Source organism: Cephus cinctus, unplaced genomic scaffold (genome assembly GCF_000341935.2).
Source record: "Cephus cinctus unplaced genomic scaffold, Ccin1 Ccin1_scaffold0330, whole genome shotgun sequence".
Lineage (NCBI taxonomy): Eukaryota > Metazoa > Arthropoda > Insecta > Hymenoptera > Cephidae > Cephus > Cephus cinctus.
Window position 1 is genome coordinate 1,025,400 of NW_014333027.1, and position 281,141 is coordinate 1,306,540.

Sequence of the window (281,141 nt, forward strand, 5' to 3'; positions counted from 1 at the left end):
TGACAAATTTTACCGCTGCTTAGAATTGCGCGTACGTAACCCGTTAGTTACTGTCTTCCCGTAATAAAACATTTGGAAACCTACCGTGCTATTAATTTCCCAACCGTGCTCTTCAAGTTCGATAGCTATTCCATCCTGTGCGATCATCTTCATACTATATTCAATTGTCTTATTTATGGCTGTTGGTACAGAGGTACTAAGAATTACCTATTTATGTGTGTATATATATATGCATTTGGGATTTGACGCAATCGTGTGACGGAAAATAATTATCCAATGAAAAGAATCATAAAAGGATATGCTCGCTCGCGTCGGTACAATAAAAGTTACTCCATTCAATTGAGGTCAAAGTCGTCCTGGCTGTATTATATGCTCATATTGTGTATGATCAAATATACCCAAGGCTCGACGACTTTACGATCGTAGGACTTTTATACATTTTCGCGAATTTTATATCGGCTCATTCTATTTTTCGCTCGGCGCGAAGCGTTCCCACACTTCATAAGTACGGTTCTTTCGCGATATATTATTCAATATAATAACAAAATGACGGTTCAAAATGCATCTGTTATAGAAAATTGCTATTATCGCAGGAGTCTTCAGTCTGGTACACAGAGATACGTAGGTATACGAATTTTCATTAATATAAAATTTGTTAAATATGCAAGAAAATAATCTGCTTGAAATTAAGCAAATTTATTCTGTAAATTCATTTGTTAGATCAGGAATTAACTATCCTAGGCAGTGAAGGCGTGCGAGAGCATTTAAGCTGTGAGCTATTAGTTGGCTTTATTAATAATAAATGGCATGACGCGCTCTAATGGAATAATGGATGAGTTACGACGATAATAAACCGATTCGCGGTTTGATCAACAAAGAAAAGCTTCTTGACGTATATTCATACGTAGCAGCATTGCGGGGGCGCAATAATCATATAAAGTCCGGTCATTTTGTTTATTGAGATTTTCATGACCCTTTACTTTAATTGAACTCATTATCCGCTCAGCAAGAGAATCCGTTTAGTTGCGGCTGTTAAAATCAACTGGAGTCTTTAAAGAGCGTGTGTATTCCAATACAACCTCAGTAGGTATACTTATGACACGTCGCGACGCAAGGCGCCGATATTAATTTTTTTAACAGCCTACGTTTCCACGGCGTCACATACCCCTATAATAAAATTAAACCTGATAAATCCAGATACACTTTATCTAGTAATTCCTATATCTATTCATTGTGTCATTTCTATCAAAATATTTTACCCACTGGATATTTTAGGATTTTTCTTATTCCCTGTATCCTTCCTGATTTCTAGTTATTCGCTATTCTTATTCGCCACGATCAAGAAGGCTGCCAGGAAGAATCTACTCAGGCACACTCCATTTGTCGCATCTCATTTCTGTTCTTTTAGGTTAGAATACGAGCATTCCGTTTCATCTAAAATTCCATAAAATTACATTGTATGTCAGTTACTTATCTCCATTCCTTTTATTTCGTTTTTTCAATGAATTCCACATTTCATTAAGCACCCTGCAACAGTCATTCTCTGATATTTATCACAAACGAAGAACAGGTACCGATTTTCTTCCTGCTGGAAGAAAAAAAAAAGAATGAGAAATGTCAAATGATGAAACGCGGCTTGAACGCGACTGGCAAGTATACTAACATTGGAAGTCAATCAGTGGCAAACTAAAGGGTTTGAAGGTGGCTGCTTTCTCAGGATAATGGTCGCTACCACTCGGAAACAATATTGAAGTGAGTTTGAGATAAAGGCTTCTCTGGTAGCACTCAACCACCCGCTGGCGTTTGTACGCAGAAGTCGTGCTACTGCAGCGGTGCATAAACCTCAGAGTCATTAACCAGCACCCCGTTAAGCTTCTGGGTCATTAATCGAGAAATTAAGCGATGCTGCGTCTGTAAAAAGAATAAAAACTTTACCGGCATTGAAGGAACAAACAAGCCAGCTATGGGAACCAACTTGCTGGATAATCGCAATTTAATCTCAAAGAAATGCTTAAGGTTTACGGTCTGCTATAAGGTTCTTAGAACTTTTCTTACTTAATCATTGTTTTTCTTATAGCAAAAAACAAACCTCTGGATACTTGGGGTAGAACGTAAGTTGATTGTTACTAGTGGCCTATAGACGGTATTGTGTGTAAATGAAAATTTCAAAGTTCGGAATGAATTACATTAGTTTCCAATAATCCTTGTTGAATACCGGATGATGGTAACGATGGTTACGCTGCCGGAAAATTCTGTTTGAGGAAAACCTTGGCAGAGCCATCTGAGAGCAAACGACGGAAACCGTCACGAGTGATGGTATCAGTTAGGTTGGGGTAACTCCTGGTGGTTCAGACTAAAATCATTGACTGCTATGTTCTATTTTTACATGTTTTTTAAAGGAATATACGGTGTAGTATCTATGAGTGACTATCAGTAAGTAACGAAAGAGTTGGATATTCTGTCTATAAATTTACAAATTAACTTGACTCCCCTGGAAACGTACGTAAACTTCAATACCCTCCTGGCGAGCAGAATTACAGTTCGCTCGTGTTCCAAAAGAAAGTCAACTATTCAGAAAATAGCTAGTTGTACTCTTTATAGGGTATAGTTACAATGCTATCGTCTTTCCAGTATGTACCACATAAAATCCACATATATATATATATACACGTAGGTAGTTGCAAGGGATCCTCTCGTCACGAGCGGAGTTAGTATAATTTTTATGTGTGTCTGTATCTATAAGAATGAATAAAAATATGTAAATTCAAACAATCAGCGACATAAGCATACGTTATTTTTCAAAGTAGCTTTTCCTTAGTTTCAGACTGACGATTTCTACATAGCACCTGGAGTCGGCTAGTAGATTTCAGGCAGAAAATGTAATTACAGAGCAGGAATGTCAGTTTGGTTGAATTCTCTGGATGCCAGAAAATACTAACGGAATAACAGGGCGGCTGCACCGTATGAAAGCATGCGTATGGGGCCGGACGTTAACTCGTAAATGTAGTGGATGGAGCGTCCGTGGTAAATGCAAATTTGTATTGAATATTAAAAGGATAAAATACATGCCCAGTAGATACTACTATATAGAAAGGACCGGCCGGTGTCACGTAATGGTTATAGAGGCCGCTATGGTAGCAGGAGCCAACTGCATACTCAGTGCTCAACAAAAACTAATTAAATGCAAACGGTCGCAATTTTCGATAATTTTTATTCGAGTACTTGGCTAATGCAGCACTTACCTTCTACCTATGTACATATGTATATTAACAAGTCATGCTTGAGACTTGAGTGCATCCAACAATGTAGATGCAGCCATTAACACGGATCGGTGTCCCAGACTGCTACACGTGGATCATCCCTTGTATCTAATTCCTTACCAAGTTATAGTCCCTCGCCGTTAAAGTTCATGCAAGTCCAGCAAATCAACAGCAGGTAGTGAAACGTCAAATAGAGGATAGGGCAGCGAGAAAGGAGCTTATTAAAATTCTTAATTAGCGCATGCAATAAGGAAGCCGTTAATTGCTTATTAAGTTGCATAACGACGCGGGTAACGTTTCCAACGACAAGTCCTTCATGTAATTATTTCTACCTTCCAAACAGGTGGATGACAATATTGCTTTTGACATTGTTAAACTATTGACGTTTGAAAGATGTTTGAGCAATTGAAAGACGGAGAAATCGAAGAATGCGAAAATTGTAGTGATCAGCGGAGTCAATTATTTTGAAGCAGACTCGATACCAGGCAGTTTCCACGTCACCTTGAAGACAGGTACGAGTGAATAGATAGAACGAAAAGAATGGGGGTTGAATGAGAAGGGTCAAGGCGGATTTCGAGAAAGCGGAAAACGTTGTCGTTCGCTGGGAATATAACGCGAAACGACTCCATTGACGCGATTTAGTCGCTTGAAGAGCTTCGAAGTAAACATCGCCACAGGAGGAGGCATCTTACTCACAGCCATTTCTATCGCTGACATTTGTGCTAATGCGCGCGCTGCTTGACTGCTCGGATTGGAAGGAAGTGAATTTTTTGATGAGAAAAAAATATATAAAGATGAAAAAAGAGTGAATCGGAGTGAAATGGGAATTTCTGATTCTGAATGATTCTTCGATTGTATTTTTTTTACCCGATAGCACACTGATACACACTCTCCCTCTTCTTTCTCTAATATTTTCTGCTCTCCAAGAGATACCTTCCCACGTAACATTCATCGCGTTTTGCAATTCATATTTCAAACGTCACTTCTGCATAACTTTACCATACTTTAGGAAAAACAGGGCTAGTGTCCATGAGACGTATTACGCCTTGGATTGAAAAAATAAAAAATGTCACGTGACATTCATCAGAAAGAATTTTTTAAATTACGAAAATGTACCAATATCTTGTTTCACCGGTAAGTCCCTATTGGACAATTTTTATTACGAATATTCCATCAATTTGTACTTACACGCGACTTACCTTCTACAGCCTGCGGGCAATTTTTTGGTATTTCTTCAAATAACGTGGGATTTCTTCCTTTGTGTCAGAGCCATTACTTATCTGACGTCTATTGGGGAATATAGGAAGGGTGGGTGGTAGTGAGCTAACCAACCAAGAGAATTTACTCTACGATACTGCCTTTCATTGTCCAATAAAAAAACGACCCTACAAGGCACTCCGTTGCCGTTCACTAGAAGTACGACATGTCCTTATCTATTCCGAAAGCTTACAAACCGCTTAGAGAAGCTTTCTACTAATAGAGTCCAGTCCCTTTAGGGAGAAGGTATAATTATCCAGAAGGTTCTACAGGGAGACTACGTATAACACGTCTGTGGCTACTTTAATTGACCGGAACAAAGTAACATTGCCAGGTCCAGATTGACCCAGGAGACGTCATTATGACATTCTACAGTCTGTATGTGGATGCGTTTGATCTTTTCCAAGTATTTACAATCGATACGACGGACATTGAATTCGCCCATAGAAATCATACCATAAACAAGCCTTTCCCAAGGACTTTTATCTGAAACATACTTCTCGCAGAGTGCCTATGTAATTTACGTTTAATAGTTTTTCAGAAGTTTTACCATTTTCATGCCATTATTGAATTTAGAAAATATCACTGGCAGGTGAGCATTCATAATGCATATAACCTTGCTAAACGCTGTGTTTATTCATACAAGCCTATCTCGATTTAAATCACGACCTAATCAGACCTATCTATATATTATCTATCATGTTCAAAAAAACTTTTAACCAACTACAGTCATAGTTTTTTGGATTTGAATTAAACGATCTGAAGTCGACCGATAAGCGAATCCAGAAATCATGTATTCGTATATTATTATGAGCATCAGCTACAAGTCGGAAAGGCTTTAACTCGTATTTCATCCGTCAGGATAAAAAAGGGGTAAATTTACAGGTTCATAGAATATGGAACATGCGTTATAATATGACATATGTCACACGCGCTGGGAATTCAGGTTAATTACATAATTCTTTGTACAACGTGAACTGTACTGGTCGCCATGGATTCCACACAGGCGCACGTGTTTTTTTGCCAAAATCCTCAGGGAATAAACGAGGTATTTCAACCGTGACATGATCAATGCAATTCCTTTTGAAACGATTGCCATAAACGTTTGAAATCTCTGCCTTATCGCACCCGTAAGGAATGACAGGGTAAATGACAATGAGACATCGACGCAGCTGCATCTTCCTTCTCTCTCTACTCATAAACGCCAGCGGCGCCGTAAATGTAGCCAATGAACAGATTGGAAGACCCCAAATGAAATTGTGTATCGACGTTATACGTATATGTGTTTCTATATATATATATATATATATATATATATATATATATATATATATATATATATATATATATATATATATATATATATATATATATATATATATATATATATATATATATATATATATATATATATATATATATATATATATATATATATATATATATATATATATATATATATATATATATATATATATATATATATATATTGCGAAGCAACCGAATAGAAGGAAACAAATAGTAAAGGAAAATGTGAGGTCTCGTAGCGTTTAACCTAATTTCACGTCCAGCGGGGAAACAGGAAATTCTGATTGGTATTTGAGTATGAAAAAAGTATTCGTAACAGCAAGCTGGGTGATAAGTGCGTTAATTGGTTTTAGCTTTTTTTTTTTTTTTGTAAAATAGAGACAGTGTACACAAAAATATAATATTTAATATATCGTATTAGATGTCGCATACCTATTGATCAGCTAGGATCGATCGTATTAAGAGATGCTTACGTGTTACAGTAGTCGAATGAAACGTGAAAGTTTAAAATGGCCTCGTGAAAAATAAATCTGCCTCTGTTTACTCTGATTACATATTTCGTTATAACGATAAGCATAGTAGGGGAAGTTAAGCCTACGTGCAAAAGCCGCAGTCGGTTAATTATTTTTGGACCGGACAAAAAGTACAATGATATCCTTGAACAAATGATAGACTTTATATAATCACATTGTGTCATGGGTTCAACGTCTTTTCGGTGGTATTTAAAAAAGGTTTAAGAAAATTCCTTAAGCTGATCCTTCCCGGGGATCTCATTGAATGTTGAAAACGTTGCGCTTCTGGATGCACGCAATTTGCTCAGTAATTTTCAATCTCGTTCCATAACCTCCGGATCCTGTTGCTTGAATCGTAGCTCTGGCCAATTGACATGTGGCATCTGAGAGCGGTATAAAGAAGAGACAGATGAGGAATTGGGACGGAGGGCTGCAGGGCTGCCAGATTCGAGGCTGCCAATGGTTGTAGGTGGTTCCGAAGTTTGGAGGCTGGAGGTTCTCGTTCCGCCACTCTTCGCTCCACCACCCTTGAAGCACCCACCCGGCGCTTACGAGCGGGATATAAAGTGGTCGCGTGCTTGCAAGCTCAGTCACAACGGCGTCGAAGCACCAGCTGAGCAGCATCCCTCGACAACCTGTGAATTTAGTCATCTTGATCTGGATCAACTGACAACTTTGAAAGAAGATTACTTCTCTGTTATCAGTAGAGGTTTACTCTAAAGCACAAAAAGGTAGGGTCGTATTACCTTTATATTTATGACATTTTCTTGTGTAGTTGATAAAAAAAAGGACCAAACGAGAATGTTGTGCAAATTTGTTTCCCTTTTATAAGTTCGTGACTCGAATATTTTCGTGCTTCTTTAATATTTAGCATCCTGTTAGAGCTTGCGGTTTCTTTTTATTTTAGAAAATTTGCATAATCACGCGCCATTTGCGCAACTCCAACGTGCTTTAAATATCACAATTTGGATATATTTCATGTTAAACGAGCTTGCAGCTTGGAAATTCTGTGCAAGCAGATATGGTTGATATAGAGATAAACATAAAAATATAATTTTTTTGCATTTTATCAGTGGAATTGAATAAATTTTATTATTTACTCAATGCACTAGTCTAAAATTACACGCGTTTACTTATAATACAGCAATACAGCGATTGGTACGTAAAATCATTATACTTTCCAAGAATGTCATTGTCCCGATAAACAATTTAAACTGGAGCGAATACTAAATAGTCATTTTGGATTTTCATTATTATTGTTAGATATTATTAATGTTTCACGTAACAGCCTCATTAAATAAAATTCTTCTCAAGCCTTACGAATATACTCTAGTACAAACTGACTATTGCACTTTAATACAGTATCCAACTGTAGCGAATAACGCAATTAAACTTCCGGTTAGAATAGAAAGCGACTCAGAAGCAAATTACATTACGTTACAAAAGTCATTAAATTTCAAGAAAACTAATTAAACGACTGACTAAAAGTTCATAATTATAGCTATGTGGTATATGTAATCATTTCTTAATCAAATTTAGAATTTTTACCTAATAGCGCAATTTTTAAAAATAGTTATCGCCGTGTCGAAGCAGTAACTATCTGCCTCTTGAAATGGAGCTAAAGCTTTAAAAAAAAAAATTCCCAATACCTTCTCATGGTACCAACATTTGCTTTTATCCAAACGACATCTAGTCCGAACCTAGATATTCCATGGGTCGATTTAACGGGCATATAAAAACACGTTATCACTTTACCTTGCAACCCGGGTCCCTCGCCCTTCAACTCTTAACACATCGTTTCGCACAAGACACTCGTCGCATATACGCGTGAGACCTATCTGTATAATCATTATTAAAATACTATTGTCGTAAAAGGACATCTTCTACGACGTTTCGATGCCGTAAAATACATCAGTTGACTAGAACGACCGCGTAATTCAGAACAGGCAACTTACCTATTTCCAAAGTGATTGTATAATGTCAAACGACATATATCCTTGGCGTCGGTATTTCAATACGTGTCTGAGGATCTCAGTTCTTTTTCTCCTCAGCATGTCATCCGTCAAACGCACAGACTCTAACCTTATACAAAAACCATTTCACGGAAGCACTGTCAAAAAAGACATACGGAAGGAATTTTCTTTTTAATACTTTCCGGTACGCAGTCTGTTGTGTCGACACAACTTTGCCTATACTGTATTGTACGAACTGTTTCACTCTGAAAGGATGACTAATTCCCAACAGCCATACCATTGGCTGTTACTTTGTAACCGCTCTGGATATATCGCTGTCAAAAGGAATGCCAACTGGGGAACAGAAAATTTACTAGGGAGTATAACAAAGGCCCAGCTTTTCCTAAAGGGAACTAGTAAGGTTTCTCTATTGTCTCTATTACTCAAACGGCAGTAAGTAAATTCCATTGAAACAGTAATTTCACAAAATGACATTGAGACGTAAAATTTTAGAATTAGAACGCCCACTTCTGCCCTTATGCAGTGCGTTATCAGTTATGCAACTTTAATCAAATATTATATGGAGCGCAGTGCGCGATATACGTATATCAGTGCATAGAATTTGAATATAATGAGAATGCGTCTCGTCGAATACAGACTTGGAAAATCTTGAGAGCAGCGGGACGTAGTAAGAATCAGAGAGAGATGGAGAGTGCGCTTATTTCTTGTGCAGCGAAGTAACTCACTGAGAGAGACACAGCTTTAGTTCAAGCAACAATTTCGTAAAGCTACGCTACGGTAAACTTCAATAACGTGAAATAAGCCACGTCAACTCTCTTACTTGAGTAAACCATTTTAACATTGTAAGTTTTTAAGATGCTGTCAACTCAACTATTATTGACTTTAACTATGGATTCATCTCCTTTTCTCTTTTTTCTTTACTCGAAAAGCCCATTTAATTGTGTACGGGATATTTATATCCACCGTGAATTTTAATCAAACGATTAAATGACCGTTGAACAATTTAATCTCGTTCTGATGTAACATAGAATTAACATCGAATCTCGCTAACTAAACGATTAAATTCGATGTGGCGAGCTAAAAATAATAATTCGGAATGGAATTACATTTGTCAATCTTTATCTTGTTCTTTGCTAATCTTACGAAAAGCTTCATGTTAAAATTGAAAGTAATTTTTTTTTCTAGCAAAAAATGATTTATCTACGACCAACGATCTGTCTGGCTGTGATCCTCATTGGGATTGCCGGATTGGCGTCCGCTCTGCCGGCTCCTGACAAAGAAAGGTTTCTCAACGAGCTTGACGTAAGTTCTTATTTTTACAAGGAACAAAGTTTATCCGCAGAGAATAAACGGAGCTTGCTTAAAGCACATATTCATCATTTTCTCTGCTTCAAAGTGAATGTCAGTCACATACTGTACCACAGTGTCGCATTAGCATATGCAAAGTTTTCCCAGGTCTCAGTAAACCAGTGCCCGTCGCTATCGTGAAAAAGTTGAAGGAGTTGGCAAAGCTTTTTCAACATATTGGAAGAGCTTTTATGTTGCGGATGAAGCACCACATGTTTTCTTGTCTCTTTAAACTATTGCGTCATCATTTATCATCCGAGAATAAGACAGCAAGAAAATACAGTACCTAAAAAGGGCATAGCATTGTTTGTAGACAATTTGTAAACAAGAATAACAAATGATACTTGTACAAAATACAAAAGCAAGAATCATTAGACGAGCATTAATATCTGATTTTGGATTAACGTAGTAATGAGATTCTAAACTGGTTCAAATATGCACTTATAAGCATTTTCATATCCTGAGCGTATCGGAGACGTCGAGACGCTTTGGAATTCTGTATCCGGGCCGTTTTATCATGACGTCCATCGTCCGACACACCAGACTACGAGAGGCCAATGGTGTCAGGAATAACGAGGGGTAGAGTGATTCGTTACCAAGACGGGACCTTAACGAGGAAGGTTCACGTGGAGGTGTAACAGGATGGAGGATATCTCGTGAGAGCTTTTAAGTGAGGAAAGCTACGGGCCATTTGGATTACCCAGAGGATCTATAAGAAACACGTGGAATAGAGCTTGAAAAAGATTTAACATGCTTAAGAAATATTGGATGACGTGAAGTATCAGGATGGCGTCTCCCGTTCTACAATTAATTGGAAACGTCTTGAATGAGTCGTTATAAAGTTTCATGGAGAATTGAAAAGGTCGATACGCTAGGTTACGCTTGAATTTCGAGGTATTATGGGTAAATTGAGAAATCCATCTTTACTCGTGAACTTTTTCTGGGTAAGAAAAATCTAACGGATATTTATGTGCGAATTCGAGAACCCTGGTGTCGGAAAGATGTACTAGCCTAATGTCTTATTGGAAGTTGGTTAGACGATCCTATGTAAAGTAGCATGGGTTTGGTTTACGTAACATATGAGCCACCATCGAATTTCAGGATCACATCATACTTCGCATGGTCACTCGAGTAGTGAGATTACTAAATACGTGTATGTAAAATCACGCGTGGAATTATCGGATGCGTTTTTTTTTTGGAATCGTAAAAATTTGTCAGCTCCCCTCTTCCTTGTGTCTTTTATCAGTGCATATTAGGATTACGTCAGATTTTTTTGGCTTTAACCGTGAGACTTCTTGCACGTGTTCATGCTTGACGATTATTTTTTCTTGATTATTGATTTTTATTTATTGATTTTCCTATTGATGATTTTCTATCAGGATTCGCTTTTCTGACTGAGTTACGTAGCCGTACACAGTCATGAAAAACTAGCTTAGAAACTGTAATTGAGAATTCTTATGTCTTCGACAGTAGAAATTCTTGATTTATCCATTGATAAAAGCTTCGACTTCTGTTTTCAATTCGTAGCTTGTATTTTCTCTTGATTTTCCAGCTTTCCTTGCGTTTCTCTTTCTCTAGTTACTCGGTCCCTACTTACAGACGGATGGCCAAGCGTTCGATTCAGTAAAACAGCTGCGTTTACGTTCCAATAATAATGCCAGCTTGTGCGCCTTATGTTTCCACTCCTGGCAATATCGAATTCTGATACTTATGGGCTACAGGTGTGGATTTACTGGTTTCCTTGTTAGGTAGCTACGTAGTGTAAGCTGTGCTTCGTTCGAAGTTTTTTTCCACGGAAAAGCCAATGGACCAGGGTAAAAGATTTACCCAGTACTCTATCTATTGGATGATAGTATATCTACCTTTTTGATAAGGGAAAAAGTTTTGAGAGTTTAGTCAAAGATTTAACTTGCGCAATAATTTAAAATTCAAATCAGCACCGTGCTACTTCTCTTTTTTGAGATACCAAATAGAGACAAGCAGAAACCGCAGGAAGTTTTAGTTTTTAACTATCTGCTCATCCGTCTCTCACTTATACTTTTATAATTCCGAATATCTGTGAAGCAGGAGAAAAAGATAGAAACGGTACTTTAGTACTTTTTCTTTTTTTTTTACCAGCGACTTACTGTAATAACAAACCTACAGCGCTCTGACGAGGGGGGAGCAGAGAAGATTCTCAAAGTCAATCAAGACCGTTATCGAGTGCGTCGATAACGAGTTCGGGGTGATATCAAACTGACTCGGATATCTGGATTAAAAGGCGTATCCGACAAGAATGACGTATCTGAGGGATGAAATAACCTCAAATCCCAGAATACTTCGTTCGATTCCTCTTTTGAGTAAAATAAAAGTAACTTTGATTGATATTGGTCCTATACTCAATTTAGCATTACTCAATTTGATATTCAATAAATGATACGTATTGAAAAATATCAAAAGAAAGAAAATGTGAAAATATCGATTATCCGTTTAGTCAATTTCGAGGACTAGCGATGCTTTGTATAGAAAATATCAAAAAGTTCTCTCGCAATTTTAGAATTCAGATAAAATTTTATTAGCATGTAAAATGTAATTGTAAACGAATGTTCATATACATATATCAACATTTTTAAGGGTATGGGTATGTATACATATATAGATTTGGCGTTTGGCTATTTTTGAGACGATTTCATTTAGGTATTGGCTATTTTGAGGCTTGTCTTCAAACAATTTTCAGGGTAACGGCTGTTTTCAGTGCCATAAAGCCGAGATATCACATCAAGTTTGCTTACATTTTTCAATGCTAGGCACCCGAAGTTGTGATGGGCTTAGAAAATTTTTCGTTAGGTTAGGTGAGGTTAAAATTCCAATTTCGTGATGTTCCAAGGTAGTCAGTTTTTTTTAATTCATCAGCTCGCTATTGTGAACGCCCCTTTGTGTTTCCTGTCCTCAAACTATACGATCGTCAAGTTTCTATATACATGCATATAAGAGAGAGAATTTTATATTCAATTGACAAAAAAATGACGCTTACCATTTCAATTATTGAAGTGAAAAATACGCGTAGCTCAAGGGCCTCGATCAATTTTCCCATCCACTTCATTCGGTCGAGTTTCCAAGTGGCGTCTCTGATGGATCTCACGAAGTTTTAATAGGATTTCCCTCGGTTAACACCGATTTATAAATACAAGATTAATAGTATTCATGAAGTAGCGAAAAGAGATACAAATTTCGATGAAAATGTGAAAAGACAAAGTTAAAGCAACTTTAGGATTACCAATGAATTGTTTGTCGTGAATTATTTATCGTATCTTAGTTATTCATAAGAAATTCTCTTACGTATTTCAGCATTTTTCTATCGTTCCCTTACGTTTTGTTTCCGTGCGATGTTCAACGTGGAACAATGCAACTTCTATATATTATTCATGTCGAGAACAGTAAAACTCTTTCCCGATATGGAGTTGACAGGGGGTTAAATTGCAAACAGCAGAGTTGTCAGGATATAAATGTAGTCAATGGAAAACAGCAACGACGTCCCGACGTCCTCTGTCTAGAGGTTATAGTAAAAATCGAACGTTCCATGAATTCCAAGGCTGATCCCGATAATCCGTTAAATCGCGTTTCGAATGACGTCCGTTCCCGCCGCGGTCGTTGACGTTGTTAGAATTAATTTGTAAGCTTGAACCACCCTTACCTCACTAAAGGAAAAGCACCCAAGGGGAAGTACAAGTTATTAACTCTCCAGAGGAAATATAGTAGATACGCGATGGAAACCGGTGTAAAATTAAAGGAAATGAAGAGTATAGTCTCTAATGGCAGAGGGAAATCGAAATATCATCATAGCAATCGGTTCCACATTCCTGGAGTTAATACAGTGTAGCATTTCGAAGCTGGTCAGATCAAAGCCTATTATTCCACGTGAGGATCACGTTCGCATAAATTTGATTATGCTTGTATCTGTAGTCTATGCTTTCCATGCTAGTGGTAATCCAATATAACAAGCCACAGGCCAAAATTATCTACATAGATGTTTGATTCGATATCCACACATTATGCTGTACAATTCAATAGTTTTGGCTACTATGATAGTTCTATGGAAAGATTAGACAGAGTATATACTCGGTATGCACTTTTAATAATAATATATTTAGTATAACTAGAAAAAAATTGATAACGAAAATCTCCATCTCCGTTTTAGGTTTAATGTCAAATTTAAGTGTTATCCTTGGGCAGTCAAACGATTTACGTTATCGAAATTACAGAAATTCTAAAATGTAATTTAAGACTATAAATTTTAATTTAATACAGAACTGATCGATATATTAAATATTTTCGAAGGTGATTAAAAACTGAGAAGAATATTTAAACATGATGAAAATAGATGTTCAAGAAATGTTAATGAATAGTCAAGATTTTTTATACAGTGAAAAAATTGTATATACTTTCGGCTCTGTACATAGCGTTCATTCGCTTTATCTTACAGTTCTCCAGCTCTTGTGCCTAAAGGACCTACTTTATTAGCAGCCATCTATGAACTAATCCAAATACAAATAACCACGTTTGATAGTAAACTACCAATGAAGTTGCCCTCTAGTGGTAACTATACGATTTACGAACAATCCATCTCGCGACACTAATCCAATGCCTGAGTCAATATTGATTTCATTCCTGGTCACAGACCTGGGATAAAGGTCCTAAATTTTCTTTATCCTCCTTAATCCCATTTCTATCAGAGTTTGATAAGAATAGAGTTAAATAGCCATGGATCAAGATAAAGAGGTGATAAATAGGTCGAGAAAAATTTAAGTCTAATATTTTCAGAAATTTTCATGGCGTCTAATATTGTTCATAAAAATATTTATACTTTCAGTTGGTGGACGACGACGGCGGTATCGAGACTGCACTGATCAATTACCTGTTCACAAAACAGGTAGTTAAGCGTCTTCGCAATCAAATGGATCTTGGGGATCTTCAGCGCAAGCGCAGCTACTGGAAGCAGTGCGCTTTCAATGCGGTTTCGTGTTTTGGCAAATAAAACCTTCAGGCGTGAATATTTGTCTTAGATGTAAATTATTGTAGCCCAAAATAAGATGAAGGAATGAAAAAAAAGTCCCGTGGGACTCTCGATGTCTCCTAGCGTTTCTACTCTCTTTAGGCTTTATTGAAGAAGAGTGACAGGTAACGGAAGGGTGGTAAGGAGATGAAGAGGAAAAGAGAGAACAGAAACGTCTCATGTATCTTCAAATAATTTAATTGTTCCTCGTGCGTAAGATAAGCTTAAGTAATTCATTGATAAACAGTCATCCCATACTCTCAATACCCTGGACATAATTTAAGTTATAAAATTCTTAAAATTATCATTATTTCAATTTCACTACAATTTCTCGCTTTCTCTACTTTTTTTAATCTAACAGCTTCTCCCTTGCCACGCAGTAACTGTACTGTAGATTGGTTAATCCATAGGATTTCAAGAGCTTGTAACATTTGTCCCAAATAAGAAGATGTTCTGAGCGTATCTAGCAGATGTACAAGCATAGATGCAAAAGAAGAAATAGAAATGCTAACAGAAGCAACAATAGCTTATCCAATAAGATGCATTTTGTGTAAGGATCAGCTCTAATTCTACCACAGGATTGAATTAACAAAGATTATATGGTTTTAATGTATCCCCCTCTCTGTTTATCAGATGTAAGTGGTAATGTAATCCACCAGTATTTAATCAGTAAATGTAATCCACCCGCAATATCGTGTATTCATATCATAGAATAGAAATACATATCGGTGATGACTTTCAATTTATTTTAATTACCTAAATATCCTATACACTGTACCGTTTTAAATAATATAATTCTTAAATTAAATTTGACTATCAATACATTCTCCCAGGGAATATTACAGTTGTGGGTGACGACAACTGCAGTAAAATGGCAAAAGTATCACGGCATGTGGTTCCATTTTGACAGGTCGGGCTTGCTTCACCGATTCCTCCACCCAGGATTCGCAAACGTGTAAGGCCTCTTTACCATAGTCCCTGAAGATCTGAAAGAAGATGAATATCAGCCGCACAATACCTAACCAATTCTCCGCGTTCCAAATGTCTGCATTGAATTGCCAGAGCCTCGCGTTTCCAAACCACAAAGTCGCATTTAATAGAATCTCAGTGGCAAGTTGAATGAACGGCAATTGAAAGAGAGAACGTTAAATGATCTCGTGCGATAAATGACCTCAAAGGGAATTCAACCGAAGGTATAGAAACCCCAAACATATACCAGCTCGTTCAAGAGCCAAGAAATCAGTAAGTAGAGATGAGAAAGAGAAGAAAAAAAAAAGAGTAGTGGATTGAAAAGACAAAAGCCAATAAGAAACATGTCAATTCTTAGATTTCAAAAACGTCACCCATAGACTTCGTTAATATACTGAAAATACTCACGTATAAAAAATATAGGTATAGTTGGATCATGGAAGAATATTACATATACATTCAATCAAAACAAAGATTGTGGAAGTAACAGTATCAAATAATCGGATATCAAATGAAGAAACTTAATCTCTGGACTGTAAGAGGACATTCTTAATAATCAAAAAGAATCACCTCACTCTCATCCTGACGTATAGTCTTGGCTTGATGTATCACGTGGGTGGCCATAGACCTATTTTTCTTCTCAAGAACTGTTACACCGAGTCTACGACGTATATCTCGTTAAGGAATTCTCATATTACTTTTCAGAGATGAACGATTACGCAACATCTTCGCTACAAGGTAATAAAGACATTCGTTCATATTGAGCAGTCAGCCTCTCTGCCTTAAAATTCGTTCGCACCAAACTTCAAGAGTTATATTTTCATGCACGACTCGGGATTTCTTAGTGAGAATATGCACATCTGCACTTCAAGTAGCATTTATATGTCCAGGTAATCAACTTTTCACTGGGGCAAGTGTTATGCAATGATAGAAAGCTCTACCTGGTGTCAAAGTATACAAAAGTTTCAAGGTGCAATTGTCATTCACTATATGACACTTTTTCTCAATGAAGGAAATCCTCTTTGTAGCCATGAAGACATATTGCGTTTGCTATGTAAATAGCTGCGTTAATCGGAACGTCCCTCACCGCTTATGGAATCGATTATCTAGCTACAGATAAAGTTTATTCATCTCTATCTGTCACGTACACGCTGTGGAAGCAGTGCTAGCTCGAATCTGTTATAATAACGTGGACGTATGGGATATTCATTAATCAATCTATATGACGTAATCTATTGTGTTTGAGACAATTTGACGTCTATGCTGCATTTATGGTGATAGCTTGGAGTTTTATCAGTTGTTATTCTATAATACTACACGCACCTTTATCATTGTATATTTAGATTTTTTATATAACAATTCGAAGTGAGGGAAATTTTTCTTTTTAAAGTACAGACAACTGTATCTATGCGTCATACGAGTATGTGGGGTAGCTTTGCAATTTCCTCAATTTGCAAGAGTTTCCGTACTGCATTTACTAAGGAGAGTCAACGCGTAGCACGTACTCGCTGAATTTCCAGTGATATCCTTAAACTATTTGTGAAAGGCTACGTGACAGTGCATATTAATATTCTAGTTTTCTAGCTCACAGTCTTTCTCTACAGTTAAATTTAGACTCTCGCCGTTATTATATAATCTTCCTTGTTAATATGTAGTTGGGATTCTTCATTCAGTTTGAAACGTACTCATACGTTGCTGCAGTCTCTTTTCGAGGTGATAACAATGTTTCAAAGGATACGTCTTTAATTTTTTATGTAGTTCAGCTCGTTTGCTACCTTCGATGTCCGGTACTAGTATTGCTCGTACGTTCTTGAAGGATCCTAAGCATCTCTGCAAGCAATATACACTTTATTAAATCTTGAATACTCCTACTGAGTAAAGCTGTAATTTCCTTAATATTAAATCATCTGAATGAGAAACGCAGATATAGGCAGTTAATGATAAAATCAATAGATAGTACATCACTTTCTTATTTTCATATAATTAATTTAATATTCTCACATATTCTAGAGGGACGTAAGGCGTCGTAATCCTATTACGTCGCATTATACGTTCTTTTGCTAAAAGGGTATGTGTTACCTTTGATGACCTGAACAATTTTATCTTTTAACTACACGTATACGGTACGTTATTATGTATACCTATAGTACAAGTTATTAATATACTTTAAAAAATTGTTTCGTAAAGGTTTTGATACTGATATACTATCAAATTGTTTTATGTTATTTTGTAAATACTCTTTTTTTTTAATCAAAGTTCATTTACTTCATGGCAGTCATCTATCTGCCTGTAATATTGATTTGGTATCCGGTGGTAACCCTCCAGACCATTTAATATCCTCTATACAATTGACAGGAGTTCCATTATGGCTGAATATCACATACTATACATATCAACGTAGAACAAGCAAATTCCCAAATACCCATTAATCGATCGACGTGATACTAAGGGATATGTAACGTATTAAGCATTAAGACTTTACTCACTGATCTATTCATATACGTGTAGTATTCACTACGTTCATTGTCTTCACTCTCGGCTTCCGTTTCAGAATCAGTTGGTAGATCGTAGATCAAAAGAGATGAAGGGCTCTCCTGTTTTACTTTAATATCCTCATAAAAATTTTGTTCAATTTTCTGGATTGGCTTATCAGTATTTTCATTTTTCAAGGAACTTCCAGCTTGTAGTTTTGATGACGACGTAGTCATAAAATCTAGGTGACATTTCTTCTCACTCTTTATTTTCTTCCCGTTTATCTTCTTCAATTCAGTCATTGAAGTTTCCGCAGACTCCTCTTCGCTCTCGTACCTCTCTTTCCGCTTATTCACACCGTTAATTGATTTCATCGTCTGCCGCGTTGAGTCCCTTACAGACGTCGTTGAAGTCCCTGCGAATATATTTAACGTACCAGGTTTAATTTCTGATTTATCTTCGTTCGATGTGTTTCCAAGGAGAAGACTAAAATCCATTGATTCTGAACTCCTCTTAAAAAGAATCCGAAGATATGCTAATGATGTAGCCGTTTTCCAATCTTTGTCATGACGAATTCTTGTTACCCTGGGAAAACGGATGCTGATACCATCAGCAGTATGGACACCTTGATTCGTGAATTCCGCACCAGTGATTTCCCAAACAGGTTGCTTCTACAAAGAACAAAGTTATATACCATTATTAAATAAAAATATTTACAATTTTTTGTCCATATTAACAAACCTTTGGATCTTTAGCTACAAAATCAGGTATCATAGGTTTATTAGCCTTCAGCCATTTTGGTACAAGATTTGGATCCTTACTGATCTTCACCATATCCAATTCGCTCTGTAACTGTGCCAGGGTCGCGTCATCATGTCCCGTGTGAACCTGGAATTACATTTCACAGGGAAAAATTCTCTCTCTCATCCAGAGTAATTCGAACCGTTTACCTTGGTCACAGTCAACCAGCAGTCACGTTCCTCGTCGTAACAGCCCATAAGGAAAATGGACATCATACCTCCTGAAAAAGATCACCTCGTAAAAGGTAATGTGAACCGTCCATAAGGAACCGTTTTTACGATAGTATAATCTTCCCGAAGGAGGTGGAACCACTTTACATCCTGTGGGTTATAAGATATATACATTTTTGCTACGTCCTACGGGGTGACGATCGCCTCCTAAAAATTCTCTTAAAATAGGTACTTCTTATAGTATAAAGAACTTATAGAGTTCCTGCCAATGAATATCTAATGTGAGCCATATGCAAAAATTGTTACATATCGAATAACAACGAATAAACTATATTCTTAAGAATGTCAATGGCGGCTGGAGGTGATCGCACTATAGTTTAAACGTACAGAAGAAATAATAAAATTTCTTGTTTAAGGTGAGGGTACACTCATTTTTTCAGCTATACATATTATGGATACCCCGGATAGTGCTGGTGATTTTTTTCTTGTGTAACTTTTTCCACCAATTTCAGTGCCAAAAGTGGCATGAACATATATGAATTCTGGACGGTTTTTATGTCTTTATCGGTCAGGAATATAATTTGAGAAACATTTTAAAAAATTGGGAAATTTTTTAATTCATTTTTGAAAATATTTATAAATATATTTTAAAAAAACTCTACCTAAAATTGTAGACCTCTTCATAAGGGCCACCACACACGAAAAAAAACGTAAGCTCTAGACCAGCAAGCAAACGACCATAATATTTTACGGTCTTGTGGACGTTTGGCCACTCGCCTACCGCTTATGTTACGTCTTACTTTTTTTTTGTGCGATGGACTTAACATACTTTTCATCATGTAACTTTTTACATTTTCATCAATTATTTTTTCTGCTATATGGAAGATCTTAAATTGTATTCTTTCGCAAACTATAAGCTCTATACTTACTATAATTCGTTTGGTTGCTTCAATACACCCTACGACACTGTACTGAATTCTTTCTCACTTCTAATACACGGATTTTTCATTGGCAGGCTTTCTTTCTTCTTCGTTTACGTTAGTGATCACTTAGGCTGCTACTAAGATGGGTGTACCCTTCCCTTAATGTTACAGATCGTACAGTTCTATTTTAAGTTTTTTTTCCTATTTACTATTCATATTAATAACAGACAGGACTCGCACCTTTTTGTCCTGTGCCATACCAAGCGCCGAGAACAACTAGATCTGCACTATCTGCCATAGCACCTTCGAATAGGTAGTCCTTCTTTACCTTCAGCCAATGCCGTCTCCCTGGTTCGTATTTTCCCTATAACAGAGAGTAGCGGTGAAAAACCGACGGTCTCTGAATACTGACGACTGATAACATTTTTGTAGAGATAGTAGAAACGTACGGTAATGTCCTTCAGGACTAAACCCTCCAGACCCATCTTCAAGATTCTCACTATCATTTCTGCTAAAGCTTTTCGATCCTGAAAAAATCAATACAGAATGTAAAATAATAATGAATTAATATTAGTTTTTCAAGCCTTACATGGATTTCTTCAATCTGAGACAATTGTATCCTGTTAGGTATCGGTGTTATCTTTTCCTCTAAAATTTTCCGGCGAGTTATCATAGGCCTGAAACGAGTGAGAGATAAATACACAAATTTCTTATAAATTTCTATTGCAATGAAAAACTCACTGGTCGATTAGAACATCACCATTGTAATAAAGACAGTCAAAAACAAAGAGGCAAACGTTGGCATCTTTAAATTGAGCTTTCTGAAATTTACTATAAAATCATTAAAAACAAGAAAGATCATTTTATTTACCCAGGTATTGTAAAATTATGAAAAATAACATTTACCTTATGTACACCAAGTGTGCCAAACGGTAAAGGCTGTCCCGTTTTCGTATTGATCATCAATATCTCAGAATCAAGAATTAGATCATCAGCCGACGGAAAGGCTTTAGGAATGTAATCCTTAAAATGGTTAATCTAAAAATACCACGAATAATAACAATCTGTAGATAAAATAAATCAGCAAAACTGTCCACATAAAATTCAAACGCTCTACTGATCTTTCTACGAATGCGAGCAGTTGGATAATTTCTCCAAATTCCACAGGAAAGTATATAAAGCCCGTGCATTGAAACGTACAAAAGCAAACAAGAAAACTAAATGGCGGCTCGAGAAAGGAATCGCAAGTATATCTAAGAGCGTAACTCTATTTCTAGAAGCGTTCGTATCCAACGCTCGAAATTCAGGATGAAATCGTTCACTTGGAGGCAACGACACGTGAACGGGTTGTTTCCCAGGAGGATCAGGATGGACCTCTAAGGGTACGTAGTTTACTACAGAATACGTACTGACGGCGAAGTGGGGGGAAACCAAGTACCATTTGAAAAGTTTTATCTTACATAAATCCACGTGAGCTATTACCTTGTGTAACATTACTGGTTTTAGAGAACGACTATAGTAACGGAATTCACTTCCTCTTTTATGCACTTGCACTCTTTCACCGTCGTACTTGACCTCGGACAACATTCCAAGTGGACACTTCTTCATGGCCATTTCCACGGACGTGCAAGACTCGGCCTATATTCATATTGAAGTGTGAAATTTATTATGTATTCTTGTATCTTACATGCTAATGGATGTGATATCATGTTATTTTATTAATATTAATTAAATTTTTAATTTTTTATTACTCACCAGCATAGGTAGAACAGGTGTCATTAAAACAACAGTCACTTTAGACAAAGTGGACGGACTTGCCAAATTTGAACTTGATGAAGCGTTTGAAGTGTTACTGCTTGGCGGATTCACAAAACGAGATATAACTGTATTCAAGTCCATGGAAACTTGAAAAGCTCTGTAGGCCTCTTCATGAATTGCTTCGAGTCTAAAAGTATGACAAATATTTAGACTCTATGAATATTATATGTAATTGTGTATCAGCCATGTATCTTTACACTGAAGCTCACATGTGTTTTGGACCTGCGTTTATCCTCAGATCATGTTTTATAAGTCGGACTATCATTTTCAAATCGTTTGATGTGCATCTAAAACAGTAATACATATCATTAGAATTATTATTATTAAAGAACTAATGGTTGATCATTACCTGTCAACAATGCTGGCAAAATGTTGAACTTGATCGTCCTCTCGCGTTAGCTTTGATAGATTCTCAAGAAACTGATCGACCTGTGGAGATATGAAAAAGTTCAAGGAAATCCTTGACGACTCCATTCACAGTATAGGCAAGGTTATACCTTGCGAAGAAGGCTTTACAAATCTCCAGGATCTCCAAATGAACATTACCGAAAATTATATCCAGACTCAATTTCTATTCAGTAGCAATAGCAGGAAGATACTAGATTCTACCGATAGTGAGATAATTTGCCAAGGAATGAAACAAGATATCTGAAATGGCTAAGATAAAACTAAATACTGTCCCCATACCTCCTTCAACGTAAGCACACTCTGTCGATTAGGACGGACAACATCGCTATCCTCAAAGAAACAGCGCACTGTCTCAGCCACGTCCCCCTGCTCCAAGTGTTCCAGCATCTCGTTTTCATCTTGCGAAAACAATCGCGAGAACAACTTGATCAATTGTTTATTCTGAAGATTGTAAATTCTCTTGGTGACAGCCGGTAGAAGCATCCTGCACCAAAGCAGTACATCGCCCTGGAAAGTGCCTAAAAATAAAGAGACAATAAATGATAGCGAAGCCTCCAAGAAGACGATTCATCTTAAAAAAAGCTCCAGCATCCCACGTTTATCTCTCAGTCGTAGCTAGAGAGTTAAGTATATACAATAAAGTAGTGCAGCAAGAATGCATCGGGACGCAGTTAAGCCAAGATCAAAGAGAAGTAAATGAGAGGTCGAGCTACGCGAGCGGAAAGTTCCCAGAGTGATAAGGAGCTGATAACTCTTATCACGAATATTCAATAATGAGATTTACGTCGGGACCCAGTGTTCCTCGCGGAATAGTCAACAATGGCGGCGGTAGACTCTCAGCCGCCAGCATTAACGCGACGTCGAGCGTCCTCGCGTCCCTGCGGATGGCTCGGATCGCCCTCGAGAGCTCAAGAGCGCATAAGAATTTCCTGTCGCGTGCGCGCGACATTTTCTCAACATCGCATAATCGTGAATCATCATCGCTCGAGAAAAAACAATCACGACCTTGCATATACCCATTACCTCTTCATTTTCGCATAATCATTTTCTTCTTTTTCCGATTTCCCGCGATGTCCTTTAACCACAATAACCCGACGTTCAATCTGCGCGCAGCCCCGAAATTGTCACGCGACAAAAATTCTTAGGCTAAAAGAGTCAGTAGGTCCCGCGTACGTCTACCCAAACGTCAAAAAGAATTGTGGGGCGGTATATGGCTGAACGTCTGGGAGATTTAATTCTCGGTCAACCGGTTAGTTATCCTCTGTTCGTGTAGCTATAGACGAGAAAAATATTCCACTATCCAAGTCCACGTAATATCTCATCACTTTCTCTCCAGCTCTTGCAAGCTCACGATTTAGCTATCTTGGTCCCTGAGCCACGTGCCGATCGAGCGTCGTAAATTCTCGAAACGATTTCTCGCTTGCGAGAAGCAGACAGCGCGGAGCCGAAAACAGACGTGAATCGAATGAACTTACAAAGAGGCGATTGTTAGCTCCTCGATATACAAAGAATTCAATGACGTAGCGAGACAGATACACAGGACCGACCGAAGTATGAAGAAGGATAGAGGTGGGTTGTTATAAAAAAGGATTAACACGAGACGCTCTGTTGACTCCGGAGTTTGGCGACGTTATTGCGTCAGCGGGAGACACACCTCTCATCGAGACGCGTCACGGTCGGAGGCGTCGACTCTAGACGCGTCATCATTAAATCGCCATTATTAATCTCGATCGACGCTACGCAGACCACCTTGTCACGGGATCGAGATCGCGGCAGGGCGATTGCGCGATCGGAACGAGAATGTAACGTCCAAGATCAATTTCGTGTCTGGCATCTTCGACCATCGAGTGAAAATTAGCCTCGGGAGGTCAGAGTGCAATTGGAGCGTATCGTCGTAAAATCAAACTTTTTTTCTCCACAGAGTCACGAGTTCAAATGACATGCGTCGGCGTAATACTTATTCCTTCTCTAGTCTCTTCGATTCTTCGTCGTTTTAAGGGACACTGGCAAGATCGAAAATCCGAATGAGAGTGAGGGGACAAAAGCGCGTGAGATCTTCACGATGTGATTACAGTATATGACGCAATGGAAAGTCACCGTGGTTTGGCACAGTTTTGCGAGACGCCCGAGGCCAAGAACCGCCGGCGGAGGTCCGCTGGCACAGATCGCGGTGCGCGACGACGTCGTCGCAGGGTCGTTTGCCGGAAAATATGCGAAAAAATTTCGTGAGGAAAACATCGGATATTTCCTACGATTACGTAAACCGCTCGAATACAGGGAGAAATCGATATAGGAACCAAGTATATAGATATGCGAGTCAATAATCAGAACTATTGATTACAATGAGAGTCTCTGGAGTCTCTTGAGCTATTTTGGATTCCTGATGAAGAACCTTCGGAATAAAGAGAAGACTCTCTGTTACGTTTCCACGTTCCCAGTATCGCGTCAGAATGTCTAGCGCCACTTAAAAACAACAAATCGGCCAGAAACATCAGACAATGAACGTCGAGCGTGATTATTGGCTTCTCGTCTTCTGACGAATCGACGAGAACGCTATGTGACCTCCTATAAAGATATAAAGCGACGAGTTATAAAAGACAAATTTCATGATGAAAAGTCACATAGAGATATCGTCGATCGGCACATCGATGTCCTTTCGCTGCGTCTGATATTTTTCATCTTTTTTTTCTCGCACTTATAATCCTCACTATGTGACTTTATCCGCAGATATTTTAGCACGTGCGTTTAACTCTGTTCTAGTTCTGTTAAAAATTGATGGAAAAGCTAGCATCAACTGATTGCAATAAAAAAAAGTTGGAGGCACTAAATCTACAGTACCGGAAGTCACAAACGATACCACTGAATAGACCTAGTATCAGTCAACAATATGTAGTAACAATAATATAATCATAATGGGGAAGAGTCAATATTGCAACAAGCAGAATAGCAGTAGTAGTAGTAGTAGTAACAGCAACAGTAGCAACAGTAGATAAGAGGACAGACTGCGTGGTACCACAGAACCCGGCCAACATCGTGTGTACTGTTAGCTTTTCCGTTCACCACCGATAATCATGTATATTAAAGAGTAAGAAAGAGAGAGAGATATGAAATATCGTTCAGAAGAATGTTTATAAGAATACCGAATTGCCCCGTGCTAAACGCCCGACAAAGTCTCGCAGTTACCTTTGATGATCTCCGAGCATAATTTTTATGTCGAAAGGAGCTGGTTTCGTTCGATGTTTGCTCGTAACGTGTAGGCTTCTACGATTATATTATTGGCGTTAATGTACTAATGTAACACCTTCGACTCATTACTTTTTATAAAATCAATGATTTGTCAGCTGTTTTCGACAGGCTGCATTCTGGCATCGTGGCTGATACTTGGACGAAATAAAAAGTGACAGGCCTGCTGCAATTGGAGAATGTACAAGGAAATATAAACATCCAATTGATCCAGAGTGAATTGGGTGAAGCGCAAGTGGCCGTAGGGAGAAAAATTATGAGGTAAACAAAATGTTTGATAACGGAAAAACTATGTTTGTTGATAAATAAGAGATTCTATACGTTGAGTGTTAATGAAAATTTCAAAATTGCTGATATCTAACTGCTTATAAGAATTGCCATCTGCCTTGTTATTCGTCTCATGAATTGCACAATGATCGTTCAGCATGATTCATGCGAATTCCAGATTGCGACATTATGCAGTAGAAATTCTACCTGTTGAATTGTCGCTGTTCGCGGAATAGCTGTACAGCATCACTGATCATCCCGAGGAGCAGACTAGACGTTGCCCGGTGTTTTGATGATGATAATATAGGGACAAAATAATGGATGGCTGGATTTTGGGTATTCGATGTTACGGACGTGGCAAAGTATTAACATCGAAAAACGGGAGGTGACTTCATTTCTGGGTGATGGTTCATCAGGAGGCCATCTGATCGGATGAGTCTTGAAAGAGGCCGCCGATATGGGTCAAGTCTCTGGTAATTAAATTAGTATATAATAATAAGAGGATAACGTGAGTTCGTAGAGGTAGGGAGGATAGGGGGGAATTGTCATTAGAGAAGGAAAGAAGTCAAGTTTACAGAAGTTGACGAAGAGAGGGTTTACGAGCCACGGGTCATCGCCGAGGTGTCAGTCTCGTTCGTCCAGACTACGTGGCTCGTTCATTCAGGGACGTAGAAATTGATCGGAGACTGGTCTTTCAAGATTCTTTGAAATTTTCTGGGTTGAAATGAATTTTGGTTTTGGAAAATATTTAGGATCTTGGATGGATCCAATGGATGGTGCACTAGGTGGATCTAGTGCTTCCGTAATGCTAGATATTATTGGTTGGTATTAATGGCTGAACAAACTCGAAGACGCAAATTTTCTATTCGCGGAGGCATAAACGATAAACGAGCTGGCATCGGACATAAAAATTCCACGGTTTCTTCGTACAGTCCTGCTAAATACGTGTTTATCGAAATTCTTTCAATTTTACGAGCAAAATGTCGCAGCCCGGGCGCAAAGGCAACGACGCACATGATGACCACCCCGAAAGTTTTCGTTTCTCGTCCCGACGAAAAGTTAACTTCTTCGTCCGCTACGTTCTTGCTGCTTCTGTCATCATTTAAAATAGATCACGTACGCTCAAGATTTACAGCGACTGATTACGATTTATATGTAAACGACTGAAACGATATTCTACATATGCGTAGTGATTTATGTGGATTCGGTACGTATTGTAGGCATTATTTGATTCCCCTATACGACAAATACGTATTAAAAAAGTCACAATTTCAATTTGTCATAAAATCTTCACTGTCGTTAATTGATTACTAAGGAAGAAACTCCTTTATTAATTTTGCACATTTGTCTTATCACTCTCATGGGATAATCGATTCAGTCAGACACAAGTCATTAATAATGTCAGCACAAGTAATTATGACTTTCTGGATAATCATCAAATTGCGCATTTGGCGATAAAACTAAATTGCGACAGGTTTTTGTGATAACGTTACAAAACTTTTTTGGAACAAGGTCGCCGGCATGACTGTATCATAAGAATCGAGGAATTAAATCTTTCCTGAAACACAAGAATTTTTTTCCATTAAGTTTTTCCAAAATTAACAATTTTTCTGTAAATCTCACCCTGATAAAAATAATGCAAATTTTTATCGCTATCAAATTGTCCTGTCCTTGAAGGGATATTCCTGTACCTACTTGGACCGCCTGAGAGATATGAAAAAAATCTCTGTGCAGAGAGATGTAGATTGGAGAAAATGACGTGAGAGAAAGAAAAGAGAGAAGATTGGAGAGAAGGAGTCTGGAGCCAAGCTGGCTGCAGACGAAGGCAGACGAAGGGGCTCGTCATCGGCATAGCAGATTGGTAGGCGGTGGGGACTCCAAGCTTATAAGTCACTGCGGCCCCCTCCGTAGGCCAATAGTCGCAAAACGGTGAATGAAGTGTGCTTAAAAGGATCGCTAATAGTTCATTCTCCTCTTACGCAAGATCCAAAGAATTCTCTCATTCATTCGAGTACGACGATTAAGCCGGTTGTAGGAGAGAATAACGCGATATCATATATACTCCGCTTGTTCACAGTCGGACAAAGTAAAAGACACGGCGGAAGAATATAAAAGAAAAATATCTATAAAGTATAGGAAGAATCGTCAGGGTCGATTGGTACTGCCGGAAGTCAAAGCACAGCAGTGATGCCTTAAGAGAGAAGCGTGAAGATCTTTGATACGCCGAATAAGCAATCTTAATCAATTATTAATTTTCAATCCGCTTACATTAATAACCACCTGATCCACGAGGCTCAACTGAATTCAACAATTGTCTAACGTAAGTATTTACCATAGATCCACTTAATCGCCTGATTCAGAAATGAGGGAGATAAAATAATACCAATGTAAAATGAAAATTTTGACAAACCTTTTCTCATGAATTATCCTTGAGACTTTTTTTAATCATTGACTCAACTCAATTTGTCGCAACTCACTGAGATAACCACCCATAAAAATATTCCACTTTCTAGTCGCGGCAAAGCCCGCTGTGAATTATGGTTTCCTTGTATCTGATTCCGATATCATATTTACGTAGCTCACCGCGTTGAGGACGCCGACGGCGAGCGTCGACGACACCCAACGAAAAGTAGCGCGAAGACCGAGGGCGAGAGTCTGTTTATATGGAAACTAATGATACTCCATTGATACAATTAATTATTGCACTCGATGCATATACGTTCCCGCCATGTGCATCATTGCTCGCATGATTCATTCTGGTTTATTCCTCTCGTTACCGTCTCGGCGATCTACTTTCTTATGCACTACCCGTACAACATTTCGGATACCTGAATCGAATTACTAATTCAAAAGAGCGCAAAGTATTTTTACATTTTCCCTCATTTCACAAATGAATAACAATTCATCACTCGAGACGAGAACACCTATACCACAGATATCCAGGGTTGTCGCTGCTTAAACTAAGGTAAATAAACCCTGATCGTAAGTACAGAAGGAGGAATACCAGAACAAAAGAGGCAAAAAATGTTGCGTTAATTAATCGCAAGCGCCACTCGTCGCCAGCTAGTATCTCTACAACGTAACGATCCACCCTACGATATACAGTACAGAGACGGTGGGTCTTTCGGTATCTTTTCTTCTTACAGTATGAAGAATAATGTTGAGATCCTCAAGAAAGATAGACCTCTGACACTCGAGGTGTCTTCCTTCCCATTGTCTCCTCTTTTGGTCTCTTTTCTATCAGTCTCAACTGAATCTCCCTGAACACTTTATGCATAGACCGTAAGGCTAAGGGTCAGGGTATTTTTTCACGGACTCACCGTTCCGCGAACCGTGAGTGAACATATTTCGAATGAGTTCAGTCTTTTCCGTGTAGGCGCTCATGTTGGCGATGTCTGCGCACAAACGGCGAAATTCGCGAAACATGTCGTCCTTTGTCACTGAACATTTTTCTGACGCAATCTCGAGATTATCTGGCACCTTCTCGATGGATGAGTTCTGGGCGTTTGAGCTTCCTCTCTTGGTTAACTTTCTTCTCACGGGTTTCGAATCGGACGACAGGTCTTGTTTCTTTTCGGGAGCTCGCTCGTCTCTTGCCTCAGAACTTTCAGCAATTTCGTCCTTCGAGATTCCTTGCTGTTTTCCAGGTGGTGTCTTGTACCATGCTAAAATCAGACAATTTTCTGCATGAGATACTTAGCTCTTTGATTACATCTGCCGATAATTGATTCGATACATTTTCGCGTAAATATTAATTGGCATTGAAAGTAATTTGTCGCAATTTGAAAAAAAAATACATTTGCGAAAAAAAAAATCGAAAAAAAAAAGCATTGTTTGATCAGTCTCCGTGCCAGTGAATTCGAAGAGAAGAAAGCGAACGGGTCATCGTTGCCTTGCTCGCATCGAGCTCTCCGCCGTTTGGTAGCAGGGCCGGTGAGTGTTTGAAAAGGATTGAGTATATCCTTCAAGAGCTTTAATGTCTTCTTACCAGCATTCTTCAACTCGGCCCACACAAGCTCCTTGTCCTGATCTGATAAATCTTCCCAGCCTCCTACATCCGTAAGAGGATCATCGATCTTCTTCGTCTGTGGACGTTGCTTCGAGAAAACTTCAAAGAGACACGTAACGTGATGCCAAGCTTTCATCAATCCATCCCCAAAGGGATTGGACTGGATTTTCGCCAATCTCACCGTGTCCTTTTCGATGGAACACTTGCATTTCCTACATTTAGCACGACCAGATTTCGCACGTTCCACAAAAAACGGCTTTTCGTCCCCCGTGTAGTCGGCCATTTTACTCTGAAAGAAGAAGAAGAAGAAAAAGTTTGTCTCAAAAAATTACATAACCTCAATAATTACACTTCGGCATTGCAATTTTCCAAAGTGCATAACGCGTTAAGGTCAATTCGCAATAACTCCCAAGTAACGTAAATCCGACAGGATACGCGAGTAGAAACGCCAAGTCCTAGCAATCGGTGCGATCCGCCATTTTACCGCATACGGTCGACGACGAGAAAAAAAAAACGTCCACAGCTACGATAAGCCACCGAGCTTATCGTGAACTTGGGCTTTAACGATGTCACGAGCAACCAATCGGCACTTGCGACCTCCGACAAAAGTCCGCCGATTGGATGATCGCCCATTGAAAAACAATAATTCTCCATCTAATTTTAAGCGTGCGCTCATCGTACACACCGTACGCAAATTATCCTCAACTGCGCAACTTAATTCGCAATCGGAACAACAAACTCGCATTAATGTGACGCACTGAACGGACTTTTTCAAATATGCTGTCGTCCATCTCGCCATACCGATACAATTGCGCAATCTCTGGCTAATATCACGATACGTTTATCCTTTTCGGCAACAGCAAAACAGCAAAAAATCGTATCCCTTTTCGCATTTCAGAACCGAAAATATTAAGTCACGATGAGCCGCGACAAGATTGCTAGGATTCAAGACGTGTACGACACCAGGCCATTGTTAAACGGTAAGACATAACCTGACAACGATAACAACGTACAGACGAAAGAGTCGAAGGAATTCGTTACACTTTGGAATAAATTTGAAGAAACTTCCTTGAACACATGAAAAGCTCTCCGAGTCGCAGGAGAGTGAAAGCTCCTTGCTTTTGTTACTCAAGTAACATGAGAGGGTCTCTTGCTCACTTCCTTTACATAAGTAAAAAAAAAAACAATTCATTATTCCTTAAGAAGCTTGGATGAATTTCTCTCCTCCTCTCGAAGTGTCTCTATATATTTATCTAACTCTCTCCTTCTCTTTCTCTATCCATACGGTATAAGAAGCTGCGAAACGAAGAGAGAGAATCAAACGTGTCGACTCTGTTTAATCGCACAAACGAATTGGCTTTAATTAAGTGGCGATAGCAGGGAGTGAAAAACGGCGCATGCGCACTAGAGCAAATAAAACATTTCTCCGTTCGAAAAGGACTTTGGGAATCGTTAAGAGAGCCGCAACGTGTAACGGAGTTTCGAGACACAAAATAGTAATATATACTGTATTCGCATTTCCTAGAATTCGAAAAGAAAAAATCAAGAGCAACGTTCGTATATAAATATATTATGGATAATATAAAAAAAATGATTTTCCCTACGATATATGAAAATTTTTCAAATTTCTTTTTTTTTAAATAACATTCCTTGTCAAACAAGTTGAAGTTTCTCAAAACGACCCGATCGTTTATTCATCAGCTTCTGTATCCATCAGTGACAGTTCAATGGCTACGCGTTCACAAAAAGATACAAATTACGTAGGCGATCGTATAATAATACGAACAACTTGTCGTTTCCAAAATGTTATGTGGACGTCTTGGTAACGTCGTTAAAATGTCTCGTGCCCCTATTCAGGTGTACTTCTATGTACAGTCAGTACAAATTATTGTATACCAGCCCTCAAAGGTTCGCATTCATATCAGACGTGACGCTCATATACCAGTCATATATGTTGATCCAAAAAAATCATGTCAAATTGAATAATATTATATAATATTCTTCTTAGAAATTCTTTACCGGAATCCCAGTTCCACAATAGGGACTTAAGAGCAATGACAGTTTAGTAGCATACGGCAGATAATACGCCTTATCAAGGTATAATCTGGGCAAATAGGTCTCGACATACGGCAATAATTGTGCTTCCGTTAGCAAATATCATTATTATCTACGCGAACGTAATAATCATCGTTCCTGGAACTATAAAATTTCTTGCAACATTCACTCTCGTTTGCCGTCATCCTCGTAGCCTTAAGAGTTTCTGTATCTCAATTTCTCTGTACCATCGTAAAATTATATTAGATAACGAATACATCGTTCGTCATACATTCTACGTATAGATTACGTTACTTGTACCAGGCACGTGCCTTTTTAGATTTCGGGTGCATACGTCAAATTTTTTTTTTCTCACTCATATCTGCGTATTTAGTCGGTACACAAGTTTAATGCTTTTTTGCATAAATAAATATTTAAAAAAAAACGTGTTCAAGGGGGTTCAACGTGGCTAAAGGCAGTTAACATAAAGGTGGTGGGTTATATCGATGACGAAAAATCTGTTCCACAGGTGGTAGTAGGAGTGCGCCTCCCGGGGTATAATAGAGGGCGCAGCAGCCCCTACGGCTCACTCTTCGAGCACACGGCATTCCGCGAAAAAGCACCCCTCTGTACCTAAGCGCGTGACGTACCATTCGTAGAGTCAAAATCTTTCAAGATTAGAAAACCGTATTGGATCAGTAATACAACTGCTCCGCTTACCACTTTGCCTTGAAATTGGCCACGCGAGTGTTTGAGAATTTCGAGGGTTCCGTGACCATGCTGGAATCTCTTAAGGGTGGGAAAGGAAAGAGCATCGACAAGCAGAAAGGTAGGAATAATTCAACGATCATCCCTTGTTCGTTTACTTTATTTGTTATTTTTTTCATACCTTTTATCGTGCCAATCACGATTATCGGACGTTCGTGTTTCTATATAAAATTTGTTTGGGTCTTATTATTCCCAATCAATAGATTATCCCATGATCGATATCGCGTTTTAAGTTTATATTGTAACGTACGTATATACAGTTAACAATCGATAACGCATATACGAGCTATTGCTGTGTCTTGTACACCCCTTTCATTGTACAGTGGCATCCAGCCTTTATTTCGATATCTTACGAATTATAATGAGAGATTGAATTTTTTTAAGTTTACACTTTTTTTGAAATTTTTTTTAATGGATATGGTATACTCACTTTCCCTTGTGGTTTAACTACGATACTACGGAATTATACTCTTGGTTAATTTTTTAACTTTCTAATTAGTCTATTGCACACTCACTAATCTACCCTAAAGATAAACCAGTGCCGTATGGAGATGAATAAATGTTGAGATTTATAACCTTCGATCTTTTATTTTCCTATATCGTAACGTGGCTAAGGTATCCTTCAAGATGCATTTCTAGAGCATTTTTTCGTAAGCGTAGACGTATACCTAAGTGTAGGCGTCGATCAGGTTACATTTTTTTTTCCATGAAATATGTTTCTATTGATACCATTGATTGCTACAGCTTCTGCATCACCGGTTGTGCTGTATAATAGAAATGAGCGTTTGATTTCTTTGAATCTATAACATTATTATATAATATTATTATAGAAGGAAATAAATTCGAACCACAAGGCATATTGAAAGTTTAACCTTTAGAAACCCGGAAATTTTGTACAAAGGTAGTGGTCTTTTGATGTTGAAAATATATAGATATATGAACAACGTTGCGTAAAATTTTTGGATTTCTTGCGGAACCATAATGATCCAGGCCGAATTTCTGAAGATTAAAGAACCAAAAAAATTTCGATAATGAATACAGGATTCGGTGATCGTTATCACGGAAGGGATTAAAACTCTAATCTCTGTTGTAACGACGTTTTCGAATATAACTCGTGCAAATGGACATACCTATTATAGAACAGGCAGGTATACGTTAGTCGAGTTAACCGAGGGCCGTCAAACAGGCCATAATGGTAGGCAGCAATTTAAATGTTGAGTTACGAGAAAAGTTCGCTGCTAGGTAAACGACAGAAATACGGGAGAATAGGGATAGTTTCCGCAGATAATTTTTTTATTTTATGTAAAAAAAAATTATATTGGAATATAGTACTTTGACGTATACCTATAGGTAATTCGCAATGTTTAGCTATTAACGATAGGACAAAAGTGGGAAAACAACGTGGAAGTACAGAAAGCATATGCTATTCATATTTCCAAATATATATATATATATATATATACTCGTCAATCGTATAGTTTGAGGACAAGAAACATAAAAGGTCGTTCACAATAGCGAGCTGATTCATTTTTTTTACTACTACCTTGGAACATTACTGCATTGAAATTCTACCCTAACCTAACGAAACATTTTTTAAGCCCGCCACCTCGTCAATCGTATAGTTTGAGGACAACAAAAGTGGGAAAACAACGTGGAAGTACAGAAAGCATATGCTATTCATATTTCCAAATATATATATATATATATATATACTCGTCAATCGTATAGTTTGAGGACAAGAAACATAAAAGGTCGTTCACAATAGCGAGCTGATTCATTTTTTTTACTACTACCTTGGAACATTACTGCATTGAAATTCTACCCTAACCTAACGAAACATTTTTTAAGCCCGCCACAACTCCGGGTGCCTAGCATTGAAAAAAATTTAAACAAATTTGGTGTGGCATCTCGCTACATGGCCCTCGAAATAGCTGTTACGCTGAAAATTCTTCGAGGACAGACCTCAAAACAACCACATTTCCTCAAAATAGTCTAAACGTAAATGAAATCGTTACCGAAATAGCTCAATGCTAAATTTATCCAGATATTGCTAAAGCATATATCCAAACCATATTTTGCACAAAGTGTTCACAGTAAACCTGCTCAAGTACTTGAGGTTAGAAACGTCCATTCAGATTCCCATAGTCATAGCTGATCCCTGGATTCTGCATAAAAACTCCGATATAATATTTTCGAAGCAGCCCTTTAATACCAAGGATAAGTATTATTACCAACTTTCACCCATTTTCAAATCGTCCTCGTTAAGAATATTAATTATTAATAAAATTAAGTAACGAGAGGTTCTCAAACACAGCATACCTACAACACTGTAATCGTAGATAATATGACGTTTAATGACGTCGCAACCCCAACAGCGAATTATTGAAATTAATACAAGGGTGGATTTCGAAGAAGCCATAGGATATCGTGAATCGGTGTAGCTGCGAAAATTTACAAATTTTTGAAATATAAAAAAAATAATTACGTTCGTATTATTGTAACCACTGAAATGTGAACCGGCAGTATGTCGTTTCTCACGAGACAAGGAAGCAATGCCCTCTGGGAAATACGACTCCGAGAATTGACCGCAGTACATTATTCGAGGCACAGCCAGAGCTGGCGCAACAAGTGGAAAATCAAAGGGCCATTAAACGTCCAAACGTGGCAGATGTGCAAAGCTTTTGGAAATGACTCTACCAAGAGTGTTTGAGCGATTGTGAATACGCACGTGCGTGAAACAGGCTGTCGTGATAACAACCGATTGTTAACGTCTTGACGACCATTAGTATTCAAAGGCACGTCAGGAGTCCACAGCTGATAGATAGATAATATTCCAGTTATATACAATAAATCGAGATAAATCGCCCACTGATATTTTCCTAACAAAGTTGCCTATGCTGGTAGCGTGTATACAGAGAAAAAAGTTTGTGGCAATCTCTGTATCGAAAATATTATAATGGTCATCAAAAAATATAACGAGCTAGACTTTTTTGAGAAGTACGACATAAAGGAAATAAAAAAATAATTTTCCATTTCAATATTTACAAAGTAGTTTTCTCGTACGTGATTATGTAAATTAAAAAAAAATTACCATCAGACAGTCACTTGATACTTTGATGATTCAGTTTGCAATGCCATTCCGTGAAAAAGTACATAAATAAGAAATTTATCCTGCCCGACTATGTGTGTCTCTGTCTTACGCACGCGAGCGCCCATACGTTTATCTTTCTCGCGCTCATTTACGGTATAGAAAATTGGTCAAATCTAAGACCCTCCCGCAACCTTCACCAAACGGTTGGACGAATTGACAGGTCCAACGGTTTTATTTAAGCTTCTCTGTTATGCCTGTCTCTGTCTCGCATCTATGAATTCCTATCGGTCTGTCTTTCTCGCACTCGTGGCTGTTATAGTATATTATAGTATATTAGTATATTATTCGATATGCATTGACGTACGTTTTACTTATTTGTTACAGAAATGTCAAGTAACAACAACAGCACCAGCAGGACGGGCTTATGGCTTCTGTTAATCCTGGTTTCGTGCGTCCTGGGCAATCATGTAGTGCGTGCCGAACCGGAACCGGAATCATCCGGAATGTTCTACAGCGACGCGCTTAGTGACGACATGGAGAGTCAAGTGAGAATCTATTTTGATTATTTTTTAGAGTTATTCACTAATTTGCCAAATTTCATAATTATCGTATTTTCCACGCAGATCCTGTTAAAGAGGTTAAGGCAGGTGATCGATCGGAAACACGAGGTAATCGACCAGGAACGCGAACTAACGGCCGAGCAGATTACTCTCCAGGCTATACTCGAAGCTAAGGAAAGAGATCAGAGGATCAATCAAGGATTTCAAAGAGATTTCTTGAACGAGGATGCTGAGGCACTTCCGGTTCCTAGTGCCATCGTTCACTCCCCCATTCATTCTGGCAAACGAACTAGCTGTGAGTATTTTTTTTTTTTTCTTCAAATCAATTCATATCCCAAACGCGTTGTTCAGCGAAACTTTTTCAACCCGTATAACGAACGGTAGAGATCGATAATAATTATCACACGATTTGAACTTCCGATTAGCGATATACATATATACGACAGTATCACGGATACTGCTATTGAGTACGTGTCCAAAAAGTGATTACAGAATTGATACAGGGATCACTGATTGCCCAGACCGACACAGCGTGATAAATAAAATCAAAGCTGAGAGACGGTGAAGTAGAATTGAAGGTAAACCGTTGGTGGTAAGATCGGTCGCTATTGCTGTATGGACTTTTCGATCGAGCCAATTAAATCAATTGACATCGATGACAAGCGAGCTAGTGACGTCAGAATTGTCAATCGATTTAACTCGTGTTTGCCTAACAAATAAAAGTATAGCTGACACAGTCAGACTCGTTAAGACATCGGCGCCAGTATGCAGCCTCCGCCATCTTTGATTACTACTAGTTTTCTTCATCTAAAAATTCAAATTTAAAACTTTAGACATTTTTCGTTTGTTACAGACATGGCCCTCTGTCACTTCAAGATTTGTAACATGGGACGCAAGCGGCAGTTGTAAGTGCGAAAATCCAATCAAGCGTTGAGCTTCTCTTCCGTCATGCACCCCTCAATCCTCAGCCCAGTATACATATATATATATATATATATATTTATAAAAAAATCGTAGAAAATATTTTGATCGGAAATTAGAAGAAAAAAAAATGCAAATTTATGGAAAATGGAGTAATAACAAAAAAAGAGCACGCAGAACTGTCTATAGCTCGTACGCACATGTGATAGCCAAATAAAGAGAGAAAGAGAGTGAATGAGACAACAGCTAGACTCGAGAGCTAAATACGAATTTCCGTATGACTGTGGACCCGTCGAGACGCTCCATGCATGTTTTATTAACGATGCAACAATATGATTAAATTGCGAGAAAAGAATGGTGAACGTTTCCACGTCTAATTTGCACGATTGATGTTATTGCTAGAGCGAGTGAGCGAATGACGAGGAATCGAGTGTCCGACAAGGAGAGAAAGGTATAAGAAATTGATCGGTGTGTGTTATGTGTCGCACGCAGGCTTTCCGAGATTCGGGCGAAGAGTTTGCCGCTGAGCCCGTGGCTGTCACTCAGATCTCGAACCACGGCGATTCAGCTGCCACGTCCATAGACTAACAGTTAACAAGCCACCAACCATCACTAACAAGAACCAGAATCAGAAAAACCACCAGCAAGAACAATAACAACCACGAACGGCATCCTTTTAGCGAATTGGACGTCGAGAGTTGATTTTTTTTTTTTTTTTTTTTTTTTTTTTTTTTTTTTTTTTTTTTTTTTTTTTTTTTTTTTTTTCGTTACCACAATCGTGCTGGGTTGAGATCGATAATCAATCCTTATTGTAAATGATTTTACTCGATCGTGTTGTTATTATTTCATTTTTGACATTAATCAAAATTCTTGAATAACGATAATCACGCAGCTTCTGACTCGCATGGTAATTATGGTGCAGAAAAAGAGTTACTGAATAACCGACCAGTAGTATTGGACAGTATGTTACTTACGGTACGATAATGATGGTACGCACGTGCGCGCGCATCCAGACTTTATCTATTCGTAATTACCGATAACTTAATCGAGCTATGAATTTCTATTTATTCCCTAGTATAGCGTAGGAAGGGTGCAACGGCCGAAGAGGGTTTATTATTCTCAGGAAAAAAAAAGTTAAGCCAGGATATATCGCAATGCTTCGTCCGAACGTAATACGGCGCGCAGTAGTAAAGTGGTGGGGGAACGATTAAAATTGTAGAAAATCCAAATCAAGGGAAATATTTTATGAACGTTTGTCAGAGCGATAGAAAAAGATATGGATAAAGAAAAAATAGAAATAAAAGGAACTTTATGTGAAATTTAAAAAATCATTATTATGAGGGAAACACTTTTGAAAAGGATACTTTCAAATAAATATTGCATGCAATTTGAAATGTTTGAATTATTTACGAGTAAGAGAACGAAGAATTGCTTTTTTTTTTTTAGCTATTCTGGCTGTGTAATACAAATTTATAGCAGACAGGTATCGTCCTCCGAGCATACAAATTATATTGCGTATCGGCGCGACGAAGATCGAAATTCTTGTGACGGAATCGCTGTTGCATAATGGCTGATAATTTCGATTACGAAGATCCGTGTGGTAGCCTGGCGATGACGCTGGGCGATAACGCGTACGAGTGTTTATAATGAGATGGGGGGGCCCGCCTGCACCCTTCATTAAATTTATTTATATTATCTTTTAGAGAAGTTTTGTTGTTCTCTTCGTCCTACACGCATATACGAGGACACGTCTAGTTCTTTTATTACGTAGATTCGTACCAGCTTTGTATTCTTATATTTATTTAATTTCCTGTGTCTTGTCCCCATTAATTGATTCAGAGTGTAGACGATGCTGTACGACATTAAAAATTATCTTATCGCAACTACGTTTTAAGGAGCCACATATTTTTATTATTTTTCTATACGCGTGTACTTTCCTACTTTATAACTTATATTGTACCTGTGCAATTTTTATCTAAGTGTACATTAATATTAAATGTAACATATGAATCATATGCCGAGTTATGGCGTGAGCCAGCATGTACCTTTTAGCTTGTCGCTAAGTAATACCTCTATTCGATATGAGTTATTAGATTTGAATTTTGATTTGACAACTTTTAAGATAATTCGTATAACTTAATTAGAAAAAATGTATTTAATACGTCAAAACCACCCCGCTATATCGCATGTACATGTACTTCTCTGAAGATAAACAATAAACCCTGCAACAGGAGTAACTACCTACGTTTTCTTTATCCGGAGGAGTCTCAATTAGCTGGTTCAATTGAGAAAATAGAGTTCACAGTAAGGATATAAAAGCAGGCGGCGCTCTCTATCACAGCAATCCCATTTCGTTTCCTCAATGAGCTGCCTTTACGGATACTAAGATAATGGAGCGCCTTTTAGTAAGTTCTCTTAAAAATACAGTGAACCTTATGATCTTATAACATTCCATTTATATTTATATTAAACAATTTTACTTACGGATAGACAGGGATCAAAACTTTCCTAAAATTCGTTATACGGTTAATATAACGTACAGAAGTACAAATCACAGGGACGGTGCTGCCGTTCAACGTTCATAGAAGTACTAAAGCATCGATTTTACATTATGGTGTCAAAACAGATTCTTGGATATGTTATCAGAAGAGTAAATTAAAAGTATGAATTATCAAATGCACCATCATATCGTAAGTATGGAGAATTTTGAAATATTTTGAAATATGTACCACGAATATGTTAACATTTTCATATTCGTGAGTATGTGTGAACCTAACTCCTCTGCTAGTGCAGATAGGCATAAGGTGCTGGCTTTTGTCATAGTAAACCTTATCGAGCTTAAACTGTGCGCTCGAACTTAAGAATGCAAAGAAAAACAATTTTTTAGGCAATATCTGACGAGTGACCTCGTTCAAAGGGTTGCTCTAGGAACCAGCAGTAAGTAGCTGAGAACCTCTGCCCGCCAAGCTTTGCGTTCGTGATCACGTTCAGCTTGGCTACCATGGCTGATGCATTATCGACGGAGGCGATGATCACAAAATGTTACTCCCGGACTCGCCGCTACGATTTGGCGCCACGCTTTTGGTATTGCCTAAAATCGTAGCATTGAGCATTTTCCTACTTATATTTGGTTGTCGCCAAATGATATTTGTGACAATGTTGCTGAAATCTGGCACATGTCCTTCATTGGGGATACAATCATAAGGAACGGGAGGGAATACTGCAAACGTGTGTACGTAGTCATGAGACTCACTTTTTTAGGGCGTGATTTAAACTTATAGTGAAATATTTATGATTTAGAAATGAATAAACACCATATGCATAAAATATCGATTTGTTGAATTTTACAGTGGTGTCCATTCAACAGATAATCGATATTCAATGCATATAGCGTTAATTCGTTATATATTACAATTATTGCGTTTTCTGAAAGGCAAATCACAAAAACATTAGCAATGATTTTATTAAAACTATAAGTAAGCTATTAATACACCGTTATTGATAGTATTGTCAGGTACATATGTTACAATTATTATTACTTCTTACAGATATTTTTAATTTTTTTGTTGAATTACTGATACCGTTTCCTTACTAAAGCTCTAATATGAGAAAATTTCTTGTAAACAAATTGGATTAATGTTTCTAATACCCTAGCTTCTGACTTCATAGAAAAACATTTTTTTATCTATCTTGGTTAATATTACAGAGTAATAGAAAATTGAGGCCTGCCTTCCTTAATTTTCCCCACAAAACGTTCAATGCATCAAGGATGTGAATCCATCTTGAAAAAGGTGGCAGTACAAAGTGTGTCCCTGTGGATTTCACAAAAATAATACTTAACAGTACTTTGATAGCTTCATTTCAGAAATCACAGAAATACAGGTTGGTTTTCTTAATTACACATCGCAAGTATTTGCCATCGGTTGGCTGAATAACGCACTCCTTTATGCTATCTTATAGTTTATCCATAAATAGGACAGTCAGCACTCCCTCAGCCTGTGCAGGCAAAAATTTTGAACCTGAAACAAGCATGAAAAAAAGAGCAGTTTGACTTTAGAATAATGTTCTTAACAAAGAATAAAATAATTTTTTAGAATAATAGTTATCAAATGAAAATAAATACTTGCTTGTATTGTCCATATGAGAAATCCAAATAGCAAAAGTTTGTCAAAAGTTGAAAACTTAGATTATTCAAACTTCTTTTACTTAATTTTTTAAAAATTGCAGTGTTCTTAACAAATTTGTTTATGCAAATTAAACTATTATTATACATTCTATTTATTGTTCTTTCTTTCTAATAGGTAATAGTATCAATAATAAAATTTAAAAAACAAATAGTTTGAAGTAAAAGAAAATTTTATAAGGAATTATTAATAGGTACTTGCCAACTTGTCCAAATACGGAAACACGAAACATTATTGCTCGTTTATTGCACTTGTTACAAGTTACGAAACAAATGTAACCTTGTTCTAAGACGTCATGCGTTTTAAATCGCAATGACAAACGGCGTTAAAAGGGCCCATATCTAGCGAGTGCTAGCGATCAAGAATTGTAATCACGAACCTAAACCTAAGCAAGGATGAGAGACGATATGTCCAGCGATCTTCTACGTCAGTATATTGTTCTTTTCTATGGGTAACCCCGTGAGTCGCTACTATCTCACTAACACGTGGTACACCTCATTGAAGGAAAAAGCCACAACGAAAAGAAAGGTAGGATCTCACTCATACTCTGTAGTATGTTTTCCTATTCGAACCAAATTGCGCATGTATTATACAGGCCCAGCAAAAATGTCGCACCGGTGACATTTTAGCTCCGACAAAACGCTTTAACACATCACATGCACATTGTAGAATTTTGGATGAAGTAAAGTTTCATTTTTGCATAATTTTGTTCGACAAACAATTACCAAGCAGGCCTCCCCAGTTGTCTCTTTAAGCAATACTTTTTTTTTTAACACCATTAACTTTTTAAGAGACTATACAGTGTGCGATAGAGACAACATACTACATTGGCCTTTTTTCTTCACGCTATTTTTCTCTCCCCCTCTCTACGTTGCTCTCTCTCCCCTATCGTACGAGTCCAGTGTACTTCTATTTCAGTAATATGGCCCCAACACAAATCAATATGGCATGCGTATATGTACACATAAACGCTGAACTCACCGATTTTTAAATGGGCCACGATGAAACAAAGTTGCACAGCGTTCAAACGTCAAATTTATGATATTTACACTCCTTCAAATTGAACTAATTCTCTAGAAGAAACTTAATACGCATTACTTAAACATGACAATGATGCAAACTGGGCGAAACATGTGCATTGGTGCTGCCGCTGTCGTTAAATCTATGTCACTGCATATTCGATGGTCGATAACAACAGAAAATAGAAAGTTCTATTATACCGACTGACTGTAATTGATTATTTTATCAAAGGAAAGAAAAAAGATAAAGAGCTTATGGATTTATAAAAAAGTTGGTAGCAACTGAGATTTGATAAGCGCGGGTTTATATTAATTTAAATAAGGAAGATAAAAGCAGATAAATTATCAGATTAATTAAAAACGTATATTATATTACGTTATCGTGATTGCTTTCGTAATTCAATTCCTGCCTTTTGTTTAATTTCTCATCTCAAGCTCACAAAACACAATTCAAGCGCGGGTTCGTGAATTATTAAGAAAATTACTGATCAGAGCACATATAATTCCAGAATAAAAATCGAGTTCTATATATGTCAAGCATTATGAACGGTTGTGTTATATTCAGTCGGTCTGTAATAATAACATCAGATGATCGGCATGCTCATTTGTAAACTCATCCATAAGTAATGTACGATTAACATTTGACATTGCTCGTGAACTGCAACAGGTAAATCGCGTAGAACAACCTTGTCACACGGTTGCATACAATTTATTTATTGTGCAAGAGAACGAGAAAAAAGTAAATCAAACAAACCTAATTCCGGAAACGACGCCAAAGCACTGCAAGAGCGTTCCAGTTAAACTAGAAGCTCGAAAGCGGAACGTTACAAGGAAAAAAAATGGAAGATAGCTCGACTGAAAGTACAGAAAAGAATAAAAAAAATGAAAGAAGTCAACGTATAAGCATTGCACCCCAAAGGCCACTTCAAGGGAACGCCCGCATTTTTCCAAGGACAATTACGAGCCCTTTCCTTGGACGAGGACAGGACATTTAAAACGTCTGCAAATCCTTGTGATATCTTTAATCCCCCAGGATTAAGGATTTTCTCGAGGGTCGTTCGAAGGTTCAAAAATAGTTATATAATTAATAATAAATTTTCAAACATCAAGGAATCCATTAATTTACGTGTTGATTTAACATAGATGGAATAAGCGTAGAGTATCGAATAGTCCTTTCAATGAGTGGTTGGAAAGTCTACGCCCACTGGAAAGTAAATGAAAGATCAGCTACAAGGTAAACAGTGGCTTGAGTGGCTATATCCAGGGTGGACAGTGTGTATCGATGGCTAGAATACAGTGGAGGGCCACTGAGCAGAATGCCGGAGAGGCCAAGGGAAATCTTTAGGGCGTGGGACTCGAAGAGAAGTGCGATGCTATAGGTTTGGTATGGTGACCAGTCTAGTCCTTTCTCTATCTATTTTTTGTCTCTATCTCTCTATCTTACACGTACGTATAGCATAGTAGCAGGTGGACTGCGTAACCGACGGCAACTTGCTGAGAGGCAATATTGTTGAGGCTAAAATACAAACACGATAGGAGTGCTTACACGATGAAAGTATCGGACGCGCGGAACCCTGAAGCTTTTTAAGCGAGCTTAATCAATCGAGGGATCAGATAGGACGCTATCGAGGGATGACGCTTTCACTGAAATACTTGAGCAAACAATGCTCAGCCCATAGCGGAAGAATGTTGTACATACCATAGGTAGTAATTCGGAACTGCGTAAAACTTTTCAAGTACAGCTTTTTCATTCTAAATCGTTAACTTTCCTCGATTAGCTTTCTTTGAGGTGAATCAATGTTTACTCAGCTAAGGGAGGGATAGGGACCTCTTCAGTTTTTATTAGAAACGTCATCGAGAGTGCTGAACTGGCCCATAAAAAACCGAGTTGATACCCAGAAGGCAAAAGATAACTCTTCACTGTTAAAGTTAATGGCGATTGGTAGTACTCAGTCAGTCAAGTAAATCAAAATAAAATCTCTTGAAATTTTCTTCTTGATCCCATTCAAAACTCGGTGTTCCTTTCAAATTTTAATTAGTAAGAGGACAAATCTTTGTCTATATATTAATTCTCTGTTCTTCGAGATTAACTGTCGGTAAGACAGGCTGCTTGATTCACGTTCAAAGAAATCCTTTCTTTTCTTGAGCTTTTTCATCGTGCGCCGAACACGGCACGGCGTTGTACTTAGAAATAATTATAAGTGTTCTGGGTGGGTGCTTCACACGCAACGACGTACGTCGTGGACGGCTGCTATTGCCATCAAGGCGTCCAATTCAATCCGGCACGGCGTAACGGCGTCCACAGCTTTAAATTACACAGCGCTAAACGGACGTGTTCACACATGCCGATTCTTTGCCGTCCATCGAACAGAGTCGCTATCATACTTTTTAACAATTTAGTACAGTGAATGCAACCAACCGAGACGAAAGCAATCGAATTGAACAGGGGACGGCACGAAGCAGTGCCGTAGCATTTCGCGCCGTTAGCTCGACGACCCATCCTTCGGTATGCACCGCACAGTACCGGACACGGCGTAAAGTCATATCGTCTGAAAAAGGCCTTACGGAACGCAGATGTAAACAACGAATCTGCTTACATTTTTCCGTCTGCGAATAAAACCTTTATTCAATATCCAGCCCTTTCTCTTTTTCCTTTGGTACGTTTCAATTTCATCCCCGCGTAATCAAACAGACTTACTAAACGAATGTTTCACCGTCACAAGTGCTATTTCAGGTAGACGCCTTCCGCATTGGTTTAACCATAAATAACTGAATTCTCAGGGTGACAACATATGTGACGTAAATACGTATACTTACATATACTACATGACTCTTCATACCTCTTTCTCACTAGGACTAGACTGCAGTAACCTAGTGGATTTCCGTGTACACGGGGTTCACTCAACCTCATCTAACTCCCCCTGAGGTTAGTCGCTTGTCGTCTTTATGGATATAGCTTGTATATATTTTGCTCTAGCGGCTAGAATACTAGATCTGCACACTTAACACTGGAAGTATAAAGGTATTTCTTGATATACGTATCCCTATATGCACTGTAGATAGCATCGCAGATGAAAAATGTACACAGGCGAGGAACTTTGACAGGTGGGACAGGTTATGTTACACGATACGACTTTTTTAATCCAGTTTTCAATAAGCATAGGTTTGAATATAATTAGGTCTATTCTTTCTCTTGATGAAAAGTAATTTAAATGAGAATAGATTTACCTGAACAATTTTGTGACCCTCAGCATAGAATATATGTGTATCAAGTCTTGAGTGCCGTGCCAAGGAGCCGTAGGGTAACGACGGTGCATTAAAGAGCCATCGAAAATCATTCGATCAATTTTCTATAGAGTTATTTGGTGAAGTGATTGAAGATGGTCACGACAGCGACGGAATTATTGTGGACTGAATTATGGGAATACAGGAAAATGAATTTGAATTACTTTGACAGAGGGCAATATTTGTAGGTTATGTTTATAAATCAAATCTCAGAACCCATTATTCTGGTTATCTCCAAAAAGACTTGATAGCCACGTGCTGCGTCACCTTCAACTCCTTTTCCCAGTACAATCTAACCTCCCTCATTTTTTTTACACGACGACCCTAAAGCGATTCACTCACGCTCCTACCACTTTTCTGCTTAATTGGTTACTCCCCTTTTTTATACGTTCTTTATTTTCTTTTCTTCTATGTTCGGACCACGCAGAATCACTTTTTTGATTTCTCTTTTTCGTTCTTCCGTAGACACTTTGTGATCCTCTAATCTCTCTTATATCCAGTTGATGGACTTCTCATTTTTTTATATCTCACTCTTTAACTGCTCTGTAGTAACAATAGGACAAAATTCAATATTCTTAGAAGACACTCGTGTCTCTTTGCATTGTTTCTTTATTCGTCACAAATTACAGAATACACTATAGAAATGATACAAGAACATTTGCCAAATTTCAGGTTTGCTTATTCTTCACCTGCTTACAGGCGACGTTGATTACCATTGATGCGAGCCGCCAGTTTCCATAGAGGAGGTCAGGTACAGGATTAATTTTTTCGAATTTTATGTCGCTCACTTCAGTACTGTTATTAGAGCCCAGTCGCTTCAAAACGTACACCTGAAATCAAGCATCAATAAATAATTATGGGTTGAGTGACAGTAACTATCAGGTTGGTACTCAAGTAAAAAGTGACAATTTTAAAAATCTCACTGTATATTTCATATTTTCGCACTGTTTAAACGGAGTAGAAGAATGTTCTTCGCACTCCCCTTTTGCCAGAATTCTCGGAAAGTGTCCTTCGCCAAGATCCACCTCCCCGTCCTGCGTGCAGCAGGTGCATGATGACGATGACAACGACGAAGTATAATAATAGTTCTACAATGCACGAATGATATCAATGATCCGACCAAGGTATTCAAATTCCACAAAACACGATAATAAAGAAATAATTTTACCTCTGGCCTTGATTGTAATCCTCTTCTAGATTCTCCGGAAATGATGTTACGCTTTTCATTAAACGGCAGACACAATCCTTGAATGCATTCGTCTCGTGCCGAGGACACATCGTCATCAAAGATGTAACTGTTATCCCAGGGTTCTTCTATTAGAAAACTTTCACCGTCTACCACCAATTTCAATAATGCAACCTGAAAACGTAAATTAGTTATAAAATATCGTAATTTTATTTAACGTTAATTATTTTTCCTCCTTACAGTGATTATCAGGATCTTCATGTTGCTGGTGGTCAGCTTCAGGGATGAACTAAGTGAATGAGTCAAAGTTTCATGGGCTTTTATACAAAACAAGATGAAAGGAGATGCGCAGTCTTACGTCACTCTGAACAATATTCACCTCCTATACAAAGAATCCATTAAGAAAGACACCTGATAGCCATTAATAGGTAGGCAGAATAGAGTGGTCCATTCTTGGCTGAGGCATATCTGAAATGCTCATAAGATTTTCTTCTGAATCCCTGTAAAGATCACATCAATGGTATTTTTGACTTTTTCGTGAGAATTTTGCATAATTTCTTATCTATCGCTGTACATAAACTAACGAAATGCAAAGTCTCTATCCATTAGTGACAAAGCCTCGAAAGTGGTTATAATGGGAGCGACTCTTCCGTGCTATCGATAAACCCTACCCTTCTACTCGTATATATATAGTACATGTGGTATAGTGACGTCAAGATATGTATTTTCCGGAAAATATCTCAAGTCAAAAATTCAAATACAAATTGTACATGAAAATTCTCTGTAAATATTTTGCGATAAACACTCATAATGGACAATCATTGTTTTTGTAGTTGTACGTATTTCCAATTTCGCGCCGATTCGATTCTTATGTGGGATTCGCAGGAATTTTATTTGCGTTATCACAAAAATCGTTTCACGTATTCTCACTTTGTGTTATTTCTTGATATTTAAACAAATATGAAACTTAGACGCTTACCTTTAACTGTACTTACAGGGGCAAGAGAATTTTCCGCACCAGATATGAGCAACACGGATCGATTGGACGGTGCCATATTTTTTTCCCATCGTCCGTAAAGCTCCCACGTGCCTCGTGCGATTTTTCTTCAGTTTTACTTGTCCAGGTAATTTCGAATTCAACACGATCGTGTAAAATTCGCTCATTCCCGAATCTTACTGGATTATTTTTTTTATATAATATTAATGAGCAGTTAATTCAACTGGTAATTAATTCGAATGACGTCAATGCCGCTCTAATTAATATAATAATAAAACGATGATTTGTTTTCACGAGGAAGACTCCCTTTCGCTATCAGGTGTGACTAAAATCAAAGAACATCAAAAAGAGAGTCAAGTAATGCGCGCCAGCAAACTCATGGATGACGGGTAAACAAAAAGGAAGAATGCAGAGAAAGCGAGAAGAAAATTTCAATTAATTTACGATGCTGGCAGAAGTGAGATAATGATTGCGAGAGATCAATACCTTCAATGATCTTTCTACCAACGTGTAACATGGAATTTGTCTTTTTCATAGTTTAATACCTTTATACCCGCTACTGCGAATTTTCAAGATAATATATCTATATATCGTGCTAGATACTAATTAAACGTACGTGTAACGTATCGCGTATTAATGACCGCTAGATAGAACGACAGGAAACTAACGATATAAATCTACAGCTAATCCTATAGGGATTTGCTGAAAAGCTTGGTCAACCGCCTACCAATCTAGTAATATTAAAAACCACACAGCCCTTATTTGTAGGATTCTTTAGAATTTTCCTATTCTATATGAATATATATACATATACACTAGATAGATATATCTATATGTAAAAAAAGAAAACGTCATAGAATAGCGAGGGTGCTTCAAGGTCCTAGTCTCAAATTTCATCATCAGACTGCCTCATTTTCACCGACCCCTGGAAATTGGTCAGGGTCGTACGGTTTTGACGATTCCGAATAATTTCCATTAATCAACCAACGTAAAGATATATCCTTTCTTCTGTATTTTCTTAACTGCATCCTCCCTTCTCAATTCGAGTTGCTTCCCTGACTTCCTTTTATCTGTTAAAAGAAAATTGCTCCATCACCTATCGTCAATCATATCGTGTCTTTCGCCCACGCTGGACCAGTTGCCATTTCCATCTTCTTTCCCGGCTGTAGACTGGAAATTTGTAAATGTGACGTCACATCCTTCGGATAAGACTAAGAGCAACGATCGTGTCTAATCGACAGGTAAGAGATCAGGTATCCACAGGATGTAAGTATTTGAAAAATATTTATAAATTATGCACAGCCATGTGTAACTTTACTTTTGACTGTCATTATAAATAATATTTAATTAACATTATTATATTTTAAATTTCAGAAAAATCATATCAAGGCAATTAGACCATTCAAAAGTTATAAGAATCCATCGGAGTGCGTAGCAAGTCATATCTAATCGTGAAGAGGTCGTGCGTGCGCGCGCACTCTGGTACCCCTTCGTCGTTTCACCCTCATCGCTAGTGACTATATATTTCGGGGAAACACGCGACCCCGACACTGCACTCTCCACGCGTTTGCACGCTGTGACCAACCACCAACAACCCCATTGAGTAGTCAGTGTCAAATTCCACGACATCCCTGCGCCAGCCCGTTTTCTCTTGAAAGGGAAGAACAACCTTCCTCAGGATCAACTATCATGTGCACCATGTCACGTTTTGGAATCGTCACTCCAATCAGCGCAATCTTTCTGATTGCAGTAGCCGGCTGCATTTATGCTGCACCGACACAGGTAAGTTTTAAGCAATTTTTCAGTTTGTCATATTTCATTTTGAAATCTATTACACGCAATTAAAATGAAGTAAGGAAGGTATTCAGCTTTGGTTTTAAGGTATCATCTTAATACATTTTTTAGGCAATTTAAAGTACATGCGTTTCCTGGCTGAGTTTATAGTCAGTCCAATCAAATTTAGCTTCAAAGGGACAATACGCGTAGTTCATATAAATTATATATAAATTAATAGTAAGTATTAATTACGTCACGTACATATTAATTAATCAAAGCAAATACTTTAAGTAAACGTTTGAGTAAACGTTGTTTATTTGATTTATACTTAGCACAGGTTTGATTCGTAAACATTTTTTGAATTGATTTAATTTAAAAAGTCACTAAACAAAAAAAATTTAACTTCTCCTCGGTAAATTCAAACTGTTGGTTTTATCAGAATTTGGTATCACTACATCATTTCTGTTAGTCACGATATCTCAGAGTAATTTATTTTCAAACGAGGTTCCTGTATTTTACAACTTTATACGTTATAAAGTTTATGCTCTAATTGTCTAGTTTTTTTTTGTCTACGCTATATGATCGGTTAATATGACTCTGGCGAAGTTTCGAAAATTCCTTGTATAACAGAAGTTTTCAGAGCGGCAACATCATTCCATTCTCCCAACTTGTTGCACACGATGCACACAGGCTGCTTTCCACTTTGCACTTTAACTCTGGAAAATATGATTGTCAGCATATACAAATATTTATTCGCTCTTAGCAAACTCGAAGCATTATTTATTTATTGTACAATATCACAAACAGTATAATTATTATCAATCCTACTACGAAGATATCAAGAAATACGGAAACGTTTGAATTTGAAATTATAGAAATAATTGAAACGTGCGAATTAATTAAATATAATATTTTACGTATGTAATGCGAATACATGGGCAGAGTTACGCAATTTTCTCATTCAACTTTTCTCATGCATGACAACATGATGGATAAACAATTTTCTTATCAGGGTATACATGGCATGGCATACATGGATCAGTTTTATCAGAATTAAATAAGCTACGTGCCATCAGGATTTTTTGTTATTCAGGTACTTTCTAGTAGATTGGAAAAGGAAACGTGATAATGAAAAATGCTAAAAAGGTGGGGAAATGCCGTGGCGCCAGATAGCCGGGAGATTTTGCCAAAAAAAAAAAAAAAAGAAAGGGATCCGAGACACAATGAGATTCGTCAGAATTCTTTCTTGCTATATTTTATTTTGAAAATAAATGACTGGCGCGTGATTCACCAGGACTCTATTCTCCTACGCACATTTCTCCTTGTTGACTTTACTCAATATTAATAAAACGAACGAACGATGAAAATCATCTTACGTAAAAGCTCACGGGTATTTCCCGCTATTGAAATTGCCAATTCAAAGTATCGTTTACTCGTTCATTCGTCCATTAATTCGTATAGGTCGGTTTGCGATATTTTCACCGTTTCTACCGAATCGCAGGCGATTTAAATTTATCGGGTGATTTCGGGTAAATGGTAAATTTTACAAGGATCTTTGCGAATACGATCTCACCATACCTCAGTACGCGAGTCGATAATTGAAGAATCGAACATAGATCGATAATCGTAATATCTTTGCAAAATTATAATCACTTATCGGCACGAATATAATGTGGCGCGTGCTTATGGATCGTGGAAAGACCCTCGATAAGAGTGGCATGAAAACACTCGGAAAAAAAAATACGAAAGGCTCAAGTGTCTCTGGTATGTTTACAGTATGATTCCCGGACCAAATGGAAGTCGCTGATTGTGAATCTACCCTACTTATTTCTCAGTGAAACTGTCAAGCTTAACATTTCTTTTTTGCATAATACACAAACCACTGACGTCTTAACTTTTTCCCACCAACCAGTCCAATACCTCGTTCCCTCTGTTAACTTTGATTCCTCGACTCAGTTATTGACTACCCCGATACCGGATGGGTATATGGCTAGTGCACTTCCGGCAGTCCACAGGGAAAAGTCTATAAAGCACTTCCTCGTACGGAGGAAATTAATCTCATGTCAAATTAAAAGCCCGCTCTACACTGTGCAATAGCTGACGACCTTCGAAGAGTGTACTACTCCAGAGAACTGCGAGACTGCTTGACTCGACAATACATACATAATGAATAGCTATTTAGCAAGTAACTAATTAACGCAGTTAAACGTACTTGACTAGACAATTTAATTGATCCAAATGATAATCGTATCTTCTCAACTGCGTGAATTGAACCAGTAAACTCATTTGACTCACGAAAATCCACTTCACGAAAGTGGATAAATAATCAGCTACAGTCAACCACATTAATATGCTCAATGTGGCTAAACCATTTTTTTAACCAATTTTGAGATGCGTGACCCATTGCTCTCATTAGGAATAGACACGCTCCAGCCCTTATCGTTTATCTTCTAGTTACGTGCTAGGATAAATTGTCTCTCGCCACGTCGCTCTAGTATCCCAGTAGGACATGAAGGGTGCGCAGAAAATTCATATGCACATATATCAGCGGGGTGCGTGTTACTTTTCTTTTTTCTTCTTATCTTACCTATTCGCTGTTTTCTTTTCTTCGCATGGATAATCTGATCGGCCGATATACTTGACAGCTGATACAAACCGTCTCGGTAGGGGTTTGATCGTCCGAAACAAGGCTACGGATTTAACTGTCCATTGGTAAGGGCTCACGTGTATCGAGTCTGCATTGAAAATTTTTAATGTTTCAGTTCAATCGTATTAGGTTCTGGCACTTGGTACGCATCTATCTGCGGGAAATCGATTACCCTTTAGCAAACATCCGAGTAGTTGGTTAAATTGAGAATTGACAGGGTGTGAGTGGGAGAGAGAGATCTTATAGCGCACAAACAGAAAAAACACGAAAATAAAAAAATAGTAATATGAAATTAAAACATAGAAACACTTCATTATCTGTATTCAATTTTGTTCGTTATAAAATGGATGAAAAGAGATTCAATGAAACTCAATGAAAAACAAAGTGACTCTGCATAGCGTCCTCTTTATAAATATTGTTAGGCCAACGCTTTGGACGTGGGGTATTATAGGGAATTTAAATTTTTAATGAAGGTATTTCATCCATTTGTATACGGGAACGCGATAATGGAAGGAAGTCGTTGAGGCGTACGAGGAGAACGGCTTGAAATATTTTGCGATAATATAATCCAAGAAAGTCTTAACTGGTACAAGCTATTATACATATTCAACAACTGGGGATACTTGTGATTCGTTATTTTGAGTTTTCCGCGGAATTTTTTTTTAATGCGACTGCGACAGCTTTCAATCGATTCGCGTTGTGGATCGATATCAGACTTTCATTTTCTCATTTATCGACTACCTTCCTATGAATTCTGTATGAGAAATGATAAGAAAAAAATTTGGTTATTTTTATGTACATATATTTACTTTTCTGTTTAGCATCTATGTAGAAAAATTTTTTGACATTTTTTTTTTCTTTAGCCCTTTGTCTTTGGATTGACAAGTCTATATGTACGTAAAGGCACGTGACACATTTGAAATTGAAATATTGGATTTTTTTTTCGAATTCTATTATAATTTAGTGTAAAAACGCTTTTTTTGTTTTAGTATCAAAACGAAATCATGGAGGCCGACCCGAGGGTTTATTCTCAGCCTGAACTTGCTGAAGCACTGGCCAGGCATTATGAGGCTCTCGGTAAGTCCTGTATATAATAAAATTCTTGTTATACTTATTATAAGTATTTATTACGTGACGTCATGTTGTAAATTACAAGCGTTAAAAAATATGTAAACTCGTGCCAGTCACGCCTGTATATATATGCTTGAATCCTTGATTATAGTAACAAGGTTGAAACTGCTGAACTGTTACCATAAGGACTCTCGACAGCCAGGGTAGCGAAGATAACGTCGGATCGAGTTTCATTAAATTTTTAGGGATGACATCGAACAGCTAGTCAGAAACCGTTGGGTACTTGTTAAGACGAATAGAAACCGAACGACTAAAAGCCAGCCTTACCTATAAAATCTTTCTTGTAAAACTGATAATCCTTTTTATCATTTTTTCCTTTTTTCTCATACCTCATTTTTATCCGCGACCTTTCATTGGTCTGTTATGCGCACCTCACGTGTTCAGGTTCAGGGTTGTTCTTTGTATATTTATTATGATATCGAACAGCCTGAATGATGTGTAACGATTTGAAAACTTATATGCATAATCCTCATAAAAATGAAGATCCTATAAAGCACGAGTTTTCGTGAAAAATGTGCACCCTCAGTCACTTAGATATAATAAATAGAGAACCACCGGCCATGGTAACATGGCGTTATCGTTTCCGAAACAATAACGTTTTTACTGAAAAAATATGATGATGAAAATGTGGTCTTAATATCGGGGTAACAATTTCTTTCGATCGCGTCTTTATATCTGAATTATTTACTTGGGTAATATTCAAACCAGGCAGAAACTTTCGATCGTGTTTATTCAAGACAGTACTTTGTTGCTCAGCTGGTCTCCCTAACCTACAAGGATCGATAAATAATTATACATTCGGACAATGTCGTTATCGTGAAATATTATTTTACCACGGAAATTGATTTTTGTTTTGTGATATGGCCACGTGTCATAGTAGATTCCGTCGGATAAGATGGAATAAAAAATAAAAAATATTGCTTCACAATATTCCTATGTTATTTCTTGGGAATTACTTAAGGTACGTTCCGAAATTCACCGCTACTACTACGAATATCGTCTTGTCCCTGTTTACCTGCATGCAATAGAGTGGGACATAACCATGGTCATAGAGCTTGGAGCGAATATCGGAACACACCTTAAAGCCTATAGGAACCAGAATAGGATATTAAGAAATAATGGTATATCGGGAGGTAACAGAATTTTATTTTTCTAACCTAAAATTGAAGCCTTGTCATAACTGTTATCGATCCTCGGGCACAGCCGTGAATCGTTTTTTTAACAATTCATGCGATAAACTTTTCGAAGAGCTCGTCAAATAAATTTTAAACGGTATTATCGTTATGTAAGCTTTTTCAGGTAGAACATCGTTTGATTGTTAATATTATTTAAAGAGAAGAAGAATCTTTACGGATATTCATAAATCGTGAATTATTCAGTGCTATCGATTCCAACATAATTATATGGTGACTGCTTTCTCTTGTCTGTATAAATATTTTTCTACCTTGAAGCCAAACGTGATACGAATTTGTATTATACGCATTTGTGATATTGCTGTATCGAGAGTGCATTTTGTTGAAGCTTTCAAAACAAGTACAATGTCAATGGCAAGTGGCATTGTCGCGTGATTGACATAAAATAAATTTCAAAGTTAATAAAATTTTACAACTATTAATTCGCAAAAGCTTTTTGTTGAAAATGTATACATATATATGAGGGTAATATGACATCAGTCAATATTTAAAGGAGAATAATTGGACATGCCTTCCAATTTTATAGTTAACTTATAGCTATGTCTAATCTGGTTAATTATTATGAGACTTCCACACCGAAGGCAACAGGCATGGACCAATGGGAAAATAAAATTTGACTATTGTCATCATAATTTGAACCCAAAGCATTTTGCCTATTGATCGAAGCCTGCCTTTGGTGATTTGGTCTGAATTAATCCTTAGAGAACATTAAATACTATTGATAACAATGGCTGCTTATACCGTGTTATTTGTTAATGCGCCATTATGCCATATACGAATATATGATGAATGTCGTCCTTATTCTAAATGTACGTTACTGTCAAACTATAGAAACATGCTTTAGAATGACTAAATGCTTGTTACTCGATTTCAGAACGTTATCAGGCTCCATAATGAAATTAAAGACAAAGAAATTGTGAGAGAAAAAAATGTAAATATTGTACAGAATGCTCGTTTTCGTATGACCGTATTCATCACGTTCTTGTCTCTCAATTAGAGTGTGCAATCCTTTGAAGATACTTTTGTGCCAAGAGGTAAGACATTGACTGTTTATTGGAATCCATTAATTTTCTGTAAAATTTTTTATAAATTTATTGTACATATCATTTAAAAAATTGCTACCGTCGCTCAATGTAAAAATTTATTGGAGCTATATCGCTTCGATATTTTATCATTACTGCTTGTTGTTTTTGCTCATGTTTATTTAAGGGATTGATATTTTTGTTTCAACCTGTGTCATGGAATTTTGCAATTTCAGAATGGAAAAACAGAAACGGTCGTAATCTGGATAGCATTGGGGGTGGAAATTTGGTAAGAAATCTGGACAGCATCGGCGGTGGGAATCTGGTACGAAATTTGGATAGTCTAGGGGGTGGTAACCTTGTACGCAACCTGGATAGTATTGGAGGTGGAAACCTGGTGAGAAACTTGTATAGGATCGAGGGTAGTAATTCGGTTCGCAACCTGGACAGCCTCGGAGGTGGAAACTTGGTTCGTAACTTGGACAGCATCGGGGGTGGTAACTTGGTCCGTAATTTGGATAGCATTGGGGGTGGTAATCTTGTACGAGACCTGCAGACTTTTAGAGGACGATTCCACGTTCGTAACTTGGACAGCATCGGCGGCGGGAACCTTGTACGAAAATGATCGGCACGACTTAATAAATCATGAATGAATAAATGACATCGATGAAGAGACATACATTAAAAAAAAATCGCACTTAACTCTATTGTTCAAAAGTAATACTGTATACGAATAAACTATTGAAAACGTAACAGTTAGCAGATTTATTTTCCTTCCAGCTATTATTCTCCGAGCAAAGGATCATCAATCAAATAATTATTATTTAGCAGTGTCAGCAGGTGGAACCGGACCACGTAACCTGGATGGTATCGGCGGTGGTCATCTTCTTCGTCAGACACGACGCGGCTTGGATTCCCTATCAGGTGCAACCTTCGGCGAGAACAAGAGGTTCGACTCCCTGAGGTGAGTTCAATCTACAATCATAAAACAGATGTTGAGGTAAAGTGCAGTCAGCCATCCAGTTGGTTATGTAAAGCATCATGTAGTTTAACAGCATCAGAGAAGCAACAGGTTGCCTCCTAGGGAATCTGACAGCTCGTACCTAACACGTAAGTAACGGGAGACGCCAATGACTCAATGTATCTTAAGGCACATCAAGACCTTTCTCAATGCTAATACCTGACAGACGCACGTGGGTACAACAAGTTTTAGCAATTTTTCACAATTTTCTCAATATTAGCTCTGAATCCTCCTGTCAAATTCACCTATCGTACACTTCAGTCAAAGCAATGCTTGTTTCTTTGATATTAATGAAAAGTAACCTTAAGCAGTAAGAATATCATTACACTTGATAAAGAATGTTTGGAGGTCTATAGAAGAAAGGGGAGACAAAGCTCGTCATCGGAAACGTAATATTGCTAAACCTGTACAGGAAGCAGGGTTGAAAGGTAAAAGGTGGTCGAGAGGAAAAGCTTGTCGAAGAAGGGTTCCCAGAGTGCTAGTACCTACTCCTAGCCAGGACATTCCTATCTGGCATGGTCAGAGTGCATGGAACGCTTTACTATGGAGACATGCCCAATAGAACCTTACTCTCTGCCATTCCCATCTCTCTCTTTATCTCTCGCTTTCTTTATCTTTGAAAGTTCCTGCAATTCCTCCGGGAATTGCACGTCATGCTTGCTTCTTGTTGGATGCAGCTCGGGATTCAGGCGGAAGCATGTCAAACCGACCTGGTATAATGGAATCCACTTTTCTGTTTTCATCCTCGTTCACGTTTTCTTATCTATACCAAACTCTTTGGTTTTTGAATTGCCTTTAAAAATACTGATGCATCAGAGATTTTATAAGTGACAATTGAAACGGTCTCCGGATTATTCTTGACGGGATTGATTTCTATTGACGGCTCTTCACTCGTCAGTGTAATACCATTCAGCCGTTTCGAAACGTATCAAACGTTAATACTATTCGACTCTTTTCAATCCACCGTCAACGCACTCGTCACAGTAGATTTTATTTCAACATTTTATTCACCTCCCAGGTTCAATATAAAACGTACACTCGAGTTCAGTTCGTGAGTCGGTATATTCCACTTTTAAAATATCTATTAAAAATGATTCACGAAAATACATGAAAGCGTTTTCAGTCTTGCTCCACTGAAATGAAGGCGTGAGACGTATTTGGTTTTCATGGAACAGCATTCTAAGTAAAGCTTTAATGTTTATCATAGTATAACGTCAAAAGCTCCATACAATCCATACAGTACGGCTTATCTACACACTGGATGCACAACTAAAATAGAGCACAAATTTTACACTAAACGTTATGAAATGTGTAAAGTCCCTTTTCAAGGTAGAATCTATGTCTATTTTATTACCTCTACACATTCACGACTTACAAAATCTAATTATCTCCAAAATATCTGTAAAATTATTGCCTCCCACGCATTCAGCGTATTAAAGCGAACAGAATTCAGTGAATCACGAAGATCAAAGATTTACCCTTTTGACGAGCATTGGACTGGCTTCGGCTTTATTTGATATTCTTATTTTGTCTCTCACTAAAGGGACTTCGTAATGACGATGACTACCAAAGAGACAATATTCTGTAAAAAAAAAAGGAAAAAAAGACAATATTTTAAAACAAAGATTCAAATTAACGCCAATAATGCTTATGCTTTACCTTTATTTTTCTTCACAGTGGCGCCACCTTCGGCACGCAAAAACGCAACTTCGACGAGATCGACCGGAGCGCATTCAACGGCTTTGTCAAGAAGAACTTTGACGAAATCGATCGTAGCAGTTTTGACAGTTTTGTCAAACGAAACTTCGACGAGATCGACCGCGTTGGTTGGGGCGGTTTTGTCAAACGACGACTCCTCGACGCCTACCTGCGTAACAACAAAAACAACAACATCAACAGCGTTAATGAACAACACTAGAAATAGGATTAACATAGGCTATCGATCTCAGCACATCTTACAACCTGTCAGATTTCTTGCGTTCCTCGTCCTGGCGTTTGTTGCTGTTGAGAACAATTGGATACCAATGTATTAGCACAATCAGTACACTGCAGTAGATACTAAAATACTATACCATAGTCGTACACGCTAAGACGAGGTAGTTAATAATTTATTATTAATAACTATATAATTAATTTTCAAAATTATTTATGTATTTCTTTACCTTTTTTTGTTTTCTTTGTAAAATCCATCTTCTCCCTTGACTCCTTCGGAGACCGCTCCAGTATTCTAGGTGTTAATGTGTCTTATGAATTATTCGAAAGCACTAATTATGTCAGAGTCAATGATATGAATGTACCTTCGTCCCGTTAATGAGAATTAATCGGTTGACTCTTTGTTTCCTTGATGAAAATATGAAGCCATCCTCTGTGCGTATGGCTGGATAGATAGATGAAAGATGAATCATTTGCCTTGAGCGATGATCTCTTCCCGTTTATTGCGTTGACAACGATTGTAATGATTATGATAGAATAAAAGGCAGTATTAGTTAATTGCTCTGTTTTGAAAATCGATCGAGAACCTTATAATGTCATAGGATCAATCGTTCTATTCTCATAGATACGCTTTACGATAGAGTAACAATTGAGATAGAAAGATACTTAGACGTAGAGACCCCTCAACTAAGTATATCCACAATCATCTAAATTGCTACGAAATGTCTACAGTATTGAATAACTGAATAAGGAACAAAGTCTATTAAAGTAGAACCAGCTACCATTCTGTAATATCAGTTAAGTGAAATATCCTCGATTGATGTTTGTATAAACATCAGATATCCTTATAATAGGACTACAGAAATTCTCAATTTGGATCTCCTTAATTAACTTGTTCACAAATCTATATCACTGCTCTCTCGAAGGAGACTCGATAATAAATAACTGCGAAGACATTTTTATTTTATCGAGAGACAAATAAAAGCGTATAAATTAAATTCGATTACGTTGGCCCCTAAAACTCTTTTTATATCCTTGTGTTATTTCCTTTGACACTTTTTTCCTCGGAATACCCACGTTGACTTTACTCCCAATTAAATTCTCTTATCTCGCACCGTAACCGCAGTTATCGCCTTTATGCATTCTGGTCTCTTGAAAATGTCGAATTTCATACTGGACGCTTGTGTAATTCATTCGAACGTCATACGTAGTCGTGCACGGTATATGAAGTGCAGCAGATGTGTCTATATATCTGTTTTCAGAGAAATTTCATAAAAGACGCATGCGCGTCCGGCAGCTACCGTAATTGTCGATAATGGTGCTTTGATGTGTCTTCCGATAATTATTTACCACGCGATTCAGCCGTTCCTATGGTGGACGTTGAGAATACGTGCACACGAGTTAACGTTTCTCTCCGTAGAGGCTTTTTTTAATAGCGACTCTGAACTATACCGGGTAGACCAACCTACCGCAATATTTGCTGCACAGGATTGATTCTCGGAAATAAGAGATACCGGATACTGATTAGAACTATCTATGATACTTCTAACGCTATTCATTCACCCTTAACATTCCAATTAGTTTCTGACTTGTTTACCTGGTAATGCGATACCTGTATTATGCTGTAGCACCATCGTGACAGTACTGAATACGAGAATGCCTGACTTTGTCTTGTATTTCCCCATAGCCCAGACGTATATCTTGTCTCACTATAATTCCCATAGGATGACAGCCTAATTAAAGAGACATCCTTTATTCAGAATTTCATATAACGTCCCAAGGGTCTACTATGTCTTGAGGAGCTGATTAATTAGGTATGACATTTGATCCAGTTGAATTATCATTGGCTGCAATCAGTTGAACCGACGTCTGAGGTGCTGAGAATTTCGAGATAGGATTTTGCTGTAGTGCCTCTCTAGTGCCTAGAAAGGTGGTTGTAGAAATTCGTAGTTTCTTCGGTGTCGTAGGAGGTTCAAGAGTTTTTTTAGAGGCCAGGACTTTCTGCACCTCTTCGTTGATGTCGATAGGAGTCTCGATTTTCACGCTTTCCATATTACAATCCATGCGCACCAGCTATAAATAAGGAAGTGACGTGCTTAGTAAGTTTGTGTATGTCGAAACTATGTTGCACCAACCTCTATTACTTCTTCCTCCAGGGTATTGAATCTACCGAGCATCAGGGACATCTTGGAGTTCAATTTCGTAAGGTTGCGAGTGATCTCGAGTTCCTTGCCGATATCGTCCTCAATCTATATGCATTAGATATGTTAACAATTTATTAATGTGAAAGTAACGTGAATGATATACGATAAAAAATGTATTTAAAATGTTATATAACCTCCTTCATCGCTTCTGACACATTGGAGCTTATGTATTCAAGGCTCGAACGAGATTGGCGTACCTGTAAAATCTTATTAGTAATAAAAGTACGCACTGCTTGGAAGACATTTTCTTTTAAGTTTTACAATGTCATTGAACTCTGCCACTTCTGCCATCATCTTGTAATGCGCTCGCATCGTATGGAAAAACTATAAGTAATGTTTAATAGTTTATATAGACCTTTATGAGGATTTATCAAATTGGGTACTAACTCTGTTAATGGTGTATAGCGTGATAGTAAGATTAATCAGGGTTATAATAATACTATTGAAAAGCCGTAGTAGTAACGGGATCATCTTTATCCATTTAATCCATCTAGGGCGAATCACTGATAGGATTTTAGCCTATATTTACATTACCAATACGCGATGACGCGTTGTCAGCAAATAGGAAATATATCTTATTTGTTTTTTTACCGTCATTACTATATAGGGTGTTTCGATAGTTGCCGACTGTTACCGAATGTCACCGACTATTGCCGATTCAATAGTGAGCTTGCTGGAGCTTGCGCAATTGAGCCATTTATGATTCTCGACTGAATATCTAAAAGAAGCATCCAAACAGCCAGCTTGCGCAGCGTTAACCACTGTGCGTTCGTTCCGCCCGTAATTTCACTAAAAATATGCAAAAGTATGAGAAGCTCGAGAAAATAGGAGAAGGTATGTAATTAAGTATTTTATTTTTTTTTTAATCGATTTGATGACATTCCTTTCTCGTTTGTAAATTCTTTATGAACGATCGGGTAGCCGGGACTAGTGATTTCGAGGTTGACAAGTCGCTTTTTCTGTAAAACTGTCATTGTTAAGTTAACTTTTTCTTTATTTTCAGGCACCTATGGCACTGTTTTTAAAGCGAAAAATCGTGAAACACATGAGATTGTTGCGCTGAAGAGGGTTCGTTTGGATGAAGACGACGAGGTAGTTTATTTGTGTTTTCAGTAAGACTCAGTAGCATTGTTGAGCTACCTTATTCTGGTAAATGGATATTTGTTATGGGAATTGAATTTGGTTGTTTGGACTTATTATTTTCAGGGTGTTCCATCATCTGCACTTAGAGAAATTTGCTTGCTCAAGGAGTTAAAGCATAAAAATATTGTTAGACTATACGATGTGCTTCATAGCGATAAGAAACTCACTCTAGTATTTGAACACTGTGATCAGGACCTTAAAAAATATTTCGACAGTCTCAATGGAGAGATTGACTTGGATGTTGTTAAATCGTTCCTGTACGAGAGTATTTTTATATTTATTGATAACGTCACAATTTAATCAATATTAATTTTTTAAATTTTTCTAATGCATATTGGATTGTAGGTATCAATTATTGCGAGGACTGGCCTTTTGCCATAGTAGGAATGTTCTACACAGAGATCTCAAGCCCCAGAACTTACTCATCAACAAGGTATGTTAATGATAGCTGAGCAAAAAATCATGACAGATTTAGAATTACTGTTTATTTGTAGAACGGAGAGCTGAAACTTGCTGATTTTGGGTTAGCAAGAGCTTTTGGAATTCCAGTTAAATGTTATTCAGCCGAAGTAGTAACATTATGGTACCGTCCTCCAGATGTCCTTTTTGGTGCCAAGCTCTACACAACATCCATAGACATGTGGAGCGCAGGGTGCATATTTGCTGGTAAAATGCTAAGACCAAAGTATAAAATTATATTAAATTTACCCTTGTAACAATTGTAAACATATTTGTTCCAGAATTAGCTAACGCAGGTAGACCACTTTTTCCTGGATCTGATGTAGATGATCAGTTGAAAAGAATTTTTAAGATGCTAGGCACGCCGACGGAAGAGACATGGCCAGATTTGACTACCTTACCTGATTATAAACCCTTTCCTCAGTACCATCCTACTCAAGGATTAGCACAAGTCACACCAAAATTAACTTCCAGAGGAAAAGATTTACTTCAGGTATATTTACACTACTTTTAATTTCTTACATCTACTTGTTTATATCTTCATAAATTTTTACAGAGATTATTGGTCTGTAATCCAGCATTGAGATTATCGGCAGACGAAGCTATGGCACACTCGTATTTCAATGATTTGAACCCAGCCATAAAAAATGATCGTTGTCAATAACGTGTCCCCGTGGATTGAAATGCACGTAGCGGGCATACGCCGCAAAGCGACCAAACACACAAGTGAAGATTATTTACTGTACAATGCACATTGTGCTTCGATCGTATTGTGAAATATTATGAAGTCCTGTTTTATATACGATAAAGTCCAAGACGAGAATTAATAAAATTGTCAATTTTATCACTACTTCGTAATACATGTTAAAAAAAAAAACCAGTGATAGTCATATAAGTATACATATACATACATAAATTCTCACCACTAAAAAAAATAACTATGTACGTGGTTTATAGACGGATTTTATTAATGAAATATTATTAATCACAATAGTGTATCCTAAATTCCTAGATCTACATCGCATCGAAATGAAATCTGTGTGCCTCCTGCAATTTTTCAATTTTATCCTCTCGCCTCTCCTTCCAATAAAGACCCATGATAATGGCAGATATTAAACCACACGTTCCAGTCAGCGCGGCCACGCTTAATAAGATTAATTTACTGGGTGTCACAAAAAGCTGTGCTTTCCATTTTGATGGTTCTCCTATTGGATTAGGAATCACTACCATTTGGGAGTTAGGAATGATTTGGGGCCACTCTCGGGATTTTCCACTAACCTATAAAAAGGACACAGTCAATTTATCGTTTACATGAATTATAGACAAGTTGTGATAATTATACTTACTCCAATTGTAAGAGTGTCAACAAAATTTGGTGTTCTACCCAAGCCAAATGTTGTAAATGGTAGATTTAATGAAAAATGAGCGCTTTGCGGTAATTGCGCTGCGATTGCGCTACGTGGGTTACCATTCTGAGTAGTAGTTTTATAAGCGATGGAAGGTCCAGGTAAATTGGTACCATAAGTCCGTTTTTTACGGCCTAAAGTACCTGGTGATATGGGATACATACTGTTCGTGAGTCCCGTGAGAACCATCACCTTCACAAAATTAGCATCATAATCTAAACTGTTTTTAAATGCCATCATACGATATTTCTCGGTATTCTTGTCCAATCCTACAAGTATCACGTCAAGAATACCATCCTGGTAGAAATCGTAGAAGGTTGCCATTACCGTTGCGTTGTAAAATGGATTCAAAGCATTCCAGCGAACCTCGAATGTTCTGTTGAACGTTCCACAAATACTACATGGTACGTTTAATAATAGAAAAGACGTCTTCCGCTGATTGGAGCATAAGGTAGCCAGTAAATCTGGATATCCATCCATGTTAAAATCTCCACCTCGTAACGTTATTGTATCAGTATAAGGTTGGCCATTTCCGGGAATGAAACCCCATAAGGAGTTTTCATTATCCCGAAAGTTTATTGGCAAATTATGCCAACCATCGCTGGTGTATATCATGATAGTACTGTTTGTACAGAGTTTGTCGAAGCACAATGGCAAAATTAAATCCATTTTTCCTGTTAGTTCTACATCCAAATATAAGGACTGACCAATTTGCCCTGAGAATTCTACATACGATAGATTATATGGAAGATCTATTGTACTTTGATAAACAAAACCTTCGTTATTGCCATGCCAGATTTCAAAATTTTTATCAGTTGTAATGAAGAGATCAGGCATGAAGTCACCATTTAGATCCAGAAATGCATTAGAGTGTGGAGACCTTATATGTGGAAGCTCTCTATTAGATGTATGAGAGTCTGTGACATTCATCCGTATAGCCATTGGTATAGTTCTATTGGCATTAAACACCCAGAATGTGCGGACGTTATCCTTATCCATGCCAAAAAGGTCTATGATCATATCCTGATTATAATCTATGGCCAATGGTTGACCATGCATTTCAATCGATAGATTTAATGTATCACTGCAGTTCAGCTGGCCATTTCCACCCCATAAAATATATGAATTGTACATGTGATTGTATCGATCCACTAACAGTATGATCAGAACATCCATAAAAACATCTCCATCAAAATCTCCAGGAACCACACTGACTATTGGATAATCAAAGGTGCAGCTCAAGTTTTGTCCAGGACGTAACAAAGGTTCTTGGTCAGCACCAAGTAAGATTTCCACAGTTTTTTTATCATTATGAATCACAAAGACATCTGTGAGTTCATCAGAGTCAAAATCACCAAAAGCTGCAGGTAACCCATCCAATACACTACCAAAGACAGCTGGTGTAATATCACTGCAATGGACTACAGCTAAGGATATCGTAAGCAGACACAGACTTAGAACCCTCATTGTGCCAGATTCACATTATCTGTGAAAAGAAGAACATATTACAGAAATCACTTCAGAAGTGCATGACAAAAAATTTAATTTTAGATCCATATCCCACCATGTATTAGATTTATTTCAAATTAAATATGTCAATTGAATGCTGTGTGAGCCTCTAAAACGATACAATTTATAAAATAACTCATTAAGTTTATGATGTCATATTAACATTACGCTGTAAATAAAAATATGGGAAAAGTCCATCTTACATAAATTTTACGAACCCTTGAATAGAACCAGTTGCACAGTATTTCTACTATCGACGTCAATTAGTAATTACAATTCTGTCAAATTTATGCACGATCCGCTTGGTTGACAGTTAAAGGCAATGCTAAGGTTACTCCACATTTAGAGGATAGAATAAAATCAGCTGATCGATTCTGTTACGCATGTGTCAATAGCAGAAGAGGTACCTACTGCAATGTAAAGCTTACGTTCGGCAGAACTTGAAAGCTTCAGACATCTTCAGCTAAAACTGGTACAAAGTACACATGAGATGAACTCACAAATATCTTATGAGCGCCAAAACTTGTCCAATCAAGTGGTATATATGTACATACATTGAAACTTGTCCAAAAATCTATAGGTATGTAGTAAAATCCATTGACGAACCTTATCTATAAATGTACATTACCAGCGTTACTCCAAGCTAGTTTCATTAAACGGAACAACTAATTTTTAGTCGCCGGTTACCAAGTAATTATTCTTTAACAAATGAAACGGTGACTTAATCAGATTGTTCAACACTGTTGAAGACTTGAAGAAACGGATACAGAAAATGTTGTCATTAAGCAACGTAGCAGCACAAGCTGTGTCAGCCACAAATAAACTGTTGCATGAGGTTCGACTTGCTGGTAAGACATCTAAATATATGTAATATATAAATATTGTGCAGCATTTCGATTGTATCAATAAATCTTTTTTATGTAGGATTTAAAGCAGCTCCATTGGCTATGGTACAAATCGCAGGCCTCAAAAATTTTAAACCACCTCCAGTTTATAATGGTAAAGATAAATAATGTTTAATGAATTACACGTCTGAAGAAAATATTTTGTCTGACAGTTGAGTTCCCGGAGAAAAGAAAACTGCCAATTATGCAAAAGGTACCACAATATCCACCTTCAATGAGGCCATTCAAAATGCAGAAGAAATTGAAGTTCATGAGGGGTCCAGAGTTGATACATAACAGTCTCATACATAAGCAGTTTGGAATTGTTGTGAGTGTAATATTTATTGTGTTCATTTTCATCCAAAAACAGTTGGAAAAAAGAATTTGATGGATTCTTACAGGCCACGGGTGGTGGTAGACTACGATCAGGCCATTTTGAGATGATGCGTCTAACTATTGGCCGTAAGTTAGATGTAAATAGGATGTTTGCTATTTGGCGTGTTGATGCACCCTGGCAACCAGTTACAAAAAAGGTTGGTTACTTGTTCTGGTAACTGTCTTGTGACATAAATCAGGTTTTTTAAAATTCAGGGTCAAGGCCAACGTATGGGAGGTGGAAAAGGTGCAATCGATCACTATGTAACTCCAATTAAAGCTGGTCGAGTGATCTTAGAAGTGGGTGGTACGTGCGAATATGTCGAGGTAAGTAACCAACCAACCAATCCATTAAAAAATGTCTTCCATCTCAAAATGATAACTTCCTCATATAGATCAAAAAAGTATTGACCGACGTCGCAAATAAGCTGCCTTTCAAAGCCATAGCTGTTAACGAATATGAAATGCAAAAAATGAAACAGAAAGAATCTAGAATTGAGAACCAGAACTTGAATCCATGGACATTCAAGTATTTCATACAAAACAATATACAAGGCTGTCATACCTGGATATCACCGGTAGACAAAATATGGTTTGGAAAATATAACTAAATCGAGCCTAAAATATTTCGCACTTAGAACGTGAGTTGTAAATAATAAACGAAAAGAAAAAAAATACGAATAAACATTCATAAAGGAAACTCATGATTTCGTTAATGTCATCTCTTGTTTTTTCATTCATTATTTTTTCACGCGTATCTCCCATCCACAGACATCGGATATCGTGCCACTGGGATTTCTGACTAGCAAACGAAACAGTTTCAACTACTTATGATACAATTACAATATTTTATATCTTTGTCGACGGTTCGGTGGTAACAACAGGTAAATGCTACATATTGTACATTGAATAGGCAATAATCGTATCGTAATGTCTAGTATGCCGACAATAATGATCGTTAATGATGATGACGATGATATTAATAATTATAATCGATTTACTTTATCTGCGCGATAATAATAGGGTAGCGATATTAACGTCGTTATCATCGTCATAAATAATAATTTAACGCATCGGGTACTTAAGAACCCTTCTGACTCGGGGCATTATTATTAGTATTATCAGCGCAACATCTATCATAACAAAGGAATGATTAGTCTTTAGTCGTTGATGGCGCCCGTACATGGCAAGTGAGGTTCTTCTTCAGCAGGTGGTTTGCATTCCCGCTAATGTTTCCCTCACCAGCTATATCATCATTCATTCATTCTTTAACACACAATGAACACGCATTCCCCCTTTTATTTTTCTTCTGGAGTTTCACTGTCCCAGTATCTCATCCACGTTCTACGCCATTCATTCATTCATTCGCGCAAACGTTCTCTCACTCTCTCGCTGTTTATACCTGCATGCGCACGTGCCTTTATATTGCGAGCATACACACGACGAACGTCACGAAACGTTGTACTTTTGCAGCACATGTATCATCTATTGCATTAGGAAAGCATACACGTGCGTACAGTCGTCTACTACAGCCGATGCATCAAAAAGTCTGCACGACGTAGACAGCCGAACTAAATTTCTAGGAATACGCGAAGCGTCCAGTCGCGTGATATAATATAGGATAAGCATTTGTCAATCTTATTTTTGTTTCTCGTGTTATGTATGTTTCTTTTAAATAAACATTTTCTCCTTTAGTCGTTTCTCTTATTTCAATCGATAATGGTACCTCGTGGATGTTCTCAGCGATTTGCCGTGTGTGTAATTGCATGACTCCATTCGGTTAATTTCATTTGAAATTCAGTTGGGGAGGGGACGATATGGAAAATTCCCACTAAATTTGTATCTCTTATAACGAATATAGCAACGTCGCATATCTTAGATACGTGCTAAACACAGAGTTTACACTTATACCACATCGTATTCTCTGTTGAATGATCGGTTTTCGAATCGCTCGCGATATCGAAGTAATTCAAGATCGTCCCGTCCCAATTTTTATTTAATTCGACACATCACCGCGAGTCGTCGTGTCGTCATTTATTACTAGGAACGAATGATATCGCGAGGACGTCTGCGGTGGGACGGATTGGCGGTTACAAATTGATCGAATTTAACCGAAAAGCTCAACAGTCACTAATTTTCTTCTTTTTTGTCTTCTAGCATATATAATAGAAATGGATATCATTAGTAATCGTTTACCGTGTATAGTAATGGTCATCGTTAAAGATTTTCATCTCGGTGAACGATAATATTACGAGGACGTGTGGTCGTCCGACAGCGCGTTGTGGTTACACATTAAAGACCCTAAGTACTCTTGCAATATTCGCGTGTATACGTAGGTATATGTACAAAATCTTACAACGCAAAATTTACAAATATTAGAACGCACGGTCAATCGAATTAAATATCATACGACACAACGTGTGGAGTTTACCGTATCGCTCGAATTTCATAAACTAATAGGCAATATATAAATGAAATACCGATGGAGGAGTGTAACGTTATCATTTTTCATATCAGGAATTCATATACTTTTATATGGAAATCCGATTTTTCGGTAAACCCGGCATTATGTGTTTTTCGAAAAGACTGAATCTCAAGTTTCCAAGCAAGATGGCTGACGGCTTTCGACCGAACCAGAGGCTGCACTCTCATTATATTACGTTTCTTTCGCCATCTTATTCTAATACTCTGAGACAATACTCCAAACAAACTACTCTTATGCTATTTTCACCACGAACACCCTTATGTTACTCTAACGCTATACTTGATACAGTAGACATAGTCGATCTTGATTCACGTTGGAATTATCAAATTATTTCTGTGCGCTTCGCTTGTCCGGCCAGCCGATCGCCTCCGCATATATATTATTATTCATATTCTCGTATGAAAAAGAATAAGAAATTATCGAAATCAATATAATATCGGCCATATAATAATAATAATAATAATAATAATAATAATAATAATAATAATAATATCAATAATAATGAACTATGATGATGGGGTGACGGTGATAATAATAATAACAACAAACACAACAAAACAGAATGGGGATGACGATGGTTGATGATAATGATAATGAAAATTATGACGAGATGATCATTTACCGTGCTGGAAATGATGAGTCGAGTAATCGAGTAGCGCGAGCTGTACAGATTGTGATGAAACGATGATGACTTTTATAGTACATGTCATTAAATGATAACTAAGGTAAGCTAGACGAGTGGCGGACATTTGTGTACGGCGATAGTACGATATTTTGGAATATAGTATATTTATTGGTTGAAGGTTCGGGACTTGGTGATAATCGGTCCCGAGGGTAATTAGGAAATAAGGAAGAGCCTGAAATGCAGACAGAGATATGTGCAAAACTGACCGATGAATAGGAGGTAATGTAGGGAATCGATAACAGGAACGACACATCTGAGAGTCATAGGGATACTGGGAGGAAAGGAAAGAGTTCATAAGAAAGGAGATGGGAGGGAAGGAAAGAAGTCGTGAACTAGGGTGAAGCGAATGCGGTCGATATCCTTAGAATCTCTCCGAAGTCTTCAAGGGCCAGTTCTATCGGTCAAACCGCCATTGAATAACTAGGAAGTCGATGATTATGTGATTTGTAAATTCATGTGCTGCTAGGAAGCTGACTAGAATATAAGTTAGGACGAGCAGTCCGGGGCAACCTCGCCGGAGGCTCTAGGAACTTGGAAAATTCCCAAAGCTCCGAGAGCACCGAAAATTGTGATAAGGAGGAAGGAGGGCGCGCCGAATTCGGCCGCGAATCGACTCGATTTGGATCGACTCGTCCCGCGGCCGTCCCTGCCTAGGCGTTCGACTCCTTCAGGTTGTCAAAGTAATGCATGATCTGATCGTAATCCATGCCCAGGTTTAGATCATCCAGAGCCATTTCCTCTTGTTCCTGGGATGAATACATTGGGTTCCCGACGATCGTCGCCCTCTTGACTTCCTTTGATTTGTCTTTGGCGCGCTTCTCCTCGTGGTTTCTTAGCTCGACGAATTCCGCCTCGTTCTCTCTCGAGCTCTCCGTCTTGTTCTTGCTGTGATGATGGTGATGATGAGATCGGGAATGATGTTTGCCTGATGATGCATGTCGCTGATTGCCGTGACTTCCGCTTGACGATCTGTGCCGCGACTTCTTTTGATCCATCCCAGCCTTTGTCCAGACCTCACGGTTTCGATGAGGCGGTACTGGAGGTTTGTACTCCTCTATTGCGTTCCTGCTGCTATTACTTCCGCTTTTTGCTTTTATCTGCGGATGCTCGCTTGCGTTACCGTTTACATAGTTATTCGTGCTTGACTTGCCGAAAACTTTGCCAAAGACATCCCCACTGCCATTTCCATTTCCTCTAATGTTGCCGTTACTAAGATCCCCGGAGAGTGTTATCGTTGTCATCGTTGATGTTGTCGTTGTCGCAGTTGCGACTGCGGGTACTCCGTGAGGTGGTAATGGTGGTGGAATGTCATCATCGGTAGAACGATTGTCGTCATCGTCCTCATTCCTGCCGCTGACAACATTGGCGCAGTTTCGGGCATTACTGTAACGAGTATCGTTCACGAAAACCCGAAATAAATACCGCGAATAGAATAATAATGGAATGAAAATGAAGAAAGAAGTAGCAAATTGCAAACTAATAAAGAAGATAATAATTACTCGTTGCGTGTAATCGATGTTTTGGCTGCACTAACATGAAGATTCGCCTTGCCAGATAAGCTTCGTGGTGTCTTGTCCTTCTTGCAATAAGTCGTAGTGTCAATGGGAACTGTAGACGTGGTTGTACAAGCAGATGCACCAGTTATAGCAGCTGCGGATCCATCACCAGAAATCCTTAAAGAACTTGGGAGCTCGATATGATTTGGGTTGTCGAAACTGGTACCGAGTTCAGCAGCAGTTACAGTATCTTCATTCTCGTTGTCATTGTCAACAAGCGGTTCAGTAGCAAGTGGATTTGCGGTCAGTCGCACCTGTAAATTTTGCAATGATTATCAGTTATGTATTATACATTTTGCTAATTAAATTTCGTGAACACGGAAAGTACCTGTTGAGGAGCACATGCAGCTCTTTCAAGAGTAGCACGACCTAACCAGACCCAGTCGTGGGCATTGGTGGTAGATTCCCTAGGTCGTCCAGCTGGTGCTAGCTGCCTCGCGGCCGCTCTGGCAGCACCAAGTACCGGGATGCTGGGTAATGGCGAGTCTGGTGGCTGGGGCTTGAATTTGCTCGCGTAGACGACGCAGGACACCACGAAGACGATGATGGCGAAACAGAACGCCGCCAAGAGGACGTACATGCCGATCTTCAGTTGCGTCATACGTGGTCCACCCTCATGCATGATCCCGACACCGTCTAATCCTCCTGAAGACATGCCATTAGCTATAGCCGTGTGGTGCTGACGCGCCTGCACCGTCGGCTCGTAGTTGTTCTCATCTCTCAGCGGAATCCCTTCAGGCACAGAAAACAGACAGAGACGTGGGATCAGCGGCCGCGGTCCTCGCCACGGGCAAGCGCGACGCACACCACTCTTACATTGGACTCTACGCAGCACGTTTATAGCTGACTTTTTTATTTGCCATTTAGGCTTATCCTCTTAACAATCCTCATAATCGTCATCCTCTTCCGGTCTTCAGGAAATGGCCAAGGAGAGTAGAGACGAAACAAGGTGTGATGAAACTTACCGATGACAATATCGTGAAGGTCTCCATTCTCGCGACCAGTCTTATGCTCTTTGTGAGAGCCCACGGTGCCGCCGCCGTCATTTTGCACGAACTCAGGTCGATTCGTAAGGTTACTCGAAGCAAATTTAACCTCCACGTTGGCAGACGCAGTAGCCAGTGGAGCTGCAGCAGCTTTCGATGACGAGGACTTCGATCTTCTGTTAGACATTTGGCAGACGTCAACAAGTAGTAGAGTTACTCGTAACAAATCACCACGTCCCTCTCCTATGGCGATTACTCGAGGATGATGGGAAGCGACCGGAGGAGCAACTGCTACCACCTCAGTTTCCTCACTTTCCACCTGGATCTTATAGTCTGTTGCTGCAATTTCTCTTAAGGGAGTGTGCGAGCCGTCAGAATATTCAATGTCGATGTCTAACAGGCCTTCCTAAGAGAGTAACTTGAATAAATAATGCAGTCCAGTCGCTAAAGCGAAAATTTTGAAAAAGTTAAACCCACCTGATATTGAGCAGTCAACCACCTAGTGACCGACGTTTCTGCGACGTATCCATTCTCGATAGCAGTGTCAGGACTGATCGTTAACTGCAATCCAGAAACGACTCTGACCGAGAGATGCGCTACTGAGACTCGATCGCTACCAACACGCACTTCCTTGGCGCCGATGACTCTGCCAGTGATAGGAGATAGGACTTGAACTTCTGTACGACCAACGCCACGACCCTGGACTATCTTTCCCTCAAGAGTTGCAATTCGTGGATCCGAGACTCGCAGCAGACCAACCACAAGGTCCGTAACGCGTAACATGGTACGTCGATTCACGAAATAAGATACTCTACCGGAATCATGGTCAGCTGCCACAAATCGTGCATAAATATCCACAGTACTCTGTTGAAATCTCAATCGACAATTTGGAGTACGATCGATAGAATTGCCATCCGGTTCTATCCATCTTTCCGAATTTCCATTCCTGGACATTCTGCTTTCCTGGTCACCACCAGCAGCCGATCTTCTTCGTCTGCGACGTCGTTCTCGTCGCTCTTTGCTGTCGCTTATTTCTCTTCGCTGTATCCTCGAGTCTGCATTTTTCTCCACCGCATCGTTATTTCTCTGACTTTCCCTATTCTCGTCCACAGCGTTCTCATCAGCATGAAAAAGATGTTCACTGGGTGCAGCTGTCACTTCATCAGCGTATGTTTCATCAGATTTAGATGCGCTGCTGTTCAAACTACGTTTGTTCTTAGCAATAGAGTGCTCCTCTGGTACCTTCCAACCTTTGATCTGACTCAGTCGTGTATCCATGACGGTGACATCAAGCGGAAATTCAGGCATCCAAACTGTAAACCTTGCTAAGCCAGTATATGTGCCATATTTGACAAGAACCGAGGCATTGCTTGATCCTCGTATTTCTGAGCCATCCACATAAACGCTGCTGCACGATGAGGATACCTGAAATAATTTCCACCGTGCAAGTTGTATAATTACCACGAGCTCTTTAAATTAACAATAAGTCAGAAATCCGGTTCGTTCAGATAGAATATCGCCAACTGGTCTGACTATTGCATTTCCTTACATCACATTGAATACGTTATTGCACTGCATAGCTCTTACCTTAAGTACACTTTCGTCCTCCGAGTGACAAGAAGACTGAAGCGTAACATCAGCCACTTTTCCAGCTTGACTTACAATGAAGACTTTCATCGCCTGCGAGACTTGCCGATGTGTCAGCACAGCTGTGTTCATTACCTCCCAGTTCTAAAGCATAATTAAAGGAGCACAGTGAAGTAATCATCTCCTTTAGACACTTTCAAATTAATATTTCAATCAGTGTCCAAAATAAGCCCACCTTGGAAATTGGTAACACGGCCTGAATATCATCTTTTTGAATTTCAAGACGTGCCTGAAGCTTCCTTCTTTCAACGTGATGATGATGATGATGTTGCTGCTGCTGTCCTGACAACCAACCACCGGCCAAAGAAGCATTGTCTTCCTCGCCCTCAAATGCATAACGGACGCTCCAAACAATTCTTCCACCATCCCAACTGCCACTTGCACCCTCTTCACTGGCCTCCAGCAGCATTGTCAGCACTTCCTCAGCGGTTGTTAATCTGTCAAACATTTATCAAACGTATAAATCTTCACTGTTGTGTATAAATAGTGATGAATGAGGTAAGGCATTAATCTTCTACATTCAAGAATCTCTTAATTGAGCCTTTTTATATGTCGAGTTCAATTAACTATGGATGACGTACTCTCCATTGTGCACTTCAAAGAAAATCAAGTGGTCCAATTTTGTGCAAACTGAAGAACATTTTTTCTCGGTACATTAACACCACGGTAACTTAAAGTAGAGCGATCGATAATATGCCTGAATTCATCTGCAATTGGATTTCCCAACGAAGCAATGTATTTATCGCACATTTTTCCGGACTGAGCGAGTACGAGTGACCTCTCGACCTCAAAACGCCGAAGACGCGCATTTCACGTTGCCACGATAATATAAACGATCGATCTTACTTATGTCTGGTCTAAGCGACGCCAACGACGTCATCGACGCCGCTGATGAAATAAGAACTTTTTTTAATATGTTTAAACAACGAGACTAGTGCTGAAAATAACGATAAAAGCAAACTCATGAAACTGTAAAGGGTCCCCTTTGTTCTACATAAAATATTTTAATAAAACTGCTTGAGATGTAAAAGAAGACGTCAAGAGAGCTTTCAAGGTCCAAGAGAATTCTTCATATTTTTTTTTATTCCATTCTACCATTAATTTTATGTATGCTGCTTAGAAATAGTAATCTTGTTTATTCGGATTCCTTCTTATTCCCTTGCAACTCCCTCTTTCATTCTCTCTATCTTTTACGTCGTTTCTATGTCTTCCTGACACTCTATACTCTACTGACTGCTAATGATACGCTTGTGATAAGCAGTAACAAAGTGATATAAAGAGGAAGGAGAAGAGCCTAGTAACACAGTACTCGCGATGTATTCATCAAGCGTGTTCTTCCTTCTGGCTATTTTGATTAGCGTGTCGGTCCACGCTTTTCCGATTGAAGAGGTCGACAATGTAGACCCGGAAATAGGAATTTCAGTCATCCAAAGTAACAAGAGGGATCTAGAGCCTTTTGCGAACGACGAGTACACTGATCTTCTACTTAATACGCCTGATGACGTTCCGGAAGAGATTTTAAAATCAAAAGTGAGGAAGAATGGTCTGCCCGAAGTATCCAACGAAGACTCCAAAGAATTTCCTCCTGTCCTTGTGGCCGCGAGTGAACACCATTCAAATTCACCAAGCAGTGAATCTTCAGAATCCTCAGAATCCAACGAGGGATTAACGAGGCTACGACGTTCTGACAGCAAACACGACCATAACGACTGTAGCTGTAGCAGCAGCAGCAGCAGCAGCAGCAGTAGTGAATCATCCGAAAAGGTAGAGAAAAAAAAGTGCAAAGATGACGACGATAATGACAAAAATGATGACGATGACGAAAACAGCGATACCCAGAAAGAAAGCATAAAACATAAGAATAAAAAGGACGTTGATGAGGATAGCAGCAGCAGCAGCAGCAGCAGCAACAGTTCATCTTCATGAAGGTCATGAAGAAAGAAAGCATAAAACATAAGAATAAAAAGGACGTTGATGAGGATAGCAGCAGCAGCAGCAGCAGCAGCAACAGTTCATCTTCATGAAGGTCATGAAAATCATCTTCGAAAAATCACTGATGATTTTTTCAAAAAATAAATAAGTGAACATTCACGGCAAATCTTAGACTATTAGTTGATAAGAGATAATTTAACAAAATCTGTGTATGTCCAGAGTAAAAAAAAAATGCAGATTGAGGATTGTCCAATGGCTGACGGAAATGGATTATCGAGTAACGATACCTAGAATGAAGAACCTAATAAAGGTACTGCAGAGAAAAGAGCCATAGCGACAGATCAATGCTTTCCCTGTCACTTCCTCTTCCATTTCCTATTTCGTCTTCGCCAGAGAAAAAATACTCACGTATTTGGCGAACGTGAAACGTTCTCCTTTCGTCTGGCGGTAAAGGTGGCAGCCGTGTTCTTCGCATTGATCTCCGAATCCACGATCCAATCCGGACTGCTCGAAGAAGCCTCGAGAATGCGCACGCTCGACTTGACCCGTGCTCTGAAAGAGAACGAGTAATTTCTAGAATTAATCACGAGCAGATTCCTTAGAAGTAGCCTATTTTTCGTAAATAGATGAGTTAATAGATTATTTAAGTTTTCGTCAGCTTCGCAGTAGTATTAAAATGATATGCTATCTGCTAGAAATGTAAGTGTCGAGAGGTCAGCTAGCGCCACCTCATCATGATATACGTTGCAAAAAATTCCTTTTCCATATCAATTATTGGACTTTGTGTTGGCATACTCTTTTTATCGTTCTATGTACATATATATGACCTCTGTTTTTGTTACGCATCAGTTACAAGGAAGACTTCAAATTCTACGTAACAGAATTTTAATAATACAGCTATGTATATACGTTAAATATAGATGCAAAAGATACGAGAAAATATGAAAAAAACATCAAAAGGAAAGAACGGTTAAGAAAGTTTCCCAATATCTACATAGAGTAGCAAAGGAAGTTTGGCGGTTTTCTTCGAGGGAGGCGTGGCTTTAAAAGATTTTTGACTCTTGAAGGTCCGCCGCCTAGGAGAAGTTTACTAGTGGGAGGTATAGGAGAGACGCCGGATGTGCCATTAGACGATCAGGGCCAGGAGCTGCCGGAGAGTTATCGATTGGCCGCATGGAGCTCGCGCTCGATTCCGTTGAGAAAGGGCTAGAGAAAGAGAATGAGAAGGGAGGAGGGAGAGCGCGCGCAAGACTTTGCTTAAAAAGTTTGAATAAAATTAATAGAAACCGACAGAGACCCGATTCGATTACGATCGGAATCGTTCGGGGCGATCGGAGGTATTTGGGTTCGGATTGAAAATGATTCGGAATTAATAAGCTATCGTCTCCAATATGACTTACCCCCTAAAGAAAAATATTTAATTGGAACTATAAATAAGATTTGATACGAAGCTTCCAGTCCGCAAATCTGATCAATGTCCAATTGATGATTTGCCATCGATTTTAATAAGATTTTTAACATAGGAGAAATAAATGGAGAGAGTAACGAGAGACTGAAAAAAAACATATACCTTTTAGAGAGGTAGCAGGAATACATACCTGAGTACGAGAGCAACAATAGGTGGAGCCCCAGATCGTGGTTGTAAGAATGCCGGCACGTGTAGTCGTGATCTTGGATAAAGAGGTCCATGCGGTACCAAGAGGATTAGGGATTCATCCGAGCTGAGTTCCTTATAGGCAGCACGATTAGGAGACAAGGGTATTTGTCCCAGCGGCGTCACAGGCTGAATCTGGACGCGGGGCTGACAGGATATAGCGTCGCCTTCCGTGCGCGGTTCCAAAACGGAATAAGCCACCTGAACGAGTCTCGGTAAGCTCTTGGTGACCTTAACTCTGCCAGATGCATCAGGAGGTGGCAGGGGTGGCCACCAGGAGGCTGGAATTGTTATTTGCGCGAGGCACACGCCGTCTTCGCCATCCGGACTGCACGCAGCTGTCAGTGACGGCCGACCAGGCAAACTTGCATGAAGTACGACGCAGACCCGTTGATGTCGTGCCAGTAGGAGCTGTCGCCTGCCAACGGCTTCGCTTCCTGCATGGAATAGAACGCGAAGAACCGGAGAGTCTCGTGGTACGTTTCCACGCACGAGATGCGCTGACATGTCAAGATGTCGAGCGCTGAGCTCTTGTGCATCCAGAAGTGCAGCTGCAGAGGAGCTCGTTGATCCGCTTCCGTTAACGTTCTGTTTGCGTTTGGCATTACCGCTACCATTTGTGCCGCCACTTACACTGCCACTGCTACTTCCGTTTACACTCTTATCCGCGCCGGATGTCGCTACTGGTGAACCGAGACCAGGTAGCATATCCAGAGGATCTGGCACTATGTATCTTGCGGGTACCGTCTGCTTCGTGCTAAAGGGTCCGTAGCTCGCTCTCACCGAGACTGGTTCGCTTGTTTGAAAGACCGTAAACTTGTCTATCGAGAGGATGCATCCTGGCGGTGACAAAACCGAAGCTGTACCACTTGCGGTTCCTGGTACAGTTCCCGTCGACGATCCTGAAGATCCAGCCCCTCCCGACAGCGAGTCCGGTTGCGTTGGATAGTATTGCCGTGGAGTGTGTTTCAGGAAGAAGCCACCGTCCTTATTTTCAAAATGAACTTCCACGGAGGCGGCAACGCCTAAAAAAGAACAGTAATATTATTCTACGTCAAAATGGAATCTTAAAACTCATCATTATTACTTTTTCCAATGCATAGACGCCATAGCGTTATTTCAATTATTTATATTATTTCTTTATTTAAGATATTGCTAAATATCGGAAATTGTATTAGCATATACCGAAGTATTAGCAATTGTTAGGTAATGATTCAATACCACTGTGATACTGCCATCTAGTGCATGACGTAATCCCCAACGATTATGCGCCTACGACTGAGCAAACAGTCATACGTTATATGGAAGCTACGTGTTTCGGATTCCACTCGTGTGTTTTCGTAACATGGCATTCATATGCAATTTAAGAAAAAAAAAAAAAAATTACAAATCCAAAAATTTTCATATCGTCGTCCTAGCCTACAAACTTTTCGAATACTCGTACAGCAGGTATAAGCCACCGTGTGATAAAAGTAAAGAAACGGTTCCTTCTTCTCAAGATTAGATGTTTACATTGCATGGCTCCCTATGTACCTTCGCAGCATGATATCTCTATTTGTCAGTATTCATTGCTGATACATAAAGGGAAGTACTCATCGTGCATCCGTCGTACACAGTGTTTACGAGCTCGACTCGGGTCTATAGAGTTTCGTTCGATAGATGGGAAAATGAGTATGGGCATAGTTTTTTATTATTATTATTTATTGAAGAAAGAAAGGAGGAAATAGTCATAGGTAACGGATGTTGAACGCGAGGACGGGATACCGCCACAATCAGTAGAGGGGCACATCGAACCACTGGTACATTTTCGGTTGGCTTTCGTCCAACTCGTACTCGAGGCAACGTCTCGGAAATCTGCCAAAAAATTTTTCCATTTAACCGGCGCCGCATTTCTACGACTAGTCATCGTCCATTCGGCAAGGATGTCGATGCACGAGAATGAGGATCCAGGACTTACTTGGAGTAACGCTTACAGCCGACGATGGGATAGTCTTCGCGAAAGCATTTTGTCCCAAGTAAACTGAAGTATACGATGCCTATTTTACCAGAGACTTGATCTTCGGAACGATGTAGACAATCGTAGAAAGCTTCGTCGCAGGAACAGTGAACTCTGGTTAGAGATTATTAAAAAGTACTATTAAAAGAGACTGTTGAGAAATTCTTTGTAAAATATACAAGTGTGATTGGCAGCGCGGTACATAAATTGAGGGAAGAAAGATTAATGGAGACGGTAATATAAAAAAGTTATATAAATGAGTTGTCCACCTCGTGTAGAAAGAGGGATTTGTCAGGTTGTGTTTGGTTTCCATAGCTTCAATAATGTCCTGACAATTGTCATGAGCACGGCAGCATGCATCTGATTCGGCAAACTGTCCCAGATCCTCGTAATTTTCTGCCACGTTTCCGCTTCCGCACCACTTGGTTCCTGCTCGACATCGAAAGGATCGATCCTGTGTTCTAAGATTTCTCTGAGCTTTTCTTTTTATCGGCCTTAACTAATAAGCTACCTGGTAGTTGGTAGACATACTTACCTGGAAATATAACGTTCAGACGTTGTCGTCTGGATTCGCGAAGATCGTTGGTCATGTCAACGTCCTCTTGGTCAGGAAATTCTTGAGTCTCTATGACCCAACCGGTCGTCAGAGTGACGACCAGGCTTAGGCATAAGAGACCGTAGGAGAAGGACGTCGCCATTGCGAGGCAGAAATAATTACCAAGAATAAAGAAAAACACAGAGGCCCAACGGAAGTTATGAGCGACCAACCTGCAGTTAGTGAGAATCTTTTGGCTTTTATTCAGAATGATTAACCCCCTTTTTCTAATCGTAAACAGGCCTAACCTGCTAAGTCAAAACCACGATAGTCCACGATACCGCTACTTGGTAGGGTAGACCGCACGTAGGGTGACCTGGTGTCTGAAATCTCATCAGTGACTATACTTTGTATGTAAATTTACGGAAGTGCGGATATCGTCGTAGTGTATTATCGCATAAATAAGTAAGCTCCCCTGCCTACAGAGAAGACGTCATGCGCAGCTGACATTCTGCTGTCAGAAAAACTCTTGAACAGCCCACTGTACGGAGTCAGGCCACTGACGGCTCGCTAGCTAATATAATAGATTGACGGTTCTACGCTGACAGCGTCCCATTAATTATTTCTAATAATTTGTCAATCCAGATCTGACGTAGACTATAAAGTGTACAAGGTACCTGAACACAGAAATCCTTCACGTAGACTCAATGTAAATACGTGACTCCTGCCTGTGTACACACTGAATAGTATGAAAGGACATTGAAGTGCTGTGCTAAAATAAATTATAAAACTCGTGTGAAAGCTTCATGCAGCATAAGGAACTCGTGTAGGATCACGAGGCAAGACTAAATGGATTTTCGAGGAGAGTAAAAGAGTGCTTCTGGACTGTCTTTTAAAAGATTCAAGACAGCGGAGTATAAGAGAAGCACAAGACAGCAAAGAGCGATAGAGAAGCACACCCTAGTGGTTCCTCGAGCGTGTTGTCCCACGCATGGATTCCCTTAATTCGAGAGCTCATCTGAGCGCTCTATCTTTGGATCCGAGAACGATGAGGAAGCCGAGTAGCAAGCGTGGCCTAACGTTGCCTTGCAATTACGTTACAAAGCGTAGAATGAATCTGAGAGTAGCCTAGGTCGTGTTCCGTTGAGGATAGAGAAAAAAATGTTTGCCACGCATTAATCGGAAATAAACAGTTTACGGTACTGAAGCAGCTTCATGGTTGATCCAACAAGTTCCGAGGAAACGTTTTAGAGGAACTTTCAACAGTCAGTGTCCGCATCGTTTTTGTAGAGTGGATTCCCGTCCAGATTGGGACAGAGAAAGTGTCGCAGATTGCGAGGTCCTACCATCCCTTCTTGACGACGTGCACATTCCGTTAACCAGAGCGACACGGCGCATATACGTTCCTTGGAGATACATCCTCCGATTCCGTTTATCTCTTCGTTTAACAATTCCGCGCCTTCGACGTCTACGGTTTCCTCGCTAAATTTTAGCGCCATTCTCTCCAGGAACTCCTCAAGAGGATTTGGCTTTGACGTAGCATTTTCTTCCTCGGGATCAAGAGGAGCTGTATCCTCTGCACACTCGCAAAATCCCTTTTGAATATCTTCGAGATTGACGTACGAGTATATATCCTTTATGTCGTCTTCAAAATTCATGTTCTCTTCTTCGTTCTCGTCCAGGTGCTCGTCATCCTCGCTGCTATCTTCTCGTAAAGCATTAGGATCCTCCTTCTCGGGCTTATCAGCTGGCTGTACCTCGCCCTGCACTCAACATTTTATTAACTTCTAAGTAACACTGTTAAATAAATGAAACATAAAGAAGAAAGTCAGACCTCGTAAAGTTCGTAATTTGAGGAATGAGCTTGTTCGTTTGCTTCCTGTTCTCGAGGATTCTGCTCAATATTTTCTAGCAAATCGAGACACGTTATTGAATCCTGTATAACGTTACCATTTACGTTCTTATCGTGTTTCGTGTCTCCCGTATTCCCTTCTGAATTTCCGGTATCGCCCTTTCTATTTAATTCGTCAAATGGCAGGCTTCTTCTGGAACAAGGTGTCGATTTCGGTGTCGATGTAGTCTCCGAGCTGTCCGTTGACGTTGACGTCATTTCCTCCGACGTTTCCACGACAGAAGGTACGACAGCACTCTCCCGGAAATCTTGTTCCGCCTCGAGATCCATTTCAGTTATCTCAGCAGGGCAATCAAGTCTGGCAAGATATTCGTATAGCATCAAGAACGTCCTGAGAGGAATCATCGCAGATCCACCCTCGGGCTCTCTGGTGAGTAACTCGCAGACGTAGACCATCGTCTCATGGAGGTTCTAACCAAAAGAAATATATAGTTAAACCACAACAAACTGTACCCACTTAGATATGCCACAATGGGTAACTCTAGAAGTAGCTCCAGGTGGAGTAACAAAATAGACAAAAGAAGTATCTATGGCAGCAACCAGTAAAAAACCGTAGAAGTTACCAATCGCAGTACATTTTCAGATTCCTAAGTTGGCACTCACGTTACCAAGGATGCCGCATCCTATCGCCAGCAACTGGTAGAGGTTGCATCTGTCCCTGGAGTTCTTGTCAAGGATGGATGGGCTGATCTGTAAAATCCTATATAGGCTGCCTTCCAACAGGCCAATTTCCTGCCAACGAATCACCAAGGTGCATGGGTCGACAACTTCAGCGTGCTCGAAGCGTTCTAGAAGGGTCTTCAAGTATCCTGGTGTGATACCAAGACGCGCTCGTACTGGATACTCCAAACGTTTCTGGTTAGTTAATCAATCCGAGGAATGTAGTTGTGAACAGTATAATCGAGACTAATAGCCGGGACGATGTCCACCAGGAAGCGGAGCATGCATTTATCACCTTGACGGGAGGAACCTCATTTTCTGCGAGTGCACGAAAATAAGCGGATGTCCAGCGTAGAAGATCACGAGGCTGAGTACGAATAGCGGCTTTCGCGTAGCACTTCAATATCCATGGTAGCTTGATTGGTATCTTTATACCCTCCTCGGAGAAATTATTGTCTGATACAGATGAACCCGCCATTTTAGCAGCTTGGTCAATTTCATATCTCGAGTACGACGAGAATATAGCTGCTGGTGTTGCTGCCGAGCGTGGATTACGTAACGATTTCGAACGTAGGAAATAGCAGGCAATGTCAACAACCCGTACGATACAAGATGCAATTGGGAAGATTTGAAGCTCTGAGGTAGGAATTGGTTTGAATCTCTGTTTCATCAAGTTTCGAATTTGCCTTTAAGGATGCTGGCTTAATCTAATCGGCGAAAAGACAAACATCGCGTGATAAACGAGACACGTGAATCGCGTTCGTCGTTCTCTGCAAATCTCTCTGGGTCCTTCCTGATGCTTTACTGGACAAACCACAAACGTGCTTGAAATACTGTGAATGTGGGGAACAGGATGAACCCCCGGTGCTGACTTCTCGGCCAATTACGTCTAATTGACGAACAAACGTGCCATTTCGTGCTCGGCAATTCTCTCGTCCCCTTCGTGCCCCGAGATTAGAGATATGTGCTATATACGTATCTATATACACAGACATATACATAGTCATATACTATATACGTAAAGGCGTCAGCAGAACGAGCAGACAATCGCATCTCCGCCCAAACATGTTCCTGGAAGCATGAACAAGGACCGGGGATGATCAGCAGACAGAGGACGAATCCAGAACGAAGCTTCAGCTTGGATCGATCGTGTGTGTGTGTCGCACGGTAGACAATTCCCGGAGTCGGCATCTTCCCCAAAAAACATAAAGGAAGAAAACAAAGAGAAAAAAAGTAGCAAAGAAGATCGACAAGCACAAGAAACGTAAAAAGGGGCGAAGGGCTTCTGCATAAAGCTAATTCCATGAGGTTCCAATCGAAGTCTGCGATGCGGATTTGAATTCGATTTGAATTCGAATTCGTACTGGCATCTATCTCCAAATGCCGTGAGCTTTTGAGAGTATCTCCTCTGGACCAGGTTGAATAATTCATACCAGTAAAAGCTTCTACCTCGGTAAAGAGCTGGCGAGCCGTGCGAATTGCGTGCGTCTAACACTGGTTTTACTCGATGCACAAAAGTGACACACGACGTAGGACGCTTACAGCGACACTACCGCAGGAACACTGAAGCAGCGGCACGTGTACTCTTGCACCAGTACAAATTACATGCTCGAGAAATAGAGCCATTACCAGTGACGATTGTGCTTGGCTGAACCGGAAAAACTCGAGGAAAGTGGGTCTGAGTGTGCCACATACCGCGACACTCTTTTACACCCTTGCTCTCGGTGGTGCTTGCTTGTCTCGAGTGTTCACCCTAGAACCACCCTAACCTCACCCCACGTTGTACCAGGTTACAACGGAATATCTGCCTAGACGTCTCTGCCGACGTTATACACAGTGCCTGAGCAATCCTCAGGACCATCGTATCTAGCCAACAGTATTTGTAACTTCAGAAACTTGTCGAGACTCGCACGTCTACTCTAAAGTGTAATCGATATTCGATTTTAGACGTGCGCCAAGCAAAGAGAATACTTTTTCTGGCATCCTCAAGTAGTTACGTAAGTAGCCACGAGTGGCAATGTACAAGTGTGAACGAAGAAGAAGGTTCTTAAGGAGTATCAGAAGAGTTAAGTATATACCGTACAAAGTACAGACCAGAATAGCATTAGCGATTCCTTGCAGCTAGCGAAAAAGATGCAGATGCAATTGTGTCAATTTAACCGAAAGAATGCGATTGAACGAGTGAGTGCGACTGACTTGAAAAAAGTTAATGCAGAAGAGAATAAATATTTAAAGTAAAACATAGAATAACGGATCGAATGAAGGACGAATAGTAAGCTATTTTATTGACTGTGGTACGCATTATTGCTGGTCCCACAAATAGGATCAATAGCCTCATTCTGTCAGGGTCCTCGATTATGCTCGTTTCCGATAGGAAAAGCGGAATGGCAGATACCATTATGTATAGGGCTATGTGTATATATATATATATATATATATATATATATATATATATGTGTGTGTGTGTATGCATCTGTAACACATTCAAGTACTTTGGCCGGTTGCAATGATGGCACAACGCATAGCTGCCAACGTTATTGCGCAATGTATATGCAGCGTCATTCTGTGATATGGGCAGAGGCTAACCTAATGTATGATCTGGTCCTTGCCTATGGTATGTGTATAGCTTGCTCGATTGGCCCTCTTGTTTATGGCGTATATCGTCGGTGCCACATGCGTACTGATGTTTATTGCTGTAATTTGGTGACACATTGTTCGCACTGTATGCTCTCGTTCAGTTGGCTGACCCTTGACACAGACTGTGCTCTTGCGAGAATCCTATTCTCAGATTGGTAATTACACTGCAAAGGACTCGATCGTGTTGGAGTCTTGAGAATGCACTTAGGATACATTAGACCGCATTGTCGTTAGTAAAATATTCCTATGGAATTTTTGCCCGCATCCATTAGGCGACAACAAAATGTCTGTCCGTTATACGTAATGTTTCCTTTATGATCCCGCATAACTGCATCCTGTCTGTTGTTGTTCCTGAAGGAAGCATCGTTTGTTCATGAATTCCCAGCAATCTCCTAGTCCAGATACGTATGCACGTGTCCACTGGGACGTCGTAAAATTTGACGGTATCTCATTGTGTATAGCCCAGAGCCAGGGCATTGAGAGCGTAATTGATAAATAGGTCCCATATATATGTTTATTTCTTTGTACCAGGCGTAACGAAAATTGTGGTAATAACGTGAACTAGAAAAAAAAAAAAGAAAATTGATTTTCTTTATATGTATGGAGGAAGGATTCAATGAGCCGTGCTTCAATGTCCCTGGCGTTTTTCATACGATCGGATATAGAGAGGCTACTAAAGATGGTCATATATGTTTTGAAACGATTACTCGACCTCAATACGCCAGGATATTGGAGAACGCACTTGAATGATCAGGATCACTGTACTTCTGCGTACAGATTGCCAATGGTACACGATGAATTTTCATTCGTATTCGGATTTGCTTTCATAGATTCTCGCGTTCACGTAGATACTGAAACATGGAATTCAAGCTTATACGTGGATCGGATATATCGGCATAAAGCCAGTCGTACCGAAAATAAAGTGGAAAAAAGAATACACTCTCTATGCATTGAAATTGCGTTCAATTCATTTTTGTGCTTTCCGTACAACAACGAAATGTACCTATTCCTATTGTTAGATTTCTCTGCTGGGTTTGATGGGAGCATACACAATCGAAAAATCACCATGGTCGTAAAAATTCTTATATGAGAGGTGCGAACTGGTGTGGATGATTCCTATTGGGTCGTCGGATTGGTTTGGCTGGGGTTGTACGAAAGGAATGCCGGAAGAAATAATCGGAAGTATCGATCGATCCTGGTGCCCCCCACTGCGCCGGACGAGACTTAGCGCATCATCTTTGTTATTCGAACGAGCGCATTTGGCTTGATGAGATACGCCATCAAGAATTCTTATGTGTTCGTAAAAATAGTTACCAATCATTGGTGCCTTCATTTATTCTTATTCGAGTATCAAATATTATACTTTATAATGTTGTGGTGTACAGCAAGAACGAAAATTCAGTCTCTGGTCGTTTTGATTGTTTTGAATTTTCTGAAAAATTAATATGCATTTTTATATCGTTTTAGTATCGCTGTCATCTTGAATTTCAGTACTAGTAAAACGAAAGCGATTGCTGGTCAGAAACTGCACGTTAGGTTTCTCGTCTCTTGGGCGTCGAATTTCTACTTTGCATATCTTGGAAATAATACTTATCTCGAGACAGACGTAGTCGAGTTTCTTTTCACCAGAAAAAGGTAACAACATCCATTAACGTTAATGAGAATAGTTAGAGTGAAGAATCCCTAATGGTAATTTAACTTCGCATTCTTGTAGGATAATTTATGACTCCAGTGGTGTCAGTTACGATTTCCATATCCGTTGTGTTTATGGACAATCTTGTCAAGAAATGTGTGCTAGAAGGAATGAAGGAGTGATTGAATTGAGAGTAAAACGACGTGTAAATGAGTGAATGAGAGATCGAGTGAGAGCGTGAGCTACACGAGAGAATAGAAAGAGCGAAAAAGGCCAGACTGCCAAAGGAAAGGGCATCTGCTTGTCCGTGCAAGTGGCGCCCGCCCTACAAAGAAGTAGGGGAACTCACGCGTAGCGTGGCGCCTGTGTAGAAAATCAGAGCACTGAAAGCTGCAAACGAGCATAAAAAAAAAGAGAAAAAATTGGTTGACAAAAGTTTCCGAATTACGTGCTGGTAAATGGACGGTGGGCATTATAAGATTGTTCCATTGAGCCATTGATTGCCTTGCAGAAAAGGTCGTTCCGAAATGCATAATGAGACCCATGGGACACTGGGAAAACGTGTTGCAGGGCATAAGTGGAACCGCTGGCAACAGCATGTTCTTATGCGTAGTAGCCTAGAAGGTGAGAAAGAGACAGGACGAGGATGAGGATAAGGAACAGAGTATGTTTCACTCACCAGCAGTAGCGAAGAAGAGAAAGAATATCCATATATCCATGGGGCTGGCTGCGAGGCGTAGCTGGAGGCTGCCCATGCAGAACAAGACAAGAGTACCCATCACACGACGAAGCACATAATATTTTCTTTCACGAGCAGTAAATACTGCCCGCACTTCCGCTTTTCTTTAAAGAGAAAAGATTCCTTCGAACGAGTATCCTTTCGTGTATAGCAAATAAGACGGAGAGTCCCAAAGTCTGTGGCTGTAGCGACCACGTATAGTACGTAGACCCTCTACTCCCGCGTGTCTTGTTGCGTCACACAGGCACTCGCCCTTGTCCTCACACCAGGCGCCGTCGATTCCTTCCTCCTCGTGACCGTCAGCACTCCTGATACCGTATGACTTTCCGTCACAATTGTGGCGACCACCGTCACAGCCACCGGCACTGTCACTACAGCATACAACTATACACCAAAGCTACTCGTCACTGTCACTGTCACTTGTCACTCGAGTCACCGTCACCATCACCGTCAGCATATACTCTTTATTCAAATGCTCCTTTAGCTGGTTCCTTATTTCCTTCTCGCTCGCTCCCTCACGCTCCCTTTCTCTGTCACCCTACCCGCTCACATAGCGTGGAATTTCGAAAAATGTAATTGGGAAACCGGATATATTGTCCGTCAGCTTTCTCAACGATTTGGATCGCTTTCAGAATGTTTGTGATGAACTGAACGACGAACAACACACTCGCGTAAGCATTTGCTTCTAGGGTTATTGACGAGTTTCTTGTCTGCTTTCTCAGGTGACTTACAGTTTTTCACTCAGGATATGTACCGAAGTGTCTCAATGCTAATAGCAATACGAGAACCAAAACGTGCGTACGCGCGGTGTCGTCAAGCCGCTGAATCAACTAGCTCGACACGACGAGCAAGATCGAGATTCAAACTGGCTGGCGTGCTCTCCCCGCCGCGTTACTCGGAGTATTGACCGGCTCTGCGGTGCGACGAGGCAGGGGACGCGGAGACTAGCTGGCAGGCTGGCTGGATGGCTGGCCGACTGGATGACTGGCTGGCTGGCGGCCTGCTCGCCACCCTATCTCCCTTTCGAGAAGCCAACTCAACTCGCGCCTTCTCTATTCCTCTCGGGTTCTAGCCCTCTAGCGTGCTCTTATACTCTAATACGGCTAGAGCTGCTCAGTATAGCTGAGTACAGGAACAGGAGAGGACCGGTGAGCCTTAGCTAGCTTAAGTATTCGAACATTTGAGCATTCGAATCAGCTCGAGCGTCAGCCTGGATGCGCGAGCTGAGGCGCGCGCCTCCTTTTCCTACGGCCAGTTTGTGAAGACGACCAAGAAGCTACGAATGAGCAAACGCATGATGGCGATGTTGCCACATATGCATTGATGAAACACACGAACACTGAAGTACGGAACCCAGGAAGTATAAGGGTGTTAGTAAAAGAATGGTAGAATCTGTTCTGCATTCTTATATGTATTAACATTGTTTTTAAATTGTTAGATACACGGTCCTGGTATTAACATACGAATTTTTATGGTACAATGAGTCTCTAATGTTCCGTGTACCGAATGACCATCAAAGGGAACGGAAACTTGTAAATTAATTGGGAGTGCATGCCTGGCATTCACGTTCAGTTGCTATACGTCCGCTATACACTGTCCTCGAATGGTGTGAGAGGCTCAGGTGCCAGCCTGTAACAGAATCTGTGTCAGTAGTGGCCTGCTGCACAGCGCCATTGTTCTTTACGCTTTACGCGTCAGATCGCGTCGCATCGTACTATATTGCAATACATTACGTCCTATCTGGCGCTCGTAACGTACGCCTCTTGTGACTAGTCGTTACTCACTGGGAAACGCTTCTTGCCAATCGATTCAAGTCTGGATTACAAAGGAGGGCAGGTCGAATACGACGTTATCAAATCGATCAGTCTTGTATTCATTGAGAAAATCATATTTCTCAACTAGAAACTTTCCCTCGACTTCCTTAGTTTTATTTTAGCAACCCCATAAACGTCAATATTCTGTTACATTTTACATTTGCAATTCAGATTTGACTAAACCTTTGATGTCATCCCTTCTTCCCCCCCCCCTTTATCCAATTATTAATATAGTACTTGCATCTAGCTTTATCTCATACTTCTGTTGGAGCTTATCTAATATATATGTATATGAGCATTATTTTCAATTCGCTTGTGAATTTTATTACAGAATTCTATACTGTGCGAATCCGTAGAAAACTTCTATTTCGCCGTAAACGGTTAATACGCTTTATTCGAGCAGCCTCATCGTAAATAGGTTCCCATGATCATCAAAAAGCCACTCGTAATTATCATTTAGGAGCGCGTACACTTATAGGCTTTCTTCATTGTTCAGTTATATCTACATATAGGATTTATTGATTTGGACATCAAAAACGTTCAGTGCTTATCTCCTTACATAGAGTTCCATCTTATACGATTAATCGGTGGCTGATCCTAGGATTATTCAACATCAACTCTCTGTATCATATCCGATTGGCGCCCCATTTGTATATCCATCTCACCCGGGTTCCTTTATTGTTCAATTAGGCGACTTTCTTAGGCAAACAACCCTCATCTGCCCCCTTTTTGCAGCTACAGCTCATCGTTTGCTGGAATATCGCTTATGGATCCATTCAATACTTACCGATTTGATTCGAAATCTATTGGCGTTGTTGTTATGCTAAATATGAATTGAATTTCCCTTTAAATTATTTTACTGCTGACAATGGAAGCATACTGCGTAGGTCTCATGTGGAGAGTAGTTATTTAAAATACACTGGGTAGACTGTATTAATATTTATTTATTTATTGGAATTACCTCCAATTATATATTGTCTTTTTACTTCGAAAGCCACTATACCTAATGCCATTCCTGTATTTAAACTGTCGACTCCCGCAGTTAGTGGTATATTTACGCGGACGCCATTTTGCAATTTAGTGAATCGGTATGAATTGTAACTTATACCTTCTGTTTCTCCACCAATTATCAGGATGTTGTGTTTTTGTGTGTAATTCATTGCGTAATAAGGTAACAGTGGTAGACTATTAATAATATCCCTTAATATTCGAGAATTTGTATTTCGGGGTTGAATGAACTCTGATGACACCGACAATGATTGACCCTCTTGCGGATTTATAGTTTTCACGTTGTCATCATCTTCGTTGATGCTCGTTTCCTCCGATGGCATCTCGCTTTTTATTTTCGAATCCAATTCATCTGCATTACTTTTCATGTTTACAATGTTATCAGCGATAAAAACATTTGCATCCGTATCAATCAGCGACTCGATGTCTTCCCACCTTTCTGCTTTTTTGATTAACAAACGAAAATGAGCACCTGCTGCACTTCTTAGGACTTTAGGCTCCCATAGATCAACGCACCCTGTAAATGTATATGCATTTTTTGTTTTTGATTGTAGGAAATCGTATAATCTGCTGCTATTGTCGTGTAATAATTGCGTTTTCTACCTTTTGTTAAAATAACTTTATGACATCCAACACCGAGAGCAGCTCTTAGAATGGAACCTAAATTTCCTGGTTCTCGCACGTTGTCACAAATTATTGTTAGCGGTATTGCTCCTGGAATAGATTCCCTGTCATCTAAATTGGGTGTTTTGAAAATTCCTGTTACAAAAAACGATATATTGAAAAGAGACAAAAAATGAGATATTTGTTTTTCAGTGATATAATTTGTGGTCTTTTCTATTACCCATAAGACCAGGTGTTGTGGTTAAATTGGACCATAACTGAATAGATTTGTATGGAACTTTGTATATCTTTATCCCTTCGTGTGGCAACGGCAAATTCATAAGGTCTGTTTTTCTACTGAAAATAATTATTTCAGGTATCATGCCAGCATCAAGAGCATCCTTAATTTGACGATGGCCTTCAAGAAGGATTTGGTCAACTTTAGTCCGTGCTTTGCGAGATTTAATTTGTATCATTAATGATCTGAAAGTAAGACAATTGAAAGTTAAAATAAAATGAATGATTCCATTGTTAATATGTAAAATACACACATACGGTATTATGTTGTTATCCTGATCTAGTTTTTGAAAATGAGGTAATCCTTCATCCAAAGTTTTGTCACTAGTAGATTCTGTTTCGCTTCTTGCTTCAACATGATTTTGTTTCTGCCTTTTAACATTTAAACCTCTGTTTCGAATATTAATTTTTGGAGAGTGCTCTACATCTCCAAATACTTCATTTTCATTTACAATTGCACTTGGTCTCCTACTAGTCCAATTGTCACGTGTTTGTACATGAGGTAATGGTGTCACTGTAGTTGCACGCAGTGCATTGATGCGTAAGAAACACCTTGAAATTAACATTGTCAATTCACGGCAATATCAGATGTCTATAATTATTTAATATAATATGTAATGCGTTTACAGGAGCCTGGAAGAAAAAACCAACATGATTTGATTAACCATACTATGTTGATACACAAGAAATACATAGATTAATAATAAAATCATGTAAATAACAATTTCCTCCATACCTTGATACTGTCTTCTTAAATATTATTAATCTTTTAAAATATTTAAATATACTCTGGCAATATAACCTTATACAATTTATTATATTGTGGAAGGCAATAATAAATAAAGCATGGCAATCGCTATGAAGTTGCAGTGAAATCATTCATTTCTACCGTTATCGCGCAGGTCTGCCACCACAATTTTTAATAACATTAATGATCCTTCTCAGCTATTTAAATACATATTGAGACATTTTTATTTCAATAGTAATAAATTTGAACAAGGTTTAAGCATTAAATTAATTGAAATTCGTTTATTTACCTAATACCGATAAAAAATCTAGAAACTATTAAAACTGTTGAACTCAGTTGAATAAAGTCATCCATAATAATAAGTTACCTAGACTGAAACTAAAACGTCTAAATTCATTCAGTTACGTTTGACAGGAGAGTGGGGAACGTGTTGTCCTCCGTGAAAGCTTTTCCTTTTCTTAATTATTTCAATCAATCGTTACTGCGTTTGATGAAAAATGTCGTACAATAACCAATCTGTATATCTCGTGTAAAAGAAAACTTTCAATTTCTGTGAGAATCGAAAATCCTCAAAATGAAGGCGATCATAGAGTTTGAAGAATGTCTACGGGATACGCCAAAATTTCGGTAAGTCGTACTATGTACTTTCTAATTCATTTCACTCTGCTTTGTTATACTTTTGTTTCTTCTTATATCCGAATTCAATTGCCTAAAGTATTTAATCCGATTCCATTTGGTATAATGCAACCCGCGTATCCATGTCTTCCATTAAAACATATGTACACTAATAATAATGTCCTTTGTCCTCCTGTCGTGTACATTTCAATTACAGCTTCATGCCCCATTAAAAGATTGTAAAAAAATTCATCAGGCTTCGTGTTTGTATAACAATATAGATTTATCTTCTGTTTATCAATATTTTTTGTCTGAACAATATTGCACTGAATAATGACATATTGCATTGTTGTTATAAATATGTTTTATTTACAGGAATGAATATCGTTAACATGTTTGTTTAATTAATTTTAGGGCTTGCATTGAGGAGGTTGAAAATAACACTGATCAATTAGAACAAAAGCTGGAAAAGGTACTTCATATCTATGTTATTAACAAATATTAAATTTTTGATATTACTTTTAGATGTTTCAATATTTACTGAAGCAGAGATGTATTTTAATTTGTGTACACAACCTTCGAATATTTGTAAACGATGTCCAGAATGCTATCTATTGATGTTACGTGTAGTACTGTAGGTTCATAGTATTATATATATTTTTCCAGGTGTTGAAAAATTGCAGTTCAATGATTGATGCTGGAAAAGCATATGTGGGGCAGCAGAGGTATATTTTTTAATGACATTATAATAATCGTATATTTATTTATTAATTTTATTATTTAAATGTCTGACACAATGTTGTGTATAGTTATCTGTGTATACATACATATATATTTGATATATTACAAATTCCATATTTGTCAAATATAATATTATGTATCAAAAATAATCTCGCATGCACTAAGCAATACAAGTATACTTGCATTTTGTCTTTACCTCAGGTTGTCATCAGGCTAGTTAATTTGACAATTATGTTAGTTACAAGCTATGTCAGGAATGCTGCACATATATTGTAATACTGTAGTGTTTTACTATACTGTAGACAGAGGGCAGGAAACATGGACAAATTACTATTGTCAAACAGGATGACTCATATTCAGATTCCCATGTGGAACACAATGATATACTATCATAAGCCATTGTATTCGGTTCTGCATATATTACCCCTAGAGTTAAGAATACTCATAAAAATGTGTGATCCTAAACACAGCAAGATTATTTTTGGTAATGTTATTTCATTCTTCTCATTGTGTAATACGGGTATTTGAATCAATTAAATTTTAGCTATTCTATTGATATATTGATTATTTTTATATTTTCTGATGTCCATAACATGATATAATATCTAACATTTGAACTGAACTTTATTTTCAGTCAATTTGCTAATAGCCTGTGGGATTTGTCCATTTATTTTAATGATGATTCAGAAATAATGGCCTTTTTAAACAAACTCATTCATGCATTACAAGAAATGAACAAGTTTCACACGATCTTGTTAGATCAGGCATCCAGGACTGTCGTCAAGGATCTCAGTTCTTTCATAAAGGGGTAAGTAACACGTTAATAACATATTTCTTACCCAAAACCAAATCTTATATATTATATTAATATACACCAATTACCTTTGTCAGTTTCAATGTGGAATACCTTTAAAGAATTCTAACATTAAAATTTATTTGAATATTTGATCCACACAATCTAATTTCACCATTATGACTAAATAAAGATGAACACCTGCTACTCATGTGAGACTCGCTTATCCCACTTCCACATTCAGTAGAATTGATACATTATCCGTTATTGACGTGTATATATATGTATGACGAAGAATATACTTACGTCATGCAATACCATCGCAACCTATCCGTCATATTTTGAGCCTCAGTACACGATAAGCTTTTGCGCAGAGAAATTCTTATAGTGTAAAACAACCTGGCATTATACTAAAGTAACAACACTAAATAAGGACTAAATTTTAATCCGTATAACATAGAAGGAATCTTCACGTTTTTCTGTTCTAACAGTGACATAAAAAGAGTAAAGGAATCGCGACATTATTTTGAAAAAATATCAACCGATCTAGATCTTGCGCTGAATAAAAATTCCCAAGTGCCAAAATCACGGCCTGCAGAATATGAAGAGACTTCTAATATACTCTCAGCGACGAGGTCCTGCTTTCGTCACACCGCACTGGATTACGTCCACGTGCTGACGATGCTTCAGGCGAGAAAGCGTCACGAGATCTTGGGAACATTACTGAGCTACATGCACGCCTGCTTCACTTATTATCATCAAGGTAGTGATTTGGCACAAGATCTTGATCCTTTTCTGAAAGGACTCAGCGACGATTTGGTCAGGATGCGCGGGGACTCGGCGAAACTCGAAAAGGAAATGGAAAATCGACACATTTACGTGACAAATCGCGACTTGGTGCCGTCACCAACTCCAGGCAATCCAAAAATGGAGGGATATTTATTTAAGAGGACGAGTAACGCATTTAAAACATGGAACCGTAGATGGTTCTGTCTTAAGGACCATCAATTGGTCTACAGAAAACGGATTGGTGAGGATGACTATACCATAATGGAGGAAGATTTACGTTTGTGCACCGTTAAGCCAGTCGTGGATTGCGAGAGAAGAAATTGCTTTGAGGTTCTCAGCCCAACAAAGTGAGTTGTAGAAAAAAAAGTTATATATCGATAAGATAACTTGCCGTCTGTGTAAAAGCGATAAGATTAATGGTGTACTAAGAACGCACTAATCTTAATATGTCAACTTTACACAGCCTTAACAATCTTTGAGACTCCTCAGTATATCTGCAGAGTCAATTCTCAGGATTTTTTTATTTCACAGAAGTCACATGCTTCAAGCTGATAGTGAGGAAATGTACTTAGCTTGGGTTACAGCTATGCAACAGGCCATTGGAGCTGCCATTCAAAGGGGTATGAGTACTGGATCTAATGCTAATACTCTTCAGTCACATATTCGAGATAGTAAAGGTCCACTTCGACCTTTACCTAAACCCAAATCTAGGTATAAATTCATTTTGTTATTAAAGTACTAGTATGTTATAATATATTGAATAAACGTATAATTATTGAAGCATCGCGTGTATATTTTCAGAGTTTGGGAGCAATTATTAAAAATACCAGGGAATGATGTGTGTTGCGATTGTGGTGGCGCTAATCCGAAATGGGCTAGCATTAATTTAGGTATCACTCTTTGCATAGGTGAGTTATCTTATCATGTTTTTTAATACAAGACGATATGCCATTATCTTTACTGATGTTACGATACATTACGTATTATGATACATTGTTTTTTATCTCCCGCAGAATGCTCAGGGGTGCATAGAAGTCTTGGTGTCCACTATAGCAAAGTTAGGTCCTTAACGCTGGACGATTGGGAGCCAGAGATACTGAAAGTCATGGCAGAGCTTGGCAATACCGTTGTTAATAATGTCTATGAAGCTCTGCCAATACCTCCAGACATAACTAGAGCAACAGCGAAGTGTAACGCGTGCGTATAAAATCCATAACACATGCTGATGCGCACAAAACTCTAGTATTAGTAGGTAATTCTTCTCATTTATATACAGAAATATTCGCGAGGCCTGGATAAAGGCTAAGTATGTAGACCGGAAGTTCGTGAAGCCTTTATCATCCGTGAAAAATGCGGACCAGCACACAAGCCGGGAATCTATGCACTTCCGAAAGTGGAGTGTGCGGAAACTGCGCAGACGACCAAGGAGTCGCGATAAGATGGACACGTTAAGTCGTAACAAAACTCTGACATTGACTTCCGTCAAGGAAACGCGTCATTCTACAGGGTCAGATGACAGTAAAGATACATCAATCGAGAGTCTTAATTTTGTTGAAAAGTCGAAATTAGCTGAGCAGAATTCGCTGAGTTCCGAAGACAGTGCTAATCTGGATTTGAAGAATGAATCTACTTTGTATGGCAAAATATTAACCCGTGCGCACAGTGATATTAATGAAAACAAAAATCAGAAAACAAGTGACTCTCTGGAATCTTTTACTGATAAAAAGTCCCAGGATCACCACGTTATTGAAACACAAGATAAGAGCGATATCCATGACACTGAAAGTAACTGTGAGAGTGATATATCTGAAAAGAGTAGTGATTCGTTGAATGTTAGTATGAATATTGAAGCGTGTGATATTAATGAGAGCAAGGACACTGGAACAGAGAAGATTAAGAGGGAAAAAGTTCAGGAATCTGACGTTCTAATGTTTGGCTGTGATTTACCGAAACCGACCATTGAAGGTAGCTTGGAATTGAGCTCGGATCAGGACTCTACAGCTGGGGAAGATGAGGAGTTTGAGGAGGAGGAGGATATTGAGAATCTACATCCGGAAATGTTACTGTACAAAGCTGCTGCAGCTCATAATCTTCCGGTTATGTGCGCCGCGCTGGCGAACGGCGCTGATAAATTATGGGCGAATGTTAATGACAGAGGACGCAGTGCTTTGCATCAGGCTATCATAAGCGTAAATATTTTTTTTATCGTGTACAGAGATTACTCATATTTTTTTTTATTTTTAATTAATCTTTATTAAATATAGGGCTCTGTAATGTCGTGCGAGTATCTTCTATTAAACGGCGCACGAATCAATTGTCAGGATATTGAGGGCAAGACACCATTGTACTTAGCTACAGAATTAGGTGAATAATATTCTAAATACTGTTTTACTTACGAACTGTAGTAATTCGTAATTATACAAATTATTTTTATAATCTATAGGACACACAGCCCAAGTATGCTTATTACTGAAGCACCGTGCGGATCAACATATACAAGATGAAAGTGGTGTAAAACCGCTGTCAATTGCTGTGAAAGAAGCAAATGCGGATATCGTCACGCTGTATGTATTCTTTTAAAAATTTGTTATTAATATTCCAAATTCTAATACTTTCTTTCTCTTTAATTAGGCTACGACTGGGACTGCTAAACGAAGAGATGAAAGATTCGGACATTGGCGTTACCGGGGATGAAACTTTCAACGATGTGGTTCGTGATTTCAGTCAGTTGGCGTGTTCGCATCCGGAACGATTGCAGCGCCGCAACGACAATACTAGTAGTAATAATAGTAACAACAGTTCCAATGTTCTTGAATAATCGTTAGCGCAACAGGTGCCAAAGGAAATACGAATTTATCAAACCCGGCAATTTTTTAATTTTTTTTTTCCACGGGAAATTTCAAATGTGCTGAGAGTCTATTATTATTATCAGCTCCCTCTTATAGTAGGGATAGTGAACGCAAAGAGGGCAGTGCCAGGATAATATAAGCTTCTCCCACCTCATCTACCCCATATATTTTTTCTGTGCTCTGATTAAAAAAACACTGAATCCGTTCCGTGAAACTTCTCGACAGCATCAACGGTGGAATTGTTCACTGATTGTCAGTTACATAAAATGAACGTCCCGCCTATTAAACGCGTACCTGAGTAGGAGCACTGCTTTTTAGCGGTACAGGTGTTCTTAACGAGACCAGCAACTTTTTTCCTGTGAATTTAGAGGATCTCGAGGTGTCCACGGATGATTCAAGAAGGATCGTCACAAGCACCCGAGAGAAAAGTGTTTTTTTTGGGGGTTAATTTTTTTTTGCCAGCCTGGTGATGACATTTCTTATATTTTTGTTTTTGTATTTACACTAAGCACAGCTACACTTATAGCAGCAAATTCACTGACATAGCAGCGAGACTGCTTTCTAGATTTTCTTTTCTATTATTTAATTACTTTGATATTACGTTAGACACTTGTGTAGCTATTAATATTGTTTATTTCGTTAGATAAGGATTCTATTGATATCGTTTCCTCGTACCACAATATTTTTATGGCATCAAGCAATGCTGTTGTCTGCTTTTTGGTCGAACGATACGTGTAGGATTGTAGAGATGATTGTGTAGCGCGTGTCCTTGTATGCAGACAGCCGAATGAGCTTTACTTAATTATAAATTGGAACCCTGTTTGTAACGACGAAGGGTATTGTTAACAGCGTAGATTTTCCTTGTTATTCGTTGCCTGTATTTTTACATTTTCTAAAAAAAAAAAGAGAAACAAGGAGGACTATGTTTTCGAGTCTCTTGTACTTTTTACACATGATCGCGATAATACCATGCGATTACACACAAATATCTACGCTTAACTTTATGTTTCTATATTCGTTCACATTATTTCGTGTGTTATTTATCCATAAAACAGCACAGAATCTTACCAGTGCCGTTTGACAATATTGACTGCAGAAAGTTGAAAATTATTATCGTGAAAGTCTATAAATGTATGCAACACTATGCCGTGAGAACTGTCTCGTAAAATTAATCGTTGATTCGTCAAATGTATAATCAAATCTGCATGCAGAAGTCGTTGCCAAATTTTTAGATATTTGTATATAGTTTACTATAGGTAATGTATTCCCATAGATCTGATCGTTGAAATTTCGATATTTTTACGTATACATCTCAACAACGAGTGCGTGTGCGCGTAAACGTGTAAGACCATTATAATCAGGGACAGTAATGATGAGTTGAAGAAAAAAGAAAGAAAAAGAATAAAAAATAATAAAGATATATCCTCATCGCGCAAGCTAACTGGAGAATCGAATATTTTAATTAGTCTGTTCACGTTTAACGATTGCGGTTCGCTTAGTACAATATTTATACGTGGGTTTCTCTCGAAGTTCCATTGTACAAAAATCTTCGAGCTTCGAAATGCTTGGCAAGGAAATTTTGAGAATCCGCGTGGACTTAAATGTCATAAACGTTAGTTAAAATTTTGGTCTAATTATAATTGATACGAGGAGATGGCTTTTACACTAGAGGCGATCCCGTACAGTATTCTAGGGTGACATGTTACTTGTTTATTACAACTTGCGAAATTTAACGTTACGGCGAATCGAGGTGAAGCTAAGGGAAGTATGAGAAATCCCCCAAAAAAATGAGCAATTCAAAAACCAATAATTTCTCAAATACTATTTATCATTGTTTTCACTACTATCTGGTTTAACAGAGGTTTTCATTTTTACAATCAATATAATAGTCGAAATTTAAAATTTCTAATTTTCCCGCTTCTTCCAACTTGCGTCTGTTACAACTACTTTCGCGTAGTTCCGGAAATCCAATACGATCTTTTCCAAAATTTTTTTTATTATATCCAGCATCCCTTTATCTTTGTAACCATTCCCCCTTACAGTTAATGACATCGTTACGGAGTAGCATATAACATAAATAAAAAATTAATAGACGCATACAGTCGCCAGTCGCCACAAATTTCTCAACCAAGAAGAAACATCCATTTGGGTGTAGCGAAATTTGAGAAAGACGACTGTATATTGTTTAATGAAAGAAGAAGAAAAAGAAATTGAAACTTTCGTACCAGCGATCTTAATTACAACGTACTGCCTCTCTTTTCTTTTCTACATCAAGGCCTCCTGTCGACAATGATAAAACGGTGGGCGATAACTGCCTATGTTTCGCTTTCTTTCTTTTCTTCTTTATCTCGTAGCAAAAGTTTGGACCAATCCGAATCGTTATCCGAAAAAAAATATCGTGAATGGTTGGCTGTCGAGAAACAGCAAGTAATATACATCACTGTATTTATCTTAATTATAATAAACATAAAGCGATCATTCAGTGTGCACTATACCTGTATACAATGTTTACGCCATAGGAAAAAAAAGTGTATTATATCGAACAGCTGATCACCGTGTTATACGTAATCGAAAAAGTGTCAGCTGCAGGCCGTTTTGTCATTTCATTGTAATAATATTTACCGTGGCGTGTCTCCGAGTGTAAATTTGCGACAAGAAGAGGATCGATGCGTGCTGCTGACGGGAGCAAAGTGATACGCGCGACAGCAATTTAATGTCTTTAGAAAAAAAATATATATATCGATCACTTTAAAGTAATTTTACAGTACAACGTCCGAAGTTCATAACGGGCTTCGCGAGGAGCTAATTAACGTATTGTAAGTTATCGCGAATGCAGACGCAGAATCCACGCACAATTGACAATTCATTCTTATTAGGTCGTTAATGGGTCAATATCCTATAGCCGCTACACGTCCGTTCTTACGAGCAGAGAAGAACATCGCTATTTTTTTAATGCTTTTATTTTAATCCGCGTAACAGATTATTTTATTTTTCTCCTAGCCGACCATTTTCAGTGAAAGCGTCTAAACGCTTTCGCGCCATCTATTGACTAAGTTCACTTTTGTTTTTTCAACAAAAATTTCCTACACGAACACGAAAATTCTTTCCGATCTCAATACGAGGTTCGTTATAGCTTTACGATGAAGAATTCCTAACCTCACTGAAAAACACATGTTTACCGCGCGAATTGGTAACGTCTCGATGTAATACACGTGAGCGCGCGCTCCTACCTACGATTCCCAGGCTTACTTAACATTGTCGAGTATTGACGTCATTGCTCGCCAATCGAATGGTTATCCAGTTAGATCGAGATCAAAAAGATTGACCGATCAAAACTATCGTTCGTACCATGTGCAATTGAAATACTCATCTCGTTTCCTCTTTTAATCGTTATTCCCAGCTAGAATTTTTAAATACAATTTTAATAACGTTATCTCCATCTCTGCGTCTCTTATTCAGCGTCGATAAAATTATTAAGAAAAAACATCGGTCAGCACGCGCGATCCAAAGTGCACGCATGCTCGCACGTGCATCTGTATATGCATATATTATATATAATGATCTTAAGAAACAAGTTCCTGGTTCCATTGAAGCGAATAACCCAATCTGCCTATGACGTAGCATACAGTAACAATTAATCATCGTTTGTGATACCGTTCAAGTATAACGCGTCAAAGATGCAAAAATATTTCTACAATCAACAAGCGATCGCGATTGGCTATGAGAGTGTATAGATGCGTATTATACACATAGGTGGAAGCAAGTTCTGTCGGGCTTTCTGATACCAAACCATTCTATCTTGCAGAGACTGGCGGCATGGGCGGCACGCAGTCTACGCCTAGGCATTCCTATCCCTGACTGAAGTGGATCGTGAGCATAAGCTGGCGTAGCTGCTTATACACGAGAGGCAGAAAATAAGCAGGGTCGTGAGCACCCGTTCTAGCTAGAGATAGACATGAGTTACGCACGAGTAGAAAACTATAGTATATATATTATACAGATACATTAGAATGGCGTTCGAGCCCTTGTATTAAGCCGAAGCATAATTTGTTTCGTCACGTATTAGAAATTGAAAATAGGCGGATTTGGTGCGTTAAAAAATTTGATCGACTGGTAATGTGGCATTTGCGCGATCTTAGCTCGTGGCTACGGTGGAGCAGAAAGAGAAGGGAGAGGTAGGTATTACGATGTGAATAATTGAAATTCCATTTCAGCGGATTTGTCATGGCTTATACAGTATTCAGCGTGGAGACTATTAAGAATGCTGAGGGATGAATGATTTTTATATCGTCTGTACGAGGGAACGTGAATGTTAATTGTTAGCGTGAAATACAATGCGGCTACTATTGGAGTCGTAAACTTTCTTATTTTCATTCCTTCTGAGAATGTGGTGGTCGACGAGGGACGCGAGGGTTAACCGAGGATCGAGTGTGGGAAATGTGACATGGAAAATAAACAGGAAGTCTTGGCTGATGGAAGAGAAAAAAAAAGCAACGTGCCTAATCGATTCCCTGGAACTTATTGGTCTTTGAGCATTAATGTCAATGTTTAGAATAAAAAAATGGCTGTAAATTTATATCCCGTGGTGTACGCCAAGTGCGTAGATCTTATGGTCAATATTCGGTTTAACTGCGCAGTAGCTGCCAATCAGGCAGAATTTGGATCGATGAAATTAGTGTCAACGTCTTTAATATTTACTGACTCGATCATCTTTCATATTGACTCTTTAATGGTACGGGAAGTAGAGAGGAAACTTTATTGAGATTATACCAATCAAAGTAATGCTTGTTTCAATGTAGTACACATTCTGTAGGGTGTTTTTTTTTTGTTTCAGATAACCTGTCACTTCTGTATTACTTGACAGCAGTGTATGACGATGCGATAAGAATTCCTCATTCGATCTCTTCCTTCTTCCAGGAGCCGGTTGCACTGATTGCGAGCGAACCTAGCAATTTTGCGCTTCTGTACCGTTAACCCAATCAATGTCTATTGATCCTTATTAACATCGAACTCATGATCTCCACATAGCGAACATTCCAATAGTGAACATCTGTTACCATAATCTCTTTTATATCGATAGAGTTATGTCACGTGCAAATAGCAAAAGGGATTCCTTCGACGATTTCTAAGAAATCGTTTTGACATATGCTAAATCGTGCACGTACAGATTTACAAGATTCGATAGACGGAAGAAGAAATCTTCATGTTGTTTAGGTTATTGATTAAAAGTCAAACCACCTTATGTTAAATACCTGTGTTAGCAAAGCATTCAAGCTCACTAATGGCTACACGCAAATGTGGTAATTTCATGGGCTACTGACTTGATTTTATATCACTTATGTTAAATAATCGAATAACAATATGCGGAAGGAAGAGCTAAGTCAAGGAAATGTGATCATGACTGGAAGAAAAATCAGGTAAGATAATGGGGAAATTAATTATACATATACTTAGAATGCATTAGAATTATGGATCAATGATGCAGGCTGTATTTACATCAGCCAAAAATTTGCTTTCATATAAGACGTAATAAAGTGATGCAGGTGTCGGTTGACTATGCGTGTAATGGAAGTCCGATGCAACCGCAAAACAGGTGCACTCGTGTGTGCATTGCTGTCCACTGCAAGATCACTTTTCAAACGCCCGTGTATCAGGAAGAAAGGTGACGCAACAGCCGGCTGGTTAGATACGCAGTTATGAATTAAGCTCGTTGTATCGTAGTACGTAGTATCTATGTGGTAGCCTGTAATAAAATATGCATAAGAAAAATAAAAATGCATTATGATCAAAAGAGAAAAGAATATGAATGTTAACTAACCTGGGGTACTACGCATCTTACGAGATACGTCGTGACGCTTGTATATCTCAGGATAGCACGTTGGTCAGGTACAAAGAAAATCTTGAATGGGATTCAAATAAACGTATCGGTTACTTCTGATGACGTTGTGTGAGGCTCTAGAGAAGTGTTGTTATCGCGATTCAAAGATGTAGTAGAACGGGAGCACGCAAGATTGCGATGATAGTTTCATTTAATTTGCTGATCCCGATAAAGTGGCCTCGAAAAATAGCACGATAATTCGATGTTATTGGTTCCCTGTTAAAGACAAGCATGTACTTATACCGTTGGCAGTTGTCATATGGTCCGGCCATTTTCGGAACATGCGCAGCAACGTATTATCCTACACGTTATGCATTACAAATGCTGTAAACAAATTCCACTCTCGTTTAGATGATTGACGTTTGATTGGGACTCAAGCACGAGATAACTTGCTCTGCGTATCGAGCTATGACGATGCCCCACCGTTTTACACTCTCTACGACGTAGTAACCTTCTCGAAATTCTGTTCCACATATACAATGTAGGCGCGCATGCGCACTCGTGCCTCGTGGACCAATCAGAGAAATTGAGAACTCACTAAGAGGTTATAATTATGTTTACTAAGATCATTCTGGGTTTGTTATTGGTTTTTTACATAATGAAATACTGGATATATTATGTGTCATATAATACCACTTACAACCGATGTATTCTGGACTACATCAGTATCTACGGCTTTTACCTCCCTGTCAGCCTTCCAATCTTCGATGCCTATTTCGAAGATGCGCGGCAAATGGACACCGTGTGTTATAATACATATGTACGTCTCTTTCCATGAAAACGTATCATGTGTTATATATTAGTGGCTTCGAGTTCCCTGCCCGGTTTTCAGGCTTTCGGCCAAGAATATAAGTGCATTGTCCACGGCTCACCTAAATCAACGGTTGACGATGCTTGCAAACTCGTTGGCACTTCTTGGTCGCAGACGCAAAAATCCATTGCAATGGAATTTTCTAACTGGTTACCAAGAATCAACAGTGAACGTACGTACTTTTTTGTTATTATCATGATTCTTATGGAAACCTTTATTTTCCTCAGTTCCTCAATTTTGCGTAGAAGCAACTTCGGAAATTTTTTTTCGTAATTTGCTCCATTGGATATGGAGAAATTGACTCGAGTAGTCTCCGTTATAAATTTCAATTTATTTTGATTTTAACTACAGGATACCTGTCTCTGCTGGCATTTTGTGATATTTTCGTGAGTATTTTTTCTTATATTCGTACGTTCACTTTGCAGAGTGAACAGCGTGTAATATACGGCGACAAGGTGTTACTGACTACTTTAACGATCGGCCTGCCGGCTGGTCGTCTGAAGCTAAAGCGTCGCTCTAGTTCAGCACGTGTATGTTTATATATCATTTATAACACATGGGGCACAGCGCGGGAGTCTCATTTTATGAAAATAATAATAAACAGTGCTCTCTTTTCGAGAGCATAACTCACTTTTAACTTAGCACCGAGTTGAACTACGCTGGATCCTTATTGGTTCGCAGTATGAAAAATAAGCGGGAAAAAAAAATAAATAAAAATAAATACGAACGCTTCGTAGTACGAGCATGCAAGACTGAAGCGCCATGTGTGCCATGAAATAAATCTGCCTCATTGACTGTGAAAAATTTTCATAGAAAGTCTTATCCGGTTCCCGAGAGTCCTAGGTCTTTCGTGCTATTATAAAAGAAGAGAAGTTACCTTCAACTCCCGACAGCCAGCAGGAAAGAAACGATATGACTTGTGTTTTACAAGCAAGTTTCGACTTCTGTCTCTTCTTGTGGATTTGTGCGTCTAGACGCAACTTCGTGTACGCGTCGCGGCGCTTCTCTTCTTGTCTTCAAAAGTTGATTCACCGGAACCGATTTAGACTAACCCACACGATGGACACACTTATCCCATGTTCGCAGGCCAATACGCATAAATTTCTCCGTCAGACGAAACAACCCCAAAGATGTCTGTCTCGTTGTCTTCTGACTGGTTATCACGTGGATCTGACAGACGGTTGTACGTGGTGCAAAGGAAAATGAAGGCATAAGGAAAATCACCGAGCTTTCCTGGAAGTCCCACTGGCAGCCTGGCTCTCATGTGGCAGGACATACGAGACTGTTTTTAAATATTGTAATATACATAGATACATTTTTAATAATTTAAGAATCTAATATCTCTGACCATTCTGACAGATCTGAGTCACAAATCGGACTTCAACATTTTCGAACCTGCATAAACCGGTTGACCCTAGTGAATGATCATTGAAAAGACAGCTAATATCTGACTAATTAGTTCAGTTAGGTACCGACTACGTCCAGTTCAAAGCAAGCTCTACCTGAACCTGAAAGATGTCTCATATTTCTGACTACATACATCTCAGAGATTGGTTATCTATTGTATCGTTGATATGAATCTTCGTACATAGACAGAATGTCCATCTTTCATTTTTCAGATCTAATACGATTCTCATTTCAATTCCAAACCGATCGTTTAGTCGGTACATAAATCACAGGCTAATCGATGCCGTCGGCTATCTCCGATTAGAGCCAATTTCCATGATTCATGACGCTGGCTCCAGGAGATTTTCATCTCGTCGAGGTTACCTTTAAGTACTGCAGTACTGCAGTACTGCAATTATCGGATCGTAGTCTGGTTTCCGCTACCACTATGACTCTTTTTCTTTATTCTTTTTTATTTATAGTCATAATTCACCTTCTATCTACTCATAACTCCAATAGTAAAGTGAGATATGAATTAATGGTTTGCCATGCGAAATTATGTACTTATTTTTTTTTTTAATTCGATCAATCCATACAAACTAACAGAACCCATCATCAGGTACAAAGTCAGATAGAAATTAAAATGAACTTCTGCATTCAATGTGTATGCTGAGCTGAGAAACTGAAGATGAGCGACTAAAGCTCATTGCTCTCGTGATACGTAACTCGGACTAAACGACGACGTCGCGACGCTCTAACGCCTCCACGATTAAAGAGGCGTCTTGCCACTCGCGTATCTCGGAAATCGTGGATTAAAGCGTCGCGGAACCAATTATTTGTCGGTAGGCAGACTTCTTCTTGTATCGCTACGTGGGATTTTCTTATTTCTTGAAAAATCACAATATTTAGGATAGAATGGGATAGAGATAGGCTGAAGACAGGTTTAGGTTTAGCAATGGCTACCAAATGCGCACGTGGGTTAGCATCGTTGAACGTTCTGCACAAGAGGCTTAAAGAGCGTCGGCGTCGTGATTGTCGTCGTGGTCGTGGATCGACGTCGGGGCGCCGGCGTCTCCGACTGGCTTCGTAAATACACGTAAATTCCCCAAGTTACTTAGTGGATCCGGTCGCATCAAACGTTTCGCCGTTTATTTTATAAGTTCGCTAAGGCAGACGCCTCACCACGTCACTTTACATTTGATGTTTTTTGCTTCGAATAAAACCAGGCGCCGTCTCTATTGCTATACCTTTATTTACTTGCAGGATCTGCTGCTCGGAGTAGCCCTGTTTTGTAAGAACATTTTAAACCGATATTCGTAGGTGGGTTTAGTGATCTTTTGGCAGATTCAGAAGGTACACGTTATTTTTATCTCTTACTTGACTTTTAAATTTCGCAGAAACCTGACCCCGTCGGGGTTCATCGTGGCTGCGTCCAGGATCCTAACAATTCTGGCGAATTCGCGTCCCACAAGATCATCTTAAACGTCTCAGTTGTAACCGGATCGTAACACAGTTTGAAGATCTTCGTGGGAAATTGTTAAAAATCATAAAGAGTAGTACAAATAGTAGTAGTAGTAAAAGTAGTAGAACACACCCACTGGCATCGGGTGGTATACCTGTATTACCTGTCAATAATATTGTGCACTTATATATTTCCCAATTCATCCACGGAAAAGTTTGGTACAATAAAATCTAAGCAGAGTGCTCGTATCATGTCTCTCGAGAGAAATTTCACGTCTCTCCTTTACCCGTATACACTTAATTACATTTAAATGATTTACACGATAAATTTAATGTCGAACACGACGAATACGTCGGTAGCTATCTTCGTGGGACGTAAGCGAGTCGTAAAGTCAATTTTATTACCACAGAACTACTTCCTGATATACAGTCGCTGGTCGCATAGAAATAATTGAGCGAATCCACAAGCGACGAATAATATCAGTCACACTATAAAGCGATTTAATGTTCGAACCTATCAGACAGCCATTAAGCTGAGTAAGAATGCACGCTGATTGGCTCATCGTAATACGTCATATTTGAATTGCAGTTCAAGTTAGATACTTACATTGAAATTATTTCAAAGTAATTTTCATCATAATCATCATTAATATCAATGATTTTTATAATTTGATGTTTTAACTGTTTATTAAAAATATTATATAATATTATAGAAACAGTAAATCGTCGGTCGCTTACCTTGTTACCAACTTACCACCTACATCTGGCTTGAACCTAATGAGCGACTTTACGCAATTTTCCGCCAGGCGGAAACGTCTCGTCCTAGCGGACAGACTATGATGACGGACAAATATTAGCAGCCGGGCTAGAATTCAAAGACGCCAAAAACTGATTCTCGTCCACCTGTGTGTCGGTCGTCGAGACGCAAATAAACGGCGTCGCGCTGTCTGGTATAACCAACACTACCTAATCACAACACTCATGTTGGCTACCGATAATTCTTGCTAAGAATTACCCGACTATTTCACTGCATCGTTCGATATGAAAATTTTCAGTGACAGTTTTAGAGGTTAGATTTGATTTAGTGACAAGGAGTTATTGTTGTACATTCACTGACAGGTATTATACATAAATTGATTTTTATTATAGGTACTAATGGAATCGCTTGGTATATAGACTTTATTAGATATGACTAAATTAAATATCTTTAATCGTTTGTGTAATTCCTCCCATATTGTAACTAGTCGATGTTCGAATTAATAATACTTTTTTTACATTAGATATCTAGTAACCTCAAAAGTGCATAATGAGTCGCTGGTCGTTTACTCGTTTGATAATTTGGAAAAGAAACTGCATAAACCTAACGGGGCGGCACATGGGAAAGTGAACTGTTGATCTTTTAATGAAAGACCGTATGATTGAATGAAGAAGCAGATTTGCGTCAGCCGTAAGTTTAATAGTAAAATAAGATGAATTTGTATGAGATAAGTTTTCGTCACTGTACAGATAAAACGTCGATAATCTTAGACGTACGAACCCGATGAAAAGGATTTTATTATTCATAGTATTATATATTCTTGTCTGGAAAGATAAAGACTCAAGTGATATTTCATTATATTTTTTTCATTATAAAATTTCACATTTTTATTTAATATATTAAAATTGGCCGCTATGAACAAGAAATTTTACGTCCTTTGACTTGTTTCTTTGAAAGAGAACAAATTCATGTTACATGACGCACATTTAATTTACGTAATACATATTCAGTCAGTACATTCGACTGACGTTGCTAGCTCAATTAATTTAAAAAGAGAGAGTCTCTCGTAATTAGAATGAGAGCCGAATAAGTCGACAAACGATCTTATATTAATGAAATAAAATAGGGTTTTTCAACTTTCTTCGTATTCTTATCGCTGTACTGATAGTGCGTGATGCGTAACTGTTAATTGTGGGATTTACGCACTACGCACTTTCATAATTATAAAGAATCGCACAAAGAGTGTCAATGTATCTTGTGATGATATACGAGCACGCACTTTTCTCACGCAACATTGTCAGCTACTAATGATGTCAGTTTATTCCGTGGCATTTATCTTTGAAAGATTTTAATGTTTTGTTTTTTTAATACGTTCGGAAAAAAATAAAAATTATTCCGATAGACTGCCCGCGTATATGCGTCACCCGATGTGATTTCCATTTATCGATGACTCTTTCGAAACAAGTGATATCTCTCGTTACGTCTATTCACAAACTTTTATTAAGCAAGATGACATCAATTATCAAACTGCGCAGTTTCGCCTTATAAATTATCATATGAATTAATTTTTCTGCTCCGATTGAATCATTCGTTTGTTATTATAATTTTGAAAAACTTTCATACTCCGCCAGCGTACTCCCTATTGTTTTAATGCAATACTACAGCTTTCGTGCTATTCTAATAAATAAGTGAATTCTGACACGCGTTACCATGTTCCGTATTTCACGTTGACGCAATTCTTTGGCCGACCGTGATTGCCAAGAAAATCCGACAACGACGTGTCTCTTGTATTTTTGGAAAATCGTCTGAACCCGAAGCAGCGCGTTGGCTATAAATTCACGTAAGACGATCGGCGCGAGTTTCGATTCACTTTGAGAATTTAAATACAACTCGAGTCATAGAACAACTTTTCGATTTCTTATATCATTGAGATTTCAGTTAAATATTTCCCGCTAAAAAGCACTACCGAAGATCTAGTAATCTCAATAATCTCTTCGAACATCCGAACAATCCCAGGTTCGAGTCCCACTAGCGGCAAATAATTGTACTAATCGTGAATTGAACACAGACCCATTATTTTAATTTTTTGTAATTGCGAATATTACTCATATAATTACCGCACGAAAAAAGGCAAATTATTTATGTTACTGTAACCCTTTTTAGTGAGTAGTGATTTATTAAAAAATACTTCAGTTCTCAAGTAGTTAACTACTGCAAATGTTCAGCAGTGGGCCAATTTAGCACTGGTGAACTTTAAGTACGAGTTGTTAACTACTAAAAGTTCTGAGAATTTTTTTTCAGTTTTTCTTAATAGTTCTTTTTCGGTGAAGGGTGTTAACGAACGGCGTCTTGGCATTTTAATCTTTCACTATATACATATAGCTATCATAAATCATTTTTACAACCGTGGCACAGTGAGATTAAACTCAGCTCATAAAAATTCCATTTCGATTATCCATTGATTATATGCTCTGAGGTATAGTTTTGATTTGTTTCTGAGAAGCCAAAGCGTATAGCCCTTATGCCACACACGCACTGCTCAAATTACACTCATAAGGGAACTTTTTCAGGTCGGTCTGACTCGTCGTTGCAGTTGGAAAACTCAGGAAACTCTGACCCTCGTTGGTTAAAGTACCAAGATTTACAGTACGTACAACTGATACGATTGACTTAGAAATAAATTTAAGTGTTTGTAATTTTTATATTTTTAGTTGTGCCTATGCACGACTTTTACGGATGACGTACCTAATCACAAAACTCTCAACTAATAAGACACATGTGTGTTGTGTGTACATACAAGTAAATTCGTACTTTGATGAATTACATTTCTTTGACGCTATGACCGAATGCATTGATAATGACCATTTGAGTAATCTGTAGAATCAATTGAAAAAATAAAAATTATCTGTACACCCGATATATGTGACATGATCTCAATGATTGCAAGGCTATAATAAAAATCCTCTACCTCAATAATCGGTGCAGTTATGACGAGGATAAAAAATTGTGCAATCGAAATAATTAATAGTGACAAAAATGCGACTTACAAGAAAAAATTATTTATTTAATTATTATAATAAATCAATTAATTGTCATTCGGTTCGTCACTCTCGTTGCAGTAGTAAAATCTTGATTCGTCATACAGAGTCACTTACGATATATGCATCAACTGTTGGCTCTATACGAGAAATCGAATAGACGGACTAACTTCAGTCGGTACGTTCGTCCCGAATAACCTCCATAAAAAGTAAATCTTTTCGAAAGACGTGGTGAAGTAAATATTGAGAACTGCGCAATTACGAATAACTCGCGGAAGTAGATCATGAGGAAAAATCACAGATTCGTGATCAGTATCAGACATACGAAAAAAAATGTCCTATATACAATTCGCGTTAGCATGGCATATAAACAAAAGCTACTGGCAAGTGCGTATTTCAATAGTTTATCTCGTTCGTTTATCGAAGGCATTTGGCGGCATGTGGCCCCGTGAACTCTAACCGCGTTGTTAAAATGTACATATGTCTGTACGTACGTGAAAGAAGGTGACGGTATGAGGCGACCCTACGTCACGGCAACGAAGCGACGCCATTGGCTGGAAGAGAGACGGGCCTCCGTCAAGCCTCTATGTATGTATTCTGACTCATCTTCTGTTTATCTATCAACCGACTAAAATGAAGTAGGCGTCTCTTGACTTTTTAAGCTTCGTCCAACATCAGCCACAATCAAGTGCATTGATATTCTGTCATGCACTGATCTGTTTGTCGGTATAAATCCAACAGAATTCAATAAACATAAAAAATCATGATTTTATCAGAAAAATAAATTTGTAGATTATTATGAAGTACATTTATACGAGTATAATATCCCGTGGGCTGCATCTGACAGCTGGTTGAAATAAATAATAGAAGACACTAAAAAAAAAAATACAATACTAAATATAGATGACAGTGTGCTATATCGTGTGTATACGTTGGTTTCGAATTTAAAAAAATTCTCATAGTTTCGCCAAGGAAAATCGAAATTTCGTAGGAAATCGTACTGGGGAAATTTTATGAAATATATAGATATATACAATGCACGGAATGGTCGAAGATTCGTCTCAAGGAGTCTCAAGGAGAATTGAAGAGCGATCGAGATAATGCAATTCCTTGAATTGCCAATCGTGCCGAGTGAAGATACACAATTTCGAAATGGCTGAACATACGGAATACGCAGTTACTTGTAAATTCTTCGTAGCTTCGTGAAGATTCGCCTTGGACCGTCTTCGTTTCTCACGGCGCAACTTCAACAAATATTTGGACGATACGTGGCAAATATTTGTCTACACGTAACCGTAATACGGAGGATGCAACGGCACATGCTTTTCTACAATTGTCAAGGATAATATTTCGATTTATCGATTGTTTCCTTAAATTCGTCAAAATAAAAAATTAGGACGTTGATGATTTTTTATAAAATATTATCCACCCCAAAATCACCTTGGTCATCCCTCTATTGCATTAATGCAAAAAGGGTTTAAAAAATTCATGAAAAAATATGCACGTACAAATCGTACCGGTCGTTACGTTTTCTTTGTAGGATTGACGGTCGTCCTCGTTTTAAAAAAGCAAGCTATTTTTTTTCGTGACACTGGATGCTGGGAACGTTACAAGAGAAGTCGTTCACAAATATTTTAACACTTTCCTCATCCTCGTTTCGTAACGGGATGAATTTCTCTCAAATAGCCAAATTGCTTGTATTGTAATTAAGAATCCTTCATAAATGACTGAATTTCTTAAAAAAGACGCTGCAATTCATAAATTTATTCTCAACTTTTCGTCTTCGTCTCAAGTAGAAATGTTTAATGCAACCATTTCCTCTCTACATGTTGAACCTAATGTCGCTATCATGTTTATATTAAACCAAGGTTCAGCGTCAGATAGATATACAAGATCAACCGTAAGTAATACAACGAATTACCGAACGGAAAGTTTCATTCCACGAAGTCCCTATCAATAGTTCGTTGTACAATTGTGAATTGAATTGGATCCACGTGTGAACATTTTCCGTTGGATAAAAATCATATGAAGACTATTTCAAATTACTAAATGACATAGCCTCGTGGAGGGCTGAGCAACAGGTATTCTTCGTTTATTGAAATTCAGTTATAGTATCACTTTTGATCTTTATAACATTATTAAAATTTTGGAAAATATATCAATACGGATTTTGCATTGTCAAAACTTTTTTTCATGGCTCAGAATGGTTTTTTTTTAATTTCCTCGACAGTAAAATGCTGGGTTTTCAATTTCGTTAAGCATTCTAGGTAATATTATAAATATGCGCATCAATATTGATAGCTGCACTTCGCCGTATTTACCGATGTCCATTACTATATTTCACTATAATAAAGATAAGACCTTCCAAAAAGTAATCAAATCTGTCAATATTACGAAGAAAATGTCTAGTGTACTTGTCGATAGTATACTTTTAAACTGTACACGTGATTAGGCTATGACTTTAAATATTCCCTCTTACAAACAATAAATTAGATGCTATTAAAAAACTTATTCTCCCAGGCACCCTTCGCACTGAAAACATAGAGCTTCGAAGCATAAGAATTGGTTTGATGTGAAAAAATAAATTTATCTCGAAGCACAAGGAAAAAAAAGAATATAATGTTTTAAAAATTTGCACGAGCAGAACGAATAGCATGTAGAGAAAATATAATACGGCACGCACTTGTCTTAGAATAAATGATATATAAAATTTTCCCTTTTCTCTGGGACGTTAAATTACCACATTGTCCTATCACGGTACACAATGTTCCCCAGGCAATGATACGATGCTCAAATCATGACTTAAGTTCGACTTATTACTTGTTATTATAACTTCTAGCTTAGTCTTACCCCCACCCGGCGGTACCAGCTAGCCCAACCTATATAAACCCTCGACGCCTCGAAAGCGTCCTCACTCTATACGCGAAGACGGTCTATGTATAAGGTCGAACCAGTACATAATATTCCATCGTCCTAAGAACGTAGAGTGAATCAAGTTGCCTTGCAACAAGCTCTTGTTAAAAATCATATTCCGATCAGTAAAGTATTGTTTTGAGTCCGTTGGTAAGAGAAGTCTGCACCGTCGTTTTAAAAACTGTACACAGTTCTCATTGAACGCCGTGAAAAAACGTTGGAGGAGGATTCAATCTTTTGATTGTGTCACGAATCGTTGCATTAACACTCTTTCGCGACCGATCCGATCGGAAAGAGAATCTTGAACGGAAGGAAAATGACCGTAATGATTCGCTTGTTAATTGTCGCCTTTATTGGCGCAATGTGGTATACGGCATTGACGGACACGGCTTCAATCGGTACGAAGGTAAGAGACATATTTTTATTAAAGTTTTAACAGTAACTCCATTTCGCTATTAATTTTTATACGTGGAAATGAGTCTTGTGAATTTTGAGAACTAATTACACTTTAAAACGTCATTTTATTCGGTACTAAACTTGACTTCGTTTTACGTTCGTTACGATGTTGACCGTTGGACGGATTTTGAAATATAAGACGCGTACAGTAATCAATCAAATACATTGTGTGTTATCAACTGTTTAGAGTGTGTCACTTCACATAATGAGATTGTGTTGTCATATTCGTAGAAATGATAAGTGAATTGCAGTTAATTTCTTTGTCAACTTCGTCCGTTACAAAATAAGGTTAAGCGGGAGATCCGTACCCCCATTAATATTCGTTGTGCATTTCTATGTCTACCGTCATTACCTGGTTTCTATCACATCTACGGACTCGCTGTCGTAATTTTAATTTGCGAAGATACCCTTTATACGAAACAGCTTTATCTGCGGTAATTCTATTATATTGAAGAATCGTGGAAAATCCAAGTTTTCAATATGCGAGCTGTACTAATTATCTTAGAGCCGACACAAACTGGTTTGATACGGTCATTTGCAGTCATGCGATTCGCTGCAAGTTTTCATTCATGAACTCGGCTACATTCATGCTTGGACTCTTATTACTCATTCGTTCTACTACTGTGACACACTCACCGCATGCTTCTCATTGAGAGCAGTACTCACTCTCTTAAATAAATCTTTTTGCTCTCTCTCTCTCTCTCTTTCTCTCCTTCCCCTCTCTAGCTCTTAACCTTACCACCTTCCGTTGTTCCCTGTTGCGTACCTAGAACGGTAACGTTTAATCCCAAGCTAATTATTTTTAATTTTTATAGTAGTATAAGCTGAAATGAATTGTTCCAACTGTCCTTCACCATCCCGTTAGTATAGGTCGAACGTACGGATTGCCGCCATTGGGAAAAACCAACTTTCTATTCTCCAACCCTCTAAATCGATTTATTATCCTTTCTTCGTCCTGCTGAAGTCAAAATTGCATTTTGGCCAATTTTTTTTACTACTACTAACCTCTCGGCTCTAGATTCGCCATTTTGACAATTCCCACTCAAAATATCCTTCCTATCAATCCTATAGGCTAAAAATTCCAAAATCCCTACCCTTCGTAATTAACCTAAAAGAATAAGATGCGTCGGCATTTCGGTCCACTACGATCCTTCGCCTATCGCAGAAGTAAATTTGCTCCAGGCAAACTGTAACGTTCCAAGTTGAAGATAGTCTTTTTTTTTAAATACAGAATCACTTAAGTGTAAATATATAGCCAATATTTCAATTCTCGGATTTATTTCTAACTAAACCATCATACCAAAGGCCTAGAACCAATAGCTTGTAGAGTAGGATAGTTTGCTCACCGTCTTCGGTAACAAACATTCGATTTACCTCGTTCTTAAGTATTATGGTCATTCACGCATCATAACATTCTTAAAATGTTAATTCAATTGTTTTTCGCTGATCTGAATATTTGGCGCGAACGCTTATAAATGTTGTAGAATTTGCAAAGGCTAAAAAAATTGATAAGAGCATTGATTTTTATGACGCAAAAGCCCAACAGCACTGGATTCGTTATCCATACAACGAGCAGTTCTCTAGTGATATTTTTGTAAAATCATTGAATAATTACTACAGGTCATTGCGGCAAGATACGCACGTATATGATAAAACTCCCCAACGGTATATCGGTAGAAAAGTTTTTTTTTTCATTATTTTAAGCCAATGATACCCTGACCCTGTTATAACGTATTTAGTGTGCCAATACGCGAGCATCACGTTGATAAGAACAAATAGGAGCAGTGGGGAAGTTACAAATGAATTGAATATAAAAAATTTAAGGAAAACCGTCGCTTAAAAATTATTCAGTGTCACGAATACGTCTGATACTGTTGTAATTGGGTTAGTAATAATTTCACTCTATTTTTTTCTTGATGCAGGATCTTTCCTACCAATTGCAACGTATGGCCCGTGACACGAGTTCTAAAGATAAAAAAAGTAGTGCTGCGGATCACAGGATATGTTACAACACACCATGTGGCTGGGCAGTCTACGTCCCGTTTACCCGAAGAATTGAGTATTTCATGAAAAATACGTAAGTTGAACGTACAAGCTTTATGCGTTGAAGCATCGAAATAAATTGTGAATCATTTTGATAATTTTATTGTACAGTGTCCGTATCTTTAACGAATGCTATTTATAAATTGGTAGGAGAGACAATTTATTTTATTTCAATTGTATTTATTTTTCCTTTCAGCTGCGAATGCCTTGACTCGAGCTACAAGTGTATACGAGTAGACGACGATCTTTCTGTCAGTGCATACGTATACGAATGCCGTCAAAATACCACGGCTGACGACATCGAGTCACCCGAAGATGCAATTTAAATTTTCTGCTCACGGAGTCTTCATCATTAATCATTGATAACTGGTAAACGATTTACTGAAAGTTGGCAATTTAAAATCAAAATTTATAGAAGAACTATGGAGCTTTTCTATACTTATTTAGCCCCGTAACAGCGTTTTTTCATTATTACGTTTATTCACTCTTTTAGAATATCGCTTTTGATATTATGATATATTACGTTTAGTAAAAACGAAAAAGAAAAAAAAGAATCGTAATGCTAGCATAGTCGCTTGTCGTGTGTTTGTGTGTAGTAAGTGATGCCGCCCGTTTATACATATTAAGGGTTGGCGATTTTATACGCGTGAAAAAAATAATGGAGAAAACAATTCTCGTTTGATATCGGTTAAGAGTGAGCTCGGACTATCATCTTTTCCTATTTTCAAATTTGACACCCCTTGGCGGCACGAGGGATATTACCGTAGTGAATAGACAAAGTACATCGATTGTGACGCACATCAATCCTCTGACACTTGTCAAAATAATCTGTGCTAACGTCCATTTCGCATGAAAATAATTGTCGGTTTGAAACTTCCCATTATATGTAAATACCCTGCGTTGTAGCGACTGAATATGCACGATCGAGATGACTTGTAAAACGAATGAAGTGTACAGAGTCAATTATTTGAAACGGTCAAAGATCCATACGAATAAAGCAATTTGATGCTTAGCTACCGATTACAATTAATATTAATAAGTAGCTGTGTTTTGAAGATGCGTTTGTAATTGATATTTGATCTTTTTGTATGATTGACGTTTATCTTGTTGGTTTTTTTTTGATCCGGTGACTTCAGCATCCGGCGAATATAATCATACCGATCAGTTATACTATAATTATTCAGATCCTAGTAAGTTCAGTATTAGATTCAGTAATCGAGTATCCGGTGATTATTTTAACCCGTGAATCTAATATGTCTTCCATTACGTCACTAACTGGACTATTTACGTACATATTCCTCTTGTCATCATGCGCTAAAATGTACAAAATTATAATATTTCTAATGTCCAATAATTGTCATTCTGTAAGTAAACGTCAATCGTACGTGCCGATAGGCGGTTCAATGAGAAAAGGAACGAAAGATAGTAATATGGGTCTTGTGATTGAAAATTAAAAAAGAAATTATCACAAATACCAGAAAGAAAAAAGAAATTACCACAAATTAGACATTCGCGTTCAATTAATCGATCGAATAATTAAAATCAGTGTCATGTAAACCAGACGTAATACTGTTATCGAATTTTTCCCAGATAGTTTAGTCATGTCTTTCATTTATTGTAATTTTATTTACTATCGCGTCGAAAACAAATCGATTGCGTTCGACGATGGTAAGATTTTTCCAATTATCCCGTGCGAATCTCAACGTTGTGATATCACGCTCGGTAAAGATTTTTTGCTAACACGTTAGTTCAATTGAACATCCGTTAGAATGTCCTTCGTAATACACTCGTGGTTGGGATTCGATAATTTTGCGAAAAAACGCGAATTAAAGAAACAATTGAGACACGCGTGCTCTCTAAAAGATTAAAATAATTTTTCATTTGAATTAATTGCTCACATTATAGATTATTAGCTGCAACATCTTTTGCACGTCTAGTAGAACGTGACTGGTAGAAATTGGAGAAACGTAAGTTTTGTAACAATTGTTGCGATTCTTCTTCACTTTCAAAATGTCTAGGTAACAACGTAATACCTAGTTCTTACCACTAAATAACTTAATCGTGTTAAAATTTTCACAAATCTATCAGATATCTTTTCTCCCTAACTTATCGATTCTCGGGATGCATTACGTTAATCTTATCTGAGTCGCACCAACAAAAAGGTGTCTCAGAAGTAAATTTTTTTACCTTGAAAAGTTATTCGTTATGCGTACAGGAGAAAGATGCATAAAAATACCTTAGAGAGGCTACGTTTGGCCGATCAAGACACGAAGCGCCCCCCTATTGTACACACGGAGACTAGATGAACTAAAAAAGCAACGCTTAGAAAGATCTAATCTCTTATGCGTATCTTCTTGCTGTGTCTTGCGCTATTCCTGTAGAACTAATAACTTGTGTAAAGGTGACATCGTCAAGCTGCTTCCTAGAATTTGTCTGCCAACAGCAATACAGTAGGATATAAGTTAACCGTTTTCATTTTTTTTTTTATATGAATAACTTATCCCCCTATTATATAATATCTAATATAATAAATCTAATACAATAAGTTCTTCGCGTAATTTCCTATTAGAATTTACACTTGTAATATTTTTCATACAAGGCGATATATTAATATGTGGCCATTGTTATATGTATACACATATATATGTATGCGCACACACAAAACACATATAGGATAACTCAAGTTTAACGCGTCATCCGAAATTTAAAACCCGTCCATATGATTTTGTATGGTTGATTTTAATTTATTTTTTCTTAGTATTTTTTTGGGGGTTTTTTATTACGTTCATCTTTATTTTTATCCGACGCTACGTTAGACGTGAGTTAATCTTGTATGAGAGAAGTATCTCGTTCTAAGCAAGAAAGCCCTATTTTCTGTGTCCATACGAAAAATGCAGCTGAAACTTTTAACGTGTGCGACAGAACACAATTATACCTTTGCCAACAAGTCGAAAGTAATTTCTCTGTATAGGACCTCGATGTACTTAACACAAAAGTGTAATCGCCGTTGGACACGTCTCCATTTTCTTTTTGTATAATATAATAAGTCCCCCGTATATATTATTTATAACAAGAAAATGCTCTATAATAACGTCTTATATATTCGTTACTTAATGTCTTGTACAAAATTCCTCTCGGCTGAAAATTCATGGATAGATAAGCAACTAGACGACCGAAATACATAAGAATGGAGTGAACGAACAAGAATCGCGAAAGATTGTAAATCGGTGACTTATTATTTTTTTTTAAGTACCCAAGTGGCACAAAGTCAACTTATTGATGTCCTTAAAGATATCCGAAAAATATCAGTAGATTTTTGGTATCACAAAAGTCATCTTTTGTATTTGAAAAATGAATATCTAATGCCTCCTTCCCAAATTGCTTTCTGCGTATCCCAAAAAGATAACTATTTGTTAATTTTTTGCTAACTTTTTTTTGCGATCCCAAAAAGGTGTCAGCCAAAGGACATTGAATAATAAAATTTATGAATTTTAGTCATCTTTAAAAGGCAACTCAAGGATGTCAAAAAGGAACATGTGCCACTAAGGATATTTATTGTTACAAACAGTTGTAATACTGGAGCCTTCGAATCACTGTAAATTTGAATGGTTGAATTGATCTGTTTGATAATATTATTATTATTGCTGTAATTATGTTATGCACGATGAATTGTGTTGTCACGTTTTCTCGTATTGCGGTCTTTCTATGTCTGTTCTACAATAAATCGTAAGTGGTTTTTATGAGCTAATCAGACATATTTTTTATGTTCCGATTGGCTTGTAGAAATGGATTACGATCTTCACTTGTTACGACTTACTGCAGAATAGACTTTATATCTATTCATTGATTCGCACGGAATTTAATTAAATATTTGGTCATTTCAATGCCCATGTTTAATCGCCAATGTAGATTATACACGTACGAAGTTTAATTTTAATAAGCTAAACTAACTTTGACTACAACGAAATCCCGCGTGTCGTAACGATATGAGATATAAAAATAGTTGATGACGTTCTTACTGCAATGTATTTATACGTAGTATTTCATCTGTTGTTATGTAATACACACAAAATAAATTATCGAATATTGAGAAAGCGATATGAATAATCAAACATTATACATATGGATGATATATATATTGTATAATTATTGTCTCTAATGTTATGATTTTTAATAAAATAAATAATGTTGCACGAATTCATAGTTTTCCTTTGTACTTTGTTCACTTAAAAAAATATGCCGTTTTATAAAAATAATTCTAATATGCCTTAAAACAATTTATTTACTTAAAAACACATAACACACACATATATATATATATTTATATATATAGAGTTATTTGGTAGAAACGCACTACCTGAACATGGTTCTACCATCAATGGAAATCAAATGGACGGGCTAACTTCAGGTGGTGCGTTTCTACTGAATAACCCTGTATAGGATTATTCACGGTAAATCCGTCACTTTCGGTGGTTTTACGTTTGGAATCAATCTAACGGGCTAACTTTAGGTATAACCTTGCGAATTTGAACATCATACAGTGTGTATCTTCTGTGCAGTTTTTCCAGCTGAACAACAAACTACACGCTACTTCCATCTCACAACACATCATAGTGTTATAAATTCAAAACCATGTTATCATACGCACAGTAACATTATCCACATATGCTAACAATAGATCTAAAGAATTCTACTATCCCATCGAACGATAGATGTTGTCATTTGAGTCAGGGTCATTGACTTAATTATGATAATTACACAAACTCGGTATATTAAATTTTTTCTAAAATGTACTAGTTGATAAACAGGATAAAATTAATAGATATGCGAATTGAATTTGACTTCTGTATCAACATGGACGCGTTCAGTCGAGGGAGCCACGATCGATATAAGGCCTCTTCAATATATGCTTGGAGGTCACCACTAGGTCATAATTACTTCAGTCTACTCCGAACCTTTCCAGCGGATCGACGTACATCTTGAGGTGAGCAAGTATTTCACGAAATTTTATACCGGTATTTCCGTATCAAGCGATTTCGGACCCGTATTTCCGCTTCTGATCCGTTTTCTGTAACGCGTACGATTCTATTCCGGTGTTATTTTTCATACTGGGTGCTGATTGTGGTACAGTGGCATAGAAAATCGAGAGAGATGCTAGGATTTCGGACCGGAAGTGTTATACTTCGTCGAAATTCCGCCATAGGATCAGCATTGTACGTGATTATATTCACGGTTTCTTATGGATCCGTTATTAGAGATTTTATTCGGTTGAGACAAAATTCATTTACATTCAATTGGGCGGATCGTTTCACTTCGTGACCTTGTCAAGGTCAGATGATATAATAATTTATAAGAACAATTCATGCCGGCTTTTGACAACTCATTACCGGCTTTTTATCTCTAAGAGTTTATATGAGAATTATTTTATTAAGAATTATGCAACATCTTGGCACTTGCACAAGTGTTATATTATTTTTATTAGTGTGCTTAATAGTTTTGCTGCTATTTCTAGAGCATCTATGATTTTTTACATAACGTTGACCTTTTTTACAGATACCTAATCAAACACTATAGTGTATACACAATGCCTATTAAAAGCATCAAGGCACGTCAGATCTATGACTCTCGTGGTAATCCCACTGTGGAGGTTAGTACTTCGATTATTGATGGTGTGTTATGTTTGTGCAAAGGGTTGTTTGATGTTCCTTTTGTTTTATTATGCTTAGGTTGATCTTATAACTGAGAACGGACTCTTCCGTGCTGCTGTACCCTCTGGTGCTTCCACTGGTGTTCATGAGGCTTTGGAACTTCGTGATAATGACAAGTCCAAATATCATGGAAAGTCTGTATTTACGGCTGTAGGCAATATCAATTCCATCATTGCTCCTGAGCTACTTAAAGCTAACTTGGAAGTTACACAGCAGGTTGACATTGACAACTTTCTGTTGAAACTTGATGGAACACCTAACAAGTCTAAGCTTGGCGCTAATGCCATTTTGGGTGTCTCTTTGGCAGTGTGCAAGGCTGGTGCTGCCAAGAAGGGAGTTCCTCTTTACAAGTATGTATTTATTTTTTAATTACTACTGACATATCCAATGCAAGCAATTTCATTTTGGATGTGATTTTTAGGTACATTGCAGAACTTGCTGGCAACACTGACATCGTCCTTCCAGTTCCTGCTTTTAATGTAATTAATGGTGGATCCCATGCTGGAAACAAGCTTGCCATGCAAGAATTCATGATTTTACCTACTGGTGCCCCAAATTTCACTGAAGCTATGAGAATGGGTAGCGAAGTCTACCACTACTTGAAGGCTGGTATCAAGAAGAAGTTTGGTCTTGATGCTACTGCTGTAGGAGATGAGGGTGGTTTCGCTCCAAACATTCTTGAGAACAAAGAAGCCTTGAACCTTATTATTGAGGCTATCAAGGTAAAATTTTATATTCAACATTGCATTTATCAACCTTTTGAAATTAATTAACTACCTATAAAAACGTATATATAGACTGCCGGATATGAGGGCAAGATTAAAATCGGCATGGACGTTGCTGCATCTGAATTCCACAAGAATGGAAAGTACGATCTCGATTTCAAAAATGAGAAATCCGATCCCGCTACTTATTTAGAGCCTGATGCGCTGAAAAACCTCTACCTTGAATTCGTCAAGGAATTCCCTATTGTCTCCATTGAGGATCCGTTCGACCAGGATGGTTGGGACTCCTGGACTGCCTTGACAGCAGCAACCCCAATCCAAATCGTTGGTGACGATTTAACTGTAACCAATCCCGAAAGGTAAATTATCGTTAATTAAATTCTCAATAAATTCCGTTATCGATATTTCACTGTTCTAATATATCACAGGATCAAGACAGCTATTGAGAAGAAGGCTTGCAACTGTCTTCTCTTGAAGGTCAACCAAATCGGTAGCGTAACCGAATCTATTAACGCTCACAAACTGGCGAAAAGCAACGGCTGGGGCACCATGGTGTCCCATCGTTCCGGCGAGACAGAAGACACTTTTATCGCTGACCTGGTCGTTGGTCTGTCAACCGGACAAATTAAGACTGGTGCACCCTGTCGTTCCGAGAGATTGGCCAAGTACAATCAGATTCTCCGTATCGAGGAGGAGCTAGGTGCAGCAGCCAAGTTCGCTGGCGAGAAGTTCCGTAACCCACTCGCTTAAGATGACCTTAAGTCGAATTATTCAAAGAAGAAATCTTACATTATCTTTCAATGTATATCCTAGACTTTTCATTTCCATGAAAACGTTGAGAGAAATCTATCACTTATGTAAAATCACGAGTGCAGTGCGGTGTTCATGTGAAATGGGAAAATTGGTAGGACCCCATAAGGTTCCACGACAGGTGATCTTTAAATTATTCGAAAAACGAGGGGCAATCGTACGCACATTCTGACGATTAGATTATTTTTAAAAATTTGAAACGGATCGATTGGTTAATTACACTATCATTCAAGTGGTTTCCTTGAAAAAGAGTATTGAGTCTGATAACGTTGATACAACGTTATCGTAATTTATTCTCTATAGAAAGTTATAACAAGGCTATGTAAAATAGGCTATTATATCAGATGAACATTAAATCGTCCGTGTTCAATTTATTAAAGGAGTTATGCTTTACTTTCTTTACCTTTTCTCCTTGTGTATATCCAATGCGTGTACATACAATGCAAAATAACAGATAATTACTACAATTACAGTAGATATTTCAAGATCAATATACGTTGTCAGAGAATTCTGTATATAAGACAAAAAATAAATAAAGTTCCATTTCAGAAGTTCTATCTTCCACTTTCGATTATAATCACTTTCTCAAAATCTATCAAGTGACACTTTTGTGCAATTACCTTGTTAATAAATGGTTTTTAGTTGAATATCTTTTTTTTATGATTCGTGTCATTGACAATTGACTGTTATTATTCATTATGTTTATATTGGCCTCAGTGCAAATATGAATCTGCCTGTTTTGTGCAGTTCAAAAATGAAATAATTGTGATAATAGTAGGAAAACAATATACTTATTATTAAGATCAAGGTATTATAAATAAGATTGTATTTGTCAATCTCACACACTCACTCATATCAAAAGATGTTTCCAAACACTTACAGAATCTCATGAAACAAATTAACAATTGTATTAGGAATTGTCATAATGACTTTTATGTGGAATCAAATTACTGAGAACCAGTTGACAGAAGTGCTAACAGGGCACTAGCTGTTCCTACAGATAGAATATAATTTACTGCAGGTGTGAATGTTTTCAGTATATAAAACGAAGAGAGGATGACAAGAGCCAAGAACACTGCATTATTGTAGAAGATGGCAAAGGTTGTTGCCTCATAATCTGCAACTTCATTCTTCTTCCATAAAATCCTAGACAATGAAACATTTTATAAGTCTGAAATTTCCTAAAAATTGATCTTAATACAATTACACAATTTTTAAGATTATAATACCTCTCATCTTTTTCCTTTTTGCTCATTTTCTTATCCTCAGCTAATTTACGGGTCATTTCCCTCGTGACAGCATCTTCCCTTTTCACAGCAATCTATGGAAATATTAAATATGCATTAGTCGCCACAGAAATCAATCCAACGTAAAACCAAAAATGCACATTGAACTTATACACACCTTATGTTTTAGAACAAACTTGGTATTTTTATAAGCTAGTGCAACAAGGTATGTACTGGCGACAGTGACCAAAACAAAGGATATTAAACTGGAGTACAAATCAATCAGATGAATTCTCCAGAAGAGCCCTGTAAACAAGTTTATTAAAAGTTATTCTTGTAGTACCAACTACTCCTTATCCTGATACAATAATAGGTTAGTTTCAACAAAGTACATTATAACTATACCAAATAATAAAATTCAACATGCTGACATAAACATCGAATAAAAAAGTCAAAACTTCAATATTTTCTCACTTTAAACTATCAGTCTATCATACAAATTTATGTGTATTAAGTATATTGTCATATGGTGTACTCACAGATGGGAATCGCCGATACGATGAAAGCATTGCCGTAGAAAAGCGCAGATGACTTCGTTGAAACGTTTCGTGAGAAATCCTGAAGAAGAAGCTCTTCTTCTTTGGTGAATGCTTTCGATTTTCCAGACATAATATATAGTTCTACCAAGTTGCACTGTTTAATTACGATCAGACACTAACGAAACGAAGTACCGCTTCTGTAGTCGAAAATTGGAAAACGTCGACATACACCGGAATGCGCTTGCGCGTAACTGCCTCTGTGGACGTTCTTGTGACACGTGTCTCAAGAAACGTCATTCAGGTCATTATTTTCCTGTGCTGCCATCTACGAAAGTCATTTCTACCATTAGCATACATCTATTCAAATACGAATCTCATAAGAGAAACTATTATTTCCCTTGGGAATCGAATAACCGTCGGGAAGCTATCGTCAAAAGATAAAAATTAATGTCATTAATGCTTAAAAAATAGCTCCTTAAATGCTCATTAGTTTTTTCTAATTGCTCCACTGTTATTATACAATGATTCAAAAATATTCATTAAAACAGAAAAATATTTTTTTTATTGCTATACCATCATTTCTCCCGTTGAAAAAAATTGTTGAAGAAATGTATACAGGGTGTCTCAAAATTACCTGATCAACGGGGTATAACGGTGTTCGGGAGGCACCACTGATCACGAAAATGACCTTCCTTTTGTCCGGAAGGTCATAGTTTTTAAATGGGAGCAGGTGAAAGTTGACCAATCAGAGCGAGGCGTCACGAGAAACGTAGGCACCTACGAACTCTGAGTTTTCTTCCCTAGCTTTTGTTTCTCGGTGGCTTCGGGCAGGATGACGTCAGCCGAAGACATGCCTATTGGAAACAAGAAACAAGAAACAAGCCACCGAGAAACAAAAGCGAGGGAAGAAAACTCAGAGTTCGTAGGTGCCTACGTTTCTCGTGACGCCTCGCTCTGATTGGTCAACTTTCACCTGCTCCCATTTAAAAACTATGACCTTCCGGACAAAAGGAAGGTCATTTTCGTGATCAGTGGTGCCTCCCGAACACCGTTATACCCCGTTGATCAGGTAATTTTGAGACACCCTGTATACATTTCTTCAACAATTTTTTTCAACGGGAGAAATGATGGTATAGCAATAAAAAAAATATTTTTCTGTTTTAATGAATATTTTTGAATCATTGTATAATAACAGTGGGAAGGTCATTTTCGCGTTCAGTGGTGCCTCCCGAACACCGCCATACCCCGTTGGTCAGGTAATTTTGGGACACCTTGTATATCTCAATAATGCAGAAACGTCCACTCGTCAGGTGGCGCGTCGACACCGAAATAAAACTTGGACCATGAAAATCGCCGCATTAGCAATCTCCCTACTCATCTCTGCCGCTACTAGTAGAACAAATATTCAAACCTTTGCCATTCACGAATAGCTGGATAATCGACGAGAAGAAGGAAAAAATCAGTTGCAAAGAAATGTTGAAAATTCGAAACATTGAATAAAGCTTTCCGAATGTTACTAAATATTATTGCATCTTGTAAAAAGTACTGTAAGTTGTCCAAATTTGTGCGCGCAAATTCGTCGCGCAGGACTCCACAAGTGAGGTGAGGGGAAGGGAGTGGCTGAAGACAGTTCCCGGACGGATATTTTTGAATCATTGTATAATAGCAGCGAAGCAATTAAGAAAACATAAGATATTTTATATTTTTCTAACAATTTTTTAGACATCAAAAACATACGTTTTTATCTTTTGACGCTAACTTCTCGACGGTAATTGATTCTTTTAATTTATATGTTAATGTCAATTAATGAAAGTATTAAAAAGCAGGCAATAGACGAAACAAATTCTTATTAAAGTTAAAAATTTAATGATTATTCTTTTTGAAATAAAAAATACTAATTGTTTTTATGTATATTTTATATTATATATTACATAGGTCCTCCAATGAATCGACGTTCGGGTGAAGGAAATTAGTTTATTTTCTCAATTATTATTTGATACAGCTCACACAAATATATATATGTACATTCTGTACTGAGCACATTTACATTGTCGTTTTTTGAAATATCTGGTTGCGCGCTTCATTATGATTTGACACACTCAAATGAATTATATGGGATGACTGTCCATGAGGATAATTGTATAAGCTACGTCGTCAATAATTGGACGTAAAAAATGTAAATTATCAGTTCGATGCTTGAATAAATAAGTTAAACCTAAATTAATTTATTAAAATAAATTACTTAGGTACATGAAAATACAATACTTTGCGTATTAATCCTACCATTTACTTTGTAAAATGGTGATAATACTATTTCGGCATTCCGCATAAGTGGTCCAGATCATTATAATCGAACTAATGAAATTCGAGTAAATACGTATAAATATTGACAAATTAATCATTACAGAATAAATATCGAGTTAAATATTATTTACAAAATTATCAATTATATTCGCTTCGCATATCATCATTCGTTAAAGTCGATTGTATTTGGTTTTTAAATTTTTATGGAATAGGAGTAGCAGCTGTGCGTTTTTCCATAGTATCGTTCATTATTATCTATCGACGTTCATCTTTTATTCATTAAACATATTTTAATTGGTGTATGAACAAAAGAAGCTTATTATCTGACAACAAGCTGAAAACCGTTCGTACAGACCCGATTCAAGCAGGTATAATAAATTATAATAAATGGCATCTACGTTTTTAATGAATGCAATCCAATAAATCCACCACAAGTGCATCCCAAGATTAATTTCCGGCAATTTTTTACCACGGCAATAAATCCTTAATATGTTTCTCAGCTCGACAGTCGCTACGACTATAAAAATGTTTGTCCATGATATGAGCACGTTTAAAAATACACGTTTTAGCAATTAAAAGCCGAAAAATAATTGCCCTTTACGTTAGGCTGAACCGTATCGGACAAAGACTTCTTGGGTTAGATACCATGGCATCTAAAAAGTATAAACTGTTAAACGTTTTTACCCAATCTTTTCTTCAAGATCTAATACAATTAAAAATTTCTTGACGCTAAGGTCCCAACTTAATACCGCACATAGTATTCCTAAAATTCATAATTTATAAGTCCCCTAAGAAAAACACTGTATACAGAGAGCGAACAGAGATATCAGAATAAAATCTGACCAATTACAAATAGACAATAAAACAAAAATAAATTTCCTCAATTACTTGCTTCAATTAATAATAAAAATGACTTGGCAATACATCTGCCATAACGATAAGAAAAATCCAATGATGAATAATTGTCATGAGACTCTCGTCTGTCTGTCAGCATCTAACGGAATGTATTGTTCACAGAGTTTCGCAAGTCGACAACGAACAAACGAATACTCGAAAATACATACAAGCTAAGTATACACGGAGTGTAGGAAGTTCGGCATGATATAAATTATAAAAGAAATTACTAAAATTATGCTAAATAGGTTCTCGAGTTGATTTTAGCAATGGCTGCGTCCTCCTTCGTAGACTGCCAAGCTTCCTCAGCGAGACTTCCGTATCTCTGTACTCCTGGAAACGGCAGTTCCGTGTTCTGCGGCGAATAATAACCGCTCTGCAGTTGATAATAATTGCCAGGCGAGCGATATTGATAATAATCACCGCTAAGATTACTGTAACCGGAATAAGAGCCGTATTGAGATGAATGAGAGGACGAGTATCCACGTTCGCTGAGACTGCGATAGGGCCCCCCATGATGGGCCCTATCCTCTTGTCAGACAGGTGTGCTCACAGCTGCAGTGCTCATATACTCTATGTCACCAATGCTCTTGACACGTCGATGTCTCTTATTGGCTGCTGGACGCGGCGGTAACTGAGGCGGCGGCGGTGAGTTACTGCGAACGCTGCTCATATACTGGCACTGACTTGCCAAGCTTCCGGTATCCGATGAAGAGGACGGTGACGCCTTTTCGCTTCTTGGACGAAGACCAAAGGCGCGGCTCAGCGACCCCTGAAAAGTTTTAGAAAATGTTACAAAACATGAAAAAACGAATATTCAAATATTTGAACAATTGCATCAATAACAAATTCTCTACATCAAGCCACTACAAAAAAAAATGATCATATCAGTTCTTGAACTACGTTGAGGGTTGATGTTATGGACGATTCTGATATACATGAAAATCTGTAGAAAATAATTTTTTTTTTTTTCGGTTCATTAAAGAGATACCTGCTGTTATCAATGTTGATTGAATTGTTAAATAATAAATTTAATGGTCACGAGTTGATGTATAGCAAAATAATAAGTATAGGGAGAGCATCAACCAATAAAAGGTAACACGGTGGGAACAGGGTGTTGCCTATGCGTTATGAATCTTACGTTTAATATAGTCGCATACCTGAGAACTCCTCCACGACAACTGTTAAGGGCGAAACAGGTAAGTTTAAGAACCCACCCTCCGTCCATATTGAAGTCACATGTTATATTTACATAATTGCAGCGTGCAGTGTCGTTCATTAAATACAAGACTGCTTGGTAGTAATTTAGTAATGTAGATAATATTCAATATCGTTTATGCGATACGCTTATATGAAGAATATATGTTATGTATACCTATAATATGTAGATGCGTATGTCGCTAATGATACAAGACTTAGGACGAATAATTTATATTACATACAGTAGGGAAGTTTTATCCGTGTATGTACATATACAGTGTGTTATAAAGTGTCTGTTTGTTTAATTATTATTAATATACATATATAGCTACGTTTTTAATAAATAGTTGATTGGGAATGAACGGGGTTGCAATGTACTCGTTCGTCGTCTAATTACTTCTAGATTTTACGTAACTTTAGGCTCATTATCGATCAGTCTTTTCACCTTTTTAAACAGCATCTCGTTCGAGCCACTTCGAGTTACGAAAGAATTTACCTAACGGTCCATCGAATTCGTTGTTCCTTTTTGTTTCACTTTGCATTTCTTATTTAATTTTTTTTCCCCTTTCTAATCAATCCGTTACACTCGTATATTTATTGGCGTTACCCTTCAGATAATCTACAAATATTTTTTGCACTGATTGACTTTAGGAACGGTTCGGCGAATATTGCGCGTGTCTGCATTCAAAAAGAGAACGATAGATTGAGAAAGATTTATCGAAGAATGACGTTAATATCCGGTGGAACGAAGAGAAAAAAAGACAGTTTCAATGAGCATGTGTAATAATTGGGTATGCTGAAACTTTATTTTTCAATCTTACGTGTAGAATAATGTAATATTTGTATTTTTGAATTCATAAACTCTCATGTTGTCTGGCGCGATATTTAAAATATTTTTATTTACCAAATGTCAATCACAATGGAGCAAATTGTCACGAGAATCAAGAATTCAAGACTTCATGCTGGATCATTTAGCTTTTCGTATTGAACAACTCTGACATTATTAATTAATCTTCGCGAAATTTAGCATAAAGATGGATGCCGTGAACTCTAGGTTTTCGCGGCATCGTGTAAAACGTGTAATAAGGAAAAACCATTATACCGAACCTTTTTCAAGTAAAGAAGGCTGCAGGTCTGCGCCAATCCATAGGATGCACGGACAATGATTAATGTTAGGTCAATTAAGCCCATAGCTCACAGCATCGCTGTGTCTATGTCTGTCACGAGAATTCGCGTGGAAGAACGAGGATTCGAGTGGATTTATTAATAAAGGTAAGGGAAAAGCACCAATAGCGAGCAATATATTCATGCAGTCATGCTGGTGTTAGTTCAGAGGAAAGATTTATAGGCAACGAACCCGCAAATAAACACAAATAGGATAAAGCAAGTTCGTGAGTGCCTTTAACCCGGGAGTACGCAAATGGGGCATCTGTGACAACCCAACTCAACGCTTTTCAAATGTAGAACAAAATCGCGCGACTATTCCTGAGTTAAACGTCAAATTAATATTTTTATATGACATAATAAACGAGCACTCACGAACTATTGGAAAGTATAGCAATTTTATGGAATGTCAGGACTGTGATCGGTGCACGTGACTGTTTCTCTGTGTCACGAGTAATGACGTATTATACACCGGTGATAAAACCGGCATAACCTCTAATCCCGATGTGTCGTGCACGGATGAGGTTTCTATACTGAGATGGTACGTTACCCTGAGACTGGATCGCCGCCTATCGACTGTGTTACTGTGATTTGCAGCCATGTGAAGTGCTGACAGCGAACTCTGGTGGTGCTGCAGATGAAGTCCTCGATTTCCACGGCCAAGACTTCCGCCTGCACTCACGGTACTGACTGGACGACTTCCGCCGCTGTTCCTGGGGACGATTTCCAGCTGTCCTCTACGCACACGCATCACACCCTCATGCACGCTTTGCGTACGCACAACTACGCCACATACGTATACCTTGGCGACACCGCAAACACACACACGTGTGACGTACAGCTGCAACGAATCTTCCGCAAGAAATTGTTTCTTTTTTGTTTTTGTTAAGCGCATTTGCATTATTATATTTCTTTTAACCGAACGACCAAACTTGATTTTAATTTTTTTTAATTTGCAGGGTGATTCGCCGCAGGTGCTTCGTAAGAGAGATGATATACAATATAATGGATATCTAGTTACAACATAAATATACATACACAAGCATTTGTGCTCCATCGATAGAAGAATATATGTATCTGTTTACTGGGCTCTAATGCGACGATACCTTTTTTTTTTCTTAGCAATTGCAAGCTCTATTATTCGGCGCGAGACATGTTTGTCCGTACTACCGTGACACATTAGAGCCAAATAATTAATCATGAAAGTAACATCGAACAGTCAGAGATGTAAATATCAAAATTGGCAAATGAGGAAAAGACAAACGGAGTTATAATGCAAAATGGTGTAATTCGTGGTTAGAGTCTTTAATAAAAAAAAGCACTGAGGGCAATTTTGTTTCAGGCAATCTTCACTCTTAGTATTTTGTATCTACAACAGGCTTTGAATGTCAATTAAAATGATTGACAGTAGAGAGAAAACGTAATTCACAATATACAGAATCCAGAATTACTCTATTTACTTGTGACGGATAATTTTATATATTTAATATTTTTGTAACGGTCATTATGCTGCTTCGACGAAATTAGTATATTGCTTGAGCAAGTTTTAAATAGCAATATTAATTTATAGTCAATGAAGGCTATTTACTTATATTATTTTCAAATGGATGAATAACTGATTTAATAGATAGGTATTTTTTGTTCAGAAAGCTCTAACCAAGAATGACACCACAATCGCTAAGAATAGTGTGTGCTGTACATAGCGCAGTGCAGTGCAGGCAGCAGCTGTGGGCTACGGCTCAGTTATAGGAAATTGCCGGTAGACCCGCGATCATTAGACGTATTTTAAAAAATGAAACTATTGTACTCGTATTGCATCGAGTAGAGAAAGAGGACCTAATGACTCGCTGACGTCGAATCAATTTGTAAATGTCCAAACATCTTGATTAGGTAATGAATGTTTGTATATGTACATTATGTTGATTGTACTGTATCGTATCTACGTGTGTGTATTCCTCGTATATTAGGTATAGTATGTGTACGGTTACGAATACATTTACAAACTGAATGGTCGCGATTAACCATAATGATAGGCAGAACTTGTATGTTATACTATAAAGTTTATATAGTAGTAAAGTTTATATCTGCCTATATATGCTCGACCGCGACCATTGGAAATCGTAATACGATCCACAATATTGATGAATTATGAAACACTCTGTAGCTGACGTTCATTGTTGACTTTAGAATTGAATTAGATAAATTACTGAATCTGTTCTACGTGGATGGCACACTGGCAAGGTGGGAGATAACTCTCGTTTTGCCTGTGCAACATCATCGGATGCAGATTCCATTTTTTTATTTCAATAACGCAGATTAAATTTCATTAACTGCAGCAATATGAATCGTGATTCTGTTTAATGCATCACCTTCTATTAGAATCGTTCGGCTGTATGCAGCTTTGAGATTATTGTTAAATTCAAATTCATTTTCTATACGCTATTAACAATAAGTAATATCGAAATTCGTTAGACAGCCACACGGGCGCTCGATTTCCTTTATGTAGAAATTTTTCAAAAAATGTTCCTAGTTGTATAACCGATACAATGATTAATCAGTATCCGCGACAAGGTTTATAATAAATATCGATTTAATGTTATTGACAGACACTTACTAATTAATTATTGATTTCGTTACCTCGATATCGCCACATATTCTTCGATAAAGGAACGTGTACCTGATTTATCTTGGCGATATCGAATATTTCAAATCATTGAGTTTTCTTGCCCATTTTGGATTTGATTAACAATTAAGTAAAATTTAGCGATAATGAAATTTTGATTAAAAAGCACCTCTATTGTGTGGACAAGCAATTTGTATTTTGTTCCCTATCTAATGGCTATTTTCGTGAAATGACGTTATTAATGTTTGTGCGAAATTCTAAATATTCTCATTGGTACCTTTCCTCTCATATCCTGTTTTCGTGATAATCGTGGCTTTTTGATTGTGATGTAGGAATTAGTATCTTGGGGGCTAGGTACACTTATACACAGAGCGGGGTTGGAAAAATCTATACATGTAAGATATTACCTAAAACACTATACTGGCGGTATAAAAGCTTGTGGCAATAAATTCTGCGCGATTCACGACAATGAACGAGCGAACGATCAGCCAGCGTGACTATATTCGTGCTCGATATAATTACTATTTATGTAATATGAGATGATCATGGCGAAATCGTGTCGCGATGAAAATGATTTTTTAAATGATTTAATAAATAAGGATCAATTGCTAGGGATAAATACGTGTACGTTTGTCACTTGCACTAGCCACTGTTAAGTGAATATACCGATCAAAATCTCATTTTAAAAACTTTTAACTAATTAAGGAGATTTGGACATATCGACGATAACTGATAAATTAGACTGTGCTACTGTTACTATTATGTCATTTAAAAATGTTGCCTGTTCCTAATATGCGAAGTAAATTTTGCTCATAGTTGTAAATAGATTTTTTACCTAGGAAAAACTTTTAAAACTTCTTTTACTTGTCTTTTAGATTTACCGTATGATCCATGTGGTTCAGATTCTATCTAAATATTTTAAATATTCAAATTTCTAATGAAGTATGTAGGACAATGAGGCAGGAAGAAAATTGTCAATGATTTCATAGCGCTCGATGTGCAACGACTTACTTTCTTTTTGGTGCATTTATGTAATTATCAAAATTTAATTGTACTATTATTTCAAGTGCTATTATTTTGAGTATACCTTTCCAGTAAACTAGAAATTATGCATATGAGAACCGTGCAAAGTTCCGCGTAAATCACTTTTTATTTGATAATAAAATTGTATAAAAAATGCAAAGCATTTAGTTCCCTATAGAAGAAAGATGCATGCGCTTAATATTAATTCTAATACATAATAGCACCAAAAAGAGAAATCTTTACTACAAAATAGCTCCTCGATTGGCATCATTAACTAGATTCTTTCAAAACTTCAACAAATGTCTTATCATCTCAATATGAATTTTCCTAACATTATTATTGACGTGGATAACTCTGTGTAGTATCCGCTTTAATCCGATTATTTATAAATGACGAATCAGCTCAGTCCTTTCTTTTCCAATCGCTTGTCAATCCAATTAAGCAGTACCCTGAATTTCTATCTAATTATCTTTGAAAAGAGATCGATGAGAGAGAATTATCGTCGAAATCTTAGTGTCTTAGTTTTTATCTAAGAAACGAGCAAGGGAAGACTGTGAAACAAGCCACGTATCATTCGCGTGGTAAACCAATCTATCAATCTTTTCCCCCAAGGTGGATTTCGTTAGCCAATCAGGCACAAAAGGAGAATCTCTAAATGTTGATTAGTGAGCGTTGTCCAATGTGGCCTCTGGATGACAGTAGACAGTGTACCTTGCGGGGAGAACAAGAGCTTCTAATTCAGCAGTGAGATGTCGTCTTATCATGTGTTTCGCAGGAGGAATTCCCAGGGCGGTGGCCATTGTGTCACCCGTGAATGAGGGCTCTAAGACAACTAGAGCACCGTGCACTCCTGAGTCTATTACAAAAAGTAAAAATTGTTATTAAAAATAGAAAAACTTAATTTTTTAAATCACAATCTACCTTTTAAGTTCTCTGCGTATTCAGTCAAATCGATATTTCGCGCCCAGCGAATGAATCTCTGATTAGTCCAAACCAAAGGATCAGCATCGACCTGTTCGCACTGGTGCCTTCTAACGGCAAGAGCCTAGAATTTTAAAATTACGCGACATCTCAGAAATAAATATGGAACTGACGTTCCTGTATAAAGTCGGAATATAAGAATTTTCGAGGTATCTATATACCTGGCGATCATAGTTGAGCATTCTCAGTAGGTGTATTCCGTGCACGATGCTGGCTTGATGGAATTTCCGGGTGACACCTAGGAGTTTCTCAAGTTCCTTTTTACTGAGGTGATCCAGCATTCTCGCATCGACCATATTCGTAGCGAAACTTTCTGAGTATTGACCCAGACCCAAGTCAGGCAGCCATTCAGAACTCACCCAAGTGTGACCCAGCTGAGCAATGCAAGGATATCGAACGAGACTGGGATGCCGGTGTTCTTCAATGGCCAATCTGAGTTTCTTCCTATGAAGAGGATGAGAAACGCCCAGTCCCGCCTCTAGCTCAGCATCGCTCAGTTCCAGCAGTACCTGATCAGAATAGCAGAGTATAATTTTCCCATGGAGCTGAATATCCTCTTAGAATTCATTACCTTTCCAGACTTCACGTTTTCTGCACAACGTGGACCGTACTGAGGCATTCCCAGGGCGACTTCCAACCAGGCTAATACGGTAGGCGCACGCCATCGTTCCATAGGGACCGAAGCTGCTTCCCTGAGTAAACGAAGTTTTTCAGCATAACCTTCCTCGGTGAGAGGAGACCAGGATCTATAAGGATCGAAGCCTTCCGTGCCTTCGTTTCCGCCACTTCCGCCTGCTGAATTGTTGCTGGCTGCCTTCCGATGTCGTGTTCGTGCAAACACCCTAGACCACAGATAAATTCCACAAATAATACTATTTAATCGCTTTGTTTCGCTATAATTATTAACACAACATGTATCCTTCCATCTACGTGCCATGAGGTAGGTTACAAAAGTCACCTCACGCTAAGCTGTTAGACCATTCAAATTTAAAAAAAAAGCGATTCGACAAGGTACCCTTAATGTCTTTTCATCCGTAGCACTATCGGATCCTGGCAGTAATGGAAGCTTGCTGTCAAGGCACATTGTAACGCAACCCACATTAAAGCTATACCGCGCCTAAGTAAAATCCATTATTTACGTAAGAATGCCGGCAAATGAATAAAAGAGAATTATAGGTACACAAAGGAGAATCCTTTACAATAGTTTGGACAGTGTGCAGCGTTCTTTTTCATTCCGAGTTTCACAAAATTACATAATTCCATGAGCGAAAGTAAAGAGCTAAAGTACATTTCACGATAGGACATCGATACAATCTACAAGCACGAAGAAGCTTTTACCTAGAAATGGATCCCCAGGTGCCACCACGCGTTGCCGAGGATCTAGAATGTGCTGAAGGTACGACGACAGGTGGTGGCTGTTTATTTCTTCTGGGTTCAGAATCCAAAGGACTAGACAATTGTTCTACAGAACGTGAGAGGGACGAGTTGTCCATCGATCTCGAGAATGCATTCAGCGGAGATAACGTAGGACTGCAGTCCTTCGGCGTGGTTGCAGCTGAAATTGAAAAACGGGATAGTTACGCAATACTTTTTATTCAATTAATTGACTAGCATGAGATACGAGTAAAATATGTATGTGCCTTATAGAAATTAGACGAATCTTGATTATTTTAATCGGTCAGAATAATCAGTACCGTGACACCTTCGATGCAACATAAAGAACACATAGCAGCTGAAACATTCATATTCGTTCGTATTGACGCACATGCTCATGCAATTTATAAACATTGATCGGTGGGAATGACCCGTGAGTCGTCGTAATACAGTACACGCGGTATATAATATTTTTGATGATAGATGCGCTGTTCGTGATTGTGATTATTGCTGAGCACTTACATTGATACATGTGGGGTGGTGCAACAGAAGAAACCACGGAGATGCTGTCCATGTCGAGACCACTCCCTTCAACCGTTATAGTAGGCGTGCCTGCGCGAAATATAGGGAAATCAATTGAGCAAGCGAGTGCAGGGAAATTTAGCGTAGCAGCTGCGGTATTAAATCTCTTTGACGATGCTGAGGACTCTGAAGAACATGGTCCCTCTTTCATTCTTTTGCGTCTACCAGTAGTTGCTCGTGTTCTTTATGTTACGTTGAGGTTTTAGGGATTATTATATAAATTCGGAGTGGGTAGTTGATTCAGTCTCCGTTTTCTGTTCTTGGCGATACTCATGTCTGTTCAACAGGTGACGATACCCAAAGTAGGACGAAGAACTCGAAGACTAGAGGAAAGGAACTACGTATTATAAAAACATAAAGCTTACCGTCCGTCGTCGAATCTGATAAATTCCCACCAACGCTGGTGGCTCCACCACTCTCACGATCACTGGAACCACGTACTCCGCTATCCGCGCTGCAGCTACCACGATCGCCACTTTGACCACCGACAGTGTTGACCGCTGCACTTCCTCCAACTACTCCTACGCTGAGCTCGGTACTTCCTAGGGGTTGCTGGGAGAAATGAGGTATGATACCTCCGCCACCGCCGCCGCTGCTGCTACCAGCTCCCGGTGTAGCTGCTCCGTTTATGCTGCCATGAGGAAAAGAGACCAGGGATTCCTGATCGCTCAGACAGCCGCCGACTCCTCTCTCAGCTAACTGACGTTGGAGCTAATTTCATTATTACAGGAGAAAGCGTGATAAGTATGCCGTGGAGTTATCGAATTTCGAGGTTATAACTAACCAAGATGTAAATACGTACTTCTTTGATAGTAGCGTGAGCATGGGATAACGCGGCTTCTTTGTCAGCCAGACTTGCAGCCAAACTGAGACTTCTGTCAGCTTCGTCTCTGGCTGCTCTCAAAAGACTCCAACGTTCTCGCTCACGTTCCCGCTCACGTTCCTCCGTGGATGTTCCTGTGCCCTGCTGCTGAAGGCGACCCAGTGTAGCTTCGTTTTCTCTCATCCGCTGTAATCAATGGTCAAAGAGACCCACATCCGGGCAGTAACTCTACCCAAAAACCACCACCACTCGATGGATGCATGCATGCGAATTGACGACAGAGTCCAACTGCTTTTTTTAGTGTCGGGAGCGACGCAAGCGTGAACCGACCAAACTATGTCCGTTTCTTTGATCATTGCCAAATCAAATATTGATCCGAGGTTTGACTACAGAACTTGAATTTTGTTTATTTCAAACGGTACCCCAGGGTTCTGGTCTACTGCATCGATAGAGGCAATTCACGCAAGGGCTAAAAATATTTATAGAAAATGAAATAATGGAAAAAAGGATATAACAATTATACATTATGGCTTTGTAACAGGGTGATGAGACTCTAAGGAATACGTCTGGCACAAGAGTCTTCTTTGTCTTATGTCAACGTAAGGTAGAACCGTAAATACCTTCGATCGAAGAAGACATTACCTCAGATGATAAGGAAGGCTAACGAGTGATTACCCCAGGATGAAATAGAGGTCTAAAGTTTCGAGAGTAGAGAAGACGCAGGATCGAAGGGGAGAGAGTGTGAAGATGAAGGGCTGGGGCCGTTGGTAACACATCAACAGTCGCAGGAGATGAAGCAGATTATACAAGGGTGCGAGACAGGAAGAGAGTAAACTGAGAGGAAATTGACGGTGCGCTTCACGAAAAGGAAATCCCGTAAATTTTAAGATGGCTGAGCTTCGTCCCAGCATCTCGTGCTTAGGAATTCGCTTTCGGGCTAAACTTCGTATTGAAGTGACAATTCCGACGGTTGTGCGTCAGTCCTTCCGAACAAGATTTCTTTTCTTCCTAGGGCTCTCAAGAAGGGAGAGACGAAGGGTCCTTTATTGAGTAGAAGACAAACACTCGTAAGGTGATGTGAATTTTCCGATCCCGAAGGGGTCCGTCTCTCCGCATTAGAACAGTTCTTAACAGGGTAAAGCTTATGTAGCTATCGCTTTTTATGTGAATCGATCGAATCGGAAATATCTCAGGAAACTGACATCGCCCTACATGTGCATGCGTCTTAGGAGGAGTCCAAATACAATGAACTGTGCATAAGAATTTATGTGTATCAACAGGGAGCTGCGTCTATGGCGCATATGGGACTTTATTCGCCAGCAAGGAAAATCTTGTCTATACCGTCGAACATCTGAGAGCTTACATAGAAACGCATTGACGTGGGCTTTAAGATACTAACAGAGTGCGTGACGCACAACGGACACGGCTAACAAAATCCTTAAGCTGAAGTCAACCAATAACGATTCGATACGAAGCATGGTTACGGAGAGGAAACAACCTGCGGGAAAGTTTCGGAACATCAGATTAACTTGGATTATCCTTACGGCGATACGGTTCAACTGCAAATTACATTGAATGTATAGGAATTAACAAATTGAAACTAACCTGTTCGTAATTGCGTATAAAATCTCGTAGCTCGCGTTCCTTGTCCTCCAGAGTACCGTAAAGTGCCTTCATCTGGTTGAGCAGGTCGAATTTTTCAGCTTTGAGTCTCTTCCGATCTGCTTTCAGCGCTTGCAGTGCCTCCCTGGCGTGCTGAAGTTCCATCTCCAGGGCAACAACGCGAGCTTCTTCTTCGAGAACCGCATCCTCTGCGCCGACTTCACCGCGCGCGGCTCCAGTGAAGAGAAGCCTCCTCAATCTCGCTACTTCCGCCACAAGTCGTTCATTCTGAAGACGAAATCTTCGAACGCTGGCCAGTTCATCGGAGCATCCGCTACCGCTTCCACTTCCGCTTCCTCCATGAATGTTTGACAATCGGGACGCCACTACAGGATCCCCAATAATTCCTTTTGAAATAGGTAGCGTTTGAAAGAAAAGAAAAGAAAAAAGTAAAAACAATCTATCAATGAATAAATTATAGCATAAAAAGATATAAAGTATCTCCGTAAGCGGAACTTTCCTATTATAACAGAAAATTCACGTTTCGCCAATAATCCTCCCGTAACTTATGAAGATTTGATCGGATCGACCGCACACGAGAAACTCAAAGTAGTAAAGGCTAATTGATTAAGTTGAGCAGAAAATCAGAGGGATCCAACAGACTTCAGAGAAGCAAGTTTCTCGTTCAATTTTCATTCGACTATATAGATTATTTAAAAAAGTGACTTACCAAGTGAGTTACTTGGGGATGAAGGTCTGCTGCTTGGCGCAGGACCCGGAGGTTCGTTGTCTTCCTCGAGGCGTACATCGCCATCCAAAGTATCTTTATTCTCCTTATCGTGCTCATCCTTCGAGGAACGAATGGAATCCCTATTTGTAGAAATACGCAGCCTCTCGATACTGGACCGGTCGCTGCTCCCACGATATAAATAAGGTCCACGACTAGAAGTACCCCTGTCAGGACTGGCACTTCCCGACCTGGAGTCTACGCTCCCTGCTGAGCCCAACCTTGTTTTTTCCAAAGCCGTAGCATAAGATCTTCGAGCCTTTTCACTGGGACTTCTACAAGGAGATCCATTGCGTCTTTCTGAAAGTGACGTCATCGTTACAAAAAAACGCTCCAACCATTTGATAGATCATTATTAAAAAAAAAAAAAAAAAGAAGTATCTTATCCCATATATTTTATACAGACCTATAGGACTGGCTTTCCTGTCGATAGGACTCGATCTGTCTTTCTTATCAACCGGACTGGATCTCTTATCAATGGGACTTGCAGACTTGTCACTAGCTGAACTCCGCTTGTCGACAGGACTGCTACCAGCACTGAGTCTCTTCAGATCTTCCTGTAGCTGAGATTCGACATCGTGCGACGGATTCAGGTTGTTACCACTGGTACCGGATGTTGACGAGCTGTTGGGGTTGCTGTTCACATTGCTGCTTCCGTTGTTGTTCAATGCCAACGCACCCCGAACATCCCTGAGCTCCCCGCGTAAGGATGCGCATTCTCCTTTGGCACGTTCGAGCTCCCCGTCCAAACGGGCGCCGGTTGCTGCGTTCTCCTCCACCATCACGCGAAGTTTGGTCTGCATGAAAAAGAAATGGACACAGTTTAATATTTATTCACGTGAAAAACCTTAATAATACACAATCTTCGAACTCTGAGCTTACTTGGATAGCTTTAATGAAAATTGACAACCTTTTTTTTTAATCTTTCCAACATTAAAATTCGTATGATTAATAAAGTGCCTGCCTCCAAAGGACTTCAGGAAAGTGGTATCCCTGTCATTTCAAATTTTTCATACAACACCACGTGTATGCTGTTTTCTCTGCATATAATAGTGGGTGCAAGTATAACAGCCTTTTCAATAGCAATAGCACACTAAAGTTTCCCATCTACCTATATCATACATGAAGTTTGCTTTACATCGTTGTTATAAGCTGTGTAATATCAATAAAGCAGAACGTTCGGAAATATGTACTGTAGCTGTGCCCAGTAGTTTCCTATGCAAAGCTCCTGCCGCTGCAGCACTGACTTTATGGCAAAGTTCCTCATTCGAATTGGAAAGCAGTGAACCTTGTGAGAAAGCGAGAAGAGGCTCTGAAAGTTTGGTCCTCTTTGGTATTAACAATTCAGAGTGGGGTTAAGTTGAGACATCGGATGTCAAGGATATCGAATTATAATTTAATGCTTATAATTTGCATTAGAGCCAATGGGTCCGTCTATTAATATAGATTGCGCAATGACATTTCCTAATACAAATTTATATATGCAGCCCAACCCCATTGAAAACCGTAAGCGTGTCAGTACGGACCCAAGTCAGCTGCTCAATGTGCAATTACGTTAACATAATTAACCTTCAATCGATTTTCCTGTAGAACGTTATAACCTAACCTGACGTACGTAACGCTTGAATTTATTTGATTTAATTTTTGAAGACCCTTCGCTGGAAACGTTACACGAAATCCTGTATGAGAATATTTTTTTTTTCATTTTAATTTCATTCCATTGCAATTTCATTCCCGGCATTGTTAAATTAATACACAGATATTGTATGTACGACTTGTTGTTTGAACAAAGGAAAGGTCTGTATTAATTGTAACCTGAAAATAAATTCGTATACAAGAAACAATAAACCCTTCTTAAGTAAAAGTATATAATCTTTCGTTCAGCCTACTATCAAAATTTAATGAAGATTTTATTTAAACGTGCTTATTGGTTTAAGGAAGATTCCCTCCCACGATAATTATTAGAATACACTTCTTCGCTATCTTCAGTAAATATACATTGTGCAATACAAAGGATGAATATAGGTTTATGTAGTATATATAATACTGCTATGTATTTATATGTATATATATATTGACGATAGTATCTTTATATACTCTATTGTATCAGTGGCTGCGTGCTTTCAAGCGGATACGATTGCTTTACACAGAAATATAAAGTAACGTCCTTTCTTATATCTATTTGAGCTCACTTTTATTTATATTTTTTTTCTTACGACTTTATCGATGCGAAATTTTTCTCGACGTCATTTTTTAGCTTGAAGTTACGATCCTTAACACAGCTTATTACGAATATATTAAACCGCTGAATATATCGTTACAAATATGAAAAAAACACTCGGAAGATCATCATTGACTTTCAATATATTTTATCGATATTACTCGTACGCGAAGTTACGTTCCGTCGAGTTTACAAAGATTTTTGGAATTTTATCGCTAGAGAGAATGAATAGCGAAGACTGGAGTACAATTATTTTGCCAATTCTCATGAGAATTTCTCGCATCCCGAAGGCTCCTTCGTAAGCTTGCAGAATTACGGAAATTTGTAAAATTGCAATTTAAGTCTGACGAGAAGTAATTTGTCACTGGGAATTTAATGAGACTCTTTTACTCGAAACGCTAACTATCTCTGGTATATACGAATTTACGTAACAATTCTAGTCAGGTATTTTTACAATTTATTTTTAAAAATATTGTATAATCATAGTTGTGAAATTCTTTTCAATTAACTATCGTGCACTCCCTTAAATAAAAGGATTCTGGATTTAGGTTAAAGATCATCAATCATTAATTATTATACAACTAATATAAATACCTATAATGTCTCTCGATGCTTTATAAATATTCACATTATTTATTAAGGTAATGCACGAAGCACGTACGATACTTACGGCTAAATAGATCGCCTCGTAAATTTGATATTTTGCCCGTAAGTTAGTTATTTTTAGTAGCGAATACATATATATATATATATATGTATATACATATACATGAATCTAGCATGCGCTTCAAACGTTCAATGCTCTTAAATGGCACATAGCGCGATGATAAATTAAAATAAAAACTATAATACAGCGCAATATATGAAAATACAAAAGCTTCAAACAAAATTGCGAGTACCAATAATTAATCGTTATACATAAACAGAAAAAGGAAAATAACATTCGCTTAATTACATTGAAAAATATTGAAACGATATGGGTAGATTATAGTACAGTACAAACGTTCAATGCTCTTAAATGGCACATAGCGCGATGATAAATTAAAATAAAAACTATAATACAGCGCAATATATGAAAATACAAAAGCTTCAAACAAAATTGCGAGTACCAATAATTAATCGTTATACATAAACAGAAAAAGGAAAATAACATTCGCTTAATTACATTGAAAAATATTGAAACGATATGGGTAGATTATAGTACAGTAGATGGCAGATAGATGTCAGCATACACACGCCGTCAACCCTCTACATACTTATAGTTCTCGGCATAACATCGAATGCGACGCAAAAGACAAAATATTTTGTTATACAAAACACGTCCCTTTGTTCCTTTCAATAATTTTACCGAAAAAAGAGGAACAAGATTTTTCTTAAAGTCTGCTCTCACGAGAATGTAAAAATGATAATTTTCCGTGTCGAATGCGGGTGGGGTCGTAGAGAAGGTATCGATCGCAGGTTCTGTAGGTGAACAACCAGTACAAGTACGAAGCGGGTGAACAAGTGGGAGGCATACTGGGTCACATGGCACTCTGTCTCTCTCTCATGCGCTCTTATTTCCTCCTTCCCCTCTTTGTCATACTTTTTCTCCCTACGCGTAGGGCTGTCTCATCGAATAGCGCGGTAATAAGAATTTTCCAAGTAGCAACCAAAACGTACTACGTTAAGAATTCATAGTGACATACAAGAAGACTAATAGAGTGGTTCTGGTATATTTTTTAAATTTATCCAGCTTTGAACCATTTATACAAGATTTTTTTATTTTTTTCCTGTGAAATGCAGAGGATTGAAATTTTTTGTACAGTCGCCATAACAGTTAAATACGATTTGCACCACAGTAAATTGTCACCGTAAAGACGAATATGACTACTGGTAAAAAATCCAGACGAGAAAACAACAAATTCTAACGTGGCTAATACGACTTTTCTACAAGAAGAAAAATGGTCAAAGGCATAACGCGTACAAATAATTCAAAAGTGTAACGAGCCTGCAAAGGAGTCTGCGGCCGACGAGAGAGCGTGAGAGCTGCAAAAGGTATGGACGGTAAAAAAGTAAAAGGCTCTTTTAATCGGCTTACGCGCTACGTGACGGGCACAATCGTTTTTTAACGCGTGAATAAACAAGGAGCGTCCCTATGTCAACAACCGTGACACGACCGAGTCTGCACGCAATATTCACAGACAGTCCCTTAGACCAGTCACATGTGTTATTAAGTCATTGTTGCAAGAAATGTATACCGTGTCGGATTTTCTGTAACAAAGAAACTAAATCCGACGTGCTATTGTGAATCAGTGTTGCAGCCAACGTGAATAGATAAATATCTATTGAAAAATGAATGGAAACAAAAAATGAATAAATAAAATTCCAGAAAAGGAATTCCAAGTCATGTAAGATACTTAACCCCATTAAGGAAGAATGAAAAAAGAGGGACTTATCACCAACATTTTTTTTTCTTTCTGTTATATCTGGATACCAACTAAGCGTATATATAAGCTAATGATGCAAATGGGGCAAACGGCTGTACATTTTTCTAATAAAAATCCCATACTTTCAAAATACTCCTTATTAATATATCGTGATACATACGTCAACGACAATGCATTTTACTTCTATGGAAAATTTGCCATTTTTTAAAGTCATACTTGGACGTCTCTTATAAGACGTAAAAATGCATACTGCCAGCTATACCAATGGATTTGCAGATACACTATGCGTCGTACTAGGCACTGGTTAAGTGCGCATGTCTATTCGTCGTCGGTCTTCCCGATGCGCGCTCAAAGAGAACTGTCAACAAATCCAGATCGGCAGCTCTCGAGTTCTCGACCCAGTTCACCATTCTCATTTCATCCTACGGCCTAAGCCCTGGTGAAAGTATTAGCTCACGAACTATCCATCCGAACGCATGGTATCTTCATCATCTGGTATCCACCGTATGCATTGGATATCAGTAGAGGGACGAAGAGCGTGGATAAGAGATCTCTCGATTGATTAGAGACACCAACCCTTTTCTACCCCCTTCATGGCCTGTCAAAGTTATGACGCACTGTCATATATCCCAGTTTCGAGACAGCCTCGAAAATCATCGGAGGGCATAAAACTATTTTTTTACGAAAAAAAAAAAAAAAAAACGATATTTTTCATATTACTAAAAAGATAGGCAAACCAGTATTTTCGGTATATCAAGGTAATTTTTGTAAAATAGCAGAGACTACTTAATGGAAGAATTTTCTAAGCTAATTCAATAACGTCGTTTTGATGTAAATTCATGTCAGAGGGAATTGCGTGTTCTGAAACGATGCCGCTTATTGTATATATGTATATCTATGTGTACCTATATATATATATATATATATATATATTAGAAAACTGAAGTAGCCAATGTGCATGTACAATCTGCGGTAGGAGTGAGGGTAAGAGGATGGAGAAAATGGCCGAGGGTAGTTCCAGAGGAAAGGAGCCACTTAGCTGCTCGACAAACACTATACCTACTGTGCTGTGCTCATGGACCAGAAGAGATGGAAAATGAGAAGAAGCAGATGAGAGAGTTTCTGATTTTGCATTTTTCATTTACGCTCAACCCCTTCGTGCTTCGTGCGCCTTCTGCTTCCTTCCCGCTGCCCCGTACCGGCTGTTGTGTGCAGCGCGTGAAAATAAAAATGCGGATGGAGGGTAAAAAAGAAAAAAAATGTTTCCGTACAAAAATTCTGCACGAAAAATAAATCGAGCCTCGCGGCAAGCGTGAATGTATAAATAACATCGATTGACACAAATTTCCGATAAGTCAACCTCCTTCGCTTAAAATTATGAACGACACCCACTTCGTCATATAATATACGTGGCAGCCCTTTTTTAAGTTTGCCCAGATTAATTTTGTTGCTCGTTTACCTTAGGCCCTTATAACCAGTGGCTATGCTGCTCAAGGGTGAAAAGAGTGACGCTCGACGTCGCGACGTACCTCGGCAATGCGCAAAAGAGCTGATAGAATTTCGACACATTTTTAATCCATAAGTTATGCATAATACGAGTTCTTTACCGATGAGAGATATACAATATACAATATACAATATAGAAAATATAATAATTTAAAATCAAACGCAATGGGCATGACCTGACATTGTGATTTGTAATGACTTTATAATAAAATTCTATAGGAATTTTCAATGAAATTTCTACAATTTTTATTTATCACCGACACGTTACAATAAAGCTGAAAATGTCATTTATGCATACCTCGAGGATTAAATTCAAAACGGCATGTTAGAGCATAGCTTCACATTCACCCGACTAATCGGTATTGCAGAAACTGACAATGATTCTTGACTTCGGTACGATTCGACAAATTATCGTGATATGACTCATTATATCTATTTACAGTCAGTCAGCCTTCTTCTCATCTGTATTTAATTAATTTTGTCACGAATAAATTAATGCATTAACCATATCTCGATCAACTCTTGCCAATGTGACCAAAACTGTCTAGGACCATGCGTGTCTGTTCTTTTGACATCTGTCAATATCCTTCATGCCCCTAGTAACCCTAGCTGTCGAAAACAGCAAATTGGCACAGATCACCCGACTAATCAACATCGCAAGAAAGTGACAACAATCATTCGATGCGACTCGATAACATATCGCGACGTGTCATTGATATTTCATTAAAGTGTCACTTTTTTCCCTTTTACCAGAATCGATCGAAATTTCATCCAAGAAGCTCCAATTTTCTGCGTCGTATAACGTTTTACGTAATGTGATGTTATCGCGTGTAGAAACAGATACACGCATGAGATGCCAGGAATGCGTACTGTACCAGTCTAAGGATACAATATGAAAATTCCATAAATTCCCAGAGAAGGTTATTCCATTACGTAGTAAATTCGGTATCGCTTAATTACGTCTGGCGCAATATTACTGAATTGTTCGGACACAATAATAAACCGAGTGGCGTACGGCGTCGTGTACGAAAGACAGTGAAAATGTTTTATTATTGCAACTACAATTCGAAATTGTTCCAATCTAATGGAATTTAATCTCGTAAATAGCTCCTCGCATAATCTCCGACTTCTATGGACCATATGAATTTCACGTAGGTGTGCATATTAATAACGTAAGAATGAAAGCTTCCCTTTTTTTACGTGCGTACAATATGGAAGCAAGAATGGGTAATGAAAAGCAATGGGAGGTGGAGAAGGTGTGAAAACGTGATAGAAAGAGAACAAGATAAAAGACCGATAGAGGCTGAAAGGTCACGAAGATATTATTGGAGAAATAAATTTACGAATTTTCTTGACAACTGGAATTTCGATATCGAGATAAATTTCATTCGATAAGCGAAACAATATTTATTTCAATTCGTGGTAAACGCTTAATAGTAACGGGAAGTAACTTATAAAATCATGTAAATTGAATTATTGCAAAAAAAAAATATAACTATAAATTCCAGATATGGCGTCCGTAAAATGTAGATGGCTTTTTAAGGAAACCTTATCTGAGCAAACGGTTCCTGTGTTTCGTTTGGAACATCCGGTAACGTTATTCGAGCACTTCGAAGGATCATTTAAGATTTCCAAGTATTCTTTTCTTTAGATTTTTCTCGCTAAATATTTTTCCAAAATACCCCTAACCGTAGAGCAGTCTTAATCAAAAAGCGGCGAATGCAACAATATAATTAAATACTTCGAGGTACCCTTACCGAGGTACCCCAATTTCACATAGATTCTAGGTACTTGTAGATGTATCACGTTCCTATGCTACTCAATGTAAAAATCCGTACCTGTAGCAGTACGTCGCGCAAATATATCAGTGCAGTGCAGTTATTGGGGCGTAAATAACGTATACTACCATACAGGTCACTCCACATCAAATCCTCTTGGAGTGAAGAAAAATTTACATCGTGCTTAAAATTCATTCAATTTTTCAATATACACAGCTACCAAAACCACTGAATATACAAAATAGACGAAGATTCGTCAATTTTTGAAAATTTGAAAAAATTTCGATTTTAATACCGCAATTTGAACTTTGAAATATCTTAATGAAGTTTCCAGGTAGAAAATTGTGTAAATTTGAAAATTCGTATAAACACAACCTGTTACCGGAAGTCATAAACATGCCGCAGCTTTACCGTTACTTCCGCACTAACGATTACGATACGTACGCACGTACAGAGTGTCAGCGGTATACCGATATACCGCTGAAACTACTTTTACATATATGAAAAATTAGAAATAATCGTAGACCTTATTTTCACCCCTGAACAAAGATGCGTCGGCGTTAACGATATAATAATATCCAACGAGAAACGAAACTTTTGCAAATTACATTACAAAGAGAGTTCATTTAAAAGGCACATTGTTAGGCAAACTTTAAAGAATCACAGCGCTGTAATTATGTACATGAAAGTATAATGCAAGATATATCCACGGGCTATTCATTCGCAAATGAGACCCCCCTTCCCCGTGCAAACAGCTTTTGCATAACAGAAAAACAGAAAGGCTTTGCAAAAAGGCTTTCGGTGCACGAAATTACATTTTTATCCATATTTCGAAGCAAAAATGTATATCAGCCTCGGTTAACAAATAAATTCGACTGTGAAACATGAATGAGTTACTTGATATGGAAGTACATATACATACTATATATACATATATAATTTATACGAAGTACATATTCATAGTGTCGAACACTTCCTACTCGTAGAATATTCAACAGAATTATGTCAGCACGAATGACTCCTTTGAGAAAAATCAAATCCAATATTGACGACCGGTATTTTTCGCCGGCGTCATACTGTGCAAATATGTAAATAATATTTCGATAATCCTTCCTTTAGTCAAAAAAAAAACCCATGACAGTTTTTAGCGAAATTTTCGCTTTATTCGAGTTACCATTGGCTGTCGTTATCGTCATTCGATGAGTATGAACGTGCAGTTCGAAAAACAGGCTGACTGCTTTAGGTAAATGTGGTTTGACGTTAGTCAATGATGATGAACGTTAAAGTAAAGCTAAGTCGATATGACACCAGACGATGCAGAAAGGGATTGTTGGTATAGAAAAAAAAATGGATCGTTTGATAAAGTCACAAGTTGGTAAGTGAACAGTCTAGTTACTATAAACAGATATTAATGTAAGTTTGAAAATGAATTTTGTTGATTTTGGAAATCGTTGTTGCGGCTCAACAGAGATAGATCGCTTTAGACAAGGAGTAATACATCCGTGAATATCACAATTGGCTTAGAAGTAACATGGTGCAATTATGAAAAATTTATAAGGTTTAAATTTAGATTAATTAAAAATTTGATTGGCTTTGAAAACACCATTAGTCTAAATTGGTTGCGCGGTACAGAAATATTCTAGAATAGCTATGCAGAATGAAACTGTATCTGTTCAGAGCTTTGCTGTCTTTCGTCGCGCGTCGAGCGCGCGTATTGCTCTATTATAGATGAAATACGTGGTGATATCTTTTAATCAAGAAGAAAAAAAAAACGTTCCCCTATGCTCGTTAATACTAATTAACGTAGATTAACACCCACACTCGATATTGTCAATTTTTAAACGAATTTTCCCGACAATTTTTCCCAGCAACACTCAGCCACGTATACGTGCTTAATTGCACGGAAGAGGATATAAGAAAGGAGGCTCAGCCCACTCTTAATTTAAGTGAGGTATCTTTAGGGCTGATTCGCATTACGTCGCCCTGACGAATTTCGCGATTTTTCCATTTTTCCTATACAAAATACAATTTTCAAGCTAAACGCACAAACTCGCCGGTACGACAAGCAATATAAACAATCATTCGACTCTTCCTGCCAACAGTAGTACGTTAAGCTGGTCTGAAAGAGTCTTGAGAGATGCATGGCTTTAAGAATGTCATTATAATTTGTCTTTATCTGTCCCAATAGACATAAGCAGCAGGAAGTCTACAGTTCCTTTCTAGTTCCTCCTTTATCCGATACTCAGCCATACTCGACTTCTCTTAATAAATATTACAGACAACCCAGGGGACGCGTCGACAGCCATAGTGCTGCCTCGTAGCAGTGATAGTAGCAAGTTGAAATGGGTCGAGCCAGGAAGGAGTAATTCTCACGTGGATATGGCTGCAGATGTTATTGCGGATGCGGAGCGCCGGTAGAGTTCGCGGACTGGCAGCAACGCAGTAACAATAGTTTGCAGTGTAGAAGAGCCGTTCATTATTAATGCGCAATGCCGCACCAGGGTTGGTTTAGCTACACGGGAATATATTCGTGGGCGAAGAAGTCTTAATGCCGGAAACGAAATCCTCCCAAAAGAGTCCAGAGGTTAGGTAGGATTGTAAGCCGCGGAACAAGACTTTAATTAAAGCATGACGCCACGCGTCAAATGGCGGCGCCACTGTTCTCAAGAATTTTCATGCACGAGCGCGAAACCGTGTACTTTTTTTTCATAGCATTTAATAAACCACGCATTCATCGCATAACCTGCAGCCATATTTCATCCTGACTCGGTTGACAGGGAACGCTGGGTAAATATCTTTCTTCTCCGAAGGATCATTTGTATTCGCTAACGAGAAGATATGATCGATCGAGTTACGAGATTTTAGGATTACGTTCATTTTCGTTTCTTCCCAATTTCTTCTCTCGTTCGCGCTACTCGGACAAAAAGATTCTTTCCTTTTCACTCACCTGAGCATCTGCAAGGATGCGGCGCATCAAGGCCAGGGTGGGGTGCGTTGTGACGTCATCCTCGAGAGCAAGTACTTCACCTTCCTTGTTCAGGCAGTTCAGACTCTTGAGGGCTGCAACAAATACCACGGATTAGTCGTCGAACCCAACGGCTTACGGACTGTTTTAAGCTCTTCCTTTCGTCCGTTCGTATCGCCAAGTGGATAGCAGACACTTGCCTCCACCGGGAGGGGTCACGACGTATCTATACCCTCTACGTCCCATTGTCAGGCATGACCCAGATACTCCAATTTGAAAATTCTCATTAATTCCATTGCAGAATAATTTAGGTAACGTGAGCCCCGTTTCTTAAAACTTACTACAATGGTACGAGTATGTAGAATATATTTATTATTTATACGGTACATCTAAGAGGCATTATAATAAGCAGCGGTATACCAATAGCACAATGGGGTATTGTAAGTCTACGAGTACAGGTAAATAAAAAGGAAATATGTATTAAAGCTATAAAATAATGAATGATATGTATAATTGTATATGTATACAAGAGGGAGAGAGAAAAAAGAAAAGCAATTAAATCTGAAAGCTCGAACAAGGAAATGTCAACATCAACCACGGAAGTTCCCAATCAATAAACATCCCTCCCCATCTTCCTCATACCAAGGGGTGTACGCCGTTACGCAGGACTCACCTTCTTCGAAGGGCTGTACGCGTTTTGTAAAAGCTCTCAAGAACGCACCTTGAGCTTTCGAAGCGTCCACACCGTTATCGATAGCGGTACTCATTTTCACTGAATGCCAAACACTCGCTTTCAGCTTGCAAGTATCACTTGGAAAAAAGCACTCATCTGCAAGATGGATATCCTATCGAATTGAAATCGGCGTCAAAACGGCATATATATATATATATATATATATATATATTTTTTTTTTTTTCTTCAAATTATTATGTATTTACACGAAAATAAATTTATATCGTAACACTGTTCGATATTGCTCAGTTACGTATCGGCCTAATAGAGCGATTCAAAGTGTTCAACGATGGAATGGAAACTGACCTAACCTAACTCCGGACCTCAGATTATTCTGATCCTACGAATCGGACTCTATACGTCGCTAGCGCAATTAATTATAAAGCTAGGGCGAAACACGATCCGGTGAGTGGCTATTTGCTAAATTGATGAGGTAACGATACCATATACGATCTCTGTGTACTGTATGCATACACATCCTACCTGAATACTGATCTAACTGAATAACCGGTACAAATCCAGTACACGAATTATACGTATTAAACTCTATTCGTCGTACAAATTCACAATAGCTACCGCGATGCATATGTAAAATATTCCTGAATCTGGTTTCTGAAACAGCCTGTAAACAATCCGAAAACTATAGGATTGAAGAGTGGTAGTCGAGGGACGAACTGGAAAATGTTTTTAAATTGTATACCAGGCTGCGAACGAATCTTGTTATACTTTATTACGTTAACGAGTCATTAACTCTGAACACCTATAATTATATTCGGGACGAAGTTAACATCGCTGTAGTAATTTTTACTGTTTTGCTACTGTTTATTCGAGTAAAACGAACGAGTTAAAGTAAATTATAACGGAAACTCTTCTGGGCGGTTCCAGCGGTTCCAGCAGTTCCAGCGGAACCCCACTGGCTATACGTATACCTTTCATTACGGTAGACTAGTGTAATGAGTCTTCATCATGCGATGAATATCGATGTGGTTATTGATTTAAGAGAGGGGCTTGTTATTGCTATAGGAATATCCGTGTCACGTGAAAACGGTAATATACGAGGCTACAGGGTACCATTTTCTACCGAATATCGTACGATCGGCCTCGTTACGTCGGGACGCTGGTCGTCGATCTATATCAGCTTTCAATATTGCATATCGCTCTGTTAAATAATGTCGGGTGGGTTTGCTTCTTGTTGATTCCAGCAGACGCTGCGATCTGTAGGGTGATGTTTCTCGAAATTTTCGGTATAGAAGTATTGTTTATATTACACTGACCAACCGGGTCGATTAATATTGAATCGCGCTGACGTTCGATAAATTTATGTTTTACCTTGTTCCCACTAAATTTCATTACTGCTCATGCTGGCGATACACAAGAGAAATGTGTATAATCGTTTTATCCGTTACTCACAATCTTTATATTTATAACTGACGCTGCTTAGGTAATCGGTATTTTCAAAGTCGTAAGGACACATTGGTTACCCAGGTGCGCCGTCTTCTTTGAAAATTGTTCAAATTCCTTGTAGCAAGAAACAATATTTATTGTGTCGAGCATCTGAGTGGCATATACACTTTTTAGTTGTCGGGGTGTTCGCTTGATTTATTGCGTCACGTGTCGTACGATCTTACTGCGAGGACTAAGTCTCTGACTAAAGTTTGGTAATAAATTTAGACAAGAGAACGCGGACGTAAATGGTTTAAGTTTGACTTTACGATATCTCGACACCTTGATATCCACGCGACATGAAATTCCCTGATTTCCGAATAATTGCGTACGAATATAGCATAGTGTATTATTTGCGGCTGGAAGATGAATTCCATTAAAAACGTTGAATATTTAGGTAAAATCGTTCACGGTCTAGTAATCGCTATTTCAAATCGCGTTCTTCCACTTCGGGTTCAATTTGGTTTTCTCGTTGAAGACGGGAGACGAGTAAATTGGAAAGCGGAGAAAGAAAAAAAAAAATATAGAAAAAAATAAACGTATCTTTTTTTATTCTACCGAGAAAATCAAATTTCCTGAAAACGTCGACGTCGCGTCATTTGCCCAGTGACGTGGGTCAAATCGTAGATCGACCTTTTGGTAGATGACCGATGAAAATTCGCAATCTCAGGATATTACGTTAGTCGTCGACCGACAAGATTCCATCGTTACGCGGGACCAATAGACAGTCCACGACAAAAGTATCGCTGCTCGGTATTATACCAAGTCGCTAAGGTCACGTATCCTCGTACAGAGCAAACGCAATGCCATTTTCACTCCTGAATTCGTACAAAGTTCCCTTAATTTACACGTGTAAAAAATGCATAATACCTTGTGCCTCAGACACGCCCATCTGGGAACAGCGACACTCTCATATACATTTTAATCCATCATGATGACGCAACACGTTATGGTGTTAGACAGCCCTAAAGCGAAGCACACAGTGTGCGGTTAATTCGCAAAATTAAAATTAAATTTCCTGATATCTGCAACAAAGAAAAATACCAGGCACAAATAAAAAAAATTTAATTTGACAAAGAAATTATTTCCCGAAGTCAAATTAAATTTTGCAGAGGTTCGAGGGTGACGCAATACTTCTAAAGAAGCTATACGAGATGTGTCTGCTAATTAACGAAGAAACTACCGAGAAAGTACGAACGTTAAAGGCGTATATATATATATATATATATACAGCAAAGCAAAACAACCCTCGTTTCATTTCGAGGAAGCAGAGATTAAAGGCATTTCATTAATTATGCATTTGCATACTAAAATATCAAGAAAATGAAGTTAACAAGGTTAGCCAGCAAAGCAAAACAACCCTCGTTTCAACTTCTAAAGAAGCTATACGAGATGTGTCTGCTAATTAACGAAGAAACTACCGAGAAAGTACGAACGTTAAAGGCGTATATATATATATATATATATACAGCAAAGCAAAACAACCCTCGTTTCATTTCGAGGAAGCAGAGATTAAAGGCATTTCATTAATTATGCATTTGCATACTAAAATATCAAGAAAATGAAGTTAACAAGGTTAGCTCTGAAATACGTCGCACAATACGTGCATTGTAGCATTGGCAGAGGAACGCCAAAGAAACTCCAAGTTTCCAAGGAAGAATCATAGAGACGCATGAGTGACTATTACACGCTTTTCCTCTCTTGGTTATTACGCGTAACCTATGGCCCCAGGTCGTACCTGTCGTACAGTAGCTAACGCATGACGTATTACACCTTACGCCGCCACCCGTCAAATTTCCAAAGCAGAACTTCTGACACGGCCGTAGTACCCTAAGCCACCGAAATACAGCTAAATATTATCACCCATTTCCCTCGCATTCACCGTAGACAGGTCTACAAGATCAGCCTTGAATATTCATACCCCCACGAATGCCAGTGTCATGGAAACTTACGTTTAAGTAAAAAAAAAAGAACAAAATCCCATTGACTCACATAAATTTCTCCCTACGCTGGATCTACACGGCTACCAGCTAAATTGGCATCTAATTGCAAGTCCGCCTGGTATAGCTAAAGGCAACCACTATGCAAATCGCTATCAATCCTCTGCTTTATATGCAACACCTTTTTAAACGTTATACCTATATATGTACACCCGATTGCATGAAATTACACGCATTTAAACGCGCGCTCGTGATAATTGTTTTATAAAATAATTCTCCCTCGATTATCTCGCCAAGAATTAATCGAGTATTCGTCAGCTGCCAATATCGTTATGGTTTACAAACGCGTGTCTAACGTTATACTAGTATTGTCTGTGGATAAGTAAAACAGTCGCACTGGGTGTAGCGTATACGTATGTATATACGAGAGAATAGAGCACGGATGTATATGCATATAGAGTATATATATAGATATACTGTAGTGGGCGCGCACAGTATACAAAGTTACAGGAAGGCCAGTTATTGGGCGGACAAGAATAAAGTGCATTGCTCTCAAACGGAACATCCATCTAGCTACAAAAGGTTCTCATCCATACGTATCGGAGCGAAGTTACAGGTCGAGTTCATTCGGCCGCGACTTACTACCGACGCAGGCGGTTTGAATGTTGCGCAATGTAAACCAGGGCCAAAAGATTTATGCAATGGGATTGAAGAATGCATACGGGTAGTTACTGACAAATATTTTTTTTACAATTCAGCACTGAGATCGTAAATAATAACACGACGTCATTTTGATATCAACATTTCGTAATATTGTTATCGATTAAATTCGTTACCGTGCAAATTACGTGATCTTTTCTGACGGCTGAGTATACGTATGAGTATACCGGTATTTTAGCAAAAAATATTTAGCCGACTGGAGTTTGGGGATCGAGATTTTAAACCTATTTAGTGTTAATGGCTGCCAAGCTTAGGGCGCAGCTTCCGTTTAAGGTAGACGGAGCTTCAGTTTGCCATCTGACAGATGGAACGATCGACTTCCGGAATGATTAACTTTTTATCGTTCTGGTCAGTTTCAATGGATAATCGTAGCAATTCGATGATTTGAATTTTCACTGTATCTTTGGGATACACGGAGAATCGGTACGGCGATAACGTTATCGTCAATGCAGATACTGTTCATCATCGAATGAAATCCGTTAAAATCTTCATGGCAGATAATGCCAGGGTAGCTAACAGCTAAACTGAATCTTTCTAAGGTAAGTTACGATATGTAATTTGAACACTTGTCACTTGCGGTGACATCGAGAACACGTGAAAATTTTTCTCACGCGCGACTTCTGAAAATACAGTCCAACCTTGAAACATGTAACTATCTATAGATATATAGACAGATACTAAGAACGAGGGAAAAAAACGAGATACAAAAGGTAAAGGAACTTGCCATCCCTATTTGTCCTTATCGTAAGTAGTTCATCGTAAACATGATTAAATTCCGTCAACGTTAAGTTTAACCACTCTTTTCACAGCACTTATGTCACTTTTACGTAAACGCGCAAAAAAATATATTACCGCAGAGTGACGTCGAACCAAATTCTCACGAGCACCGATACGCGAATTTCCAAATACAAAGGATCAAAAATTCCGATCGATCGAGCTGGGATTACGAAGGAACCGGATAAACGGGAGTAAGGAGTAAAAATACAATTACAGGAGGAAGCACAAAATCAATGAGCAATAACACTGAAGCCGAAAGAGGATCGGTAGTAACGAGGGAAGGAGAAAGGAAATATCCTGGGAAAGTCTTTCTTTCGATCTCTTTAGTCAAGTCGACTCGGCGTATAGTGCGAGGATGAAATCTCGAGAGGTCGAGGCTGAACTGTGGATGCCATCGGCACCAACGGCCTGTCGACTTGCAGACCCTTCCAGAACCGGCAGAGAAAACCGGGCGGGAGGAGGGGAGGGGAGAGGGGGGGGGAGAGAGAGAGAGAGAGGAGAGGAAAGAGAGAGACTCGGTTACTCGTTCGAGGGACCAAAAGGTATACCGGATTATTATAGTGGACTTGTCTCCCGGCTGCCTGCTTTCCTCTGCCTCACTGACTGTCTCCTTCACTGCTTAGAAGTTGGCCAGTCCGACTGACTATTTGCTCCATTCTGTTCTTGTCACATTAATTGTCTGGAGTACGTACCATTTAGCATCTTTGCCACGACATAAACGATAAGAGACCATTTCTCAATGTGGTACACGGGTACAACCTGTTTCAATAGTTTTGAGAATCCCTCGAGGAGCTATTCGAATTATTGGATAAATTCAAATAATTATATCTGAAAATGATTTTTTTTAAATGTATCTACGTACGATAGGTACGTTTTTGTATGCCTGTAAAATTTTTTTTTTCTCGACAACCGGACACACTGATATATTATACTTGGTTCTAGAAACGGGAAATAACTGCAAGGACTCGCAAACACCTGAGCCAGCATAGTATATTGTAACTCTGGCTACCTGATGCCAAACAATACGGCATTGTGTCTCTCTGGCTTTTATGTAGAAATCTGTATGAGTATACGGCTCATAAAAAATAGACACTCGGTATACGCGCGCGACTATGTGCTAAGGTAGAGGCAGCAGTATCGTGTTACATTAACTTGGGATATAATTTCTTTTTTCTAGGGCACGGGTTTTACGGTCACTTAAATTTTTATTAGAAAATATTAATTGTGTATTTAGTGGCTTTTTTTTTCGTATAATGACGTGTTGGAGTAAATATGGCTGATAATAATATTGTTAACCAAATCATAGGCTCGATTGTTTTCTTTCTGTCTCCCGACCTTACTCAACGTTAAAGCAAAGAAAACGATAATCTCCGGGTTACGAGTGATAAACTTTTTACGAGGGAAACTTAACGATCCAATCAATATGTATCGAAAACCAGTGGCGTGCGGACCGTTACGTATGGAAAACTAAACACGCGAAGATGCACGTCTCGTTGATAATGTGATTAGAGTAAAATTGAAAAATGATTTGTAAAATTTTTTTTTCACGTTACAATGACACTGTAACGAGTTATGGAGCTGGTGAATGGTTTTTGTTAGTCTGTCGCTTTGTTTCCGAAAAGACACGGTATACGATTCGAGCAGGATCTCAAATGGAAGCAAATAGAAGTGACCACAGACCTGGAACATCGTGCTGGGTTTGCGGCAGATGTTAACCCGACGATTTAAAAAATCCACAGCTGTCATTCCAGGCAGAAACTTCACGCAAGGAAACCGGCCTGAGGAACTCGAGATAGGAAGACACCAGGATCTGTTACCGTCGGGTTCGAGTATCCACGTGGGTGCCTGCGCATCTGTCGATGCTGTCGAACCCGTGAAAATTTTTTCTCAAATACATTTGCCACGCCCACCGAACAACTCGACAGAAAAACATTGAATACTTGTACAGAGTAAAAATAACAATGAATAAATGAAGCCAAGTAGCAAAAAATTTTGAAATTTTTAAAATCATTCACCCGATAACAAAACAACCCGACTGATAATAATTTTCAATGGTACGTAAAATGTCTGAGTAGTTGCGATATAAAAATATAAAGCAGGCGCATAGTGAAAATAATCTACATAAAATAAAGGGAAGATTTTATTTCATTGACTCGATACCGTTACGAACAACCGCGCATGCGCACAGGTTAACGCTGGCTAATACGTATAGGTGTACAATTTATGAATATAGAGAGGGCGACATATGGGTCGCTGGAAACTTCCTCGCATATGAATACGTTTGGGAATTTAACGAGATCCGGTAGCCCATTGGGAAGCCGCCGCTTCGCAGTTGCCAGCCGGTCGAATCGTTCACAGGTATCTCGGGAAATCTTAATTTCCAGTCTGCTCCATTGCGCGCGTTAAGAAATCCCATATGCCAATTGACGTTGTCATTCCAGAACTCTAACTTCCCGGTCGTTAGCGATTCAGCGTACTGAAGTTAGTTGTTTAATGAGAAGCCAACAAAGTCAGGCTATGTAAATAAGTCATCCGTTTGTCAATACGAGAATTAGGGGCTATTAGTAGCGCCTAACCTCTTTCGGTCAGGACTATATATAACGAATCGAAACAATTACTTGATACGTAACTAAACATATTTTGTACAGTGCCAAGAGTGGCTGAACGGCAAGGGTACGGAATCTTCCTGGCCGGAAATGCAAATCAGAAAAGATCCTGACACCAGGTGGAAGCCCATTTCAACAATGCATCACCTGCTGCGGCAGCACCAGCCGCCGTACTGAGGCTTTCTCTAGAGATGAGATGAGAGCTTTTACGAATTTCTAATCGAGACATTCCAATACCGTGTAGCACTGGACTTTCTACTCCATTGTACGAATATCGATCGCACTTCTAGAACATCCATTATGAAGTTCATGTGCTTTTGATTTCACTAGTCACTTGCGAGAACGCGAACCGTTCCTTTCGTTTTTATTCTTCATTTTCACTATTTCTTTTCATTTTCAACCCAACTTCCCTTCTCGCTTTTTTTTCATCTTTTTTCGCACGCTTTCGCGGCTTCCTCTTTGTGACGTCACAAAGTCCCACTTTTTCACTTGTATAACGCAGCTCCGCTCTATCCGCGTACTGTTATTCACCAACGAAATCCCACCCCCAGGCGAAACGAACCAAAATAATAATAAAGCGCATAAATAATTACCCTATTTGTGTATAAATAAAGGCAGTTCATCGGAATAACGTCAGAACAGCATGATTCACCCAGCAACAGACTCGCCCCTCGTGGTTTGATTAAATTTACAATAAACGAAAAAGAAAAAAATTCGCAAACTTGTAAAGAAGCGAGGCAAGTTTTCCCTGAATTCTCTCACGAGAATGCCCCAGGAGAAAATCGACTTTCGAGACAGCCTGTATATACCGTACAGACCATAGCAGCGGAGTATGAGGGGGTCACAAGGGTTGGATAGCTCGTCACAGGGGGTAGAATACACAGTACGTATACCGAATATGTATATAGATACGTATATACACAGGGGTGGTTAGGGGTGAGTTTTCGAGCAGGGGTGGACGAACGCTGGTGAATGAACCGCGCGACGTCGTGCACGTGACCAGCCGACAGTCGAGTTTCTACCCAACCCTCGTACGGCCCAGTCCCCAACCACCCCTCCGAACCTCAGCCAATCCCCTGTTCAAATCCTCTGCGATCCAGGAGTTCTCCCGCAAGTCCCATGACGTGTGCCGCGTGTCGTCGACTGTACGTTGCGTACCAGTCCGAAGTAGCCACCCCTTCGGATACACGTCATTGCAACGTATTTGTCTTCGCGGGTCGCAAGGCTGACTCGAGTCCAATAATACTGATGGAATAAAGTTATAACTCTAACCTAGAAGGACTGCCGACTTCAAGCGACTAATTCATGACATACGCCCAGGAGGACATAGCCACCGCGCATGCGCATTGCTCACGCAGACTCGATCCTAACTTCAGACTATACATAGAGTTTCGCACGTCATTAAGATTCCGTTCTCGTTACCTAGACTTTCTGGGCCTTTCAAAAAGTTTTGGTAACCAGAACAGACCTATTGTCGAGTACCCATAACAGACGCTATATGTGTTTCGCTTGGCTGCTCCGTCGAAGACGTCATTGATACCACGCCAATTTCACTTCCGACACGAACCCGTCAAGATAATGGAGCCACTCTCGGTTATGCTCGACGCCCTGCACGATATATTCTCATTAAATTGCTCCGACAACGAGTAAACAGTTTCTACGAGACAGGTATCGTGTGTCAGATCGTAGAAAAGGGATCCTACTACCTTCGAAGGTTAGACCAGCCAATTTCACTTGATGGACCCAAGCGCCAAGAAGAAGCCTACGCAGTATTGAATAACAGATGACAAATGAACAGTGGAACATTGTAAAAGCGCAATATACCCTAGAGTGGTATACCGTTCGGTGTCTCCCCGCCTGAGCTCTCGTTCTCTTTATTCCCCTGGAGTCCTGCGCCATCCTCTTTCTCTACATTTAGTAAGCTCTATGCGCGATGAGTTATTTTCGAAACGTCCTGTACACCGAGGGCACCCCATTCCTGGATATTGATTTAGTATTACGTGCGAGTCCTTCGCTATACTTGGTGCCCGTTCTACGAGTCCCGTTTCTCGCATTTACCGAGTGTCGAACGACTCGAACTCGAGCTTTTTCAAAACGGATCCAACAATGAGCGAATACAATAGGGCCAGAGGGTCGCGAGTAAGCATCTCGCCCATTCTGCCCCGCTCGTCCCTCCAACCCCTTACACACGGTCTCCCGTGTTGTTTCCACCGCGAATACGGCCTGCTTACGTCATGCAGGCCAATGCGTAAGCACTTAAAGATCCGTGCGTACACACGCACCAGACAATATCACTGTTTCCTTTTGTGCTAAGGATTTCACCATGTTTTTTAAGGACCGACAATATTTTAATAGGTTACGCTTGTTACGAGCTTCCCGCGTGGCTTATCAATTCGTTCTAGAAATAATAAATTATCTGGAGTAGGGTACGAAGGAAGGTTTACATTTTACATAGTACACAAAAGCCTACGTGGTGCGTAGCTTTATCGTCTGTTGAAGTGCCGAACTGCCATTTTACACGTATTTCGTATTTACCGATCTTGGTGCTTATTCATCTCGAGTATCAAAGTCAGGATCGTTGCCAGAGATGTGCTCGAATTCACAGCTGAGTCTAAAACACATATTTTGACTGGTGACAGAATGCGCCTTAGACTTTCTGGATATCCAAGAGTCGCATATCTTATTTCCATTACTTTTACACGATCTTATGTTTATTTACTATGTGCAGTATAAAGTGTAGCATAAAATACATCATTCTAAGACGGACTCCAATTTCTTTATTAGCGTGTCGCGCAAGATAAACAAGCTTATTGCATCGAGTATCGACGTAAATAGGTGAAATAATGGCTAAGGAAATAGAATAGAAATGGCAAATGTCGATAAAATTTGAAATTCATTGAAATTCGATGTAAACGAGAATCTCGTATTATACATAATCAGATAAATAAAATTTACTTTTGTAAATAAATATTTTAACCGACAATGATGCATCCCGAAACTTTTTGCTGTATAAATGACATCTACTTTTTTGCCATGCAATTCTTTTCATATAATTCAATCGCAAGTGAGGTTGGATTTTCCGATGTTTCATGCTTTGTTTACCCAGTATACGTATAACTTAGAACATAAACCTTCCTAGAGTTCCAGGGCTCTCGTATCTGATCACGTAGAAAGGCGACGGTCCGTGAAAAGAGCCTCGCCCAATATTACCAGGAGGACATGCGAATCAGACGATGATCAACCAGCCAGAAATCCAATCAGCCGACGGGCTGTGAAAATATGTAACAACGAGCGACCTCAGGATATCAGATATAACGAAATTTTCATGACACGTCTTTATGCCTATCGTCGCCATGGACAAAATCCACGGATCATTTATTACAGGACCGAGGATACTCAAGCGTAAATAAAAAAGTTCCTCGCGAATAACGGATGAGCGACTATTCGTTATTCCTACAAGACTCATTTGCTCCTGTACTTCGACCGTAAGGTGATCGATCCTAGGGAGATCGATTCGATCGATTTACTTGTCGAAGTAATAAGTCGCAATTTTTTGGTTTCTCTTTTCTCATGGTACCACAGATTTAGCAAACATCAAGCACGACTGATTGTGGGTATCAAGAGAATTGAAGCGGGGAGCAGAGGGATGCATTTTAATATACAGCACAGCTATACTACAGGTACCCATTCTACTTTTGCTTAATTGTAAAAAATTTTTTTCACCCGGTCAAATTTTTTAATATACATATATATCAATATTTACACGTGCTATTTGAGCTTAGGCTGAGTATTCGTAAATAGCTGTTGATTGGCAGACCATTTTTCACCGGATACAAACCTGTTTCGACTATATGCTTCGCTGGTAATTGTGCTAGGAAAATAGTATCTTTGAAATGCAATACCAAATGCTACTCGATATGCTCAACGTACATTGGACTTGACACCTAGTGCAAGCTCTCATATATATATATATATGTATATATATATACATATATATATGAATATCAACAGTCCACATACATCGGACATACTAGAAAGACCTGAGTAGAAGGACGAGAGGTAGAAAGTTAGAAAGAGGGAGAGAGAGAGAGAGAAAGAGAGTGTGACAGAAGGAGAGAGGAAATCGTGCACGTAGAAAGAGCCTGCGGGATGAAATGGAATGGGGCTGGAGAAGGGATGGTAAGGCGGTTTGGTTTGGGGCTGGAGTTTTGGTTTGGGTCTGGGGCAATCCGCCCCCGCAGGGGCGTAACGACGAGGGAAGAGGCAACGGATCAATACTCGGATGGAGTGCAGGGTGCAGGGAAGACGAGAACTCGGCTTCTCGGAAGGGAGATCGTCCGGCCGAAGTTTACCGGCATCGAACAAGGGTAGATCGGCTGGAACCGAACCGACGGTGGCGCACTCTACCTGTGGCTCTGAACTCTCAACGTGTCTCTGAACCTCCACCTGATACTCGGTTAGAGTGGGTATGATAGATGTTTGCGAATAACTTTGCGTAATATCTAAAGATGCTTAATGGACCGTGATCTATACCGTACAGTCGGTGTAATACAAACCTCAAATTGAATAAATCTGGACCACTTAGATGGATGCTGCGCAATCGACGTTCTGAATATTCATATTCATTTTTCTTTAGCGATATATGTATATATACCTTGCTGAAAGCTTGTTTCATCCTACCCACAATGCACTACCGTTATATCCACATTGGCTGAGATCGATTAATCTCGATCTAATATCGACGTGAAATATTGCGATTTAAAAATTGTATGATTGGGTGCGAGTCCTCAATTGGGTCAACCGGTTGGTTACGGGACAATCGAGGTCTGCCTATAGTTTGTAATCTGTGGCTGCTAGTTGACTTTGTCCTTGTATCCGATGAACGTGCAAGATTTTCCCCTTGTGAATTTCGTGGGAGATAACCAGGCGCTTAAAAAGCAACGTCGACGAGCGGGAAAGCCCGGCGTGCGTCACAGAATTGCCACTAACAAACTCACCCTAAAATCTCCCTTTCCTTTATACCGTCTTGGTCCATGCGTGCTCGCCCTTAATAATGGGTCTTATCTAAGAAGGCGAGGAGATTCCGTTACAATGCCGTGAAACCGCCGATTACCGATCTGGACACTTTACCCATTACACCGTAACACGGCCCCCTCTATCACCCCCTCCCTGTCGCTCTCTTCTCGCAACGTGTAGTTCGCATGCGAACGCCCTATGGAAAACCCCTAGTTAAATTAATTACTAGGTACGTATTCTAAATGAATTGCTACAGACTTGATAAGGTCAGAAATTGGAGTAATTGTAAATTAAAAAAAAAAAATAGTCTTGTTAATACCAAAGGGTTCGTTTTAAGCTTGCCTTTAATCCTCCACTTGAGATTAAAACTCTGCACTTTGAACTGATCAATGTTTCCGTTAAAGCAAAAACGTAAAAATGTAATATGTCGGTATAATACGTAAAATCGTCTGCATATTGTCATTGGGGATAAAGCCGTCAACGTCTAAAAATATATCGATCGTTGTCTAATGATTTAGGCAAATTAATATACGCGGTACACATAAGAAATACATTATCAATGTATCCTATCCTCATGGATATTATTTTTCAAAGGTTTGTACCCACCATTCACTCCTGGTAACACATGACAAAATAATACTGAAGTGAGGAACCTTACGCGACTCTGAAAAATATCTCGCATTACTAATCACCCCACTTCTAGTTCACTTCTCGTATAGTAGGAAAAGCCTTGCAAAATGCACAGAACACTTGGAACATGAGTTATTCCGTATTTGTCAGAGGGGAGTTTAACGAAAAATTTCAAAGGTAGAATATCATCCTCGAAAAAGCTAAGCTCTCTTCTCAAAAGTATAATAACAATAGCCAATAACACATGCACCGTATGGAAAATTTCACACGAGACTTTCTAACAAAGATAACTCACGTATACCCAACTCATTCACCTTCCTCGTCCCATTAAATTCAATTCCAAAATTTATATAGAATTTCATCATCACGAAAATTCGTGCAGGTACAGAGGTTGTATCCTGAATAAATGATATTTGTAAATTTATATGAAATTTAACGCAGATCATTTTGTACCTATTTTCAAATTACAGATACACATCCCATAGGCATACCTAGTAATGACACTACTTTGATGTATTTTCCCTCTGTCGTATTCCTGTGATGGCATTTCACAGCATAAAACATTCATTTGGACGAAACGAGGCCATTGGTGGACATAACAGCATGAAAATGGAAGGCTATGGAATAGGACTAGGCGCACTGTGGAACTTGCGAATCAAGAGTGCTATTGTTACCCTTGATAGCTAGGTAGGTAATTGGCCCAGGGGGCAATCAACCGCCATTGATTCCTGTGAATCAACCTCTCTTACTCAGTCACTCATTTACTTTCCCTCTGACTCTGTCTCACTCTCAGGTCCACTAACTCTCCCTATGAGGATCACTCAATCTTTATCACATGAGCCGCATGTTTGCTCATTGGCTAACCAAGCGGGGGTTAATATTTCCGTGACTGAATAGCCGCTTCGGAATTCTCGGATCAATCACGTACGCATTGCCAAAAACGGTTTGCAGTTTGACCCCAGTCGTTATCCAATTAGCAAATCCCTCAATGCCTAAAAATGAATATACCGACAAAACTTTTCTTTTTTTTTCTCAACAATTCATGAATTTCCAGGAATTCGAATTTTTCTGTAAAAACAGAAGGAGAAAAGGCTCAGGCTCGAAGAAAAATTCCATCGCGTGACTACAGGAAGGTTCTCATTGGCAGCAATTCAACCGTTCTGCATAATAGAGAGGACGATGAATTTCACAGCGTTAAATATGAACGCTACTGCGTTCCTACATTCCGAAAGATCCTATACGCTGCAACCATTTTGGAATTTCCGAGGGGAATCGCAGCGTTTTGGCAAGCAGGTGTTCCAGGGTATTCGACGTGGTCCTTTGTTCGCAGTTCTACGTCTGGCCCTTTGTCAGCCGATCTACGGTACCTACTCGATTTTAAGTAAACCTATGCCTGCAGCCTAGTATTCACGAAGCGACGTGTCGCGACGGAACGAAGCATGCGGAAGTGGTCGGGGCGTTCAAACGTGAGGGGAAGTGGCGACCCAGTTCGCGCACGTGGGCGCAGTCGATTAAAAGACCGACACAAAGCGAACGATCATGGCTACACGAGCGTTTTTGCACGGTACTCTCTAGACCAATCCTACCTTATACTCCTCTGCTAACTAACAAACTACCTACATAGCGTCGGTACGCTTCATGACGTCCAAACGTCCGTTGACATTCTACAAAACGAAAGGAACAATAAACTCGCCGTACTCATCCTCGAGACGCAATAACAACTTTGTCTTTCATAACGATGATTACTGATGAGGTTGCAGATTGTTAAATAACAAACCATTTTATAGACGAGTTAAAAATTTTCAAGTGAAATTTCACGACTATTATTAACCATCCGTTATTCTCGTTCTCCGAGTGTAAAATGAGTCTTTGCAATAGACAAAAAGCTTGGGCGGCCATGACACATGGAAATTTTACGGACGTCATACACTCACCAAGTTCGAGTACATTCGCGTAGAGGAACCAGAGTAGCCATCTAGCCCACAGAAAAAGTCTTCTTCTTGGTCGCTGATCATTCACTAGGGTAAAGAACATGGCGCATGCGAGGACGAAACGTCTCGAGGAAGCAGCAACCGTTCGCATGACAATACGCGTAGCACTGACTGGCCCACATATTAGTTGGCTTTAGTATATCGCGTTCACATAATGGCCACCGACATATCCCCTACTTTAAGTCGAATGAGTGACGCCACTAGTAATTACGACGGCCCGGATGTCGCACTTGTACTACCCGCAAGTAAATTTTGACGTCATCCAACTGACGATCTGTACCCACGACCTAATCATCAATAGGCATACCGATGCCAACGCCGACGTCGCCGCGCCGTCTGCTCTCACTGAATACGTAATGTGTCACGATACGACGTAGGATTCAAAACATATGTATGCGTAGACATGACTTAGATGTATCTTCCAAATCTGTCACAAAATCGAGAAACATTGGAGAAATAAATTAAATACCTTTTTTTTCCAAACAGGAAATCATTTTTAAACGTCATTGTTCAGTTTTCATCAAACTGATTTAACGATTTTCGTAAGTTTGTAATAATCTAACAATTCTTACGACACAAAATTATATATAGATTCATTATTTTTTTGCCTGCAAATTCACTTACCAGATGGAGTAGAAAAAAGTCTGGGACGTTATAGGTCATAATTAATTTAACTACCAATCATAGATGGGATTAAAGTATTAATTGCTAGAAAAAAAAATCATTGACAAAATCACTAAAGCGATGACAATATTATCTACAGTGATGTAATGACTCCGAAAAGTGTAGGTCGGGCAAAAAATATATAAACCATTCATTGGCAATGGATCAACTAACTGATGTCAAGGTTAAAGGTTCAAACTTACCTCTTTGATCGATACTTCCACTTGAACGTTCAGACACTTCAGAGTCTCTGCCAATTCGCACAGTCAATCTATTCCATGTTAAAAAGTTTCACGGTTGCCACGCCAACCAAACACTGAACGATCACACTGCACTATGCATCGATCCGAATCCAAGTCGCGAACAGTAACCTCAAATGTCGCAGCTGTCCGGTAGCTGTCGAAATAGCCTTTAACGTACCGATTATATATATTAATTCCGTGATCTATCAATTCTATTTAGGAAGAGCCTCTTTCTGTCAAAAATCTGCACCATTACGTTCTTTGAGCACTTAACCTTGTTAACATATCGGATTCTCAACCCCTATGCAAGTAGATCAGGTATCTCAATCCGTCGCGGCAGTTTAACACTGTAATTTAAACTGATCAGTTAAATTTCATGGGTAAAAAGATATCAGTGATAATTAGGTACTTAGAACGTCGCCATTATCTCTATAGAATATACTATTCCGCCCGTAAACGTTTCCTTTGTCATTCGATTATGCTTTTCAACGCTTGAGATAGTGCCTATGTAACGAAGAGGATTCGCAAAAGAATCTCAGTCCCTAAAGTCTTTTTATATTATACTCCATTCATACAACTCGTCATACTGATATCTACGTAGAACATACGAAACGAAGAAGATACTTTGAAAATAGTAATTGTACTGTATATAATTAACAAAAATATAGCCTATTATTTTAGCGGATTAGAAATTATCAATGGAGTGTCGTTTATTAAAATTCTTATGCATCTTGTATACATATCTTTTGAGTTACACCTTTACTCTTAGAGTTCAAGTGTAAACCGATTATACATGAAGAAAGCCAAAGAATTCGCAAAAAAATGTGTCTAAAGCGTATCGAAACACCTATCAAATTACATAGGTGACACGAATACAAGAATCAGTGTAAAAAGCTCGTATTACAAGAGGCCACTGCCTTTAGTCATACAGTTCCTAAGTATCAAAGTAATTTAAAAAAGGAGTCAATATCCTTTGCGTTTTAGCAATTATTGCGCACTTGTAAACTTGAATAGCGATTCGAGTCTATTCGAGTAAAGTCGTGTGTAACCATATTGAATCACTCACTGAAACTGATTCTTCGGTCGATCAATTAAAATCAACAGAATGCTATAAAAATCAGCCGGAATCGGAAATCCGTAAGAAAATTTAAAAGCACCGCGACGGTTACGTCCACACTTCGTGCAGGAAATCCTGTAAAATCACCTCTCAACGTAACGACGACTTTTATACAACTGACGTGCAGCGCCAGACCACAACCTAACAGCCCCAGCCCGGGTCGACGCATGCGTCCCTACCACCCTATGCCCAACCCTGTTTCCCAGCCTGATCATTCATTTCCAATGTCATCCCTTATACTAATCATATCCTGAAAATGTACACCATCCACCCTAAAACACCTTGGCATATCACCTTAGCCGTATAATGGATAGGACATCATTGAATACGGTTTAATATTTCCAATGGTAGTTTATTATTAAATATGAAAATTGAACGTATGTAAAGTTCCTGATACCCTTGATCGTCCAACACTAAATTAGTGGATGACATTTGTGTAATGAATTATTATTTGGATAGAGTACGAGTTTCAATGACGTTATAACACTAAACTTACTTTACTCGACGAGACACGGCCTGATTATTCCGCCAATGGTATTCTAAGATACAGTCAATTGTGCTCCAGAGTACAATGACTCATGTGCATCAGGACCATCTCAAATAATAATGTATTGGGGATGTAAAATACGTACTTAAATTGTTCCCGTGTTCCTATTGTTATTGAACACAACGCAGATATGCGCGACCGACGGAAAAGACATATTATCATATGTAACTGCAAAATACAGAAATGAATGTATTTAGCCATAAGTAATACATGTTGCGCGTAGCTTCAATTAAATGAGATATTTTCTTTGTGAGTTGAATCGTTATAAAAACGTCAGCGTTTTTTTAGTACAGCTCTATAACCGGGGGATATTATTTTAACTGTTAATAAGATTTACTTTATGAGAAGTGATTACCTGTATAGTCACGTATTACTTTCTGCAGTGGTGACTGCTTGAAATAAAAACATAAAAACACAAAGATTTATGGTCTCTAACTCGTAATGGATGAAATATTTTTAATGCATAGAGACTTGAATATACAAAATAGATAAATATGAGTAATAAATCATACCTATGCTGAATATGTTTATTTTTATTTAAACATATGATTGAAGATTGATGTAATTTTTGTAATGAAAGTTGTATACATAAGATATGTATTAAAATAAATACGTCTATTTACAATTTATGTACAAGGCTTCATTTTAACAAATATGTATCTTTTAAGGTAAGTTGTGGAAATTGAACAGCTTGTTCAATCCACTTGGCTATAGTAAGTAATCTTTGTTCATGAAGAAATGGAGCCATAAGTTGAAGAGATATAGGTAGTCCTTTTCTGGAGATTGTTGTTGGTACATTTATAGCTGGTATCCCTGCCATATTAGCTGGTTGCGTACAAAAATCTTGAATGGAACATTGAGTTTGATTATCAGAAGAAGTATATTCTGAATAAAGAGGAGCATCAGAGAGGGTAGTTGGTGTAAGTAGGATATCCACATTGGAATCCCACACGGCATTGAAATCATTTGATATTAATCTGCGCATCTTCATTGCTTTAACGAAATAATCATCATAATTTTCTTGAAGCAAAAAATAATTTCCTGCCAATATTCTACTTCTAACAACATCATTGAAACCTTCGCTTCTACTTTTAGCATAAAGTGCTTCCGTTGAGTAATTTTCATCAGCTCTTAGACCATACTCTATGCCATCGTATCGTGCCATGTTACTGGCAACCTCACACTGATTAAGAATCGAATAACAAACAATGGAATATTTAGTGTGCGGTAGAGAAACAGGAATAACTGTAGCACCAGCTTCTTTCAGATGACATGCGACCTTGTCCCAACACGATTCGACTTCTTCACTTAATCCTGGAACACGATACTCTGTAGGAATACCAATTCTCAATCCTGTAATGTCAACGGACTCAGGTAACTGAAACTGCATATAATCTCTTTGCAACGTAGTTGAATCAAAACTATCTGGTCCAGCTATAGCATTAAGAATTAATAGAACGTCATCTACGTTTCGAGTAATTATTCCAGGCACATCCATTGAATTCACTAATGGTATAAGTCCATGGCGTGATACTAAGCCATAAGTTGGTTTTAAACCAATTAGTCCACAATATGATGCAGGATTTCTAGTAGAACCACCAGTATCAGATCCTATGGCAGCATAACAAGTTCTTGTTGCCACAGCAATTGCTGAACCACCACTGCTACCACCTATATTGAATACCATTTTTTAATATAGAAGTATAAATATTTGGGAAACTTTATGCCTTACCTGCAATGTACCAATCATCTTTTCTGAGTGGTGACATATTTAGACTTGTTTCCTTATGAAAATCATAAACATAATAATTCAAGATATCAGAATTCCATAAATTTTTAGTTGGTCCGTAATAAGAATCTACAGTGCCTGAACCCATAGCAAATTGATCTAGATTTGTTTTTCCAATAAGAATTGCTCCAGCATTTTTTAATCTATTATAAACAGTAGCATCATATTCTGGAATAAAATTGGCTAGCATTGGAGATGCGCATGTAGTACGCTGTCCTTTGGTACAGAAATTATCTTTGATAGCAACAGGAATTCCATCGAGTCTTCCAAAAGATTTTCCCTCATTATGTCTTTTATCTGCATCTTGTGATTGTTTTTCGGCTAGATCACTGGTTATTGTAATGTATGCGTTTAGCGGTTTAATACTTGATGTTAACTTAAGAACAGATTTACAAATCTCAGAAGGCCGTACTTCACCCGAATTAATTTTCTGGCTCACTTGTTTTATAGGTGCTGACAGTATTTTATTCATATTTCTAACAAAATTATTCCTTTACATCGAGCTAATAATGTAAATAACCTCAAACCGGTATATTCAATCTTAACAAGGTTTGGTTATGTTTGCATCCATTATCAACAGTCGATAAAGAGACGAGTTAAATAATGAAAAAAATTCAGTGTAAGAAATAGTGCCACCTACCAAAAATTCAAGATACAAGTCAGTAAAGAAGAAAATGATAATATACATTTTCAACTGCGTTTCAATCTTGAAATCTAATGACGAATTTCTCGAAGTTCAATATATCATGAAATCGGAAAATATTTTGCATGGACTTCATCCAACAGATAGATAATGTTTAATGCTTGCCAGAAACAATAACCAAATGACAAAGTACGAGGAAAGATATGTGGCATAGCCAAGGATAACGGCACCTTCGCAGCTATATTCGACTAGTCGTACGTGTCGAAAAAATCGAGAAAACTGGGCTCCTCGTTGGTCATATTCCCGAGCTTTCCGACAATAGCCCACCAATCTCGAAAGGCGCCGTACAACGTTACAAATTTCTATATAGCATTTTATAGCACATATGTATATTACAACGAGTATAACAAACAAGCGCCAATATCATGCTAGTCACGTTTGTCAGCATGCCCAGAAAACATGAGTGAGAAAATCAACAACCTGTGGACAGATGGCCAAATCCTATTTTGCGAAATCATCAAAACTATGGCATGTATTTGAAAATACAATGTACTCTTTTGTTCTCTCCGTCATTACACAGTTGGATTTTATCAATCTAAGAATAAACATTTTTCACAATCCCAATGAACCTTCTTAAACAGCCATCAACAGATACACCTTGGTACAACTGTAAAATCTTCGACAGCTTTCAATATCCCGTCGAAATGATTTCAGCAGTTATTTGCAGAATTTTGAAAATATGGGTAAACAACGTAAAATCTAACGCACTCTTCCCTATGATGTATGCAGATATATGTATCTAGGTCATTCCAGTATAATTACATACCAGACTGTATTCTAACTGATTGTACTCAGTTTATACTTATAGTTTTAGTATTTAGTATGCTCTTTGCTCGTACATTCGTCTTGACAATTTGCCAGCCTATATATCCCGTGGGCGAATAAAAACATAGGAGTTAAAAATTAGGCACTCTAATATGCGTGTTTAGACGTCGATAGTAAATACTAATTATATCTCCTTTCCCTTTGGGCGATGAATTTTCAATAATGGAAAATTAACAAACATATCGAGCCAGCGAAACATTTATGAGCTTATAATAGCGATGAAATTTTAACGGCGCAGTCACTCTACACGACTTAATATTTATACATCTTCCTGGAGTAATATTCGATAAAACTGATGATACAAACTAATTTATTACAGATATAGAATCAAACTATTGAATATCAAACTCGTGAGTGGCGAGAAATTAGTGGTGGGATTATTTATTCAAGAATTGGCTGTACTAAAACAGTGTCCCTGGAAGGCCTGTAGAATCTCTTGGGGTCTGTAAAATTCGAATAAATCAGTCCCTTGGATCCTCGATATTATCGACATTTCCTAGAATCCCTAAAAATTTCGCGGTATTAATTCATTGCTTATATTTTGAATCTTTACGTCGACGATGCAGACATTTCTTATTGGAAGAATCAAACTTTTCAATTGTTCTACGAAAAATACAGTCAGCCTAATGGCATTTACTGAATTAGAATTACAGATTGTATTTTATTTTTGCCTTTCCTTAAGTAAATAAAGTGAAATAGGATGTGGAATATTCTAATTGAAATGTTAAATCTCTTCTTTTGTTTTTCTATTCATTTATCATTTTCAAGGAAAGCTAAACCAAAATTGTCTAACTGCATGGAAAACGGCAAGTTATTATAAGATTAGCTAATAAACGTTGCTTCCTTCGACTAATTTTATGAATTATGTACTCCAAAAAAGCAAATGAATCTAGAATACTGCGCACTGTCGCATATTGTCAAGTTGCCCGGAAATCGTTGGCAAATTCTGAGAATTCGATGAAGGAATTGGTCCAAACTGGTCCGAGTCGAATGATTTCTTTGCAAAAAAATATGTCCAGTCACGGTACATAAAGTCCTATGCCAAAACCCTGAACAACATGTTGACAAAATACGAGGGCTAGTATACTATATGATTCAAGATAAAATAAAGAATTTAATAAAAATTCGAAAATAATCTGCATCAAATTCTAACTGACCCTCGAGTGATTCTTTACAGTTTAAGTAGAACCGAAAAATCTGCCAATTTCACTAAAGAACTCACGTGCTGGCTCTTCTTAAGATCCATGATACGATCATAAATCCTAAATAATAGATCGAAATCACTATATACGTATACCCATACCTATTTACGCGAAAAAATAATGTTTGCAGGGCAAGCATAAATAGCATCGGTAAAAAACCTGTCAGAACAGCTGGATCGTCTATCAGAGAGACATAAATTTCTTACTTTACAACTTTACTCAACCGGAAGTATGCACAACTTCCGTTGTATCAACCTTTTCTCACGAAAACAGAAATTGCGCGACATATTCAATACGTAAGCATATTCGATAAATCTCTTCGCTATGAGGAACATATGGTCAATTGACCGATTGCCTTAAATTATACTGTTCTAAGATTGACAGATGCGCAAACAAATTCTCTATTAATATGTCAAACGCAGAAATTAGTCCTTGTCATTGAACAGTATGTATCACTGTCTCCTGTTTCTAAAAAATAGAAAACGTCATTCCAACAAATAATTTGTTCCCATTCCAAGCATAGCAAATACCTAAGTCAAACTATTCTAAAGATCGTTATAAATGTCACTCTCATTCCGACGTTTTCGTCCTATAGCAATACAGACGTTACTGGCATTTCCGTAACATTATTTTTCTCGTATAGCTGGCTTCCGAATCGAATAAGCTCCGGAGTCAGCTTTCATTTAGAGCTTTTGGTTTGCGTCGACACCACAGCTCTCCCCTTGGAGCTTTTTGGGTTTATTCCGTAGTCCCAGAATAGCGCAAGCGCAAGCGTACCCTCTGCAGTGCCACAACGGTAACAGTTTTCCTCGTTGCTGCCGCTTCCACAAGGAGCTTGCGATTGGCTGGAATCCATTGGGGGGGAAGCTTGCAACTGAGGCTTCCTTCGGATGCATGATCCTAATGGTGGGGTCGGTTGATTCGGTACCGACGCAACCGCTATATCGTCGGATTCGAATATTACTCCAAGAACAGGGCGCGCCGCGCCAGTACCCGAAACACCGTTTGTCTCTCAAGTTCATCCTTCATCCGACAATCGAGGAGTTTCTTCTTCTTATTCCTTCCTTGATCAGTGTATACCCCGTTAATACCGTACCGCCACGATGGTATGTTCGCTTGATGATGTTGTAAGTTGGTGACCTGGTAAAAAATTCCTATTACATTATTTTTTAAAATTATTTTACTTCATATTTAACTTCAAATCTTGTTACTCACATTACACTTCTAACTAGTCGAGAGTCTCTGCAAGCTCTCTTTTCTTCGTTTTGGGTTTTACTCATATTAATATTCTTTCCCATGGTTTTTTATGTATCACAGATGTTGCTTGCAGATATTGAAAAATTTCATTGATACTCGTATACATTTTATATGTAGTTTACGCAATGTCAGATGTAACTTGCTGCTAAAGATATATTGATATAGATATACAGTTAATTGAACTATAGTACACTATAATATAGTAAACACATTTTAAAGTGTTTTTAACTGTTGTCAATCAAAGTTTCAAGAATTGAATCTGCAGTTCAAGCGAATAAAAAATTTGTTGGGAATATACATGATTGATATTGATATTTGTTTCATTGTTAAAGATGCTGCTCTTTCAAACAGATAGATGTAGATCTCAAAAAAGAATTTTGCTTATATGCTTTTTTAAGACTGTAAATGTATCAACAGGATGAATCCAATTGTCGTTAATTTCTTATTTGTCATACACTAAAAGTGATAGAACATGAAAATTAGTTCTATCTCAATATTTTTTAATGAATAATTATCTTGTTACAAACTTAGTCTAAACTGACGTAAGATATATTACACGGCTTTTGATACACTGTTCTATCTCTCTTGAATAACTCTCGATAAAAAATTAATATAACAAATAAGATAAAATAATAATGAGAAAGTCATAACCCCGCCGTATTCTGTCTATCTAAATAGAATATCTATCTGATCTTAAATATATTTCATGAAACACAAAAAACATTACTCGCCGGAACTTCAATGAACGTAATATCTTTCATCTTAGATGAAATATCTATTCAAAATCATCATAGTACCTAATACATAACGAATCGCAACAGATGTTCCTTTGAGTCTCCATTACAATGACAAGTTGCGAAATAAATCCGGAAATATTTGAATTTGAAGATAAAACCGTTTAATTCGTTGACCAATTTGCTTCTAAACGAGAACTCATGGGATGATAAATCGTTTGAGCTATTAATAACAGCTGCTCCCGTCTGTCTCATCCTGCTTTATTGGCATCAAAGAAAGTTTTCAAGTTCGCCAATTCAAAAATTCTATTCAAGTAATAAACAGTAAATTAATAGAAGCTACGTGTGTTTACAGGCCGACGAACTGCCGCCAGAACAAATTGCAGGTATGCATTATATCAACTCCTAATTATTACAACAAGAAACATCAACGTGCAGTATCTGATGAACGAGTAGTTGAAGATCTAATACTATTTTAACGAGCCAATTTACTTAATTTCTACAATGTAGAACAGTCCCCTGTGTGTAAAACTAATTCTACAGCTCAACCTCAGGACCTATAAGAATGGCAACAACTGGTAGTATTAGACGAGTTGAATTTGGATAAAGCAAAATCCCGTGCACTGGTTTCGCAATACCCCTTTCTACCGTGGTAGTACTAAATATAGAGTCCCCAGCTAGTCCTATCTTTAGTCCTTCGTAGACGGAAAGTCTGTCGAGGAGCGTCTTTTCGCGTAAACCGAACAAAGTTAACACATAGTGTAAGACTTTCGCCCAGCCTCCACGAGGCCACGAGGATATTTTCTTGAGATGCTCGTTAAATTCGAGGTCTTCCCTGTTATCCTCTTCACATCCTCTTTTGCGCCACACGTGTTTTTCGATATGATTTTTTCAGTATAACCACGTCCCTCTCTTCCTCTCTCTCATTCTCTTACTCGTAATACCAATCTTTTGGAGTCTCTCTCTTACACCTCCTTCCCCCCGGTAGTTTATTTACGTTTGATTCGATTAGCGGCAGCTGCTGTCTAAATATAGAGTGGGCATCTTACCCAGGTGATGGAAGGTATCGAGTAACGATTAATCAAACAATCGGCTAGATTGAAAATAGCAAATGCCATTAGAAAATGCTCGTATCCATTTTCATATATTTATTTCTCTTGTCCTCGTGCACCTTTTTCTCCTTATCGTTCATTGCCTTCTCGAAGTGCCTGAAACGAATATTGGCACGTAAAGTAATAGTACTGAAAGGAGGGCACTGGGTGATATAATGAAAAATTTAGACAAATGTCTTACTCCTTGACGATGACGTACGTCGTGACCGAATTCACGGGTTACAGTGGATGTTAAATGAACAGACTTGACTGGTACGAGGATAAGAATGATGATAGTCTGAACGAAAGAGAGCCAAGTAATATCGCCGCCAAAATCACGAAGCAATCTAAGGGCATTAACATTGGATCTAAATCCGAACACATTGGCGTAACAGCTTCTGGTTTGAAAATGAAAAGGCTGCAGATCCTAGACGTAACGCCATTAAATTCTCCGTTCATCGTAAACAGTTTAATGAGCTTGGCTAACCAGTTCTCCAGACATGCCAGAGAACATTATACATTATTACTCAAACACGATTTCTATTGACGGATTTTATATACTTTATGACATGGTATAATAAATTTATCATAAAAGAATTTCTGTTACGTATAGTACTTCGCAAGGCGTTCGACAGCTTCGATCGTGATAAGAGCGGCAGCATCCCCACTGATATGGTATCCGATATTCTTCGACTGATGGGTCAACCCTTTAATAAGAAAATATTGGATGAGCTCATCGATGAAGTAGACGCAGACAGTATGTAATAATATAATTATTAACGTAGAATATAAGTACTGTTCAACTTACGTCATTGGTTACTGGAGACGCTCAAATTATATGGAGAATCTCAGCCAGCTGCTGAGGCAGGAGGTTTACTGGATTATTTTTAACCCATTTAAAGGGTCGTGTATACAAGTTCTCGCACGCGACCAATCGGACCACCTATGTAGAAATCTCGGCGAAATTAACGACATTTTAAATCGTGACACGACCAGAACCCGCCACTCTCTCGTCACTTCAAATTGACAAGGCATTTTTTGAAATGACGTATAGAATCGGGGAGACTCGAGTTCGAGGAGTTCGTCACACTGGCTGCTAAGTTTATCGTTGAGGAAGATGCCGAGGCTCTGGAGAAGGAACTGCGTGAGGCTTTCAGGCTTTATGACAAGGAAGGTGAGGCAACAAAGTTTTAATGTAAAATGTGATATAGTAAAACATGAAAAAAAAATCATACGCAATCTGGCTGTACCACTTGTGGCATCATGGCTTTGTTTCCGTTTTATTGGATGCCGGCCAACGAATCGCGAAACAGTTTACAAACTGCAAGACAAACTAGAGTTTAGCGAGTCCGCCATTATTCTGACGGGAATAATCAGAAGTTCTGAGAACATAGCGGTTAAATTATTAACTGTGTTTATGTAGGTATCGGGGCTAATCCGCGACCTGTATTGTCGGCGCTTGGCCAAGATGATACATGTCTTATATTTTCACTATTTGGAAAGAGCTGTATGGTTATACGGAAGTGTACATATAATAATGTAGGAAATTTGACATTTTCAGGCAACGGATACATCCCGACGACTTGTTTACGCGAGATTCTAAGGGAACTTGATGATCAACTTACGGATGAAGAACTTGATATCATGATTGAAGAAATTGACTCCGATGGTTCCGGCACTGTCGACTTCGATGGTAGGTCTAATAAATTTTTATAGACTGAAATAAGAACGCCTTAAAAAAAAGATCCCTCGCGACATCAGAAACGTTTAGACTAAATGAAACAAGTTTATTTATACGGCCTCCGACGATTCCGAGCAATCTGGCTGCCGTGAACTATTTTTACCTTCCATCCGGAGAAATCCTCGAGATTTATGAAAACAAGGCAATTGCTTGACGGATACTCTTAAATATTTCTTAACCGTTACGTTCACGTGGGGGTACGTGAGATGAGATACGATACGTTAACCAGATTTTATCCAAATCGTCCTGACACTTACTGAACCATGCATTCCCATTCCATCTTTATTTTATCTCGAGTCTGATATTTTTAAAAGGCTCTGCAATTTATATTAATATCTTGGACTTTCCGACATCATAATCGTTATGAAAGTGTTGTACGTTCCAAGTTCAGTATCAAGGACTTGGCATTCCGTAATGTATTCTCCAACTACATGTTACGAAATTCGATATCAGTTATCTGACATCCATGTATCCTCTAAAGCCGTTCTACAAACAGGAGTTTCCACATAATTTATTGACTGTTTATAGACGTGGTTAAATCAACAGATTGCTTCCATTCAACAGTAACCGCAATATCCGATATACGTAATCCATTATCGTTTATTCTCCTCTTACATGTTAATTTGTGTTTTAGAATTCATGGAGATGATGACTGGAGAATAGGCATCCGTCCTGAGGAGCGACCACAACGTCCTAACAAAGACAATCAGTGCAACAGCCACTTCATTCGTTACAATATTCGCCTCATTGATCAAACTATTGGCGACCTCGTTAATGAATTTTTCAGAAATCAATTACTGTCATTTACACTCCTATTCGCTATGGTAGTTTATCATCCACGCCATCTGACACATCAAGGGTTTGCTGATTCATCACGTCCAGTGAGAAAACGAACCCTGGATTAGAATTACTGGGCCAGTAAATTAACAAAATTCGTATGCACACTGTTGGAAGAAACTGTTGCTACGCCCAAGTTATGTATTACATTTATGTGTGCTGAATTTTTTTTCATAAACAGTATTTATTGTTAATAATAAAACTTTTGAAAAATCAAAAACTTATTATTTCAAGATCACTCGAGTGATGTTCCAAGTCGTTTAAATTATATGATTTATTCATATTTTATCTACGATCATATATTGTAGAATTGAGATTCCTTGATAATTGACGTATTTTTACGACTTATAACAGACATCTATTCAGAAAAATATTTATAAGCTGCTAACAACAAATAGACTAGACAATTTTTAAACGGTCACATCGTTATACTAATTTTATGGGAAATTCATTCATCGCTAGTTACAACTTTAAATAGTAGTTACTCATATACGTATGTTAAAGTGCCATTCCGATATGCACAGTGTGCGGACTAGACCGAAGTTTACGAACAAATACAATAATACTTATACCAACCTCGTAGAACGGCTGTTCGAAAGTTAGTCATAGCTTTTTAGATTAATCTACGAGTATGCATAACTTGTTATTTTAAGCATGAAACAGCGTCATCATCGATTAAATTTAGTACACCAATTACGATACTGGACCAAATGAATCTATTAAAAGTCCTACAATGATAATATAGCATTAATGATTCTCATATGAAAACTTTGAAGTGTTTTTGTTTATGAAGATAGAAATTTACATTCTCAATCACTTTTGCCGCAAGCTTCGTAAGTGAAATTAACGAATTCCTCTGTTTATTCTCATAAGAGTAAAAAACTAAGTAGAAAACTAATCATCCAGTAGAGACTGCTGAGATGAAAAAATGTGCAATACGCTCATAGAATTGAGGAGAATATTTGAAAAGAAAATTTGGAGAAAATTTCTCCTTCAATGAACGTCAACTTAAAGATGACACTTGTGCTTTCATGTGTATGTTTAAACGAGTGTCTGCAAATCCTCATCGTCAGAATCTTCGTGGGATGGGGATGACAGTAAATGTCACATCTTGAATAAATGAGGAAATTCGTTGCTGATTTCTCGCACAAGTTGTTGATCGCCCTGACTCTCTGGTGTCTCTTCGCAAAATATCCTATAATAATATATTTGGCTTTATAAAATGGTTTCGTACAACTACAGAAGTCTCATACAGACCTTGTAAAACATTTCAATAGATCTTCTGATCTATGACGGTGTTCGTTGTAGTTGGAACTTCGTACAATACGACGACATAATTCTAGATACTGCCGTCGCTAATAACATTCATATAACTTTTATTTTATACTCAAAGAATTAATGATACGTCATAATTCCATGCTTACCTTATTGCCAGGCGCTATATCAAATAACTGGCGGAGAATGATGTCAATCAAAATTTTAGCGTCGTTTGTGTAAAATAGGGATGCTGTTATTTCATTACTGAATAAATCAATAAATAATTTTAGTACAGAATGTGGTGGCGCTGGTTGATGATCAAATATTCGAACAGGATCTTCTATAATAAAAAATTGGATTTTTCAAAATGTCATATTCTAAGAATGCAATAATTACCTTCTCTATTCAATAAGAGTAAAATCTTCTCGGTGAATGTTTTAGCCACAGATCTCTCTTTCAAAGAATTCAAGACTATGTTTTCCGAGCTTGTGAATTGCAAATTATAAGACAGAATAAGATGCAGAAATAAATCTGGAATCTGATCCTCCATATCAGTATCTGGAGGAGTTTCAATTAAATCTACAAGGAATGATACAAAATCTCCTCCTAATTGTTCTGTAATTTTAAGTATTATTTTTTTAATGAATATATCGTCTGAGTAAAAAACTGTTTCAAATCACAAACCTAAATGCGTAACGGGCATCGGTTCACCCATTGAAAAGATCATTGTCAATAATAAAGAGGAATAATTCAATTTTGGAATATTCCTTGGATTACTTCTCATATCTCTTGCCAATTCCATTGGTAGAATACTGTTTAACATAATTGTTAAAGCTACAGGATCTAAGCTGCACATAACACCAAAAGATTGCAGTAGCAACTGTCTAATAGTCCATCTTGCTTCCATTTGATAGTAATCTATCAGAGTTGTAACACTATTATACTGATCCAGTCTCAATGCATGTCGAGAAACATTTGTATCTGCATTCGTCTTTAACGCACAAAAAATAAAGGCTTAATGTACTAATTACTATTGATACACAAAACGGGTTATACTTACTAATATAGAGGTCAATTCTTTAATATATTCTACAATAATACACTCATCTTCATATAGCATCCAATTTCTCTGCTGTGAATCCTCCTTGCAGGCACTCAATTCCGCAAAAATAACCTTGAGTCTATTTGCATCTAGAGTCTCCTCGATACTCAATTTTGAAGCAGTCAATGGTGCTTTTAATTGAGACAGTACATCGTTCAAACAGCGATTTGCGCTATCAGGTAACAACTGTTTTAATCCTGAGACCACAACCATAACTGCAATTTTTGACAGTTCATAACTAAGTTGGGTATTCTGTCGAACTTGATCTACCAACTGGTAAGCAGCTTTGGAATTAATCTCAGTCAAAGAAGAAGAGGCATTCTTCACAGGTGAACCTTGCATAGGTTGTCGCACATTAGTATGGGAAGGACTTTTACGGATATCAGTAACATCAGGCTGAATTCGTTGAACAGTTTCTGATTGTGACTGACGTGGATATTGTCTGCGTTGATCATTTACTGAACCACGACGATGTTGAGCTACAGGCTCCTGTTCTTTAGAATCTCTTTCACAATAAATACTAGATTGTGCTGTGGTGAATGTAGTATTACTGAGAGTAGACTTTGTATTTCCTTCCTGATTACTATATACATTTCTGGGAGTTATATCTTTATGTGGTCTAGGAACTGCATCAGTATTTGCAAAGTCTGGTGGCATTGGAGCTTGTTTTTTAGTTATTCTACTTAATTCTGCCTGCCTTTTCTTTTCAACAAGTCTCAAAACCAAATCTTGCTTATCCACATTAAGACTACTGTTTTCTTCAAGCTCCTCATCTTTTAATTTTATTATACATTTATCCAGAAAGTCAATTAGAAACTGCGGCTGCACCTAAAGATTCAATTCTGAATTACAAGGAAATATATCAAACATATTAATGGAATATACCTTCACTGTAGTAACGTAATTTGAAGGGATGTATCCAATTTTACCCATGCTGTTTACCACCTGCCACCAGTTTCTCTCTTTTGTATTTGTCTGGTACAGAACAAAGTGATCATTTTCACGGAAACTGAGAGTCTTAGCGAAAGTGGCCTTGAAGTCGTAGGAAGCCTTAAGCATTTCATAATTTTCTGTAAGTGTATGACAAACCATATAGTATTAAATCGATCTTACGATTCCGAGATAATTAACCGGTGATTGATAAATGAAAAGACTCACCTAACCTGATGCAATTGTCTCCCATTATGAATTATTAGAATAATTAAATGATATAGTAACTGGTCAACGCCCAGAAGAAAACTACTTTCAGAGGACTAGAAGGAGATAATCGTTTCACTTTCATTTACGCTCGACATTTTATTTGTTTCCTTTTGTCGCACGAGTAAGAAATAAGTATGAGCCAACGAGGACGACTAGCCCTCTAATGTAGGTAGGGCGGACTGGTATGATTTGAATTTAATATTTGTATTATTAAAAAATTTTTATTGAATTAAAATGAAAATGTAATTATAATAAAAAATGCCTTAGTTTTTTTGAAAAAATGTATTTTTCATAATTATTATTGTACATCTCGGAAAATATCAACAGACTGTTGAAAAACTTATATTAATAATGTAACATATTTATAGTATAATGATGTAAATTGATTCAAATGATTTATGAAGCCTCGAACATTCCTACTCCTAGAAGAAGGTTTCTTCGCGAAAAATGAAGGGTCAGAACTGGTGAATTCTTTGTAGCAAAGGTACGGAGCAAGTATGTTTCTACACATGTTTTCACATCAGGATTATGAGATACGTTTACATCTTCTAGTGTCATTTCTTCCGCAAGTTTCGTAAAGTCCCACAGTTTAAGAGTACAGTCAAGGGATCCTGGAATTTAAAGAAATGCATACAATTCAATGAACTGTATAATAATACTAACAAGTGATTATCTGCAAATTACCTGATACTAAAATGTTACCATCTCTGCTAAATGATAAACAATGCACATTAGCACTATGACTTGATAATGCTGCTACAAGATGCCCATGTGCTAAATCCCAGACAAGGATTCGATGATCAGCCCCTGCTGATGCTAGGAATCTTCCTTCAGCTGAGAATGCCAATGAATAAATTGGACCTTTGTGTCCAGTCATAAGCCGTACTTGGCTACCTGTCACACAGTCCCATAATCTGACAGTCATGTCACTTGAACCAGTTGCTACGTAGTTTGAGTTTGGATGAAACTGTACTACCTTTAATATCGAGAAATTTATTAGTATTGTAACGGTATTTTTTTAGCATTTAATCTTTGGTCCTTTCTAGAATATACTTTATAATGTAAAAAGTAACCCCCAAGAGTAACTCTATCCAGAAATAGTTAAAATGTTTGGTAAAGGAAATGAAAATTAACGTTTAGGCTTACATCGACGTCCGAATAGTGACCAGCAAATATACGTAATGGTTGATGTGAATCCGTAGCCCAAAGTCTTGCAGTTTTGTCATGGGATGCAGTAGCAAAGTAATATCCATGGGGTGAAAATCGTACTGACCATACAGGATATAAATGACCCTTGTAGCAAACAACACAAGTCCACGTATGAAGCGACCACAATCTCACTGCCACATAAAAATCCTTTAATCTTAATTTTCATAACGTCATCAATATTATGTAAGAAAAAGAATTTTATACCTGTTGCATCTTCTGAAGATGAGAGTAAAAGATTTCTATCTGGACTAAAAGATAAGCTGTATATGGGTCCACTATGGCCATACAATGATCTTACTGTTTCTGCAGTCCTGTCATCCATCATTCGTACTAACACGTCTTCTACAAAGATCATTGACTTGTCACCACATTACAGTTGTGAAAGTAATACTTTAGTTCTATCAATCCTCTACAAGTCTAACAAACCTGCTTCTTTATTGATATCTTGCAGTTGATCACCCGTCTTCATGAGCCTTAACTTTTGAGGAACTAAACTCCAGACTTTAATTGCTGAATCGCTGAATCCAACAGCTAACAAACTAGAATCTTCTGCGATTTCCGCTGCTGTTACACTAAATTTTATATTATAAAATACTGTTTGTTTAAGTATTCAATATAAACTTACTTACCCGTGGACAGCGTTCAACAAGGTATAAAAACATATAGAAGGCAAACTATCTGGTCCCAGGACAACTCTTTTCGATGCTTCTCTCAATGCCTTCAATTTCTCTAATTTATCAGCATCTTTACTATTGTAGAAAAATTATGAATTCACATCTGTATTCTTTTTGCGAGCAATATATAAAATAGAAATTAACTAACAGATTTGGCAAAGGCATTCTTCCTACTGGTGGTGCATTTGGATCTGATTTTGTTTTCTTTGAAAAAAGTGGATCTTTCTTTGCTTTCTTTTTCTTTGGTTTGTCACCTTCAGTCCCAGCGGTATCGTCCTCTTCTTCTTCTGCTGGTGGTATACATTGTATGTCTGGCTCCTTCAAAAGACCATAGTAAACCTTTGCCTTATTATCTGAAGGAATTAATTAAAACAATGAATGCACTAATAATTTTACTTTGATTTTATTATGCTGTTATGTTATTAGTTACCTTGTCTTGTAGCTTCTCCAACAATAGCACCTGATGTGGCTTCAATTTGTTGCTTGTTACGTGCAACACCTTCATACATATCAAAGTAAAGATGTTCTTGTATGATATTTAAAAGTACACTGTGTTTCTTTTCTTGTAAGTGTCTCTTCAGTATAGAAAGAGTATCCCGCGACATTCTGATTATAAACTGATTGGATCTGCAGCACAATTATAGTTATTATTAATTACATTTCCAGAACGTAACATTAGTATAAACAAATATTACATACTTAAATGTGTCTGTCAATTCATTTCCTGCCATTTGCTCTCGTTTTGTTACATTAGACAGTTTTTTCAAATCTTCTTGGTAATACTCTTCCAAGTTACCACAAAACTTCTCCATAAGTTGCTTTGCTTCCACGGAATGATTGTTATATACAAGTTCCAGATACATATGTACCAATACAGGATATAATATTGTACCAAGTTCATGCTGTAACAAAATCATGATCATAAACATTGTAAAATATCTATAATAAAGCATACTTCTGACAAACCTTATAAATATCCAAAGAACCCTCAACAAATTTCTTTAATTCACTATAAGCTTTCTCATAAAGTGCTGGATCCCCTTCACTCTTGTACGCAGATAGTACACTATTTACTTCTGATTCTGTTTGCTGATTGTCATCTGCAGTTATATCTGTTAAATTTGCTTCTTTCCTAAACAAGTCCTCTGTGCTCTGTGCAAAGTTAAGAATGTTCAAATAATAGATTGCACTTTTAACATTTTTTCAATTGTTAGTAAATATTGTTGTTTACAATTCATCTTGAGCGTTACGTTTTCCATATATTATTACATTAAAGTACCTTTAAATTATATTTCCGCAACAACTGCAATACAGCAAGAAGAGTGTTCTTATCTCCGTCCATAATTCGTGTACTTCTTTAGTGTGAAAATTTCTTAAAAAACATTTAACACGCTAACTGCCTTTCAACCATAACCCACAACATAACCTTTAATCGGAGAAATCTGCTAATATAGTAGATTTCCGTTACGTAAGTGCGTACAAGACATTAGTGGAGACAAAAGCAGATTTAGTGAGTGTCCCCTCTCTATACGCGTAATCCTTCAGATTATAGACAGCTTTTGTTTAATATTTATAATTTTGTGTTTCGTGCGATAAGAATACTAGTTGAACGGAATTATCAATGGCCATTGATGGCCATCAATAGCCATTGGTTGAAGCGGTAGTGGGGATTGACAGGAATGCGTGAAGCGCTGACATAACGAGTATGCACTTATCGTAAGTTTATTGTATGTATGTACATTCAAGCGTCATTAATCTCCTGGGCCCATAAATCTATTTTTGTCTCTGTCCCACTCATGTAATTTAAATACGCAAACCTAGTCAGTAAATTCAGGCATTAACAACATCTCTGTTACTGATTTGAGCGTACGTCAGCATATGTATATGCATTTCCACAAAGGGGGTGTCCGTTGTGACTGTACCCGTGGCCACCCGTAGCGGCTAGTGACCCAATACATTTTGCATTTACGCCACGGTAAAACAGTGAGCTAACATATCTGAAAATCCAACAGAGCGATTTTTAACGGCAGTTGATAAGCATCGCCGTCGTCCATGTGATCAAGAACTAGTGCGCGAAAGTCGTACCAAGTCCGGGCGCTTGCAAAGTCTCTCGTCTTCAGTCTTGTGAAATCGAAGCGGAAGTGGTGGCTCGCTTGGTGAGAAGAGAGAACTGGAGAGTGAGAGAGTGTAAGAGAGGAAAAACTAAGGGAGGTTATCGCACGAGTATAGTAGAGTCGCTTCAGGGTGATTGATCCCAGTAAACAGGTGCAGTTCGATCGGTGACCGATTAGTTGGCCATTATTGGTGCTGGTACGCGGCTAATAGTGCTCGCGATGTGTGTGCAAATCGTGTCGCGGGTGCGTAAATACGTCTGAATCGTGGGGCGAGGCCCGCACGGTTTCTTCTCGCTCCGGCTGATCTCAACGTGAGACATGAGTGTTTACAACGCCACGGTGGTGGTGGCCGCCGCTGCAGCCGCTGCCGCCGCCGCGACGCCCGACGGCGCCGATGACTGGGTCGAGTTTTGCGACAGACACGCCCGCGCTGCCGCATCGGATTTTGCTAAGGCCTTTTGCACCTACGTCAGCCTCAATTTGCCTGAAAGTGCAAGGGCCACCCTCTCGCATCGTGACTTCCTCAGGAAGTTCGTTGAGACCTTCTGCGACCACTTCGAGAGCGAGTACCTTAGACGGAGTGCTAGGTCTCTTTTCGCATTCTTTATAGTTTTTATTATTTCTGTGTTTATAGTTTTGACATCTGTCGAAAACATTGAAGGTAGGGTTTATCGCGTATGGGATGTCCTGGGATATGTTTCTTCTATTCATGTCTTGTTTTAGTAAGGATTTGTACAATGTTTCTCTGATAACTTATTGTTATAAGATTTATTATGCTACTACTAGAGATTGTATAATTTGGAATATACAGTGCATCACTTATGTTCAACGAATTTCATTTTATGCACAGGTCTCCTTCGTTCTATGACCCAAGACATTCTACAAACAATGACAGAGAAGCCAATTCTTCAAATCAAAATAATAGACCACCAGTACGTGCGTCTTCACATGAAGAATTTAGCGATTACTCCGAACAGGATGGCGAGGCTGTATCTCCAAAACCAGTGCACAAACCATTCTTCCGAAGATTATCATTTAAGGGTCTTAAGAAGGGTAAAGGATTCTTTCACAAGCAGCAGAGCGACGAGGTGAAGCTCTCTCAGAGTGAAATTTACAAGGATAAACATTCTAAGGCAAAACTTTCAAAGATCGTTGTGGAGTGTAGAAAGGAAGGCATAGTGAATTCCCTCATGGGAGAGAATATTGATGGCACACAGAAATGGGAAAAGTCTCGACTAGCACTAATTAAAGCCATAGGTGGTTACATGTTAGAATTTTATTCACCACCAAAAGCAGTAAAACCACGAAGTGGAGTTTTTTGCTCAGCAATCACGGAAGCACGAGAAACAACCGCCCTGGAGATGCCGGACCATGAAAACACATTCGTACTCAAGACTCAAAATATGGAGTTTGTCATAGAAGCTTATGACTCAAACGACATGAGATCTTGGCTGGCAACGATAAAATACTGCATGAGAACCGTGCAGCAATGTTCTGTAGCCACGGGCTCCGGTAATAATGATTCTGGAGTGGGAGATTCCTTAGCTCATGGCTCTTCGTCTTTGAGTACAGAAGGAGATAGGCTAAGGGCGAATTCTACGAGTAAGAATTCTAGGACTGCACATGACCATACAGATGAACAAGGTAATCCACCAGAATTACCTCCAAGACTTCGACTAAGCAGTAATAGCAATCTGGAACTGTGTTCTTCCCAACAAGAAATAGAACAACGTAAGTACCATATACATACTCAACTGCAACAAAATACTTGAATGTTCACAGTGACCTTTCATTTGAAAAAATTTATTCCAGTAACAAGCAACGATGGCGAGTTAGACTTATCTAGCAGTTTACGAGAATATGCATGGTTTCATGGTACACTACCTAGATCCGATGCTGCACAGTTGGTACTACACAATGCTGCAAATGGCCACGGCGTCTTCCTGGTTCGTCAAAGTGAGACGCGAAAGGGAGAATTCGTTCTTACTTTTAATTTTCAAGGAAGAGCAAAGGTAATTAATCATTTCGTTAGGGCATACATTAATATTATAAGACAACAATATCTCTCTTTTGTTTCCCTCTTTGTAACAGCATCTCAGGATGACCCTGAACGATCAAGGTCACTGTCGAGTCCAACATCTCTGCTTTCCGGCAATCTACGATATGCTCGAGCACTTTCGTCAGAATGCCATACCTCTCGAATCTGGTGGCACTGCTGACGTTATGCTGACTGACTACGTAGTGGCGAATCCCGTTTCAAGAACTACTCACCACAACGTGACCGGGGTTGGTTCTCAGCAGCTCCAGGAGAGGAGACCGGCTGCAGCCCCGGAGCCCAGAGAAGTAAGAGTCAGCAGCGGAAGTCTAACCCCTCTTGAGTGAGAGCGAGTGGCCGACTCCCACAGTCTGAAGTCTGATCTACAGACAGTGAGTAGATAAAGAGATAAAGTGATGGCGGCGCCCCCCTTTTATTCGAATCTCGCGTAGAAAATGTACTCAAGACGCACACGATACCCTGATCGAATAATAGGCCCGAGGAATGATTCGACTCTTTGAGGATGATTATCCTAGAAAACGTTTCTCATCATAGACAAGATAATATTAGACTAATCTAGCATAAATTTATAGAAAACTATTAAATTCGTCATCTTTCTTATCATCATCTTCCAGAAGAGTCGATGTGTTCTTAGGTTTCCCTTAGGAATCCGATTTCATTCTAAAGGAGATAATAATCTTTCTGTGTAAATTAGTCAATTAGTACACAGAGAATCACCTAGACAACGGTACCACGGAACATAATCAAAATTTATACTATAAAAAATATGACCGTGGGGGAAGGGTCTCGCTTTTAGAAAAGATATTCTTAAACTTTCTGGTAGCTTTGTCACGTCATTATTCCTCATGAATTTTATCTAAAACTTCACACACACGAAATCCAAGAATGTAGTGATCTAAAATATTTTCAAGAAACACTGGCACTTCTTCAGGTATCCAGAAAATTTAAGAAACTATAGCGAAGGTACCTTCACCGTACAATGAGTTAAAAGAAATGGTCCATCCGTTTACGGAACAGGTTCAGACTCACGGCGGTTCCATAAGAACCCGTGCAGAATCGTTGGAACGACTGGAACAACAGATCAACAATGCGGAACAACAGAGTTCGGCCTCGTCTAGTGGAAGAGCCGTACAGAATGCATACAGCTTCCTTTGACGCTGGATACGAAGTAATTTACCATCGGACTACCATCCGGTTAGTCCCTCAGACTGAATATTCTCCGTACGTCGAACAACACTTGAACATTTATTCGAATGGGTTTACGTAACAGGCTGATCAAAAAATTATCCAAATCGAATGGAACCGAACGCGGTAGCCGGCCGTTCTGTGATAAGGAACGAAATGTTTATTATACTGTTTTATTTATAGTTTTTATTTAAACAGCCACAGTCTCTATTGAGATGCCTCTACCGGTATAATCGGGAGACTCAACTCCTTTCAAATGATCATATATATATATATATTTAAGATGCTTTAATCAAAACGAGAATGTATTTCCTACAGATAGGAACTTTCTCTTTTTGTTCTGTTATCCCCTTTTTTTTTACTTCAAACTCATATCTCTATGCCTCCCTTCTTCTTCAGTTTTTTTATTCAATATTTTTACAGTTCCTGTTCTTTTTATTCCTCTGTCTCCCTTTCCCTCTCGCTCTCTCGCAATCACGTAAGAGGTTTTAATATGTATATATTTTTTCTCGTTTTCTCAGGTATATGTAATTTATCTGTTTGATTAGCCGTTTATGTTTATAATAGGTACCATACTATGTTCCTTAAATGCAATATGACACAGTGTATTGCTGTATCGTTGACTTAGCTCATTCGGAAGATCCTCGTACGTATCTTTAAGGTGACTGAGGAGTGCAAACGCCCATCTTGAATTTCTAATCATGAAAATCATTAATTATTCCGCATGAAAGCACCATGCAAGTAACAGTGCAGCTTGCAAAAATTGACGAGCACGATGTTCGCATAACAATTTATTATTACAATATTTCATTTGAGAAAGTACTTCACAGTCCCCTTGAGCAAAAATCATGTACGATTACGCTTAGCCGTGACTAGTATGTATAACGTGCTACAGATGCTCAACACTTGATCTTCTCCTTTGATTGTAAGACGATAGCGCAACATGTATTTTTATTTTTTTTTTTATTTTTATCCCTACGTTATCACTCAATGTCTTCGTCATCCTTATCGCAGAACTATGTTCGTTCCCCACGTCCGATCCCGGTAAATATTTTCGAAACGGAGATTTCGAGTTTGTGGTCTTTGACGATGGGAGCGACATCGTGCGTGCGCATGCGCAATCTAACCTAAATTTAATGATAGTTTTCCAAGCTTTACTTATTTTATACGATTAGTATTTATTCCATAGATACACGTACTTGCTAAGACGTTGTATCTAGAGATGAGATTTTTTCTGTTTCTCGTTTTCTCTTTTTCATCCACGAAAAGAAAAGTCGGCGCGTGGGAAACCGCAACTTGCCGCGCAATTGTATATTGTATTCCTGACAATCTTTGTGTGCCGATCCTGTCCGATCTCCTAGCTTCTACTTTTTACTACGTATACGGTGCCTTTCGCGTCCCATTTAATTATTCCCGAACAAATTATATAAGCATTACAAATGCCGTGTGCAATAATCAGCGAAGCCGCAACCGATATTTTTAGAGATACATATGTCTGCTGGTTACACGCGACTGGCTGCTATAGTCCAACCTCGCGCGGTCCCCACGCGACGATATTTTACCTTCTTCCTGTCGTTATCTGTAGGCAAAGATACTAGCATAAACGACGGCATGTACTGTCGATTCATTCGAAAGGGTGGATTGTCCAATCCAAATAATATTAATTCAAATGAGTAATTATCTGACTGATTTAATTATATCGAGTGAACTCGAAGGAAGGATTTGTCGCGCGCCTGTATAATTAATATAAAAATTCCCGCGGTAAATCAAGCACGATGGCCTGGAGCGAATTTTCAAATTTCCATACAATTCATGACCTCACGTTTGAATAGTACAGGATATTCACGTAAACCTGTATGTAAATTCTTGACGAAAGTTCAAAACTTCGTAAAAAATTTTTCTTTCGAAAAAAAAAATATCACGATCGCTTAATAAGTTTTCCCAAAGTCGACGTTTTACCCGTCTTCTTTTTTTATTTTAATTTTTTTTTAATATCCTCGGAGAAGAATGAAGCGAAGTCAACACCACACAAGTTTCTTGGCAATTTCTAATTAAAAATAATTTTAAATACAATTTCAATACGTATACGAAAATAACTAAACATTTTCTTTTTCATTTGTAAAAGAGTATCCTTCGCTATTTCTTTTATTGAAGTAGCTACGTTTGTACAGATTTTAATACTGAAGACTGCCCTTTCCTCTGTTATCCTTTTTTTGTTACAAATCTTCATATACTTATTACTACATGCATATACATACATACGAACTATATATCGATAAGCTATTTTCCTAATGAAACAGAATGTGCATTCTATGTTTACTTCGGTTTAAGCCTAGGCGTCGTTACGATTTCTTCCTACGAATGAGAAGTGCATTTTCTTTTTTCCTCTTCTCTTTTTCTATTTCACTTTTTTAGTCTCTCTGCCTCTTCTTTGAATTCAGATTCTTTTAACGTTAACTATTAGTAGAACTTATTGTCAACGGGATATTTATCTAGATTAGAAAAAGCCCTCTTTATTTCTAAAGAACAGCAAGTCACACGTGTAATTGTAACTATCTTGAGTATAATGTGTACAGTACATACATATCGCTCGCGTAGAAGTCTCGATATAATTTCAATTACGCCATGATATCGCTAATGTTTTAATGTTCGGTTCTAAAGGTCTTGCAAACTTCGTTTGGAAGGTAAAATAATAATTGGGAGTCGTAGAAACTTGTATGATATTATAAAGAAAAGCTCCAATTACGAAAAAAAAAAATGAGACGAAAATATCCCGCCGCTTATTATTATTTTATTGATAAATACGATCGTTTTTCAATTGATGTCTAAAAGAAAGAAAACTACGCAACCAGTACATATCTCGTTCGTGAATTATCTCCGGCTTTTCCAGTTTTTATTAAAGCGAAATAGCGTAGGTGACGATGATTGCTTTTACTATCGGTGAGCGATTGAAACGCGATTTCATAGATTATTGATTTTCCTTACGCGTTGCACAAAGAGAAAAAGAGGAGGAAAAAAGGTAAATGAATAAAAAAAAAGAATAATCCTAACCACATTAATGTCCACATATTCGATGAGGAGGATAATCGACCAGTGTGCGAGCTTTGTATTGTTTTTAATGCCGAAGTGTAACGAATTGATTCCATCGTTATGTGTTCTTCGATGCTGTCACGGAGTGTATAACTCAACGAGTATACTAAAACTAAGTACCAGAAAAAAAAGATTTATGTACAGTACCATCTAGTCTAAATAAATTAAGCTCTTAACAAATCAACGGCCAAGGAACGTTTATTTTATTACTTTATAATCTTGTTTAATTTAGGAAGATACATGGTATACGCATATCAACTGCAAATTCTTTTATTCGACATCTATAACGGGTGATATCTGTAACATAATTTTGGAAACTTCAAAATTAAAAAAGATAATGTTCAAGAAATTTATTGCTATCATACTTACGTAGTATTCAACGTAGCAGGTTTGACCTGCATCTGTTTTTACCATGTACTGGAAACATAGTAATCCACAATCATCCGTCCTCATGGAGACTTTATTTGCACAGTATAATGCTTTCATGGCTGGTTTAATGTGGGCTAATTTATAGCAAGAATTGGCTGTAGTGTTGCACTCGAAACTCTCCACAAGATCACTATCACGTGGTAATTCGATGCGACATTCGCCGGCTATGCCATCTGTGCTAATTCTGAAATATGGTGCTTCAGGGGAAAGCAATAGCTAGAGAATAATAGAAGTGTTTAAATTCGTCGTGATAAATTATATTTTACTGGCTAACGGTAAAGTACAGTGGAAACTCGATTAACCGGACTAATTGCTGTCGTAAGTCATTCGAATAATCGAAAATCCGGATAATTAAGTGTATGAAGAAAAGCGGTTTTTGTATTACATACATATATATTAACTCTAGAAAGATAACCTACGCCGCCCGCGCATGGTTATCTTTTAGTTACGTTGTCATATGGTATCTTTCTAGGGAAACTGTCTAGCTAAAACAATAATGAAACAGGGCGAAGAAGAGATCGCGTGGGGCGCGGGCGGGTAGAGCCAGCGCAACATGTCCGTGCACGCACGGACTAGACTACAAAGATATTTGCTCGCAGTTAGTAATCCGGATAATCACGAATTCGTATAACTGAGGTCCGGATAATCGAGTCTCCACTGTAATAGGAATTTGGAAAAACCTCAATGAATTCACTTGTCCCATCGAGTTCAGCTAAAACATCCTTTAACAAATCTGTTTGCAGAACTATTTTGTTCAGTACATCCTCTGCATCGAGATGGAAATCAAGCAGTTCTCCTAATTCCTGAGTTTTTAAAGAACAATCTGTAATGATACCATTCTCTTCTATAAGCATAGTTACTGGGTGACCTGTGCCCTGGTGAAGAATTGATTGATATTGTCTTTGGGGTCCATAGAAAAATTAATAATTTAGAAGCAATTTGATATACCTTATAAAAGAGCTGTGCAGCTACTGAACTTGACTGACTGTTTATATCTGACCAGAACATGCACAGACATTCTACAAGGACATTCAGATTTATGCGAAATATTACTTCCTCCTTCAGTTTGAACTCTTGGAAGACATCAACTGGAATGTATGCACTGGCTTGCATACATTTTGCATCTTCAACTGTTATCTTAAGACCATTATCAGTTCCAAAACAAGTGGCTGTCTGCAATTATTTATAATATTATATATTTTTCCTTGTATCATGGCATTCATGTTATAGGATTATTTAATGCACCTCTTTGAAATTCACAGACTTGAGTAACTGAACTACAGTTCTAAGATTTCCCAATTTAGCTACAAATTTATAATCATTTGCATTTGGTATCATTGCAATTATATGAAGCTTGATATAGCAACAAATTTCGAAATTGTACTGATGTTACTTCTCTGTGGGTTAATTTTTTAGTGTCAAGTGATGCTAACCAAGCTGCTAAAATATGCTTGCACGTAAATGCAGAATGTTCAGTTAAAACTTGAAATCTGAAAACAAAAACATCAATCAGAATTTATCTATGAAACAAACTATCATAATAAATGAGAATATACCTAAAGGCTGCACAAGTACAAAAATGAACATCAGGAAATAAAGTGTATACTTTATTCGAAAATCCTTTAACTTCAATGAGCCACCTAGAACTTGCCACGTCTTTGGAAATTCCTGTTTTTATAGATTCCAAAGCTAAGATATGACTAATCCGTCCCAGTTCATACAATTCTAATGCTCGTTCAAATACTCCTCCAAATACATTATATAGCTTCACAAGGGTATCATCTGTAACTGTAACATAAATTAAAATAAATCAGTCTAAAAAATTCCTCGTTTAAAAAGAAATAAAAAAAATATTTATGATAAAAGTTATATCAACTATAATCTTATGGTAAATACATTTTTGTTCCTTCGCGAAAGTAACGGCAGCTTCTTTCAAAGTTTGCTTTGCAATATTCGTCAACTTTCTTTCATACTCTGTAGATAATTCAGGGGACATCTGTGCATTAGACACCATCATACAATATCATGTAACATCAGTAATACTTCCAACTAGCTAAATGGCCTACTTAAAAACTTCTCGTCAAAGTATATTTACTGAAACATAAGTACTAATTGAATCATAAAAATTATAGCAACCGTGCTTAGTACTTGCAATAAAGACATCCAACAACAGTAGAAAAATAATATCGTGTGTCCTAAACCTAAACGGTCAACCAATAAAATAGCATGTCTATGCTACATCCCGTTTTCTTCGACACGGTTCAATGTATAAATCATTTTAACTGTGCTATTAGCCAATCAGACACTTATGTTTTGAAGATAAACGGAGCTTATGCATAGAACGCGTTGAAGAAAACGGGCCTATAAGAATATAGATAATTTTATTGATTGAGCGTTCACCTTTGGGAAGAGAAATAGAATAAGTGCCAATACATTTGGATCAAATTTACGAACACTCGTTGGTACCATACGGTAAATCTAGGGAAATTTGTAAAAAGTCACTAGTATCTTTAAAGCGTTTTCTTTAACCTTTCCCAACCTCGCTTGTCGTCGACGAGGCATCTGGCTATTGGCAATCTCAACGTTTTACTTATATATTAACTCCTGGTAAAAATAATCTTTACGAAGGATAAATCCGAGTGAAAAATGGCTTCAAGAGGACAGCAACGATCCCGAATTCCGGAACCAGAGCCACGTATAGATTATGTGCAGTGCGATGGTTTAGCCGTCATGAAAATGGTTAAGCACTGTCATGAGGAATCAGCGGGTAACATGGAAGTGGCCCAAGGTGCTCTTCTTGGCTTGGTTGTACAGAGCAGATTGGAAATTACAAATTGCTTCCCATTTCCAAAAAACGATGAGATTATGGATGAAGAGGAATATCAACTGGCTATGATGCGTCGTCTACGCAGGTACTATAGTTCGGCTATAGTTTAATGCTTGTCATAGTAATAGTTATGATATTTAATAAATTATTTATTCTTAGGGTGAACGTTGATCACTTCCATGTTGGTTGGTACCAGAGTGCTGATGTAGGAAACTTCTTAAGTCTTCCATTACTCGAATCACAGTATCATTATCAGACTTCAATTGAAGAGTCTGTTGTTGTCATTTATGACACTGCTAAGTCTGCCAGAGGTTTCCTGACCCTCAAAGCATATCGTCTGACACCTCAGGCTATTCAGATGTATAAGGAGGGTGAATTTACACCTGAAGCACTGCGCACACTGAAGATTGGCTATGAAACTCTTTTTGTAGAAGTACCCATAGTCATCAAGAACAGCACTCTGACAAATATTATGATGTCCGAGCTAGAAGAGATGATCCCTGAAGAGCAAGGCACAAAGTACCTTGATTTGGGAACTGCTACTGTGCTTGAAAATCAATTACGCTGTTTGATGGACCGTGTGGATGAACTCAATCAGGAAGCAATTAAATTCAACAGATATCAGCACTTAGTGATTCGTCAGCAGCAAGACAAGAACAGACTTTTACAGAAACGTGCACAAGAAAATGCTGCAAGAGCTGCTAAGGATGAACCTCCACTACCCGATGATGATATTAACAAGCTCATGAGACCTCTGCCTGTTCCTCCAAGGTTGAACCCCATGATTGTTGCTGGACAAATCAATACATACAGCCAGCATATATCTCAGTTCTGTTCACAAAGCTTGGCTAAGTTGTATATCACACAGAGTCTGCAAAGTGCGAAGGAGGCCAAAACTTCCAACTGATTAAAATGGTAGAAAGCTTGTTCCTTATCAGTCAAATAGAACTGGATTTTATCCAAACGATATTGAACACGTTCTTTACCAGAACGTTATATATAAACAAAAATAAAACATTTCAATTGTCTATTCATCTTTATGAAAAATTCGTCTAATTTTAGATCTAAGAAACCTATTACCATTATAATATTGATAAGCTTAATTCATATGATGCATACATATATCAATTTTCCAAATACAAATATATGTATAAGTGCAACAATATATGAATGAGTAACATTTAATCGAAGCAGCTACAATCGAAACTCGAATATCGATACTGGTGAGCTTCCATGCCTTGAAGTATCCCCCACCTATCATTCCTGGAAATGTCAGTCGAGCTGTTGTTGGCATCTCTATACTAGCGAAGGTTTGTTCAGATTGGAGAGTGGGAGTGCGTGAGTCTAGATGCTGCGATGGATGAAGTAGCGACAAACGGTAGGTGTTTATATTTTATATCCTCTTAAAAATCATTTTAATATTCGATCGTAATAAGATTTATTAAGCTTTCCATGACTAGGATAATATTTAGAACACAGTAGTGTGGACTCGGTATGATTTCAATTCAATGAAAATCCTGTCACACAACGTCAGCCACAGCGTGTGGGCGTCCTGCTCTCTGGGTTGTCTTGTCCCACAGTTTGGCGTTCACGACTCTATTTACACGGTTACCCGAGTCATTTGCATACTGACACCTCCACGACTTCCTCGCTTCTGTAACGCTCTTCCTCAAGGCAAACTTCCCGATTCGCTATCCGGGTATCTTTACCGTTTTTGGGAAACCCTTCGTAATTTACGTTAACAGTATTGTCAGCCGTGAATCATGTAACTGACTATTCACTTTTTTTTCTATCTCTTGCAAGTCTCAATAATGATTTCTGAAGAGAGTAACGTCAGCATTGATTCAGAGTGATGTGTTTATAGAAACTTTTGATATCCCATAACACACTTTCATTGGAAATGATTCATGCGCTTACTTCTATTGCCATCAATGACCCTTAATAAACTTGCATCCTGTGTAGTTACTGGCATAATTCTGATCATGTTGATCATTGATAGTTCTACATAATATATTATTAGTATCACCTAGTTTGTAATTGCTAAATGAGCTGTGTTATTTACAGATCCTGGAGGTGGAGAGAGTGGCGGAATACTGGTATGTGCTGGATGTCTCAACGCCATTGATGATGATGAGTTCATCCAGGCTTTAAGTCAGGAGTGGCACATTGATTGCTTTCGGTAATAGTACATTAACTATAATCCTCTTGTATTGGCTGTACATCGTTTACTTGCATAGCCTACAATACAATTTTTTTCTGATCATTCTTAGATGCTCAGCATGTGATGCTGCTCTATCCTCATGGTACTTTGAGAAGGATGGACTCCTCTTCTGCAAGGATGATTACTGGGCCGCTTATGGTGAGGCCTGTCAGGGATGTGGTCAGGTCATTACTGGTCCAGTTATGTTGGCAGGCGATCATAAATTTCATCCAGAGTGCTTTGCCTGTACCTCCTGCGGCGCATTTATTGGCGATGGCGAGAGTTATGCCTTGGTCGAGCGTTCAAAATTATACTGTGGTGTTTGCTACAAGAGACAGATGCAGCCACTCAATAAGACTGCAAATTATCCCTTTGTTAGAAAGCCACATAGCATTAGACTTGTCGAAATTCCACCGAACACGAATGATCCGGAGAAGCAGAGAGGAATTAAACTTACTTTGGACACAACACCAAGTCCGCGCAGTTGCAGTAGCGCTCTGCTTCGAATATCCGAGTGAGTATTTATTTTAAGAGCAGTATTGTTATATAATATTTTTTCTTTTTCGTTACTTGCAATTATGAAAAAACCCTTTGCGTTTTTTATTTTTGAACGTTTTCTTTGAATTTATTCCATTTTTGACGCTTACTGTAAATATGGCATTATTGCCTTATACCGATCTTCTCACGGCACGTGTATATATCTTGTAAAAAAAATTTCCTGTAAAAACTGTTGTTTTCAGCAATATATTGCTTCAATGAACTCCCTAGCTGACATTGGTATTTTTGACGATATCCAATTACACTTCCGCTACAAGAAAATTACTGCATCATAGTAAATTTTTTAAACGAATACTTGAGCATCTCCCACGTTCAATCATAACGCACTTTCTTAAAATCAAATGTAATTTCTCAAAAGTCTAAGTAGAATTTACAGTTTTCATTCATGAAATAAAGTATTGCATGAAATAGTGGATAAAATTATGAGGAACTATATTATTAATCAGTATAAAATTAATTTTTAATTAATATCCCTCCCAAGACGTGAGTATAAGATCTACATGGATCTGAATACTAAAACAATAATCTGTAGACTAAAATTAAAATTTAATAAAGTAATATTTACTTCTATTGGGACAAATATACTTACATATCTCGAGAAGAAAAATACCCTTAAATGTCTTGAAAAGTGTTGTCACATTTTTAAAACCAGTGTCTCCTGCAGTTTAAAAACATTGCAATATTTTGCACATATTTGTATTGCAATTTAAGAAGACTCGAATCGCAGAAGAACACAGCCAGACATTTAAGGGTGAATTTGAGTAAACAAGTCGCTAATAACTCCAAACTAAAATGCAGGTTAATGAGAAATGTTCGTGGAAAGATCAGTAAGCTGGCAACCTCTGTGATGGAGGTTCTATTTAGGCTATGCTGCCACTTCTCTAATAATAGGTATTCCATAACAACTTAATAATATGCACTAAACAAAAAAGAGGTAAACCCTTGCATTCTTGCATCGTTGCGTCTTAAGTTGTGTGTCTCCATGCCAGTAGTCATATTGTTGCTAGTTCATCATACTACCTTGTCAATACTGCATTTTATCTAAAAAATTGTTTATCCACTAGCTTCATTATTATCAAAGTCAAATATGAACTTTCTTATAATTTCATGTTACATATCTTGCCGCATGACCGCACAAATCACAATGGTAAAGCTCATTATCTATGTAGTGATCTGATAATAAAGAAGGACATATTACATTATCCACTACCCTGAAAACTGAATCAGTGGGATGTATAGAAAGGTCAATCATATTTTCTGAGGTCACAGTGATTCGATAAAATTTAAACAATGGAACTGCATTTGATAATTAGCATAATGCATGTTTCTTAACTTGTGAATAGATAATTTCTTTTTAATTCTATTACGTAATTCAATTTTGCCTGGTGTACTGTAATCAATCTGTTATCCGTTTCTTTTTCTTTTGAATTTTAATAACAAAATTTGATGCTATTTAAGTCAAATATCGTGTATGAATCAGATTCGAGTTTATATTTATAGAGTATCAAACCGGTAAAAATTCTTGGTAAGAACTTTATCAATTATTAAAGAATTTCAGGATCACTATTTATTTTTATACTAGTAAGCCCATCCACAGTTCTGCTGCACTTGTCACGTCTATTGCATTTATAATATAAACAGCTTTTAGCGTAAACATTGTCACTGTCCGGTTACGTAACTGCCGTTATGTTCTTATTATCCGTAAATCTATACGTATTACATCAGTAATTAAATATCCACTGTATCGCGGAAAGTATATATTTATAATATTTAAATATTTAAGAAATTAAAATATACATACCTATTTTCCCCGATTGATTTGATTTGAAGAAAAGTGAGATTTATTTCAGTTACATATTCCGTTTCGTCGCGACTTTTCTCTACATTGTGGATATATTGCCAAATAGTCCAATTAGTCAAAGCCCCTCGGCAAAGTTTGCAAACCGATCGATTGGAAACCCTTCGAATGACTTCCCTAAACATTTCCAATACTCGTATTTCCTTTGGGGTAATCTTTCCTCTATTCCTGGGACAGTGCTGAAATGAGCTTCTCAGTGAACCGGTGACAGTTACTTCTTACAGGGACAATAGTTACTTGCATGTGAATCATAAAAAGTCTGCATGTATATTAACAGAATCACAGATGAATCGTCTCAAGCATTATATGCAGGATTTCTATGAGATTCTTGTAAAATGTTGCAGGCTGAACATGTCAAGCGATCTTATGTCACTACACATTGGAGATCGTATTCTAGAAGTGAATGGTACACCGGTGAAGGATCAGCCAATAGACAGTATAGAAAATCTTATTAGATATTCAGACACAGTATTGCAGGTACTTTCAATGAATCTCTTATTTAGTTAAATGTATATATTTTGTAATATTCATAATTAATTTATAAGGTTGATTATTTATTTCATTCTTTCTTTTTTTAGTTAACGATCGAACACGATCCTGACGCAGTTTCACGAAGACCTTCGTATCCAAGTGTTCCGTCAGCAGTGCTAACGACGACCCTGAGTCCGAAAACTAGCTCTGAGGGTAAAGAGAGGTTATTTAAGAGAAGAGATGAAGGATATATCAGCGGAACTAGAAGTAGACAGTTAAGAAGGACTAAAGATCCTACTCATAAAGAACGAAGTAGTTCAATGTCGCGATTGCTCGATGGGTAAACACTTGTTTTATTGAGTTCTTGTGCATTTATTAACAGCATTGTTGATTTATTAAATACATTTTAAAGTTACTTATTATTTATTTGTATTATATTTCAGATCACCTACGTCGAATCCCACCTGTGATTTAAGCCGCACCAGATCGTTCCGGGTGGAACCGAAGAACCAGAGAATTTTTCGTGCAAGTGATCTGGTTAAAGGAGAACTCCTGGGCAAAGGTTTCTTCGGGCAAGTTTACAAGGTCACACATAGGGATACAAACGAAATAATGGTATTGAAAGAACTGTATAGGGTTGATGAAGATGCGCAGAAGAATTTCCTAAAGGAGGTATACTTAAATTCTGTTCTTTTTTTTTCAATCATATTTTGGAACACTCTAGTTTAATATGATTCTACAGGTTGCCGTTTTACGTTCTCTACACCACAACAATGTACTTCGATTTATCGGGGTTCTCTACAAGGAAAAGAAATTACATCTAGTTACCGAGTACATCTCAGGTGGGACTCTGCGTGCGTTACTTCACGATACAAACGAACCTCTTCCATGGGAGCAGCGTACCTCCTTCGCAAAAGACATTGCCGCTGGGATGGCATATTTGCATTCCATGAATATCATCCACCGAGACTTGAACTCACATAATTGCCTAGTGCGGGAGGACAAGACCGTGGTGGTAGCAGATTTTGGTTTAGCTAGGATAATCCAAAATGGAAACTCTCCGGACAAACGAAAGTACAGCCGCCACTCAGATGGTGAAGTTAGAAGCTCGAAGAAGGAGCGCAAAAAGCGATACACAGTGGTGGGTAATCCTTATTGGATGGCGCCGGAGATGATGAAGGGTAACAAATATGACGAGAAGGTAGACATATTTAGTTTTGGTATAGTCGTGTGCGAAATCATTGGTCGCGTTCAGGCGGATCCAGATTATTTACCACGATCATCAGACTTTGGCCTGAATCAGAATGTGTTCAAGGAAAAGTTCTGCGCCAATTGTCCAGAAACTTTTTATATGATAGCCTTTCTATGCTGCGACTTGAATCCTGATAAAAGACCACCGTTTGAGGTCATGGAAGTCTGGCTTGAGGGTCTGGCTATGCACTTGTCTGTAGGAGTGCCGTTACCGTCCGATCTAGAATTTGATATTAGACATTATACCGGACCAAGTCCGAGCAGCAGCGAATCTACAACTCCAGAAACCCTAGCACCGCAACTGAAACCTATCAAAGAGGGTCAGATACATCAGGAAAAGAAACGATCTTGCGGATGCGATGACAGCACTTTGGAACGTGAACCAAGTCCTTTAGAAAGTAATTTCAAGACTCCGGATCCTATAAACAGTCTTGTACGGTACTCTAGGCAGAATAGTAAGTCTAATGAAAATAGTGGCAGCTTAGGTCGTTTCTCTAGACAGAATTCAAAGTCTAAGGAATCACTCCTTGAAAGAGAAAAATCCACTATTGTTATCTCACCAGATTCCAGCGGTTTCAGTGGAAGATATCTTAGGCAAAATAGCAAGAACAAAGACACTTCTACGGATTCTATAAAGAGCAACTCATACACAAAACAAAATAATAAAACTACTGTACAGAATGGTGACAAGGAAACCTACAACGAAAAAGAGAACAATGCATCTCCAAAAACACTGGATATCCTTCCTAAGCAAGTTGAGGAACTGCGAGATACTATGGTACTGACACCGCCCATACAAAAAATCAAGTACGTCGGTAGTGCTAACAGTGCTGTCAGTTCTGACACACCATCCGAGACATCTAGTATTGGCAATAAATTCTTGTACAAATTTAACTCACCAAAGTCTACTGAAAGATCAAGAGAAACTTCAAGACAAAATTCTCTGGAGAACGTTGCAAATAAAATAAAACTAGAAAACGTCTTTAAAATCCCCGATTCCAGTAGTTTGGTGGGAACATACTTAAGGCAAATCGGCAAAACAAAGACCTCACCGGAACAGGAAAACAAGTCGATCAGCAGACATAACAGTTCAAATTCAACAGGTAAACCTTCGTCGGAAGTTACAAAATCACCAGGTGGGTCATATTTGAGAAGAACAAAAATATCTCCTACGAAGGAGCAACCGAAAAATGCATTCTCCAAACAAGACAGCAACAGCTCTGAAAAATCATCGCCTGATATGCAGTCTAATATGTTCACATCAAACGTAACCTCCCACGGTGACGACAGTCATGAAAATAAACTATCAAAGTTCCCCAGACAGTGTAGTACTGCTTCCAGTATAGGAAGTATTTTGTCGCGTCACGGTAGTTTAGCCGTACAGAGCAGCTTGTCTAATCAGGATAAATCTAAGATATCGAATGACCTTGAAAATAATATAACTGGAAAGAAAGATGAACTCTCTAGACAGGACAGCTTTGGCTCAGACGCAAGTACTTTAAAAAAAACTGATTTGTATCGAACAGACAGTTTTTGCTCCAATGACAGTACATTGAAAAAGGACGATTTTTCAAGGTTCAAAACAATCGAGAGCGAGGATATTTGCGAGAATAAATGCACATGCGAGGAACCTGAGTGTTGCAAGTGCAGTCTTGAAAGAAGTGAAAGTATAACCCACCGCGATACCGTTGAGTCTTTAGGTGATAGTATGAGAAAATCCACCGATAAAAAATTTTTCAGCGACAGTGGTAATAAACTCTCTTCAGCGGCAATGCCTGATTATACAGGGTGTTATAAAAGTCTCGAATTACGTAGGCAAGATAGCTTCGGCACGGATAGTGCTGTAGGTACAATGAAGAGCGATTTCTTCGCTGATCTCGATCTCGTTAAGCTAAGAGGCGGCGGTGCTACACCGGAATTGTGCTGCACTCCTGAAAGATGCTGTACACCAGCTGATAGGCCGGCATCACCGATTGAAAGCACCGCTTTGTAACGAAACTCCCACGCAGATCTATACAGTATAGAAATGGTGAACGCGACCGAAAATAGATGTCGACCGTAGTTCCAGTCAAGTGGTGCGACCAATTTACTATGTTCTGTTGCGACCACGAATACGAACAAAGTTACGGAATTTTAAGGTCACACACATAAAGTCCACGCATAATTTTTACATTCTCCTAACTCCACATACGAACACCGTGTTTCCTGCATTTCGACTTTATAGAAAAATGAATCAAACGTCGTCGAATATCTGTGAAAATTCGTACTGGATTACCCTATGTTAGTGCAGAAGTCTCTGAATGATTTCTTTCTTTTTTTATATATTCATAAGCTTTTATGGTATATATCCAAAAGACGTTACGTACAATTATTAATGGATAATCGATACATTCCTAGGAAATCTTGCCGCAGTTGTATTATCGTATTAAAGGGAAACGTCATGTTCCCTCTGTAAACATTCCATCCGATACGTCAAAATAGATGTTCGTACGTGTTTCATGAGCGTTAGACTTTTCCTTCGTAACTGGATCTGTACTGGAAATACGTAATTTGTAATCTCTGTATAAGCAATGCGATACGAAAAAGACTCGAGATCAAGTCTGAAAGACGTAGAAGTTTATATAAAACAAAATGAATCTATTAAGCTTGTAAAGAAAAAAGAAGGGACAAGTTCTGTTGGAGGAATTTTACATTTTATTTTAATTTTAAAGATTGCTTGGTTTCCTGTTTCTCCAAGGTCAACATTTTTATTGCCACTTTGATATTCCTTCAGATTAGTTTGAAAAAGAGTCTCGCGCTCGAACTGTTCCATATTTATGTAAATCATGCTGTAATATAAGACACTTATATAAATTATGGTGCCCTCATTACGCGGAATGTTCTTGTAATGGCTATTTTCATTCTCAAGATCATCGAGATTGACGATGGCCACCATTTTATATATCTCTAAGATGCTATGCATCCATTTTGATGATTCATAGATACAAAAGTAAATACAGAAACAAGAACGACCCGTTTTTAGGCACTCTAATTTGTACATAGTACTGTACATATATTAAGATTTATGTGAGGTCATTGTAAAAAAACACTAATTCGATAATAATTGTACTAACAGCATTTCAACTTGGCAGACTTGCAAGGCGCGTTCCAAAAAAATTGTCTGCTCTCGTTATCACGCATATAACTTTACACTTCTACCAGCACAGTGCCTATAATTTTTCTTCCATCAAGTTGCGAATCGTGAAATGCTAAGAATGATCTTTATTAATTCTTTATTGCACTAAAAGACACAAATTTTCAGGACAAGGATCGGTAGCGGTCTATCGACTGATATTTTTCATATGCTTGAAGCATTATCTTTTTTTTCTAATGAATTACCATTCCTGTGTAGAAATGGATATCTGAACAAAAAAATTCCATAAGATTACCGGGAGTGCTTTTTCTCCCTTTCACGTTTATTAATTAACCTTCTATGTACTACCGCGGTCAGTGGACTCTCTTCGTTACCTTAATTTACAATCAAAATGTACTTAATCATTAATTTATCGTATGCAATTGAGTAGCAGTGTGACTGGTTGCAAGAGAGTGTTTATTTGGCGGCATTTTTAAAAGTTCATTAACGGTGCTCAGATTATTGAATATTTGTCAGATATAAAACTACAAATGAATTTATTTAATATATTTCTCGCGTGTGAATATAACGTGGCACCGTCTCACGAATGACTTTCGAAAATGCCTGCCCAGAGAATTGCATAAACGTTAATTGTCTGTGATAGAAAATGTTTTTTGAGAAGTATAAAAGAGCAAGGAGATAATAATAATATTAATACAAATAATAATAATGTCTCATAGCAACGTAAATAATAAGAGAAAAGAGAAAATGGCGTGTAAACGTTTGTAACTAATTGATAACGTTTAAGTTAAACAGTATAACGCATAGAATACTCATACGGTATACAATAATGTAGATTAAACAATCTGTTCGTCGCATGAACGAAGAAAAATCTCTAATTTCTAATTCTTTTTGGTGCAAAAAATATATATATACATATATGCATTTAACACTATACATAAACGCGCGTATATACCCAAAATATGTATTACCCCGAATGAAAAATCGACGTACCATATTATGATATACATATATTTCATAGAAGAACGACGAAAAAAACTGGCTAATCAAATACTTCGAATCGAACCACGATTTTTTATAACGATTTCTATTAGATCTCCGCCAAGCTCATTTGTATGGTTATAGATATTATCATCACTCTCTGTTATCACTGTGCCAATTTTTCGATATTATCATTCAAACACAAACAGATATATGTATATTTGCCTCACAAGGTAACCCCCCCAACCCGACCCCACCGACTTCAATAACTTTTTGATATGTTGCAGTACTCGACAAAATAAGAGACACGTATTTTTTTTTTGTGCTGACATCCACTTTAAAGGGGTGAAAACGACCCCTGAAATTCACCCCCGAAAATCGTTTTTTTAATATATCTCGACTTCTAATTAATATTTTTTAATAAAACCAAGTGGAAAATATTTGTCATAAGAAGTCGAAGATATGAGGTGTTTTTATGACCCAAGGGGTTGCAACCCTTATTTTATATTTTGAAAAAATGCAGAAAAAAGCATAAAAAATATAGTTTTTTTCAAAATATAAAATAAGGGTTGCAACCCCTTGGGTCATAAACACACCTCATATCTTTGACCTCTTATGACGAATATTTTCCACTTGGTTTTATTAAAAAATATTAATTAGAAGTCGAGATATGATAAAAAAACGATTTTCGGGGGTGAATTTCAGGGGTCGTTTTCACCCCTTTAAAGTGGATGTCAGCACAACAAAAAAATACGTGTCTCTTATTTTGTCGAGTACTACAACATATCAAAAAATTATTGAAATCAGTGGGGTCGGGTTGGGGGGGTTTCCTTGTCAGACTCTTGTACTAAGTACGGATAGTTGTTGCTCTGTCGGTAACAGTAGAACAGAAGTCAAATGTAATACTGATAGAGCAATAAAATAATTATTTTACAACTGCTGACAAAGAGTTATAATTATCTGCTGAACGTCGACGTATTTCTGATACGATGTACGTACGTGAATAAAGCATTCGATATCCTACTGTCGTTCACTGAACCTCGTGGTTTACGTAAAAAATACGCAGCAAAGACTTATAGAATAGATAAGACAAAGTTGATCGTAAAATTGGCACGGGTCATATATAATTTTATTAATATCTGTTGGTTCGATCAAAGTGTCACACGTCTGATCAAGAATGTCCTTTGAAAAGAACAGTATTAAACCCCTATATATGTTTATGTATGTGTGTGTGTGTATATATATATAGTATATGTATATATCTCTGACAATATGTGCGTGCGCGTGCGTTACTGTATGTGTTGCTTGGTCAAATCGTTCTTGTTTTAAGAAATGCCGAATAAATCTGTAAGAATCTCCGAACGCGTCATGATGCAAACGTAAAACGTCTGTACAAAAGCGAAGTGCACTAACGAATAATCTGTATCTATATATATATTTTGTAAAAGCGACGCCCAAGATAAATTTTGTGAATGACGGTGATCGAGGAAAAGAGATAAAGTGAGATTAGATGATTATTTTTTGTCTCAAAATTATCTAAACAGGAAAGTTTGAAGATTTTGTAGTCCTGTACAGCTCTAAAGGAATTTCTTGAAATTTGAACAAAAAAAGAGTGGAACTTTTTGATAATCATAAACGATTGATCTTGGCTACGTATGTATGTACACGTGGGCGTAGGTGCACCGAGAAGCTCAAATATTTGCTATTGAGACTGAGCAACACGCGTTGTTATGCACTTATCACATTTGTTGAGCACTGTATTGTCGAGGATCGCACTAATAACTCTTTAATCCTTGCCTAATAATCGGATACTTGTACAAGAGGTGCATGAGGGTGTCTCGATATGAAAAGAGAGGGAGAGAGAAAGAGAGAGATAACACAAAAACAAAAAAAGTGCCACGAGTTGTAATCATTCTTTAGTTTATAACTGATAGAGTTTATTGTTGGGCGGCAAATTCTCCTGTCGGATTTATCCTTTTTCCCCCCTTGTTTTTCCTTTTCTGGATCACGTTTCGACAAAATCCTGTACGACGATTTTCTAAACGGATGTTTTTGTACACGAAATAAGTTTGTATTCTGTGTCGGATAATGATGAGTATTGAAACATGTCGTTGGCATTGACCAACGGGATAAGGAGCCGCGTCAAAAACTAGCCTTTTGTACCGTTCTAGTAAAATTATACCTGCAAAAGCGATTTTTAAATAATCATTTTAACGCAAAGTTTTCAGTATAAGGGATCATATTGATGAGTTAACATTCCAATAATGCAGCAATAGCAGCAACAACATCAAAAATAACAAAATATGGAAAAATAAAGTGTTTGTTAATAATACCTATACAGAACCAATGATTATGCTGTTTATTCCCATAAGTATTAAATACAAGCTGTGAATATTTGATATTTCAGGAAATGAAATTTGATCCATAATCATCAGAAATGTTTTCAGAATTTAACGGAATAAAATATGAATATATGAGAATTTAGAATGAATATAACGATATCGCTCCACTTAAGCGTGTACAAACATGGGGGAAAGTGGACCTGCTATGTGCGTCTTATAAGCTGAATGATAAGAATGGAATTACGAAAACGGAAAGTTGGCTGATTACATTATTAATTATTATGATACGTGGCAGAATTTAAAATCAAAGTATGATATAGTCACAGGACCTCAATTCAATTTATGTATTTTTTAGAGTGACATGCCATATTTCTTCAGAGCATCAAAAAACGCGTTTCATCCAGTCTAATCGCTGTTATAACTGGAACTGCGACCATCCTGCGACTACAACTTAAAGAAGCGACGTGATTGGCTGAGCGCCGAAGGGAAGGGAACAGTTTGTTCGTATGTGGCAGTATTGGTGCGGCCAGCGCCGGTATCGTTAGTGGTGTCTAGCTGGCGCGTTGCGTAGTTGTGTCAATTTTCATCTGTCCATTATCAAGTAAAGGTCTAACGAATACAGTTCGAGTATTCACACTAAAACCAGCTCATTTATTGCACTTCGGTAAAAAGACTCCGGCTGGCTGGTGCGGCACGTAGACAGAGTCACTGGTCAAGATGGCTGAAAAGGGGGACACGTCGAGTAACTCCCAGGGGGTGGGACAGTTCCTGACAAATTTTGTTTCTGAGGTTGTACAAAGTCCCGTCAATGTTATTTTGGTCGGGGTGATTGCCTTCCTTGTTTATAAAATCGTCAAGAGCAAAACGAAGTCCGAGGAGCCTGTACCAGAAATCAAGGAGTTGCCCAAGTTGAGGCGAGATTTTACTGTTCAAGAACTCAAGGCGTACGATGGTCGCGGTCCTGATGGACGTGTTCTCATTGCCGTCAATGGTAGCGTTTATGATGTTACCAAGGGATCGAGATTCTATGGACCTGGTGAGTTTATTATGGATAATTGTTAACCTGGACATTTTGCATATCATTTGCTTCTGTGGAGGAAAGCCGATTTTGGTGACATCATTGCTAAGATCGTCGTAGGCTGTAGGTGAATGGAAATATGTGTAGTTAAAATCGTGGTGAAAAAGTTAATTGAGATAGGATGATATTCTTATTTGGTGTTGCACAATTATACTTCCTTATCTATGGTTATGAGGCACTCGATTGCTTCTTGGTCAAATAATGTTCTGTTCTGTTATCCTCTATATTATGCATTGTATTTCAACTAACTAACTTGTAACTACTCTTACATAAAAATATAAATGTCAATTCTGCTTACCATAATATGGATAATACATCGAATTAGATAAGTAATTGTTTCAGAAAATTGTATTGCACAGTAGATGATTCTTGTAAAATCTTGTATTTTTTCATGCTTACTACACTATTCAATTTCGTCAAACGATCTGATTGGAGTGTATCTGATACTCTGTTATGGTCATAATTATGTGCTGATAGCAAATACTATCAGATATGTATAAAACATCTATTAGATCAAAAAGACAAGATTATAATTATTTTTAATATCTATTTAATAATTCTATCTTTATGAATTTGGTATAAAAGATACCAGTTGCACGAAACATTGATAAGTTTTGATTGTGTAAACATAGACATGGTAATCATTGTTTGCTAAAGATGGGTATTATGAAAAGCATTACAGACCTATAAGCTTAAACTATAGTGTAAAAAGAATGATAAAAACATGAGTATTATAAAATATTATGGTATTTTATGGTAAAATATTATTTATAACATATGGTATTTTGCTGCATCAAACTATTGAAATATTATAAAAATAGCAGTATATATTTTGAAAATACATTTATTTTTTATTATAAAGGTGGGCCCTATGCAGAATTTGGAGGAAGGGATGCTAGCAGAGGTCTAGCAACATTCTCGGTGGGTCCTGGCAAGGATGAGTACGATGACTTGAGTGACTTGAACACAACAGAAATGAACTCTGTGAAAGAGTGGGAAGAGCAGTTTAAAGGTGCCATATTTACATGCATATTGTCAATATTTATAAGCAACACCATCTCTCATTCTCACATAATTACAAACATCTAATAGTACTCCAGGCATTTTAATAGTTATCATAGAATTCTAGTTGGTACAAGTCTAGAGAAGGAAATTGTTCAAAGGTCAGAACAATAAACTGAAACAAACGTCCAGTCATGCTTATTAAGTAAAAGAGTCGTCACATCAAAGCGATACATGAGCACTAGGTTACGTTTCCATGCTATGATTTAATATGACTCAGGAAAGCCAATTCATAAGAATTTATGTTATAAAGCAAAATGATTGCTTGAGATGATGTGGTATTAAAGTAACGTTAAATAATTTATATTATCATATATAACAACATAATAATTCCGACGTCTCGATATTATGAGATTAAGCAATATTACTATTGCTATACTTTCTTTAAAAGTCATGAATGCCTCAGGTTTTTATCGTGATCGCCGTCGTCATTGTCGCTGTTACGCTGTCTATAGCACACCGCCATATTATAAAGTATAATTCAAGAGATCAAGGTTCAAGGTCTGCATCGTAACAATGATGGCACTCACTCCTATATTTCTGGAAGTGAACGATAAAAAAATGTTCAGCATAAATCCTAGTAGTGTCGAGTGAAAGTCATAAATTAGAAATAAAAAGATACGTAAGCTTTCTATTGCTTATAAATAACATATGTATCCAGTGACTGTATTTCTTTTATCTGAAGTCATTCGCATGTAAGGCCTTGAATTTGCAGGCTCAATCGTCGCAGTAATCTCCCAGCCGCAATGATATAAATTTTCAATAATGGCCAATAGTGTCGATTGACCTGGAAAATGTAACTTCACGCGTTCAGACCTACATGCGTATGTTTTTGAGCAAATGGAATTATTTATTTTCAGAGAAGTACGATTACGTAGGAAAGCTGCTTAAACCAGGCGAGACACCTACAAGCTATTCCGACGAGGAGGATGAGGGAAGTCAGCAGGAAACCGAATCGAAATCGAAAAATGATTGACCACTTGAACGCAGGCCGAAGCAAGAACACCCTTACGTTGATAATACCGCGCAAACATCATCAATAGGCGTATACCAGAAAATAATTATCGCGGATTTACAGTTGGATGCTTCATTACGTGGTAACGATATCCAAGCAGCAGACAAGAAAATAATCTTTATTAATCGTGTCAGAAGTATATAAATGTTCAAGGCCGGTTTTGCACACCTGAGATGCGATCCGAGCATTCTTCGTTGTCTTTTTTTTTTTATAATCGAGAATTGATGATTGCAGGATACGTAGAAAAGAATGAAGAAGAGAGGGAGAAGTTATACAATGTTTAGAGAAACAATTTTGAAAAACTATTTTTCTTTTCTCTCCGGTGTATATCGCGAGGAATGTACAAAAAGCTCGAATCGCATTTCTGTTTCGTATGTGCAATCCCAAGTTGCGTAATACCGATTGTCTGAGTGTTTAAATTACTCCAAAATAGCGACGAAATGTACAAGATTTATTGCATTGGAAGACTTGCAGAGAATGACTTTTCACTGGCGTTAAAGACATTCTGACACTCGTTAGAGCACTCTATATACGTTTTCCGTGTAATCTATCTGAATGTTGAGTCATGTTAGCAAGTGCTTTTGAATTGCGTGATGGACACTCGTGTTTTCGATAAAGTCCACGAAATAACTTATACGCGGGGATTATGAAAACGATGAAGATGATAAAGAGTTCAACATAGCGAGTACATAAGTTCACTATTGGATAAACAAGGGGGAATGTGTGGCCGAACCGTATAAACCCACGTTATATTTCTACATTTAATATACAAGCTACGAATAATTCAATGAATAATTGTGGCTATAATAGCAGAGGCGCACGATAGAATCTTGCGTAATGAGTGCGCGCAAAGCTCATGCTTTGAAAGTTCCAGATAACAAAAAAGTAAGAAGAGGGTGAAGCGAGAAAAAACTACGAAATTAAAGACAATTAATATGGAACGCATTAATTAAATTATATGTCGTAGATTTTTTTAATGAATGATCGTCTTGCGACTAAGTCTAAAATTTCACAAGTTTAATCTAGAATATTTTTTTCTGCTTATATACTTATTTCACATACCCTAAGGAATTTTATATAATTTCAAATGCTGTGTCACTGTTGTTATACTTAAATTTCAAGAATGGTGGAGAATAATTATCTAATTTAACATTATTTCGTATTTTATGAACAGTAGATGTCAATGCTCTATACAAGGTTATTCAGTAAAAACGTATCAACTGAATTTGACTCTATCCTAGAAGTCAAATGGGCAAGTCAGCTTCAGGTGGCGCATTTGGCTTGTATAACCCTGTATACTTTGTTCTTGAATAATTTCCAGTTTAAAAATTTTGTCATGTTATAGGCAAGAAAGTTTAATTTGAGATAACTTCTCTAGACAGGAAAAGAAGCATATTCTATAATTTTATCAGAACATACATTCCCCACAAATTTCCAAAATTGTGTATCTGTACTGATATACGTTTTAGCTTGATGAAAACAAGAGGGGGAGAAAAAGTAATTGAAGAAGGGAAAAATATGAAACAAAGTTATTTTTACAACAAGTGTCATTTTTGTATATTTTAATTATTGTCGTGTTATATAGGTTGAATCACTTGAATCGAGCGCCGAGTTGGGCACGTAGAACTGCAATTAAGAAAAAAAAATTGTTAATTCTGTATCAAAGACAATATTAATTATTTACGAGAAATTTCATGTAAATTAATATACTGATAGGTATTTTTAATGAACAGATGGAATTATGATATACAGCCAAATGTAACGGATTACACAGGATGTGGAAGGGAAGTTCAGATCACTCTATAATTTCAACTAATTACTCTTTTTTCCTTTTGATTCTTAGAACCATCTCTTTTTTTAATTTATCATTTTCTTTCGATTCTGGTTTCTCAACATGAAAGATTTCTCCATCGAACCCCTTCAATCTCTGGGTTTGATGCAGAATCTAATGGAAGTATCTTTTTACACTCGAAGATAAAGAGAAAAAAAAAGAAAAAAGAAATTATCAAATACTTATAAAGCTATTGCTTTTAATGTGATTGATTCTAATTCCAATCACGTGTAACAGTGAGACCAACCATTTTTTAATGCTTTTTATGATTGACGTCTATTCAAATTTTATATATGTTGTACTTGCGATTGTTGAACTCAGGATAACTATATATTTTCAAAAGATTAATTGAAACGTACAAAAGTCAGTCGAATCGTAACTAATTAATACTTAGCTCCTGATGCTAATAATTATATGGGAATACAAAGGACAAAAAAACGTTCAATAAAACAAAAACGTGAAAAAGATCGGGGGAGGGGGGCAACTTCGTAGCGTGTACTTACCATAATAAAGTGCATTTCATTTTTTTTTTTTTTTTTTTTTTTTTTATTCCTGATATGGCATTCACTATCAATTTATGGGATAAAGACTGAAGTATTTCCAGAAAATGTTCTTTATCGCATTTCTTAACAGAGTGTTTTACATATTAATATTCCTTGTCGCCTAAATGGATGGCACAGCACCTGTTTACTTCACCAACACAAACATATCTTTGTTTACCTAGTAATACAAAATAGTACGTGCACACAGATCTGAGTATCGATTGCTGACATAACGTTTTAATTATGACTAAAATAATGTTCTTCGCGAAACATTGAGAGGTATACAGACACACACACACACACACACACTAAACACATGCACTCTCAAATTAATAATGCGTCTCAATATTAGAAACAACCTACACAATAATCCTTTCATTAATCACGCGATACGTCACATAGCGGGAGTTGCAATATTTTATATTTTAAAACGAAATAGAAAGAGAAATAAGCAAGTTGACAATTCATTTGTAAGGTGCAGGTACTGGGTTCTTGTTATTATTACCATATCAAAAGGATATTTTAATTTTTGTTAATTAAACAACTGTTCCTTTCGAAACAAATCTTCCGAATCAATTGCATTAATGCACCAATATCCTAAAACAATCCCTCTTAGCACATATATATGTTAGAAAAAAAGGATTTAGTTTGCATTTTTATTTTTTATTAAATTGAGAAACACGACGTCTTGCACAAATAAGCTGTCAACTTTTGATTGACTGATCAGACAAAAACCAATTCCTTAGATCTTTGAGGTACATATATTTGACGCGAATGCGGTAGAGATGCTCTTACGAATATGTTGATGCATACGAAAAGAACGAATATACCGATCAATTGAATGTCTTAGTCACTCTTCTTTGAATTGCTATAAATACTTTTCTTAATAGACCTAATCTTTAATTGGTTTAAAATTTCGCCACGATTCCATAGTGTTTTTAATTTGACTTTCGTGCAAAGACTGAAAATATTCATTAGGGTAAATTCACCAGTAAGTGACTACCTGAAGAACCACCTCTAATTAATGAACACCTATTTTACAATCACTATATATAGATATAATTTACGTGAACGCGTTCATTTATTGGGGTCTGTCCATTCACTGGTGGAGTCACCCTATATTGCTGGAACGCGGACTTTTAAAAATATAAAAACATGTTTAATAAATATCCGCGATTTTTTGGCTGATACAATGATTTATTAGGGTGTCTTAAAAAAATATATTCGACTTAAAATTGTACTCTGTGAAAATCTACAATTAAGCAACAGGAGTAAAGTGTTCCTTCTTGAATTCATCGTGTCTATCGAAGTATCGAGAAACGCAGTCTCATGCTTAAAAATCGTGTTTATTAATTTATAATTAAAAATATTTCATTTATGATAAGAAGATGAATCTCTTGCGGTAAGCTAATTACTTCCATATGCATTAAATAATCAATTTTTACTTAAGAAAGACTGGAGTTTGAAAAAAAATTAGAATGCTACAGAATGTAATAAATTCAAGATTTATGATATAGTTAGTTACTGTTAGTTTAACGGAACTAGTGAATCATATTTGCAGTAAGTTTGTAGCCATCACTATATTAGCTATCCCCTAGTAGAAATGCCCTGTGAGATTCGAATGGTGGGAGAAGCGGCACGCGACCAAGCGTCGACTTCCGAGACACGTAGCCACATAACCTTTTCTAAATCCCACCACCAGACTCCTGTGTTTCTACTCTCTCGCATCGGGTCCGTAAAGTCTTCGATTGCTTGTAACTACGGACGACGCTACGCCATGTAAATACATCTATGAGCGACAGAATATCGAGAGTGCGGGCCAACGCCCGTAACATACTCACGCCATGTTTAACATTCGTAATTTTTCTATTGTGCTTAAAAAGAAAAGATGGACACAGAAAATCAATAACGTTTTACGAGGTTAACCACAATATACGATAGTAGCTGGGATTCTAAACAATCCTCAAATAAGGCTCGTACCTTTCGTAGTTGCCATATTGTTTCTGCATCAAAAGGTGGTATATTGTCGTGTATAGAAACACGTAATGGAGTATATGAATGCGCGAGCGTGGGATGGAAATAGAAAGGTGTGATTGGTTTTCTTTTACAGTCGATGCTAGCAGGTAAGGGTACATGAATTTATCGGACGAGCACTGGTGGAATCTAGAAAGGTGGAACTGGAAACCGAAAAGCTACTCGGATTTCTCTCTTTGTCGACTTACAACCACGGTAGAAGCGACGGTGTACACGCGCAAGTCTTTGTCGTGGTGCTGAAAGAGGAGAATGGCGATCGATCAGGTGTCATCCCTGCCCAGGGGCGATGCACGATTTTAGAAAGATGGTGTAAGGATCGAAGGTTACGCAATTCCTTTCTTCGCTTTTGTTAATTTGATCGGTAATCGAATTTATGGTATATTTTCAGAACATGTCATTTTTGAGAATTTATTCTTTTCACATTGAAGCCTTCGATATCACTGTTATTTCATAGCAGAATGAATCACATTTTTTTATTTCACAAAGTAAACACATTGCACCGCCAATAATTTTCACTTGATACCAGACCTATTGGTTAGACGTTCCTGGCTACTTCTGGAGTGTCAGTGGTTGACCAGCTCAAATTGTACTTGCAAGCGGTGCAACCGGTTTTCAAAACAAGCTGCCTATTAGGACGAGCATTGTTCCTTTAGGAGTTTTGAACGAAATAAGTACAAGATAATGAAAATCATTTATCATACATGAGGATAACCGACATCTAAATAGATGCTGGAAACACGAAAGGCGTTTGGAGATATGTAGACTGCTAAGGGAACTTTTCTTCGACATGCATCCTAACGCTACGATCATCGATGAAGATTTGGTTAATGGCGACTGACAAATGAGCGGCAAAGTAGTATAAAAGTAAAATTTAGAGAGTACTTAGAGCCACGTGATGAAGCGCGCAATTTATTATTTCGTTAAATGCGATCTTACATAACTGTACTTCAGTCTCGCCTACGTACATAACATCGATGTGCGTTATACATCGTTATGCGAGGATTTTCGCCTCGACAGCAAATTCGAGGCGCGCGGTATAGGTATTATTAAACTCGACTAGACGTTTTTAAATTGGGTCAGTGCTGCGTGACTAGCGCATAGAGTTCTAGATGGTACCGCGAGATAAAATTGTTTCGTACACATTATCGTCACGGTTAACCCCTTAGCCGAAAACACTGTAACTGGGTGTAACAGTTTAAGCAGTACGTTCACCTATCCGACGCGTAAATATCTTGGGTCATTACGCAAGAACGTCATAAGTTTTGTAGATGATATCAGAGATAGAGATTCAGTCTTCCGTAATTGCACATAATCATAATTTAATCATTTTTATTGTTATTACCGATCGAGTATGTTACAATTTCTTCGATTTCGTATAGTATAAGCACGAGCAGCTCTCTGATTTCAAACGCATGGGTCTGTAACATTTATTCTCATGTCTAATTCCTTTTTTTTGTAATCGAGTGACAGTCTAATTTTAGATTGACCTTGCATCTTTAATCTGGCATACCTAATTACACCTAAGCGTATACGTAGAGACATTGATACGGAAGAGTCCCGCGACTGGAGAACATAGCGATAACTTATTCTTGTTATAATCATGAAGGGGTAAGAAAAGACAATGGAAAACATTTTTTGGTTAACAAACATAACATGGCATAACCGACGGAACAAAAGGAATTTCTTTGACATCATCATCAGAGTGATAAGAATCTGCAGTATCCTTAGTACCAGTGATAACCACAGAGAATACTCCTTTGTGTAGTAACGCCAAGAATGAAGAAATAAAAAAGTGCAAACTTAAACCATTCAATGATTTAAAGTGTCAGTTCTCCCGCTTAACCATCAGATCAAGTTGGTAAGAAAGAAACTGTATACGCGAAGATCTCATACATGCTTGTATTCTCAACGCTGTTCCACGAGAAGCCTTCTATAATTCAAGACTTGGAATCATGAATGAAAGTCCCCGATGAGACAGAAGCGTGCCAGCACGAGGAGTCGTGATGGCCCCGCTATCCATTTCGTAGGACGTGCACATAGCGCAAGGCGTATACACCAAGGAAGACAGTTCTCTCACAAAGAGCCGCTGTCACCGAGGCGGCTGGCTGGCTGCTACCACGGCGTCATCCAATTCCCGTTCCATTCCTATATTGCCAGATACTTCTCGCACGGCCACCGCCGGCTCGCGTCTCGCGTCAGACTTGACACGAGCAGCCCGGTACGTATGTAGGCGTATTATGTGGACCGGCGTTCAGATGAAGAGCAGTTTACGCACAATGCGTAAGAGTCGCGTGCCATGTACCATCTATTCTGAAGAGAAAACCTTGTCTTGTAGAAGATGCTCACTTGGTTGAAGTGGACAGCATTCAGCGTGATTCTTTATACCTCTGATCACACAAAGCTCATAATTTTTGAATGATATTAATGCTACACGAGAAAAATTATGTTAGGATTTTTTGTTTCCGAATTATTCTGCGGAAAATAAAAGAATTGATATTTTACGAAGACTTTGTGTCTGTGTCAATTAATTTCTTGGATAGGTCCAGTGGCGCATTATAAAGTAAGAGATCGCTGATTGACGCTTGAGGTCCTTTGTTTTAGCCACCTTGCGCTGGGATACCGTACTTAAGTACTAAGAGAACCCCACCATTGCGCTTCTCTGGCATAAGTCGACTCGATTATTAAGTTATATATGTCTTTTCTTTGTCCTCGATGGATACCTTGTTGCGAGAGTTGAGAGCTAGAACACTCGAACGGTTTTAGTATGGTTAATTCCCTTGGTTGAGATGCCTCTTGTATTTCTGGCTTGCATGGATTTATTTATGCTGAGTTGTATCTTGTCTAGGATGGTAATTACGCATCGATGATTTTCTTCATGGATGTTTAGGGTAGGAAACTAAATACTTGAATCTGGCAGATCGAGATACCGGGATTTTCGGATTATATGGGATTGAGTGTATAAAACGTTTGTAATAGGAAATAAGTTATTTAGGACATTTTTATTTGTCATTAATTTTTCAGACGGAAACGTTACGTATTTCATAAGCGGCCACTTAATATTTTACATTATTAGATTAGTCTAAACCAAATATTTATGCGAGAATAAACAATAATTATCTGATGTTTCATCATTTATGTGTCAATTTTTTCTCATATGTTTCCTTGATGTTAGTTGACAGTGAGACAACATAGACGAATTAAGTAGCACAAGAAAGCCAAGAGATTACAATATGCTTACGATATTATGCGGTGTAAATATTACGTGTAAAAAATAGCACGGTATAGAAGAATTTGTTGGTTGCATAGGATTGTGTATCGGAGATGAAAATCTGTGATGGTTAAGGACTTCCAGGGAAAACAAATACCATGGAGAGGACCGATATCCATTATGGAAGAATTATTATCGTTCGATTATAAGTATCAAAGAAGGAATATTACTGATTCTATGAAGAATTTCGTTGCGTAGCTGATTAAATTACGAAAGGCACGCGCGATGAAAGAACCGAGAGCAGGCGGCCATGATCGTCTTACAATAGGATGAGCGGGAATAAGCAGGGTGATGAGCGCTGTTTCGCCGGCGGCGTGAGAGTAGTCATGGCGTTCGTGGCCTCGCTGCCTGCCTACCAATCCGGTACGTCCATACGGTCACGTGACAGTGTCAGCCAATAGGAACGGAGAGCTAAACTCACGGCCGCCGTACCGAGCCAGTCGGACATTTTCTGACAAGCGTAGAAAAACTTCTCATCAACAGCAGCCGCCATTTTACGTGAGCCGATACTCGTGCGGTGCGGAACCCTCGCGATCGCTTCTCGGGCGAATTTCGGTGGCGCGCGGTGGCCGGCCTGGGCCCGATTAATTCGATCGTCTTCGGCGCTTCGCGTCCGGTTTTGTTCGAATGTGCGGGGAAAGCGGGCGGAATTCGCGGTGATTTCGCGCGCCCGTCGCAGTGCCAAAGCGAGAAGAGGAAGATGGTGCCAGCGGGCCTCGAGAGTGATATCGTCGCTGCGAGCTAGCGCCGTGCGCGCAGCCAGTCTGCCACTCGAGTTTGACGAGTCGTGTCCAGCTAGTTTAGTGCGAGCCTCGCGCTCCTGCAACACCTCCACGTCTTTGCTGTCGCTGTCGCTGCGTACTCCAACCACTACTTAGGCGGTCACAGTGCTCGTGAAATAGTGTGAGGATCATCCTCTCGGGGGTTATACCCCGACGATGCCCAATGGTTGATCGTATTTCAAAGCGTGTTCGGGGACGCTCCACGCGCCGCGGTTCTCATTGTTATTATTATGCTCGCGACTACGCGAGAAAATTGCTAAATTTTCGCGACTCCCTCGAGGAAGAAGCGGTTTAGTGTTGTCGAGGTGCGTGTCCTGTGGCCCTGTGTGTCGCGGTGCGTGCCTCTCGCGTGCTGCTTTCCTGCTGCCGCGAGCTGAGAGTAAACACCCGGAGAAAAGCCAATCCGCGGAGACATGGCCGACCACCTAGTGGACGGCCCGCCGAATAAGCGGCCCAAACTCGCGGATCCTTTTCAAGGACCCTCGGATTCCTCAGGTAAGCTTTTTCCAGTCAGTTTGTTCATCCAATTCTTACTCCTTGTTCTCGTCAATGACTTTATCCCGACAGTCGGGGCTCCAACGCCAGACTAACCTAGAGAACCAGCACTGGGCCTGATCCTCTAGCGTGCACCACCTACGTTTATCCACTCTCTCGTCGTTGTCGCGACCTGGCAGAATCGGAGCCCCCTTCTGCCACCTTCATTTTCACTCGACCACCGAGCAAAATACCGCCGAAATACGCCGCCGCCAATGTCGTTATCACCATCACCACAGCCGTTCTAGCTTTTCTTTTGACGCCTTTTCTTATAATTTTTTCATATTTCGACTACTCTGTTTCCCATCATCACAATTCTCAGCACTCACTTCTTATTGCTTCTTCTTAGTGTCATATTATTCCTCATTTAGAGTTGTTACGGTTGCTTACAGATTTATGTCTGTCTTCATTTTTACGTGTATATCGTCTTTCACGAAAATACGCAATTTCACGGCATCTACGAAAGAAATCCCGCGGTTTTTCATCACCCGATTTTCCTTAGATTTACCGATGTTTTTTTATTTATCTCAAAGCTAACCTAGAGACGTTGCAGTTAGAGGTGCATAAATAATACTGGATATTCGACTGTTTTACATTGAACATAGTTATTTTCAGTGTAACTCATTGACACTGTGTCACTTGTTATACATTGTTTTATCAATCTAACTATACCAATATATGTGATGTATTTTCACGTCTGTCGTTTCATTCACTCCCCAAAAATTCTGTTATATAGATGTAAATGATAAAAAGCCTTTTTTTCACTATGTAAAACACATATGACATTTTAGGTTATGCTGACATGTAACTTATCACATGGAAGTCTAGGATATGGTATTTGAATTTTGCTCGGTGGTTAAGGATATGTTTAATGATAAAATGTCTTCGTGATTGTCCAGTCTATCCTATGATATATATTATCTTACCTGAATTCTTCTTGCATGTGTCTCTTATATCTAAAGTTGTTCAAATCATATATCTTTTCTGTAGATTTTATATTAGTGGTGCACGTCAAATAGCACGAGCATTTTGAAATCATTGGCAACAATACTTTGCTCGCATGCGCTATGCACTAACTATCCTCTATATACTTTTTATTTCTTAAACCCTTCAATGGCATCTACCTAATCAACTTAACAGTCATAAAATTTCTACAATACACCTTTATTCATTATTGTCTGTCAATGAGATCTTACTTTACAACAGAGGTATTTGGTACTCTTTTGTATTTACTACCAACAGATTTACAAATATTACTTAAAACAAAGTTACACGCAACCAAGTTGCAGAAACAACCTGTCTTCCTTCTCCCATAGTCTTTATTCTTTCTGTTTCTCTGTCTGCATATTTCTGTTTTTGAAATCAAAGTCAAAATTTGATCCGTGTTTGGATTCTTTGTGTGACTGTCACATCGCAAGGGAGTTCAATATGGAGATAAAAGAAAAAGAACATATTTAGTTTTATCTCAATGGCGGAAGAACTAAAAGGTTTAGATCTTCAATATGGGCTTTGCGTAGCTTTTTGGATGGGCTGTTTCTGCGACTTAGCTGTTACATTTCGTGAAAGGCATAGGAAGTTCTTCCGCAGTCTTAAATCATAAACTATGATATATGTAGTGGGTATGGCGCCTCTAATGATGCACCATGCTTATACAAACTACGGGGGAGGTGGCAGTGGTAACATGCAACAAATGCAGGGCCCGCCACAACAACTACATCTGCAACAGCATCAGCTGCAGCCACATTGGAACAACCATACCGCCCAGAAAAGAAGTAAATATTATTAAAAAAAAAAATCCCAGCGAAAAGCGATGTAATTGAAAAGAAAATTGTTTAAAGTACAGTATATCAGAAAATAGAAAAATCCGCAGATGCCAAAAATCTTTATGTCCGACCGTCCATATATTTACATATATTTACACGCGAAAACACTTTATCACCATTTAGTATTCTCTTCACACAGAATGTGAAACGCGTCGCCATTAAGCCCTTTATTGTATTATTCCTAGAATCCATTACTTATCCGTGCAATATTCATAATCTTCGTATAAGCAATGTCTGGAGAATTTAAATTTACTGATTACAACTTTAAAAAGAAAAGAATCACCCCAAAGCGTGTCATCAAAATAAACAAAATATCTTCCCTCGCGATTCTTCATTTACTAAAGAAATAATTACGTACTTGACGATTGAATATCAACATTCGAACGATCAATTCATGAAATGCATTTCAGACTCTGAAAGGTTGCAAACATTTTTCCTGTATTGTAGAAAACTGATAGACATGCGACACACATGCACAGAGCTCCCCCGCCCCCTGAACCTCCCCCTCGTCAAGTATTAACGGTATGAGAATTGTACCGAAGTTATTGCACTGAACAACCAAGAGAGAACGCAAACCTTTGAACAATGAGCTTAGAAAAAACGATTCCTCTTCTTCTTTCTCTTCTGTTAATCCTCAACACATTCGGACAATCAAACTCAACTCGTGGCGCGCATTTCGAAATTCCTACCGCGAGAGGTTATAGTTCAACAATTCAGTGTCGAGAAGAGTTTATTCCGCAAGCGCAAGAGTTTAGATTTAAAGTCGAAGGGCTGCAAAATCTGTTTCCACGTGAAATTTATATATGTGCAACGTCACTACAATTACTGGGACACGAAAAGTTTCATTTTTCTTTCTTTCCTCGATGGATGCACTTCATATGGCGCGTTCCTCAATCAAATGTATTTAGCCGGTGTATGAGACTCTCATCGCGCTGTCAGTTACATGTCAAAATTTTGTCGACCGTTTATAATTCTTCGGTGTAGTGTCAGTTTTTCTTTTCTTTTTTATTATTTTCCCTCTCTCTTTCTTCCTCTCATCGGCACGCGTATCCGATGCACCCCGATGAATTAAAAAAAAATTCATCGCCAAACATAACCTAACAACATTTTCATATGACAAAACGCGACTTTACACGAGGAAACGTTTGACGCTCCTGTTCGAGGAATGAGACTTGTGTCTTTGATATTCTCTTATGCAGTGTAATATTGTAGAATTTTCTACGCATGCCTCTATACGGTTTGCCATCAAAGTAGCTTTGCCGCTTTTGTAGCTGAGCACGAGTTTACTGTAAAACGACATTCCTCTATTTCTTTAATTGTATTACTATTATTAGTATACTTATTATTTATGTTCAGCTCTATATATTTTTCTATCCGCCCCCTTTTTATTCTATCTTTATCTACGATTTTCATGCGTTCATTCCGCTGTAGCGTAAGATCCTCCCTTAAGATTAAAAAAAATGTTTAATTTTTTTTATTTTTCTGCAATATTGCTCATGCAGTGTATGTCTCATGTCTTATTTATTTATGCGTTCATTTGTTTAATCGTAATATAAACGTAGAACAGCGATCGTGTGCGTTTTGTCCCACCTCGATGTTTTTCATGCCCAATTTTCATAACATTTGTTTCATTGAATTCTGCAACACGACGACGGGTAAACGGTTTTTCTTTCTTTTGGGCGCAGGTCGTCAGTCGAAAGTTCTTCAGCCAAATGATTATTCTTGCAAATAGTTTTGACGATAGAATTGCACGAATACACAAGGAGGAAGAGAAGGCAGATACCAAAATGTTAAAAAAGAAAAAAGTATCTCCAACTAGCGATGGTAGTTCGAGTGAGAAAGTAAAGTCAAAATTTTCAATAGAATCAAGAGAAATGATAGAAAAGATAAAAAAAGAAGCAATAATAAAAAAAAAGTAAAAAAACAGCTATGGTGACGGTACTAATTTCTACCTTCATGAAGATACTAACCGTAATTATTTATTTTTTTTGGTATCTTTGGTATATTCACACATTATCATGACGATCGCCGTAGAATGATTTTCCTTAAGAAATATTCTTCGTGTATAATATATTCACGCTATGAGGAGCTGCTGCTCGACAAATGTAAAAAGGGCCGCAAAGTTCAAATATAACAAACGTATATAGTGAAATTAGCAAAGTAACACAGTCGAATGATGTATTTTCCTGTAGCGAGCATCGGTTTACTCCAAGTATAAAGTTTTCTCTTTCTTACAGTCGCCCATTAGAAAAAAAAAAATTGTTATTGATGATCCAGGCTCGAGCATTAACCAGCTTTTATGTCCATAGATTACATAACAAACACAGATATGTTTGACCTCGAAAACGACCTACCCGACGACCTTTTATCGTCCGGATCGTGGGCATCCGCGACGGAGAGCGCCAAACCTCCGGCCACGGGTCCTGGGCCGGGACAACAAAATGGTGCCCTCGACTCGGAACTTCGTCAACACGTACAACAGCAGCAGCAACAGCTTTCCCATCATCTAATTCAGCAACAGGTATTAACCGGAGATTAATTTGTCCTGGGAGGAGTCACTTCTTAGGGCCTGTGGACTATTTTGATTGACTCTGAATGACGATTAACGAGGGGAGTCATGTCGCAGTCTTATAATAATTTCCTTCGTTCGATATTCTAACAGGGCAACAAGAACTTAGTCGCGAATTCACTAGTGATGGCTGCCGGCACTCTGGGTAGCAAGAGTCCAAATATGCAATCGCCGCCCAATGTATCAGTATCCAAAGGTGTCGTCGATCCTCAGATGGTGGTCAGCCTAGGCAACCTGCCTAGTAGCATAGCCAGCTCCTTGGCGAACAACCAAATGTCCATAGCAAACTCGATGGGTGGACTTCAGTCATCCATGAGTATGGCGGGGAGTAATCCCACCATGTCTATGCCCGGTGGGATGAACTCTGGCCTTGTGATGACCAGTAGTGCTACGGGAAACAATAATATGGGAGGAATGGCGGGTGGTGGTTTAATCGTCGCCAATAGTCTGAATAAGCAACCCTTAAATACAGTAAGTTTGACTCGTTATACATATACTTTGTTGACAATTCTATCGTTTTCTGGAGGTTATATTGTTGTATAGTTGGAGACAGTGCTGTGATATTGGTCCTTATTGTTGTGCCTTAGGTAACCATGATGGGACCTAATTCCCAGGGAATACATCATCCCAGTGGACCTCACGGGGTAGCTCCAATGCAAAACGGCCCTGGGATGATGAACGCCAGAGCTGTTGCAATGCAACAGCAACAGCAACAGGCTCACATGGCGGGTCCTGCGCGAGGACAAAGTCCACATCAACAAGTTCATCAAGTCAGTATCGTGGGCCCCGGACAAGTTGGGCCCAGAATGCAAGCTCCTCCTAATATGGGGAATATGCCGAATATGGGACAGATGGGTGCTTCTAGCCCCTACGGATATGGTAAGTTAACTAAAAGTAGCGTAACGTGTCACAACTGTTTCTACTGTTAAATTCTTATTAGATATTTTATGGTGTTTAAAATTGTTTTTCGAATATGGGAATCTGTGTTATAGGTTCTCCAGGGGGTGGACCAGGTCCTGGGGTTAGTGCGGGCTCAAATAATCCTGTTGGTGTCGTAGCGCCACAACAACGAGGCGTAGGAACAAATATGGCTGCCATGCAAGTTAACAGATTCGGTGGTCCCGGTGGGACTATTGGATCCAGCAATGTTGTCGGTGGTCAGGAGGGTGGTATGGCACAACAGGCACAACCTCCTGCACCAAGTCCAGCTCAACCTCAATCTGGTGCACCGAGTGGAGGCCAACCAGGACCTCAGCAAGCAACACAAGGTCAAATGCCAGGTACCGGTGCTCAACCAGGTTAATATTTATTGATTACTAACCTCCATTATTTATACACAATTAAAACTCTCTGATTTCATACACAGTTTAAATGTAAACGTGTAGAATCCATATAGTATAGTGTCTGTTATAGATCATATATAAAAGTTGCTACTCGTTTTCTAGTATAATATGAAAGACCCGAATTTCCGTTGCTCCTGAAACCTTATCCTCGAAGTTGTGGTGCACGAAGATCATCCCTGTAACAGGAAATCCCAATGTACAGGTGCTCCTCCATCGAGTGCGGATCCCGAAAAGCGTAAACTGATTCAACAACAGCTGGTACTCCTTCTACACGCGCATAAATGTCAGAGGCGCGAGAGTCAAGCGAACGGAGAAGTCTGGCAATGCACGTTGCCGCATTGTAAAACTATGAAAAACGTCCTGAATCACATGACGACGTGTCAAATGGGCAAGAATTGCGTGGTGCCGCATTGTAGCTCATCCCGACAAATCATCAGTCATTGGAAGCATTGCACGCGGAGCGACTGTCCGGTTTGTTTGCCGCTTAAGCAAGCTGACAAAAATCGAACGAATAATTCAACTGGAGGTAATTATTGGCTCCGGTTGTTACATCAGGGTAAACGGAATGTTATCATTGGAACGTCTTTTCCTGTAGCACCAACAACTCAACCAAATAGTCAACCCAATCCAAGTGCATCAGACATGAGAAGAGCATACGATGCATTAGGTATTCAGTGTCCAACAACGACACCTGGTCTACTACCTGGACAAGGTGTCGGTCGAGGTGTACGGATGCCAGGTCCAGGCATGCAAGCACCTCCTGGTGCCATGGCGAGCGTCAGATTAACACAACCTCAATCTCAAAGTAAGGAGACTATATATAATGCATTGCTGCAATTGTAAAGTAATCCTAGTGCCGGAATTTTATATATTCTTTTTTTTCCAGCTGGACCAGGACAACCTGTAGTTGGTGCCAGTCAACAAGTTGTTGCTCCCAATGTTTCTCTCCCATTGAGCTCTGATCCAACTGCAGTAGCTGCGGCTGCTAGTCAAGCTGCGCCAACGACTGGACCCACTGCAGCTGCAGCAGCGACTGCTGCGAACATCCAACAGTCGGTGAACATGCAGCAGCTATTTGGCCTCAACGATTCGGGTCAGCCGGGTATTCTAGGAGAGAGTAGATTGGCTAGCCTGCAACTTCCCGGTGGGTTACAGCCGGGCCAAGTAACGGCAACGCCTGTACAGGGAACAAAGGAATGGCATCAGTCGGTCACGCCAGATCTCAGGAACCATCTTGTACACAAGCTGTAAGTAGAGTGATCACTTTCAAAATGGTTAGCTAAACCAAAGTATCCAAGATCATTATATTATGAATATTTTTCTTTTTTATTTAAGGGTCCAAGCAATATTTCCAACGCCTGACCCACAAGCCATGCTCGACAAAAGAATGCACAACCTGGTTGCCTATGCGAGAAAAGTTGAGGGTGATATGTATGAGATGGCCAATTCCAGGTCGGAGTATTATCACCTTCTTGCCGAGAAGATTTATAAAATACAGAAAGAGCTCGGTAAGTTAATCCACATTCTTTTCGTGATTATCTTTATATTTTGATTTGTTTTCTTTTGTGACTTTAAAATTTGGATTCGGACTATCACGATTTTGTAAATTTATATAATATTTGACGTAAAACAGAGGAAAAACGTCAGAAACGCAAGGAACAGCAAATGCAAGCTCAGCAGCAACAACAACCTCCAGGTGCTCCCAGTGCTGGGTTGAGACCTTGTGCACCATCTAACGTGGGTGCGACAGTCCAACCACCGAGACCTGTTGGTACGGTACCTCCAAATTTAAGAAGTCACTCGCCTGGTATGGCTCAACTTGCTTCGCTGTCGGGTATGGGGATGCAGCACAATCGAATGCAGTTTCCCCAACAGCAGCAGCAACAGCAACAACAGCAACAGCAACAAGCTCAACAGCAACAAGCTCAGCAACAAGCCCAACAACAGCAGCAACAAGCTCAGCAGCAGCAGCAGCAGCAGCAAGCTCAACAGGCTCAACAGCAAATGCAACAACAGCAGCAAGCTCAGCAGCAGCAGCAGCAGCAACAACAACAACAGCAACAACAGCAAGGGATGCTCGTTGGACCTCCCGGTCCAAGTCCAAACGGACAGCCAACGTCTAATCCCAATATGGTACCAAACCCTGGTCTCAGTCCATTTGGACAACCACAAATGTCGCAGGCTAATTTAACTACAACAACCGCGTCCGCGACAACTAGTCAATTCCCAACGTCCAACGGCACCTCGGGTCTCCCGAACAGTTCTCCTGTACAAAATCAACATCAATTCCCCGATATTCTCAAGGTTCGATTGGCTGCTGCCCAGGCTGCTCAACAACAGCAACAGCAACAGCAGCAGCAACAACAACAACAGCAATCTCAACAGCAGCCACAGCCGACGAGTACTCCGAATCCAGATACCGCAATCACGACGATGCCACAGGGTCCAGCTTCGTTTAATAGTATACAGCAACAAAATAATCAGCAGCAGAATCAGGCCTTCCCAAATAGTCGACCCTTGTCTGCTTCGACTCCTGGTGATAGTGGTATCTCAGCATCTACACCTCAGACGATACCTCCACCCGCGTCGAGCGGTCCTAGCCCTGGTCCAGGACCGATGACGAACGGGCCCCAATCCGTGACTTCCACACCCAGCACGCCATTAGTTAATTCCCTGATGACTCCCAATCAGACAGTATCTTCCGCGAATCAGACTCCACCACATCCGGGAACAACGCCGTCTCCTGCCGGTCTTGCCGGTCTGGGTAAGGGTATGACCTCGCAAGAAAGAGCCGCTCTGAATGCCCCTAGGACTTCGTCGATGTCCTCGCAGATGGCTGCCATCACGGCTGCTCTGGATCGCGACAATTCACCCAGTCCGCCAACGAACAACAACAAAGGAAAGCTCGACTCCATCAAGGAGGAAAATATCAAAATGGATATCAAGCAAGAAGACGCGACCGAGAATCACAGGATGGATGGTGGTAAAAATGTGAATAATGACGTGGTCATTAAATCCGAGAGCAAGACAGAACCTATGGAGGAGGCATCTGGTGACAACGCTGTCAAGGAGGAGTCATCTGGTATCAAAGATGAATCGGTCACGCCAATGTTTAGTCAGGATGCATCCACGTCTGACATAAAACCCATGGTTCCTGAACCGATACAACCAAGTGGCACCTCCACCGACAAGAAACGCTTGTGTCTCTTTAAACCTGATGAGCTGCGGCAGGCACTTATGCCCACCCTGGAGAAGCTCTATTGTCAGGATCCCGAGTCCCTACCATTCAGACAGCCAGTTGATCCCCAGGCCTTAAGTATTCCTGACTATTTTGACATTGTCAAGAAACCCATGGACCTGTCAACTATCAAGAGAAAATTGGATACAGGGCAGTACAGTGATCCGTGGGAATATGTTGACGATGTTTGGATGATGTTCGACAATGCTTGGCTATACAATCGGAAGACTTCACGTGTCTACAGATATTGTACTAAGGTAAGATATATCACACGTTAATACTACATTTTTACGATACTTTATTTGCGTTTCTGGTCTTTTTTTTTTTGTATTAGTGGCTAATTGTAAGTTTTATCTTTCTTTACAGCTATCGGAGGTCTTTGAACAAGAAATTGATCCTGTCATGCAAGCACTGGGCTATTGTTGTGGCAGAAAATACACATTCAATCCACAAGTTCTCTGTTGCTACGGGAAGCAGCTTTGCACGATACCAAGAGACGCCAAGTACTACTCTTATCAAAACAGGTCAGTATATATGTCCTATGTGACTTTTAGTAGCCACGAAACCCGTCAATGGATTTTAAGTTAATTCTTCGATTACAGTAATAGTCTGCATGCGTGGGAATATACATACAAGGTGTAACTGTGGTGACCAAATATTCTTAAGAAATTATGCGGGATATTCAGGAATATTCGGAAGCATTGCTCCAACTTTAACTCATGTTAATTTCTATGGTTTAACCATCTTCGGGTGATGCAATACTTCTGAGTAGCTGAATTCATACTGCTGGAGATATAGAAGTCCAGTACGGGTCATAATATTTTTCTAAAAAATCTTTTTTTGTAATTAGTCCATTTTTTAAGGATTTTTGTATACCTTGTCTGTATATTTTGATAGAACTTTTTTTTTTTATCTCTTGTAGTAACAAACTGTATCGATTATTGGAGCTTTTTCAACTTAGTATCAGTATTCCTTATTATATATATTTTTTTAGATCCCATAGACCAGTAATAAACCTCTTGCCATATCTGCCAATATAATATATTAGTTTGTGTAGTAAAGTCTTGTATCTGATTTCTCATTTAAAGATACATTTATGAAAAACGCATGTGCCAATATAAAAAGAAAATTCGTGTCGCATTTCTTTCTTAATTAGAATATCAACAGTGTCCATAGAAATTGCCTATGGTGTATGTTAATAGGGTGGGACATTTATAATATAGCTAATTCATTGCTCCTGGATATACATGATAACGTAATTTCAATGTACATACTTATAAACTATCGTTTCTAACAATGGCACTGTTTTCTTCTTCTTTGTATGTTACCTTCGCTCTACCATGGGTTGCGCACGAACACACAAATCCTTGTTTGCTGCTTGCTTCTTGTGTTGCTTCTTTCCGACTCTACCGGCTTCGCAACATCGAAAATTGGTTGTTGGAAAACGTTGGATCGATCGAAACTTTGGGAATTCGACAATTCCGGAACAAATACAATACTCGTGACAATAATACAAAAATATATATGTATTAAATACAACACGGTCATTGGCAACAAATCGATCAAAACGCGTGACAATGAAATAATAAAAATCTACGAGCGGAAACTATTAATCGGCAATAAATAAAACTATGACAAAAAAACACACGATTGTTCGAGTTTCGATAAAAATAATATACGGACAAAATACGTATGCCAATTTGAAATGAAAACTGAAATCATGTGTTGCATGCGTAAAATTCATGACAAAAAAAAAACCGCTATTTTCATAACTGGATGATCGACAATATGTGGATACGCCCGTTGGATCATTGAAAATTGGGCACGTCGCACCGAACATGTGTACGATGCACGCATGACATTGGCCAATTGAAATTCGGAACTCTATATGCTATTGGAAATAATAGTCTAAAGGCATATGGTCTTGTTTCCGACAGATACACCTTCTGTCAGAAATGTTTCAACGACATTCCTGGTGACACCGTGACGTTGGGAGACGATCCGTCACAGCAGCAAACGTGAGTTGTAATAAAAATACTTCTGACAACAATAACTAAAATAAATACGTCCATGTAATACCTAACATTTTCTTTTAGTGCCATCAAGAAGGAACAGTTTCAGGAGATGAAGAACGATCACCTGGAGTTGGAACCTTTTGTCGTTTGCACGGATTGCGGTAGGAAGGTTCACCAGATTTGTGTATTGCACATGGAAACGATCTGGCCTTTAGGGTGAGCGGAAAAGCTTCATAAAAATTTACACAATAATAATCGAACAAAAAGTTTTACGTGATACGTCTGTTTCCTGGTAGATTTACCTGTGATAACTGTCTAAAGAAGAAGGGCCAGAAGCGCAAGGAGAATAAGTTCAATGCGAAGAGATTGCCGGTAACAAAACTCGGGACTTACATTGAGACTCGGGTTAATAACTTCTTGAAGAAGAAGGAAGCGGGTGCTGGAGAAGTCGCCATCAGGGTGGTAGCTTCTAGCGACAAAGTGGTCGAGGTCAAACCAGGAATGAGAAGTCGATTCGTGGAGAACGGCGATATGCCCGGCGAATTTCCTTACCGGGCGAAGGCCCTCTTTGCCTTTGAAGAAGTTGATGGGACCGACGTTTGTTTTTTCGGCATGCATGTACAGGAATATGGAAGCGAGTGCACGCCGCCGAACACGAGGCGGGTCTATATCGCCTACCTCGACTCCGTGCATTTCTTCAGGCCTAGACAGTTTAGGACGGCAGTTTACCACGAGATACTTCTTGGTTATCTCGACTATGCCAAACAACTTGGGTGAGTTTCTTCTGGAATTTATACACATTTGTTGAATGGGTGATGGTCTCTATTATGATTAATAATGTAGGGAGATGGTATGCTTGATAATTCATTAGTAATGAGATGTTTTAAACGGTTGTTTCTTTTATGCCAGATACACGATGGCGCATATTTGGGCGTGTCCGCCGTCGGAAGGTGACGATTATATTTTCCACTGCCATCCTCAGGAACAGAAAATACCCAAGCCTAAGAGGTTACAGGAGTGGTACAAAAAGATGTTGGACAAGGGAATGGTTGAAAGAATAGTTCTCGATTATAAAGTGAGTTTCGTTTCTTTTGTTCTCTTAACTTTACTTTGTCTTTTACGAGATTAGTCCCCAGTGTTACCGGTATGTAATTTTGTAACTCTCTGGTGTCAAGTGGGACTTACAGTAATGTCTGACAAAGCTAATGTTCCTATTTTTCTTTAAAATTTGAACATAGGATGTTAAGACGACAATTTGTTTTTCTGTTTTTAGCATACCAATCATTGTTTGTCAGAATGACAACTATGAGAATGTAATTAAACTGATTTTTTCTTCTCTTAGGATATCCTCAAACAAGCCATGGAGGATAAATTATCCTCAGCTGCAGATCTCCCGTACTTTGAGGGTGATTTTTGGCCTAACGTATTAGAAGAAAGTATAAAGGAACTGGACCAAGAGGAAGAGGAAAAGCGAAAGCAGGCAGAAGCTGCGGAGGCTGCTGCAGCTGCTGCAAATGCGGTAAGTCTCAGATACAATCTTGTATATTGTTATTGTTACGTGAACAAAGGATTTGCAAATGTCTTATGCGAAGCTGCACTCTTCTCTTCAGATATTCTCGTTATCCGAAGACTCGGAAACGGGTCCAGACGGTAAAAAGAAAGGCCAAAAGAAGGCGAAAAAGTCGAACAAATCAAAGGCAAATCAGCGAAAGAACAGTAAAAAGTCGAATACACCACAAACCGGAAATGACCTTTCTGCCAAGATTTTTGCTACCATGGAGAAGCACAAAGAAGTCTTCTTCGTCATTAGGTTGCACAGCGCACAAAGTGCAGCCAGTTTGGCAGTGCGTATTAATTCTAGCCAGTTAAAAGTGAATTGTATTTCTTTATATCATTATTAAACTAAACATTGATGGACTTTTTCTCTTATAGCCTATCCAAGATCCTGATCCAGTTATAAACTGTGATCTTATGGATGGTCGCGATGCCTTCCTCACAATGGCCAGGGAGAGACATTACGAGTTTTCATCTTTGAGGCGAGCAAAGTTCAGTTCTATGTCTATGTTGTACGAATTACACAATCAAGGCCAAGACAAGTTTGTTTACACGTGCAACAACTGCAAGAGTCATGTGGAAACGAGATACCATTGTACTGTGTGTGATGTAAGTATTCACATAAGTGCGAAACTTAAAGTTCTTACATTTTCCTACAGCATCACTGTAATCATCATGTTTTTCCTTTGTATTCGCAGGACTTTGATTTATGTATAAGTTGTAAAGAGAAAGACGGTCATCCTCATCACATGGAGAAGCTTGGTTTAGATTTGGACGATGGTTCATCGCCGGCCGATGCCAAACAAACAAATCCTCAGGTAATAATTTTTATTTGTAATTATATTTTTACAACTAATAGTTTTATTAAAGAATAAGATAATAACATAGACTTTATTTTTATTTGTAAAATAGGAGGCGCGCAAATTATCGATACAGAGGTGTATCCAGTCGTTAGTGCACGCATGTCAATGTAGGGATGCCAATTGCCGACTGCCCAGCTGTCAGAAGATGAAACGAGTAGTGACGCACACAAAGATCTGCAAGAGGAAAACAAACGGAGGCTGTCCTATTTGTAAGCAGTTAATAGCCTTGTGCTGTTATCACGCTAAACACTGCCAGGAGACCAAGTGTCTCGTACCGTTCTGCTCCAATATCAAGCACAAGCTGAAGCAGCAGCAACTCCAACAACGATTGCAACAAGCGCAACTGCTTAGGTAAGTCTCGTTTTGTAATATTTTGATAATTATGATTACATTCAAAGATTCGGTTGTGAACGGTTTTTTTTTTTCAATAGGAGAAGAATGGCTGTGATGAACACGAGGCCAACAGTAAACTGTAGCCTTTCAACAACACCCGTGGGTGTGATGCAAGGTGGACAACAGAGCTCGAATGCTGCCATGGCAGGAGTCACTATGAAACCTGGTGTTAGTCCAACGAATCTGCCATCACCACATCAAGGCATCGGTCTTAAGCCTGGTACTCAGGCGCCTCCAGCTCATGTACTCCAAGTAGTTAAACAAGTTCAGGAAGAAGCCGCAAGACAGCAAGCACCTCACGTCGGTTATGGTAAAGTAACACCTGGTGGAAGCGTCGGAGTTGCTGTTGGCGTGGGAGGTCAAGGAAGTGGTGTAATGCCACCGCCTCCAATGCAAAGGCCGATGCCCGTTCAAATGCCTAATCCAAGTGGTACTCATCTCATCTCCATGGACCAATGGACACCTAGGTAAGAGATCGTGTAACTTTAAATGCGTACATAACTTTAATGAGTCAAAATTATAACGAGCTCGTTAAATAATTTTGTTTGACCAGGTATCAGCCGAATGCGGTGATGCAACAGAATCCTGGACTGCGACAACAAACGCCACAACAACTGATGCAACAACAGCAGCAACAACATCAAGGACAGCCAGGAATGACGATGGCTGGTCAAATGCCTCGACAACCTGGTGTTATTGGTGGATCATTCAGTCAGGTGCTGCCTCAGAAGCACGCGTTGCAGCAGCTCATGGCGACTCTAAAGAGTCCAAATACGCCTGAACAGCAACAGCAAATACTCCACATACTCAAGACCAATCCTCCGTTGATGGCTGCATTTATTAAACAGCGTCAGGTACATGAGGCTATAATGAAATTGTTATTGTTGCTGTTATTCTATGAATATGACAACTAATGTATCTCTATGGCCAACAGCAAACTGGTCAACACGGAGGAGGCGTTGGTCCATTGGGTCCTAGTCAGCCGCAACAGCAGCAGCCGGGCTTGCAGCACATGATGTCCCAGCAGCAACAACAGCAGCAGCAACAACAACAACAGCAACATCAACAGCAGCAACAGCAACAGGGCAGAATGCAGATACAAGCGATGCTCACTCAGCAGCAACAGCAACAGCCTGGTCAAGGCCCTAGTGTGCAACAACAACAGCAGTGGTACAAGCAACAGATGCTAGTGATGCAGCGTCAGCAGGCGGTACAGCAGCAACAGCAGCAGCAGCAACAACAACAGCAGCAGCAGCAGCAACAACAACAACAACCTTTTACGCAACCCCCTGCACCACCCTATGGTCAACAGAGGCCCATAAGGCCGCCTCTCCTTGGTAAATACCTCTCTTTACAATAACTTCAGAAAATATTTTATGAATCCTGTGAAAACCTAACCTAACTCTTCAATTTTTCCATCATCTAACATAGGTTACGGCAACTTCAATGAGCAAGGTTACGGTCAACCAGCTTTGAAGCCCACGCCACCGCCTGTACCCTCGCCGCAAGGCGTAATGGGACCTCCTGCTATCTCGGTGCAACAGCAGCTGATGCAGTCGGTCCGATCACCACCGCCAATACGTTCGCCCCAACCAAATCCATCGCCGCGGCCTGTTCCGTCGCCGCGAAATCAGCCTGTTCCGTCTCCACGGGCAGGACCCGTACCGTCCCCTCATCATCATCCATCCCACGGGACGCCGACGCACTCGCCGGCCCATGAGTTAGGTGGCCCTAGCGAGATGATGTTGTCGCAACTTAGTGGTAGTACCGGTGGTCAATCGGGTCATCCACCCGGTATGTCCCATCATCCATCACCAGCGCCGCCGCCTACCAGTGGTACGGACTCGAGTGAAGTGACACCAATGACGCCGCAAGATCAACTCTCGCAGTTCGTCGAAAGGTTGTAGTGACTGTTAGTAGTGTCGAGATTGGTCGATGACTATAATGACTTGAATGTGGTGTACTTTGGTGTACTCTACTTGTTGGGTGTATGGGACGGGATGCTTCTCTCTTTGCGGTTGGCGACGTTGTTGCCGCGTTATACCAATATGAAAGACGGTCTTGCGTACGATTATTATAATTGTCCTGATAATGATGACAATGATCGTGCTACGTGACCGCGTTATGCACCCCCTCCGTTCCTAGTTTTCCTGGTGGGGATTGGGTATTCGTTGAGTCTGCGTTACGGCTATAAGCAGATTTTTCATTGGGAGATGCAGGGAGAGTGAGATATAGTGCACTGTCGTGAAAGTTCGCGACTAAACAAATGGTTCCCAGAAGAGGATGAGGACGACGAAGAGGATCTCTGTTGTGAGGGAGATCATTTCCGAATTAGATAATAAAACAAGAAACCTCGTTTAGCTACGTAAAGCCGTGAAAACATTAGCGATACACTCGCTCGGCGTTATTGTTAAATAAAAGTACTGGTGGAGGAACTTGAAGTTCCTGCATAAATAAAGTCTCCTAGGTTTCACCTTCTTTTAATTCTCTTTGTCCGTGATTATTAGTGTCTTTTCTTCCTCCTTATCGATTCTCATTCTCTTTTTTATCTCAAATTCAATTAATTCTCGCTCCTCCTTCGCCTCATTTTCTCTCTATTTTACTCTCCCTCGTCTCTCATATTGTGTTTGTCTCTTGTGGCCTTCTCATCGAAACTCATTCTCTGACCTCGATTAACGTAAAAGAAACGAAAGAATGAGAAAAGAGACAAAAAAGAAAGATAAAACTCAAAGACTACGAATGAAATTTCAAAGACTATTTCCCCTTCCTCGCTGCTGTTCGCGCAGGCTGAGTGAAATCGTACAAATGTGTTGTGTATACTTAACGTTAATTAATATTAATAGTTAAAAAGATAAATTACTACCGTAGCGAGTATACAGTTATTACCACTATTATTATTATCATTATTATTATTAATTATTAATTATTATTATCAACGTGACGATACGCAAAGATATAACAAAGAACTCTTGTATGAAAGGATGAAAGTGAAAGGGATGATTATAAATGCCGAAAACTTTGTAATGTAATAATTAAGGTGATAAACGTAAACGACAACAACAAAAATACATGCAGAATTTTTGGGGAGAGAAAGTTATTTAACGTTAACTTAAGATCAATTTTTTTAAGGGATGATGATAAATGAAAAAAAAAAGGCAGATACGGCCGGCAAGGCTGTACTTATTATATAGAGCGACGAGAATTTACTGATTGATGAGATCACTCGATGACAAAAATTGAGAGAACGGGAGAGAAACAGAAACCGTGAGAGAGAATGAGAACGAGATTGAGAGAACGCCGCGTGGCTGTGTGCGTGTGTAACTGTGACTGTGAGTTTGTGCTTGCGCACGCATGTTGTGCGCACAAAGCAAAGAATTTGTTTGCATGAGCCAAGTCGATGAGAGAAAAATTCCCTTATACAACATAGCGAAATAAAAACGGATAAGACAAGTAAACAAAAAAAAAAATGAAAATATAGTGTCGCAACCAAAAATTAGAAATTTCACGACAGGCTGCTATTCGCTAATACGGGAGGATTTATAAATCGTGTTAATTTTGAAGAGTTTTTTGAAACGAGGGACCCGGCAGTGTACAGTCCAATCAAAAAGAAAAAGAAATGTAAGCTACGTCAAAATACGTAGCTGAAGAAAGATAAACGGGCCCTTCCGTAAACCGCTGTGTACATATTATACTATTATTATTACGATAATTATTAATTAATATTATTATTATTATTAATTTACCTGCCTATTATAAATTTATTGATTATTATTGCTATAAAAAACAAAACATAGAATATTGTAATATTTGAAGAAAAAAATACGAGAAAAAGGAATCCACACGCGTCACACATGCTACATCTACGATTACACTACGTGACTATGCCAGTGCTGTATCATAGTAAACTCTAAATGTAATTTCTCTCCCTTTTTTCTTGACTACCTATTTAAACGACTAGCTGTAGAGAATCAAAGGAATGAAAGGGAAACGTAGTTTTGCGCGAGGTGTGCTTTCAAAAGTCGGTTCCTGTAAAGGGTCGGATAAACTTTTGAACAGCACAATTGTACGTAGTAGAGCCACATCTAAGTAAGCTAGCCGATTAGACGTAATCAGGAAGATACTAACACACCAGCATAACTAACGTTAAATTAGAAATCGTAAAGAGGCGTTTTTTCGACGTAAACGTTGCCGATATTGAATGACATCGACACCAGCATATGTAATCTAGAATACACTTGTACATACGCGTATACGCGCGCGCGCGAACACGTACAACTTATACACACACGTCTACGTACATAAAGATACATTTTGACATACATAGATACACATACGATCTCCACACAGTTTATCTACATGTTTTTGCATTGTGATATATACATGCAGATCGATACAGAAGCCCGCGAAATACACGGATATGTACATTATCGGTCACGTGACTTGCGATTTAAATTTGTCGACGCACGGGAAAAATTTGTGACTCGAGACGATTTCGCGCTTTGAATAAATGAAGGAGGCGAAGAAAAAATCGGTACGTACGAGAGTGATAAACGCGTAAAATACACCTACTTTTTTTGGTGTTCTCGTTCACTGTGCGGGGAACAAGCGTAAGAATATTTACGTGTATGCGCTTTATTCTTTGAAAAAAAAAATTCGTGCGCGGGCGCGAACTCGTCTCTGGAAGTGTGTTCTTTTTTCGGTACGTCGAGTGGAAATTTCGCAGCTGCGTTGCGAGTGTTTATTACGTCGCTATAAATAAGATTACTGCTGACGAGAAGGACGAGCGGTAAACGAATGTAGATTAATAAATGATTTTACTGGTAAAGAAAAGAAAAGAAAAAAAATGATAAATGGTGGAAAGGCGAACGATGATATAATGACAAAAGAACCCAAAAGTATTTGGTTTAGTATGGCTGTGTTTTAGGGCAGTGGTGTAAATCTGCAAGTGGATGTACCTCTTGTTGTAGATCAGTTTTTTCTTTAAAGTAATTAACGAATGAATACGCTGAAGGCGCGGAGCTTCGAGTGCGAAGGCGTACCAATGATGCTAGTCTGGGTTAGTTCGGCAATTGCTCACTGGCGGCGCGACGAATCTTATGGTTTTGCTGTCAGGGTTGGGGGCTGTCACGAGAAAGGCATATACAAACGATAAGGGGGCATTACGGGAATAATGATTTGAAACAATTGGGATAATCCTGATCCAAGCTATTTGAGTATTACGTTGCTTCAGAATACCTTTAACTTACTTGTAATAGCTTTGATATTAATGTTCGGTGCACAAGAAAAGATACACGAGGGTTGGAAAATGGTCGATCGATAACGTGGCTAAACGACGCCATGTCGAGTTGCATTTTGTTTTACGAAATTAGCGGAATACGGAACTTGCATGTGTAGTAATAGTATAGCCTTAAAAATTTATTTTTTAAATCATTCTCGAGGATATTAAATTCTTTTTTTTTACTTGAGTTTCGTTGAACACAATCTTTTTTTCATTATATGCTTGGTGGGTTTTTGTCAATGTCTTGCATCATTCTTTTAAGAAATTCCACGGGGGTTATTAGGATTGTTCGGGTCTTAATGTTAAAAATAAATAAATATCCTGACGAATGCATGAAATAATAAATTTATTGTACAGCGCGATAGTACGCGAAACTTGTTAATCAAGGTGGGATTTTACGTTGCCGAATTGAAAAAAGCCTGGGTTACGCGTTGTTACGCGAAAGTTCTCGAAGCGATTTACTCCTGTAACGAGAGGCGAATGATACAACGTTATAATTATATGATTCGTTTCTTTGGTTTTTTTTTATATTATCGAACATATTAATATAGATCGAAATTATGGTCTATGTTACAAAGTAACGTTGAATTTTATTATTAATGAATTATTCGATAAATATCGCAGACAAAGCTATGGAATATAATAATTATCATTACGATTATTACTGAGATACCGAATATAGAAATACTACTTTTTATCATAAATTTTCGTAAATAGTGATTTAATTATCTAATTAAAGATTAATGAGATGCAAATGTGAACGTTTATCCTCAAAACGATTTCCCATCATGAATTCATGGTCGCACATCATAACCTCAAAATCATGATCTCGAGCACTGTCATTCTCATTAACACCCCTTTCACTGCATTGGTTATGATAAATGTTTTTCGATAACGATGTGTCTGTTCCTTTAATTATATTTTGTAATCATTTTTAATCACTTTTCTTGTATCGTTTTCACAAGTAAAGATATTTATACTTCATATAATAATATTATGATGCGTACTCCTTGCACTTTTGAAATTCAAAATTGTCACGTTATTACTAGCCACTGTAATATATCCTGGGGTTGACAACACGTGTACATACAGTCCAAATGGATTTAAAAATTCTATATTCTTCGATACTCCTATATTACTGCATTTCTTTTAATATCATAATAATTTTCTTCCATTGATTCGCGTCTATTTTTTACACATTGCGTATGATCGGGACTTCGTAATAGCTTCCTTCCGACTAGAAATTAAAATGCGAAATGGCCTTTCCTCATCAAATAAAGCTCTAACTTTTTACGACCGTTACGATTCATGACGTTCAATACTTGTATGGACGACAGGTTAACTTCCAGGACTCGTGACCTTTTTACAGTTATCATTATCATCCTATATTGGCTACATTGCGTACATATTATCCGACTCTTACTGTGCGCCTTTAAACACGAATTGGACTAATGCGGTATCGTCGATATACGTTTTGAATTCCTAAAGACATTAGATGACGAATGACCTAATTTAATCGAATAGAATAATATAAATGAGATATGGAAGTAATATATATATATATATATATATAAACATGTATATTATATAAATATAAACATGTACATATTTATATATACATAGATACATGCGAATTTGACGAAAATAAAATGTTTTACGTATAATTATTTGAAATTTCAAACGTTACGAGTAATCAGGCGTCTGATTGGCCGCTTGTACAGCACGTAACCATAGACACCACTAAACATGTATATTATATAAATATAAACATACTAATGCGGTATCGTCGATATACGTTTTGAATTCCTAAAGACATTAGATGACGAATGACCTAATTTAATCGAATAGAATAATATAAATGAGATATGGAAGTAATATATATATATATATATATATAAACATGTATATTATATAAATATAAACATGTACATATTTATATATACATAGATACATGCGAATTTGACGAAAATAAAATGTTTTACGTATAATTATTTGAAATTTCAAACGTTACGAGTAATCAGGCGTCTGATTGGCCGCTTGTACAGCACGTAACCATAGACACCACGTGTCACGTGGTATAAACAATAACGATTCTTTTTCAACAATGGCCGCGACTTAAGTGAACTTTGCTATCCAGGAAATCGTCGAAAATTCTTATTCTACCTAAAGTAACAAATCGCAGGCATCTGTGTCGACATTTCAATCCGATAAACGAAAGCGCGCGATTACACTTGTAGTGTCTGAATTTACAATGTAAATGCCATTAACGTAGAGTTTTCTGACTCTGACGGAGCGCTCAATGTACAGATGTATAGACACTTAATCGTAATAGATTTTAGGAAGTAATGGAAGGGGTTGTTACGTCCCATAGTTATGTACATGAATATATATATATATACATACAGACTGTATCATGTTATACGGATATACTTCATGGAACAAATTTCCAGTTGGAAACTATATACAGGGTTAGTCAGTAGAAACACACCAGCAGAAGTTGGCCGCAAGTGGCCGACACGGCAGTGTGGCGTCTTCAAAACATGACATGTGACTGTGACTGATTCCCATAAGCGCAAACTGACAGTTCAACAGTTAGGTTACTGAAATAATTCATTAATATTGTAATGACAAAATGTAATATCAGTTAAGATTTATTTTCACAACAGATTGCAATTAAAACAATGTAAAGTTTAAAATATTCACAATTTTGATATTTCCAAGTAATGATCACAACTGCAATTCTGCAATTAATTTAAAAATCAATTAATTGAAATGTTTTTATAGCAAAAAAGTGCAGGAAAAAATCTGTTGTGAAAATAAATCTAAACTGACATTACATTTTGTCATTACAATATTAATTAATTATTTCAGTAATCTAATTATTGAAATATTTCAAAAACTATTGCTATTCAAACTGTCAGTTTTCGCTTATAAAAATCGGCCTCAGTCACATTTATTTTTTGAAGAGGCCACACTGCCGTATCGGCCAACTTCTGCTGGTGCGTTTCTACTGACTAACCCTGTATACGATACATGACGGTTTCTCACTGGATAATTTTTGTCTCTAATCAATATATCCCATTGATATGATATACACTGTATACTAAATAGATAGTTGTAACGTTATATAGACGATTGACAGCTAGTTCTCTGTACACGAACTTATAATAACACATGCGCTCGGTTTGTTGTTGGGGAAACTCGGTGACAGATGTCTTCTCATACGATCAAACAGTGTTTAGTTGTTTGCTGGTTTGACAAGCTACTGTCACGCCACCATTTACTAGTCAGTCTATTTACGTATACTGTACAGGCAGCGTATTACCAACCGTACCGTTTATTCGTTCGCGGACATTATGGAATTTGACAGTCGCTGTCAATCGCCGTTGACATATATTATATAGATAGATACTCCGATTGGAATATATGAATTTTCCACCCAGTGTATAGTCAGGTAGTGTAGAGAAGACCGAAGGACATTGATTGATAATATAATAATACGTATTGATAAATACGATATAATACCGTCACACACCGAACTCTCAAAGTGATAATCATATCCGAGTGATTATATTTTAAAAGAAAAGAATCAAATTTGTCTATTACGATAAAAGGCTAATGGAACAATAGGAAATGATTGGGATGACCCATTAAACAGATAACGAAGAAGAATCGTCATTTTAGTTTTTATTATCGTAACGTCGTGTACGAAATGGCCTCCGGCTCTATGCGCATGCGCGCCATCAATTTGTATATGAGGATCCTTTGTCGAGGCGTCGTGCTTGTGTCCTAAGGGATGAAAGAATTACGTTGTCTTTGCGTGTCTCGTGCCGTTATAAGATTTTATACGTACTTGTCTATTTCTGGAGGATTCTTTTCTGGGTACGGGATTATTATTATTACGACTATTATAAATGAAAGCGCGTTTCAGCCAGGCTGGTTTCCGAAGAGCTACTCTTGCCCTCGGCCATTTTAGTACGAAAGGATCGAATGATTCACAATTCTGTAAATACTGATTATTGCCGATTTCTTCTTCGGGTATGTTTCTCTTATTACTCGTGGGGTCTCGTGATTGAAGAGAATTTTTTACGTGATATATATATATATATATCAGCGTCGACATGGGGAATTTATTATTATAGGCGGAGATCGTCATTTGGTCGACACTGAGCCTTCTTTATAGTATCTGCGAGACTGCATGAGAAATATTGTGAGATTTTAGTGACAGTACCTTCGTACACGGGGATTTTCCTTTTTCTTTACGGGTTATTCGATTTGTAGATATAATCAGGAGGTTCTTTGGAAATCGCCATTTTTATGAGATTGCTCCCGCTTCCTTCTGTACCTCAGGGTGAGAAGGAATGGGGATAACAAGAAAAATGCCCAAGCCCATTTCGTACGAACACCAGAATGGATGAGATATAGAGATATAAAGATTGCAGATAACTATATTATTACGCTGTAGTAATATTAGACATTTCTATATATATACATATATATATATAGAAAGTATAAGGTGAACGTTATAATTGTGTATAAGAAATGAATACGCCGCTGGCCAAAGCTGCGAATCCATTAGATGATTATGATGATGAGGATGTGTAATAATGATAACAAGACAACACAATAATATTAACGATAGTCATACTGAATTATTATTAACAATTATTACTGTACAATTTACAAGAATCACTAATCAATAGCTGTCTTCTTGTAGTATTATTGCCAAGGCATTTATTGATTTTATATAATAAACGGTGCAAAATTAACGTCGTTGGATGATAATGCTTTTATTCATCTCATTCCAACAAAGATTGTATTTCTAATTAACAATTACAACGTATGATTGTACTGCTGGTAATCTTGCATCAGTATTCAGTCTCATTATTGCTGCGTCTATTACAGTTTTCGTTGCCAATTAACCGATTTTCATTGTCCAAGTTTTATTTCGGCATCAAAGCGCCACCTGAGCGGAGAGCTGTCGAACCAATCTCACATTTCTGATTGGCCGAGTAGATGTAGTATACTACGCATGATATTCGTGAGCTCCGTGAGACGCATGGATTTATACCGGGTGGCACTCTGAAGCGTATGTATTTTCGGATCGACGCGCCACCTGGATGGAGGACCCTGGAACCAGTCCCACGTTTGTGATTCGTCGAATGATATCTTAAGCAAACCCCAATCATGGATAATACGAGATATATAAATTTCTCGATTTTTTTTTTACCACGATAACTGAACAGCACACGTGCATGGTGTTTTGGTAGCGCATGAGCAGTCTCGGCTTCGAGACTCAGTCATCAACTTTTTTTTTTATATTGATTTGCTCACTATGCTCATTGGTTTTATTAATTACCCTAGGATTGAATAAATACATGAGTATATTTTAGTATTTACATTTTATTATACTATTTACATAAAATAAATACATAAATCAGCGAGCGTTTCTTCTTACCGAAAGCCCGTGAGTAACAAACCGAGCAGATGGAACATAAGCACAAGCAGGAAACGAAAATTTACATGGAAAACGCACTGGCCTGTGCGGGCACGTGGGCCCTCGCAGCCATCAGGTACCGGGTTCGCGGCCGGGTATTATTTTTGTTTTTCTTTAATCAGGCCATGCTGCGACCACGGACACATTGAAAACAAAATTATTGGAGAACTGTATGTACGTCAGTAACGCAGAAACACCCTCTCATCAGGCGGCATGTCGACGCCGAAATAAGACTTGGATCATGAAAATCAGCTCATTGGTAAACTGTGGCTTTATGGAACTCCGGTGCAGTACTGTCAGTTACTGAATCTGATTTTTCTTTTATATGGCCGTAGCGTACCCTAAAAAGGCTCAAACCCCTGCCGGGACACCCATAAGGTTCTGTTGCGGTCACAACTTGTGCCCGACCCACTGAGCAAACTCAGCGGATGAAGCGGAAGGGCAATACCTGACACCATGGTGTATACGTATGGCTACTCTAACAAGGTGACTGCCCTTATGACTACCCGAATGAATAATGTCAACCTGACCAAAGGAATAGGACAAGTAAGACAAGCACAATGGAAAATGAGGGGGAACAGAGAGAAACGAAAAGACAGAAAAAAGAAGTCAAGAAGTAGAAAATGAAGGAAGATAAGTTTAAAAGTAGAGAAAAAATAATGAAAAAGATAACTAAAAAGTCAAGAATGAAAGATAAAGAAATAAGGAAATAAAGAAAAAATCAATATAGAAAGATAAGAGGGGTACTTCCAAGAGATCAGTATAGGAGATTGAGCACTCCGAGAACGGGTACTGCCTTGATCGCTCTCCCCACTGCCGATTCCTGCGTTATCAATTTGCGCGCACACATTTTTGAGCAACTTCCAGTACTTCTAAGTATTTTTGCAACTGATTTGTTTCCTTCTTCTTGCAGGTTATCCAGCTATTCGTGAATCGCAAAGGTTAGAATATTTGTTCTACTAGTAGCGGCAGAGATGAATAGAGAGGTTGCCAATGAGCCAATTTTCATGGTGCAAGTTTTATTTCGGCATGGACGCGTCACCTGACTAGTGGACGTTTCTGCATTACTGACATATATATAATTCTCCAATAATTTTTTTTTTCAATACGTCCGTGGTCGCAGCATGGCCTGATTAAAGAAAAACAAAAATAATACCCGCCCTCGAACCTAGTACCTCATGCCTGTGAGAGCTCACGTGCTTGCACAGGTCAGTGCGTTTTCTACGTAAATACTCGTTCGCTACTTCTACTTATATTCATCTGCCCGTTTTGTCACTCACGGGCTCTCGGGAAAAACAAATGCTCGCTGATTTATATATCTATTGTACGTATACAATGTAATATAATCATGTCTTTAATAAATCTTAAGGCAATTAATAAAACTAATAAGCAAAGGTTATGAAAAAAAAATAATAAAAAAAAGATTGAGGCTCCAGGAAGAAGAAACGCATGCTGATTTATATATTTATTGCATGTAAATTATATAACAAAATGTACATAGTAAAATATACTCATGTATTTATTCAATCCTAAGTTAATTAATGAAATCAATAAGCACAGTGGGCAAATCAGTATAAAAATAAAAATAATGATGGAGTCTCGCACCCGAGACTCCTGCGCGCTAACCAAAGCACAACGCATGTGTGCTGTTCAGTCACGATGATAAAAATATCGGGAAACTTTTATTTCCCTTATTACCCAGGTTTGGGGTTTGCTTAGGGTATACGTTCTACTAATCAAAAATGTGAGACTGGTTCGAGGGCCTTCTGCTGAAATAGCGCGTCGACGCCGAAATTAATCTTGGACCATGGAAATCGGCTCATCGGCAATCACCTTACTCATCTCTGGTATCTATGTATGTATAATATTTTGAGAAATCAATTACGAGTAGAAAAGATAGAGCGGATTTTGATTTTTCGGCTAGAAGATAGAGCAAAGATCAGAGATCAGAGTATGGTTTAAGATGTCAGTTATAGGAGACCTTCAACGAGTAGGTTGTTCTTGAGAAAGATGATTGAGCGTTACTTTGTTATCATCCATTGTATTTGAAAATCAGCAATTTACTTTTTACTCTTTCAGAAGGACTAATTGTAAGAGTGGCATCACTTTCAATGATGACAAGTCTGCCAGCACAGCCTGTAAAAAAAAGTATTTATATGAGGTACTGAGTAGATTCATAATTACTGAATATTTGGTTTATTAATAATTATTGTACCTCTACATTGTGTAAAGTATTGACTTGCAAGAGATTCTCTTTTCTAAAACTGAGAATAGTCACAGCGAGCAACGGTACAATCTCTAATGAATCGTATCCCAAAATTAGGTCCCATAAGTATAGCAACTGTTCCGGTGGTAAGTGCCCACTGAATCCTCTCATTAACCATTTGAACACAACTTTTACTCTATTAACGTATTAATTGTATAAATATATTACTGTAGAAATATGCACTTGGAAAAAGATTTATAAGCAAGTACTTACGGTTGAATATGTATATTTCTAAAGTGAGCCCATAGCTGTGGTTCATGACATTGCAATAATCTTTCAAATAATAAGCACAGAGCAACTATACCTTGCTCGTGACTGGATACAGTATGTAGTCTGAACCAATAGCGTAAATAAAACGCACGAAATGCGTAATACATAGAGCAGGGATCGTCATATAAATAACAAAATGGTGTAGCTGAAAGATATCGAAAGTTCAAAAATCTGATCCAAGTGCGCGAGGCGTTTACTGAGTGTCTTCTTACCGTACATAGTAAAACCGTGAAACGGTATTACACCACTTGGTGGAAAAACCAGAGTATTTTCCAAGGTAGCTAATTTACCTTGGAGAACCGCATGAATAACTTGGCCACCAGCACTTCTGTCAGTTGTTACAGGTGCCAGGACTTCTGAATCTCGTGAAAAGCACAGCATTGTTTTGTACAGGACATCTTCAAATACGAAATACTGGTCATCGTTACTAGCTGTCAATTGCACGTCCTATACAGAGATTTGCTCTGCAATAATTTACTGTAGGGATCATATGGATTTTTTCAGGAATTACCTTGATTATTAATTTATCAACCATGATATCATACTGTAGAACCATTCCTTTTAATTCTTCATAATATTCAGCATCCTAAATAGAAGCATAGATAGTTTTTTAAACTAGCAATTGTATCAAATTTGAAGTAATATATACGTACGCTATCTTTAATAACGGTACCGAGGACAAGAGACCATAATCTGCCTCTGAGTTCTCTTGGTGATCCACGTTTTAAAAATTCTTGAGCGATTGGTGCATGATTTGAGGCCAAAACCTTTTCTCCAAGATGCGTTCGTTCTACTTCTAAGTTTGAATAATTACCAAGCACTATCATACTGGGGTTAACGCCTAGCAACGGCACTCCTTGAGATAGTTCAGCGTAAAAGGATCTCTGTTTTTTAAAGAGGGAAAATTTGAACGAGATAGACACATGAGTAATTATTAGCGAATGGAAAAGGTTTGCCTTAAAAGGTTTTACCAATTGCATCAACGTCTTTACACGAATTTGTATATGGCCAAATTCCCATCCAGGCTCTCCTCTGAAATATTTTTTATAAATATTAGCAAAAAAAAGTAATAATATAAAATATCTATATTTACTGTTTGATAGAAAGGAATGTTTATTGCTACGTACGGTTGTTTCCTGTAAGTTGGGTCTCGGACAGCAAATAAAACATCTAGAAAATCTTTTGGTGCATACAGTGGTCTATACTGTGATAGATCTGTATAAAAAATACATCAAATGAGATTAATGAGCAGATATAAAGATTTTAATACCAGATGAAATATTCATTACCAATGTCATAGGTGCTTAGTTCATTCCATTTATCAGCTAATTCATCTCTATCTGCACTAGGCCGTATTCTAGCCAATGGAACATTCAATTCATTACACATAGAATTCAGAGACTTCTGTATTCTGCGCTCCCATTGAATTTGTGCCTTTCGCAAATATGCAAGATCAGCTTCTGTGGTAGAAGCTGGATACTCTGTGCTTGTCAGTGCTGAGCTCTGTCATAAAGAATATTAATAGATAAGAATACTGACACGTTTCATTGAATAGTATGACTAACATGTGATCTTGCCAAATGAAACACTGTGTTACGCAGCTCTGTTTCCAAACCATTATTTTTTAATGCATCGATAAGAGTGTTTTTGAAGTCTTCTCTTTTTACAACTGGAGATGCAACAAGTCTCTAAAAAGTAACAGCAATGAATAATTATGAAGTAAACTATCAAGCTTGTTTATTCCTACCTGCACTTGATTATAAAAATTTTTATAATTGGTCATATTTCTTATATCGTTAGTTAATTTCAATGCGGCTTTATTAGCCGCGCTTTCCTTTGAATCTGCCATTTCCTCGGTCTACCCTGTAATTTCACGTGAAACGATGTTACCCAAAAGGAATGAAATAATAGGAAGTGGGAAGCCATTTGTAAACAAATTAAATCCCCCTGTGGTTTGACTAGTTGACAATTTATCGCTGGTATTGACCATTGTCATTAGGGGACGTGAAATCTTTCTAGTCGATTAGACTGCTATCTAGTTGCTGTGACAATAACAATTTTACAGCTCAAAAGATTACCGACAATTTAACTTTTTTTTTTTTAAACTGTAAGACGTAAAAGAATTTGGAAAGAAAAATTGTTTAGTATCAATGAACATCCTTACAAATGCGCCTTTTGCTTAGAGTTTAAAATATAAAACGGAATATTATTCACTTGTGTTATAATACCTAGCGAGAGCTAAGACCAACCGAGCTTTTGCTAGCAAGTAGCTTTAAAAAATTCTCACAATTCTTCGCGTTCGAAATAAACAACATGGCTGTTGCCGGGGGTATAAGTGTTTAAGTTGAGTAGGTCTCTGCGATAAATCAATATTACTGTGATGGATCACTGTCTCATCGCGATATAGCACAAGGAAATGTAATTTTGTGTATCAATATATCTCAGCCATGCTCAGCTCTTGATACGTGTTAAAAAATGGCATCTGATAAGGTGGGTTTTATGTTTTGACAGCTAAAAAGTATTCTTACTTATAATTGTAAAATAAGTATTTATTATTATTTACTTTATATTTGTCTATATATTTGCATTTAAAATAGGTTTTGTACCATTTGGAGCAACCACATGGATATGGCAATGTCTATGTTGCGTGGCGCCCTGGTAACAGTACGCACTTGGCCACAACAGGTTGTGACTCTACTGTTGCCATTTTTGATAGACAAGGCGATTTGCAAGAGCGGTTCCAGCTTCCTGGCTTATGTACAGGATTTGGCTGGGATGCGGATGGGGATATATTGGCTATAATATCCAGTGGTTCATCAGCAATAATTTTATGGGATGCTACTACAGGAAAGAAGTCGCAAGTTGATGCAGGTCTTAGAGATGGACTTACATGTATGATTTGGGCAAAAAGAAGTTCTCTTTTAGCAGTTGGAACTCAGAAAGGAAACCTGGCCTTATACGATCACATAAATGCCAAGTATGAATATATTATATATGATGACCATATCAGCATGCATCTTTGTATCTTTCAATTTTATTAATTCAGGCGTATTCCTATACTGGGAAAACATAAAAAGCGCATAATATGTGGTGCTTGGTCTTTAGAGGGTCTCCTTGCTCTAGGAAGCGAAGACAAAGTTCTAACAATCAGTACAAGCGAAGGTGATACTCGTAGAGAGATACAATTACAAGGAGATCCTTCTAATGTACAATTTAGTGAAATGAAAATGGATCATCGAATAGGTGGTGAAAATACGGTATAATAAATAAGAACACGTCTAACTTATTAATATACAATATTATGTAACTCAATATTTTCCATAACATTTTAGGTCTCCCTCGTTGTGGGTAGATCAACTTTATTTTTGTATAACGTTCTGGATCCAGATAATCCAATCGAGCTAGCTTTTCAGAAACGCTATGGTCCAATTGTGACGTATAAATGGTTTGTCAATCTATATATTAAAAATAATTAACGTCTAAATATTACTAACAATAACTAATACTGCAGGTACGGGGATGGTTATATTTTGGTAGGCTTCGAAGCGGGTTACTTTGTAGCAATATCCACACATATAAAAGAAGTAGGTCAAGAATTATTTCAAGTAAAGAATCACAGGGATTCTCTTAATGATATCGCGCTCAGTCAAATTACGGGAAAAGTCGTAACATGTGGCGATAATACGTTGAAAGTTCATAATTTGCACAATTTGGAAGAAACCGACAAAGTGATAACACTAACTGGAGAGACTGGAATAAATAAAGTTGAATGGTCTGCGGATGGCACAATGTTGGCGGCTGTAACGCATAGTGGCAATGTCTTGATTTATCTTGCAGAATTGCCCAAATTAACCAGCGTTTGCGGTAACAGAATAGCATTATTGGCTAGTCTCACCGAGGTGATAGTACATATGTACACTTTGGATAAGGTAGATATATAACATAATTTCAAAAAAGAAGTTGAGGAATAATATATTTCATTATTTTAGAATAAACCTGCTCCTCAAGTAATTAATACTATCATCGAACCATCTGTAGTGGCAATTGGACCAATGCATTTAGCGGTGGCTTTGAACAACCGTGCCTTATTTTGGGACTTATCCACTGTACAATATGACACGCCAATGTATTTCGAGAGAGATTATTTGGCCACGGTGGAAAGCATGTGTTTAAACGAAATTTACATTTCCGTATTATTTGATGGAAAGTTACAGTTACACGCGGTATCAAATATTTCATGTTGAACCTTATAATATCTATTTAAAAAAAATGTTATCTTACTCACAACATATTACAGATAAAAATTGACCAGGCTGCGAATAACGATGGGAAGGAATCCAAAATATTTCCACAATCTAGTGCCTTAGATGCGAAGATAACGTGCCATGCTTTGTCGCCAGAATTTTTAGTGTACGGCAACGATGTAAGTTCATTCGAATGCTTCTTTCAAAATAGTTTCTTTCAAAGCCATGCAAAAAAATAAAAATAAATATTTAACAGATGGGCCGCCTTACTTATTTTTACTTGGAAACATTCAATGAGTCGACTGAATTGTCTCATAACAATGGCATTAAGCAAATTTTTCTGGATGCTAATGGAACACATCTATGTTTTATAGATGATAAATCAGATGTATATGTATACGATCCTATAAACGAAAGTGTTATACAAGTACCAGATTGTCCTGATAACGTAGCGGGCATCATATGGGACCAGAATATATTTGAACGTTCGATATTCGCGATATTCAATAAGAATATCATTGTTACATATATCTTTGTACAATATTACATAGAAGGTATATTCTCAGAAAATCTTACTGTTCATTTGTCTAATAGGTATAAGATAATATGTAAACTGTTATTGAACAGGTATGAAAGTGATAAAAGTGGGTACAACTAAATTACCCACGGAAACGATTCCTTTGCTTATGTATTCGGGGGAGGTAACTCTGAGTACTGCAGGCAATAAATTGACACAAATGACTCTAAAGACTCATGAAGAAGTTGGAAACATTGTAGAGCCTAAGAAAATAATGGAAATACTTGATAATCAAATAATGTGTAGAAGATTCGAGCACGCTTTGGATTCTTGTGAAAAATTGAACGATCCAGATGCTTGGATAAAACTTGGACAAAGTGCAATGGCTAATTTAGACATAGATTTTGGTATGACCAGAAATGTATTTCTTTTTTATTTATAACATTTTATGATATTAATCTAACAGTATTTTACAGCCGTACGTGTCTATCGACGCATGGAGGACGCTTCGATGGTTTGGGCTCTGAAAAAACTGAATAACGTTGACGAGTTATCATTGTTGTCTGGACACGTTTGTGCGTTACTCGGTGAATACAATCAAGCTGAAAAACTTTTTTTGTCATCTTCACAACCAGTACAGGCACTTTACCTGAGGCGGGACTTGATGCAATGGGAACAAGCGCTTAGTTTAGCTCAGAAATTAAAACCTGAAGAGATTCCATTTATAGCACGAGAATATGCACAGCAGTTAGAGTTTACGTGAGTTGTTAATTAATAATTTTTATGTTATTCCATAACAGAATATTTATAAATATTTCTTTATTATATTCTTAGTGGGAACTATCCTAAAGCTTTGATCAATTATGAGCGTGGTCTTGTTGATACTAACGTACCGTCCAGCTTGGCATCCCAAAGTCCTAGCCATCGTTTGCAATGTCTTGCGGGAGTAGCAAGAATGTCTATAAGATGTGGAGATAGTCGAAGAGGAGTAGGCATAGCAATGGATAGCGAAAGTACAAGATTATTACGCAAGGAGTGTGCAGAAATTTTGGAAATAATGAAGGTACACTTTGGAAATTAATGCTAGAATGATATATGTAAATTTTTTTATTCAACGCTTTACAAGTTTATTGGGTATCGTAGCAATTTAACGAGGCAGCCATGTTGTATGAAAAAGCTGAATATTTTGACAAAGCAGCATCAGCGTATATAAAATTAAAAAATTGGCACAAAGTGGGGCAACTACTACCGCAGATATCATCGCCAAAAATAAATATACAGTATGCCAAAGCCAAAGAGGCTGAGGGTAAATATGAGGAAGCTGCAAAAGCCTACGAAACCGCTAAGGATTATGATAACATTATCAGGATCAATCTTGAGCATTTAAATAATCCTGGTAAGTATTGTGATATTGAAGGGGTATATAGAATTCATTGTATTACATTATTGGTGAAAGGTTCTGGGAATATTTGTATAATTGAATTTTAGCACGCAGTGTGGAAGTAGTACAACAGACAAAGAGTATAGAAGGGGCGAAGATGGTCGCCAGGTTCTTTCAGAAAATGAACGATTACAATTCAGCCATTAAATTCTTGATACTATCTAATTGCCATGATGAAGCGTTTCAACTTGCCAATCAACATGGAAAGATGGAATTGTATGGCGAAATTTTGGTTAATACTCTGGATGATGATAATGTCAGAACTGAAGATTTTAAGAGTTTGGCAATTCACTTTGAGTCTCAAAAAAATCATTTGCTCGCTGGAAAATATTATTTTCATGCAAAGGAATTCCATAAGGTGACATAAACATGAAATTGTTTGGATATAATAAAATTAAGTGGTATCTGACTGTGTCTTTTCAGGCTCTCAAACATTTATTAAAGGCTGCTCAATTAGCAGCGGATGACGATGCAGCATTAACGTTAGCTATTGACACAGTGGCATCATCAAAAGATGAAAAATTGGCTAATCAATTAATAGATTTCTTATTGGGTGGTGATAATTTACCAAAGGTACGATTGACCGACTGGTAATAATATTTTATGAATGTTATTCGATGAACTATATGTATCATATTTTAAAAAATATTTGTATAGGATCCAAAATATTTGTTCCGATTATACATGGCAAGAAAACAGTACAGGGAAGCCGCGAAAACCGCTGTGATAATAGCGAATGAAGAACAAATTAATGGTTAATATAAATGTATATATATTTTTATTATTATACAGTCGCAAGTTCTTAATATTATTTATTCTCACAGGTAATTACAGAAACGCACATGACGTGCTGTTTAGTATGTATCAGGAATTGAAAAGAAACAAAATTACAACTCCTTTGGAGATGCAAAACAATTTAAGACTTTTACACTCATACATTTTGGTTCGTCTGCACGTAAAAAGAAATGATCATCTTCGAGGTGCGAGAATGTTAATAAGAGTCGCCAATAATATTTCCAAATTCCCTTCTCGTAAGTATGTTGACATATTATTTTAATGAATAAGGCAATAAAAAGAACTGCAAAAACTGTAATATAAATTATTTTAGACATAGTTCCAATATTAACATCAACAGTGATCGAATGTCACAGAGCAGGTTTAAAGAATGCAGCATTCAATTTTGCTGCAATGTTGATGCGTCCAGAACATAGATCGCATATTGATACAAAATACAGTAAAAAGATTGAAGCTATAGTAAGAAAACCTCCTAGATCAAAAGATCATGATGTGGAGGATGAGCCATTGACGCCGTGTCCTTATTGCAAAAATAAAGTCCCTGAAACTGAAGTTACTTGCGAGAAGTGCAAGAATACAATACCATTTTGTATAGCAACGGTAACAAATTTATATTTTCTTGTATTTGTACCCTTTTAATTAAGAGTTTTGATATAAAGATAAATTAAATTTTTCATATCTAGGGACGTCATATCATCGAAAACGACTTTACAGTATGCCCTAAGTGTGATTTTCCTGCAATTAAATCTGAATTTCTACGGTAACTTTCTAATAAAGTGTATTAATCTTTATATTTCTATAGATATATTCTAATATCTTTCTTTGTCAGGATCATTGAGACTGAAGAAACATGCCCAATGTGCTCAGAGCATGTGGATCTCAATACAGTGCCTTCGAATGTGAATATTCGTCCGTACCTTAATCTTCAAGAAGAAAAAAATAAAACATAAGGATAGTTACTTTGAGTAAATACTTTATGTAGAGATAACTTCTATATACATATCGACCAATTCTTCACTACCCCAATAGAGACTGTTTATGCGTGAGCACTGGATGATCTTTGTTTTTAACGATTCACAAAAATTCGCTAATGCGCAAAATATTTCTATAGAACTTTTGTACAGGGGAACTTAATGTTTAAGATCCCATGATTTCATGCCATAACGATCCGTCCAATTTTCAGTACAACGCACGCGAGTACAATCAAAATGTACCGAATTGTTTACATAAATAAATATACTGCACTCATTTTCAACGAGCCCTTACACTTTCTGATATGATTTCAAATTATCCTATTGAATTAAGAACAATTACATTTTTATAACAATTAGAAAAACATGTACCAACTTTCAAAAATTATAAATCTAATAACGTCAAATTAAGGGTATATTTCGTAATTGAATCACGATTGCGGTTATTAAATTTCAGCCAATTGCATCGATTGATTTCGACTGCTGACAAAAATCAATCGATGTCATTGGCTGAAATTTAATAACTACAACTGTGATTCAATTACGGAATATACCCTAAATTTGAATGAATTTCTTGCAATGAGTTATCATAGATTGATAACCAATCATTACCATAACAAATATGAGACAAATCCATGACAAATCCCATATAATTGTTCAGCTAGTTGCCGTCAGATGGCAGCGCTCCATATATTTGAGTTTCTCTACCCGTCATGGTGAGGGGATACTTATTGTGCTTGAAAACAGAGTCATGTAATTCGAATGATTTTTCGAAGCTTACAATGATTCATAAGGAAATCAACAGGACTTCCAGCCGTCACTTGTGAGTTTTTAACAGATTTCTTTTTATATTTCTCATGCTTCCGTACTTATTACGGCTGTACAACATGCAGTTAAGAACGTGCCTAGACTTGTTTTCGCGAGTCTCGACTTTGTTCAGGAACCGTCGAAAAGTCTCACGTTCTTCCTTTACGATGTTGTCTCGAAACCTGCTTGATATTGCGGATTGAAATCTTACCGTAATACGATGGAGAACTGTGATACTCACGAAAGAGAATGCAAGGAATCTTCGTAATCAGGTCTATCAGTTACTTTTTCTACCGTATCAGGATAACTAATGAAGATATTGATTTCTGCTTTATGCTATTTTAGTATGTCTTGTCTTGTTATAATGACGACATAAAGTAGAATTTGACGATCGAACAGAAAAATCCAGTAGAACTATTATTCTGTAGATACTATATCGCACGTTACTATAAGACTTCCAAAATATTTAACCCTTCGGATTTGAGTAATGAAATCCTTTAAGAGCATAATAAAATGTCACTTGTTAAATATAACTCAATGTTCCTTTCTTCTTTTGAATAAATGCGATTGCTTCAGTCTAAGCTAATTTTTTTCGCGTAGGCACGGACGCACCTCAAATTCTGTACATCATGGAACGTCGTAGACGCGGCATAATTTTACCGAAAGGAATAATGGCTTGAAGTGTGGAAATTTATGGCTCGGTATGTCGACGGAAACCTTAAATTTTAACGTGGTTCGCGGTCGGGAACGTCGCGCACGTTAGAAACCGGAGAAAAGGCAGAGAGGAAAGGTAACGCGTCGACTGTAATAGAGAAAGAGAGAGCAAGAATCAGAGAGAGGAAAAGGCAGAGGGTCAGAAAGAGGGAAAGCCCGAGAGGGAGTTTGAGAGAGATATATTTCTCTCTCTCTTTCTCTCTATACTTAATATATATATATATATAGACGGTAGTATAGAGGGCAAAAAGAGGGAGAGAAGGAACGTAGGAACGAAGCATAACACAGCTCGGCAGAAACGCGTCTGAATAAAATGATAATAAAGCGTGCGGTACGAAGCTCCCAGTGTTCAGCGGGTTCGCGTTTCGCATTCGAAACGAAATGCGCGAACGGAGCCACTGCCAAATATATCTCGTGAGTCGGGACAGACGTGGCACAGTCTACCCATAAGGTACTGCCGACTACCGAGCCAACCCTGCTATAATTGAGCCGTGCTAAGCACGTAGGCAACTGTGCTAGTAACATTTCATTATATTTTTGTACCCCCTAAAAAATATCAAAATTCGAGGCGCGCACTGCGGTGCGCTTTTGAGCTGCGCCGAATGACAATCATATAAAATATTGAGGATACCTTAAGAAATAATAAGGCTGGAGCGTAATTTTTTGCAAATATTCAGAAATCATTGGAGTGAGATTTTGTATTTTTCAAGTAAGAATCATGAAATCATTATGCGGTCTCCGTGTAGCAGCCCGATACCAAGAATCTTGAACGTATATAAAACGTTCAGCTATCTCATCTCTCTAGCATCCGCGGCGCGTATCGTTTCGCGATAATACCATTATGCGAATTCACGATTTGCATATTTCAGAAAGCGCCGTGCTAGCAGGAAAACATAAACAACTCTGGCAACTGGGCTCCCTCGGGAGATGAGTTAGCCACCCGAAAGATTTACGAAAGTACCGGGGACTCTCCTGTCGACTTTAACCATCCTACCGATGATAGTTAGACACTGGGATTTCTTCTGGCTGTCTACCGCATAGCAGCTTTCATCATCGGCTAGTGACTTCCTACCTGACGCTGATCGATTTCCGAATTGATCTCTTGGAGTGACTCATCGTATCCGGTAAGTAGTTAATGAGACTATCCACCATTTTCTATATACCTCCAACGTTATTTCAGAGATGAAATGTTAATCTTCGTGAAGCAAGTGGGTCCTATCTGCTTCCGACGGGACTCAATACTCATACCCGGACGTACCTGGTGCATCTACCACGTGAAGGATAGCGTCGTCTGGCAAGTGAGATTTCAGATATGGGAATGCACGTCTTAGGCAAAGAAGAGTCGGAAGACGCGCTCCGAGAATATTTACGAATTTGTAGAATGTCCTGGGCCTTGTGACTCTTTGGAATCGGGGCCTCGAATGACTAGATGGATGACGGGGTCTAAGCGAGGTGGCAGTTGATGGGTGTAAACGCAAGATAGGATCTCGTGTCGTCTCTCTACTAGATCTACCGACTTGGGTACCGCAGGATGCTTTTTGGGTTCTCTATTTTCTCTTTTCTTCTTCTATGGGTCATGGACATTATCGGGATACGGGGGACTTTTAATTATCCTACCATAGTCGCGGCACAAAGGTCCCTTTTATACCTTTATGGGTACCGGGTGACGTTATGACGTGTCACTGACGTGTCTTTCTTCAGAATTCTTCACCATAGACCCATGTAACTTCTCCAATCTGGAATACCTCATGGTTCTAATGATCCTTATAGGGATATCGTTTCGATTCTCAACTTAAATTTATGGAGCATTTCTCGCACTGTACTATGGGAACACAAACCATGGTTTTCATATTAACCACGGTGGTCACCATAAAATTGGTGGATCAGCTCATTCTCGCTGATCGTTAACGTACTGGATAACTTTTTGTTTTATCTTTCTCAAGAGTGTTTATTGATTTTGTTCCTGAGAATTCCAACTTTTCCTATGGGTCTTTTGGGGACATTAAAATTCCCATTAATTCTATAAGGATTCCATAGCCTCACAGGATTTTGTTCTACTCTCCAAATGAAATCTTCGACGCGTGGAATTCAGGAGACAATTTCGAATTTCGTTTCTCGTCAGCCAAGATACGACAATTAAGATTATTTAAAATGGGACTTTTTGGTATGGTGGAAAAGTCATTGGGCGAGAAAGAAATGTGTTTTCGCCCATTGTCTCTGGTACCTAAGCACGTCCAGAAGGAGAACTCGTTTGTGCCAGATTCAAAAGGACCGCTATCTCCGTCATCAGTGTCCCGATACCAGGCTCAGGTGACATTCGTGCGACGTTTCGGGTAGACCTTAAGGTGCACCCTTATTAAGGTACGGATAGAGGTGCTCTTGACAGGCCGCACCGATGACAGCAAATATTTACAACGTCATGCTACCTAGACTGGGCGGATTCGTGCGTGTCCTCCTGGCGCCGCGACGTTTCTCAAAGCTCTTCGCATCCCTAATGGCTGATTTCCCCGCAAGTACATGCCTGCCTGGCTAAGAAAAATGAACGGAGTAACCGAGTCAGCGGTTTTTATAATACACTATGCTTGGAGCATCCCTTGGCACACCCAGCAGCTATGAGATGGTACAAAATATTGAAGGAAAAAAGAAAGCGGACGACAGCTAGAAAATTGGTAAGATCTGGTGAAAAGCCACCTGTCAAAATTTTCTAAACCATAGACAGTACAGAATATAGATAATCGTGATCCTGAGTATCGAATTCCAGGTTAATCTGGCACGAGGATTAAAATTGCAGTGAGAAACAATTGGACACAATGGATAGTTCAAGTAAATGAAGTCCTGTAAATCCTGTTCTACGGGATAAGCCCATTCAAGGTAATTTTGGTTGTAATTGCTCAAGGAATATGAAAGAATTGAGAAGAGCCGTCAGTCAGGTAACCGGGTGTAAATAGACTAAGAAAGGAAGGAAGGATCAGTTACACGTCGATTCAAAGTTTACCCAATTATCCTGTTTGGTATTCTCTAACGAGTGCAAATAGCAAAAGGACATTTTAAGCGGTTGGTGAATCCTTCTTGGTCAGGATATTCCATCCCTTTAGGAATCGTAAAACGTGCTTATAGGTTCGGGTGCGACCCCCTGCCGAGGTATCGGTTACGCTTAAACCGCGTTTAAAAGTTTCGAACCGTCTTTAGTCCCGCTCCGATGGGACTTACGGGTCCTGGATGGGCCTCACGGTGGCGCCAAGGAGATCCGTATCTTGGCGCGAGTGCCTGAAGAGGGCCCTCTGTATACCGTAGGGCCCGAGGAGCCCGAAGCTCGCCTCGTCACAGATAACATCTAATTCCGAATCGGCCGTTCCTGGGCCTCCTCGTGCCGGGGTCCGTGTATACTCGCGTGTATCTGCCCTGTTTTCTCGGGCCTTATTTCTTGTTCGGTTGGATGTCCTTCTAGGATTATACCACTATATGATACCACATGACACGATATCTGAGTAGCATCGGTTTCCAAAAGTCCTAGATTCTATTCGATTGGGATTTACTACTCCTGTTTTCTCAGTCCAGTGTCGTTTTTTATATTTATTTTCATACTTTCATCTCTAACCACGATTGATCCTCTACCCATTCGTCTATTCATAAATCGTAAAATCGATCTTTTGAAAAAGGGCCTCGTTATTCCCCTCTCGCTGGCTGGGCCTCACAACCAGAGCGAATAGTTCAGAATTGTTAGAAGACTCGAGCGCCAGTCAAAATCAAGCATTTGTATTCCGCGGAGATTTTTCAACAGCGACTGGACAGTTTTCTCATTTCGTTTATGGCTGGCCATAACATAACTCTAACCCTACTACCACCACTAAGCGTACACCAGCACGAGGAGCACGCAGCATCAGTGCCACGAACATCATCCTCAAGAAGAAGCACCACCTACTTTGCAAGAGGATCCTGAGGGTGGTCCAACTCCTCGCGCAGGAAACTTACTCCTACGGACGTTTCTTCTATCTATTCCTTATTCTCTTACTTTTCTTGTATTCCCCTCCTCCTTATTTCTCTCAAAGTTTCTCTTGTACTTCTCTGATTCTCAACCTTATTCTTTTTCTATACTCAATTATTCCTCTGATGACTTTTACATTTTTTACTCATTTCCTACACTGCGAGAAACTCTCACGGAATAGCAGGCATAAACCGTGTAGTGTGTATATGCAGTACTCTGTAATAATTTCGACTGGTCGAAATATTTGATTTTGAAAATTAAGAAGCAGTTCTCCAGCCCAAGCCAGACAGGTTCACGCTAAATGGCGGTCAGACGAGGCATGTCGCGCGCCACGGGGCGTCCAGGCAAAAGAGCCGACGTCTTCGAATCTTCTCCTTCAGCCTCACTACCACCTCCGCCTCATCTTTAGCCATCTTGTACTACTTTTTTTTTGTTTTCACTATCTGAGCCTCCACTTTATTCGGTTAGGTATGCGCCTGATATTCTAATGGCGTCACCCTCTACATAATCCATAATCATTCCGAGTAGTGACTAATATCTGCGGATTGATTATATATTTCACTTAAGTATATACACACGACACCTATAGTCGATCCACGAGTTTACTGTGTTCTCTTGATAGTCCACGAAGACCGCAACACTTAACAAATGGCAAGTAGGTTTTTATAAAAATCTTGAAATATACACTAAAATAGAAAAATAAAATATAATTCATTGCAAAACCAGGCAAATGCATATTTTGTAAGGAAAATTCTATGAAGAGTCACGTGGAGCTTGCTAGAGACATCATTGTTTTCAAACTGTCAGAAAATCACATCGAACTCATGGACCAACTATAATTATCTTTAAGTACACGAAATTGTATTATGACGTCAGCTCATTTTTCAACGATAGTTTCCTGCACGGTTTCTCATACAATGTAGTCCCCCTAAATACAATACTTAACGTTTTTTTACAATTTCAAATACAAAAAATAATGTTGAGTCTGACATGGATTTGAAAATATTTTTCACGTTTCCTATGTGTATAATAAGCGTATGGCGTAAGGTTCGTTTCCGGAGTTCTCGTTTGTACGAGTGATTTATAAATTGGCTTCCGTTCCAGCCGTTCGAAAGATCAGGGTCCTGAAATGATTGGGGTATTGTTTACTGCGCGAGCACACGGTCGCTTCTGTCGGTCGCGTTCGGGACCGACACGCTATAAAAATCGGTATTTTTCGAACGGACCCAGACACTCGCTCGTTGAGGAACATATGGTTAGCTGAAATTTTTTGAGTGCGCCTATTAACATAAGGCAGCGGACTCCACCTGCCTTTCGAACTGGGCGAAAATAAAAGAAAGGAAAAGCAATGAAAGAAAATTTTTAAAAATTGTATTGAGGTTTCCATTAAAATTTTCACAGTTTTTACAATTGGAACGACGTATACCGTTACTAATTTATTTTTGGTACTACCAATTTTTTTTATTACAAATCCGAAGTCTCAAAATTGTATTAAAAAACATCAGATGTACCAGTTGAGTCGTCCTCGTAGCCAAAGGAAAATCCATCCATTTCGGCCCTAGTAGAACCATCGTCGTCCATAAATACAGGGAGATTAATACTCGGCCACAAATCCCAAACAGTCACAGTTTATTGTCTGATATCTACACGGGGAAACCATAGGATATGTAATAAAACGAGGAGGATTCATAGGGTCGCCGGACGCATATCGCTCGTCTCACCGAATCGAATGTGACAGACTGCCGGCAATATTCTGCATTCCTATCTATATGAATTTTCTCGTACCGTAACCCAGGCCTTACGTAATCTCGATGCGAATACAAAAATTCCTGGGGATTTCATGGTGGCCACCGAATTATCCGTAGCCAATTGGCCACCGTAGGGTACCACAGTATATGAGGAAAACAGTGTGTGTTTATGAATTCCGAATAAATTTGACGCAAACAAATCCTCAAGCAAATGTCACCAGGCATATACGTAATATTTGTCTGTCCACAGATACAATATTGTGGGAAATATAGAGTGCAAGAATGAAGCGCTGAATAACAGTACCAGCAAGTATACGTACTGTAGCAATGCAACTAGATTTAAGTACTATAAAGTTCTTACTTCAAGCTCGTTAACAGGACTCGTGCTTGACTCGGCGCCCTTTGGCGTAGGCAGGTACGTGCGTAAGAATACTTTCAGCAAGTACCCAGCAGTTCTTCATACTTTTTCTTTTATTGTTCATCAAGTATCTTTTCCCTTTCTAGTGTCTCCGGTTGTCCGCACGTGCTCAAGAATAGACGGAGGAGGCAAGGGAGCAGAAGAGCAAAGCAGAGAGCAAAGGAGAGAGGCGGGTAGGTACCTGGGCAAGTACGACCCTTTATGGTTGCGTGTACAGTACCTAGAAGGAAAAGATATTCGGTGACCAGAGTACCCAACTACACGATAATGGTTTGAGTAGCAGGTAATTAGGCGATCGAAGGAAGAAAATCGAAGTAGTAACTCGCCAAGGAAGAATGCCAGTGGAGGAAGCTCGGTGGCGCCTTCGAACGACCAATATAAGAGAAGCAAGGGTCTCATCGCGTTCCTGGTAGGTGGACGAGGCCTCCCTCTTAGGGCCGTCATCACGCGAGCAGCCTCTGATTTACTGCTAGTTTACTCACCCACGAAGCGTCCGTCTAATTACATGGTCCGTGCCCTGGAAGAAAATATTCTCTGACCCTCCTGGTGGCTCCCAGCATCGACCATCATCTTCCAACCCGTACCAGCATCCTGAACGAGTCGACCTGGTTTCACTCATGCTCGGAGTCACATCGGTAATGTTGGATGGATGGATGCTAACCTGATCTAATGAGTATCTGCAAGACAGCGAAAGATCGTGCCTGACTAAGGTGAACTTCGAAAGTCCTGCAGTCATGAAGACTTCATGAAGAAGCTAGTTGATAACCGTACCTACGTGTGTTGTACGTTGCTGGTTGTCAGTACTTATGTATGTATCCAAAGATCATCCTCAGGTTGATCCTCTGGAGTCGCGTGGGCGTGTAGAAGAATCGTGCGAATACCCTCAAGCCCAGGGAACGATTATCCTGTCGACACTATCTGTATCTTCTCTTTCTCATAGTGTCCAACATATCTGCCTGTATATAGGTATACGTAGTATATATACATATATGTATATATATACAACCTGCCATTGCCTGAAGCCTCGTGCCTTCTCAGTGCGTTAAAATCATTTGTGTATACGTGGGCATATAGGTAAGTGTGGCTCTTTGGGGGCGTGGCGGCTCCCTGGTGGTCTGCCACTGGCGTAGACAAAGAATCCTTTAAACACTTTACCATGTACTATTGACATTATATATCATACACAAAGCATAAGGATATACATGAGGCATTATAAATTATGATGGAGTCTTAAACATCCGGTATCATTTTAGTTACAGCAACTTCAGCCGAGTACAGATGATCTCTATCGAACGCGGCCCAATTTCACTCTGTGTCGCTGAACGATGTAAAATAGCAGTTTAATTATTATTTTTTTAAGTATCCCATCACTTCAGATTCTTTCAACGATCAAGCATGGTTCTCTGGGATAGTAGGTGTCTACGCCATTGATCAGGTAACTACCGCGTAACGAGCCCACTCGCGCACTCGGCCCGTTCTACTTCCACCGTGGAAGTCTTCTCGTGGCCAGAAACGTCTGGTCACGAACAACGGACCCCACATCGTCACGTAAGATGCTCACCCTGCTGTATTATTGGCCGAGTCGGCTCTCTGTTGCAATTTAACCAATGGCCTCGCTTCGTGACACGTCTTCATACCTTTTCGCACTGGGTAAGTTGTCCGAGGATGCTGGATGCACTCTCTTCTGGGTCACTATGGGGGTGCGATGAAGTCGTTAGACTGTTCCGTTCTATTAGCTTCTTTCACTTGATTTGCTCGGATGGATTAATTTGTATATTTAATCTTGGTGTCTGGTATATTTATTATATCCGATAGTCAAATTGTCGGTGTTGAGATCTTTTCTGGGAAAGGAGAGGAAGATCATATTTATTTATATATTTATTTATTGATTCTCACGGGGGACATGCCGTTGAGAGCTTTTACGATCGCGAAGCCCCTGTTACTTAGTTTGCTAACGTTCAAGTTCTTCAAGGAGTCGTTAAGAGACCCTCATTCAGAGAAGTATGTCCAGTCGATGTCTCAGGCATGTCCCATAAACGTTCCTTTCGAAATCTGCTGTTTACAAGGCTTTTTTCTTCGAAGAGACTTTTTCTGGCTGGTTTATTAATTTTGAGGTATTTGGAGGTAAGAGGGTCCTAAATGAAATTTAACATAGACGTGATGTTTGAATAAATTTATTTTTTTTCTGATACATATAGTTCCATACTTTCTTGGGTATCTAAATGAAAATTCCTCATGGATGTTTTTAAGATGTATAAAGTGTATTAATTTTGTACCCTGAAATTTACAGGAGTCTGATTCAAGCTTGTTTCTGGGTCTTTGGGTCGAAGGTGGAGACTGGCGTTAATTCTCCGTCGAAAATCATAAAATGCAAATGAATGATCCGGGGCCCGATTGGCAAATTGCGCGAGCTGGGTCCCAAGCTTATGAGACGGTCGTGGAGGCGCCCAAGGTGGTCGGGTAATTTCGTGCTGGCAAAAGGAGCATCGAGAATGGGCCCGAAGAGCGTGCTTCACTCTGGCTGGCCATTGAGAAAGAAGTTTGGCTGCGGGATATAAAAATGTGTTGATTATACGTTACGTACGGCGGATCGGACCCAGCGTGTCCCAGGGTGTCGTTAAGAAAACACACTAAGCTGCCATGGTATCACGAGGACATTGGGTCCTTGGGCCTATGGATGCCCCAGGTCGTTAAACCAGTCGAGCACCACTTCCTTTTCGCGAATCGCGAATTTGACCAATTGATTATTTGTATTTTCGGAAGCAGGAAAGATTTTTTTTCAATTTATCAACCTAATTGGCTGCGTATCTCTGATTGGAGTTGTGAATGAAAAATCGTGAAGATAAACGTCAAGAGCAAAATATAAAAATGGTACAAAGGGAGAAAGAGGAAGGACGCGGAACGGGTAAGCCAATAAATCGGCGAGAATGATCGCGAGTTTTGAGCGTTAATCGTCGCGGAGGAATAAAACTAATGAATCGGGAGTCTGTGGTGGACCCTGGGGCCCGGATGTAGCCTCCGTAAGGCCTGTCTGTGTGGCTACGGGGGAAGATTAAAAATAAATAAAAGGCAATAAGTGCGGGGCCCCGTGCGAAACCCGTCATTACGCGAGGCGGACCCACCTTGTTAGGGCCCAGGAGGGCTCCACTCATTGAGTACCTCAGTCAGTCCTGGCGCCTGCGCCGTTAAAATTGCCGAAATTTCGAAGAATTCTCCGGCACCCTTAACAGGATCTTGCCGATGTCCGAGTCTTCGTGGAATATACGGGAGATTCTGTCAACACCTTACTTCGACCCACGTTCTTCCTCCTCCGGAAGATCTTCCTCCAAAAATCAGCTCTCACCTCATCCTATACTTAACCAAATAATCGCAGACATGTGGCACGTACCCAAAATTCCACCGGAAGTCTTGATCCATCGGACTTCCTACCGATCCCCGCTTACGCAACTCCCACCAACAGCGTAGGAGTCTCCTACTGTCATCACTAATGACTAATGACACGTAATTGGACAAAGCAGCCGCAAAGTGGACCACCGTGCAAGAGGTCATCGGGTCGCCGGACGCTAATCGTCATTACGTCTATTTGCATCTGCCGATATCTCCTTCGTCTCCCTGACGCAATATTCGAGCATATAACGAAACGACGTAGAAGATGCAGCATCTCCTACGTTTCACTCTACAGGAGATACCAGCACAGTCCATCACTGTACAAACCTCAGATACGCCGTACCACATCGACAGTGTCACCCTGTGCCAAAATAATTAAATTATCACCTAATCAGCCTTTAAAACCGTAAATAAAGATGTCACCAGGGCTCTGGTATATCAAAGAGAAGAATTTCCTTCACCGGAACCCAAAGCAGCTACTCGTGGACACGCGACGCCTCTGCTACACTAACCCCGAGCCATCCTGGACCCATCCCTAGTCCAACGGTAGCCAAGATGCTGCGTCGAGATGAACGTCGAGTCGGGTTCCGGGACTAATTACGGTAATGAGCCGACTTAGAGTGGTCTACCCGGCAGCAAGACTAGCACTTTGAAGCCGACCTCGATCTGATAAGCTCGAACTCTCTGTGCTCCACCCTGACCAAGCCTGGAAGACGTTACCGTTTCGGAGTGTCGCTACTTGTGCCGATTCCACGAGAAGATACTATGATCTATGACACACGGCTGGCTACTGTGATACATATGTCTACCTCGCTCTACCCGACTTCTACACGCTGTGCATATCTCAGCGTATGTAGTCTGCATTCCATATATACACTGCGTTCATCTAAACTCTCCAAGTCACCCTATACACAACGTAACCCATACGTAACGTTCAATAGATGAATTTCTATAGGTACCAGCCCATAGTCAATTCCTGTCAATATACCATTGACGATCCTGGTCCCAACTCCCGTAGGTACACGGGGGGAGGACATAAACAGTATCCTACCGAACAATATCTCCCGGATATCTCAGAGATACTATAAGAAAATCGATCCAAGTCCCAATCCATAGATCCGACCATCCAGAGACTCCCAAGTTCTTTTCTGTAAGCCTGCCATGCATCAAGTAATAATGTCTTATGGGGGTTAACTCATATCGACATCAACGCGAAGTTCTACCGCGGGAGAATCCAAAAGAGCCAGAGGAGGTTGAGGAGGATCGGGAGGGCGATTGTGTAACGGGAGTTATACGTATAGCTTCGCTATGCAACCAAGCGATATTTAGTCAAGTAAGTAATCTCTTAGCCGTCACGCCATGGGACCCTTAGTCGTTCGATGGAAATATCCTGATTGGTTTTCGCCCTGTCGCTCCCCTTCTTTTATACATTGACGAGATTTCTTTATCCCATTGGCTACGCCCGCCAGCCCATTAGCTGTATTAACGCTAATCATCCAGCGTTAAGCTGTTGCACCAGGCACTATACCTATACTTGGTTATAATTACGATTTCGTATAACTTCTGTCTGGTTACCCGGTTATGTTCTTTTTTTTTTATTTTCATCATTAAAAAAAATCTTGCGTGCGTCAGGCACGCACTGCACAAGTGCGTAACGCGTAACGAGCGTGTTTAATACGGTAACGTTTGCGCTCTGGCTGTCGGGCGGCTCTCGATCAAACGCACGTCTCTCCTACGCACTCGGCATCGCGTAGATAGTTGCCCGATGGCGCGTGATAAGCATTAAGCCGATTGCATTATACCCTAGTCGCGCTGCCGGATAAAGAGTGTAGAAATAAGATAGCGTAGGATATGAGATTGGAATTGGTAGAGTATATCAGGTTATCGTTTGGACGTAGCATACGTGTACTTATGTAAATACATGGTCGTACCGAATGTATCGGTGTATCTGAATTTCGTGATCTGACTAAAAAGTGACTTTTTACAGTCACACGTGTGTAATAGAGGAACCGAACGATTAGGAGTGGATCGTCGAATATCGATGATGAATTCGAACGATTTTAAAGAAGGTGGAAATAATTTTTCTTGCTGCAGTCTATGTGTCCGGAGTCGTGTGTGGTCCGCGGATTTAAATTATCATTATTCATGAGTAGGCCATGTGCGGTACGAGTGTTAAGGGATGGCTTGCAGGGACTAGCAGGTCTGACGTGAGCTAAGAATTTAGTCAGGGTATATCCATGAAGTACTCCTCTCGATTTCATAAGCGTTTGTGCTGGCCGCACATCCGGCTGCCGTTCCTACGGATCCGGTAGGACAATGCGTGTTGTTTCTGCAAGGTTTTCACCTCCCCTCGCACTCCCTGTCACCGTCTCCTCATCTTCCTCTCGGTACACTCTTCTCTATACCGTCATCGCTTTATATCCTCCCTCCTGGTCATGGGATACGACGACTACGACGCCGCGCTCAAACTGCGCGCCCGGGACAAACAGAAGTATGATCCAAGATGAAAGGCGCCGACGGCCACTTACTCACCTGTCCGTTCTCAAATTTGGATTTATGCATGGGAGAGCGGCGAATTCATTGCGCGGCATTTGCGATGCATGCAAATACAGGGTGAATTGAGGGAATACCGAACACCGGCACGAAGGACCGCCGCGGCCCGGAACCATTCGATGGCGGATAGTCTCAGTGGTGCTCATAGTTGTCATTGATTTTTTTTTCCTTATTTTTTTACTTGGTTCATATTTTTATTTACTTTTTGGAAGGCTTCATTTTCATTTTTTTTCCCCCTATTTTCTTTGGACCAGGCAGGTGATACTCGGGTGCCTTCGGATCTATACTGACTCGATGTAAAAGCGCGATGCTTGGGGATTGGATTGGGCCCGTAGGGCTGTTTGCATTGGACGGCAAGCGTATTGGCCAGTTAGTGGCGAAACTGCTGGGTTCGTTAGCTGATTGAGTTAACTCTCTCGACGGTCAGCACTGATTAGAACAAACTGACCAGCCTACGCGGCTTGATTGCACGAGATCATCCTGTGGATCGTATCTATCTATATCTTACTATTTGTCTACTCTGGGTCCACGTGAATCCCGATTTTCTCGAATCTACCGCAAATCTGTTTTCCTCCTCGAACTTTCGAGGACGGGTTATGTGAGTGGACTACGAATTTTGGGATATCGCTATACGCCATGTAGTTTAGTAGTTGATGGTACATTCTTAATGATCCTGGTTAATCATGCAGATACCTGTGCAGTGGATGTATTGGGAAACTCGAGTAAATTGAATTTAGGTATCGGATTATCTGACCTCCGCGTCTGGGCTAGCAACCCCTGATACCGTATACAGGACGTATTTTTTTTGGCATGGAATGCGCGTATAATGCATATGCAGTAAGTTTTTAGAAAAATGTGATGAATTATTAGTGCAGAATGCAACCGAAAGATTTGAATGCAGGAATTTTCGAAGGCGGTGCGTCGCGCCACGTTCTGAGGGGCCTCGAGCGTCGGCCATGTTTGTTCGTGAAGGAGGGGGTGTCGAGTGCATTTCTCTTTGGTGAACCTCTCGAGCACCCACACCGTTTGCTAACGAGGGGATGCGAGGTTCTCCAGTGACTGAGACCACGCGGTACAGTCCCCAATGCAACTACCGACTGCTGAAAATCTAATATCTTCATTCTAACGACCTCTGGCTGTATCTTCATCTTCCTTCTTTCTCTCAAAGTATTATTACCCATCCGCGTCTCTGAGCAGCGCATATGAATGATACGAAATATAAAGGCGTAATACGTTTTAGCGGTACCAGGAAGGTTGTTCATGATTGTCGAAGCGGTTAGACTACTCGACCTTGCTTGGTAGCGCAACCTTCGAAAGGAGCCCGATTTGGATTCATAACGCGTCCAGTGGCCATCCAGAGGAGATATTCCCACACATTCGGAGTCGTCTTTCTCCGATTTAAGCTCATAAGTCACGTGGCCCCTTGAGCAGTTCTGATCGTCAGTCGACGATATACGCACTTACGGCCCACACGAGGCCCATTCAGAGTCGCGCTTCTGCGCCAAGTTGCGCGCTTCCTACGGCTTTCTAGTTTTCATTCATATCCAGTCGGCTGATGGCCTGGTTGACCTCGGATATTACGTTACCCGGGGCACCGGGATGTCTCCCCCGGTCTTCAGGATCCTCGTATACCAAGGCCCTAGATACCACTTGCGGCCTCCTTATTCTTTCGACTTTTCAGGGTTTTTTAGCTGCGAGCGTGCGCAGCGCCGTGAACGTTCCCAGAAGATGCGTATCTTCATCCAGCTACGTGCCGCGGGGCTAAATCGTTTGACCTACGTTGCTTCTCTACCACGACGATCTTATTTCTGTCTTCTGGACGTGACAACGTCATTCGGTATCCTTGCCCCGAACACGGATCATTCTTCTAAGGACTTATGATTATCTAATGTTTTTAACGCAATTTCAAGAGACAACAAGTCTTTCTCAGACCCAACAATATTCGATGCGCAATTGCGATTAAGTATATTTGAGGTTAGGTTGCAGTTTCGCTCGTGTAAAATTGCCTTTGAAGCTTACACGTACGAACGAAGCGATTGGCTGTATGGAGATGGGACAAAATATGGAAAAGGATTGTCGGGGCGTATAGCGGTGATGTAAAAGGATGGTTTTAGAAGTAGAAGAAGAAGAGGAAGAAACGTGAAGTAAGAAGGGAGCCAGGGAGAAGCTGCAGGACAGGAGTATAAACAAGAGACGGTCTACGGCCACCCAGCTAGTCTCTGCCGTCTCCGCATCGCTTCGTAGAGAGTCCGTAGTTCGGTTCGCTCGATATTCAAACTAATAAATTAGATGGAGGATGGCGCGAGGAGGCTGGGACCGCGTATGAATCATCTAAAACAATGGAATGCAGACTAAGATGGCGCCTCCGTCCATATACAAGGGCCAACGAAGTCACTGACAGTCGGACAGTCCGTCCTCCCAACTGGCCCGCCGGAATATTAGAAGGTCCTTTTGTCTTTGCCGTGGCAGAGGTTCTCAGCCGTTGTCAGCCATATTGCCAGCGAGATTATGCATTTTAGATTAGAAATTCAATCACGAACCTCACCTTACACTCAATCATGATAATGGCCTTGAACTGACCCACGTGGTGCTAAATTTCTACCCTTGTTCTATAACTTGTCGGAAGTACCCTCTGCTATTGAATTGTTACTGTCCCGTCAGGGATTTTTCTCCTGAACGTTGAGCATAAATCAAACATCGTTCCTGAACCAAGAATCAGGAATTGGGCCAGAGAACCTTTCCGAAGCGTGACCGTGTTTGACCAACAATGACCATTGTCCATTCTTACCATCACTCCAAATGATCTCCGGTCACGAGTCATTGCCTTTTCATTTTAAAACCACCCTCCCTCCTGGGGGTTTACGTATCTATCGTGTACAGTGGGGGTGGACAACTGAAACTCAATTGAAAGCGCAGCAGTAAAGCATTTACTGTGCCACGTGCTGTCGGTTTGAATTTCCCGGTAATTTTCGAGAATGGTTTTATTGTTTGCTGATTGTTAGACTATATACACAAATAGGATTGATAATATAGCAGATTATTATTATTAACAAAAGATGATGTTGTCATTAAGTGAAGAGAAATATAGACAGAAGAGCATTTTTTAAAATTTGTTTCCTTTGGTTTTTTTCAATATTTTCATAATTTACCTCATTTTCATATTTTATGCTAAAGCGTGTGGTTTCCATACAAATTTCGCTTCACGATATTTGCTTCCAGTCATAAGAGGTACCTTTCGCTGAATGCCTCCTGGGAAACACTAAAAACTGAATCTAAAGCTTTAGGACTCCATAGAAATTCCTTATGAAACGTTACAGACGTACCTCATGGATAACGTACATGTTCTTATCTGTAGAACAATTTTTAAAACGAATAGAAATTATATCTATATGTCGTTTAAAATTTTCAGTAGCGCCACCAGAACATTAAACACGTTCGTGTAAACGGACATCGGCAAAATGCCCGCGGCTCCACGAATTTAAATCAGAATAACCCGGATACCAGACAATATGTTTCATTTGGTATTGTGTTCGCAGTGGGTTTTGAATTCGCGCCACCGTGCGCCCTTTATACGAGGTACGTAGACATTCGGAGGGGGAAGTTTTGTCACCAGTTGAGGTTATGGAAGTCAAGGAACGCGGTTATAACAAAGTTTCATTGTAAATAGAAACCGGCCGTGTTGATTATTCGCTACAAATTCTGGCACTGCTACCACGGAGTGAGACCGTCTGCTATACCTACGGTTGGCCAGATTGCCTTAAGGCGATCCGTCAGAGACGGATGGCAATCGTAACCATTTGAGAAAGCGCCTTGAGACCTGATAAACGTCTTGACGCTGAACACGCTTTAACATCGAGACGCCATTAAGAAAATTGAAAAAGACGTTGTTGTCATCGTATATCGCTACGACACGGTATTATACGAGTATAACCATGTGCATCCGCCTTTATGTCACTCCTGGCATGCTAATAAGGTAGGTGTCAGCTACTTTCTTAAATGCGTACCGATTAATTACGCGTGCTAATGCACCCATGGCTGTTAAAAAAAGCTGTGAATGGCTGTTACTCTATATTACTATATTTCCCGTGCAATTAGAAAGTGGACTCTGACGTTTATAGTATTCAGTATACCCTCTTAATGATTTATTGTCTATGGCGCACGGCAGCGTACGAATCTAACGTGTAACGAAATCAGCCTATGTGAATTGGGGAATCAGGTTAGTTTTGAGTTATCCCATCTACAGTGGTGACAGTTGGAGGTTATGTTTGGGAGGTGGTCATTTTTCATAGAAAAAGTAATGTGGTTCTGAAAAGGTAAGGGGGTCAGCCCTTGCAGGCATTGTACGCCCTTTTTTTGTCATTTGCTGGTATTATTTTTGGGGTTTGTTCAAAACGATCATTTGCTGGAGGTTTGAGTATTCGTTGCGACTGACAGGCTCGTTCATTTCTCAAAGACTGTTTATATTCCCTGTGCTCGCCGTGTAGTTCGTCTGGCTAAGGCGCGTTTCCATTTGAAATGACACACGGGTTAACGAGTCCCTGACCGTGTTCCGTATATATGACGACGGGCGATTCCTTTGAAAAACGGAAAATACAGGAAAACTCGAGGTTTCGATGTTGCTCACTGGTTTCTCTAATGCCCATCGGACGTTAAGTCCGCCCTTAGTCCCTGCTAACGACATTATAATCACCAGAAAAGGACCCTCAGAAATTACCAATACCCACACTGCGAAAACGTGGAACGTGGCGAATGTATATTATAGTAGTACGAAATCGAGCGGAGTGAGAATGTAGATAAAAAATAAATGTCTCAGGTTAAAAAAAAATTAAGGGCCGTCCGACACGGCCAGTTTAATTCAATATTCTTTTACGTAGGAGACTCGGTGTATTAAGGAGAGAAAGAGAGGGACACAAGAAACAGGAGCAAGAAGGACCTTTCTTTTTTTCACGGACAGCTAATGAATCGACAATTTACGGGAATTTCACGGACCGCTGGTCTTTATATGTTACGCCGTGTTACGCTCCTGTGGACTAGACTTTTTTCATCCTGGATCTTCGTTCTTTCAGGAGTTGCCATACTGTAAGGAAGAAGGGAACGCACTGAGCTTACAATGCGCATGCGCAAGGTACTCAAACTCCAACAATTCAGTGATCGAATGAGCCCACGATGTATGTGAGAGTAATACGATAATTAATTAATAGTTGGGATACTTTGACGCGCCAATCTCAATTAACTTTTATATTTTTTCCATCAATTCTTTCAGAATGTACAGGAATGGTGCCAGAGTCACAGAAACGGAAACGAATCGCTGAGCATTGTCATCTTTGATGTCCCTTTAACCAAAGTGCACATAACCTGACGACCGGATCTGACCAATCATTACCGCAGTATCCTTCCGGCTTTGTTCACGGTGTGCGTTAGCAGTTCGTTTGAAGCAGGACGCAATTCGGAAGATCCTACCTGGTCCCTGGGTTACTTGGTTCTCGTATTCCATATGTGTTCGCCAAGAGTTTTCGAGACACGCGAGAACGATCATTATGCCGCGTAGTGGCGCGCGTTACCTACTGCTTTATTCGGCTCTTTTTTTTTTCTTTCATTTTTCTTCTCTCTTTCCCTTCGCTTCTTCTCATCGGTGCGCTCGACGAATTTCGCGGCTCACGCCCGCAAACCGCAACAGCGCCATATTGCTCTTTTGTCAAAAGGGAACTAGAGGAGAGCTGGTCATTATTACGTCACGCAACCGATATGTCATTATTGCCTGCGGACGAGGCAGATGGTAGCAATTTCGAACAAGGTCCCGGCTCACGAAGATATCCGGCGAAGCGTGGCTCGGGAATAATCTTGGGAAATTCAAGCTGACTTCGAGTAAAAGTCAAAGGTAATAAATGAATATAATAAAAAAAAAAAAAAAGAGGAAATACTTAACGAGCCATGATATTCTGTCAACGATCAGGGAGGATCGTCATGTTTTTCACATTTGTCTCATGGCTTTTTTTTCAGGATTCTTTGGATTTTGGCTATATGGAAAATTAAAAGTTCATTTGTTCCTCCCACGGAGAAGGCGTAACGTACCTACAGCATGGAAAGGTCGGGCTGTCGAGTGCTGAAAAATTGGCTAGACATTTATTATATACTCGTTAGGCGGAGACTTCGAAGATCATAATGACTCCTCCTTTTTCTACGATTCCCAGTGTCCTTTCCCTTTTTATATTTTTCTCCACTCCCTATTTATTACCTCCTATCACCAGGGTGGGACCTGCTATTAATTTCAAGTCCCTCGTTTTCACGGTTAAAACTCCTAGGGGCTTTCCGGGAGTGACTCCGGGCCGACGTCTCGACGTCGTCAGGGTGGCAGATCAGCGACGGAACATGTGGCGTGGTTTGTCTCATTCGATTCTATTCCTACGTCTTCGTCCGTTGTTTCTTCAGTTGAATACTTACTAATGACACGTGTTAATATCCAACAGGATCCTGTTCCACCTCCTTTTCCCTACTCATCCTGGATCACGAGGAAGTCCCCGCCTACGCCATCATACGGAGGACAACGACACTTGACGTTTCCTTCGAATCCATTCTTCGATTTAATAATAGTCTATGCTCCAGTGCACCTTGCCTAACTCTCATACTTCCCATAGAACATTCGAAAATCCATAAGAAGGTAAAAAACTTGTATACAAATAACTCAAGTATCTTGGAAAATTAATTAACTTAATGTACACTGGGCCTATTGTAACCAGAAAATAATTAGTTGATTATCTCATTACTTATATTCCTTTGGAAATAAGCTAAGACCTTTATTCTTGGTCCTCTTCATAGTCAGGATGTCGTATCTAGTGTACAGTCTCATCAGAGACACATTTTGCAGATTCTTAAGAACTCCAGCCAGGTCTCTCGGAGTGGCTGCGCAAGAGGGTAGAGATTCTCTGGAAAAGTCAACAGAGTTAAATTATTGTAGATGGAGTGCGAGTAGAAGGTGGTACGAGTGCTGTGGGATATAGCGAAGGGAGCAAAAACATAGGCGCCGGCGCTATGCGGAACCCACCGCCAAAGGCCTGGTTCCTGGTATAAGCCGCGAGGACGCTCCTCTCCCCATCGCCACGACGACGACGACGACGACGACGACGGCCGTCTACGTAGCCCGAAATCTTCTGGCGAGTAAGGCAGCAGCAGAAGTACGTAGTAGTGGTTCCCTGGGTAGTAGTAGTCGAGCCAAAAAGGAACGAGAGTCGCGCAAGAAAGCTCAGGGTGAAAAAGCGTGAACGGCGGACACACAAAGCGGCCGGGCGTCTCACGATGCCATGCGGGAGAGTCTTCTTGCGAAAATTAATCGCGTCAACGGAGTTCCGAGGATCGGGTCCTCTGTATTCCTATGGAATGGTGAAAGCCTTTCCAACTCTGTTCTTCTCTTTATTCTAGACACTTTTCGTCTCTTTGCCGCCTTGCCTACTCTGACGTCCGCTTCTTACCAGGCTGGCGCTGGATGGAAGGATGAGACTTGGAAAAAAAAAAATGGCGGCGCTGTATCTGCATCGGGACTCATATATAGCGTCAGGCACTATACTTCGTGCAATACAAATTATAGACAACTCAAGACATAAGACTCAGGTATTAAACCGTTTTGATGATTGTTTATATTTTTAAAAATGACAGTATGAGCATAATACATGATTGATGCATGATTAATATATAAAATTTTTATACTTCAACGCTGTTCACAGTGATGTTGCGCGGAGAGTCACGGATCGGGAGTGCGATTCTTCATTCAAAATGGCTTCCGTTAAATGCTCCCTAGGGTATTTCTACGGTATCGGTACAGCTTTGTCTTGTTGCTTTGCTTTGTATCGAATCGATCCGACGTCTCGATTATTGGGCACGTCTTTAAGCGATATTCATGAAGCGATCGTTCACATGTGTTTTGCAGGGGAAAAAGAGGTTCGCCGTGAACGATCGTACAGAAGGAATTGACCGATCGCAGGCCGGCGACGCGTTGATGAGGACCCAAGCCAAAGTCGGACAACTTCCGTTCTTCGGTTAAGACTAAAAACACAGCTCCCCTCCATCAAATGAAAACATAAAATGATTTCGCGTGGCTATTAATTGTCGCGGACCACCTCGATCGTCACCGAGTTTTTGCGCGTTTGCCGTGGCTCGATCCTCTTGGCGGCGCGGTGCGTCCACGGGCGGCCATCTTGGAACCCCTTCGCAACACAATGGACGATCGTCCGATCTTACCGTATACATTTAGTATCCTCTCTAATTGATGCTACGGCGAGGCCACACGCGTGGAAACGATAATTCCTCAATACAACGTATGAGATTTGAAAGAAATTTTTTTATAAATCAAAATTTTTTAAATCTTCGTCGTGCATCATTTTTACGCCTTGGCAATTTATAGGAATTAAAAAAAATTGTCAAAGATTATTTCCACTTAATTCTACGACTATATTCACTTTCATCTTCTCAGTATATAAATATACATATATGTATGTACAATGGTACCAGAGTTACGTGTATACCTATATTGAGCCCGTGCAACTTGTAATAATAAAATGGCGACCAGGGTATTATATCCAGCGGCGCAAAAAGGTTCCGTTGCGTTTCGTTCCGTACGTGGGAGCCGCGTAACAGTACGGCAGAAATGACATAGAACGAAGGGAGCACGCGGTATGACGGCGAAAACAAAAGAAGCCAATAATTTCGGGCAATTTGGGAGCAGTCGCGCGAGACCCGCGTCGTTCGCGTGACCGGCCACATCCACCGCTGGTGTGACTGTCACTCTGTGACTAAACCCCGACTACGGGCTGCGACTCATGACTCTGGTAATTCCGCTGGTGCATTGTGATAAAACATCAGCATGTACTTTTCCCTGGTCGTCTTTCTGCTTAGCCTGGCCTGCGCCTTACTCTTTCACATTGTATCTCCATGACTCCCTTTGTTTTCTGTTTAGCTGTCACTTGTACGTCATCGGAGGTCTCCTTTGGCATCGCTCCCATTCTTTGCGCGTGGGTAATACCTTGTACGAGCTATTCACGCTACCTTCTGCTTTCTAGGTCTCTCCTGAATGCACGCACAAATGGACACCTTGACGCACCGCTGTACCGGGTCTATGCCTACGGTACATACGCAATGAAGAGACACGCATCTGTTATTTGGCTCCAAGGCTTATTAGTACGAAGGAGAAGCAACGTATGATCGGAGCGGACTTCCGGTCTCTCATGGAATTCATATACATAGATTTTTGTACTAGCTGTCAAAGTGTCATCGGATACAGTGTACAAGGATATGAAGAGCTTGTATGGTGCCTGTACTCCATGAGGCATGAAGACGTAGGTATACTGGGGGGTAGAATTCAATTATAATCCCCATGGGGTAGAAAGGTCAGTGAGGAAGCTAGTTTCATCTTGGCAGCTTCTTCCATGGAGGTCCACGATCCGACCCGAGGTACCGAAAGATTTCCTTGGGATGACTGTAATTTCGCGGTGGCTGAACTCTCCCGTCAGGATCTCTCGGTGGGTTCCAGGTTTCTCTGAAGATCTGCTGGACCTGGATGATGCCAATGTTGACGTATATATTTATATATATGTGTGTGTGCATATAGAGGGACATGCTGGTTATATGGGATACGTCGGGTACGGTTGGGTTGGGCATAGGTACCAATACCAAACGTGGGTGGTCACTATGATTTCTCGGTGCTATCTTCTGATCTCAATAGCCGAGTAATTCTACGTTCTGTGTGGGGGCGAGCAAGGCGCATTCTGACACCTACGACTGGCCATGAGGCATGCAACCACATGCAACGTAGATTCTCGACTGCAGCAAAAAGACAGAAACCGAATCCGGACTCCGGTACTTGGGACTATGGTTAGGCCCCCCATAGGCCTCGAGCCAACCAGAGACCAGAAGAACGAGTCTCGTACGTTCTCGTAGCCAC

General features: G+C 38.8%; 32 protein-coding genes and 3 long non-coding RNA genes across 92 annotated transcripts; 18 read left to right on the plus strand and 17 right to left on the minus strand.

Annotated features, from left to right (window-relative positions):
* The first annotated feature begins 6,914 nt into the window (after nt 1-6,914).
* LOC107266734 (prohormone-1-like) lies at nt 6,915-15,431 on the plus strand. The gene is made up of 3 exons (XM_015737509.2): nt 6,915-7,068; nt 9,496-9,612; nt 14,507-15,431. Exons 2-3 carry the CDS (start codon nt 9,502-9,504, stop codon nt 14,669-14,671), a joined length of 276 nt encoding a protein of 91 aa, XP_015592995.1. The 5' UTR covers nt 6,915-7,068; nt 9,496-9,501; the 3' UTR covers nt 14,672-15,431.
* Nucleotides 15,432-15,501: 70 nt separating this feature from the next.
* On the minus strand, nt 15,502-45,274 carry LOC107266720 (DNA ligase 3). Of its 3 annotated transcripts, none has more exons than XM_025084022.1 (19): nt 45,187-45,274; nt 29,749-30,058; nt 29,081-29,425; nt 22,530-22,768; nt 22,192-22,271; nt 22,052-22,129; nt 21,780-21,969; nt 21,507-21,662; nt 20,931-21,062; nt 20,766-20,845; nt 20,614-20,701; nt 20,474-20,551; nt 20,265-20,388; nt 19,081-19,151; nt 18,872-19,018; nt 18,145-18,801; nt 17,397-17,488; nt 16,229-16,319; nt 15,502-15,675 (listed from the first exon to the last, which is right to left on the minus strand). In XM_025084022.1, exons 2-19 carry the CDS (start codon nt 30,050-30,052, stop codon nt 15,529-15,531), a joined length of 3,099 nt encoding a protein of 1,032 aa, XP_024939790.1. In that variant the 5' UTR covers nt 30,053-30,058; nt 45,187-45,274; the 3' UTR covers nt 15,502-15,528. The 3 variants fall into 3 exon arrangements, with proteins under 3 accessions (XP_024939790.1, XP_015592970.1, XP_024939791.1); XM_015737484.2 differs by lacking the exon at nt 45,187-45,274 and adding an exon at nt 42,309-42,485; XM_025084023.1 differs by lacking the exons at nt 29,081-29,425; nt 29,749-30,058; nt 45,187-45,274 and adding an exon at nt 28,171-29,034.
* LOC107266731 lies at nt 27,369-37,862 on the plus strand. 3 transcript variants are annotated; one of them, XM_015737505.2, is made up of 6 exons: nt 27,369-28,080; nt 30,668-30,749; nt 36,047-36,207; nt 36,286-36,517; nt 37,076-37,127; nt 37,636-37,862. In XM_015737505.2, exons 2-6 carry the CDS (start codon nt 30,689-30,691, stop codon nt 37,724-37,726), a joined length of 597 nt encoding a protein of 198 aa, XP_015592991.2. In that variant the 5' UTR covers nt 27,369-28,080; nt 30,668-30,688; the 3' UTR covers nt 37,727-37,862. The 3 variants fall into 3 exon arrangements, with proteins under 3 accessions (XP_015592991.2, XP_015592993.2, XP_015592992.2); XM_015737506.2 differs by lacking the exon at nt 27,369-28,080 and adding an exon at nt 32,333-32,632 and having other exon boundaries at nt 30,690-30,749; XM_015737507.2 differs by lacking the exon at nt 30,668-30,749 and having other exon boundaries at nt 27,378-28,080.
* Nucleotides 45,275-46,299: 1,025 nt separating the features above from the next.
* LOC107266730 (prothoracicotropic hormone-like) lies at nt 46,300-47,095 on the minus strand. Its single transcript, XM_025083816.1, has 4 exons — nt 47,058-47,095; nt 46,800-46,991; nt 46,555-46,719; nt 46,300-46,461 (listed from the first exon to the last, which is right to left on the minus strand). The coding sequence occupies exons 1-4, from the start codon at nt 47,076-47,078 to the stop codon at nt 46,300-46,302; spliced, it is 540 nt and encodes a 179-aa protein (XP_024939584.1). The 5' UTR covers nt 47,079-47,095.
* Nucleotides 47,096-47,114: 19 nt separating this feature from the next.
* On the plus strand, nt 47,115-59,094 carry LOC107266728 (orcokinin peptides type B). 5 transcript variants are annotated; one of them, XM_025084029.1, is made up of 6 exons: nt 47,115-47,245; nt 47,815-47,941; nt 48,116-49,055; nt 49,189-49,596; nt 53,227-53,314; nt 55,820-56,336. In XM_025084029.1, exons 4-6 carry the CDS (start codon nt 49,504-49,506, stop codon nt 56,206-56,208), a joined length of 570 nt encoding a protein of 189 aa, XP_024939797.1. In that variant the 5' UTR covers nt 47,115-47,245; nt 47,815-47,941; nt 48,116-49,055; nt 49,189-49,503; the 3' UTR covers nt 56,209-56,336. The 5 variants fall into 5 exon arrangements, with proteins under 5 accessions (XP_024939797.1, XP_015592984.1, XP_024939799.1 ...); XM_015737498.2 differs by having other exon boundaries at nt 48,895-49,055; XM_025084031.1 differs by lacking the exons at nt 47,115-47,245; nt 47,815-47,941; nt 55,820-56,336 and adding exons at nt 56,415-56,547; nt 58,282-59,094 and having other exon boundaries at nt 48,065-49,055.
* LOC112494209 lies at nt 57,782-58,391 on the minus strand. The gene is made up of 3 exons (XR_003059432.1): nt 58,264-58,391; nt 57,959-58,186; nt 57,782-57,873 (listed from the first exon to the last, which is right to left on the minus strand). It is a non-coding gene; the product is annotated as an uncharacterized LOC112494209 (long non-coding RNA).
* Nucleotides 59,095-59,743: 649 nt separating the features above from the next.
* Nucleotides 59,744-61,443, minus strand: LOC107266726. Of its 2 annotated transcripts, XM_015737496.2 has the most exons (5): nt 61,128-61,323; nt 61,002-61,064; nt 60,875-60,937; nt 60,672-60,785; nt 59,744-60,609 (listed from the first exon to the last, which is right to left on the minus strand). In XM_015737496.2, exons 1-5 carry the CDS (start codon nt 61,209-61,211, stop codon nt 60,343-60,345), a joined length of 591 nt encoding a protein of 196 aa, XP_015592982.1. In that variant the 5' UTR covers nt 61,212-61,323; the 3' UTR covers nt 59,744-60,342. The 2 variants fall into 2 exon arrangements, with proteins under 2 accessions (XP_015592982.1, XP_015592983.1); XM_015737497.2 differs by lacking the exons at nt 61,002-61,064; nt 61,128-61,323 and adding an exon at nt 61,332-61,443.
* LOC107266722 (cyclin-dependent-like kinase 5) lies at nt 61,398-63,192 on the plus strand. Its single transcript, XM_015737490.2, has 7 exons — nt 61,398-61,574; nt 61,744-61,832; nt 61,947-62,140; nt 62,229-62,316; nt 62,378-62,549; nt 62,624-62,835; nt 62,899-63,192. Exons 1-7 carry the CDS (start codon nt 61,538-61,540, stop codon nt 63,004-63,006), a joined length of 900 nt encoding a protein of 299 aa, XP_015592976.1. The 5' UTR covers nt 61,398-61,537; the 3' UTR covers nt 63,007-63,192.
* Nucleotides 63,193-63,289: 97 nt separating this feature from the next.
* LOC107266721 (T-cell immunomodulatory protein) lies at nt 63,290-65,764 on the minus strand. Of its 6 annotated transcripts, none has more exons than XM_015737486.2 (4): nt 65,476-65,692; nt 65,313-65,366; nt 63,689-65,234; nt 63,290-63,620 (listed from the first exon to the last, which is right to left on the minus strand). In XM_015737486.2, exons 3-4 carry the CDS (start codon nt 65,213-65,215, stop codon nt 63,357-63,359), a joined length of 1,791 nt encoding a protein of 596 aa, XP_015592972.1. In that variant the 5' UTR covers nt 65,216-65,234; nt 65,313-65,366; nt 65,476-65,692; the 3' UTR covers nt 63,290-63,356. The 6 variants fall into 6 exon arrangements, with proteins under 6 accessions (XP_015592972.1, XP_015592975.1, XP_024939793.1 ...); XM_015737489.2 differs by having other exon boundaries at nt 65,461-65,679; XM_025084025.1 differs by lacking the exon at nt 65,313-65,366 and having other exon boundaries at nt 65,669-65,764.
* Nucleotides 65,765-65,886: 122 nt separating this feature from the next.
* LOC107266723 (39S ribosomal protein L16, mitochondrial) lies at nt 65,887-67,305 on the plus strand. 2 transcript variants are annotated; one of them, XM_025084027.1, is made up of 7 exons: nt 65,887-66,105; nt 66,182-66,256; nt 66,315-66,469; nt 66,543-66,674; nt 66,733-66,843; nt 66,912-67,157; nt 67,288-67,305. In XM_025084027.1, the coding sequence occupies exons 1-6, from the start codon at nt 66,030-66,032 to the stop codon at nt 67,125-67,127; spliced, it is 765 nt and encodes a 254-aa protein (XP_024939795.1). In that variant the 5' UTR covers nt 65,887-66,029; the 3' UTR covers nt 67,128-67,157; nt 67,288-67,305. The 2 variants fall into 2 exon arrangements, with proteins under 2 accessions (XP_024939795.1, XP_015592977.1); XM_015737491.2 differs by lacking the exon at nt 67,288-67,305 and having other exon boundaries at nt 66,912-67,216.
* Nucleotides 67,224-90,142, minus strand: LOC107266718 (transmembrane protein 132E). 6 transcript variants are annotated; one of them, XM_015737482.2, is made up of 11 exons: nt 89,307-90,138; nt 87,514-89,202; nt 77,406-78,486; nt 76,216-76,359; nt 74,051-74,312; nt 73,816-73,959; nt 72,706-73,653; nt 72,208-72,634; nt 71,571-71,974; nt 71,186-71,496; nt 67,224-71,069 (listed from the first exon to the last, which is right to left on the minus strand). In XM_015737482.2, exons 2-11 carry the CDS (start codon nt 87,611-87,613, stop codon nt 70,337-70,339), a joined length of 4,554 nt encoding a protein of 1,517 aa, XP_015592968.1. In that variant the 5' UTR covers nt 87,614-89,202; nt 89,307-90,138; the 3' UTR covers nt 67,224-70,336. The 6 variants fall into 6 exon arrangements, with proteins under 6 accessions (XP_015592968.1, XP_024939786.1, XP_024939787.1 ...); XM_025084018.1 differs by having other exon boundaries at nt 89,289-90,138; XM_025084019.1 differs by having other exon boundaries at nt 67,224-71,039; nt 87,514-90,140.
* Nucleotides 75,125-76,134, plus strand: LOC107266725 (uncharacterized G-patch domain protein DDB_G0278987). Of its 3 annotated transcripts, none has more exons than XM_015737494.2 (2): nt 75,125-75,730; nt 75,829-76,134. In XM_015737494.2, the coding sequence occupies exons 1-2, from the start codon at nt 75,190-75,192 to the stop codon at nt 75,897-75,899; spliced, it is 612 nt and encodes a 203-aa protein (XP_015592980.1). In that variant the 5' UTR covers nt 75,125-75,189; the 3' UTR covers nt 75,900-76,134. The 3 variants fall into 3 exon arrangements, with proteins under 3 accessions (XP_015592980.1, XP_024939796.1, XP_015592979.1); XM_025084028.1 differs by having other exon boundaries at nt 75,127-75,782; nt 75,884-76,134; XM_015737493.2 differs by having other exon boundaries at nt 75,128-75,803; nt 75,902-76,134.
* On the minus strand, nt 79,160-80,181 carry LOC107266729 (phospholipase A2). Its single transcript, XM_015737503.2, has 4 exons — nt 79,993-80,181; nt 79,727-79,886; nt 79,419-79,571; nt 79,160-79,315 (listed from the first exon to the last, which is right to left on the minus strand). Exons 1-4 carry the CDS (start codon nt 80,153-80,155, stop codon nt 79,234-79,236), a joined length of 558 nt encoding a protein of 185 aa, XP_015592989.1. The 5' UTR covers nt 80,156-80,181; the 3' UTR covers nt 79,160-79,233.
* Nucleotides 81,223-81,795, minus strand: LOC107266724. The gene has a single exon (XM_025084032.1). It carries the CDS (start codon nt 81,648-81,650, stop codon nt 81,252-81,254), a length of 399 nt encoding a protein of 132 aa, XP_024939800.1. The 5' UTR covers nt 81,651-81,795; the 3' UTR covers nt 81,223-81,251.
* A 169-nt stretch (nt 90,143-90,311) lies between the features above and the next one.
* LOC107266985 (rRNA methyltransferase 3, mitochondrial) lies at nt 90,312-92,178 on the minus strand. The gene is made up of 5 exons (XM_015738111.2): nt 92,032-92,178; nt 91,554-91,928; nt 91,240-91,481; nt 90,999-91,154; nt 90,312-90,912 (listed from the first exon to the last, which is right to left on the minus strand). Exons 2-5 carry the CDS (start codon nt 91,859-91,861, stop codon nt 90,332-90,334), a joined length of 1,287 nt encoding a protein of 428 aa, XP_015593597.1. The 5' UTR covers nt 91,862-91,928; nt 92,032-92,178; the 3' UTR covers nt 90,312-90,331.
* Nucleotides 92,179-92,429: 251 nt separating this feature from the next.
* LOC107266924 (arf-GAP with coiled-coil, ANK repeat and PH domain-containing protein 2) lies at nt 92,430-100,322 on the plus strand. Of its 2 annotated transcripts, XM_015737970.2 has the most exons (12): nt 92,430-92,670; nt 93,073-93,130; nt 93,325-93,383; nt 94,034-94,207; nt 94,684-95,328; nt 95,513-95,692; nt 95,783-95,889; nt 95,995-96,178; nt 96,258-97,170; nt 97,246-97,345; nt 97,425-97,545; nt 97,613-100,322. In XM_015737970.2, the coding sequence occupies exons 1-12, from the start codon at nt 92,618-92,620 to the stop codon at nt 97,797-97,799; spliced, it is 2,781 nt and encodes a 926-aa protein (XP_015593456.1). In that variant the 5' UTR covers nt 92,430-92,617; the 3' UTR covers nt 97,800-100,322. The 2 variants fall into 2 exon arrangements, with proteins under 2 accessions (XP_015593456.1, XP_024939571.1); XM_025083803.1 differs by lacking the exons at nt 93,073-93,130; nt 93,325-93,383.
* Nucleotides 100,323-104,353: 4,031 nt separating this feature from the next.
* LOC107266585 lies at nt 104,354-107,634 on the plus strand. Of its 2 annotated transcripts, XM_025083804.1 has the most exons (3): nt 104,354-104,691; nt 104,945-105,049; nt 105,606-107,634. In XM_025083804.1, the coding sequence occupies exons 1-3, from the start codon at nt 104,599-104,601 to the stop codon at nt 105,723-105,725; spliced, it is 318 nt and encodes a 105-aa protein (XP_024939572.1). In that variant the 5' UTR covers nt 104,354-104,598; the 3' UTR covers nt 105,726-107,634. The 2 variants fall into 2 exon arrangements, 1 of the variants encoding a protein (XP_024939572.1); XR_003059374.1 differs by lacking the exon at nt 104,945-105,049.
* Nucleotides 107,635-114,070: 6,436 nt separating this feature from the next.
* Nucleotides 114,071-120,770, plus strand: LOC107266946. The gene is made up of 3 exons (XM_015738018.2): nt 114,071-114,480; nt 116,453-116,607; nt 116,770-120,770. Exons 1-3 carry the CDS (start codon nt 114,391-114,393, stop codon nt 116,897-116,899), a joined length of 375 nt encoding a protein of 124 aa, XP_015593504.1. The 5' UTR covers nt 114,071-114,390; the 3' UTR covers nt 116,900-120,770.
* Nucleotides 120,771-121,433: 663 nt separating this feature from the next.
* LOC107266681 (enolase) lies at nt 121,434-124,190 on the plus strand. Of its 2 annotated transcripts, none has more exons than XM_015737413.2 (6): nt 121,434-121,557; nt 122,127-122,220; nt 122,300-122,631; nt 122,703-123,003; nt 123,079-123,365; nt 123,435-124,190. In XM_015737413.2, exons 2-6 carry the CDS (start codon nt 122,158-122,160, stop codon nt 123,754-123,756), a joined length of 1,305 nt encoding a protein of 434 aa, XP_015592899.1. In that variant the 5' UTR covers nt 121,434-121,557; nt 122,127-122,157; the 3' UTR covers nt 123,757-124,190. The 2 variants fall into 2 exon arrangements, with proteins under 2 accessions (XP_015592899.1, XP_024939702.1); XM_025083934.1 differs by lacking the exon at nt 121,434-121,557 and adding an exon at nt 121,766-121,786.
* A 400-nt stretch (nt 124,191-124,590) lies between these two features.
* On the minus strand, nt 124,591-125,827 carry LOC107266682 (translocon-associated protein subunit gamma). The gene is made up of 4 exons (XM_015737414.2): nt 125,582-125,827; nt 125,221-125,348; nt 125,046-125,137; nt 124,591-124,962 (listed from the first exon to the last, which is right to left on the minus strand). The coding sequence occupies exons 1-4, from the start codon at nt 125,709-125,711 to the stop codon at nt 124,764-124,766; spliced, it is 549 nt and encodes a 182-aa protein (XP_015592900.1). The 5' UTR covers nt 125,712-125,827; the 3' UTR covers nt 124,591-124,763.
* A 1,714-nt stretch (nt 125,828-127,541) lies between these two features.
* Nucleotides 127,542-169,817, minus strand: LOC107266683 (kazrin). 16 transcript variants are annotated; one of them, XM_025083945.1, is made up of 17 exons: nt 169,662-169,817; nt 168,557-168,749; nt 151,817-151,929; nt 141,345-141,735; nt 140,882-141,238; nt 140,155-140,558; nt 138,529-138,735; nt 138,092-138,437; nt 137,667-137,756; nt 137,109-137,325; nt 136,342-136,612; nt 135,932-136,279; nt 135,711-135,834; nt 135,501-135,645; nt 131,694-131,880; nt 129,940-129,960; nt 127,542-129,551 (listed from the first exon to the last, which is right to left on the minus strand). In XM_025083945.1, exons 3-17 carry the CDS (start codon nt 151,841-151,843, stop codon nt 129,315-129,317), a joined length of 3,372 nt encoding a protein of 1,123 aa, XP_024939713.1. In that variant the 5' UTR covers nt 151,844-151,929; nt 168,557-168,749; nt 169,662-169,817; the 3' UTR covers nt 127,542-129,314. The 16 variants fall into 16 exon arrangements, 15 of the variants coding, with proteins under 15 accessions (XP_024939713.1, XP_024939712.1, XP_024939711.1 ...); XM_025083944.1 differs by having other exon boundaries at nt 168,557-168,762; XM_025083943.1 differs by having other exon boundaries at nt 168,557-168,828.
* Nucleotides 169,818-170,698: 881 nt separating this feature from the next.
* LOC107266684 (glutamyl-tRNA(Gln) amidotransferase subunit A, mitochondrial) lies at nt 170,699-172,659 on the minus strand. Of its 2 annotated transcripts, XM_025083950.1 has the most exons (3): nt 172,461-172,659; nt 171,992-172,377; nt 170,699-171,930 (listed from the first exon to the last, which is right to left on the minus strand). In XM_025083950.1, exons 2-3 carry the CDS (start codon nt 172,236-172,238, stop codon nt 170,900-170,902), a joined length of 1,278 nt encoding a protein of 425 aa, XP_024939718.1. In that variant the 5' UTR covers nt 172,239-172,377; nt 172,461-172,659; the 3' UTR covers nt 170,699-170,899. The 2 variants fall into 2 exon arrangements, with proteins under 2 accessions (XP_024939718.1, XP_015592912.1); XM_015737426.2 differs by having other exon boundaries at nt 171,992-172,658.
* Nucleotides 172,660-175,694: 3,035 nt separating this feature from the next.
* Nucleotides 175,695-180,520, plus strand: LOC107266686 (troponin C). Of its 2 annotated transcripts, none has more exons than XM_015737429.2 (6): nt 175,695-175,905; nt 177,125-177,155; nt 178,474-178,617; nt 178,915-179,034; nt 179,422-179,553; nt 180,236-180,520. In XM_015737429.2, exons 1-6 carry the CDS (start codon nt 175,882-175,884, stop codon nt 180,262-180,264), a joined length of 480 nt encoding a protein of 159 aa, XP_015592915.1. In that variant the 5' UTR covers nt 175,695-175,881; the 3' UTR covers nt 180,265-180,520. The 2 variants fall into 2 exon arrangements, with proteins under 2 accessions (XP_015592915.1, XP_015592916.1); XM_015737430.2 differs by having other exon boundaries at nt 175,701-175,884.
* A 174-nt stretch (nt 180,521-180,694) lies between these two features.
* On the minus strand, nt 180,695-184,167 carry LOC107266685 (NCK-interacting protein with SH3 domain). Of its 3 annotated transcripts, none has more exons than XM_025083951.1 (8): nt 183,956-184,167; nt 183,683-183,847; nt 182,756-183,625; nt 182,380-182,686; nt 182,092-182,310; nt 181,863-182,035; nt 181,696-181,793; nt 180,695-181,633 (listed from the first exon to the last, which is right to left on the minus strand). In XM_025083951.1, the coding sequence occupies exons 2-8, from the start codon at nt 183,728-183,730 to the stop codon at nt 181,543-181,545; spliced, it is 1,806 nt and encodes a 601-aa protein (XP_024939719.1). In that variant the 5' UTR covers nt 183,731-183,847; nt 183,956-184,167; the 3' UTR covers nt 180,695-181,542. The 3 variants fall into 3 exon arrangements, with proteins under 3 accessions (XP_024939719.1, XP_015592913.1, XP_015592914.1); XM_015737427.2 differs by having other exon boundaries at nt 183,683-183,867; XM_015737428.2 differs by lacking the exon at nt 183,956-184,167 and having other exon boundaries at nt 182,756-183,639; nt 183,683-183,820.
* Nucleotides 184,168-184,264: 97 nt separating this feature from the next.
* Nucleotides 184,265-187,511, minus strand: LOC107266687 (transcription initiation factor TFIID subunit 5). Its single transcript, XM_015737431.2, has 11 exons — nt 187,160-187,511; nt 186,847-187,032; nt 186,580-186,782; nt 186,311-186,507; nt 186,029-186,233; nt 185,836-185,955; nt 185,633-185,778; nt 185,411-185,548; nt 185,144-185,337; nt 184,682-184,973; nt 184,265-184,608 (listed from the first exon to the last, which is right to left on the minus strand). Exons 1-11 carry the CDS (start codon nt 187,220-187,222, stop codon nt 184,394-184,396), a joined length of 1,959 nt encoding a protein of 652 aa, XP_015592917.1. The 5' UTR covers nt 187,223-187,511; the 3' UTR covers nt 184,265-184,393.
* LOC107266688 (SH2B adapter protein 1) lies at nt 187,402-194,509 on the plus strand. 3 transcript variants are annotated; one of them, XM_025083952.1, is made up of 5 exons: nt 187,402-187,596; nt 188,845-189,725; nt 189,807-190,006; nt 190,086-190,337; nt 191,068-194,509. In XM_025083952.1, the coding sequence occupies exons 1-5, from the start codon at nt 187,586-187,588 to the stop codon at nt 191,203-191,205; spliced, it is 1,482 nt and encodes a 493-aa protein (XP_024939720.1). In that variant the 5' UTR covers nt 187,402-187,585; the 3' UTR covers nt 191,206-194,509. The 3 variants fall into 3 exon arrangements, with proteins under 3 accessions (XP_024939720.1, XP_015592918.1, XP_015592919.1); XM_015737432.2 differs by lacking the exon at nt 187,402-187,596 and adding an exon at nt 187,916-188,581; XM_015737433.2 differs by lacking the exon at nt 187,402-187,596 and adding an exon at nt 187,919-188,581 and having other exon boundaries at nt 190,086-190,421.
* LOC107266690 (cell cycle checkpoint protein RAD1) lies at nt 194,506-196,542 on the minus strand. The gene is made up of 6 exons (XM_015737435.1): nt 196,311-196,542; nt 196,000-196,244; nt 195,703-195,927; nt 195,435-195,629; nt 194,695-194,970; nt 194,506-194,622 (listed from the first exon to the last, which is right to left on the minus strand). The coding sequence occupies exons 2-6, from the start codon at nt 196,090-196,092 to the stop codon at nt 194,596-194,598; spliced, it is 816 nt and encodes a 271-aa protein (XP_015592921.1). The 5' UTR covers nt 196,093-196,244; nt 196,311-196,542; the 3' UTR covers nt 194,506-194,595.
* A 719-nt stretch (nt 196,543-197,261) lies between these two features.
* LOC107266689 (eukaryotic translation initiation factor 3 subunit H) lies at nt 197,262-198,615 on the plus strand. Its single transcript, XM_015737434.1, has 2 exons — nt 197,262-197,666; nt 197,741-198,615. The coding sequence occupies exons 1-2, from the start codon at nt 197,401-197,403 to the stop codon at nt 198,486-198,488; spliced, it is 1,014 nt and encodes a 337-aa protein (XP_015592920.1). The 5' UTR covers nt 197,262-197,400; the 3' UTR covers nt 198,489-198,615.
* Nucleotides 198,616-198,809: 194 nt separating this feature from the next.
* LOC107266945 (LIM domain kinase 1) lies at nt 198,810-208,314 on the plus strand. 2 transcript variants are annotated; one of them, XM_015738016.2, is made up of 8 exons: nt 198,810-198,959; nt 199,646-199,760; nt 199,852-200,295; nt 201,138-201,230; nt 202,542-202,674; nt 202,776-203,008; nt 203,112-203,340; nt 203,411-208,314. In XM_015738016.2, the coding sequence occupies exons 1-8, from the start codon at nt 198,938-198,940 to the stop codon at nt 205,910-205,912; spliced, it is 3,771 nt and encodes a 1,256-aa protein (XP_015593502.1). In that variant the 5' UTR covers nt 198,810-198,937; the 3' UTR covers nt 205,913-208,314. The 2 variants fall into 2 exon arrangements, with proteins under 2 accessions (XP_015593502.1, XP_015593503.1); XM_015738017.2 differs by lacking the exon at nt 201,138-201,230.
* Nucleotides 208,315-210,880: 2,566 nt separating this feature from the next.
* On the plus strand, nt 210,881-215,802 carry LOC107266814 (membrane-associated progesterone receptor component 1). Its single transcript, XM_015737697.2, has 3 exons — nt 210,881-211,411; nt 212,316-212,465; nt 213,376-215,802. The coding sequence occupies exons 1-3, from the start codon at nt 211,093-211,095 to the stop codon at nt 213,489-213,491; spliced, it is 585 nt and encodes a 194-aa protein (XP_015593183.1). The 5' UTR covers nt 210,881-211,092; the 3' UTR covers nt 213,492-215,802.
* Nucleotides 215,803-217,209: 1,407 nt separating this feature from the next.
* On the plus strand, nt 217,210-242,581 carry LOC107266812 (histone acetyltransferase p300). Of its 3 annotated transcripts, XM_015737695.2 has the most exons (25): nt 217,210-222,482; nt 224,138-224,293; nt 226,654-226,865; nt 227,007-227,384; nt 227,501-227,792; nt 227,906-228,211; nt 228,459-228,782; nt 228,852-229,061; nt 229,143-229,503; nt 229,592-229,764; nt 229,890-231,751; nt 231,861-232,018; nt 233,432-233,512; nt 233,591-233,725; nt 233,806-234,282; nt 234,419-234,584; nt 234,852-235,028; nt 235,120-235,353; nt 235,442-235,672; nt 235,762-235,881; nt 235,976-236,277; nt 236,358-236,786; nt 236,873-237,173; nt 237,254-237,656; nt 237,751-242,581. In XM_015737695.2, exons 1-25 carry the CDS (start codon nt 222,401-222,403, stop codon nt 238,224-238,226), a joined length of 8,046 nt encoding a protein of 2,681 aa, XP_015593181.1. In that variant the 5' UTR covers nt 217,210-222,400; the 3' UTR covers nt 238,227-242,581. The 3 variants fall into 3 exon arrangements, with proteins under 3 accessions (XP_015593181.1, XP_024939879.1, XP_015593176.1); XM_025084111.1 differs by having other exon boundaries at nt 228,459-229,061; nt 233,402-233,512; XM_015737690.2 differs by having other exon boundaries at nt 228,459-229,061.
* Nucleotides 242,582-245,557: 2,976 nt separating this feature from the next.
* On the plus strand, nt 245,558-249,256 carry LOC112494187. Its single transcript, XR_003059380.1, has 4 exons — nt 245,558-247,353; nt 247,430-247,580; nt 248,008-248,035; nt 249,174-249,256. It is a non-coding gene; the product is annotated as an uncharacterized LOC112494187 (long non-coding RNA).
* LOC107266953 (TBC1 domain family member 19) lies at nt 248,042-251,960 on the minus strand. 8 transcript variants are annotated; one of them, XR_003059379.1, is made up of 11 exons: nt 251,378-251,766; nt 251,196-251,318; nt 250,920-251,133; nt 250,758-250,845; nt 250,284-250,662; nt 250,142-250,216; nt 249,843-250,077; nt 249,574-249,775; nt 249,310-249,496; nt 249,076-249,230; nt 248,042-248,945 (listed from the first exon to the last, which is right to left on the minus strand). XR_003059379.1 is itself a non-coding variant. In XM_025083859.1 (11 exons), exons 2-11 carry the CDS (start codon nt 251,477-251,479, stop codon nt 249,162-249,164), a joined length of 1,674 nt encoding a protein of 557 aa, XP_024939627.1. In that variant the 5' UTR covers nt 251,480-251,493; nt 251,845-251,960; the 3' UTR covers nt 248,042-249,161. The 8 variants fall into 8 exon arrangements, 7 of the variants coding, with proteins under 7 accessions (XP_024939627.1, XP_015593516.1, XP_024939626.1 ...); XM_025083859.1 differs by adding an exon at nt 251,845-251,960 and having other exon boundaries at nt 248,042-249,230; nt 251,378-251,493; XM_015738030.2 differs by adding an exon at nt 251,859-251,950 and having other exon boundaries at nt 248,042-249,230; nt 251,378-251,493.
* On the plus strand, nt 251,945-257,884 carry LOC107266952 (WD repeat-containing protein 19). Of its 2 annotated transcripts, XM_015738029.1 has the most exons (19): nt 251,945-252,120; nt 252,228-252,607; nt 252,677-252,887; nt 252,963-253,075; nt 253,142-253,559; nt 253,620-253,853; nt 253,928-254,053; nt 254,131-254,428; nt 254,502-254,798; nt 254,868-255,150; nt 255,226-255,454; nt 255,535-255,787; nt 255,880-256,190; nt 256,256-256,405; nt 256,490-256,586; nt 256,657-256,863; nt 256,941-257,227; nt 257,311-257,387; nt 257,457-257,884. In XM_015738029.1, exons 1-19 carry the CDS (start codon nt 252,106-252,108, stop codon nt 257,575-257,577), a joined length of 4,107 nt encoding a protein of 1,368 aa, XP_015593515.1. In that variant the 5' UTR covers nt 251,945-252,105; the 3' UTR covers nt 257,578-257,884. The 2 variants fall into 2 exon arrangements, with proteins under 2 accessions (XP_015593515.1, XP_024939624.1); XM_025083856.1 differs by lacking the exons at nt 252,963-253,075; nt 253,142-253,559; nt 253,620-253,853.
* A 6,622-nt stretch (nt 257,885-264,506) lies between these two features.
* On the minus strand, nt 264,507-266,174 carry LOC112494181. The gene is made up of 3 exons (XR_003059373.1): nt 266,042-266,174; nt 265,753-265,947; nt 264,507-265,490 (listed from the first exon to the last, which is right to left on the minus strand). It is a non-coding gene; the product is annotated as an uncharacterized LOC112494181 (long non-coding RNA).
* Between the last annotated feature and the right edge of the window lie 14,967 nt (nt 266,175-281,141).

Coding starts and splice junctions, on each gene's coding strand:
- LOC107266814 (XM_015737697.2), top strand. CDS start 211,093: ATGGCTGAAAAGGGGGACACGTCGAGTAACTCCCAGGGGGTGGGACAG. Junction 211,412..212,315: donor ATCGAGATTCTATGGACCTG/GTGAGTTTATTA, acceptor TTTATTATAAAG/GTGGGCCCTATGCAGAATTT. Junction 212,466..213,375: donor GTGGGAAGAGCAGTTTAAAG/GTGCCATATTTA, acceptor ATTTATTTTCAG/AGAAGTACGATTACGTAGGA.
- LOC107266687 (XM_015737431.2), bottom strand. CDS start 187,222: ATGGACGGAGATAAGAACACTCTTCTTGCTGTATTGCAGTTGTTGCGG. Junction 185,779..185,835: donor TTGTTGAACGCTGTCCACGG/GTAAGTAAGTTT, acceptor TATAAAATTTAG/TGTAACAGCAGCGGAAATCG. Junction 184,974..185,143: donor GTCACTATTCGGACGTCGAT/GTAAGCCTAAAC, acceptor TCGATATTAAAG/GTAGTACAGTTTCATCCAAA.
- LOC107266728 (XM_025084029.1), top strand. CDS start 49,504: ATGTGCACCATGTCACGTTTTGGAATCGTCACTCCAATCAGCGCAATC. Junction 49,597..53,226: donor TTTATGCTGCACCGACACAG/GTAAGTTTTAAG, acceptor TTTTTGTTTTAG/TATCAAAACGAAATCATGGA. Junction 53,315..55,819: donor CAGGCATTATGAGGCTCTCG/GTAAGTCCTGTA, acceptor TTGCAATTTCAG/AATGGAAAAACAGAAACGGT.
- LOC107266731 (XM_015737505.2), top strand. CDS start 30,689: ATGAGCCGCGACAAGATTGCTAGGATTCAAGACGTGTACGACACCAGG. Junction 36,208..36,285: donor GTGACGACATGGAGAGTCAA/GTGAGAATCTAT, acceptor TTTTCCACGCAG/ATCCTGTTAAAGAGGTTAAG. Junction 36,518..37,075: donor TTCTGGCAAACGAACTAGCT/GTGAGTATTTTT, acceptor CGTTTGTTACAG/ACATGGCCCTCTGTCACTTC.
- LOC107266924 (XM_015737970.2), top strand. CDS start 92,618: ATGAAGGCGATCATAGAGTTTGAAGAATGTCTACGGGATACGCCAAAA. Junction 93,384..94,033: donor GCATATGTGGGGCAGCAGAG/GTATATTTTTTA, acceptor CTTTATTTTCAG/TCAATTTGCTAATAGCCTGT. Junction 94,208..94,683: donor CTCAGTTCTTTCATAAAGGG/GTAAGTAACACG, acceptor CTGTTCTAACAG/TGACATAAAAAGAGTAAAGG.
- LOC107266681 (XM_015737413.2), top strand. CDS start 122,158: ATGCCTATTAAAAGCATCAAGGCACGTCAGATCTATGACTCTCGTGGT. Junction 122,221..122,299: donor GTGGTAATCCCACTGTGGAG/GTTAGTACTTCG, acceptor TATTATGCTTAG/GTTGATCTTATAACTGAGAA. Junction 123,366..123,434: donor ACTGTAACCAATCCCGAAAG/GTAAATTATCGT, acceptor AATATATCACAG/GATCAAGACAGCTATTGAGA.
- LOC107266585 (XM_025083804.1), top strand. CDS start 104,599: ATGCTTGCAAACTCGTTGGCACTTCTTGGTCGCAGACGCAAAAATCCA. Junction 104,692..104,944: donor ACCAAGAATCAACAGTGAAC/GTACGTACTTTT, acceptor TTCACTTTGCAG/AGTGAACAGCGTGTAATATA. Junction 105,050..105,605: donor GTCGCTCTAGTTCAGCACGT/GTATGTTTATAT, acceptor CCATGTTCGCAG/GCCAATACGCATAAATTTCT.
- LOC107266722 (XM_015737490.2), top strand. CDS start 61,538: ATGCAAAAGTATGAGAAGCTCGAGAAAATAGGAGAAG. Junction 61,575..61,743: donor GCTCGAGAAAATAGGAGAAG/GTATGTAATTAA, acceptor CTTTATTTTCAG/GCACCTATGGCACTGTTTTT. Junction 61,833..61,946: donor GTTTGGATGAAGACGACGAG/GTAGTTTATTTG, acceptor TATTATTTTCAG/GGTGTTCCATCATCTGCACT.
- LOC107266730 (XM_025083816.1), bottom strand. CDS start 47,078: ATGAAGATCCTGATAATCACT. Junction 46,992..47,057: donor TGAAGATCCTGATAATCACT/GTAAGGAGGAAA, acceptor TTACGTTTTCAG/GTTGCATTATTGAAATTGGT. Junction 46,720..46,799: donor GATTACAATCAAGGCCAGAG/GTAAAATTATTT, acceptor CGTGCATTGTAG/AACTATTATTATACTTCGTC.
- LOC107266690 (XM_015737435.1), bottom strand. CDS start 196,092: ATGATACCAAATGCAAATGATTATAAATTTGTAGCTAAATTGGGAAAT. Junction 195,630..195,702: donor CTGCACAGCTCTTTTATAAG/GTATATCAAATT, acceptor ATTCTTCACCAG/GGCACAGGTCACCCAGTAAC. Junction 194,623..194,694: donor CCTGCTACGTTGAATACTAC/GTAAGTATGATA, acceptor ATTATGTTACAG/ATATCACCCGTTATAGATGT.
- LOC107266721 (XM_025084025.1), bottom strand. CDS start 65,215: ATGAGGGTTCTAAGTCTGTGTCTGCTTACGATATCCTTAGCTGTAGTC. Junction 63,621..63,688: donor TTGACACTCTTACAATTGGA/GTAAGTATAATT, acceptor TCCTTTTTATAG/GTTAGTGGAAAATCCCGAGA.
- LOC107266953 (XM_025083859.1), bottom strand. CDS start 251,479: ATGGCAGATTCAAAGGAAAGCGCGGCTAATAAAGCCGCATTGAAATTA. Junction 250,078..250,141: donor TTGATAAATTAATAATCAAG/GTAATTCCTGAA, acceptor ATCTCTGTATAG/GACGTGCAATTGACAGCTAG. Junction 249,497..249,573: donor AGAAATATACATATTCAACC/GTAAGTACTTGC, acceptor ATACGTTAATAG/AGTAAAAGTTGTGTTCAAAT.
- LOC107266686 (XM_015737429.2), top strand. CDS start 175,882: ATGGTATGTTCGCTTGATGATGTT. Junction 177,156..178,473: donor GCCGCCAGAACAAATTGCAG/GTATGCATTATA, acceptor TGTTACGTATAG/TACTTCGCAAGGCGTTCGAC. Junction 178,618..178,914: donor CGATGAAGTAGACGCAGACA/GTATGTAATAAT, acceptor AATGACGTATAG/AATCGGGGAGACTCGAGTTC.
- LOC107266684 (XM_015737426.2), bottom strand. CDS start 172,520: ATGAATAAAATACTGTCAGCACCTATAAAACAAGTGAGCCAGAAAATT. Junction 171,931..171,991: donor AGATGATTGGTACATTGCAG/GTAAGGCATAAA, acceptor TATTCAATATAG/GTGGTAGCAGTGGTGGTTCA.
- LOC107266689 (XM_015737434.1), top strand. CDS start 197,401: ATGGCTTCAAGAGGACAGCAACGATCCCGAATTCCGGAACCAGAGCCA. Junction 197,667..197,740: donor ATGATGCGTCGTCTACGCAG/GTACTATAGTTC, acceptor ATTTATTCTTAG/GGTGAACGTTGATCACTTCC.
- LOC107266946 (XM_015738018.2), top strand. CDS start 114,391: ATGACCGTAATGATTCGCTTGTTAATTGTCGCCTTTATTGGCGCAATG. Junction 114,481..116,452: donor CGGCTTCAATCGGTACGAAG/GTAAGAGACATA, acceptor TTCTTGATGCAG/GATCTTTCCTACCAATTGCA. Junction 116,608..116,769: donor GAGTATTTCATGAAAAATAC/GTAAGTTGAACG, acceptor TTTTCCTTTCAG/CTGCGAATGCCTTGACTCGA.
- LOC107266682 (XM_015737414.2), bottom strand. CDS start 125,711: ATGTCTGGAAAATCGAAAGCATTCACCAAAGAAGAAGAGCTTCTTCTT. Junction 125,138..125,220: donor AGTTTGTTCTAAAACATAAG/GTGTGTATAAGT, acceptor ATATTTCCATAG/ATTGCTGTGAAAAGGGAAGA. Junction 124,963..125,045: donor AAAAAGGAAAAAGATGAGAG/GTATTATAATCT, acceptor TTCATTGTCTAG/GATTTTATGGAAGAAGAATG.
- LOC107266724 (XM_025084032.1), bottom strand. CDS start 81,650: ATGAATTTTGAAGACGACATAAAGGATATATACTCGTACGTCAATCTC.
- LOC107266726 (XM_015737496.2), bottom strand. CDS start 61,211: ATGATCCCGTTACTACTACGGCTTTTCAATAGTATTATTATAACCCTG. Junction 61,065..61,127: donor CGCTATACACCATTAACAGA/GTTAGTACCCAA, acceptor CATTACTTATAG/TTTTTCCATACGATGCGAGC. Junction 60,610..60,671: donor TGGAGGAAGAAGTAATAGAG/GTTGGTGCAACA, acceptor CCTTATTTATAG/CTGGTGCGCATGGATTGTAA.
- LOC107266952 (XM_015738029.1), top strand. Junction 256,191..256,255: donor ATGCAAAGGAATTCCATAAG/GTGACATAAACA, acceptor GTGTCTTTTCAG/GCTCTCAAACATTTATTAAA. Junction 256,587..256,656: donor GAATGAAGAACAAATTAATG/GTTAATATAAAT, acceptor TTATTCTCACAG/GTAATTACAGAAACGCACAT.
- LOC107266725 (XM_015737494.2), top strand. CDS start 75,190: ATGTATTCATCAAGCGTGTTCTTCCTTCTGGCTATTTTGATTAGCGTG. Junction 75,731..75,828: donor CCAGAAAGAAAGCATAAAAC/ATAAGAATAAAA, acceptor AAAGCATAAAAC/ATAAGAATAAAAAGGACGTT.
- LOC107266985 (XM_015738111.2), bottom strand. CDS start 91,861: ATGTTAATTTCAAGGTGTTTCTTACGCATCAATGCACTGCGTGCAACT. Junction 91,482..91,553: donor CAGGATAACAACATAATACC/GTATGTGTGTAT, acceptor TCTTACTTTCAG/ATCATTAATGATACAAATTA. Junction 90,913..90,998: donor TAAAGTTATTTTAACAAAAG/GTAGAAAACGCA, acceptor ATACATTTACAG/GGTGCGTTGATCTATGGGAG.
- LOC107266685 (XM_015737427.2), bottom strand. CDS start 183,980: ATGGGAGACAATTGCATCAGGTTAG. Junction 182,687..182,755: donor AAGAATTGACCTCTATATTA/GTAAGTATAACC, acceptor TGTGCGTTAAAG/ACGAATGCAGATACAAATGT. Junction 181,794..181,862: donor ATATAGCGCCTGGCAATAAG/GTAAGCATGGAA, acceptor GAATGTTATTAG/CGACGGCAGTATCTAGAATT.
- LOC107266945 (XM_015738016.2), top strand. CDS start 198,938: ATGGATGAAGTAGCGACAAACG. Junction 202,675..202,775: donor ATTCAGACACAGTATTGCAG/GTACTTTCAATG, acceptor TTCTTTTTTTAG/TTAACGATCGAACACGATCC. Junction 203,341..203,410: donor AGAAGAATTTCCTAAAGGAG/GTATACTTAAAT, acceptor ATGATTCTACAG/GTTGCCGTTTTACGTTCTCT.
- LOC107266718 (XM_015737482.2), bottom strand. CDS start 87,613: ATGGGTACTCTTGTCTTGTTCTGCATGGGCAGCCTCCAGCTACGCCTC. Junction 78,487..87,513: donor TCTCTTCTTCGCTACTGCTG/GTGAGTGAAACA, acceptor GTTCTTTTTTAG/GCGTTGCCGCCTCCGTGGAA. Junction 73,654..73,815: donor AGGACGAAAGTGTACTTAAG/GTAAGAGCTATG, acceptor AAATTATTTCAG/GTATCCTCATCGTGCAGCAG.
- LOC107266812 (XM_025084111.1), top strand. CDS start 222,401: ATGGCCGACCACCTAGTGGACGGCCCGCCGAATAAGCGGCCCAAACTC. Junction 227,385..227,500: donor ATAAGCAACCCTTAAATACA/GTAAGTTTGACT, acceptor GTTGTGCCTTAG/GTAACCATGATGGGACCTAA. Junction 232,019..233,401: donor TACTACTCTTATCAAAACAG/GTCAGTATATAT, acceptor TGGAAATAATAG/TCTAAAGGCATATGGTCTTG.
- LOC107266688 (XM_015737432.2), top strand. CDS start 188,313: ATGAGTGTTTACAACGCCACGGTGGTGGTGGCCGCCGCTGCAGCCGCT. Junction 189,726..189,806: donor CCAACAAGAAATAGAACAAC/GTAAGTACCATA, acceptor AATTTATTCCAG/TAACAAGCAACGATGGCGAG. Junction 190,338..191,067: donor CAGCCCCGGAGCCCAGAGAA/GTAAGAGTCAGC, acceptor TTTACGGAACAG/GTTCAGACTCACGGCGGTTC.
- LOC107266734 (XM_015737509.2), top strand. CDS start 9,502: ATGATTTATCTACGACCAACGATCTGTCTGGCTGTGATCCTCATTGGG. Junction 9,613..14,506: donor GGTTTCTCAACGAGCTTGAC/GTAAGTTCTTAT, acceptor TTATACTTTCAG/TTGGTGGACGACGACGGCGG.
- LOC107266720 (XM_025084022.1), bottom strand. CDS start 30,052: ATGGCCGACTACACGGGGGACGAAAAGCCGTTTTTTGTGGAACGTGCG. Junction 21,663..21,779: donor CACCTGTTCTACCTATGCTG/GTGAGTAATAAA, acceptor ATATGAATATAG/GCCGAGTCTTGCACGTCCGT. Junction 15,676..16,228: donor TACGTCAGGATGAGAGTGAG/GTGATTCTTTTT, acceptor ATCTTCTTTCAG/ATCTTCAGGGACTATGGTAA.
- LOC107266729 (XM_015737503.2), bottom strand. CDS start 80,155: ATGGCGACGTCCTTCTCCTACGGTCTCTTATGCCTAAGCCTGGTCGTC. Junction 79,887..79,992: donor TCTGAACGTTATATTTCCAG/GTAAGTATGTCT, acceptor GATGTCGAGCAG/GAACCAAGTGGTGCGGAAGC. Junction 79,316..79,418: donor GGCTGTAAGCGTTACTCCAA/GTAAGTCCTGGA, acceptor ATTTTTTGGCAG/ATTTCCGAGACGTTGCCTCG.
- LOC107266683 (XM_025083935.1), bottom strand. Junction 138,736..140,154: donor TTATACGCAATTACGAACAG/GTTAGTTTCAAT, acceptor CATTGATTACAG/CGGATGAGAGAAAACGAAGC. Junction 129,552..129,939: donor TGTCGTGGAGGAGTTCTCAG/GTATGCGACTAT, acceptor AAAACTTTTCAG/GGGTCGCTGAGCCGCGCCTT.
- LOC107266723 (XM_025084027.1), top strand. CDS start 66,030: ATGTTGTCATTAAGCAACGTAGCAGCACAAGCTGTGTCAGCCACAAAT. Junction 66,675..66,732: donor GGCAACCAGTTACAAAAAAG/GTTGGTTACTTG, acceptor TTTAAAATTCAG/GGTCAAGGCCAACGTATGGG. Junction 66,844..66,911: donor GTACGTGCGAATATGTCGAG/GTAAGTAACCAA, acceptor TTCCTCATATAG/ATCAAAAAAGTATTGACCGA.